This window comes from Denticeps clupeoides, chromosome 8, assembly GCF_900700375.1.
Source record: "Denticeps clupeoides chromosome 8, fDenClu1.1, whole genome shotgun sequence".
Lineage (NCBI taxonomy): Eukaryota > Metazoa > Chordata > Actinopteri > Clupeiformes > Denticipitidae > Denticeps > Denticeps clupeoides.
This window is the reverse complement of record NC_041714.1, coordinates 1,733,489-1,963,181: the sequence shown is the minus strand read 5'-3', so window position 1 is coordinate 1,963,181 and position 229,693 is coordinate 1,733,489. Positions and strand designations below refer to the sequence as shown.

General features: G+C 42.6%; 5 protein-coding genes across 8 annotated transcripts; 4 read left to right on the top strand and 1 right to left on the bottom strand.

Annotated features, from left to right (window-relative positions):
• The first annotated feature begins 53,699 nt into the window (after nt 1-53,699).
• Nucleotides 53,700-126,685, top strand: prkn (parkin RBR E3 ubiquitin protein ligase). Its single transcript, XM_028990201.1, has 12 exons — nt 53,700-53,807; nt 71,393-71,556; nt 83,505-83,724; nt 86,205-86,323; nt 89,988-90,071; nt 90,654-90,769; nt 93,021-93,157; nt 119,583-119,644; nt 119,817-119,966; nt 123,665-123,751; nt 125,947-126,064; nt 126,288-126,685. The coding sequence occupies exons 1-12, from the start codon at nt 53,801-53,803 to the stop codon at nt 126,395-126,397; spliced, it is 1,374 nt and encodes a 457-aa protein (XP_028846034.1). The 5' UTR covers nt 53,700-53,800; the 3' UTR covers nt 126,398-126,685.
• A 99-nt stretch (nt 126,686-126,784) lies between these two features.
• On the top strand, nt 126,785-143,449 carry LOC114796210 (transient receptor potential channel pyrexia). 2 transcript variants are annotated; one of them, XM_028990200.1, is made up of 22 exons: nt 127,114-127,157; nt 127,492-127,612; nt 128,170-128,296; nt 130,285-130,427; nt 130,513-130,599; nt 130,749-130,899; nt 131,212-131,373; nt 134,424-134,533; nt 134,687-134,798; nt 135,688-135,716; nt 135,821-135,912; nt 136,050-136,164; nt 138,742-138,912; nt 139,234-139,304; nt 139,376-139,543; nt 140,046-140,164; nt 140,455-140,659; nt 140,867-141,074; nt 141,207-141,289; nt 141,375-141,529; nt 143,098-143,159; nt 143,273-143,449. In XM_028990200.1, exons 2-21 carry the CDS (start codon nt 127,517-127,519, stop codon nt 143,154-143,156), a joined length of 2,463 nt encoding a protein of 820 aa, XP_028846033.1. In that variant the 5' UTR covers nt 127,114-127,157; nt 127,492-127,516; the 3' UTR covers nt 143,157-143,159; nt 143,273-143,449. The 2 variants fall into 2 exon arrangements, with proteins under 2 accessions (XP_028846032.1, XP_028846033.1); XM_028990199.1 differs by having other exon boundaries at nt 126,785-127,612.
• Nucleotides 143,450-143,496: 47 nt separating this feature from the next.
• Nucleotides 143,497-168,667, top strand: ubr2 (ubiquitin protein ligase E3 component n-recognin 2). Of its 3 annotated transcripts, none has more exons than XM_028990195.1 (47): nt 143,497-143,636; nt 145,025-145,284; nt 146,013-146,091; nt 146,536-146,646; nt 149,638-149,768; nt 149,861-149,999; nt 150,183-150,245; nt 150,320-150,440; nt 150,522-150,629; nt 150,850-150,938; nt 153,972-154,286; nt 155,239-155,402; nt 155,546-155,645; nt 155,748-155,876; nt 156,605-156,788; nt 156,978-157,039; nt 157,111-157,221; nt 157,378-157,443; nt 157,512-157,634; nt 157,967-158,030; nt 158,369-158,493; nt 159,262-159,314; nt 159,466-159,568; nt 159,644-159,698; nt 159,849-160,003; nt 160,093-160,192; nt 160,313-160,422; nt 160,518-160,598; nt 160,712-160,893; nt 162,252-162,451; nt 162,601-162,694; nt 162,868-163,026; nt 163,560-163,651; nt 163,730-163,808; nt 163,947-164,095; nt 164,224-164,279; nt 164,381-164,477; nt 164,721-164,788; nt 164,860-164,995; nt 165,110-165,203; nt 165,516-165,646; nt 165,783-165,891; nt 166,184-166,240; nt 166,322-166,399; nt 166,609-166,779; nt 167,095-167,196; nt 167,290-168,667. In XM_028990195.1, exons 1-47 carry the CDS (start codon nt 143,553-143,555, stop codon nt 167,429-167,431), a joined length of 5,481 nt encoding a protein of 1,826 aa, XP_028846028.1. In that variant the 5' UTR covers nt 143,497-143,552; the 3' UTR covers nt 167,432-168,667. The 3 variants fall into 3 exon arrangements, with proteins under 3 accessions (XP_028846028.1, XP_028846030.1, XP_028846031.1); XM_028990197.1 differs by having other exon boundaries at nt 154,188-154,286; nt 167,290-167,431; XM_028990198.1 differs by having other exon boundaries at nt 153,972-154,070; nt 167,290-167,431.
• A 920-nt stretch (nt 168,668-169,587) lies between these two features.
• prph2b (peripherin 2b (retinal degeneration, slow)) lies at nt 169,588-173,565 on the bottom strand. Its single transcript, XM_028989328.1, has 3 exons — nt 172,985-173,565; nt 171,500-171,746; nt 169,588-170,804 (listed from the first exon to the last, which is right to left on the bottom strand). Exons 1-3 carry the CDS (start codon nt 173,563-173,565, stop codon nt 170,595-170,597), a joined length of 1,038 nt encoding a protein of 345 aa, XP_028845161.1. The 3' UTR covers nt 169,588-170,594.
• A 38,268-nt stretch (nt 173,566-211,833) lies between these two features.
• On the top strand, nt 211,834-226,416 carry pkdcca (protein kinase domain containing, cytoplasmic a). Its single transcript, XM_028990036.1, has 7 exons — nt 211,834-213,005; nt 217,897-218,019; nt 220,263-220,537; nt 220,827-220,906; nt 222,104-222,211; nt 224,715-224,888; nt 225,513-226,416. The coding sequence occupies exons 1-7, from the start codon at nt 212,448-212,450 to the stop codon at nt 225,596-225,598; spliced, it is 1,404 nt and encodes a 467-aa protein (XP_028845869.1). The 5' UTR covers nt 211,834-212,447; the 3' UTR covers nt 225,599-226,416.
• Nucleotides 226,417-229,693: the final 3,277 nt, after the last annotated feature.

The window sequence follows — 229,693 nt, the reverse complement described above, 5'->3', positions numbered from 1 at the left end:
TTTGAGATCTAAAAGAGAAACAATTACCAGCTCTGTCTGGTTAGTGTCACATCTTCCAAAAATCCATTTCACGTGAATAGGGCGCGAGCAGGAGAGGATAGCATGGCGGAATTGGGGGTGTCCTTTAAAAACAGAAGGCGAGACAAAATAACGGAAGAATGAGGGGGGCACATAGGCCTGACAGGGCGGAAACAAACGACCCACCAGAACAGGAAAGGATTGTCCCGGCCTTCCCAAGCACCTTTCATCCTTTTGTGGTGGCAGTGGCATTCTCATGCAGATCCAGTTGGATGCTGTCGAGTCTGTGCAGGACACTTCGTACCCTTCAGAAGCTTGGGGGGGGGGTCAGTGTTGTATTTATAACCCCTTGAACACCCCCACCCCCAGCATCGTCTGAAAACCCCTGGCCCCCGTTTCTCTTTCCCACTGTCCCACATGGTGACGGCGGGCTTATTTGAGAAGGGAGGAATTACATTAATGAATGCATTCCTACAGGAGCATTGCCTGAAACCCGGCAGAGAGGGGTGTCCCCCGATCCAACTGAATCTCACTCTCTGTCCCCCTTCAGTTGCCCGCTTGGACAGCACATGCAGTATGCATGGCTGAGCCCAAAAATAAAAGCAGCCTATAAAGTGATGAAACCAGATCCTGTCTGAGGGAAGGGGCACGAGGTCAAGCCCTTGCCATGGCAACGACGCCGCAATGAGAGCGTGTTATTGCTGAATGAAAGGAGATATCACTCTGTCTGTCTCAGATTCGACACTGTCAGAATGCAATTGAGTGACGAGAAAACAGCAGCTTGAACGAACCAAAGTGCGTGGAGCTATAAATGTCCCAAACACAATGAAAGAGCCTGTAAGATGGACAAAGCAGGAAAAAACAATGTCGCTTTCCTGTTCACAATTTAGCATTCTAGCAGCAGTGTATGTAACGCATACAAGTCTTGCAAAAAAGGGGAAAACAAAAAGCCACAAACCATCTCTCACTATTAAAAAACTGGTCACCAACAAAAATGTCCTTGGACCGTATTGCAAAAATGACACAAAATGTTATGTTAAATGACTGGACAACACACACAGTAGGACAACCCGGATCAACCCAGCCATACGGGCACCGGGCTTTGCATTTTGTGCTAATTTGACACGGTGTTGAGATGAAAGAGTGGGGGGAGGGCGTGGGGGAGACTCATGTTAGTTTCAGCATCAGTGGATTGGAATGCAGGCTATTTAACACAGTGGTCAGACAATACCACGGTCCTGAGGACTCCCCACCACCACCAGCACCCGTCCCACTGCAGTCTCCCCCTCACGCTGGAGCACATGGATAAACAAACAGAGAAGTAATTAACAGAAGGTTGTGAGGACAGGTCCTACCGCGAATTCACACTGAATTCGAACGGGGCCCGGGTTGGGTCCTGGGCGGAGCATGAGCGGAGTCCTGGAAACGAAAACGGTCCTTGCAGTAACTGTTATATTCATTCCTGACATCTAGGTTTGAGTTTTGTGGAAATATTACGATGCCTGCAAATGTTTATTTTTAATTATTATTTTTGTTGATATTTTTATGGAGTGTTGCTTGGAAGGTTGAACCACTCTTTCAACGTCATGATAATGAAAAATGAATTAATCTCTCCATCCCATTAATTACATCTTTTACAGAAATGAAATGATCTCACGTTCAGTCTCACGTTGCACCAGTGTTTTACCAATGAGGGGTCTCCAACTGTCTCTCACTGACTCTAAAAGCAACAAGCACAAGAAAGCTATAAAAAACATAAAAAGAGCCAAGACGGTGGGGTCCGTATTCATGTCGTGTGGGTTCTTTGTATTAAAATGGGGTTAAATAGAATCAGTTTTGAAGAATTAGTTCTGTAAAGTGTTTAAAGTTACACTGATTTGGAGTAGATCAACACAAACTCTGTTAGTTTAACACAGAGGTACAACAAGGATTCCCTAAATGATCTACAATAAAAAGCAAAAACAATATTGTAATATTTCTTCAGTCTCTATGAGCTTCTATTTTTATGTAAATTATACAAGTATGTCAGATATACTTACATCAATGATAGTCTTCTGGAAGTTTAGAGTGATATTTAAATGCAGTCATAAACACATTACAGTACATTTACCATAGTAAATCAAATATAATGTCATGAAAAGCATAGGCTTAAAATTCTGCTGTGAACACTTCTGAACACTGAGCCATGTCCCATTTTTATGTAATAAGGCAGCTTAGTCCAATCAAGCCATACCACAGGAATGCACCATCAAAAATGAATGGTATTTTTTTGAGCTCTGTCAGAAAAGAGATATAGCGAGGAAGAGAAGAGGCGCAGTGACACTTGGAATGAAGGAGTAACTACTTTGATTTCAGAAAGGTTGCAGGGCAACACCGTGTCTGTGTGAACATGATGTGGTGGATCCCCTGTGTCATAAACACAAGGCGTTTACAACAAATATAAAAAAATGTCCAAGCTCATTCATCACATGGCGTTCACAGGATTTGAAACCCTGTTGTTTATGCAGTTTTTGCATTTCAGCGTGGTATTTTTACTGCTGGAACTGGAAAAACATCAACCCAGATCCAAACCATGTTTCTAAAACCTGTACCAAGACAAACAGAAAATAAAATCCATCTTCAAACAACACAAGTGACATGTGCCCAGCATCCTGTTTGCAGATGTTTTCAATTTGATCAGTATTTATTTAATTGGAATCCCATTTCTAATGAAGAGATGCTGGTGTGTACATCTGTGCATTGTATGAGCATGTGCTAATATGTCATCTGTGCCTGTCATGTGTGTCACATTGACAGTCTGTTCCAGTGATTGTGCCTTCAGTAACAGATTTTGGGACACATTCTTGCCTTTGAGGATGAGTAGATAACGTGTTAAGAACGTGGCACATGTTGGAGTTAGGGGTGTGTGGTCATGATGTGGGACACTTGAAAAGACATTTCTTTTCATTTCTTGTTTGTGATCATCATCATCATCATCATGGGTGCAACCTTACATAGGTAAAACTGAAAATGAAACGACTGTCAATAGAGCCAGTATGGATCCTATTAACTTCTGCGTGTTGGCCCTTTGTAGTTCTTTTAATGTGCCGCTTCTTATCTCTGCTGATGGATGCATTCATAATGGATATTGATTTTCTTTTCAGAAGCCCTAAATTATGAGCTGCTGAGATTATGTCTGGCCTCTTTGGTGGTTTATGACAGCCGTGATGGTATAGACAGTGCTGCAGCGGTAAACCACGCTCCCCAAAGTATCACATGGCCACTGACATAGTGCGCCATGATCAGAGTCGAAAGGCAATATTCCTTCAGTTAAATCGTGAAGGAAAAACAGCACTGGGGCAGTTTTCAGCACCCTTCACCAATCACAATGTTCGGTGCAGACAGGAAGTCATATTTGAATTTTTCCAGAATAAAAATATTTTTTGTGACGACATAAGAGAACAAATTCCAGAGCCAACCATCTGGCCAAATTTCTAGCCATTTCTAGCCACTGCAGGACCATAGACAGGCTAGGGGAACTCATATTAATGTTAAATAATTTTCATGAAAGTGGACCTTTAATCTTCTTCTTTAATGGAAATTAATGGTAAGTCTATGTTCTGCCCTCCCCATGTTTGTTTGTATTAATTTCTAAAAAAAGAAATAAATATGCAAATATGAGGAAATACATCCTGTTTTTGATTCTTTTGCTTCTGTTAGAACATGTATAAGTGTGATTACGTGTGTGCTTCAAGTTCATGTGATGGTGACTGTGTACATGAATGAGAGGTGACGTGAGATGGGGTTTGTGTGTGGATGTGTGCAGACAGTGACTCGGTGGCTGAGGGGGGGGACACTGGAGCTGATTGTTTCAGGCAGAGGGAGGACAGTGGGCAGCACTGTGACTGGGAGAGGATGGGAGGGGTCCATCGGGACACAAAGACAATTAGCACTTCCACAGCGGAGACATCGCCACAGCGATCACTTTCAAAAATGGGTGTACAAAGGCACCAGGAGCACCACACCCACAAGAAACAGCCAAAGCTGCACTGGTGCACAGAGCAGCTCACATGCTTTCACTTCTCCTCATTGTGTTGTATAGCACGACCCCATTTTACCCCAAAAAACACAGTAAAAACACCTACAAACTCGGACCGTTCAAACAACAACATGCAAACTCACTTACACACACCCTGTGGACTGTACACAGCAGCTTTTAAACATTTCCCAACATGGACTCAAGTTCCTTCAGACATGAAAAATTCTACGGAGGGAATATTAAACACATGTTCTTAAAATGCCCAACTCTTCTGGAGGATGCAATGGTAGTTGAATAGAAGTTGAACCTGGTTGGTTACGCATCTACTTAATAGATGATGTGGCTATCCACCAGACGACCGCTCATCGCCAGGCGTTGTGGTGTGCACCGTGCCAGACCTGGTGTGGATGTGGAGCGAGGCAGGCCTGTCTGTTTGGATTGCAGCAGACTTGCTATTCATGTGCCCCAGAGCGCACGTCCGCTGTGCCAGTGGAGCAGAAGAGGCTGGGAGCGTCAGCCGAGGGGTAAAGATCTCTCGACAACAATGAGAGTCAGTCAGTAATTACTTACTCCTCAAACACTTTAGGTATAAATGGACTAGCTGAACACGTTTTCACCGTTACTTCTGGTCTTGCGCTTTGATTGGCTGAGACACGCTAGAGCCCCCCTGGGAGGATACGTTACCAAGGTCTGCTGTGTGCTACGGACAATAACTGATGCGTGGTTCTTTGTGGTGGTGCAGTGAATGTGGAGCCATTTCACGTGACTGGTCCATCTGAGCCGCACAGTCATGTGTGAGCTCTCCTCAGATGTTTGTCTGCGCAAACGCATTAATATTCAGGTAAATAAAAAGACAAAATAAAAGTGAAGTGATTGTCACATGTGATACACAGCAGCACAGCACACGGTGCACACAGTGAAATTTGTCCTCTGCATTTAACCCATCCCCCTTGGTGAGCAGTGGGCAGCCATGACAGGCACCTGGGGAGCAGTGTGTGGGGACGGTGCTTTGCTCAGTGGCACCTCAGTGGCACCTTGGAGGATCGGGATTCGAACCGGCAACCTTCTGATTACGGGGCCGCTTCCTTAACCGCTAGGCCACCACTGCCCCACTGCATACATATACACTGCATACATATGGCTTGCATTGACCTTTATCCTGATGATTACTGCCTTTCAGAGTGAGGATCTTATTTTCTCTACCCTCATGATTTCTTCGCATTCCAACACGTTTTCAAGGCAAAGCGTTAACCTTCTCATTATTAATCACTAGATTCAGATTTGGTATTTCTGGTATTTTGTCTTCATGTTCAGCATGCAGATTTAATAGATAAAATACAGGTATATAAAGCTTTCATGCCTGGATCAGACATGCTTCTATGTAGAGCAATTTAGCAATTTGATTATGCAAGTCAGCAGAATAAAAGATCCCTCACCCTGGAGGGGCTTTTCCCACAACCTTTTTTAAAGAGCTGCGGCTGAACCTGGAGACCCCTGTGTTTGGGAATTATGAACTCTTTAAAGAGCTTTAGGCTCCACCTTTTGTCTTAGATATGTCTGCTTTCATGTATTTCCACGAAGAAAAACTCTTTATCCCTCCTCTCTTATAATCCATAAGAAGGAAATCTCTTTACTGCACATGGATGTGGGTGGTCCAGCAGCGAGATTCGTCTTTTCCCACACCTCCTTCATCGTTTCTTCATCTCTCCTCAACAATTTACACTTATTCATTTAACAGAGGTTGCTTTCACTTATTACAAGTAATTTATTTCATCATGTTTGTCACTCACTAAGATATGACCACCTGAGCAGCACTCTCAATTGATAGGAATAGGTCAATGGTTTTCATCCTCTCACTCCTTTTTCTTTATATCTCTGTTGCCTTCTCTTATATCTGACTCTTTTCTTTCTTCTGTACATCCAGCTGCTGTGCTACACACTTTCCCCCTTGCCGCACATAATCCCAATAATCCCATCTGCTGTGGCATTCCCACTATTCTACTCCACATCCATCCCCAGAGAAGAGTGTGAAGGCAAAAGCTTCTGATATGCTAGATGGAACCAACAACCACGTCTCGGCCACTGAACCACTCTGAACATCTTGACATTCTGAAAGCTTGAATGTAGCTGTATAATGCAAAATTCTAATCGAATGAAAAATCAAGTCTAAATGTAAATGGAATACTGTTTTAAAAAGGGGACACAAGTTTATTTTTACTGTTCATTAGACCACACAAATCAAATTCAACAATTTGAATAACCATGATAATAACCATAGTAAATCATTTAAATGGGGTCTTATCCAGACTCAACTGGTAGTAGCCTAGTGGGTAACACACTCGCCTATGAACCAGAAGACCCAGGTTCAAATCCTACTGTAATGTAAATGTAAACTGACTGTAATGGAGGGCTGTGGCCATTTAGATGTCTGTTGGCCCCTGGAAAGCGGGGCCCTGGAAATTTACATTTACATTTTAACATTTACAGCATTTATCAGACGCCCTTATCCAGAGTACCTTAATCAGTAATGACAGGGACAGTCCCCCTGGAGACACTGAGGGTTAAGTGTCTTGCTCAGGGACACAATGGTAGTAAGTGGGATTTGAACCTGGGTCTTCTGGTTCACAGGTGAGTGTGTTACCCACTAGGCCACCACGTCCCAGGTTCTGGCTTTGTGTGTGTGTGGTTTGCATGCTCTCCCTGTGTTGGTAAAGGTCTGCTCCAGGTTCTCCAGGTGAGTGAGTGATGATGTTATTTTTTAAATATTTGTCAGCCCTATCATGAATACCTGAAGCAATAATTCACAAGGGGACTGCAATACCATGGTATGTTGGTACTGGAGGCATGAAGCCAGAAGCAGAGTCCAGTGTTAGTAGCTGACAGTATAGTTTATTAGTGTGTTTGTACCTCTACTTACCCTTTAAATTGTATTTATTGCTGCAGCAGTGTTCTGGGTTCCGGTATTGAACTGAGAGTTGTAGTGAATATACAACAATAAAACTTACTGAGAAACAAATTTCTGATCCACCCAAAAGTCCTTAATCAGAAGCTATATGACACTGCAGCCACAAACAAATAAGACCAAAGTATAAGGAAAATCGTTTCCAGGATTCCTGACTGTGGTATAATCAGTGTATACAAATGAAAGAAATTAGACCACAATAAGTCTGTGAAGATTCTCAGTGATCCAGGTGGATTTGTCTGAAAGATTTGTCTGAAGAGTCATGGCAACTGGACTTCTTTCTCACATTTCAGTCTTTAGATCAGTCTTATTGAGTAAACGTGACTGGTTTGATCTGGCAGAAGATGGGTTTGCATTTATGAAGAGCTGGATATGGGATTGCTAAAGTACAGAGCAGGGGATTCTACCTTAAAGAAAGAAGTCCAGTTGCCATGATCAACTTTCAGATAGACCACAATAAATGAGGTTGATTAACCCCAAGTAAAGTTTAGCTGTTCCAGCATGACTTTCATCACATTTATTCAGTTACATTCTACCGCAGAAGCCACAATGAAGTTAGTCACCAGTGGAGAAAAATATTCCGTTTAAGTTCCGTTTAAAAGGTTATCCAAAACAAGTAACCCAGACTGTTCAACTGCAGCAAAACTTTCCCTTTCATCCAAGGTTTACTGTGGGTCACTCATCTGGTAGGAAATAACTGTTTTTGCCTGGATTCTCCATGGGTCACTTTAGCCCCTGAGTGGGCTCTGCGTGCCTCTGGATCCGATCAATATCATTTTATACCACTGCAGAGTGTACAGCAAGGAAGATTTTCACCCTTTTCCCCACCGAGGAGTGACCTTAAGGAGGCCATTAAACCAGCTGTCAGGCCCTTCTTTATGGATGTTACGTGCTGCTGGGTCTTTATTTCTCACTCCACACATCTGCACAGAATTTTCCAGAAGGACCAGAGGACCAGTGCGGGCCGGTTTGCTGCAGCTGTTCGTGGGCCCAGCTGGGGAGTGGCCTGGCGAGTCTGAGGCTCTGGGGATGAGCCACGGCATGCTTAACCGAAGAGCATGCGGCCATCACAGCATCCAGACGTAGGGTCAGGAGGGACCTGAACTGAGGGTCACCGAGGGGTGAGGCCAGGAGTGGTCAGGGCAGGGGAACGGTAGGAATGTGAGGCTCAATCCAGCCTGCAGAATCGGGAATCAGAATTTGGAGTAATGTGACTGCAAAACAACCACAGAAGAGTTACATAACAGCAAGGGTAGAAAACATGAGCAGAATCATGTAAGATCTCTGAGGAGACAGCTCATGAAAACTGTGTAAAATATTGAGAACGCATTTGAGGTGAAATTATTTTTTTTTCTATGTCCTATAGGACTACGTCTCAATGTAACTGTAAACACATTTCAGACTTTAGATCAGGCTTTTTAAGTAAATGTGACTGGTTTGATCTGGCAGAAGATGGGTTTACATTTATGAAGAGCTGGATGTGGGATTGCTAAAGTACAGAGCAGGGATTTTGAGTTCCCTATGCATAAAAGAAGATGAAACAGTCAAGGGAACGATAAACCAAACCAGTCGAACAACATGCACACTCTCTCCACGTATCACTAACTGATTCGTTTTGGGCAGCACGGCTGTGCTGGTCATTCAGTTAATAAGTGCAGAGTTGAAGGGTTCCTTGGTGGAGCGCTGGCTGGAAGCAGGGAGCCGGGTGGGACAGCCAGGACACACTGCTGATGCAGCTGTTAGGGGGAAATTTATACACAAAGCTCTCGCACATACAGTATTTAAATGTGCACCAAGAATGCAACTTGTTCTTATTCACAAATGGACGACTATGGACATTTAAATTTCTTTTAAAGATATTAAGTTGCATGTATTGCATATGGGCCACACGATGGCGGGGAGGTAAGGCTGCACATACCAATCCGGGCACCAGCTTTGAGTGTGTGGAGTTTACATGCTCTCCCTGTGTTGGACAGTGTCTCTCAAGGGTTCTCATCCGTCCAACAGCATGAACGACATGTGTGTACCCAACCCCCCCACATTGTGAATTGGTTTATTCCTTGCCAGAAGTGGAGGATAGTAATGGCTCATAATATCATCTATTAAACTATACCACTATTAAAGTGCTATAAAAACATTTTGTTTCGTATCTGACAAAGAACATTAAAAGTCACCAAAAGAAAGCCAAAAATTCTCAATCTCTACTCTTGGGTGTTCAGTAGTTCAAGTGTTCAAGTTTTTGAGGAAACCATCAAATGCCTCATCATTACACAATTTTTTTTTTTTTTTAAATTGGAAAGACAATTAGGAAATCAACTAATTAAATGTACACATCTGACAAATGAACATATGTAGAAGTGTTGGGATTTATTCATAAGCATCAGATGTTCTAATTCAGATTAAAGTTGATGAGAATTGTTGAGTAAAACTAATAAAAAGTGACATTTGATTTGAGTGACTATTTCATTTAATTCGAGAAAAAAATGTTTATCAATAGATGTGCTAGAAGAACTGGGGGTTGATCTCTCCAAATTTATGCAATAAACAGTTTAGGTAAACCTATATTTGCTCAATGTTGACAGGTTTTATTGTTACTCTAACAAAATGGTTTGCAGTGTAGATAAACAGTGGTTTCATTTTCACACGGATTTGCACTTTTGCACAGTACTGTATTTCTATATAAGAGCGCCAGCAGGTGATATACAACACTCCTGTCCTGCCTGCTTCCTCAATCCGTCTGTGCCAAATAACCTAACTTAAGTCGCATAGTATCTTCGCCGGCTTGGCAACTGACTATGGTGATTGCAGTTTTGACATTAGAGGGGTTGATATATACAGAGTGGAATGAGTGGAAGTCAAAAACTTTAAAAGATGACAAACTGACAGCAGAGAGAGAGGAGAGCTCTAACTTCACATTTGTTAATATACAGCAAAGGAATGGCAGAAGACTGTTGGTCGGGAGAACTGTGCAGGTACACTGGGCTAACTGGGTACACTGGGAGGTATCTTCACTATACAACAATAACTTCCAGGATGCTTTATTCAAGACTTCAATCTCTGGAACAGCTCCAGCTATTTTCCCCCTGAAAAAGCAGGTCCTCCTTTATTCTTCCCACAATTCCCCTGACCTAAAAAAAAAACCTTAACAAGGATCTATCACCAGCCTAACCATTGCCACCAAAAACCACTTCCAACATATCACAGACAACACATGCAGGGACGGTCAGATTCATTATTTCATCATATGACGGGAAAAGGGAAGGTTGACACACGGGGGAACACTAGTCACACGCACATCACCTGACTCCCCACACATGAACAAAACACTGCCTGAAAACACCCAAGACACCTGACAGTTTAAAGCTAAATTCACACCAGAACACGTTCCAGGATCTTGCATCTCCCATTCCTCACTTCAGTACCGGACCTCCTGCTGCAGGCAAAACCTAAATAGGGAATTAAGGGGGTGTGGCCCGAAATTAGTGTTCCAGGAATCCTCGTCAGGTGAGCCCGGTCCTTCTGGGACCCACCGTGACAGATGGCATAGAAAGAGGGACAGTGAGAAGCTCGTGCTCTTCTTTGCACATGTGACTTATAAACAGTAAGGCACCTGTCATTCAGAATGAGGAAACAGGGCGCAGAGTCATCAGTCATCGCCATGGGCTCCTGCCATTTTACACTTTTTTTACAGGTGTCCTGGGTGTCAGAAATAGTTACACATCAAAAAAGAAGGCGTGGATAATTAGTTTTATTTCAGAAAATCCCGAAGACAAACGTGATGTGACGTGACCCATGTAACATGAACATCAGGCCAAATGACGATGTCGGTGTCAGCTTTTGTCCTGAAGTCAGAACTTGGACCAAGCCAGACCGCACAAAGCCAACGTGGCCTGAAGAATAATGAGCAGAGCGTATGATATTATAAGCCTAGTTTAGAGATGTGAAAATATCAGATGAATGACTGTTGAAGTGACGGGCCCACGGGAAGCTTTATATCACCATGTGTGATTGTGAGCTTTTTAAGATGGAAACAAACTTCTTTCAAACGTTACCTCAAACAGATGGCTTTTCCCCAGCGGTTCTCTTCTCATGTGTGAAAGCTCATTATCTCGACCATGCCCATGGACCCCCCCACACACACACACACATTCTCGAAGTGCAGAACAAAGAAGCCATCAATCTGTGTGTGAAGACAGAATAATGTAGTCAATACCCCTGCCAGGCCAGCACTGACCACTTGCTACAAATAGGTCTTGTCACCCACTGGCAGCAGAGCCGAGCATGTCACCTGTTGCCCATTAGATGCCACCATGCTCACAGACCCTGCAGATGTTGCGCCATTTACTTATACAGTCACAAAGCAGCTGCCGCAGGGACATGACTGGCGCTTCACCTTTATTTAGACCTTCAAAACGTGTTGCCAGGTCTTTGAAGCCGCAATCTGAAATAGAAATAGAATTTATCCTTTCACACACAAAGAAGTGAAGTGATTAAGTGATTGTGATTGAAATGTCTCCTCTGCATTTAACCCATCACCCTTGGTGAGCAGTGGGCAGCCCTGACAGGCGCCGGGGCTTTGCTTAGTGGCACCTTGGCAGATTGGGATTCAAACTGGCAACCTTCTGATTACGGGGTCGCTTCCTTAACCGCTAGGCCACCACTGCCCCAAAGAAAGCATGTGGCTGTTTCTTCTTACTCTGAAGAAGGTGACACATTACAAATAATAAGACAACAGAGGATACAAATGTGAAGGAATTTTACTTATATAAAAGTTCACAAAATAGAGTACAGTTTGAAAGTCTTTGTGTCATGTGAGCACTGCTGTGTCTTCAATTAAAAAAAAAGATAGTTAATGAATGCACGACATCATTTTTGTCTTCATTGTTTTGCCTGTATTCTCTCCTGCTAATTAAAGAAGTGGGCGCTAATTTTATGTTCCTTCAAGTGTATTTATTTAGGAGCTCCATACGTACTCTATCTATCAAACGTTTAGGGTTATTTTAAAATGTCCTGGTTTTGGTCTTCTTCATTGAAATAACATCAAACTGGACATGGTTCATGTTGTAAATTACTATGATATCCATATCCATACAAAAAGTGCTGCATTGTAGCTAGTTGTAACTTGCCTTTACTGATACCTAGAGATAACTCATGATCAAGATGATTATTAAAATAAAGCATGCGAGGTGTGGTTTTTGTTGTGTTGGGTGTGTTTCTGTGTCTTTGTTGGTGTAGTTTCCACAATCAGTATTTTGTGAGTGTCTGTGTCAGTGTGTGTCAGATAATTATCCAGCAACGCTCTCTAGTCATTGAGTCGTGTCCCAAAAGAGATCATGCCTCTCTCCTTCCCTTGGGTGTGTGCATGTGTGAGCGGGTTATTTCTATTCAGTAAACAACGTTAAACGCCATCCCTCACCTCACCTTCACTCACAGTGTGACTGGAACACACCTCTCCCTCCTCCCACACGATGTCCCCCCCGCCCTTGTCACATGCCGGAATGGGAACCAGATGGCAGTTAATCAAAAGGGCGAAAAGGCAGAATAGTGCCACCTGACGAACTACTGGATGCTTGTCAGCTGGAATTCACATCTTGGTCACACCCACAAGATTTAAACTTCCCTTCTGAACACATGAGAACAGATTTTAGGAATGGGCCGTTTAGGCGGGAAAAGTTTCCTGGAGCATCTGCTGGTCGCAGGACGTTTCTCACATGCTTGACTCATGCAGAATGCTTGCAGTGTTGTGGAACTTATTTGTATTTGGGTGTGGTCACTGTCTCTACATTTTCTCTCTCATCAGTGCATTTCTGAACAACCAGTGCAAAAAGTGTAATCTTAGTGTAATTTTTCTTCTGGTTTCCCTAACACCCCAAATGGAAATACAAACCATTGTACTGTCTATACAATAGACAATACAAATATACAATATGTACATTTGTATATAGCGGAGCGGTTATATTAATCACAACAACAACATTTATTTCTTATATAGCCCCAAATCACATACAGTATGTCTCAATGGGCTTTGACAGGCCCTACAGTTGACACCCCCACACTTGACCCTTCTGCACACAAGAAGAAAGAAAAAAGTAGGGAGGAAACATTGGGAAGGAGGAACTGGACAGTACAGTGTAGTTTATTAGTCCAGTGTCATGGTGTACATTATGTGTCCATTATTATGCTACTGGTCTGGTTCATTTCATGCTAAGTCCTCGTTTAGCAGTTGCCAGGAACCAGGATTTATCTGCTGGTCTCTTCACTGGTCTGCCAGTAGTCTGTGGGCTTAATTCCGTGTCTCGGAGAAAACAAACTGAAGCGGTGGCAGACGGTGGTATTGTATGACTGGTACTGAAATATGTGGTAATAGTGACCCGGTATCCTAACTAGGACAGCCTAACTGAGGTGAATTCAACACTGTCTGTGCTTAACAGGGGGACTGTGTGATAAAGTGGACTTAATAATTGACACTGTGTCTGGGACTTTAACAGAAGGCCAGAGAAAACAGATGTGTTTTCAGTTTAGATTTAAACAGAGACTGTGTCTGAGTCCCGGACACTGACAGGCAAGCCGTTCTACAACTGCAGAGCTCTAGAAGATAAGGATCTGCTCCCAGCTGTGAGATGATGTGATCAAATGTCCTAGTTCTAGTTAGAACTCTGGCTGCAGCATTCTGTACTAGCTGGAGTTTATTCATGCACCTACTAGAGCATCTAGACAGTAGTGCGTTGCAGTAATCTAACCTTGAGATCATGTTTCTTATCTTTGCAAAATTTCTAAGGAGAAAGAATGCTATCCTAGTGATATTATCTAAAAAGGGTAACACTCGCCTAGGAACCAGAAGACCCAGGTTCAAATCCCACGTACTACCATTGTGTCCCTGAGCAAGACACCTAACCCTACGTTGCTCCAGGGGGGGGACTGTCCCTGTAACTACTGATTGTAAGTCGCTCTGGATAAGGGCGTCTGGTAAATACTGTAAATGTAAATGATCTACATTCAAATCGAATGAGAGACCTGCATCAATGATGACACCTAGATCCTTTGCTTCTGTACTTGAAGAGATAGAAATGCTATCCAGAGTTATGATGTAGTCTGTCAGCTTACATCTGGCTGCTTGAGGCCCAAGTACAAGAGCTTCTGTCTTATCAGGGGTCTAAATCCCGATTCACATACTTCATGAATGTTGTTGCTGTTTAGGTACTTGCACAGCTGCTGGGCTACAACTTAAAAATTTAGATATAAATGGAACGTTGGACATTGGTCTATAATTCAAAATCTGACTGCGATCAAGATCAGGTTTTTAATCAGGGGTCTAATGACTGCTACCTTGAACAAAGTTGGTACGTGGCCGGTGCTAAGCGACAAGTTAATCATTTTAAGGATAGGATTTAGAACATTGGGTGCTACTTGTTTAAGAAGTGAATCCAATGCGCAAGTACATCGATTTGACAATGAGATTAGTTTAATTAATTCATGCTATTTAAGAAGGTTGAAGTGTTCTAATCAGTGGTCATCTATTTAACCTTATCTCTATCCGTAACTATTTTAGTCTTTTAGTCTCATCTGTTTTTGTCTTATTCCTGGTTAGTTTGGCTATAGTGTTAAACAGGAATCCGGGATTATTTTTGTTCTTGTCTATTAAGGAGCCTTTCTATAGTTATGGAGGCTCTCTGTCCACGCTATTTGGATTATGTTCAATTTACTTCAAAAGCCATTTACTCTCTAATTTCTTGGCGGTCTTCTTAAGCAAGCATGTGATCACTATTCCAAGGAATTACATTTTATCTCTTACTATCTACTTTTTGAGGGGAGCGACTTTATCTAACGTACTACGTGGTGTTAATTCTAGACATTTGGTCGCTTGGTCGAGTTCAGCGGGGTCTGACAGTGAGTTGATCAGCGTTGGTAAATCTGCTGGGGTATTAATAAACCTCTGTGCCGTACTTGATGTAATTGCCTGATTGTCTCTATAACGAGAGGAGTTGAGTGTATTGTGTCTAAGACATTTTTTTAAAAGAGATAAGGAAATGATCTGAGATTATTTCAGATTGTGGAAGAGTGACTATGTTTTCTATATTTAAATCGAAGGTCAGTACGAGATCGAGCACGTGATTGAGCTGAGAAATATGTTCGCTGGTTCTGGTGACAAGTGCTACAGAGCTTGCTGTGCATTGCAGTGTGCTTGTAGACTGACCAGAGTGACTAATCTGACCCGTTTCCAGCGCAGTACAAGCAAAAAGCCACTCGATCATCAGGCAGGTGGCTTTAATGCTGTACATTTTATTACACTTCATCACACCATAAGGTAATTTCACATTTTTGCCAAATCTGAATAATTATAAATATGTATAAGTATATATCCAGTTTGAACATTTTAAAAGATTCCCTTTCCCTGAAAGTCTGGGGTGTCAAGTACAAGGACAAGCAGAAGAATGACAGCTTTACTGGACTGGCACGAGTGCATCAGTGTTACCCCACAAGTCATCGCTGATGAAAGTTTTAGAAATTATGATCATCATCAGAAGGGTCTATACAGAGAGAAACAGTGAAATTTCATCCCAAATAAAACTGAACTGAAATCTCTGCGTGCCATCCATTGCCCAAGGTGTAAGGGCGCAAACTGCATCAATTAATCACAGGTCAGATTCCTCCGAAGAGTCAAGCCTCCTCCTGGGTCATGGTTAACTGCCATTGTCGCTAATGAAGAGGCTCTTTAGACGAGCTCAGCTTAACGAGGGAACCTTCCAGAATCCCCTCCTCTCCATCGCTCCAGGCAAAGGGTTTCTCACAGGATGCGCAACGGCGAAAGCCATCTTCGCCCAGATGAGCCAGAGCTGCAGCACTTGAGCGAAATGAGCCCAGCCACCAAAAGAGTGGCTTTCTCTCATTCCCCCGCTAATTGGAAAGTGCATGGCCATACTTCGGAACGGTTTTAATTAGTGCTAATGGTTTTGTTTTGTCAGAGCACTTAAGGTTGAAGAGGTCCCTGCAGACAGTAATTGCTGAACCTGTAAACCGAGGCTCCTGAAGATGTAAAGGGTTGTAATTCCTCCTGACGTCACTGTGTTGTCTGTGTTGTCCCATCATCGCCTACGAGACACCAACTTTCCACATGTGTTGACCAGCATGGCCTTGATTCATGTTCTGCTTCTTTATTTTATGCTTTCTCTGTTGAAAATGCGTGTCCATCCCGTACTTCTGCATTTTGGGTGTGAGTGTGTGCGTTGTCTAACTTTGCTCACTCAGGGGAGGAGATGTTTTTAATTTGCACCCTGCAGCGTGGATGAATGGCGTGCACTTTACAACGTAGCAGATCTCTTCTCATATCCTCTTTCACCGCCTCACATGGGAGTCGCTTGATATTATTGCTCATCATGACACAAACGCATGCATGCACTTTCCGACCCGTTTCTCTGCCTGCACTACTGGACTGCATTATTAGTCTAATGAATTTAATGAGGTGTGTTGGGTGTTTACAGTAACTATACACACACAGCATCTGATTTTACACACCCACTGTGCATGTTGACAATATAATGTGTGGTCAGATGACAACGACTTGATCCTTCTAGATGCTCTTTTATCTATAGTGACACATTCCAGCCACATTTTATCCTGATTTATGACAGAAAGTGAATAACTGTTAAAAAGTACTGTACATTTCTGCTTATAAAACAATTCATTGTTGGCTTTGTTCCAAGTGTGGAATGTGTCCTGAAATGTAAGACACCCTTAGAAATATATTATTATGCAGGTCTGAAACTGCAACATTTCAACAAATGTAAAGGTTATGATCAGTTATTTTTTTCAATAAAAACCTCTTTAAATCATATCTTAATGATGCCATTTGATTAATGATTACTTGTTATGTTTCTTCATAGATATTCTAATTATTTTCAACCCTCTTTTAATAACTTTTAATAACTAATCTTGTGGTCAAAAAACATGTATGACTTTGCCCTCATTCCATGGATGTATTGATTGTCATAATTAGTCTACGTGTGGCATTGTGAAGAGTTCCCTGAGGCCATGAAGCTTAAACTGATAAAGACATCACATGACTGCTTTTCCCAGCAGGGTGAGGGTGAGGTCACTTTGAGGGACAAGTGCTGAACTCCTTGACCATTTCTGACTGGCACTATAAAAGGGGGCCATTGTACAGACTTCACTCAAAACTGGGCAGCAATGATGAAATGTGTGGGCTTCATGCACTGTATGGTTAATTTGTGAGGTTCGCACTCCTTTCTTATTTTGTTAAATCTGAATTAGGTGAACCCTCCTCGTACCTCGTTTTTCCTAGTAGATGCTCTTTTGCCATCAGTAGAGCCTGAATTCTACACAACCTGGTATGTCATTCCAGCTCTCAGGGGACCACCTGTCATAATGTTTTATTCCCACCCCGGCAGCTTCCTACTTGACACTTTCATTACAAGCCTATTAATGATTGTCAGAGCATGCTTAAGGTGTTGGGTTTGGGATTTAGTGGGAAGAGGGATCCACCAGGAAAAAGAGTGAGAACCACTACAGCCTTTCATTTATTTTGTGAGTCAGCCTGCCATTTCCCTTCTGCTTGCAGGTGCTTTATATGGTTGAGATATTGGGGCTGTGTGGTCAGTGGATTTTTCTGAACTCACGGTCTGCTTCAGATTTGTCCGATTGATTTTCCAGGTGCAACAAAACACAATGATATTCAGGGTCTTACAGGTTCCATAAATCAGTTATACCACTTTACCATAACTTAGTGGACTGGTGGCCTACCCTGCACCTAATGTCCCGGGATGGGCTCTAACACCCACAAACCTGACAATGATTAAGTGGCTACTGAGAAATGCAAAAATTGGTTGACAAATTCACTACACAGAAGTACAGCAAATAAAATAGAAAGAAATACAGTCCAGTTGTTTTACATTTACATTTACGGTATTTATCAGACGCCCTTATCCAGAGCGATTTACAATCAGTAAGGGATTACTTACAATCAGGGACAGTCTCCCAGGAGCAATTTAGGGTTAAGTTTCTTGCTCAGGGACACAATGGTAGTAAGTGGGATTTGAACCCGAGTCTTCTGGTTCATAGGCGAGTGTGTTACCCACTAGGCTACTACCACCATATCTTACAGTAGCCGTACTTAAAAGTCGCAGACTGAAGAGATTGGAAGCGGTCAGTACAAGAAGAATGTGGGTTTTTCACAATGACAATCACTTCACTTTCATTTTCAAATGCTGCGGTGTGGGGGTCGTCAAGGTCAGAAACGGGTTGTAAGGTCAGACAGGAACAGACACGGATAATCTAGAAGAATAATCCAGAAACAGGCAGTTGGTCTGAGAACGGTTTACAGCAAATGTGAAATAAGTTCAACAAATGAGTTTACGTCGTCCATTAGGGCCGTTGCGCTTTATGCTCCCTGCTAACCTTTGGCCTTTCTTCATCCCCTACTGGGTGGTCAGGCACCCCCTGGAGGCATGGCTGAATGCTGGTGGCTGTAACAGCATTTTATAAAAGCAACCTGAATACTGGAACAGGGTATATCACTGATATTATATTAAACATATGTAATATTCAGCCATCATTCATCCTCATCATATTTTGATGATTATCAAAGCAATATAAGGCAAAGACAAACACATGGGCAAAAGTCCACAGACTGGGAGTGCTGACGAGTGTGACACCATGGTCAAAGGGGAAAAGCTGGAAAGGCAGGCACATTCCAATGCATTTTCTACTGCCAGTGTGATTTCAGTAAAATTATATTATACAAATACTATACAACTATTTGTTAGAGAAAGCAAAGTTAAAATGACATACCTAGCAGCTAAATAAAACCAAAATGCTGTCTGGAGGGTGCATAAAGCATGACTGGTGCATGTTACTCCCCTTCCAGTGCATGTCTCAGATGGGTCTAAACCATCAAGGGTCAGAGTGCCCCACATCACGAATCTTGCAGAAGAGCTTGAATTCAATTAAGGTTGAGTTCTGGAATGTCACACAAAGCAGCTTTTCCATGCGCTGGCCTCTCAGTCATGTTGTGCAAGATGATCACATGACCAGCAACATACTGGATTCAGGCTGATGTTGAAAGGTCTAGATGTATATGTAATCCTTCATTAAATTCATAATTGAAGACCAATAGACCAAGCTGCCTCACTTTGACAATGGATGGAAGGATGCATAGCTCAGAATTAAATACCATAAAAATTTTAGTTGGTATAGCAGTAATTAACTGAATTATGGAAGATTTTGTCTTGGCAATGTTGTGTGCCTTCACACAAACTAAAAAAGGTCTCAAAACCTGTATACCCATCTTCCTCACACACAAACATTTATCATATCAGCATCAATATCTGCATCCATAAACAGGGAGGATACACTTAATTTCACCGACATAAGGTGTACATTTAATGTAAACTGCTTTTGCATTAAGATGTAAAATATAATATACTGGAATATGTCATTTGATGAGTGCTGGTTCCCCACCCTGGGTGACTCAGCATGTCCCAGGATGGGCTCAGGCTGCCACACTTGCAACTTGTATGTAACATCAATTCACTTGTGGACGTTGGTATCAGACAAAATCTAAGAAAGGTGTGAGAAGTTATCTTTGGCCTGCCATATTAAAATAGCTAATATTTCCCACACACACATAAAAGACCTCACACACCTCTTTCAAAAGCTCACACAAGCCCAGAGTGACTCAGATTTTTCACATCACTGAAGCTGCTTCACATCCAGCACTGTCCCAACCACAAATAACCAGAGATCCTAGACCGTGATCACACAGACAGAGAGCAGCTGAATAACACTCTCTCTCTCTCTCCAGATTCCACCTTCGTCCTCTGATGTTCCTTTGCTATTAATAGTGGAGGAATTCTGATCCCTCTGCAATTGGCTGTCAGGCATCATTTCTCATGGTAATGTGAAAAGACTCACGATCGATTGACACCAATCAGGGGAGGAACCTGAGCAATGAGTAACACACATAAACTTCTGGTGGCTGTCCTGTCACATCTGTCAGCTATACAGATGCGGATGGGGAGATATGATGAACCAGACACAGGAAAATAGACAGGGGGTGGGATGGATGGAGGTGCCACTGTTGAACTGCGGTTGGGTGTTAAAATGATGCATGTCATTGGCTGCACCTTCACTGAGAGGGTGGAGGACCGGAGAAAATAAGCTGCAGTCATTTCTGGACAGTCATTAAACTGCTGTCATAAAGATGTATTAATGAGGAAAACCAATGTGAAAGAAGAGAGAGAATGAAGACGACAGAGTAGAGTGATGTAGATGCCAGGTTGGAGCGAGCAAAAAAGAAAATGACAATTAAGCCAAAAGGGATAAGGACATTTAAGAGATGGAGTTGCTGTACTTGTTAAACCATCCATACCGAACTGGGTATACAGAAAGTACAATTCCAAACCTTAGAAACAGACAACTAAATATTTTAATGAAGAAAGGTGAATTTTTAATCATGAACCAAAAAAACAAGAAAAAAAAAAAAAATTAGCATACACAAAAAACAATTTCAGTATCTTTTATGTAATATATAATGTTAATCCAGTTATTTACTAAAATTAACAGAGGACATGAATGAATAAATATCTGTGTCTGTGTGTGTGTGTGTGTGTGTGTGTGTGTGTGTGTGTATAGCTTCACAGATATCCATTCACTTATTCATTAATTTGTTCATTTATAAAGCACTGTTACGATGGCTGGACATGGCAAGGAAGAAGGATGCATTCAAGAGCGCTGAGTCTGAGTTCAAGAGCGCTCTGTAGCAGGTTTCCATGCTGGATATCTACATTGCTGAAGTCATTTTTCCCTCTATCCTGACTAGTCTCCAGGAGCTGAGGTTTTACCCTGCAGGTAAAAAAAAACCTCCCAACAGCATGATGTTGCCACCACTGTGTTATGTTTGGCATTCATTCCAAACAGTTCAATCTTTGCCTCATCAGCCCAGAGAATTTTGATTCTCATGGCCTGAGAGTCCTTCAGGTGGCTCTTGGCTTTTTTCCAAGGAGTGGCTTCTGTCTGGCCACTCTATCATACAGGCCGGATTTGTGGATTGCTGCAGAGATGGTTGTACAAATAAACATAATTTATTGAACTGTAAATTTTTTACATTTAGAATAAAGTGTTTGATGTTTGCGTCAGACTCTGAAAAGGTTGTCCACTATGTATTGTTGCTGGTATGATGTTAATGTGACATTAACATGACAATAATGTGTTGCACTGAAAATAAAAAGATCCTCTGGTACACCCCTGGTGGGCACAGGTTACAGTGTAGAGCAGGGGTTGGTGACCCCTGGTGTTGAGATAATCAATTTTTAAATTATTTAATTAAACCTTCTCCTGTATTGCTTTAACCAGTAACCAGAAAACTATGATGGAGCAAACAACTCATGCTTGTAATGCCACAACTACATTTGCTGCATCACTTTGGAAGTTGCAATTAAAACGTGCCATGAATTACAGCCCTGAAATCCCCCAGTTTGTGAAGTATCCACTTGTCGGGTCCTTTGTAAACCACAGGTCACAGGTCATGGTCAATAGGAAAATAGAGAGTCTCATTTAACAATGTAACAAGAAAACTGCAATCTTAAAATGCCTTGTGATAGTGAATGATTAACCCCCACATAATCAGTGTAATAACTTGAGGTATATTTAGACATAATTTTAGAGTAAACAAAAGGAGGTCCATCTCTGGAGTCCAGGAGATCACTTCCATTCTCACACAACCAAGATGGTGAGTTCATGTTGATCTGTCCCTTGTGCTTCCAGGAAAGGCGGAGACTTAGCCATTTCTATAAATAATGTAACAGTTCAGGAAATAAAAAAACATCTCATCATATGAACAAAATGCAGTTCCTCTTTACCATTGACAGCTATTTCATTTCACCTTTTTATCACCTTCCTCTCTCTCTCTCTCACTCTCTCTCTCGTTTCTCCTGTGTGCTGCCACGGCTCCTCAGCTCTAATTGAAGTGGTTAATTAACTGAAAAAACACATTAACACTTTTCCAGGCCATTAGGAGACATGGAGAAGAGTGTGTGAAAGAGTGCAGGAAACAGGGCCCAGAGCGCACCACGGTTCCTCTCTCGCCGTTGCCCTGGAGACGGCTGATGGAGGACCAGCCATAGGTGTACAGGTGGGCAGGCGGGCGTGTTGGAGTGGCGAGTCGGACGGCTTTAATTTGTTTTTGTCCGGACGCCGCATCTGGAGACATTGCTGAGAAATGAAAATAGATCACCATAACTGGAGATGAGCTTCATGTGGCATTTCATTACGCACCCTGCATAGTGCACAGCGATGCTGAGGCGAAGTGTGACTACACACAAGCACATAAACAAATATAGAACCAGGGGATATGTGTACACGTGGTCAGACAAATACTACAACATGAGATATTTATAAAGGATTTGTAGAACATCTCAGACACACACACACACACACTCACACAAAGCTGGCACTCAACAGAGGAAAAAGGGAGGAAAGATACGGAGGCTGATCATCTGCAGTCCACACACAGAGCTTACTGAGCCCTTTCAGAGCCCAGAGCGTGGAAGGCCGCAGGCGTCATAATGCCGTGCCTTGTCCATGGGCCAGTACCAGGCCAGCACTGGAACGGAGGGGGACTCGCGCACAAACACAATCCCTCAGTCATGGCCGCCCTCCCTCCCTCCCTCACGCTGGCTCATTCAGTCCCATTCAGACCCAACAAGCCTGCCTTTCTCACCATGCCACACAATAAGCCCAATGCTGGAAACACATGGGAAAGTGTTTGTGTCCACAAAAGAGAGACACAGAGAGATCCGGAGTGTGTGTGTGTGTGTGTGTGTGTGTGTGTATTTATGGGATGATGATGCTATAAATTTGAAGGGATGGCTTGGATCTATGTCTTTGTGCCTTTCAAACCTGGGCTCACTTGCTGGCCTGATGGCGTTCCTTGGTGTAATTCATCAGTGCAGTTTAGAAACCCATCTACTCGGGATAAACGTGACAGTGTAGTTCTTGGAGACGATCCCAAGCCCGGGTAAATGGGGAGGGTTGCGTCCGGAAGGGCAAACTTTTGCCGTGTTTAATGTCCGGACCAGTTGATCCACCGAAGCCGAAGGTCGAGGAAGAAGAGTCCATGCAGTATAGAAAATGAAATCAGTGCACATTCCTCTCATTTGCCATTGTTTCTGCCATGACTCCTTAAACATTCCTGATGACTTCATGTCGATGCGCTCGCATTTCTCACATTTTCTTCCTCTCTTGTCGGAGGCCTTCCCAGCTGTGCCAGCCGGAAAAAAAACTGTGTGCCTCTTTGTGTTGATTTAAAGCCCGGAGCGGCCATCTGACCTGAGGCTATACCTACAATCCAAGCCTCCCATTCTCCTAGAAAAGGAACAATCCCGCCTCCTGTCCCGGAACAGGACGCATTATCTGACCGGCACAGCATCGTGGGCATGGTGGCCATTGTCCTCTCATTCTCTAGAACAACAGCCCGTTCCTGTTCTCTAGGAACAAGGGCAGAGCTGTGGCGGAGTAGGCTTGTGGTGTGGACGGGGTCAGGAGATGCCACAGCATTCCACTGCTTGTGTGAGGGAACCATTTGAGCTGATAAGAACCTCTGTGCCCCTTTCTGTCTCTCCAACTGTTTGCTGTTGCGATAATTTGTGTAGTTTTCTTTCACCTTGCTTTTCTTTCAGCTTATTTGTTCACGTAGATTCACAGGAATTACTCTGTACAGAGACCACATGTTCTCCCTCTTCTTGCCAGAATGTCTTTCCCTTGGGTGCTCCAATGATTCTTCCACAGGAAATAAAAGGCATGAAGGCTGAATGCATCACTTTAGGGTGACTGGCTCAGCATCTGATGTGCGACTGAATAGCACCCACTACGTCATTCTCAAGGAAGCCAAATCCAGGCATGACCACTGTCACAAGGGAAGAACAGATGACCCAAGCGTAAGTGTTTCAACACTAAACAGATTTATTAATCAAACAAGTACAGGGTCAAGACCACCAAAATAAAAAAATCACTGGTTCACACAGGCCAAAGTGATCACGGACCAGTCCTTTAATGTGTGAAATGGTGTAGGGATTTCCATAGGCTGACTGGGGTGGACAGGTTCAGGTGATGATGGTGGAAACACAATGTACTATAGATTGCAATAAAAGTGTTTTGTGAACTATGGCTTTTTAGAATCACCTGAAATACCGCTTCATGTGAGTGTAAAATTGACATCTCCTAATATTTACATAAGGCATATTTTCAAAGAAAGGATGAACAGATGCCGATATCAGCATTCTTTCACCAAAAAAAAGTTGAAACATCTACAATTCCCTGTTATTCCTGACATAAGTTGGACAGAACAATGAACAGAGCTGCAGGAACCACCATGATCTATGTCAATGAACAACTCCCTAGAAATGATGACCATGATATCTGAGTCACACAATTATGGCCATTAATAGACCATTCCTGCAGATGGTCTTAAACTGGGATGGTCTTCTCCCTGTTTCATTGTGGGCTGTTGCATCCTTTCTGCTCTCTTTTCACAATAAATTATAAAGGAAATCTTGAACTCCTTCCTCGCCCATTTTTAGGAGCCTGATGCTCAGCTTGTCCAGCATGTGTAGCATTCTGACTTTTACATTTAAAGCATTGGTGTGTTTGTGTGACAGCCAGGGGTTCAGACCCATTTGAAGGAAACAGGGAAATCAATATTTCTTATTAGATATGTGCCTCTGGCTTGCAAGCTTTGGGCCTCTCTATGTCATTTTTACCTTTTGTTCAAGAAAATCAATATTCATCATGTTCTAGTTAATATAAGTTCATACAATATAATTGCAAGTTAATACAATTTATGTCTTCCTGCAAAGAAAACAGATGTATGTTTCAGAGTTTGTCAGAGTGTTCAATCAGAATAAGGGAGAAAATCCACCCACAGGGAAGAAACTCACAGCAAATCAGTTTCAAGAGAAACCAGCTTCATTGACTAGGAGCTAGAAGACGATTTTTCCCCAAAATGATTTGCCATGTTGAATCACTGTCAAGTTCAAGGAGATGCATCAATGACTCGTCTACATACAATAGATCTGCGCTGCGGGGCGTTCCAACAGAGGAGACGCAGACTTGGTTCATTTACTGCTGATCTCAAGCACAGCAGCATTCCCGGACTGAAATGTTTCTTTTTTCTTGACAAAAACCCAGGCAACGCTCTCTGTAGAGAGAAAGTGGGAAAACTAATTACAGACAAACTATATATTTAGGCAATAATGCATCCGAGGAAGTGAGATATTCACACAACACACTAGTGTTAATACTTATATACTGTATATCAGTCCCTCACAAGCATTATTGCTGCAATTATAGCATCTTTTAGAATTATTACAGCTGCAACAGTGAACACTGTCATGTATTTATATTTTATGTACCTCTTACAGTTCCCCAATTCCTGAACACTTCTGCGAGAGTATAGTTTAATTTCTGACCCTAAAAGTCTTAATCAACATCTCTAGGCAGATACTTATCATATGAAGTTTTCGCCAGGGTGATAGTAGCCTAGTGGTTAAGACGCTCGCCTGTGAACCAGAAGAACCAGGTTCAAACCCCACTTACTACCATTGTGTCCCTGAGCAAGACACTTTACCCTAAGTTGCTCCAGGGGGACTGTCCCTGTAACTACTGATTGTAAGTCGCTCTGGATAAGGGCGTCTGATAAATGCTGTAAATGCCTGTCACGGGTGGGCTGGACATGGCATGAAGGAGGACTCATTCGCACGATCACAGGACAGGGGTTTAATACAAACTTCACGAGACAAGGGAACATAAACATGCACAATGACCCGACGGCGAACAGACACGAACAGGATAGTTTTATACAATTATATAAATAGACAGCAGGTGAACACGATCAGGGACCATTGCACAGGACGAACATGAAACTCCGGTCCGGATCCGGAGTAACCCCTGCCAGTCCGGATCGTGACAATGCCATACACTATGTAATAGTCCAGAATAGTATTAGAAGAGACACATTAGATGCCAACTTGTCATTTTATCGCAGTCAGAGTGGCGAAAGTGATGTAACATTTACTTATCAAGGACAACATCTTGTATTTATTTACTTATTATTTATCGAAAAATAAAAATTAAAGAGCCAGGTTATGAAACTAAGTGCAGTGCTACACACTGAGCGTGAGGCTTATTCAGCCTTAGGGCAAAGACGTCTTCAGGATTTACATAATAAACAGAAAAAACACAAAAGAAACAGAATGTGAGGTATTGCCAGGGATGTGTCGTGGGAAAAGATGAGTCCAACCACTCGACTCACAAACAGGGAGATTTAATAATAAATTAAACTGGCACAGGGACATGAACACACAAAACAACAGTAAAAATATGAATGACAGAACAAGGACAGGACACGCAAGGATACATTTATACTAATAATCACAGAAGGACACGATCAGATAAGGACACGATCAGATAAAACACAAAACTGGGCCCTGTAGCACCCAGAAATGTCAGGATTGTGACACGTATTGATGGGCATTCTGGAAGAGGAAGTAGTATGAGAACTGTCAATCATCAAGCTCCTCCCACAGAAAAAAATGCACACCTACAGAAAAACATAACTACAAAAGTGGTATTTTTTTTTTTACATCTATTTACATAAATCCTGAGAACAACCTCACGCTAGTGAACAAGCTCCACACTCTGCGCTACTTTGAAAATGGTGCTCATTTGCTCTTACCTTGCCAATCCTTATTTTGTCTGGGTTTGCTACAATTGTTAATGTTATTTTTAGGTCTTGTACCTTATTCTGTTAAGTTTGGACACCAATACAATCCCTGCAATACAATTTTTTGTCTTGTTGTTCACACCAACAGGAAATGTCATATTCAACTTTGCACCATAAATATCAGTAGGTGGGCTGAGACTGCCGTTCCGTGTTTCCTCATTATTATAAAACTCCAGCCAAGCAGGGCACTGTAGCTCCATGAGGAAATGAGGAGAAAAGCTCTTACATAAAGGAGAGAGATTTTGTGTACAGGGGCAACATAAAACCATACCTGGTCTGACAGAGGTGTTAGGAAGAGATGTGCTACAGCAGGATGGGAAGTTGAAGGCACCGGTCTTCTGGGAGGACTGTGATGGATTCATTCACATTAAAAATGTTCAGCAAGGGAAAGAACAGTGTCAGAGGTATTGTCCTTGCCAGGGATAATTGGCACACTCCTTTTCTTTCCTCTTGGCTCTCTCTCTCTTTGCCTCTCCATCTTTCATCGCCTCTCTCTCGCTCTTTCTTTCTATTTACTTAGCTAAAGAAAAGTGTTTACCGGGGGACAGCAGAAAGGGCATAGGAGGAGAGAAAGAGGGGGGTACACAGGCCTGATTGTGATTGATTGAGAGGGGCCATGGGAAAGGGCCATTGGGATAATACACCAGTCTCTCAGTAGTCCATGTCACTGCCTGTTCGTAAGACAACACAGGTTTTCCTGTTAAAAGCCAGCTCTTAGATCGTACAGAGAAGTGAGGATCATTTTGCATTATTTTTTAAATCCTCTGCAAACATTCTCAGTAACAACATTAAGCTTGTGTAGACATTGCACAGTAAGTTATTTAACATTTTAAACCCTAAACACATTAAGCCCTTTTTCACAATCTATATTTGAAAATTATGCACCCAAATTAAACAGAGTATACCTCAACAACTATAAGGTCTATTAGTATAATTGTTGTATCATTATAAAGAAACACTTGTGAGATGATTTAAGTGTCTGAATTAGTAGAGAAAATGAAGATGGAACACAGAAGAAAATGTCATGGGTGCCTAAACAATTGTACACCTTTCACCATCTGCAAACCTCGAACATTGCATAGCACATTTCAAACATGTTGACCATAATATTGCTAAAACAGGAAACAGAGCATTAGTAGCCAGGGCTTCCAATTTGAGCACATTTTCACAGCATCTGAGTTTATATTTTAATGATATGTAATTATATTGATATAAAACTAATATTATTAAAGCATGTTGGCTCATAATTTATTATAAAACAATGCAATAAGAATCAATAGAAAGAGCACCCTCTGCTGTGCACTTTACTTCTCATTTGCAATCTTCAGTGGCCAAATAAATGCTCAAATTACAGGTAATTTTCATTGGCTAGTTTGGTTGGATGGATGTAGCATGTCTGAATCTTCAGGAATGGCATATGAAGTCAGATCTGACCCGAGAGTGGTAATACCACTTCCGTTATAATCCACAAACACTAATACAGATTTTCTCAGAAATAACACTTTTTTGCTGTTTGCTTATATGCTTGGTGTCAGAATAGTATTTTCTTTAGGTAGAATTGGACATTTAGTCAAGTATCCCATGTGTTTCCAATTATCCCACTATTCCTATGTTCCTGAGTTTCTCTAGTCGCTTGCCTATGGTGCATGTCTTTTCATTTCTGTTATAAGTTAAGACCACCGTGAGATTTTGTGTTTTGGTCTTCGTACCTGTTTTCTGTTCCTGTTTATTTCTAATGTAGATCTCAATTTTGTGCATTTGTACCCGTATCTCAAACATGACAGAACGAGTGACCTAACTTCGAGGCACAGTTGATAACTTTCCACCAGGAAGAAAGAATTCTAATATTTTCTTTTGTGGGCATTTTGACATAATAGCAAATGATTTAACTATTTAAATAAATTTGTTGTTTTTATTGTTCAGGGATTGAAAGTCAGCAATGCCCATATACCTTGTGAAATACCATCCTACAGGTTTAAGGTTTAACTCTTCAAATCAGATTTGTGCCAAAAATTTGAAACTAAAATTCCTAATATCGAAAAAAAATAAGAGGTTGGATTTTTCACAAACTGGGCAGAGCGACTGAAAAGCCAGCAGTGAAACTGAAAAAGGAGCAGCAAACTTTAGTTTAATTGAGAATAAGTTTTGTTTAATATTTTTGGCACAAATCTGATTCCACATATAACCCAAATATCCCGTAATAGACAATAATGACATCAGGTGTGTTTCTGATGTGCTGCATTCTAGAAAACTAGCAGGTCTGAAATTAGATTTAATATAATATATTTGATATAATATATAATAACACTAGAAAGTTTACCCTGTCTTCACCAAGATGCAGCCTGATGGCACACAACAATGACAGTGACCACAGAGGTGGATGCCATGATTGGTTTCTGTATTTTCTGTATTTATTGGTTCTGGATTGAAACTGACAGGAATATATGTCGCTATAAGATCTCTGTGTGTTATTCAATAAAACCTAATGAAAAAAGAGAAGATGTTAGGTTTGTTTCCACAGGAGTTTACACAAGCATGAGATTGCCTTTACCTTCTATATAGCAATACTAATATATAAATTAACATCAATATAATTGATCAATTTACTAAAGATAATAATATAATAGCCACCACAAGGTCAAACTTCAGGCCTCATTTTATTGTAAGATCATAGAGTTATAATATCACTGCTAAACATTCAAGAGCCTTGAATAATCGGAGGTACGAATAGTCGGGCTTCCTCCATCCATCTTACCTCTGTCCCTGATATCCAGCACCCCATTCACTGCCACATCACAAATGGCAGGTCTGAGACGTCTGACAGCATACCACACAAGTGTACCGCGTTACCTCGCGGTAAGATGATATGGTTTAATCAAATCCCTTTTATCAACTTATGATTACTGCTATAATCAACCCGTCTGCCATCTTGGCTTCAGAGCCTACGACAATGCATCACAGCATCAAATCCAACTAAATTTGCTGTGCTAAAGCTCTACAAATTTCACTGTGTGCACCGTGTGCTGTGCTGCTGTGTATCACATGTGACAATCACTTCACTTTACATACAAATAATACATACTTATATGTACATACTTATATTTAATGGCAGACGCTGACCTTAAACCTTTTGGTGGCAGGATACATTTCAGGTCCAACATATGAAAAGGCAAGTTCAGGTTTGGCGACTCGTCACACTCAACCAAAAACGTTCACTTCATGGGGATTTTATAGGCACTGATTGCTGATTGGCCGACACAAATACCACTTCCATGATTCTCGCTACACCACTATTATGAAACATATCAGCAACACATCAGCATTTTGGCAATATTAAGACCTTATCCTCTAGTAACTGTAACGGATAAATTTTTTTTGTAATTTAATAACATGTAACAAATGACATAGATGCCAATTTATTGAGGTAATTCCAGTAATCTAAACTTTAATAATCTAACATTTCTCCGGAACTCTAGACTAATTGTTGCAGGTAATGTGTCTACATTAATTCAGATATTCCATTCATTGACAGCCATTACAAAAATGTATGGTCAGAAGTTTTGGTAATTTCTAATGGGTTTTTTAAATTAGCCTCTAACTAGAATTGCATGTGCTAAATATGAGTCCAATAGAGAACATTTTTATACTTGTTCTATTCTTCATCAAGTAATGTAAAACCAGCACTCATCAGAAGAACCGAGGCTGCATCCCTCTCACCACTGCCCTATTGGTTGAGCCACAGCTCTTCCCTGAGGAGTGCTGAGTGTAATATAAGATGGTAATTACCGCTGGTCTCAGGGACCCCTGCAAGAGGAGACTCACCTTGAGTCTCATTAGTCCATCCAGCGGCCTGTGCTAAGTTTTCTCATTCATTTTCGCTGTACAGCATCGCTTGCAGCTTACATTGTTTCGCCACATCTGTTTATTACTGCCTTCTGCCTGATTTGTGGACCTATATTTTATGGTACCAAATTGTATTTTTACTTAAAATCTATATGCCATACGAAGCCAGGGTTGCACTGAATGTCAAATTTTCAATTACTTTCATAAATCAGAGGTTCAATACTCCTTGTCCTCAGATACACAATCATGTTCAATGTTTTCTTTAATTCACAAATCATTATTATCGGTCAGTTGTTTTCACACACAGTGTTCCCAGTTCCTCTTGTCCCTACAGGGAATGTGTGTGTGTTATTCACATAATATTTATGTGTATCAACATTTCAACAGTTTCTTTTCCTTTCATCTTTGCTGAAGCGGATCGAGCTTGCTATGCAGCTTGCCCTGGTGATTAGACATTGACCATTGATCGTGGAGGGCGCCGGATGGAAGTCGAATCTCCTCAGGACAAGGTCATTGTACTAGAGAAAGGTGTGCTATGGATTAACGGCAGAATAGGGGTTGATCTCTGTTATCATTCCTGCCCCTCTCCACACAAGGTTGAGCCTGATTGCTCGGAATCCCTGGGATTTCTGCCGTTCTGGGTGAACCCTTCCCTCAGCGCATGTTCTCGGCAGGCAGGGAAAAGGACCTGCTCTGGCTACAATTTCATTTCCAGTGTGCTGCCTCGCAGATCTGGAGAGAGAGAGAAAGAGGTCAGACTGGAACGGTCTGAAGTGACCCGACTAATGATTGATGTTGTTTGGTAGAGACAACAATCTTTAATCAGATATGAAATACTCTTGTACACTTTCCTTCAAATCTTATGGTTTATGTAAAATACTTTGGGGAAGTTAAACCGAATATAGTGGTTTTAACAATATGCGATATTAGTCAGTGAATTTAATCAATCAAAACAGATCAAATGGTACATCAATTAGGCCAGACAATACAATTCATTCCTGAGCTCTGTTCAGATGTCCCTGCTTGACAATGACATGCCCAAAATATGCCCAGATCTATTATTACAGATCTGATGTCACGAAGGATCCCGTGCAGACCAGGCACACCTGATATCCTCCATATTTAAGTTTGCCTGCATCAGTGCTCCGGGTTCCGGTACTGAGATGTGAAGCAGACGGACGAGCGAGACGCAGTGTTGTGTTCAGCTGTTTTTTGCATGCCTTGTCTTGGTCAGGAGTGGTTGTGTTGGGTGTAAAGTCATTGTCATGGTCAGAGTGAAATCACTCTGGAGTTTCGTTAACAGTCTTGCTTTCCTGAGAAAGAGGGCACAAGGCTCAAGGCAATAAAGAGGTTTGTGATTTGCAACCCTTTTCACCCGAGAGAGTTTTGTTCTTAAATGTCACTATTTCAGAAAGCAAAACAGAGCTTTGTCATTCTATGTGAAGCTAGTACATTCAACATAAGTTCCTGGGACATGTGATGAGACATTTAAGGGGGGCAGTGGTTGCCTAGCGGTTAAGGAAGCGGCCCCGTAATCAGAAGGTTCGAATCCCGATCTGCCAAGGTGCCACTGAGGTGCTACTGAGCAAAGCACCGTCCCCACACACTGCTCCCCGGGCGCCTGTCATGGCTGCCCACTGCTCACTCAGGGTGATGGGTTAAATGCAGAGGACAAATTTCACTGTGTGCACCGTGTGCTGTGCTGCTGTGTATCACGTGACAATCACCTAACTTTCTTTCTCATCACAGAGCTCTGTTAAAATTAGCAAAGGAGCACTTGTGTGTCACAACTCCCAGTCATTTCCAAAGTCCGTCTACTCTTAATTAACATATATGAAATGTTTACATGTGGTCAGAATTATAAAAGATTTTTCTGGGAGCCCTTTCATCTTTTCGTTAGAGCCTGCATGTTTTTTTTTTTACTTATTTTGGAGCTTTTGATAAGCTACTGTACACCACAGACTGCTGCAGGCAACACAACTTTTCAAAGGAAGAGGGAAAAAGTCCAAGGCCTTTGCATCTCTGTCTCTCGAGGGAAAACAAACACAGTCTCTTGTAAAACCATAGTCAATTTAATCACCAGAGAGAAGACCCATAATGCTCAGTTTATCACTGCTGCAAGTCATAAAAGGGATCAAAGTGGGAAAAAATCATTGGCTTCTATTTGCTAAAAGAACACAAAATTCTAAATTCAAGGCTTAGAACTGAATAATATCATGTGTGAATGTGTCTGAAAGAGTGTGTGTGTGTGTGTGGGGGGGGAAAAGGGCTATTAGCTGGCTCAGGGGAGACATGTTTACCTTCTGTCACTAAGCTGTATACATAGATCATTCTCATTTAAATGAGCAACAGCTACAATCAAACAGAAAGCGTAATTACATTTTAGCTTTCAGGGAGATGGGATTGATTTGGTTAGCGAAGGAGCAGCAGACAGAATCAGCACGCCCATTCAGGATTATATGATGGAGCACAGGGCTAATGGGATGTGGTGGGTGAAGGGATGGAGAAACCTGATTCTCTGTGTTCAATATTTTCTTTATAGAGCAGAGCAAATCAAAGCAAGCTCACTTTTATCAGGTCATAGGTCCTAACCCAACTGGATGTATCTGTGGCCTGTAGATATGACACTGAATAAGCTCATCAGTAGCCAAGGCAGAACAACTGGGTTAGACTATGATGATGGACAAATGGCCAATGATTGATGAAGAGGTTGGTTGGCATGCAGTACAGGTACTAGAGGTACCATTTTTTAAAGCATGAGAATAAAACCCAATAATACATCCCAATTAATGTATATGGATTTGAAGATGGGTTAGTATTAGCTGATATATTAGTGGCAGAATTAAATGAAATAGGCATCCATATTAATACTACAATTAATATTATAGTCACAATAGGAGGACACTGGAGCAGAGGCGCAGGTGCGGAGATGGTGACGCTGGAGTTTGTGGCATGAGGAGCTGGGCTGTGAGAGCACTGATGCTCTCTATATTTGACAATGTGGACCATCTCAAGTCAGGTCACTCATTGCATCTGTTCAGAAACGTTCATCTTTGTTTACAATCATGTGTTGGTCAGTGATTTGTCCTGAAATGGCTTTCTTATCAATCATATTGGAATGGATAGAACTGATGTTAAGTGAATTTATTTCATAGTGAATCAATTCCAACGGACATTTGTAGGCTTGAGTACAACATAGTTGGAGGGTTGTGTTCAAAAATGTTATTCCTGCAACGATTAACTTACTACACATCCCTGTTTCTTGTATAGGAAACCGCTGAACATGGTCTGAACTGACCATGGATGCTCTGTGGTGGAAGGCCCCCATTCGGCTGCATCCCATGGGAATCTGGCATAAATAGGGCATGGCTAGATGGTTTCCTGGCTTTAGTCTAACATGGAAGAATAGACCTTGGCAAGGCATGAATTTTCATTTGCGTGTTTTAGAGACAAATCCAACAAATCTTTGTGATGGCTTTTGGACACAGTCACACTGCTCCCTCCATTCCTACCTTCCTAACTGATCTGGATTCATGCAGTGGCCTTCCAAAGCCTCCCCAGCCAAACCAGAGGCATTGGCTTTCCCCCCAGACAGAAAATGGGAGATTCCAGTCCTGGCCCAGAAACAGTCTGGCTACAGGGTCTGGAGCACTGCCCCTTCTCACTGGCATTCGCTCCAAAGTGTCCATCCATTTCCTGTGCTCTCGCTTTCCAAAATACCCTTTCATTTCCCATGTGCCCTGCTGTCCCCAAACCCTAGCTGTCAGAACTGGAGACACAGCATTTGGGACACCATGAACACACACCTCAAAGGAGATTAACACCACATTTCCATGTTTACCTTTTGGAGTTCATAGTTATGAGAAATGTCTTCAAAAAATTTATATAAATGGGATATGTCCATTTTATCACACAAAAGGGTATATTCAAAGCAAATATGGGCTTTAATATCCCTAGTTAATGATGATAATATTAGTATAGCATGGTTACTGCTGAATATAGAAATTGAAAAACTGGATAAATTATGTTTTGAAGTTTGAATCTGAATTTTCTGGTTCAAATGGAACCCCATTTAATGTCATATTGGTATGGTTTGAAGTTTTTCTGAGTCCTCACCCTTTAAACAACATATTTATTTACTTGCATTGACCTTATCAGGAACAGAATATCGACAGCATGGCTAGGGATCAAATGTTGCAGCCTATTCTGTCTCATCAATGTGACAGTCATGGAAGGGGATGAGAATTCAATATAACCTTGTTCTTTAGCAGCATCCTAAGTACAGTGTTGGTAATTGGGAGACAGAGTACACCTGCTAACTTGATATGAGGGTGGGAATGTAATATGAACCGTTGTCAAAGTAAATTCACATTTACAACATTTATCAGACACCTTTATCCAGAGCGACTTACAATCGGTAGTGACAGGGACAGTCCTCCTGGAGACGCTCAGGGTTAAGTGTCTTGCCCAGGGACACAATGGTAGTAAGTGAACATGTGATTTTGTGGTGGTCTAGTTTATATGCAATGTGTGGTACACAAAGTACGCTGCTTCTTCTGGATAAACTAATTCCAGGACCATCCAACATAGAAGATTATAACTTGAAGTGGTGGTTTCTCTCTTTTTCTGGTTGGGCTGATGAGGTGGTATCCCTGCTGATGGGATCTGTTCGTGATGTTTTGTCTGCCTGTGTGTTGTTTCTGTCTGTTCGCTCTTATCTTATGCAGTGCTGTGCTGGGTGGGGCGGTGCAGCTGCCGGAGAGAGAGAGTCTGGCTGTGGATGCTGTCATTTAAAGGGAGCATTATTCCCCATCAGCTGCCATATAACACGTCGCCACCAATCACAGACAGCCCCCCTAACAGTGCTGCACATCTACACTGCCTTTGGGCTGTCGGGAGACTGTCAAAAAAGGCAATGAAGCAAGATGAAATAATATAGGAGATCTGATAATACACACAGCACATATACTGTATGTATGTGCTAGCAGACCCACACATCTTAAAGAGAAAGCATAACATGCCAAAACCCTCCTGCCCTGTTTATCAAGTCAGTCTACCTTCAATTGGGAAATAAGGAATCAACTGAAGTCTTCCTGGGACCTTTCATGATGTCTCCTGTTTACAAGAAAATATCATTCAATGACAACATAGATTGGTGTGCACATCACAAAATGAATATTGATTTATGGTCACAGATTAAAAATGTTTAATTATTACTGATCACTTCTGTTCAGTGACTTCATACTTGTTAGGCTAATATTAGTTATTACAAAAGAATATATATATTATATATTCATGCTTAACAAAGAATTCACACAGTTGTGGATTAAGGATAATTTATTAACATTGTGGTTTTACTGTCTTCCCAGTTAGAAGGTCAATATTAAAGTTTTTGTCAAGTTACAAATGCAGCCTGAGACAGGCGCTGATGACGCTTAGCTGTTTGATTTCGCAACATGCAGACGCAGTGTTGAGTTAATGTTTCACAGCCTCACTTTTACACATCCAACAACGTTAAAGACAAAGGAAATGAAAGCACACTAAAAAGAACACGTCTTCCTCTCTCAATTGTAGATGAAAACTGAATGCCATTCAAACATTTACAGTCATTTAGAAATATGCATATTAAAAACATATACTAAATGTGTTTTAATAGAAATTATTCCAAAATCAACAAATGACCCATTTTATGTTAATTAGATGCAAAAGCAATTGTTTTCTAGCACAAATTAGGACCTATTCAAATGACCCTAAACAGAAGTGGATTTCAGAATACCTGGGATATGAATGTAACACAAAGGTACTGTTTGTGGCAGAGATTTTCTAAAGAGGCACAAAGACATTCATGTCTCCCCTGAAAAAGTGCAGTCTAAGGACAAAGGTCATGTATTTCTCAAGTGCAACAAAAATTTGCCTGTTCAGCCGTCTGGCTCGGTGGCTCACAACAGCTTGTTGTAGCACAGTGCTGTTTTAAACCGCTTTACAATGACTTCATTAAAGCTGAAGCAATTCTTTTGTTCCCCCTTGCAGCCTTCTTCAAAGGCTCCACCCCCTACAGGAAAGCAGTTAAGAGACAAAGCCCCCTGGGAAGGCACAAGATCTCAGGGAGGAAGGGGTCTTCAGGGGGGTCACAGCCTCCAATAATGCCCACACGGTTGCTGGCAGGTTTCTTTCCGCCCCCTTGTGCATGGGAAAGACTCGGTACATTCGAATTAACAAGTGTCATCATAAATCCCCGAGGATTATCAGAGAACTCGGGCGTTATTGTCTAAATGTCTGGAGACTTCCGCCCTTTTTGTTAATACACCCACAGATTCTAGTTGCAGAGCTTTGATTGCCTCAATTGCTCCAGCATTTATTTTCATTCCTCTGGAGTCTCCAAAGAAATATGCGTATTTTCTTACCATGTTATTAATATATACCACTCTTTATTATTATATTATTATACTCCAAGTCTCTAGCAGCCTTGGAAAACAATACTTCCACTCTGGGGACTTTTTCAGGTAGACTCTCCGTTTGAGACCAAGACTAGGTCTTTGAAATAGTACATTCGAAAGGAAGAACACCCCAGGGTGCTCCTGGATCACCAGGTGGCACCCATCAACATGTGTGTTTATTAGGGTCCTATAAGATCAGGGTAGTGCCCTGTCGTACGTTGGCATTGGTTTCATCTGTGGGATCCTGTGCTCACCGGAAAATGCCGTGTTATGTGTGCTACATGTTTTCAGTTTTTTGCGCATGTATTTAGGCCACGTTATTTTCATTTATTAAAATGACTTTAATTGTCTTTGTCTCATCCCTACACCGACCTGGCATGACAGCCCCCATTATGAACTGATGTTGTGGAAGAGCAAACGAAATACCGCCCTCCACACACTTAACACATTTCCTCTTGTTTTTTCACACATGAGCAAAAGCTGGTGTTGTGGAAAATTGTCCCCCAGATGTTCATGTGATTTTTAACTGACTGGGGCTGACCTTCACTGACCCCTTCTTTAAGAACTTAGATCTTTGTGCTGAACCACTGCTGAAACCAACACACACTTTCTGGAACATATCTGAATCTCACCATGTGGCATAAAACATGTGAAAGTTTCCGAATAACATGAGGATTCTCAAAATCTCTAAGGGGTTCAGCATCTCACACACACACAAAGTCACATTTGGCTAAGGGCTGACACCAGTAATTTGATCAGGTTGAATTTGTTCAGTAAATAAACGTGAAGATAGTGGAGCTTTACGCTTATTATGATCCGATGCAATATGAGAACGTAATGAACCAGGACATAAATATAGCCACTAGTGCTATGAGGAATTCACACCTACAAACATATAACTATTTTTTCAAAGCTCTTGTGATTGGACCACTTCAGCTTTGCATGAATGGATGATTAGAAGATCCTATGCTGGACACACTAATTAATGCTGGGCAGATACAATGTAATTATCTGACAATGAAACAGTTGATACTTCTATCCTCCAAATCTTCTTAACTAGTACACAGCATTTGTCCACAGTACTAACTGTCCTACATCCAAAGACATTACCTACACTTTCAATGTCTATGTTCATCATGGCTGTCCAGTGATGAGGGACTTCGAGTGTGCAGGTTTCATCCACCCAGAGTTGTCTCAGCTGACCAACTTAGCTCTAAATGTTTCCAGCCAAAGCTGGATGCCAAGCAAGGCATGCGTGTTGTGCCATGTACAACAATCTGTCAAGCTTTGGCAAGACCTGGGGGAGCACAGAACGTCAGGTGAGGAAATGACCTTTGATGATGAATTGTTTCAGCTTGTAGCCGGAGGTGATCCCGGACATCCATGTCCTACAGGCCGATGTCCCGCTCCCTCTCCTTCCTGTCCCCCAATCTGCCCTCAGCTCCCCTGTCGGCAGAGCTTCACGCACGAATGCTGATCTGATTGAGACGCTTTCTCTTAGGATTTCATTCATCTTTATAATTAGCTTTAATCACGGGGGGTGTCCAGCTTTTTCTGGGTGGGGGGTGTTTGTGTGTGTGTGTGGGGGGGGGTATTTGCTGGGCATCTTGTGATTGTGTGAACGACCGATTCACAGCCCCAAACTCAATTTGAATATGAATCCCCACAGTAACCAACTATAAAAAGATGTGGACAAAGAAGCCCCTGATTTTAAGATTCTGCTCAATGGCTTCACCTCCCTCCCTGAGACCCAAACTTGAAGCCCAATGCTCCACTTTGCAGTCAGCTTGTTCCAGTATCGCTTCTTGGGCTCAAGGCCTGGCAACCCTAAAACAAGGCTTGCCTAATGAAGACAATATCTTATTCTTTCCCCTTGAATGACACAGAGGAGACTGGGGCTCTTTGCAGACATGCCAAGGACAGAGGACAAAGAGAAGATGGAAAAAAAGAGCAAAGAGAGAAAGATGGAAGGGCTAAAGTTCAACCCCCTCCCCTGCAGTGCAGTGTAGCCTAGCAAGACCAATCTGTGTTCCTCTCTCTCGCTCTCACTCTGTCCTTTTCACACGCAGACATATACAACCACAGTCGCCATAGAACTGCTCAACCACGATCACCTTGATGCTGAATGTCCCTCACATTCACCAGTTAGCAACCTGGCCTCGTCCCAGGACTGAAACGTGCAGAAACTGGCTTTAAGGGGAAGAGGGGGACCGTTTCCTCAGACTCAGCTGACCTCAGCTGATAAATGCAAAGCACGTCACAAGTCAATGTATGCATAGAATTTCTGCCCGTGTGAGTTTTCCAGCATCACAATTCATAATCATCCAGCGCTGCGATGATGAGGTGATTAATATAAAACCCTAGGACCCCTTATTTTAATAATTAACAAGGTGTAGCTATGATTGTGAATGTGTCAGTTGTATTACACTTGCAAATGAGATTTGCAACCACAAACAAGACAAACACAATGACTTAATTTCTGCTGAAAGAAATTATGCTGTGAGCTTTTAAATGGTTGTTGCATAATTCAACAGAGATGATCCTCAAGAGAAGAGTGAATCGAGTCCTCTGTTGGGTCTAGCTATTTAAAAACACTCAGCTTACACTTACACACTAATACTCAAAGTGACATTATTTTACAGACATTTGTCTACTTGTTACTATCTATTATTATTATTGAGTTTCCAACCTGGAAAACGTAAGGAATTGGACACGTTATTTCAGTCCTATTGGGTTTGGATTAGTATATACTATACTAGTATATGGGAACTACCAGTATTTTTTATTAAAACTATAATATTCACGTGTAATGTCAACAGAGATTCAACCAAGATAGGTTTCATTTGTTTCATTGCTTTAGAATTTGTCTATTGATTTCAGTGTGTTTAACATTGTGGTTTCTATTTTGTCAGATCCACTGTGTTTATAACCCCATGAAGCTTTAGCCTTAGTGCACCACCTACTGGCTTAAGCTTTTTGTACCCCAGTGACCATTCAACCGAACTCGTTGAGCAGGACAAATCATGCACAAATCATGCTGCTTGGATCTTATTTCATACAAAATGCTGTTAAAACATGATGAATGGGCCTTGTTGTGTAATATGATGCATGTGGAACCATGCTACTTTGGAGTTCCAGGAACTTGAAAATGACACTTTTTTTCAGACCAATAAATTGAGAAATACCAATAGAAGCATTTTGCATAACCATGTTTGCATGAAAATTAATAAGTGTGAGCTTGAAATTTTTCTATGTTTTATGTTACATTTACATACACAGCATCTCGCAGATGCTCTTATCCGGAGCGACTTACATAAGTGCTTTAAGATGTCTTCCATTGAAATCCTTCATTTGGTTAGATTGGCTTCGTTTGGAGCAGTGCTGGACGATCGGAGAGATCGAGGTGCAGAGCGAGGAGTGATGCGAGATCTGAGGTAGGAGGGTGCTGACCCTTCCTTGACTTTGTAGGCCAGCATCAGTATTTGAAATTTTATGTGGGGGCAGCTACAGGAGGCCAGTGGAGGGATCGTATGGAAGGCCACAGTTCTCTTCTAGGAAGAGAACGGCTCTTCAGTCTGCACCCCGTGGGAGAGCCTGTAAGTCACACCCTCCACGTGGACTCACCGAACACTTGTATTCTGTTCAATTATATGAAATCTCTGCTATGTGTGACATGATATTGTTAGTGTCAGGCACAGTGTGTGGTGGCTTGGTGGCCTTTACTCTCTCTTATTTCACCTTGTTTTTTATTTTCACCCGCCCTTCTGCCTGACATTCACTGATTATTGATGATGTCCCTGGGTTCGCTTCACGTCCAGCCTTTTGACCAGAGGACAATGTCTTGTTGTTCACAGATAAATGAAAACATCAGAAAGGCCATATTGATTTCATAGCCAGAGACTGGTCCAGACACCAAGTCAGGATTGCTTTTGATTGTTTCCCCCTCCCCACACCCATCCCTGCATCCCAGGGTGGCCTGTGGTGGGGAGAATAAAGGAAAACAAATATGTCATTATATTATTAATTGGACTGAGCTGTGATGTGCCCCTGTCTCCCACCTCATCCCCATTCTTGGGCTAAATGAATCAATGAAAGGCTAAATAGTCACTGTGTGACATTTTGGATTTTGTACTGATGACTGCAGGGCTCATCCTTTCCCTTCGGTAAAGTTCAGCCCACACCTCAGAGCATTTGTTGCTGTTACATTGCGGATTTTTATCATGGGAGAAGATAAAGAAGTAATGGCTAATGAGTATTGGGGGAGACTTGAAAGAGTTTTATTGGATCTGCCTGGTGGGGTGGGAAACGTCATTCATGCTATAAGCTCAGACTTGAATGCAGAATATTCAGTGTGTATAAATGCTTAGAGCTCCTTTGACATTACAATTGGACTTGTAGTGTCCTCCCTGTCTACTCAATGCTCTTTAAATCCCCTATTCCCTCTCTGTCAGCAAACATTTTTAACATTCTTAACTTTTTGCCCAAAGATAAATCAGATTTATGAAAATTAATTAATTTCACAACTGGGATCTGAATCACAGATAAGTACACTTTATTATGCAGTAAATTCATCATATGAATGCATTGAGTAAGTTTTAAAAATATACTACTCTCCCACGGTTTCAGTTTTCATGCCAATATCCTGAAATCAACCATGGATTTGTCATATAATCAGTACTGTGATTGTACTATAATCTGTGATTGTGCATGACATTGTCTTCTGAAATGCAATTATTACTAAATCAGAGATTAGACAGTAAGAGAGCAGTAGATTCCTCATGAAAGCTTTTTCTCCAATCATTTAAAATGCACTTATGATTCAGTTACAGAAGGTCCTGATTATCAGGTGTCAGTGCAATGTGAAGCATTTGGCGTAAAAGAAACATCAATCAGTACAAGAAATGAGAAAAAAATCATTTTTTCTGTTCAGTAAGGAAAATGACAAATGATGAAAAGTTTGAGCAACCACATTTTTGGGGGTTAACATTGCAAATTTGCAGGTGGTCAGGTGACCCAACATATAATTTGGCTGCACTGTTTTTGGTTGCATTAGATGAGATGATTCATATTAGGATTCCTGACATTTCCGGAGTTTCCCAGACCGGCATTTTGTGTTCTATATCTTGTGCATGATTGTATTAATCTGTGATGATAAATGTATCCTTGCCATGTCATGTCCTCATTCTGTCATTCAATATGTTATCTTGTTTTATGTGTTTGTTTAATGTGCCTGTATGAGGACCCACATGCCTGTTTTTTTATCAAATCCCCTGTTTGTGAGTCAAGAGCTTGTTTCTTCCCTTCTTTCCTGACAGGTTCAGTGCCTTTGTCAAACAGGACCCATGGCCCAGACCCTGCAGGGCTGCTCCAGAATGACTCAAACTAGGGTATGATCTCTACAGGCCATACATTTGAGGTGTATATTTGCACACTGTGGATGTAGTAATCCATTAGTGGGTCCATGCAGCTGAATATTTACATTTACAGCATTTGGCAGACGCCCTTGTCTACAGCAACTTACTGCATGCTCTCAGGTTCCCATCAGTGATGTAATCACTTCTGGTTTACTGGACCCCAACCAAGAAAAAAATTCTTCTGTGCACTCTGTTTTTAATTTTTCTTACATAAATCAGATAGTAAATAGTTGGGGTCCTATTAAATAAGTTAGTATAAGTATTCTCTAAAGAGGAAGGTCTTAAGCTGCCGTTTGACTGTACTGTTCCCACCTCGAGGGGAAGTTTCTTCCACCACCAGAGAAGAGTCTAGACGAGGGTTTTCCTCATAACTTCAGCGGTGCAGGGACCAGGCGAGCAGTACTGGAGGGTTGGAGAGTGTGAGGTGTAGTGTGAGGTATAATAAGGACTCTGAAGTAGGATGGTGAAGCCCCATGTTTGGCTTGGGGGGCAACTACTGGGAGCCAGTGGAGGAAAGGCAGCAGTGGGGTGGTGTGGGAGAATTAAGGAATGTTGAGAACCAGTCTTGCTGCAGCATTCTGTATTAGTTCTAGAGGCCGGATTGCATTCAGAGGTAGACCTGCTAGAAAAGAGTTACAGTTATCCAGTTGTGAGATTACTAGGGACATGAACAAGTATTCAGGTGGCCTTTGTTGATAGATATTGTGGATCCACCTGGTATTGTAGAGAAAGGAATCTACATGAGCGGGAAACATTGGTAATGAGAAAAATGATACTTGGGAAAAATGAACAGGGAAGTGTCTGTTTGCTCAAATAGGAATGAGTTAGAATTCTCCTGTTCTCTTAGTACAGATTAAAGTGTGTCTTCCTCTGTTTTCTTCTCTATTCTAGGTCTCTAGGCAAGCATTACACAGCATGGTAGAGCAGTCCTCTAGGGGGAGATGGGATTGAAGTTGCTCTCAGCCAGGGGGCGGAAGCAGGGAAGATACCCAGTGGAGCTGCTGATCATGCCTCATTGCAGTTGAACACGCCAGGGGATAAGAGGAATCAATGCAGCCAGGTCAGATGACTTTGGGCCAGAGGCAGTCTATGCATCCAACCTTATTCTTTTTGCCAACTAGAAAAATGTCAAGCTGTACCTCACACCTCCAAGGTTGTGAGTTCGAATTGCGGCTACATCTGAGCGTGTGTGGTGTTTGCGGCTTCCTTCCACCATCCAAAGGCATGCATTCTAGGTGAAATCATGACTCTAAATTGACCCTTAGGTGTGAATGTGCGAGTGGATGGTGTGCACCCCACAGTGAGCTAGAACCCTGCCCTGCACCAACCAAAGTGAACACTAACTAGGCCAATTTATTTGAAACACCTACAATATTCTAATAGTCTATCAAATGAAGGACCTCCACTGACTAAATACAATTTTGGTAATAGTGCTGGGTAAGAAAACTTCTGTCACAAAGTTATCACCTGCTGACTGATATGTACCCCCCACTGCCAGGTGCCATTGTAAAAAGATCATTCATTTTGTCACCTGGTCTTAATCTTATGGCTCATTGGTGTTTGAGATATGTTTTAATTTCAGTTCCATGTTTGTATACTCGGTTTCAAACTGAGCAGACTCAATTTTCAGTAATTTACAATGAGCCAGTAGGGAGATATAATACAAATACGGAGAACAGTCTGACCTCGAACGCTGCCTGCCAGTGAACAGAACACTATCCAGAATGTGGTTAGTAGTGAGACTCTTTCATGACTTAGATGGGGCACCATATGCATGCAAGTATTGGACAAAAACATGTATCACAATGGAATAGGAGAATGGTATCACCAAAAAGCTACCAATCTTGTGCAATGTGTGGTGAAATGGTGGATATTTCATAAACTAAATTATATTCATACTCAATGCAGCCTTAGTAAACACAATACACTGATGTTAAATTAACCTTGGTTTAATGAATGACAAATGTATTGGAATATGAATACATTTTTCCAGAGCACTGTACATCCTTGAAAGATTTTCTGTTCAAAGAATTCCAAGAACGCAGGACATCAAAACAGTTCTTCTAAAGAGCACTTTGAGGAACATTGGGTGACAGACATCTTGCACACCTACAAGACTGATCTATTACAGTTTTTTACAATCACTTTTGCACTAATAACAGAAACTTCATGTTATTTTTCAAAACTTTAGACACATAAATCTCAACCAATGATCAAAATGCACATTTTTCAAAACACTTAACTCTTTTTTTCAAATGCTTGGATACAATACATATAAGCCAAAGATCATTTGTTCATTGAACTAAAATCACTGGTTCAAAATGACACAACTTAACATCAAAGTATTACTATTTCAAAATGCAAATCACACATCACATCTGAGTTTGGTGTCTATTCATTTCATTATAAAGATCCAACTATCAATTGATACAACTGCTTAAAATGATAAGTAACTGTTGCCTTACTCTTGAAGCATAGCTTTTATGAAAATGTATTAATAATAGTGTATGTTTAGATTATGACAGTTTCAGGAACTATCATTTGATACCAATTAGCACAGAATATTTCCCCAGGTGGACTTTCTTTCTTTACCAGATATAGTGTCTATGGTCCCATGTACCACTTTTACAGAACACATTTTCATATTCAACATTACTGTATGCAATTTTTTACATGATTAAATGGTTCGGGTCAGAAATGATATTCGCCTTAGAGAAATCCAGCAGCACATCTTGGACAATGATGACTTATTCAGCAATGTGAATGCCATAAGTTTGCCCACTATTGCACGGGTGCTAAAACAACTATATCATGTGCCTTTTCAAAGAAATACAGATTGAGTGAAGCAACTGAGCTCTGGGTATGTTCAGGTATGATCAATTTGCCTGTTTTATGGGGAGAAAAAATCTCAAAACATTCTGTCATTGTAATCAGTAATTGTTTTTGTATTTTAGAGGGTGATGGAGCTTGACGCTGATGAAAACCATCACAAATTCTTGTTTTTGGATGAGGCAGGCTTCAACCTAGCTAAGACAAGGAGGAGAGGTCGGAATTTAATTGGCCAGCGGGCAACCGTTGAAGTTCCTTGATGAGCTAAATCAGGTCTGTAGAGCTGATGGTGTGATCCATGTAAAAGTGTGGAATAATGTTCCGTTTCATGGTCCAAGCATGGTTTCAGGCCCATCCACAGTTTCTCGCCCTGCACATACCTCCATACTCCCAATTCCTTAACCCTATTCAGGAGTTTTTCTCCACATGGAGGTGGACGGTCTATGATAGGCACCCTCACGAACAAGTCACTATTCTCCAGGCAATGGATGATGCTTGCAATGACACCACAGCAGATCAGTGTCTGGCCTGGATTCGCCATGCCAGAAGATTCTTTCCCAGATGTTTGCCGAATGAAAACATCCATTGTGATGTAGATGAGAACCTCTGGCCAAATCCACAAGATGGGGTTGATGGAAACATAGATCCATAGTGCAGTGAAGAACACTTCCGTTTACAATATACAGTATTGTTTTCTGTTATTTTTGTTTTTTTAAGTAATCTACAAATCTTATGTTGTGATTTGATTTGATCAGTAAATTCCACGTTGCAGGATTTAAAAAATGCCACTGTGTCTGTACTATTCTCTCTAGTCTTCAATAAAATAATGAAACCTGAATCACATATTCTGTGCATATTTAATGATTGTACTAACAAATACACAATGAAGCTATGGGTATCTTGTGTATGGGTGATCTAAAGTAATGTTCCTATGATATTTCATAATAAATGTGATTTTTAGAAACAATGCTTCTGCAAAAGCAAGGCTTCTCTAAAGATATGAATGCAATATGCCAAGTTTTGAACACTGGAGGGCCTGTTTTGAGTTTCGTGTCTAGAATTTTGAAAAATTACATGAAGGTTCTGTTATTAGTGCAAAATTGATTGTAAAAAACTGTAAAAGTTCTTAGAATCGTGACAAAACCTTGAAGGACCCAAAATAGAAGGAGTAATTTTACCAACAGGTATCCTTGACTTTGAAGAACATTTGCATTTACATTTATGGCTTTTATCAGACGCCCTTATCCAGAGCGACTTCCAATCAGTAGTTACAGGGACAGTCCCCCCCTGGAGCAACTTAGGGTTAAGTGCCTTGCTCAGGGACACGATGGTAGTAAGTGGGATTTGAACCTGGGTCTTCTGGTTCATAGGCGAGTGTGTTACCCACTAGGCTACTACCACCCACAGTCCAACCAGTCCAACAGACACCAGACCAGCCGCAAGTCACTATATGAACTTCAGTTTTAGTCTAGAATTTACGTTAAGCTATTGTTTTAGTTTTCATTAGTCTTAGTCACATCCATACTCATTTTAGCCATTAACATAGGAAACTGAATAAAATATCTTAAAGCTCTAGTAGCTTGTGCAAATATCTTCTGAGGATAAAAACAACAATCACAAAAAAATCGTGATGCCTGCTTTGATAGCTACAACTTTGAAGCACTTGTTGGAAATGAGCTTGTCCACATCTTATGGGTTTCCACATTCATCTGGTTGATATCTGAAATTCTTCCAAATAGTGCCCTTGCTTTTTACAATTTCTAGCAAGCTTGGTGCCACAGAATTTACAGTACAGGCCAAAAGTTTGGACACACCTTCTCATTCAATGTGTTTTCTTTATTTTCATGATCATTTACGTTGGTAGATTCTCACTGAAGGTATCAAAACTATGAATGAACACATGTGGAGTTATGTTCTTAACAAAAAAGTTTCTTCAAAATCGCCACCCTTTGCTCTGAATGCTGCTTTGCACACTCGTGGCATTCTCTCGATGAGCTTCAAGAGGTCGTCACCTGAAATGGTTTTCCAACAGTCTTGAAGGAGTTCCCAGAGGTGTTTAGCACTTGTTGGCCACTTTGCCTTCACTCTGCGGTTCAGCTCACCCCAAACCATTTGGATTGGGTTCAGGAACTGTGGAGGCCAGGTCTCCACTTTTTGTTAAGTACACACATCTTGCACACTTACAAGACTGATCCATGTGGAGATTCATAGTTTTGATGCCTTCAGTGAGAATCTACCAATTTAAATGATCATGAAAATAAAGAAAACACATTGAATGAGAAGGTGTGTCCAAACTTTTGGCCTGCACGGTACATGGAACAGTTTTTGCAACACTTAAAGTGTCTTTTGTCAGCACTGAATCTGTAGCATTTGCCGGATCGGTTCCATGAATGCGCAATGGTTAGGGCTAGGCCGCTAACATGGTGGCTTTCGGAGTACACATGCACACGAGTGGTAAAGATTGGATACTGAAATCTCTCGTGTTAAGAGGTTGAGGTTGAGGTTGAAGATTGGGTTGTCTTGGTAGCCGGGGGAGTGGCTGGCCACTTCAATGCCTCTTGACAATTGTTGTAATTTGCCTTCAATTTCCATGAACCGGCAGATGCAATTCTGGCATTTAAGTATTGATACAGGTGCTAATTGACATCAAAGTTTATTATCAATTAGTATCTCATTTCCTGAGTAGAACAGACAAAAAACATTTCCTTTTAGTCAAAACCAATTTCATAATTAAAACAAGTTTATCTTAGTATTATTTTATTATTAGCTTATAGATTCAAGAATACTCTACATCCATTCTAGTGCCCACATTTGTCCCCATGTTTTTCAACCACACATTCTGTTTTAATTTCCAATTCATTGTAAAGAATGTGCAACCAAAGGTTGCTTTGTCATTTTCCTCCAGTCATCTGCTCACCCATAACAAGTATCCTGAAATCGAATTAATGGCATGAATGCACATTGCAAAAGTGACGTTGCCTGTGCGTCTCGTCTTCATCGTGTCAAAAAGGTTTGTTGACAAAAGTATTTCATTATCAATTTTGTCTATACAGAACCCAACCCCTGTGAACCATCTTGGTCCCACCATCGCCTGTACCCGACTGCTGAGTAACTACTCGTCACTTTCAGAACATCAGCTCATGACTCAGGCCAGTTCTGACCATTCCCAGAACAGCTTCAATTACCAGAGCATTTCAGGGTTATAATTAACTGTGTAACTAATGATGCTTGAATTATGCTTCAGAGCACGGCACAATGCTACCCAACTCTGTGGATACAAGCTTAAAACCGCAGAGATTCTTTTGTTCAGAATACAGTGTGTGTTTGTTTTAGAGATTTATATCATTTGATTTCCCATATCCACAAAACTCTGCTCATGCCGAATGTTGCTCACCAAGCCGCCAACAAGCCAATATTCCTCTGTCTCTCTCTTTCTCTCACACACACACACTCATGTCGCTACACAATAACTTTAGTTTTTTCCCTCTCTAATGTACCCAATGTTGCCTGTCCCTCCAGAGCGCTGCCTGGACCGGAAGCGGATATCGGACAGCTTGCAGATGATGGTGAGTGCGATGTGGTGCCAGTGGGAAACATGCCAGGCTGGCATCTGCAAAGGAACAGAAAGGGATGAGGAGATGGGGGATGAGCGAGAACAACAGTTGGAGGATGGTGAACGCAGGGAGAAAGACAGCCATCGGGCGGCCATGCCAGAGATGCTGTCAGCCATTTAAACAGCAAATGATGATGAATGAGGGACAATCGACCTATCGGAAACTGCCTGTTGGCCACAGCATTACACACCCTCCCTCCTTCTTCTGAATCTTAAACAAAAAAGTATCTTCACTTTCTTTCCAGAGAATATCTGCGCAACTGCATGGTCTATTGGTATAATTTTTTTTTTATTCTAAATCATAACGCTCCTGAAATTACTCCAGAGTATGGACATCAGCATATACTGTATGTCAACTGGGTCAGAGAAAATGGAAATAGGGCTGTGGAAGCAATAGCAATACTCCTGAGAGAGGTTGTAGAAGCAATACAGAGTACAGAAGACAAGTACAGACAGAAAATGTCATATATATATATATAAAACTGAAAAATGTATGAAAAATTGTTATTTATAATAACAACAATATTTTTTTTGTTGCTTTGAATCGACATCTGTTGCGGACTTTTGTTTTGTGATTTACCTGTAATTCTGGACATTACACACAGGAATACATCATGATTGATTTATTTGATTGGTTTATGCCTTGTTTTAATCGTCTGAGCCAATATAATTGAGATAGCATTCGCAGAAATAGCGTCATCTACAAAAATGGAACATCTCTCATAAGGACATTATAACTGTGACCTTAAGTCACATGCTTCAGATGTTGGATCTTAACAGGCCTCTGTGCCTTCTTTCTCTCCACCTTTTCAACTTGAACCCTCAGCATCTACTTGGTGGGTCCATGCCTCCAAGCTCTTTTTTCCATAACCAGTACTCCTTTCTAGTTGGAAATAACTTTTCAAAACTTATATCTGCATCTGTAGAAATTTATCTGAAGCATTTCTCAGCAGGCCTGGTTTAAATCAAATTCAAATTCAAATTTTATTTATCACATACACAGTCATACACGGTATGATTGCTTTGAAATTAAATGCTTCTACAGACCACAGTATTGCAAATATTGCAAGTATACAATTAACCAATATTCAAATATTGCAAACATAACCAAATATTACACATATGTTTTTAACATAAAACATAAAATATGTGTAACAGGTAGGGTGAAGGTGTGCAAATGAGTGAAGTCAAGAAAAAAAAAAGTTTGTGCAAGAATTCTGGCGGGATTGAGTCCAGAAGTGATTGAAAGTGAAAGTGCTGGAGTGTATTAGAGATCTATGTAGTGTTGTGGTTGTTTAGAGCTCGTATAGCCTGTGGGAAGAAGCTCCTCCTCATTCTCTCTGTGTTGGACTTCAGGGAGTGGAAGCGCTCATTGTTGGGGTGGCTGAGGTCCTTCACTATCTTCCTGGCCCTGGTCCAGCACATCTTGCTATAGATTGATTGAAGGTCAGGGAGCTTGGAACAGATGATGCGTTCAGCTGATCGAACCACCCTCTGTAGAGCTCGCCTGTCCTTCATGGTGCTGTTGCTGAACCAGGTTGAGATGTTTCCTGTCAGGATGCTCTCCATGGTGTAGGAGTAGAAGTTCCTGAGCACCTTGGAGGGCAGTCGAAAGTCTCCCAGGTGTCTAAGGTGGTAGAGATGCTGCTGGGTCTTTTTCACCACAGTGTTTATGTGACAAGACCATGACAGGTCCTGCATGATGTGAACACCGAGTTATCAGAAGCTGTCCACTCTCTCCACTGGGCTCCTGTTGATGACAGGTCCTCTCCTGTTGGTACTGAAGTCCACTATTAACTCCTTTGTCTTGCCGACGTTCAGGTGGAGATTGTTCCTCTGGCACCAGTTCAACAGATTTCCAACCTCCTCCAGGTAGGCCGTCTCGTCGTTGTCAGAGATCAGGCCCACCATGACGGTGTCGTCAGCAAACTTGATGATGGTGGAGTAAGTAGTGGCTGCACAGTCGTGTGTGTACAAGGAGTACAGCAGGGGGCTCAGAACACAGCCCTGGGGGGCTCCAGTGCTGAGAGTGATGGTGGCTGAGACGTGTCCGCCCATCCTTACTGCCTGTGGTCTCCCAGTTAGGAAGTTGGAGATCAACAGAGATGATCTGAGTCCCAGGTGCTCCAGCTTGGTGGTGAGTGTGGAAGGGATTATCGTGTTAAATGCTGAACTGTAGTCAATGAAGAGCATTTTAACATAATTTCCCTTCCAAGTGTCCAGGTGGGTGAGTGCTGTGTGGAGGAGATGAGAGATGGCATCATCTGTACAGCGGTTTGGGCGGTAAAGATGAAGTCTCTGACCAGCCGTTCAACGCACTTCATCATTATGAAGTAGCACATAAATATCCACTGTCTAGGTTATTGTTCCCCTCATTATTCACACTCACACAAACTCTGAAAGCTTGAATTGCTTCAGGCGTTAAAGGGATGGAGAAAAAATCTTGACATTTCCAAAACAATGAATTAGTCCAAAGAGCTCATTAAGTTATTTTAAAGATAAAATCTACTGACAGACATCAGAAATAATACTCTTCAGACAAAAAGCCTCGGCCTCCAAGCCACACTGACATTTTCAATATAGCATATTTAAGAATGGAGGGGAGAAAAAAGCATCAACATTTCAGAACACAGTCATTAGCCAGCACGGAAAAAAAAGCTAAATGAATGCGTGGAAAGTAAATCCATCACTCAATCAGGAAGAAAAATGTCACTTGAAAGGCTTTGATTAGCTTTTGATTAAATGAGGTTGCATTGTTCGCTTTAAGTTAGCTGTTTGTGTTTTTTTCTGTTACTTTGTTCTTTCTGAAGCTCTCTAAGCAAATAAAATGTAGGAAATTGCAGTTGCTCCCTGAAGGGGAGAGAAGGGAAAAAGGCCAAATAGCATAATCTGTCATCTTGCTCATTAATATGCAAATTGATTCGTGTTTAGTCAATCATTTTACCGTGCGAGTCGGGATGTTATATGCCACATCATATTTGAAGAGATGCAAAAAACATTACATTGATGCATTTTCAATTTGAATATTAATGAGGCTTAAACCATTTACCGGTTGGAGATTTAACAGGTCCAGGAGTTTATTAAAGGCTATATAAACATTTTTACGGGCAGAGCATCAAACAGGGCTAGTCGCATTTTGGGATAATCCTGTTTTAAGGTGTTAGATGTCTCGCACTTTGAAGTCGATCGTGCAGGCCCAGTGCCAGAGCACACTGCCATCATGTGCCACAGTAGGTACTTCTTCTGAATATAGATTAGGCTTGATATAATTGTGCAGCTCTTTCTGTTGGTGTGTGCCTTTTCTGAACAACTTTTTTTTTACTGATTAGATGTGTTACAGGTAGATGTGCAATCAAAAACAATCAAGTAGATAAAAACCACACAAACCAAACCATATAGTGTCCTGGTTAGCACTTAAAAATCACTAAATGCAAAAACACCAATGTCTTTATATATAATGCATTTATTTTAAAAAAAAGGTCCTTGTTATCGGATACTAAACTGTGAGAAAGCGCCACCAGGGTCACTTCTCCTCTTCTAGTTACAGGTAACCAGGATTCTTATTTATTGATCATAATGATCACAAATTAAGGCATGCTAAACCAAAATTTCATTATTTTTCCTTTACAAAATGAAAAAGGTCAGTCCCATCCATTTATGGAAATTCATGACTGTTTAAGATTCAAGATTTTAATAAATTTCAATCCAGGCTAAAAAACTACTTAAACAGTCTAGTCGTTAACATCACTCCCCTCACCATTAATAACGCTGCAGTAGAAATGTCCAGTTCTCTGTTCAGTTACTGTCATTTGTTGCCAACTCACAATTCTCTTTTCTCTATCCTTCACCATCCACTCCACTGTAGATGGTATATCCTGCCTGGGGCCTGTCCTGCTGACCCCATCTGCTTATTCACACTGCCTGGATGCTAATTCATTATACACAGGTAGACTGCAAAAACCATCATTTTCTGGATGCATTTCATTGTAATCGAGTGCAGACCAGAGGAGAATGGGTTTCCCTTGCTGGTTTTCTTACTGTTAAAGGGAGTTTTTTCCTTACCACTGTTGCCTCTGACTTGATCACCTGGGCCTTTGAGCACTATTTGTTAGGTGCTTTGTGCCAATGTACACTGTAAAAAGTTCCACATAAGTAAAGATGGATTGAAATTATGCCAATGTCATAATTACATTAAGCTATTATTTCTGTGTGACCATCTCAACATATTTTCTCTCCAGACGTAGTTTCAATTTTTGGACACATGCTCAGGCTGTAAGAACCCTTCATTACTGCAGAGGAGGAGAAACTCTCAGTTCCATGAAAATGATGAGCAAGGACTAAAGCAATTGCTGCTTGTCTGAGAAGAGCACAATTCTAGGAAAAGTTACAGGCACTCGGTGTTTGGGGGAGATGATGTATTCTTTAAACAGACACATTAACCATGGTTCCGATTCCGGAATAATGTGTAGCCTTAAAAATGTGAGAAAAAAAAGTATGAAAAAATACGAAACTGGGACAACGACGCTTTCTGCTTTGAGTGCAAGAAAAAACCCGCTTCCGTAAACAGTGACACGTTTCCGCTAATGACGTCACTAAAAAACAATAGAGGTTAATTTGTACTCAGTAAATTATCTGAAGTCAATATAGCTTTTGCTGTCGACGCTAGCATTGTTGTTTTTATAGGACACATTATGTTGTTTTCTTTAATTTGACATCGTTTGGAACGGAATGCTGGGTCAAGGAGCTTGACTCCATTTCCCAGCATGCATTTCAATTTCACGCATGCCCAGAGTATTATTGGAAAATTGTAATCTCAAGCTATGTCAAAGTCGCCTGTCTGGAAATGAAGTTGGAAGAAACTATCAATCAGCAGGATGATAGGTATGTACATGTTTGAATATCTTATATATTCACATTTGCGGTGTTTTACACTTGGTGTTAGAGCGTAAAGCGTTTTCAATGACATGTGCATTGCACGCATGCTTGTAGTTGTCATGTCGCTGTTTATAGCTTATGCATGTTATGTGTTCGTTCATTATTAAAGGAATATCAGCGGGTTTTAAAGTAACATGTACGTCATTATAGCACCTTCGAGAACATAATAACAATAACCCACGCGTCATCAGACCGCTGTCAAACGTGGAAATTCAAATCTCAGTGTTGATAAAATGTATAATAATATAAGAATATAATATTGCATAGAATATGTTCTGCAATCTATAGTTACTGTACAGCACCCACACAAAATTACATTAAGGTGTTTCTTAAGTAATTAATAAGCTCACTGTCTTGCTCCACTTGTATGAAAAAATATGCAAATATCTTTAAAAAGACTCCCTCACCATATGAGAGGTTTTAATAAACGCACCAGTATATATAATTATGTAATTCTAAAGTACTGTAATATTCTAATTTTGACTATTGACACAATGTTATACTATTGATACAGATTGTGTACATCTAAGTACAACTGCGTCTAAAAAGGTTTCGGTTCGAAGAGGGCGTATGGGTCCTTTCTTTTGCAGGATTTCAGGCACGACAGAGGGGGATGCTTTTCTAATAAAATGAACCAGAAGTGCGGTATACTGCGAAGGTGTCACATCAGTGTTGTATATCCAGCAATTAAATACTGGTGACCAGGACCTTAAATGCCATTTGAATTGGAGCCTCCGTGGATTGAACTTTTCCATTCCACAGATGCTCGGTCAGATTGAGATTTGAGAAGTATAATGTGAACCACCCACAGCTTGGTGGTGTCATTCTGTCACACATGCCAATTGTAGGTATACTTCTTACTTCTGGTGAGTGACAGGTGTCAGTGTTCTGACGATTTCCTCTAGAGTCCAGCCCATGCCCAGCCCCTAATTTGAATCTGCTAAGAAAGAAAAAAAAAAAAAAAACACATAGAAACAAACCTGATCGAAGCCTGAGGCTAAAGTTTAAAGTGAAGTGATTGTCATTGTGATACACAGCAGCACAGCACACGGTGCACACAGTGAAATGTGTCTTCTGCATTTAACACATCACCCTGAGTGAGCAGTGGGCAACCATGACAGGCGCCCGGGGAGCAGTGTGTGGGGACAGTGCTTTGCTCAGTGGCACCTCATTGGCCCTTTGGCAGATCAGGATTCTGATCACAGGGCCGCTTCCTTAACTGCTAGGCCACCACTGCCCCTAAACATACATTCTGACACCTTTCTTCATGACGTGAAGTCCTTAGCAGTTTGAGCTGCAGGTGCTCAGATAGGCGAGACTTCACTTCCCATATGCATCTTTAGTTGGACTTCCTTTGCATTTCTTTTAAAGAACAGAGTATACAAATAAGAGATTAAGGTCATGTGGCTTAAATTCATTTCTATTTATTCCCATTTTTTTGTCCAATATGTCAACTTCATACATCAACTTCAAGAACTGTCTGTTCTCTTGCTGCCTAATACACCCACCCCATTTTATTACTGAAAATGAATGATTGTCATTTTGATACACAGCACAGCACATGGTGCGCACAGTGAAATTTGTCCTCTGCATTTAACCCATCACCCTTAGTGAGCAGTGGGCAGCCATGACAGCTGGGTGGTAGTAGCCTAGTGGGTAACACACTCGCCTATGAACCAGAAGACCCAGGTTCAAATCCCACTTACTACCATTGTGTCCCTGAGCAAGACACTTAACCCTAAGTTGCTCCAGGGGGGACTGTCCCTGTAACTACTGATTGTAAGATGCTCTGGATAAGGGCGTCGGATAAATGCCATAAATGTAAATGCATGACAGGCACCTGGGGAGCAGTGTGTGGGGACAGTGCTTTGCTCAGTGGCACCTCAGTGGCACCTTGGAGGATCGGGATTTGAACCGGCAACCTTCTGATTACGGGGCCGCTTCCTTAACCGCTAGGCCACCACTGCCCCTGGAATGTTCCTTTTATAATACAGAACCTGCACTGTACATTCCTGATGTTTTTATACCGTAACGTCACACAAATCAGTATAATTACATATATGCAGTTGTGTCAAATGAACTCCAAAGGCTACAGAATGAGAAGAGTAGCTGACTCTGCAGCTGGGAGTATACCGTGGTTTAGATCGAATTCCATACAAGATTTCTTTGCTCCCATAGTTCCTCTTTTAGCTAATTGTCTTCACCGTGGCCACACCATGTTGCTGTGGCTGGGAATGACAGGGTCAGAGGAGTCTGATTCAGGGAGGGTGATGCCTCTGCACTCCTGGGGCAGGTGTAAGGGGTGTTGGATTATTTACGTGCTCCGGTTGGAGTCCAAGGAGTGAATAAATTGCTATTGATTTTTAGTTTGTTGCAGCTAAGTGTCTCCGTTGCCTTTGGAGTTAACGTTGGCTAAGAAATAATTTTCTTTAATATGTATCCACATTGGTCTTCCTCTCCTTTTTCTTGTTGCACTTGGTTGCATGCTGAAGACTGTGCCACTTAGGGTCAGCAGGGGAGGTAGATTTGAGGTGGAAGGATGGCTGAGAGAGAAAACCTTCCCTGAGAAGCCACACATTTTCTAATTACCTCAGCTTCATGATTAGATCATTGAGGAGTATATAGACTGAAATGAGCCAGAACACAATGTTATTTAAAGCCCTATTGGATTCATGGCCAGGATGAATTTTTGTAACCTTACATTTGCATTCAGTAGGTCTTTTAGTTTTTTTTTTATCTCACTCCAGATATGTCTTTTCATTCATGTTTCCATTTATTGGTTTCACTGGAGTCTCAGAGAGAGCGAGGACCTTGAGAAATCTGAGCTTTGCCGTGTGTTGGCAGGGAGGAAATTGCCATGTCAATCACAAGTTCTCATATCTCCCAGCAAGCTGTCATGCAAATGAGTGACATAGACGGAGGGAACTGGGGGAGAGAGCAGAAGTAAATCGAGAAAGAGTGCGGGTGTAAAAGAGACAAGTGTTCATTAACTAAGTTAATGTTTCTAATTACATATGGAAAGGTTCCTCTCTGAAACTGCCTGGGATAATGATCATATTATCGCAGACTAAGTATATATGGGGGAAAGTGGAGCACACTGCGCATAATTGTTTGTGGTTCTTGAACATTAACGTTTAAATGAAATTAAGGTGCTTTTATACTCAAGTACGGTGCATGTGAGTGAAATTCTTGTGTGCAAAGAATTATGACAAAAATAACAGACATATGAACAGAGAGAGATAGAGACAGATAATGAAAAGGTAACACACACATTTAGATATATAATTTAAATAATGTGCAAAAGTGTTTTGCACATTTGTGAAAATTGCTGGAGTGGTTGAGTGAAGGGTTGCATGATTTGGTGGGAAAAGTCATATTGTGATTTCTGAGATCAATATTGCGATATGCGATTGCTATATGATAAATGGCAATTGCTTGCATGGCAATAACAACTCACATAAAATGACTAATTATTAGATTTTTACATCACTGCAAATGCGGTTTTCACAATACTGCAGCATCATAAAATTTAATGATAAGTAATAATAAATCAACTTTTTTTTCCCTGAAAAAATATAGGACAGGGTGTTTTAAGTATTGATACAAATTTGTTGCATTTTAAACTTTAAATTCCCACCTGGAATATCACACACCCGCGCTGTTGTACAGGGTGGGTGTGGCTTTGAACGGCCATCGTAAACGGAGTAAAAACTGAGGTGTGTTTTTTTTTTGTTGGATAAACCCTGTGATAAATGCTCTGTATTTATTTGGCCTGCCACGAAAGGACAGAAGGTAGCCCCACAGATATATGTTGTGTATGCGGTGTTCCGGACTGCAGTCTTCAGCCCTGCAGCAGAAAGTCTCCCAGCGCCACTTACAGGTGTGGAGGGGGTTAAAACTGCATTCAGATAACGTTTCGAATAATGCTCCCTGTAGATGCAATTTGTTGTAGAACGTGAAAACCCATTATTACAGAGGGAAAAACATTCAAGTAATGATAGGAACTTATTATCCTTGATATTATTAGAAAAATATGTAGCCATAAAGATTAAACATATTACATGTATTCATATTGTTTGCTTTGAAATACAGTTTAGAATGCACAGTTTAGAATGCACATAGTGAATATTTTTATGTCATTATAGACTGTTCAAAAAAGTAAAGGGAACACTTAAACCACACAATGTAACTGCAATTCAATCACACTTCTGTGAAATCGAACTGTCCACAACACTGATTAACAATCAATTTCTCATGCTGTTGTGCAAATGGAATAGACATCAGGTGGAAATTATAGGCAATTAGCAAGACGTCCCCAATAAAGGCGTGGTCCTGCAGGGGGTGACCACAGACCACTTCTCAGTTTCTGGCTGATGTTTTGGCCACTTTTGAATGCTGGTGGTGCTTTCACTCTGGTGGTAGCACGAGACGGTGTCTACAACCCACACAAGTGGCTCAGGTAGTGCAGCTCGTCCAGGCTGGCACATCAATGTGAGCTGTGTCTGTCAGTGTAGTGTCCAGAGCATTGAGACTGACCAGGATATCAGGAGACATGGAGGAGACCGTAGGATGGCAACAACCCAGCAGCAGGGCCGCTACCTCCGCCTTTATACAAGGAGGAGCACAGTCAGAGCCCTGCAAAATAACCTCCAGCAGACCACAAATGTGCATGTGTCTGCTCAAACGGTCAGAAACAGACTCTGTGAGGGTGGTATGAGGGCCTGACATCCACAGGTGGGGGTTCTGCTTACAGCCAAACACCGTGCAGCACGTTTGGCATTTGCCAGAGAACACCAAGATTGGCAAATTCGCGGCTGGTGCCCTGTGTTCTTCTGCCTGCGAGACAAACGTATTGATGCTATGGACTTCCCACCCATTCACCAGACCTTAATCCATTTGACCACATCTGGTCATGTCTCGCTCCATCCACCAATGCCACGTTGCACCACAGACTATTTAGAAGTTGGCGGATGCTTTATTTGAGCAGTGTAGTTTAATTAAATTGAATGCACGTTACAAGTTATGAGTGTGTCTGTGCCCCTGCATATACTCCCTCAGGATTTGCACGAGAGCCTCTCTTTGATCCATTTTCTCAGAATTAATGTTTTATTGTTCAGTCAATTATTAGACCCTGGAATAATTTCATGGTTCGCTTCAGTCGAGGAGTGAATAGCCACTTAAACCGTGCGCTGGTGGTCTCTGACCAACACTCTTATTAGAAGCTGCAGAAGGTGCTAAGAACTTCATGTTTCTCCTGGTGTCAGGTATATTAGATGGACGACAAACTTGTATGCCTGCTGGTGATCTAATACACCGCGGACACAGGTGAGGGACATATCAAGGACAGACATGCGGAAAGGAACAAACAAAAACCAGAATGGAACAGGACAGGTGGTGTTGGAGAGAGGCCTTCTTTCTCTTCTGTGCTGGATGGGGGTATCACTAGGGTGGAATGGTCCTGTTTTTATAGATGGTGCTGGTTTTTCAGACTGTTTCTTGTGCTTACCTGTCATTTTGTGTCTATCACTTTATCAAATGTGCACTCTTTCTTACTTACACAAATCCACATGTGTAAAGCAATTTTAATTATATAACTAATAAGTAGAATGAATACAAAATCAACTGAAGATTTCTTTTTCCATGTGATGTCGGTTTTAAGATGCATTCAGTGTGTAGAGGTGGAAATTTAAAACTAGATCATATGCTATTTTTGACTTCTATTTTGAAGACACTAAAAAGACAATGGGGCTGGAGCATGTTCAATAGTCAATGGCATCCTCATGATATATGCAAACAGATTAAAAACTAGCTGATGAGAAACTAGCTAACCTTTCTGTTGGTGTGTCACAATCATTATGTTTTTGTAAAAATGGGAAGGTCCCTATGATTAAGACGCACACTACTTCCTTGTTGTGAATTATTTCAATCTGTGCCCAGCAATGCGAACCAGATGGCAGATTATTTCACCCCAGAGTTGTCCAAAAATGCACCAAAAGTGTGTGACAAAGAAACTGAATTGAGTTTCAGTTTGAAATAGTTGCGGTTTATGAGAGATTATCATGTATGAAAAAGGGGGACACTGAGTGAAGAAGTGACTGCTTACTAGGAAGATCAAGCCACCAGCCCTCTTTATTGGGCCGTGCTACAGTATACATTTGCTCCGTATGCATGTCTTCTCCTCCCTTTCCCTCATCTCTCCAGCATGCATCAGTCATTCCCCTTCTGTGATGCTCCTTAGGTGCAACAGGCTGCACTCCTGCCAGTTTTTAATTAGCCACGTTAATGACCCGCTCATGTCCCGTTCCCAGGCGCTCTGAAGGGCTCCTTACTGATAATGGATCAACGTGTGCAGTCCAGAGCCTCTGCGCTATCTCAGCCTGTTACAGAGCGGATTCCCATTCTACCGTCCGAATGGCCAACACGCACGTCACCGCCGAGGCCACGCTCGGGGTTGACGTATCTAATGTTTTTTAAGAGGCCGGTAATTATGTCCCTAACCTTCCATGATGTACAAAATGTACGTTCATTTTGTTCGATTATTACAGTGACCCCTCCGATGTTACTCAGCTCTTGTATCATGTGTGCTTCTGAATAAGGCCGGTGAAGAAAATGGTTTATGTGGTCCCAGCTGAAGAATACAAGACCTCCTGTAAAGCTGGTTCAGCTGTGGGACCCGTCCACTTAAAACCCACTAAGTAGGAGGTAATATGAGGTAATAATACATTTCGGTTGTGTGTTATAGGCTTATCATCTGTAGCAGTTTAGCAGTTGACTTTATTTGCATATTCCCCATTCTTTTCTGCGCCACCGAGTTCCGTGTTCCAGTGGCCTCATCACGCCGCAGCGGGTGGATTAATAACGCTGGGAAGGAAGCAGGGTGGCATATTTCCTGCCTCCTCGCTCCGCTGGCCGTCGACTCTGATGAATGATGTGGCCTGAATCAATTTGGCCATTGATCTGGAGATAATCCTCCTCCTGGACATCAGGCCTGGGTCCTTCTCTTTCGCTCCTTGTCTGGGATAGATGGATGGCGATCACTCACTTTCAGTTTCTCGCCGAGCGTCAGTGCCCCCTTTTTCTCCAGGTTCAGACGTGAGCTGATGCCCCACCCGCATCGCCCTGTTGTGGAATTGGGGAATAAATCTTATTTAGTGTTATGTGTGGAGAAATTAGAGGCCGTGGACCTGGATATGTTTTTTTTTTTCATTCTTTTCCAATCTGTGCTTATGTTTTATTGCTAATCAATAGAAAAACTAAATGTGCAGCGACTCACTGGCTGCCGTTTTATGTACCAGAAGAGTAACGCAAACCAATCAGAAGGCCGTGGGCCTTTTTTTTTTTTTTTTGGGTCCAGTTACACTGATTCTAGGAGGTGCATGCTGACTCTGCATGCTGCCTGTCTATAGAGCGAGAGCAAAAGAAATGCACAAGTTTTTATGTTTATTACATGGTTCGAAATTTTTCTTACAGCTACCAAATTTATGCGATTTCTAAGTATAAGCCATCAGCACTTGACAAGCATGAATGTTCCAGTCAGTGTCATTGCTATGCAACAGTTTTCTTAAAATGTCATTTTTGGAGTGGCCGCTACGTTCTAATTACGTAGGATAACATTGAGTGTAAACCTGTAGTCACCCGGCTACTGGTTCAGTTTTTAGTAATCTCACGACTGGATTACTGTAACTCCCTTCTAGCTGGTCTACCACTATGTACCATCCGACCTCTACAACTACTACAAAATGCAGCAGCATGACTAATCTTCAACCTTCCCAAATTCTCCCATACCACCCCTCTGCTACGTTCCCTCCACTGGCTCCCAGTAGCTGCACGCATCAGGTTCAAAATACTGATGCTGGCCTACAAAGCCAAACATGGAGTAGCACCATCCTACCTCACAGCCCTTATTACACCTCACACTGCACCTCGTTTACTCCGAGCCTCCAGTACTGCTCACCTGGTCCCTCCATCTCTGAAGGTAAAAGGAAGACGTTCATCTAGACTCTTCTCCGTCTTGGCCCCTTGGTGGTGGAATGAACTTCCCCTCGAGGTCAGAACAGCTCAGTCACTGACTATTTTCAAACGGCAGCTTAAGATCTTCCTCTTTAGAGAATATTTAGATGAACTTGTAACCTTCTTATTGTCTGACTTTATATAGAAACTACAACAGAGTGAATAATAAGATTGTATTCATAGTTGGGGTCCTAATGAACCAGAATTTATCACTTCATCCATGGTAACATGGAAGCACGTTGTAAGTCGCTCTGGATAAGGGAGTCTGCCAAATGCCTTAAATGTAAATGAACTGGGTTTTATGATTATCCCTGGTCCTTTTTTTGGATCTAGTTCATTTTGATTATCCTTTTCTCTTTTTATCTCTTTTTCTTCTGCTTTCTACTCTCTCCATCCTGTCCTGAATGATATAAACTCTTCCATAATTTTTTTTTCTTTTTCATAAGCACTTCCCATCTCTCCCTTTCTCTATCAATCTCTTCTGCACCTGCTCCTCTCCTGATGTCCCCTCGCTCTCTCTCTCTCTTTCTCTCTGTCTGTCTCGCTCTCTGTTCCTCTCGGTCTGGCTCCAGCTCTAAACAGTCCCCAGACTGGCTTTCCTCAGATGCTGCAGTTGAGAATTAAGCCAATCTGTCTTCATATTACTGCCTGTGTGCGGCCTCAGATTCATCTGGCTGCCTGCCACTCCATCCCCACACACACACACACACACACACTCCGTGTGAGTGGCAGCTCCACACCTCTCCCTCACTCTTCCCCCTTGCTCAGAATCTCTGTCAGGGGAATTTAGCGGTAAATAACACACATTTCATTATGCTTAGAGTCGATTCATACTGGCAGTAGATTATTTTTCCTCGTCCTTTTCCAGTGGCTTGCTTTCCTGTTGCGAGTCGAGGAGAGTGCATTCCGTCTTGGGGAATTAGTCTTCGTGTATCTGTCAGGTGTACGGGTATGTGGGATATACACATCATAGCGACTCAATTCAATTTCAGTGGGATTGAGAGAGGGCAAAGTCGCACAGCCTCGATTCAATTTAGATTCTGTTGTCTTTTTCGTTCTTCTCTTGCTTTTCATTTTTGGGATGGATGTGGCTAAATCATGGTCTGGGGAGGGTAAGACTTGCATAGAGGTCTTATTAAAGGGAGATGACAGGCTTGGCTGTTGTGTCCTGCAGTAAGATCAGACCTCATTTTGACACTAGGCTCAGGACAGGAGCATATAGACCTTGGCCGTGGTGCTCAAATTAGCTTGGGTGCTTTTAAACAATTTCCCATAAGCATAAAAAAAATGATCATTTTCTGAGCACACTGTTCCATTTTTGAACACGCTGTATTACAAGCAAAGATAATAAAGTGGAATGCATTAGGATTGTAGGGGATAGGACCTTGTGCTTAATGTTGCCAGATTGGGCATAGTTCTGATAAAAAAATTCTATTTGATTCAGCAGGATAGATGCAATGATCTGGACCAGCCTAAAAATAATATGCAGAAAAACATGTAACATGCTAGTAAATCTGCAGGATGACCGTACGTACATTTCTTTCCAGCAAGCAGAGCTCCAGCGCTGTCTTTGTCTGAAACAAGTAACAGCGATGTAGGCCTCTGTCTGCACTGACTGCACATTTGATCACAGCATGACAGAAAAAAGGGCATCACTGAAATATTAATGAGTCCTGCACAAGGCTTAGTGCAGTTCATGGGACACGTTGGTTCTGAAGAACCCATCAGGTCAAGCCCCACTGTTCCATAATCTGCCTTGGCAGAGCAAACGATTGCTTTCTGTCGCTATCCATGGCTGACAGAAAAACTCAGGCAATTGGTGAGCGCCAGGGTGCTGTCGGCTCACCGAGCGCTCCCATGATGAAACATGACAAAAGAGGAATTTAGCCCATTTGTTCTCCTCCAGGATGGGGATTGAAAACAATAAGAGCGGATTATGGAGATCCTGCTGACAGCTCTCCAGCATCTCCCAGCAGCCCTCTGTGACACCAGCGCTCCTCCCGGTTTAAATTCGGTCAAGGAGCATCTGATTAACACCTCAATCATGCCTCAGTGTTTGCTGAGACAGCTCTTATCCCTGGAATTTATTCTTTTTTTCTCGCAGTAGTTTGGAGTTTATGGATAGAGACACAATCTCCGTTCTGACTGTTCCCGCAACATGTGAATCATATTGAAATGTATAAATGTAAGTATGTGATTGTGTCTGTAGATCAGTGATTTAATGGTTCTTCTGGATTTTCAGAGCAACCATGTGCCTTTATTGTGTGCTAATGCTATTTTAATAACTAGCAGTTTAATGTCAGCGGTCCTAGATGCTTATTAGTGTCTATTAAGTTTAACAAGCCCTCCACTGCAGGGCTTCAGACTTTTTGCACTGATGCACCATTTTTATGTCTCTGCAGAAGTTAGGTGCACAATATTTTTGACGGCATTGCATTTAAAAACAAGTTTCCTTTTTTTTTTTTTTTTTTCATTGCTGTCTATATAGGCAATATTGACTTGTAAATGATTAACTAACAATTTGGTTAACATAAAGTTCTTTATTTGAAGCACAAATCTGCAACAAAGGTAATTTACTGAAAATGTGTTGGTGCTTAAAGTGCTCCACTGAGCCGAAATGAAAATGTAAGTTTACTCAACATCACCCTGGTTCTTCTGAAAGCAGGAGTGAGGTATTTCACTACGGGAAGGCCAATGTTTAACGTGCAACGTTTACTTGGGTTTGCTAGCTTTTATTGATACTTTATCCATGGCTACAGTGCAGTTGCAGCACCCCTCACTTCTGTCACAAAGCCTTCTTCCCATTTGTTTCAGATGACCCCAGTGGCCATTAAAGCCTTCCCTGTGTTAATGTTTCACCACTGCTTCAGTCCTTCAGCACCCAGACCCAGCTCTCCCCTTCATCATGAAGGTGGACGTTTCAGACGTGGGTGCTGGCGCTGCCCTGTCTCAATGGGTGCCAGACCAGAAGTGTCATCCATGTTGCTAGTTCAGCAGGGCTATGGGGTGGGGGACCATGAGCTGCTGTCAGTCAAATGGGCTTTAGATGAGTGGCAACAGTGGTTACAGAGCTATGACACCCCTACCCAGTCTGGACCGATCATCAGAACCTAATGAAAGTGAAAGTGAAGTGATTGTCCATGTGATACACAGCACAGCACATGGTGCACTGTTATGAGCTGGACTAGGGGCTCCGGCCCATAACAAAAGAAAGGACAAAAACGTAAACCTACTAAAATGAAACGAAGAATTTTAACAAGCACACAACAAGAGCGACTTACAATCAGTAGTTACAGGGACAGGGTTAAGTGTCTTGCTCAGGGACACAATGGTAGTAAGTGGGATTTGAACCCGGGTCTTCTGGTTCATAGGCGAGTGTGTTACCCACTAGGCTACTACCACCCCTCACCTCAGTGGCACCTTGGCGGATTGGGATTCGAACCCACAACCTTCTGATTTACAGGGCCGCTTCATTAACCGCTAGGCCACCACTGCCCCCTCATCTCCATTCATCCCAGATCCCATAATTTCTCCCTGCTACATCATGGGGCCTCTCCGGTGGTCCCTGGAGACACAGATTCGGGAAGCACAGGCAGCCGACACCAGCCCCTCCAACGTTCCCCTTGTATGTCTCCGGACCGTACCAGACGGTAGTTCTGCAATAGGTTCACTCTTCTGCCTTATCCGGCCACCCAGGGCACCACCAAACACAAACTTTCATCCACCGGGCTTTCTGGAGGCCATCACTGCCCAAAGACATCCCGGCCTTTATCAATGCCTGTAAGGTGTGTAACAGGGCAAAAAATCTACCTCTCCTCCATTTTGGGCCCCTTCACTCCCTACCAATTCCTTGACACCCATGGACGCACTTGATTTGATCACTGGTGGAGCTCACCAACTCAGATAGCAGACCCACAGGAAACAGCCCTTTTGAGCTGGCACTTAGGTTCATAGGGCCATTCCGGATCTTCAAACGTATAAATCCTGTCACCTATTGCCTCTAGCTCCCTCATCTCTCTGAATCCACCCAGTATTCCACGTCAGCCGACTACAGCCTTTCATCTCCTCTCCTGCTCCGCCACGTGTCATTGGATGCCCATCAGAGATGTGAACAATTGGGGCAGTGGTGGCCTAGCGGTTAAGGAAGTGGCCCCGTAATCAGGAGATTGCCGGTTCAAATCCCGATCCGCCAAGGTGCCACTGAGGTGCCACTGAGCAAAGCACCGTCCCCACACACTGCTCCCCGGGCGCCTGTCATGGCTGCCCACTGCTCACTCAGGGTGATGGGATAAATGCAGAGGACAAATTTCACTGTGTGCACCGTGTGCTGTGCTGCTGTGTATCACATGTGACAATCACTTCACTTTGAATTGTGCATTGTTGCAGTGTAGAACATAATCGATTATATTATAATGATGCTGCTTGGTAATACTTGAATAAAGCGCCACTCAGCGGGCTTATGCACGCACCATGGTCAGAATGGAAATTTGTTGAACTTTGACTGCTGCACTGATTCATCATTAATCAAGGTATTAATATTCAGAATTGAATCGATTCATGAGACTTGTCAAGGTTCACACCCCTAACAGATATAATGCTCAGCTTCTTTTTAAACAGTGCACTACCCAGTCCCCAGGAGCTTCACATTCTGGTTTATCTGCCAATGTCTGATACCAGTAGTCACTCAAGCATATTGTAGATACAGGCTCAATTAGAATATGAACTAGAAAAGACACAAAGTGATCGATTCGTTTAGTTTGATCCTCACTGCAGAAATTCATATCACTTTGCTCTGTCGCTCTGCTTTCCTGGCTACATCAGAGGCATGTTGATATTTGTATGCATGTTTTTATTATATGTAAACATTTTAGATTTTAATATTTCTGTAGTTACAGCTTTTATGTTTTTGTTGAGCAGACATATTTAATGACGATTGTAATTTGTAGGTTTATAAGTAGGGGCTCTAGGGGGAAAGGAAGCTGACCTTTAATCGGAAGGTTGTCTATTTAAAATCCGGAACCGCCAAGGTGCCACTGAGGTCACCTTGATTAAGGTACCATCCCCACCCACTGCTCCCTGGGTGCCTTTCATGGCTGCACACTACTGCCTAAGGTGATTGGATAAACGTCACCGTGTGCTGTGCTGCAGTGTTTCACAATGACAATCACTTCACTTTCCAAGTAGTCTGGCCACCTATGCTTCCACCTGATTGTTAGATACACTTTGTCACATTTGCCTGATGTGTACTGCCATTGCCTCATTGTGTTTCTGAATACAGTTGAAGAAACGTTTGTTGAAGAGTGTCACTGCTGGGCAACAAGTAATCAGTCAGCACCTTTCTTAATGACCAGAGCAGGAAACTGTTCTCTGCTCATTTAGTGGCAATCAGAACTAGGAGTGCCCCCACTGTGTGAGAGTCAACGAGATTTACACATGCAATTTCCTGCCACAGTTGAGCCTGAATAAGTCTGGATCTTGTGTATGTGAACATCTATGAGTCAGTGTGTACATGTTTGTGTGGGACTTTGAGGCTTGATTATGGTGGCTTTGCTTTAAAGTGGGGCAGTGGTGGCTCTGAATCCCGATCCGTCAAGGTACCACTGAGGTGCCACTGAGCAAAAGCCCGTCCCCAGGTGCCTGTCATGGCTGCACACTGCTCACTCAGGGTGATGGGTTAAATGCAGAGGACACATTTCACTGTGTGCACAGTGTGCTGTGCTGCTGTGTATCACAATGACAATCACTTCACTTTATCACTTTAAATTATGATTAGTTATTGCGTCACAAACACCAAAATATGCTGGTTGTTCATACTAACTGTAAAAAGATATGGATGCCATATCTTTCCATTGTTTTGGCCACCATATTGTCAAACTTTGAGCCATTCTCATTCTTGCATTAAAGTGAAGTGAAGTGAACGTAAAGTGATTGCCATTGTGAAACACGGTACACACAACCAAATGTATCCTCTGCTTTTAACCCATCACCCTTAGTGAGCAGTAGGGAGCCATGACAGGTGCCCAGGGAGAAGTGTGCTCAGTGGCACCATAGTTGCACCTTGGTGGATCGGGATTCGAATCAGCAACCTTCTGATTACGGTTCGAATACCGATCCCTGGACAATAAATCTAACTTCAGCGGACTATCCAGCAAGAATATAGAGACTGCTGCGACAGAATTCCGGATGCCGCCATTCGGCTAGATGGGCTTACTGCGTCTCGTGCCGACATGAATGCAGTGCTGTGCGGTAAGACCTGCAGCGGCGGCCTGTGTGATTACATAAGCACAGAATGGACTGAATGATTTCTACGCACGATTCAACACACAGAACAACATGACTGTGAGGAAATCCAGCCCTCCTCCCAGGGACAGTGGTTGTCTAGTTTGGGGCAGTGGTTGCCTAGCAGTTAAGGAAGTGGCCCCGTAATGAGAAGGTTGCCGATCAAATCCCAATCTGCCAAGGTGGCACCTCAGTGGTACTCTTCGCAGAGTTAACTCACAAAAGGCTGCTGGACCAGACAACATCCCTTGAGGATGCTCAGAGAATATGCAGACCATCATCAACATCTCACTGAGCACCGCCGTCATTCCAACGTGTCTCAAGGCCACCACCATTATTCCCGTGTCGAAGAAGTCTTCAGCGTCGTGCCCCGTTGCACTTACACCCATCATGATGAAGTGCTTCGAGAGGCTGGTCATAAAACATATGAAGACCCTGCTGCCCTCCACCCTGGACCCACTGCAATTCGTTCGGGCCGCTCCACGGACGATGCCATCGCCACAATCTGACCTGCACCTACCTGGACAATAAGGACACATAAGCATGTATACTGTTCATAGACTTCATTTCAGCATTCAACACCATCGTTCCTCAGCACCTGGTCACGAAGCTGAGCCTGCTGGACCTGAACACCTCCCTCTGCAGCTGGATCTTGGACTTCCTGACTGAGACACCTCAGTCTGTCCGGATCAGGAACAGCATCTCCAGTCCACCCTGCTGACCCACGACTGTGCAGAGATGCACAGCTCCAACCACATCATCAAGTTCACCGATGACATGACTGTTGTGGGTCTCATCATCAAGAGACTGACAGACTGGTGAAGGTGAACAATCTATTTCTGAACATGGACAGAATGAAAGAGATGATTGTTGACTTCAGAAGGGAGGGATCACTCTCCAGTGAATATTGATGGATCTTGTGTGGAGATTGTCAAGTTAGAACACCTAGAGGAGAACTTCTCCTGGACTCTCAACCACAGCTCAACAGCCAAGAAAGCCCAGCAGCGTCGCTACTTCTCTATCTCCCACCACCCATCCTCACCACCTACAACCCATCAGACACATGAACACTCAGAAACTTTCCACTCTGGACTGACACACACACTCACACTAGCTCTGTTATATTGTTATTAGGGCTGTCATTAGATTAAAATATTTAATAACGATTATTCTCATGTTTGCCATAGTTAACTCACAATTAATCGCACATTAATCACAGCTTTTAAGTCTTTCCTAAACATCCTGTTTTTAGTACTCTTATCAACATAGGAGTAGACAAATGTTTGCTTCGTGCAGATTAATGTCTTTTTAATTCAAAAATAATCTTGCACCTGTGTTTACAATTAACTAAAAAATATTACAAAATTACATTTAAACACAATTTTTAATAAATTAAATGGAACATTGCAATTCAGAATTACATTTCTGCTGTAGCTTATACTTGAATAAAACTGTAGCTTATACTTGTGACCCCAAGATAACTGTGATTACTGACCGGTGTCCAGTAATCTCTGGTGAGCACAACCGAGCTGGCTTGTCTCAACGTCTCCTCCAGCCTTCTCGTGTTGAAACAAGTTGTGCGGTCGTTGGATGCGACGCAAATTATTTCAAGCAGACCCTCGTCCTCTACTATGTTAATCGGCCTGCAAGCTGTAGCTACCCATTTAGCTATGGCTTCTGAAATGTTGTTGCTTGAGAAAACTAGCCAGTGTGGTCTGCCTTCGGCGAGGTGGAGGAGCGCTGTTCCCATCAGCTGTGTGCTTGGCTAGCAAGTGGTATTTTAGACTCGGTGTGCTCCGGTCATAGCTTAGTTCACATTGACATTACGTACAAATCACTTTAGTTTTGTCGACTGAACCGTCTGGTAGTGCTTTCAATCTGAACTTCCCATTCAAAATACTTTGTGATTTATCCATTTCTGCTAATCGAAAACCTCATTGATTTATAAGAACGTGCTTCCCAACCCAGAAAAACTACAGGCCGCAGTGGCACGCGCAATGCGCATGCGTTAATCGTGCATCAAAAAAATTTATGGCGTTAAAAGAATCTTGTGTTAACTCATTATTAACGCGTTAACTTTGACAGCCCTAACTGTAATGTTTTCTATTAATGCACCATTCCATTTTACACTACAGTATTTGCACTCTTACTTTGCACATGTATTATTCATTTTACTAGTTTATGCTTATTCATGTTTTTCTTGCACTGCCTGTCCCCCTGTAATGATAACAGTGTCCCCTGTCCCCCCAGTTTGTACTTTATGTAACCCAGTTTGCCTGTCACACGTGCACTTTATGTCAGGATGTAACTGTGTTTAATCGTTTAAATATTACATGTAGCACCAGGTTTCGGAAAAACGTTTCACTATGTACTGTCTAACAAGTATGTAGCTGAAATGACAATAAAGCTCAACTTGAACATTCAAGTTATCTGCCCATCAAATAACTTGATTTACAGTATGTGTTCTGTCGTATGGCAATGTACATCACAAAAATATTGCAAGATCTTTTTTCCCAATACTCAAAGCTTAGTTCACTTTTGGTACAACAGGCTGTGTTCTGTACAATCAAAACCAATAAATAAGATAAAATGAATAGACAATTGTAATAATTATCACTGTGCATCACATTCTAATGGTCCTAATACATTTCTAAATGTTTTATTTATGTATAAAAAAAAAAAAAAAAAAAAAAAAAAAACACTATTTACATTAACATTGTACATTCATGTCCTGGTCTAGGTTTCTCATTATGTCTTGTTTGATTTGAGGAATATTTTCAGATCAGCCATTTTCCATTTCTGCATTTATCTCTCGCCTCTGGTGCCAATGAAAAGGTTGACTCATTCCAATTAAAATAATAAGCAGAAAGGATAACCAGGGGAAAATACTTTTGCACCAAATCTCAGTTATCTTAATGAAGGGTTTAGGGGATTTGCAGCAAGTGTCTGTGCGGGCAGAATTTTAAAGTTGTCTGTAAAAGTTGCCCTCTCCATTCCTGTGTCACCTGCCCCCCTCCATAACTTTATCAGTCCCCATATGCAGGATATACTTTTCCATCTAGTGCGCTCTGTCCGTCCTCTGTCATTTCTTCCCTTCTCCCCTTATACACACCTGCACAACGAGCAATTGTCTACCTATCATTTGTACTTTGCTTGTATTTATTTTTCATTTGACAATGTATTCATTTTAATTACAAGTGTGTACAGACACTTTAAACATTATAATCTCTCTGTCTCTCTAGTGTTTGTGCGCTTTAACTCCAGTCATGGCTTTCCAGTGGAGCTGGAGAGAGGGGCAAGTGTGGCCGAGCTGAAGGAGGAGGTGGGCCGTCAGCAGGGTGTCCAGCCAGATCAACTCAGGGTCATCTTCGCTGGGAGAGAGCTGCTCAGCAATTGTACACTACAGGTGAGGACATGGCATCTCACTCAATCACAGTATCCCTTATTTTCCTAATCACATTCTCATTCACTCTACCATCATCTAATGACTCACTCACGCTCTCATTCACTATACCATCATCTAATGACTCACTCACGCTCTCATTCACTCTACCATCATCTAATGACTCACTCACTCTCACCCTCTCATTCACTATACCATCATCTAATGACTCACTCACGCTCTCATTCACTCTACCATCATCTAATGACTCACTCACTCTCACCCTCTCATTCACTATACCATCATCTAATGACTCACTCACGCTCTCATTCACTATACCATCATCTAATGACTCACTCACGCTCTCATTCACTCTACCATCATCCAATGACTCACTCACTCTCACCCTCTCATTCACTATACCATCATCTAATGACTCACTCACGCTCTCATTCACTCTACCATCATCCAATGACTCACTCACTCTCACCCTCTCATTCACTATACCATCATCTAATGACTCACTCACGCTCTCATTCACTCTACCATCATCTAATGACTCAATCACTCTCACACTCTAATTCACTCTACCATCATCTAATGACTCACTCACGCTCTCATTCACTCTACCATCATCTAATGACTCACTCACTCTCACACTCTCATTCACTCTACCATCATCTAATGACTCACTCATTCTCACCCTCTTATTCACTCTACCATCATCTAATGACTCACTCACTCTCACACTCTCATTCACTCTACCATCATCTAATGACTCACTCACTCTCACGCTCTCATTCACTCTACCATCATCTAATGACTCACTCACGCTCTCATTCACTCTACCATCCTCTAATGACTCACTCACTCTCACGCTCTCATTCACTCTACCATCATCTAATGACTGACTCACTCTCATGCTCTTTCACTCTACCATCATCTAATGACTCACTCACGCTCTCACCCTCTCATTCACTATACCATCATCTAATGACTCACTCACGCTCTCATTCACTCTACCATCATCTAATGACTCACTCACTCTCACCCTCTCATTCACTCTACCATCATCTAATGACTCACTCACTCTCATGCTCTCATTCACTCTACCATCATCTAATGACTGACTCACTCTCACGCTCTTTCACTCTACCATCATCTAATGACTCACTCACGCTCTCACCCTCTCATTCACTATACCATAATTTAATAACTCACTAACTTACACCCTCCCTCATTCCCTCAATCACACTCTCATTCACTATACAATCATCTAATGACTCACTCATTCCCTCCTTCACACCCTCCCTCATTCCCTCCATCACACTCTCATTCACTACGATTATCTAATGACTCACTCACTTACACCCTCCCTCATTCTGTCAGTCACTCCCTCATTCACTCTACAATCATCTAAGGACTCACTCACTCACTCACTCGCTCACTCACTCACTCACTCATGCGTACCCTCCCTCAGTCACTTCTTTATACTCCTCTTTCCCTTTCCCCCTCTCTCTCCCCCAATGCTCTCAGCCTTTTCTGTTGTGTGGGCAGTGAGTCTGACAGCATAAACAGAGCCTGGGGATCTCCTGAACTTTAGTCCACAGCACTTCATTAATTCTGACCTTCTTAATTATGCATTAAAACAACCTAGCATCTGAGGACATGCTCTCAGTTTCTCTAACACACACAGACACTCATACATACATAAACTCCCACTCCCACATCAACATAAAACTAGTTGCAACATTAATAATAACTGTTATCTTTGTCTAGCACTTGTCATGAATTTTGCAATTCAAAGTGTTAAGTAAACCCTCATTAAAAAGGCCCATTAGATTTCCTCCCTGTGGCTTATGGTTCCCTGGGCTGAGAGGCATTACACCATCTTGCAGAGTCTGTCCTCTGCCCCTTGTGGATGAGCTAAGGCTTTTAAACCCTTTATCTTCACCCATTCTACCTTTTACCTCATTCATAAAAAATGCAGTTACAAAATAATAAAGATGATATTTATATGGGGCTGATTCCTGAGCATTTAAGGCATTAAAATGGTCAGTTCCTCTGAATTCTGCTGTTTTGTTTTGATCTTGAGTCCCTTTCGCTTTCATGGAAATTAAATTTTCAGATTCATTTTTGGGGTTTCAGACAAGGCCTTTTGATCACCATACTAAGCGTTCATTAAGAGCTGTCAGTGTCTTCATTTTGGTCTCTGCGGGTTTTGTCTTAATAACCATTCCCTTTTGGGAATGATTACATCCTTCAGCTATGCAGGCTGTGCCTGTCTTCCCCAGCTGCTGTGCTGCAGAAGATGATATAGACAGTGATGGGACAGACACCGAGCCACCTATCATGCCATGTGAAGTGATGAGAAATAGCCTGCATGTGGCTTTGTGTCATTATAAAGAGGCATGAGGTAGTTTAGTATGCTGTGAGTGGGTTCAAGCTGAAGTCATGTGAACTTTGACACGCCCACACCTCCACCATCTCCGGACAACTTTGTGCTGCCAAGAACACAATAATACTCAAAGCTTCTGTGTCTGGCATGCTTGGCTTCACACTTGACAGCAGGTCTCATTGTTTGATGTCCCCATGAGTTTAGTCGATATCTTAAATTACATATGAAGACCTTTTGTATTTGAATTGAATGGTCCATGCAGCTCCATGTGAGTTTAGGTCAGTGAGGAGTATAGACAATATTAACTTATCTAAAAATATATGTATTATTATTGTTAACAATCAAATAATATTAACACTGAAGGAATAGTGTTAAATATTAAAGAGACATAAAGGCAAATTATATCCACAAAGAATCCAATTCAGATTAACATGTAAAACAGAACATGGGCACAATGAATTGTCTGCATTTTATGCAGAATAAACAACAATTAATCTCTCCTAAGCATCTCTTATGAATATATAGCTAGGTGGTAGTAGCAGTCAAACAAATTAGAATGTATTCGTGGAGGATCCTTTACTTTAGTTGATATAAAGTTGCATTTTGCATTATAATTTCCTGTACACAGTATTTTAAACAGACTAAATTTGCTTGTGCTCTTAGGCTTTCTCTTGTGAAACGTAGTTTTCTGAACAGTGAAAATAGACTGAGATTATAGCCTGAGATACTAATGTGTGCATTCTGAATCAAATTCACAATTCATTAGGCGAGATCACTTAGTTCAGGTGAGATCACCTGGAACCCTTCAGCAGTGTCCTGCAGCATAGCATTCGTTTGACTTCGTTCATCCACACGGGTTCCTGCGCACTTCCCGGCGCCTGACATGCATTCTCAGCAATAAAGGAAACGGTTGGAGAACGTGTCTGTTGCTGAGTGGCACCCGGGTGGGAAGCACTAATGAGTTATTATGTTGGTGCTTAGCGTTGGACTCTTTGTCGTGAGCGGCGCACAGTTTGATGCTGTAATCGGCTAATCCCACTGCACATTTCACCTGTTCCCACCTCTTCACTGCGGTTTTAATTACCCTGTTCAGAACTCAGCGGTCAAATATTTACCCGCTCAGATTCATGCCTCCGCACCAGCTGTTGCTTCTCTGAACTTCCTGTACCTGGCAGTTTCACAGCAAACAAAGACAAGCCGTTAGAAACCATATAGAGACCTACACAGGTGATCTTCCTTCAAAGGAGAGCATTGCAGACTGCGGGCCATTTCTTGCTGTCAGAAGTATCTAATCTCATCCAGCACCCCAGGTCACTACTGATCTGGTTTTTTGAAAGTTAAAGAAAGTGAAAGTGCAGCGCAGCACATGGTAACAAAACAAAATGTGTCCTCTGCTTTTAACCCATCACCCTTGGTGAGCAGTGGACACCCATGACAGGTGCCCGGGGAGCAGTGTGTGGGGACGGTGCTTTGCTCAGTGGCATCTCAGTGGCACCTTGGCAGATCGGGATTCGAACCGGCAACCTTCTGATTACGAGGCCGCTTCCTTAACCACTTGGCCACCACTGCCCGTCATCAGTGGTCATCATTGTGGTCTGTCACAATATCCCTAACTTATTGTGAGTAGTTTAGATGCATCTGACTGGTTGCATTTGAATTTAGGTGCATAATAACTAATGATACTGTTGTGTGAGGGTGCGCTGTTTTCTCTTTTCCCCCATCCTATTGAGACTACTATGTTTGAGACCAAACGTTGAGACCAAGACAAGATCAAGACTGGTCTCGAGACACACATCACAACCCTTGGTCTCAGATAATGCTTTGGATGGAAATGTAAGCAGTTTCTCTTTCTGCAGCAGGACCACTACTATTTACTACACACTTGGATGTCAACTTTTAGTTTGTTGTCCTTGAAGTGGTCAAAATAGGTGAGACCTGGACCAGGCTCCAGTGTTAAGAGGTCTTCCACTCTCTTGAATGCCACACCTTGTTGCAGGATGCTGTGGTTTTTGAGTTTTGGAGAAAATCTGGAAAGGTGTGTGACCATGCCCAGTATCGTATCCATCTCTGCTCTGTTGCTTTAATGGTTTTGTCTTGCTGAGGTGAGGCTGGATGCCCCTTCTTGAGAGCCTATGCCCAAATTGATTCAGTTTTATCACTCTCTACCAAAGACAACTCGGTCCCTAATCATTGTTCCATTACAAACATAAAATTTGTGGCAGGAAAATATGGGGATTGAATTTTTCAGGCTTTAAATTTGTCTGTTGCAAGAGTTCATGTATTGTGTCCCTTTCTTTTTTCCAGATCCATGAAAGAAAATAACTTTCTGTCTCTTGTTAAGAGTGCAGTGGTCCAGAGACCATGTTCACAAAATATTTTTCCATCTATTCGGTACTGACAGAATATAAACTGTAAAAAACCTACAGTCTCTGTCAAAAGTCTTGTTGCTTGTGTACAAATTGACCTCAAGTGCCAATGAAATATATTTCTAATCAAGATTTTTTTTACAAGAATTGGCTCATTTTATTCCCAACAGCTTTTGTAATAATGTTTCAGTGCAAAACAAAACTGTCAAAAAGTATTTTAATATTCAAAGCTCGGTAAAGCCCATTGAGTCAATTTTTGCAAAGACATGAGCTTCACCTGTGACTAATAATGGATCAGTTAGGTCTCAGGTGTGTATAAAAAGAAGCCCAGTATACTAGACCTTCACATCAACTGCAACTAGACCTCTGCAAACATGCCTAACATTCACCCTTAGACTAAAGTGTCTCAGATTTGAAGAGACTGGCATACCCTGCAAGACAACTGCTCAAGAGGACTGTTTGTTGGATTCTGTCTCGAAATGGCCTCCATGGTCGAATCAGTGCCCAGAAGCCAGCACTAAACAAAAGACTATTGAAAAACCAGCCCAGTCACCAGACATGAACATCATTGAGCATGTGTGGGGTAGGATGAAAGAGGAAGCATGAAAGACAAAACCAAAGAATATTGATGGGAGGCATGCAAGACCGCTTTATTTGCTATTCCTGATGACTTCATCAATTGTATGAATCCAAACCGCATGGATACAGTCCTTCAAGCTCATGGAAGTCGTCATACAAGATTTGACCTTTCTGTCTTGATTAAATGATTTTTTTTCAGTGAAACTAATTAATTTCAATGCACTAAACATCATTTGGTAGGGTTTTGTCAGAGGACTGTATGCTGTCATCTGATATTTCAGTTTTTCTATGTTAATAAATCTGCAAAAATCTGTCTATGGGGTGCTGTGTGTACATTAATGAGGAAAAAAAAAACTAAATTACTCTAGCAAATGGCTGCAATATAACAAAGAGTGAAAATTTTAAGGGGGGGGTCATACCCCCCTTTTTTTTGTACCCCCTGCATGCTTGAATGTTACACACCTGAAATATTTTAATAGGCTTCTATTTAATTACTAAACATATCATGCTCCACTGATCATTTCATTTATTAGTGTAAATATTTACACAACTAAGTTGTTTAAATATGAGTGATATGCTTGATGTATGAGTGATATAGGTTATGTTGAACATTTATAACTACAGATGGACTTTGTGCGTGGTATAAATAGGAGAGACATGGTTTGCAAGTTTCTTTAGAGCAACAGGACCTAAATTAATGATATGCACATTGTGCCGACTTCATTGAAATGTCCATTCCCTCCTAGCAAGACATTTACATGAGCCTCACACCCAAATTAGGAATACATCTAGGGAAATGTGCTTGCACCTAGTGGCAATGCAGCAATAGACCCAATGTCAGACAACCCTGCTTCAGAAATATCCTGACACAAGACATAACCAGAGTAAAATCTGTTAAAATCTACCTTAAAATGGTCAAGTTGGTCAGCATTTGTAATAATGTTGAAAGGATAGTGAGATGACAAGAAAAAAAATTAAGAGAAATTTTTTTGTCCTAATTTAGCCTGACATCTGTATGTGAATAAGCATATATTCAATTATGATGCTGAAAGTGAAAGTGAAGTGATTGGGAATCAGTGAAGGGATTCGAACCGGCAACCCTCTGCTTACGGGGCCACTTCGTTAACCGCTAGGCCACCACTGCCCCTTTGTGGGCCACCCACAGCCCCTATAGTGGAGCCAGGGGTTATTCATGTCATAACTGCAGTTGGTGAGGCGAGTGTCAATGACTGGAAGTAGGGAAATCTTGTAAAGCCAGTACTATGGTCATCATCTGTGCCATAAATAGTGTACCACTATATTATGTATTTTTAATAAAGTGGCCTGTCAGTGACACACATAAAATAGTTCATTTTACTTTGGTTAAATCAGTTCCCTTATGCTCCTATGCTTCCTTTCCTTGTGCTTCCTGCAAGCACCTGGATGATTATAGCTACCATCCATGCATTGAAACAGACTCCACTAACTTCAGTACAAATTTGTCTAAGGTAGAGCCATTCTGTCCTGAAGTTGGCATATATGTAATTTAACATGCTGTCAACCCAACAATATTTTGAGAACTGGGTGATATTCCAAGAAAATGTCTCCACAGTGTGCTTTGCTAAGGCTTTTAATTAAAAGCCTGAGATGAGTGATGTATAAAGTCACCTGTGTGTGTGTGTGTGTTTTAAGTCACCTCACGTTTGCTGTCGCTACCTGTCTGTTGACCGAGATGCCTCTGGGCTCAGCTTGGCACTGCTGTTTATCTCCTGGTGCCCGGGGACAAACGCCTGACATTTGTAGTGACGAGTGGAGCACTCGCTGTAATGTGCTCTATTAATTCCCTCATCTAGAAGGAGTGTCACATCACTTCTCAAACACACACACACACACACACACACACGCTCTCTCTATCATTTGTTTTTACCTTGCTCTGAGTACCATACATGAGGATCACATTCGTAAACTACAGGAACTAGGACAAGTCAAGAACCACGACTCTGCAACCATGCCCAGCTCAGGACACCTTTAATCACACCTATAGACAGGAGATGGGGCAGCAGTGGCAGGGCCCACACCCCCCAATAAAACCACCGGTTTTCGGCAACTCCCAGTTCAGAGCTGCTCTTTGCTAAGCAGCGCCAGGGCTAGGCAACGTAGTGTTGTTCTTTGTTCTTCTTCCTCAGAGAAAAGTCGTTATATGCATAACCTGATGTTCCCTTTCAGGGATATATATACATGCCCCACATAGCGGAACTGAACCAGAGGAAGATTCCCTACACTGCAGTAGCCACCGAAGAGGAAACCTCCTCGGAAGAGTGTCTGGCTGAAGCCATTGCCAGCAGCAATGTAGTTTTGTAGGAAACGGCCTTAAGGTCCACCAACTATGGGCACAAAGCATCCAGAACCACTGTTAGGTCCCAGGGAGGAACAGTGGGCATATTGACAGGCCTCAGTCGTCGCATAACCTACACAAACATAAGGCAAGGGAGTGAGACCCTGAGACCCCGACACTGTTTATGTGTGACTGCAGGGTGACCGAACTGAACACCCATGCAGCGCTCGCCTGGGACTGATAAATCTTCTCCAGTTGTGCCGAGGAGAAACGACGGCAGCACCCGCAACCCCCAGATTATGGTTCAAGGCACCACACAGGTGGCCAGTGAAGGCTCCATCAGAAGACTCAAGCTTTTCCCAGTTTGAGCAGGTCCTCCTCGAGCAGAGACAGCAGGTGGTGCTGAGGCAGCAGGTTGTGAGACCTTCATCTTGTACATCTCCATGTGCTTGGCCCAGTCCATATGTCCCTCTGGAGCAGATCCATCCTCCTCAGCCTGGAAAGGCCCAGTACAGTCGGAGACCAGAGGGTGTCCGAGCCATGTCATTAAGAACATGGCGTTCTAGCATCACCCGTCTTAGCTGTTGACAGAACTCTCACATCTCCGGCCGGGACAGCACCAGTATAGTGTGGACAATTACGAGGCAGACGGGGCATGCCTCAAGGCGATACTTGTCAGGGACGGGGAGGCCAGAGTCCTGAGGACAGGGCCAAACAGTGGGCTTCTCTTTCACCTCTGTAGCATCAGTGGAAAAAATGACTCACCAAAGAGTCAACTTTTGGAGTAACTCGCTGAAACAGGTCAAATTAAGAACGGTTAAAATCCAAAACCGTTAGTAGTAGCTAAACTTATATTGAGGTGAATAGCAGGGGGGAGGTGAACCGTGGGGCGATGACGGCAACAGGTGATTTTATTGGGTTGGCGAGGCCCCTCCCCCTGTTGCCACATCTCCTGCATATAGGAGAGTTTTCAGCTGGGCGGAAATGCAGCAAACCCATACTTCTAGTGTTGTACCAAGTGAATCAATTTTAAAGAGAACACACACACACACACACACACACACGTTCTCATTCAGCTCTCACAGAATCTTTAAAATATCACTTTAAACCAGTGGTGCCTCTGGGTGCCTTGGTGCATTAATCATGTCATTTATTCTTAGGTGTGTTTTTTGTGTTTATGTAGAGAGTTATAGAGAGTTGTGTCATTTCCCATTTTAGGTTGTCCCCTCATTAAAGACTATTAAAATAATATTATATTCTAATGTTATTTACTAAGTTTGAATACAGAGTTTGAAGAAGGGTAGCACATCAGTACCCTTTTACTGAGAGCATAGACTTTTCAGTTTGACTGCAAGTGAAAGAATTGCAACACAATGCAACAGTCTTATGTTGGAATGCACAAACTATTTTCCCAAACTGACCCTGTAATACCTACCATGCTAAACCTGCGGGCCTGCTAGATTTAATGATGTGTCTCTTGTCCTCTTCACCAGCAGCAGCAAGAGCACCACTCTGGAAGCAATGAGTTTTCCCACGTTCCTTCAAGCAGACCTGATACTTTTCGATGATGCCAGCCCCCATTAGTGTAACAATTTTCACTAGATTTGTCCTCGCTTTGCTCCATTTTCCCTGCCATCTGTTCCCAAGAGTGCGTGGGGAGAGTAGAAGTCCGTCCTTCTGACTTTGCTAACAAATCAGCCTCTGCTCTCCACCCGTTTCCGAGTCGGCCGGGACACTGTGGCCTCCTGATCAGAAGCAGATTTTCCATTAAACTGCGCCGTCTCATCCGAGGGATATTCTAGGATCCACACGGACCACCCCAACCCCTCCCCTCCGCAGAGGTCTGCCATCTGTTTCACCTTTATTGGTTGAAGTGTCTGTTGTATAGCTACTGGCTGTAACTTCCTGTTTGAATGCAACATATTGAAATTCTGAACCCACTGGCACTTTAAAGACCCAGCCAGGCCAGGAGGACGTAAAGGCTCTGCAAAGAGCAGCTCATACGCAGCAAAGGTCATATTCATGCAACATGAATATGCTGTTCACTGAGCTCGCCTGGGGACTTTAATTAGTGTCTGAACTGGGGGAAGGGAGACGGGAGGAAATAATATGTATACCGTCCAAGCCAAAAAAACTGCTAGAATACCAAATCACTTGTTTCTCAATCACCTGATCTGATAGTTCTTATATGTTGATATAGTTCATAACTGTTTATCATACATTCATCTATGTCTGGTTGGGCATGGACCGTTTCTACTTTTTTATATACTGTTTTAAAGCATAAATGCAAAGCTATTCACTGTACCATGTATGATTGTGTTTGTGACAAATAAAATCTGAATCTGAATGATTCCGTGTAAAATATACCCAAATACTGGTTTAAATATGGTTTTGTTTATGAGTTTATTTTGGATTTGGAATATGCATGTAATCTAAAAGCTTGTGTGAATGAAGTGGTACTGGAAATATTGCTCGCTCCATAATTAATGTTGCCGCATAAGCAGCGCTGAGCAGCCTTTACCTCTTTATTCGCTTGTGGTGAATGTATGTTTAGGCCAGCACCAGTGCTGCTAATAACTTTCACTTCATTATTCCCCCTACCTCCACCACACCCGCTATACCAATGGTACCAATGTTATTCTCAAGACTCATTTTACTAAGATCTTGAATGGAAGCAGGATCATTTTTCAAGAAAGGTTTCTGTGAGAACCCGTTTATGGCAACTATTCACTGTTTTGAATCTCTCCAAGAATGTATTGCACAAACTCAAAAGATCGATATATTCCTATAGGAACATCAGCATTGCCCCAGACACGCCCCAATATCGATATACATGGAATGCACCAAAAATCATTTGTGTAATGCATTAAATGCCAGCATTCATTCATGAAATTAAAATAGGAAAATAGATTCAAAACCTGTCGACCTACATGCAGAGTTTGTAAATGTGTCCTGAGGGTAACGCATTAATATTTCACACGAAGTTGGACTGAAGTTCACACTGAAAATTGAAAAATGTGAAAACTCTTGAAAGAGAGCCTGAATTTGTAATTTAAATCCACTTTAAATGGCCAGAAGTAAACAGGAGTCTTATCAGCCCACGTGACCCCAGGAAGGTTTTGCTGTTTTCCACTTGAGCAGTATTTGCCCATCATATTATTAGGATTCGATTTTTTTTTGTTCTTCTTTTTATTTCTCTCATTATTTGGTGACGTGTCTGAATGGCCTGCCTGTGCATTATACATAAAGTGAGGTTGATCAACCCTTGAGCAAAGAATCCTGGTAGTTTTTCATTTTTAATTGCAAGACTATTGACCAGATAAAAATGGATTTTTTTGCTGTAAGTTTTATTTTTCTCACACTCTTTGGTGAGGACCTGTAGTCCAGCATACCTGATTTGCATCACAAATCTTTCTGACGACTCTGAAAATAAATCCCTGTTATATAGTAAATTTAGGTAATCCCTGTTATATAGTAAGGTTGTTTTTTTTATTTATAAAATCTATTTACACATTTATGCTCTTTTTCCAAGAATACCAGAGTCTGGTGTGCACCCATTATTTTTCTGTATTTTTCTTTTGTCTTTTTGCACTTCTTTTATACAAGAGACCTGACTCAGACTGCACACTTCCTGTCCCAACATATAAAAAATTCTACGTACACACACACAAAAATGTCAACAAAACCTCAATGTTCTGCATGTATAATGCTGTGGCTATTGTGATGCATATCTGCACTGTTCTGTTAGCAGTTTCAGGAACTGTCCTTTGATAGCACGTGTGTGTATGTGTGTGTGTGATTGTTATATACATTTGTGTGGGTGTGTGTGATGTGTGCTTGTGTTTTTTTTTTTGGCATTTTGGAAAGCTTGTTAGTAGCGACCTGATTTGATGTCAGTGCCATTCTGACAGCCCCTGCTCTGTATGGGAAATATTTCACTTTTAATTGAGACGGTGACTTTTTTTGATGTCATTTAGCTGTTTTGTTGTGGGCCTTGTGGCAGGATGGCGCGCGGTAAACAAACAGACCCGGACGTTTTGTGGTAGCGGTTTTCCTTTTTGTGAGTGAAATCCAGCCATTTACAGCACTATCTGTTTACCAGTTGATCTGTTTGAAAACAGAAAGCTGTGGATTTTATTTTGCTTAATCACTGTTATTAATGCTGTCATGTGGAGGCGGGCCGTCATCGACTCTGTGCATGATGGGTAATCAATAATGACAAGACAGAACCTGCTTTGAGTTTGAGAGTTTTGTGCTTGTTTTAGTGTATATACGTTGTGATTTGTGTTTCTTTGGGCCCGTTTCCCTCTCTCAGGGCTGTGACCTGCCCGAGCAGAGTACTGTACATGTGGTGCTGCCCCCTGCTGGCACGGCGCGCCGCACTGAGGCGGCTCTGCAGCGCAGGCTGGGTGGAGGAGTGGGCAGTCTGACCCGGCTGGACCTCAGCGCCTCCCGACTGCTGACCACCAACACGGGCCTTGCGGTCATCCTGGATACTGAGTCCAACGGGCCTGATAACGCGTCCTCGCATGAAGGTACGGGGAGCGCACGCCGTGGCCTCCAGGTCGCCGTAGCATGGACAGATGCTGATAAGGGAACTCCCACTGAAGCAAACACGCAGATTTTTGGGGTGAAGTTGCCACTGATGTCTAAAAAAAAAAGGGGCATTCCAAAATGTTTAAAATGTAATTTTATCGTTTTAAAGTGCATACGGTGAATATTTTTCAACACCAGTCATGACCATATAGCGTACGTTTAAATGGTACGACAGTGAGGCAGTGCCAAGAAACACATACACGTTGGCAAACTGTGTTGAAGTGTGTTGCACTTTTACATTTACATTTACATTTACAGCATTTATCAGACGCCCTTATCCAGAGCGACTTACAATCAGTAGTTACAGGGACAGTCCCCCTGGAGCAACTTAGGGTTAAGTGTCTTGCTCAGGGACACAATGGTAGTAAGCGGGATTTGAACCCGGGTCTTCTGGTTCATAGGCGAGTGTGTTACCCACTAGGCTACTACCACCCTGCTGTGCTCTTTAGTATTGAGTGTTACTGAAACTCTAACAAATCAATTTCAATGTGCATTAAAAAATGAAAGTACAGCACTGGATCATGGCAGGCGAGAAGGGTGGTGCGGTTCAGGTTTATTCTGTTACTTTTAGTGCAGCAGGTAGTTGAAATCCCCGGGTACCTTGCAATATGATACGATATGCAAGACATAGCCCCTGATAATAGCACAATACAACGATTATTTATTTAGTTATTTATTTATTGCGAGACACTCATACGGCGATACATCACAAAAACAAAATACCTAGGAAAAGTTCAAATGCAGGAATTCTTTATCTGTGCCAGACACACAATTTTAACAGAGAGCAAGAAAGCTGCAGCAGCTCTGCGGGCGAACCTCTTGTTTCTTTTTTGGCTGCGTGACAATGCATCATATCACGCAGAGGTCAGAGTTCAACAAATGACAAATTTGATCACGCTGTGCACCGAAGCATGTGGGGGGGCTATTTAACTGCGCACAGTGCACGCCATAGAAAACAGAGTGTTTCAGAGCGCCGCGTCTTTAATCCTGACGGGACCAAGCAAAGAGGTTTCCAGCCCTGTTTAATTCACACATCCACGTGTACATGTGTGATAAAATATTTCTGTGGTATTCTGTGAATGGGTGCAATGGTTCTCAGAAAAGTACCGAACCGTTTGGACCGCCCCTGCATGGTTTAATGCGCCTTTATGGAGTTCATTTTGAAATTGGAAATGTCCAGTAATTGGTCAATAACTTGCTGACAGCTTAACAGTAGCCTAGTGTATAGTAGCCCAATGGGCGAAAGCCCTGCGCGTGAGCTAATGTCCACTCCGCCCACTCGCCCCCTCATACACTGTTGTAACTGGAGCTGAGATGGAAGTACAACCAGCGAGGAAAACAAGAAAAGAAATAGGCATGTGGAACACTAGTGGATCAGCCGAGAGACAAAAGTTTGAAGAAGCATTGTTGAGCAACTCGAAAAGTTAACCACAGCAGAATGGCTGCCGTCTATTGAAGATGCTGTTGAAATTGCTACTGAGGAGACATACCTGAAGAAACTCACTTCTGTTCCATTGCCAGGAACCCACACTGTCGGGCACCGCACATTAGAACAGTGTTGCGTGTTGTAATAGTGGGATGGCCCATAAAATGAAGCCTCTGAAACTAGCAAAAGGCATCGTTCTCTGTGGCTCACTGTCATCTTCTGTTCCTCTTATCCTCCATCCGCCCTTCCACTCTCACCTGCCAAGCTTTCATCCCGTGTCGCTGGCCAGCCCGTCATAAAACCCGCTTTATCTAACCCTCCACATCCCCCCCTGTAAAGCATTAGCATAATGGCCTGTGCCCCGCCCGAAATCGTAAATTAGCCCTGCTTCGCAGTATAAAGCCCACTTTGTCGAATTTATTGTGAATCGTGGCCTGGACCGGTGTCCTATGCTTTTAGCCCTAATGAGAATGCTGTGTGTGTGTGTGTGTGTGTGTTGTAATTTATTTGAGGTTAGGACAGGCAGACAGGACGTGTCCTCTCTTTACTAAATCATATGCCATGAAGATGTCTGGATGCTTTTCTCCACTAATTGGATCTGCTTCCTTTGTCGTCTGTGGGCCGCCTGATACACTCGTCCTTGGCCTTACCTTAACAAGCCTGCCGCGCCCGTCTCGTCCAAGCCTCCTACCTCTCTCAGCGTTGCCCGGTCTACCACGGGAGACGTGCATAAATCTATTAACCCTTGCCCTGTGGTGTTTATTTTATTTATTTGTTTATTTCTTTTTAGGGAACGTTTTTTTAGGGAATATGAGCAAAAAGGAGGATGCAGGTTAAATGTACAAAATATCATCCTCACCCTCTGGCCACATCTTCATCCACACCCCTCCCCAGCTTTTTTCTCCTTTCTCTTAAAAATGATATGCGCGCACACACACACACACACACACACACCGCACACACCACAATCTACTTGTTTATTTGTGTTCCCAGAGCCCAAGCATCACAGCAGCTTCTACGTGTTCTGCAAGAACCTGTGCAGGTCAATCCAGCCTGGGAAGCTCCGTGTCCGCTGCAGCGTGTGCAAACAAGGGACCCTCACCCTGAGTCGGGTAAAATGCAGCCCTGTCCATAGCAGGGGTAGACATTTTGTGTATCTGTACTTCACAGATGTTTTTCCATTTCTTTATTTCATTTGACATTTTCAGCATTTATCAGACGCCCTTATTCAGAGCGACTTACAGTCCGTCGTGACAGGGACTGTTTCCCTGGAGACACTCAGGGTTAAGTGTCTTGCTTAGGGACACAATGGTAGTAAGTGGGATTTGAACCTGAGACAAGATTTTCTTTTTGAGTTATGAGTATTACATGGTGACATAGTCTTCCAATCTTATGATCCCTTCTATAAATAAATAAACAAAAAAATAAAACAGCAATTTCTGTTCTATTAACATCACAGTCATACAACTGAAGATGTATTTAGAATACTTCAACTCATGTATACGGTTTGCGTACTTCCACCACCACTAGTTTGATGACTGTAAATATATGAGGAAGCAGTGTAAGGGCCAACTCGTGATGGCTAGACAGTTGGACCACATCATCTCCAAAACTGCAGCTCTTGTGGGATTTTCCTGCTGTGCAGTGGTCAGAACCTACAGAAAGTGGTCCAAGGAAGGAGAACTGGTGAACCAGTGTCAGCCAAGACTCATTGATGCATGTGGAGCCTCTGTTGTCTGATTCAATAGAAGAGCTACAGTAGGCCAAATTGCTAAAAAAATATTTGCACTGGTTCTGATAGGAATGGAAGAAGGTGGCCTGGTCCTGTTTTCTGTCACAACGTGTGTGTGTGTGTGTGTGTGTGTGTGGCACTTACCTGGGGAAGACCATGGCATGTCATATGTCTGACTCACAAATTCAACACAACAATTCTCAATTTGCATAATCACAGTCAACTACTGCAATATGTCCAAATCTATTTATTAATAAATGGCAGTAAGACTCATGTATTTTGATGAATAGATTTCATAATTTTAGCCAAAATACTAGTTTAGTACCTTATTGTGTCCTTTTTGGGTGTCATATTAACATGCATCTCACCATGGTGTACAAAATGGTCTACATTTTGCAGAATGTGTTCTGCACCTTCAATCCAAATCCAGTTCTTGGTTACAGTGCTCCCTATTAGTTAAGGATTCTGATTGGTCACAGAGGCTTCACACCTGACTCACAGGAAGAGGAGTACCAGCAGTACCCTGACCTCGAGGTCTAATTCGTTCCAGTGAGCCGAAGAGGGGTGGGATGTGTGAACGCGCTCATCCACAAAATATATGCTATGATTGTTACTATTGTTAGAACGGTTGCTTCTTAGTTGCAGTCTTCAGTGGTTAATAATGTGTTGAATTGATATAGCCAGAGGAATGTGGTTTATTTTGTTATTTTTCACCTCTTAGTAATGTCAACCATGCACGCACACACGCACACACACACACACACACACACACACACACACACACACACTGTCATGCCTGGAGTTGATTGTCTACTTCTATCAAATCTCTTAAACTGTGGCAACACAGACACTTTGAAGTGTTGAGCTCACCTAACCCGAGATTAAAGCTCAGCTTGATGCTCTGGACGACGGGGTAACCGAGTGACCCCCAGCTGCTCTGTTAACAGCCCTTCCAGCACACACAAACATTCAGCAACTTTCAAAGTGGCGGCCACATCAAATAAGTTTCGCCAGACGCCAACTCTGTCCGGCCTCCACCCTCCACTCTCAGTACGCGGGCCGGCTGCCCAGCGCTCCAGATTTCGCCGCCGCTTCGACAAGGCAGAGTGACAAGTTGCTAAGCTGCACCTGCTTCCTTTTTTTTCCCCCCTTGCTTCGGGCATTATGCAGCATTGGGACTCTGTTTGTCCACTGTCACATGCCAGCACCGATCCGCCTTCTTGCCAATCTCTACTTTCGCCTTCGTAGGGCTTGGACCGGATTCCAGAATCTCTGCGGTCTGGCGCCGGAGACAGGGAGAGTGACTGGGGGCCGGGAACAGCCCGTCGCTACACTCTACCTGTTTTTCTGGGGGGGTTACCAGTCAGAAAGGAATCTTACGCATCCCACACACACACACACACACACACACACACACAGTCTGAAGCAAATCAGCTCAGTGCTCCAAAATGATCTCATATCTCTGTTACTGATAATGGGAAGGTGCTTGTTGCTCCGTGTTCTATGCACTCTTGAGTTCAGAGAGTGTGGAATGAATTCTTAACTCGTTTGAGCATCTGTGTTGGTGTGTGTGTCTCTGCCGCATACCCCCTGGCCCTCCACTGTGGATGCCAATTCATTGGACACACCAGGAACATTCCGGAGAGCCTGTAGAGTTCCTCACCCGCGCACTGGAGCTTCCTTTCATCCTGCGCCCGGGATGATAGCAGCGGCATCTTCTCTTCCTCTCCCCCCTCGCACTCGTTCACGGTCAACTCCTATCGAAATACGTCTCTCTCACACCATCCATCTTTAATGCACTGGGGTACATAAAGTTGTTTTATTTTTTAGTTGTTATGTGTGTGTGTGTGTGTGTGTGTGTGTTCTGCCGTTATGTGCTAAATTTCCTGTCCACTCTGATTGTCAGTAATTGACAGTGAACTTTAATCAAACCAGTCAGAGCTGCAGATCCAGGCAGTTGCTTTTCCTAAAAGTGATGGATTTTGGGTCCTGTGCGACGAAGGTGTGGCTGATATTCTGAAGGGAGCGGGGAAGACAAAGGGGGAGGAAAAGAGACAGATGAGAACAATGAAAGAGGTGTGTTGGTGAATAATTCATAACCAGTATTCTCATTAATCATTTATATTCCGAGGTGTCTGTGTTTGTGTGTGTGTGTTTCTAATTATGTCTGTAAGCCAGAGTGTGTTTGTGTGGGTGGGTTTATATAATTATGCTTGTCTGTGTGTGTGTCTGTGTTTTGAGACGCTGTGTTGGGGGGGACTGTGTGACCTTTCCGTGCTGTCTCTGAGCAGGTGTGTGTGTGGAATCTCTGTCCACCACAAACCCATCTCCATCCTGTCCCCTTACTCCCCAACCCACTCCCCTCTTCCCCCGAAGGGGAGTAATGATTTTCTTAACCTTTTTAGAGGCTTATTAGAGCTACTGTCAGAATGTTTAAATGCTTATGATAATGAGCCTCTGCACATTCGGGACAAGTCGTCCCAAAACAATAAAGGACAAGGGATGAGGAAGAGGGAATCTGGTGCTGCGCTGCTTTCTAGGCACCTCTTGTGTACTTGGACCTTGTTGATGTTGATATGGGCGACACGTTTGCATGGGCACCGATCGGTGCCCTCCTGCTTGCCCTATTAACCAGTTCCAAAATAAAACCACGTTGTACTGTTCTCGCAGCACGTTGTGCTCCTGGAGCAAATAACAGTCAGCCAAACTCGTTTTCAAGAGTCAGGAAAATTCACCCGGCCCTGGACATATCAGCCCTGCCGTAGGGCACTCACCGTTTTCTCAGCAAGGAGAGTGGTCAGCAACATTTCTCCACCCTGCAGATACTTTTTTTTTTTTTTAATGGGATAAAATGAAGGGGGTCATGCTGCTATAACCAGCCAGTGGGCACTGCTGGAGAGTTTCACCAACATCAGGAATGGGGGCAGCAGTCAGTGTCTGATGACTCCTGGTGTAATTGAAGCAAAGATAATGTCAGAGGTTAGGTTGTATATGGAAGTAACACAATAACACCTACACCTTGAGTTTTTCCTCTCTCCTTATAGGGTCCATCATGTTGGGATGATGTTCTGCTGCCAGGTCGTCTCCACGGAGTCTGTCAATCACAAAGCTGCACGGGCAGAGTGGCGGTACGATTTGTTCCCACCTTTCTGTACATGTCCTCATACAGAAGGCCACTGTTGCCAAACCTCACCTCCATCTCCAGCAGATGCTTGTGCAGCGTTACCCCATGCTAGTTAGTTAGCAGAGGTGGAGTTACCAATCATACCTAGTAACTACTTTACTAATTCATCCAAAAATAGATTAGGAAATGCTCAATTTAAAAGGTAAATTTGTATGATGCTTTCACGTTTCATTTAAACGATACTTTTAACAGAAGGTGATCTAGGGGTCAAAATATTAAGCCAAACCAAGCTCCTTATACCTGGGAGTGTCCATTTTTGTGCTGTATTCTGTAACAGAATAATTTTGTCTTAAAAGTAATTTCTTTTTTGTTTACACATTTCTATTAGGCAGTTGGAATTTGTGCAATTTGAGGGTTAAAAGAACCACAGCTCATGACTGCAGTGGGCAGTTATTTATTAAATTAAGTTAATGCATTCATTTCGCGCTACAGGCTTGTTTGCTATGAAACCAACAGACTCTCTTAACTGAATGAATTGCTGGTTAATCGTTTTGTTCTTTGGTCTCGGTTTTTCCTCCACCTGCAGGAGTTTTATCTGAAGTGTGCCAGCCACCCCACCCACGACGACGACACCTCTGTAGCTCTAGACCTCATCATGCCCAACACCCGGGGCATCCCCTGCATTGCATGCACAGATGTGATGTGAGTATCATAATAAATACAGATTTTTCAAATCAAACAGAAAATACTTCTACACACAAATGGTGTGACCACCATTTGCCTTCAGTTCTTCAGTGCATTGAGAAGACCTGCTGGTCTGATAGAGAAGACATGGCACCGGGATGCACTATGGGAGGAACACAAGCCAGTGGAGGAAGTGTGATGCTTTGATCAGAATTGGAAAAAGGCAGAATCTTGTCATCTTTCCATTCAGTAAAATATGCCAACTCAGCAGTTTGTCATATAGTTTAAAATATTAAACACGCTTATTATTTCAAACTAAAAACAAACTATGATTGTTTGTATGAGTGTGTGTGTGTGTGTGTGTGTGTGTGTGTGCGTGTTGTGAGGTTAGCATATGAGCAAGGTTTCTCAGAAAAAGCACTTCTACCGTATGCTTCAGGACAGAGGACAGAGGGACAATGAGGCCCAATCACAGACGCCGGCCATTCAAATCAAGGAGCCGGCTCATGCATGATTGAAGTGGCCACACAATTTACCTCCTGAGAGTCTGAAGGCGCCTTTCTTCCATCTGCAGCACCCACTCCCAGCCACTGCAGCTGCTGCAGCTCCTCGGTTTGTTTAAAGGGTCAAGACAAGGACAAACAAGCTCCTACTTCACCCCAGTTTCTCTCGAGAACCCAGAGAGGGAACCCGGAGAGCCCCACCATACAGCCTGACTGGTGTGTGTGTGTGTGTGTGTGTGTGTGTGTCTGTGTGAGAGAGAGATCAAATAATTTGAACACATCAACACACACACTGCAGCAGGAACTGTTAACAGAAGCTACACAATGTTAAAGATTTACTCACTAAATATCAAATCTTCATAGTCCAAAGTGGTGTTTTGGCATAGTATCCTTCTTCTGCTCCCATGTCTGCAAAAGGAACGTATGTTTTTATTTCATCATCTGGTAACCCGGGATTTCTAATGGATTCAATCTGACCAGAATCCAGAGTCTTTTGATGAGACCTTCACTTCTCTCCCCTCAGCGTGGCTTTTAGAATCGCGTGGCTGGACTGTATTTGTGTGAGGCAGGTTGTTGTGTACACGTAATAATATTCATGTAAGACTAATGAATAATTTAGAAATAATTCAGGATCGAAGTGCAGTTAAGTACAGTGCACAGTAGAATTTCTATGCTTTACTGCCTGCAAACATACAACCAGCTCTCCTCCTTCATTTTCCGATCTAAACAGGCCCTCCCCACCCGCCACTAATCTTCCTTCATACACCTTTTGGCAGGGTGTGTATGTCGAGAGCAGGGAACACACAGATGCAATGAAAGCTTGCATTCATGCTTTTATTAATCTAGTATTTTAAACCAGTGCTGCTGTTTTATCCATATGAGCATTTCTTCTTGCTGCGTGGGTCAGTGTCTCCAGCACATTTGTTTCTCAAGCTGAAACTCCCAGTATAGTATATTTAATATCTATGGTTTTGGCCTATAAAGGAGAACGGGCATTCAGCAAGCTGTGTACCACAGGCATAGTTTCAGGAAGGTGGAGCTTAGCGGAGAATTTGAAATCTTTCATCTGTGACCAATGCAGGCACCCTTGACGTGGAAATAGATGTGTCTATGGTCAAAACCTTTGTCTGTATTGATTACATCTGAGCGATGTTCCCTGCTCTTCTTGTCAGTTTTGCTTAATGGGTGAACAAAAATGAAAGGGGAGTTTTTTTATTGCCCAAAAGATACATTTACCAACATTTCACCAAAATCACCACCCGAACAGCTTTAATGCACTTTGAGACTCTAAAGTCTCTGTCTTGTGAAATGGTCAAGATGCTGGTTACTCTCCCCCATAGGGGTTCAGGATGAGATCTGGTATCATTTAATACTAATCAACCATTCAGTGATGCTTGTGGCTTATGAATGGGATGACCATCCATATACATAAAATTGTCTAATTTTACAACTGTTATATGTGTGCGCTGCCCCACTGTGCCCCTATGGGACAAATAAAGTTCTTTGAATTGAATTGAATTGAATTAGGATGGAAATTTTTCATCACAGGATAAAGAGCAGGTCGCTTTGTATAGTTTTGTACTGATCCAGCAAGTGGATCTAAACTTTTCCCAACAAATGAGTTTCTTTACTCATTCATTCAGGTGTGACCTTGGACGCGCAGCTCCATTTTTCATTTGGGTTGAACGGATCTGCTTGGTAACATGATGCGACTGATGCGCCCCCGCATATGATGTGTGTGTGTGTGTGTGTGTGTGTGTTTGTAGGACTCCTGTGTTGGTGTCACAGTGTGAAGAGCGCCATGTCATCTGCCTGGACTGTTTCCATACGTACTGTGTGACCCGACTCAATGAGAGGCAGTTCATCCACGACCCTGAGGTGGGCTACTCTCTCCCCTGTGCGGGTAGGTGTTCATTTATTTGTAACTGGGAGTATGTACATTCATTAAAGTTTGCGTGAATGCTGGGTTTAAGCTAAATCCTCTTAATTAAGGGTGGTAGTAGCCTAGAGGGTAACACACTCGCCTATGAACCAGAAGACCCAGGTTCAAATCCCACTTGTTGCTCCAGGGGGACTGTCCCTGTAAATACTGATTGTAAATTGCTCTGGATAAGGGCGTCTCATAAATACCGTAAATGTAAATGTAATTATTACTATTATTATTATTTACACTCGTGTCTGTGTGTGTGTGTGTGTGACATACACACACACACAGAGACTGCCCCCTCATGGTCGCAATATATGTTACTGCCATATCCTGACGAGGGCCGTTATGAACAGCAGCCCTCTGCCTCCGTTCATTTCTTCTCTCTACATATGTACTCTCAATTAATTTCAGGGTTAACTCTACTTTTATCATTCAGACATATAAAGACTGCGAGCTCAAATAAATATTTTCCACTCCAGCTTCAGAATAAGGAACTTGTAGACACTGGAACCATCAATGTATTTAGATCTTTGGGTTCTAGTTGTGCTTAGTCTTCCACCAATCACTGTTTTTTTTCATGGTTGTTTATGGTTGTAGCCCAGAGCCACAATGCTACATGCTGCAATATTTTCTGAAAAAACAAGTATGATGTTTATCCATCAGCTTATCATTCCACAGAACAGCAGTAAGACCATAAACACTAAAATTGACAATAATCACAATATAATCTACATCCACTTTACCTTACAAGCCAAGTTTATGTATATAAAGAAACTGTATTCACATGGAGAGCATGGGGAAGATATCTAATTCTGAGAGGCTTGATCACTCAACTTTTCTGCACTGAAAAAATGGAAATTGGGGACTGCAAAATTGGGGATTTGCAAAAATTAATTTAGGGTTAACAGGATTAATATATGTTATTTTTTTTGTAAACATGATTTAGTCAAGTGCATTTTCAGTTTTTCTCACTTTGAAAGTGACTGAATTGAAAACATGAAATGTCTTTCTTCACTCCATAATGGTCATTTACCAAACATTCTACATCCAGAAAACCACCAGCATTGTAAAGGACTCTACACACCCCACACATTTCCACTCTGAACTGACAAACACACACACTCTGTTCAGAACATTCTATCACATTGCCTGTGTTCCATGTTTTCACTTTATGTAGCCGGCTTGTCGATGTTGCACACATGCACTTTATGTCAATATAATGTTACATGTAGCACCAGGTTCCGTAGAAACGTCTTTTCATTTCATTATGTACTGTCTAACATGTATGTAGCTGAAATGACAATAAAGCTCAATTTGAACTTGAATTTGAACTGCTGGGGATATGCAGCCATGGTTTATGCCTTGTGTGTCACTGTTGGTAATGTTGTAGGGATATTAGAGGTGTGAACCTTCACTGGTCTCAATTTGATTTGATTACAATTATCAATGCCTCGATATCCATGCATCACAATGCATCCCATAAACGGAGTTAGTGGTTTGCCCTGGTCCTTCTGCATATCGACTCTTCACCAAGCAGAGGAACCGAGCAGACTGTTCCAAGCTCCTGTGGTCCTTTATTATTTCATTTTACATAAAAGCAGTAAAGCACAATAAATAGAGAGTGTGATGGAAACCCCAGCAGCGTCTTTTCCGGCATGCTTCACTAGTGTTTCCTCCACTGCACACCGTCCCAAACTCTTTACAACCTGAAGCCATATATGCCAGAAAAATGCCTGATTCAGACGTCCGTGGCTTCACGTGAGCGTGAGAAAATATAAAACCACTTTCAGACCAAATAAGGGCACACTGCGCTCGCGGCAGGGCTCAGCGCAAAAAAATATGCATGGTTCGCTAAACTCCTGGTAAGGCGATAATGTCGTGTTGAAGATCTCTGCACACACAGAGACTATTAAGATCAGCTGTTAAGATCCGCCATTCCTGTTTCGTGTGTGTGTTTTGAAGAAAAGAGCACTAGCCCGCTTTGATTCCACTGGTCGTGTGAAAACACGTCACGGCGCGCAGTGTGGAACTCCTGCCCGGAGTCGGATCAGGCCGTTTTAACAAGAAAATCACCAAGCAACATCATCATGATATATGAATAATAGCATTGATAGGAGTAATAGTTCATCACTGCATTAGTAGCATTGTAGACGGGGATGGAATATCTGAGCATGGAGGTTACCGGGGCACGCACCATTTGGATGACTGCTGATCATGTTGAATGCTCCCTACTGCTCAGCTATTCATTTTTAATGGCTGTATAATGCATCGCCTGTCTAAATTCCCTCTTTTCTCTCTACGTAATGGTAAACAAGTTGCACAAAATTATAAAAGCAATGTGCACGTCACATTTGTAGCTAATTGTAACAAAAACATTTGAATTACCCAACAGATATAGTTCCATAAACATAATAAAAAATTGTTATTTAGCACAGTGCCTTTGATTGATATTAGCATTAATAAATCAAGTTGACACATTGTCATTAGAAAAACTAAATATTATGCTGACCGAACATAATATTTTAAAACAATTTCACATTATTTAAATGTTTAAGGTAACAGTAATTGAGTCAGTTGGTCATATTTTGATCATGTGGTACTGATGTACACATTCAAATCAAGTAAATGCGGTGGATTACTTTTTTGAATGCGTATCTTACATGCACATTTTTCTTTTCCTGGTTATGAATTCTGTACAGGTTTATTGATGGTCATCACAGCCTCCTGATGAGGCCTTCGCTGCCATCCTCTCAGTTACTGCATATGATCTTATTACTGTAACTGTATAGGCAGCATGTGTTGGTGGTTTGTGGTGGATTATAACTGCAAAAAAGACTCCTGGCCATCCTACCTGTGGTTCTGGTTTACACCAAAGCTGGAACTTTTGTTCCAGCCTGTTGGCATTAGTAAGGCATTCTGGGTCTTCTCGATGACTAATAAATGTGCAAATGCTTTTGAGTGATTGCTTTCACTGCACATTAAAAGTGTATTCTTGTGTGTGTGTGTGTGTGTCTTTGATTGCACAGGAGCAAGAGTGCCCTCTTTGCCCAACTGAACGTTTCTGTGCTTCTGTGTGTTGGGGCTATCCATCAATGTGTGTGGGTCTGCAGACAGGAGATTGCTCAGAAAGGTCAAACTTCTGCCTCAAATGGCATTTCCACTCTAAACAACTTTAACTGCCTCACCAAGGCACGCGTGTCGAAAAGGCCGAGATAAAAGGACGAAACAAGGCCTCGTGTCTTGAATTTGAAACAAAGATCCCTGCAATCTGGTAATCAAACTGGAGAGCAAGGGAGCGAGGCAGGTGGTAAAGCACGGTTTGGAGATTATTTCCATCAGAAAATTCTGCTTCTGAGTTGTCGGTCACAACCTTGTTTAGAACAGCACTTCGCATACAGGGTAACAGTCAAGGCTCAGGTCTGAAATCTGAACACAGCACGGCACCGCTGTCTGTCTCTTTCCCCCACTTCCCCCAGGCTTTTATTTCCAATCTAATCATTTACATTATTATTCTTTATGCTCACTTTCCTTTTCATTCAACCAAACATCATCTGGAATGAACAATACTGCATCCCGAAGTAATGAAGAGAACAGAGATGGACCCGGTGCATGTAGCATAGAAGGGGTTAAAACCATGGAAGAGAGTGGTGATTAGACACCGACTATTGAAGGAGCAACAGAAGATTACATCCCAATCTGCATTATGATTTTTGTATATACTTATAGCTCTTTTTTTTCTGAAACCCTTTAGGTGCCTGCCATCTCTGATTAGCAGGCTTCCTTAAACTAGCTAAAGGTCCCTGGGGTCTTCTGTCTCTTCAGTTCAATTCATTTTCTCGCAGCTGGCCTGCTGTTGTCCTGACTCATTCCTGTAAAAGTAATTAAGTGGTAACTTCTTGAGAACTTGTTGAGTGTGAAAATACTTCAGGAAAGGAACACGTTCAAAACACTGTACGCTCTTGTCCTTGGACGTGGTGTATTTTGAAAGTAAAGCTATGCAGACAGAAAGACAGGCTTTATCCCTCCAGAGTTTCCAATCGATCAGTGGTCAGCGTTCCTGAACGTGCTAGCTGGCACAAATATGCTTTTAGCCAAATTTGTTCTGATCTTCACATTAAATTCCGCAATGTGCTTTTGAAGTAGCAGAGGTACTTTTGATTGCCGGTGTTTCCTTAAACACACATTCACACTTGCACACATGTGCTCTATCTCTCTCTGTATAACACTCTGAAAAACGCAGACCGTTTTCATTTGAACTGAAGACAAAAGTATGGCTGAGATACCGCTGAAATTGAATTTTAATACTAAAACAAATATATAAATTTAAAAAAATTCTATTAATGCGTATTTCTCTGCACTGTGAAGTAGTGTTGTGAGATAATGGGTCTGTGGTGGCCTAGCAGGTAAGGAAGCAGATCCGTAATCAAAAGGGTTGTAGGTTCAAAATCCAGAACTGTGCCCACATGCTGCTCCCCGGGCTCCTTTAATGGCTGCCAAATGCTCACTAAGGTTGTCATTATGTGCTCATCTCGTTGTCACCGTGTGCTGTGCTGCAGTGTTTCACAATGACAATCACTTCACTTTCATAATGTTGATCACCGGGTGTGCACGCAGGTTGGGGGTTTAAAAAAAATGACCCAGAGCTTATAAAACATCTTTTTATTAAAGCCTGATTTGTGTTGGTGGGAGTTGTTTGTGCCATTGTGGTCTTCTGTGCTCCAGGACTCCTGGCTTACTCCTGAGGCAGTGGTTGGCCTAGTGGGTAAGGAAGTGGACTCATTATCGGTTGTCTGTTCAAATCCCAAGGTGCCACTGAGCAAAGTACCGTCCCCCAGCACTGCTAAGTAAGGTGTTTGTTTAAAAGCAGAGGTGACATGTCGTTGTGTGCAGCGCTGCAGTGTTTCACTATGAGAGTCACTTCACTTTCACCAAGTCAAAGGACCCTGTGGACCTGTGGTGATGTTATTGTGCAGCCCAAAATGCACCCTTCCAATGAACACTTATTATATGGTATAAAAATGTGGTTGTATGCTGTGGTAGGACTAAGGTGTTATATTATCAGAACCACCTGCAAAATGGAATATAAAGGTTTGGTTTCTGTGATTCCTGTAGATAAATTAAGAGCAGTGGGTGGGGACTATTTCTATCCCTTCAAATGGAGGTATTTTTTGTGTGTGCATGGGGAGTTAGTCTGGTGTGGAGTCTTGAGAAAGGCAGCTATGGGGGAGTGAATTAGGTCATGTTGCAGATATATACAGTACATTTACATTTACATGTAAGGCATTTGGCAGACGCCCTTATCCAGAGTGACTTACAATGTGCTTTCAAGTTACCATCGATGAAGACATCAATTCCAGTTCATTAGGACCCCAAATATGAATACAAACTTTTTATTCACTCTGTTGTAGATTATGTAACACAAGTTCGACAATAAGAAGTTTACAAGTTCATCTAAATATTCTCTAAAGAGGAAGGTCTTGAGCTGCCGTTTGAAAATACTCAGTGACTGAGCTGTTCTGATGTCAAGGGGAAGTTCATTCCACCACTGAGGGGCCAAGACGGAGAAAAGTCTAGATGAGGAGTCTTCCTTTTACCTTCAGAGATGGAGGGACCAGGCGAGCAGTACTGGAGGCTTGGAGTATACGAGGTGCAGTGCGAGGTGTAGTAAGGGCTGTGAGGTAGGATGGTGCTACTCCATGTTTGGCTTTGTAGGCCAGCATCAGTATTTTGAATCTGATGCGTGCAGCTACTGGGAGCCAGTGGAGGGAACGTAGCAGAGGGGTGGTGTGGAGAATTTGGGAAGGTTGAAGATCAGTCGTGCTGCTGCATTTTGTATGAGTTGTAGAGGTCGGATGGTACACTGCTCACAATAAGTTAGGGATATTGTTATTTACATGAGTGCTTTTCCTATTTGCTCTGAATTTTAATGACATGAGTTAAAGTTGCCTTTGATATTACTTAAAAACATCAAATTTCCTTAGTTTAATATTTATTACCCCAGAAATTTAGAAAATAACAGGGATATCCCCAAATAACAAAAATTGGCAATGTCAGTAGTGGCTGTTTCCACCATTTGGCACAATGACAGCTTGACAGCGACGTCTCATGCTCCTCACCAGCCTCATGATGTAGTTCTGAGGTAATGCGTTCCACTCTTCCACAAGTGCTACACGCAGTTCTGCCAGGTCACGTGGGGTTGGGGTACGATCATTCAGTCTCTGACGTCCCAGACGTGCTCTATGGGGTTCAGGTCGGGGCGACATTGATGGCCGTACAATATGAGGCACTCCAACTTCCTGAAGTCGAGCTGTGACTATTCTGCCACGATGTGGTGGAGCATTATCATCCATGAACAGAAAGTTGGGGGTGTGCTGGCGGAATTGGGGGTTGAAGATGGGTTCTATGATGAGGTAAGAATGTGCAGTAACTGAGTCTGGTACAATAACCAAACCTGTTTTGCGCTGACTGGTGATGCCTGCCCAGAATGTTGCACCTCCTCCACCAAAGCAACCCTGGGGACCATGTTGACCTCAGTTAATCGCTGACTTCACCTTTTCCAGCAACACTGAAGTGACCCTAGTACCCTCCTAAGGTTCTGGTCATCATTGCTGTCTGTCACATGTGGGGCTCCACTCCTGGGTCTGTCATGAACTTTGCCAGTAGATCTGTGTCTTGATGCAAGTCTGCTGATGACACTTTGAGACACACCAAGTTCACGAGCAACCCGAAGGTGCGCCATGGCCTGGTGACACTGCTCGTCCATTAAGTGGCATTGTGTGTTCATGTCCATTTGAATGATGAACTTGGAACGACTTACTGACAATACCAGCTTTTTATACCCACAGAATATTGAAATTGATGCCACATTTAGAAAGGTTGTCTCTTGGTATTGGCCCCAATATAAAGCACACCTGTACACAATGAGACTGTTACATGGAAAAACACATTTACCCCAATATAATGACCCCCCTGATCCCCAAAATGTCTGAAGTGAACCAAACACTGTATGTATGACATCCACTACGTCTCTCACAATATCCCTAACTTATTGTGAGTAATGCATTTCTGTAATTATTTTAATTTCATTATTATTTGCAATTTTTAGTAGTTTATTCGTAGTAGTTTATTTTTTTTGTGGATTTTTTGTTTGAATCCACTTTTTGACTGGCTGCTCCTTTTAGGGGTTGCCATAGTGGATTAACCTGTCTGTCTGCAGAAAGATTTCCCAAAACCCCATTTACCCGGGCTTGGGACCAGCACCAAGAAACACAGGTCACATGCATCCCCAGTGGCTGGGTTAAAAGTATTCATTTATAAGAAATTATAATAAATGAGTTATGTCTTAATTTCAATTGGTTTACTGAACTGAAATCCATCTCCAAAATATTTTAGAGATTATTATAAATCAATATTATCAGTATTATCAATATTCTAAATGAAATTGAGAGAAAGTGAAGGTAAGTGTTGCAGAACGGTTTGGTGAGTAGATCAGGGAGATTACAGGGTCACTGGGAGGAGACTTGCTGAGGCGGGGCCACATCTGTATGCCGGGCCTGGCGCTCTGCCGCTGGTGGAGGGCAGGAGTCTGATAAACTGGGATTACCGGGTGCTGCACCTGTGGGAGCAGCACCGCCACGTTATCAGTGCAGGGAGAGACATCCTTAAATACCAGCCACCGCCTGCAGCTCTCCGAGAGCCTCGGCCACTGATGGCTTCACACCAGCTAACCAATGAGTCACAGCCCCCACAGTGGGCCGCTGTGTGTGCTTCGCTGGTGAATGACGTTGTGTGTGTTGTGTGTTGATAGGGATTCATATTTCCTGGGGGCAGTGTCTGCACCTCTGTGATTCATGTCTGTGAAAGTATTAATATACGCCACAGTCATGTAAATGACCCTGCTGCATCATCTCTTTAATTCTTATTCGTGATGGGGAGTTCTGTAGCTGCAGTCTGTTAATGTTCCTCTGAGGCCTGGTATCTGGGCTCGATTAATATTCCTGTGTGCATTTCTGTAGGCCATGGACTAATAACAACCCTGCAGGGATTTTAATCTGTGGCAGATTAATAATCTCGCCAGGGTTCTTTAATAGTCCTGTGGAATCCCTGAACTCATGTGTTCCTGGTGATCGAATTATTTCATCTTTTGAGATAGACTCGCAGGTATTCAGTCTGGAGTTTTATGCACCCAGGTAATCTCTCCTGCCTTTTCTGCATTTTGGCTGGCGGGTATGAACGAGAATGGAGACCTGAATTGGCTTTGTGTTGACTGGAAGTGTGGTTTCCACAATGTGAAACCAAGGCAACTTGTGGCTTGCTAGATGACTCCTTGGGGAACCGGACTGAAACGGTCACCTAGAAACGGTCATTGGCTCATGGCAGGAGGGGAGGTTGGCATCTCACCATCAGTGTTGGAGAAGTTTGCAAGATACTAACTAACATCACACTGGTAGAAATCTATTCTAATAAATTAATCATTTAAGAAATAGTTGCACACGATCCAAAAATCTACAAAATGCTATATGGAAAAAGGTCACATGACTGCCAAAAGAAAATAGTACCTTTAAAATCCAAAGTTACCACATTCAAACATCATCATATTCTCTCATTCTGCTGTAGCTCATCTTTTCAACAGATTTCCAGCAGAATCATCTGTAGCTACGACACATCAGCAGATTTATCAGTTCTTATCAGTTCGGCACTGAACACTTCCTTGGCACCAAGAGCTGTAACATGAAGCACTGGCTGGGACATTTTGGGAAAAGAAACCATCAAATCACAAAAACATTGTCAGGTGACAGTCTGAACATATTTACCAAAAGCCAGTCAGGAGAGCAGGGGGTTATAATGCTGATAGGTGATTGGAGTAACTTGTTACTTTGGGATGTGTCTGGATAGAAATGATTGATGAATTAATTGCACAAATTTTATTTCAAACTTAATGGGAATTTTATGTTAATGCAAGGGATTTTCTGCCGAGTTCTTCATGCTGTAATATTTTGATGTCATGATTACATTAAAATAAATTTACACTTACAGCAAATTAAATGTCTATGTGTGTGTATTTGCAAGGATCTCATGATACTATACGATACATGTGATATGTGGTATTCTACACTTCATTGGAAAAACAAGATGATGTGTACAATCTGTGTGGATCACATTACATTCAGCCAAAACAACATAACTCAGAACTGAATTTTTACTTGATTATCTTTGTATTTTAACACAATGAAATAGTGGACACAATAAACTAAACTAAAAACATTAGATTGAAAATAAGATATTTAGATGCCAGTCAGTTAGCTAAGGCTGGTGTGGTGCTTGTAGAGGAATAAAAAAATAAAGTGCATATGCAACCAGACACTCATTATCATCAGTGAACATTGTTAAAATTAAAGGAAATAAAACAGTCAGTATGATGTTAATAAACTCAACACAAATATTATTTGCATGTCCACTATACCCCCACATGAACCCCCAAATGAACATGGATGCAGAATGAGTGATCAGTGGCAAGTTCAGTTTTTCATGCAGTACCTGGCCGGCTGTAGCGCAGCATTAAAAAAAGCTGCTTATTCTTCAAACTCTTCTTACCAGTCAAGCGACTGGTGGTAGCTTTAGTGTTAGTGCTGTGAAGCTAAATTCAATATGTGAGTAAAGCATTTAAAAATTGGCATATCGGCAAGCTGCGCCGCAACGGCCATGTTTGACATGTTGTGTGTGACTATTGCAGGGTCCTTGCTTTTTATGTCCCTTTCCTCTCATGCCCCTTTCTGCTGCTTGCCGATGTTACTGCCAGTATGGCTCTCATGGAAAACCAGTAGCCAGTCCTCATTAATGTGGTGCGAAGTGGTCGTAACATAAGACCCTGTGGTGAAATCCTGCAATCCCTCTCCCCCCCTCACATATCTACAGTATGTGAATGGTGTAATACCCAGCAGAGCAACACTGAAATGAGTGAGAAGTCATTTTGATTGAAATTTTTTATTTTTTTTGCTCCAGTGGGAATGCAATGTAAGAGCTGGTGCACTGAGTGTGGCACTACAAGTGTGTTCTGCTCTCTGGGGTAAAAGGATGTAGAGTAAATGTAATATTCATGTGCATGTGTGCCTTGGGATTCACAGCGATGGGGATGCTGTGCTGTGTTTATCAGGGTCTGTGGGAGGCACTGTCACCAGACTGTTCTCTGCTCTGCTGTATTGTCATGTGACCCACGTGACCGAGACCCTGGACTTGCTTTAAATGCACCGCAACGGTCTCTATTCACACCGCAAAATGGGAGAAATCGGAGAGATGAAAGATCACGAGAAAGATTGACAATCATAAATCATAAAAGTAGGAATCTTTTGAGAATCTCTCAACTTTCTGTTTTTTCTTTATTTTCTTCTCTGACATATTCAATCAATCTCTTTTTGCCTGTTTCAAGTACACACACTCCCCCCTGTCATACACACATGAACACACACACACACACACTCCTTTGTAGCCTGAATGTCAGTCTGGTCTGTGTCTGGTCTCTCTGGGTCCGCTGTGTTTTATTTATTATGTGCTAAAGTTGGATGAATTTTGGGCTGAAAGTGCAACTCACTTAAATAATAGAAGACAATTGAATTTATGGCATGACCCTAAGCAAAATCAGATCAATGATGAATTAAAACTCCTCAAAGGCTTTTAGAGCTTTAAACACCAACAAAGCTACACAGGCCCACAAAGACTCATACGCCCTGAACATGAATGAGCCATGCAGAGGAACCAATTTTTGCAAATGCAGCTTTCTGACATCAACATGTAATTTATAATATGTAATTAATTCTTTTAAGTTGAGGAAAAAATAACCTTTTTGTCTCTTGCCGAAATTTAAATGGAAAGTTTAATTATTTATTAACAGAAGCATTTCTTCCTTGTCATCTGAAATTTCTCGTCTAATCCGCCTCATGTCCAGCCAAGCTCAGCTCGTGGGTAAACTTGGGGGGTGTAAGGAACGAATCTTTGCTCATTCTCCAGTAGGTCAGTGCATTTTCACTCAGAAAGGTAGATCTGCTCCTGCAGAGATGAAGGGCTGGCCACCTTCTCTTTCAGAATTTCACCTTTTTGGCTGCAGGTACCGCTGTGTCAGGACCAGATATTGTGGATGCTTCAGCTGAATGTGCATCAGGGGCATGTCTGGTCTTCCCTTCCAACACTGTCTGTTTCAATTGGTCTTTAACTTCTCCTGAGAAGTATTGAGTTTTGTGTCTTAGACAAATAACATAAAACATAACTACTAGCCTATATAGCCTATGTTTAATCATTAATTAGTTTTTACTGATTCTTATTGTTTCTTTAGTGATGATGAAAAGGATTATTATTACTGGTAGTAGCGTAGTAACTGTTAATTTTAGCAGCAATAGAAGAACAGTGCCAACAGTGTTTTCAGTGGCGTCTTTTCCACCTTACAGAATCTTCTCTGAACCGTTTGCAGCAGTGCCCACTACGCCTTTTCTCCAAAAAGCCATTTTAGTGAGCAGCGATCCTGGCATTTCTTAATATTGGAGGTTCTTGTCCACCAAGTGAACAGTCAGGCTCGGCATGGACATCAAACTTACATTAGATGTAAGTTGTAATTACTTCGGTTTTTTTTTCTCTCCAAAGAAAGACAGGACAGACAGGCTTGTGGTTGGGTGGAGGTGGTAGGGTGACACATCCACCTATGAACCAGAAGACCACAAAGTCACTTACTACTAATGTGTCTGACCTGGCGCATGACATTCACATCTCTATGGCTGCATTAGTGACTAGGTTGGTTCAATTGTAAAAAAAAAAAAAAAAAAAAAAAAAAAAAAAAAAAAAAAAATGAAATGACTTTTATTAAACAATGTACCCACTATTTAACCTTTTGTCTTTATCAAATATGAAGGAATATTATGGAGTGTGTCATTAAAGGTCAGCAGTCTGAAGGATTTGTGTTGCCAAGGTGATTGATTGACTGACATGCTAATAGTCGACTAAGCTTGATTTATTATGATAAGTCTTTCATTATTAGTGGTTGCTGTTTATGTTGACTAGTGTATGATGCTCAAGCACTGGCCATTTTATTGTGTTCCTAATCTATTTACCTGGGAAATTAGATGTCTAACCTCAGTATGTGTGTGTGTGTGTGTGTGTGTGTGTGTGTGTGTGTGTGTGTGTGTGTGTGTGTAAAGGCTTGCTTGTCTTTCTTGCCACTGGCATTACCATCTCATCTGAGATTTGGGACGAGCGCATTCCATTAATCCTCATCAACATGGCTGTCAAATTGTGGCAGGAGGGGGGGGCCACAGACACTCCTTAATCAAAGAGATAATTAGGAGATAATTAGTAGGTTGGAAATTTGGATTAAAAAAGCACAACAGTTTTACTTCCCCATCAGAGGCCAGACTGATGTGCAATCTGTCTTGTGAGTGGTTTAAGGTGCCTGGGGACTGTGTGTGTGCGCCTGTCTGTATTGTGTTACAGGAAGTGTTGGCTTCTATTTTTCTATTTTGCTTACAGTGGTTATGAATACACGAGTCAGGATGTGTGTAGCCTCACGCTTTCCAAGATTTTCTGCATGCAACTTGTGTTTCCATATCTGAAAGTGTGGCCAAGCGGGTAATGAAGCAGACCCGTAATAGGAAGGTTGCCGGTTTAAATCTCAAACCGCTAAGTGAAGTGATTGTCACTTGTGATACACTGCAGGACAGCACACGGTGCACACAGTGAAATGTGTCCTCTGCATTCATGGCTGGCCACTGCTCCCTAAGAGTGATGGTTTAAATGCAGAGGACACATTTTGTTGTGTCACCGTGCGCTGTGCTGCAGTGTTTTACAATGACAATCACGTCACTTTCACTCGTGTATGGAGGTGTGTTAAAATTCCTGAAATCTTCAGAACTGTATATGTTTGGATGCTTGGGGGTTATGTGTGCTTTGAATGTGTAAAAATACCTGATTAGATCTGTGAGCGTTAATGAGAGCATTTCATCCAAAAGGTACACTACGGCCACTTTCTGGGCTCCCTGGATCCCCCAGGGGTCAAGATTGTTCCACTAGAAATGAGTTGCTGGTGTCTGTCATAGGCAGTTAATTAGATCTGTGGAATCTACAGAAAATTGTCTCGCTTTAATTTATAAAAACACTTCAGTCTGTGTGTGACAATAAAGAGATTTTGAATGGTGGGTCTTACAAGAATTCACCATCTAATCAAAAGAGCTACGATTTAATTCTGATGGAATTTTCTGATTTCTAGTTTCTCAACAAAGTTAGCTAGACAGGTTAGGAAACACCACTACCCATAATGGCAGTAGCAGCCTATAGCTATTTAATCCCTTTCAATTAAATGGTTATCTTATAATAGGGTATGTTTTCAGTGTTGCCAGATCCTAAAGTATGATACAAGCAGCTGAAAAATTATCATACACACGCAAAATATTCAGTCATATCATTTTCACAGATTCAGCCTCCAAAGACCTAGACTGTGCCAAAAATATAAAGGTGGTCTGAAGCCAGGGTCCATGAACAAGACACTTAACCCTAAGCGTCTCCAGGATGACTGTCCCTGTCACTACTGATTGTAAGCTGTTCTGGATAAGGGAGCCCAAAATGTCAAAAAATGTAAATATATGTAAATATTTTAATAGTTTTTATTAAAATGATTAATTAATGGCAGATCACTAAAACAACAGTCCAAAGTACACCTAAAATGAATTGATTTAACAGTTAATTTAAATTAGACATAAGAGCCACAATAAATCACTGTACTTTTTAATACGTAAGTACATTTGAAGGCAAATACTACTTCCTACTTTTACTCAAGTAGAACAAAATTACCGTAAACAAATTACCTCCCTGTTTAAAAGAAAGGGATTCTGACAACACACACACTTACACATAATCTCATACACACACCTCATCATTTTCATATGCTGAATACGCTGGCCCCTTTGTCTGGCCAGCTGCCCTTCACGCTGGAGAAGGACGCAAAAAAATGAGATTTGGAGGCCTTCAATTCGCCTTTATCAGCGGCCCGTAGCGCCCGGGGGCGATGGCTGAAATATGGTGGCGGGCTGTATCTGCTGAGGAGGGACGGCGTGTGCATCTTTTATATGACTATTGATTCAGGGGGCACTCTCCTTATGAAAAAGGCACTTTTTGTTATCTGTTTCAGTGTCTTATTAAAGTGGAAATTGAGTTATAATTTTGATGGATTTTTCCAACTTTTCTTCATCGCTATTTGGATGTGGGGGTCCACAGTCTGTCCTCCACTTTCTATCTTTGGCAAAGTAATTTCAGTTGTCACTTTCTTTAGTATATGCTTGCTCCAGTGTCTCATTATATATTTGTGTACGATAATTAGACTCATCTGCCAATAGTCTCCCCACCCATTTTTCCCATAAACACCTGAAAACCTTAATGACTAAACCATTAGATGTGTGGATCCGGAAGTTCTGTTTTCACACTTCATGCTGCAGTTGGTGTTATGCAGTAAACGTTTTTAATCCTGTTAGAGATGTTGAAATGGAGGGATAAAACCAGTGTGCTGTCGAAAGGTATTAATAGGATTTTAATGGGCTGTGGCGTTGACGTGGGCTGCTGCGCTTTACAAGAACTCATTACTGGAATACAACGCTGCTGGAAGTCGAAGGGTTCCGGCAACCTGCAGGACATCCTTGGGGGCAGGTGAATTGGGCAGAATATACAGTCCTGAAAAGAACCCCTGCTTCCTCCCACTCATGAGGAGATGGCCTCTTTATGCATTCACGTAAATGGCAAAAGTGAAACCTACAGTCATTGTTCTATGTTGTCCTAAAATAAAGGATGAGTCCCCGCCTGGTGGATTTAAAGATGGTAGTAGCCTACTGGGTAACACATTCGCCTATGAACCAGAAGACCCAGGTTCAAACCCCACCTACTACCATTGTGTTCCTGAGCAAGACACTTAACCTTAAGTTGCTCCAGGGGGACTGTCACTGGAACTACTGATTGGAAGTCGCTCTGGATAAGGGCGTCTGGTAAATGCCATAAAATATAAAAAGAGCCTTTCATTGTTTAATTACTGCAGTGATTAATATGTTTCAGTTGTCAACGTATTATTAAATATTAACTGATGCATCTTAAGAGCGTCCCAATGCATCATTAAAGCCCATCATTAAAGAGAACCACCATCTCAGCAAAACAATGTGGTTACATTGTTACAGAGTTACAGCTCTGTTTCATGAAAGTAAGTACATTTTAACACATAGGCCTGGGGAATTGGGAATGATCAGTTGTTACTGAGAAAAAAAACTTTGCTAATTTGCTAATAAGCTTGGACTGAGGGTTTGAGGGGTGTCCCAAAGTAACAAATCTCATAAAAGAGGTCAACCAAAAAAAACGTGGAAGAAGCAGATGCAACTAAAAGAAACCAAATAACAGAAACAAACTGACCTAACAATAGCACATCCAGGGGAATATATATTATGGTTGATCAGGCCATTAATGACACACAGGGGAAACCTAAACAAAGCACAAAACATCACCTACAACCCCAAACCTCACTCAATTAATCAATCAATCAATCAATCATATATAACACATTTAACCAGAGATCAATATTCCTGCAAATCAGTAGTAAGAAAAATAAATAAACACCACAACCGATCCCCCCCTTTTAGGCGACATGGTGGTTCTTGGGTTCAAAATGGCTCCCCGACTATGTGGCCCTTACTTTAAGTCAGGTCCTGCTAGGATGTCTCCCCACAGCCTCCACCCATTCCAGAAGCGCTCATAAAAATAACTACATTAATCCAAACTAATATCATGACTAAAAGAACCAAACTAACTAAAGGTGTAACTAAAATGTTGACTGGTTTAGATTAAACTCAACAGACCTGATTATTAAAGAAAGAAATATGTGTTGTTAAATGTTAGGATAATCTATATTAAACTAAGATAAATGTGTGTTGCATGAATGTTGGTTACCACCATTTGGATGCCTGTGTGGTGGCAGGGGGCCATCACAGGAATGCATAAGTTTATTTCCATGTACATATGGTAGTAATATAATGCAGATTGAATAATAAATTGGAGCTGTCTATGGTGCTGTTTTAATATTCGTAGTTTTTATACCGGTGATGGTCGCTGACTGAAAAACATTTTAGCCTGTCTAACCCAAATATACAGAAACATATACAGGGAGTGCAGAATTATTAGGCAAATGAATATTTGGTCCACATCATCCTCTTCATGCATGTTGTCTTACTCCAAGCTGTATAGGCTCGAAAGCCTACTACCAATTAAGCTACATATTAGGTGATGTGCATCTCTGTAATGAGAAGGGGTGTGGTCTAATGACATCAACACCCTATATCAGGTGTGCATAATTATTAGGCAACTTCCTTTCCTTTGGCAAAATGGATCAAAAGAAGGACTTGACAGGCTCAGACAGTCAAAAATAGTGAGATATCTTGCAGAGGGATGCAGCACTCTTAAAATTGCAAAGCTTCTGAAGTGTGATCATCAAACAATCAAGCGTTTCATTCAAAATAGTCAACAGGGTCGCAAGAAGTGTGTGGAAAAACCAAGGCGCAAAATAACTGCCCATGAACTGAGAAAAGTCAAGCGTGCAGCTGCCAAGATGCCACTTGCCACCAGTTTGGCCATATTTCAGAGCTGCAACATCACTGGAGAGCCCAAAAGCACAAGGTGTGCAATACTCAGAGACATGGCCAAGGTAAGAAAGGCTGAAAGACGACCACCACTGAACAAGACACACAAGCTGAAACGTCAAGACTGGGCCAAGAAAGGTTTTATGGACTGATGAAATGAGAGTGAGTCTTGATGGGCCAGATGGATGGGCCCGTGGCTGGATTGGTAAAGGGCAGATAGCTCCAGTCCGACTCAGATGCCAGCAAGCTGGAGGTGGAGTACTGGTTTGGGCTGGTATCATCAAAGATGAGCTTGTGGGGCCTTTTCGGGTTGAGGATGGAGTCAAGCTCAACTCCCAGTCCTACTGCCAGTTTCAGGAAGACACCTTCTTCAAGCAGTGGTACAGGAAGAAGTCTGCATCCTTCAAGAAAAACATGATTTTCATGCAGGACAATGCTCCATCACAAGCATCCAAGTACTCCACAGCGTGACTGGCAAGAAAGGGTATAAAAGAAGAAAAACTAATGACATGGCCTCCTTGTTCACCTGATCTGAACCCCATTGAGAACCTGTGGTCCATCATCAAATGTGAGATTTACAAGGAGGGAAAACAGTACACCTCTCTGAACAGTGTCTGGGAGGCTGTGGTTGCTGCTGCACGCAATGTTGATGGTGAACAGATCAAAACACTGACAGAATCCATGGATTGCAGGCTTTTGAGTGTCCTTGCAAAGAAAGGTGGCTATATTGGTCGCTGATTTGTTTTTGTTTTGTTTTTGAATGTCAGAAATGTATATTTGTGAATGTGGAGATGTTATATTGGTTTCACTGGTAAAAATAAATAATTGAAATGGGTATATATTGGTTTTTTGTTAAGTTGCCTAATAATTATGCACAGTAATAGTCACCTGCACACACAGATATCCCCCTAAAATAGCTAAAAATAAAAACAAACTAAAAACTACTTCCAAAAACATTCAGCTTTGATATTAATGAGTTTTTTGGGTTCATTGAGAACATGGTTGTCAAAAATACAACTTGCTTAATAATTCTGCACTCCCTGTATATGTGTGTGTACGTATATATCCAGTTTAAAGCATTTACATTGAGTGGCCCTTTAGTTGCTTCTCTGTTTCATGTAGCCCTGGATCAATATCTTTTGGAGACGTAAAATCCACTGTCCATGCTCACCTGGTTTGTCTGTTAATTGTTCTTATCTCACATGTCAGCAGGGGCCAGAACAGGTTTGCTGCTTGAGTTCCAGAATGAGTCGTGGTGTGATGGACAGAAAGAATCTTATATAGAAAAATTCAGAGGATGCAGCTCACTATTTTCCCGCTAGGTTGAACAACTGTGGAGTTTGTATCTGGGGAAGAAAAAGTGCTTACACAAGGTTAGGAAGGAAGAAATAATAGGGATTTGAAAAGAAGGAAACTTTGCATTTGAGCTTTTTTGATGGGGAGGAATCTGACAGTTTTTGCAAATGAAACTGAAGCGATTCCTCGTTAAAGATGGGTTTTTCCCCTCTCTGTCTTTCTATCTTTTTCTCCCTGTCTATCTATCTTTCTCTCACTGTATCACTTTTATGTCCCCAAGCTATTGAAGTGGAGTCAGTTGGTTTCCACTTGGTCTATCGCCATGGAAACTGTTGGATTCTGTCCACAAAGGAGTTCAGTAATATGTCTGAGGAGGCTGATCAAGTCCCGCCTGTCTCATCTGTGTGTGTGTAGCCACGCATGCTTTCATGCTTTCACAATCACATGCATTTGCACATTTTTTGCATTGTGCTAGAAATGGTAGTTATATTTAGGTTTAGTTTTAGGAGCTGTGCATTAACTGAAGATAATAAAGCATATGTTTGGTTTAATGTGACATTATGGGCCTGATTGGCATTTACATTTTGCATTTATGGCATTTATTAGACGCCCTTATCCAGAGCGACTTACAATCAGTAGTGACTGGGACAGTTCCCCTGGAGACACTCACGGTTCAGTGTCTTGCTCAGGGACACAATGGTAGTAAGTGGGGTTTGAACCTGGGACTTCTTTCTATATGATTTAAACCCTGTCCTGTCAATATGACAGTGTGTGTGTGTTGTGATGGTGTATCTGTGCTTTCCATGCATATGTGGGTACAGGTGGGTTTGTATACAGACACACACACACATATATATGTGCACACATCATCCCTTCCATTAAAATGTATCTCTTTATTTCGAGGCTCTTTGCTTGGCTCTGTAACCCTGAGCGTCTGGCTTCTTCCTGCCTCTCTCGCCACCTGGTTTGATAAAACCTTTTTCTTGTGCTTGTTTATTGCAGCCACCACTTCAAAGAGCATGTAGGCACTGGTGTGTACCAGAAAATAGCATGTGTGAACACCTTTTGACTGCAGTTTAGCCAAGTTTGTGTGTGTGTGTGTGTGTGTGTGTGTGTGTGTGTGTCTGTCTGTCTTAGAAGGCAAGTGAGTCATTTGTCACATGAGGCCATTAGCGGGGTGTAAACCACACTTGCCTGACTTTTAGTGGACATTCACTGTGGTAACTATGAGCCAGGAGGGAGAGGTGGGGATGATAATGGAACTCGTTTGTCAAAACCTCTGACCTTGTCTGAAAATGGCCATTGTATTTAACAAGGATGTTAAAAATAAAAGGACGAAGACATGACAAGATATTGCTTATGGATTAGTTAGGTCAAAGATTCCCAAAACGAGACTGTGAAAAATATGACAAATAAACATGAATTCAATTCAACACTCTCTCTAGACAGAGAACCGATCCTTTGTAAAATCATACATTTATGAAACATTTATGAAAATTTTTTTTTGCTTTTATATCGGTCTTAGCGTCCCCTATTACCAAGTCTGAAGTCTCTTTCCGAAATTCAGCCTGGGTGCATAATTACAGCCACTTTTAACCATCCCATAGTGAGATTTCCCCTCAACGTGTTTCGGTGTCTGTAGCTTTAAATGCTAATGAGAGGGAGAGAGGCGGGACAAGGAGGAGATCGGCCAATAGTTGAGTTGAGTGGGCATTCATGGAAATTACGTAATCAACACCTTTACTAAACACAATGTTTGGCGCAGACAGGAAGTTGTAAACAGAAGTTAACATTTCCCCTTATGACGAAATGAGGTCCATGACCGGGGGGCAGTGTATGGGGACGGTGCTTTGCTCAGTGGCACCTCTGGGTTTCGGGATTCGTACCGCCAACCTTCAGATTACCTGTCCGCTTCCTTTACCGCTAGGCCACCACTGCCCTCTATTGTTAAATAATGTTAATATTCAATGATCTCACAAAGTGAAAACTTTATGATGGGGACCTTTAAGGGACATTTTAGTTTATACACACAACATATAGGCAGACAAAAAAGGAAGTGAGAACTATGGGAATGTAAAGAGATACACTTCAATTTATCACTTTTGTGTGAGTCAAGAGGCGGGATCTGAGCTCTCCGTATTATCAGATCCGTGTGCTAATGGAGTTCATTCAGTGAGTTCGGGAACTTGCCAGAACATTTTTCTCACAGAGTCAACATTATGCTGGAGAAAGGACAGTGTATTTCCCAATTCGTGGTCTTTTATCAAGAGAACGTCCTGAAGTGGCCTGCTGAAGTGGGCTCTGGGTGGTCCATTAGCGTCTTAGTTCTTTTGTGCCTGAAATGTACAAGTTGCCACCATGAGGCCCTGAGATTTCTTTCTGGGTCCCTTCAGTCTAAATATGCTTTCATTTGTTACATATTATATAATAATATTACCCATCTGGACAGGCCTTCACTTCTGACAACAAAGACTTTCCAACGTTTCTGCCTGACTGTGTATGCATATGTACCATTTGGTGTATGACATGTGCGTGGCACCAGCAAAAAGTATCAGAATCAGAAAACTATTAATCCCGAAGGAAATTGCTTTAAACTCATATTCATGGTAAACACAAACTGGTAAATTTAAACTGATATTCCCGTAACCGTTTGCCTGGTCAATCAGCATTGTGGGTATTGAAGCCAGTTTAGCACTATAAAAGGCCAACATTGTGTTTTTGATCGACCTTATTGTAACTAATGGGAAATACGAGTGACAGGAAATATTAACTATGTCCTCCATTTTGACTGGTGCCAGTTGTATTTAATTCAGAGTTGCATTGTTGCCATCATTGTCCTTTGAGGGTACTTCAGGTAGCATAAGTTGGGATAAGGGCACTGGCAGAAATTCTTAGTGTAATGTCAGTCTCTTTGTTTTTACAGCCTCTTTATTTTAAATGTGTGCCTGCTGATTAATTCTGTGTCCCAGAATTAAGAAAAGGATTCAGCAATAGGTCCTGGAATGGAATGGTGGTGTGTGGTGACAGAAAGACACAATTTTTCATGTCTTATTTATGTTCCTTGGTGGAAAATGTCAGTGCGTGCACTGTGCATTTTCAAAGGAGACTTAGGCCTGTCATTAAGGGCAGTGGGGAGGGTGTTGAGGGGCATTGATTGTCTACATAATTGCCCGTTCTTTCCTTTTGAGTGTGCTTTCAAATGTTAATGCTTACTCACAGTCTTTGTGAAATGAAAACTACAATCAAAGAATCTTCTTTTCCCCCCCTTTTGACTTTTTGACCTCTCTAGAAGGAGACAAAAAACAAGGGAAGCAGTAAGGAAGGTCAACTCTTCTGCAGAAGTGACCTTTGTCATGTTGAAAGGCTATTAAAGGTTAGCATGCATGAGCTCTCTGATAGGGCTGATAGAGGAGCTCATCAGGGTGACAATCGGAGACCTTTATCTGCACTACAGATGTGTCGCCACATCGTTTGACTTATTGAACCTCGATGCGCCATGTCAGCTTCATCGATACAGACCTAATAGAAATGCACAGATGGTTTTCAGTGTCATGGACACAGCAACAGAAAATTAGCAACAATTCCTTGTTGCCCAAAGGCCTGATGTCCTGAATATAAGACAACATCCTTCATTAAAGGTTAGCATGCATTAAAGGTTAGCATGCATTGCTAACCTTTAATGGGCAGTGGTGGCCTAGCGGTTTAGGAAGCGGCCCCGTAATCAGAAGGTTGCCGGTTCGAATCCCTATCTGTCAAGGTGCCACTGAGGTGCCACTGAGCACAGCACCGTCCCCACACACTGCTCCCTGGTCTGTCATGGCTGCCCACTGCTCACTCAGGGTGATGGGTTAAATGCAGAGGACACATTTCACTGTGTGCACCGTGTGCTGTGCTCCTGTGTATCACATGTGACAATCACTTCACTTTACTTTAGCATTAAAAGAATGAACAGACTTGCAACAAAGAATATTGTGGTCAGCAGAGAACCTGCAGCTGGGCCTATGCTCAACACAAATTTCCTGCGTTTATTGTTTGAGATAATGGCTGTGCTTGTCTGTAATTGCTGCCCATTCCTCGATGTTGCCGTGCTCCTCGAAAGGCCCGGCATGTGGCCCAGCCGACCATGCCGGAGTTCTAATGAGGGAGATCTAACAGGCGGCGGAGGCCGTGGGTAAAGCAGGGTCTTCCACTCCCCTTTCTGTGAGATCGCTGGCCCATTGGCCATGCCACACCTCAGTAGGCTTTTAATGAATTTAGACAGAGCCTAACTGTTCATTAAGGGTTCAGAGGTGCAGCAGGGACCACTTATCTTTTTTGAAAGATTGAAGCTTTGACAAAAATTCTATAATGGAAGGATTTGCCCTGTGAAGCATTTAACGAGCCACAATGATAAGTGACAAGCATCTCCTTCCAAACTGAATAATACCTGCTGCATAGATGGAAATTTTTTAATATTTAAATATTTAAATATTTGTGTGCCTTTGCTGAGATGTTTGTTGAATCAGTCTTTTCTGAAATTCACAGTCAGTCATTATTCATTAGATACTGTTCATTGATACTATTTATTGTAGACGTTTACAGTGAAACACTGCTCATAATGCAACAGAAAATTTGACAAACGATAATGGCATTGTTTATATAAAGTACAATCCCACCGTAAATTACAGCCTGCCAGCTGCTCATCAATCACCTTCCATGATGCAATGGGGGGCCTGATGGCTTAATAATCTTTTATTCATCATAAAAACAATATGATAGCATATGGTGTCTCATAATTTCTTTCATTTTTCACCTTTTTCATGCTCTGTAGAAGAGCGGAGAGAATAGTGAAGGTGACAGGCAGTCGGATCAAATGGCGCAGCCATGCTGGTTAACGTTAACGTTTCGGATGACATAGACAGCTTTTGGCCAGCGGGAGCGATGTACATTAAGTGGCTTCCAACCGGGAAGTGTGAATAATGATGCTTATGATCCAGAGGCAGCTTAATGTGTTTGCAAGCATGCACTTGTTTCATATCCAGTTTCACAAAGAGATGAATGGATGGTTTTCTATTGTTCCCAGTTCTTTACAAATGAACTCTTTTCTGTATACATACATGCACAGCATATACTTCCAATTTTTTTTCTTCACCCAGTTTCATGCACCATTTCCTGATAAGCACTTCCAAAACCATGACAACCAGGAAATGGTTGGATGTGTTTTCAACGTGGTACTCACATTCGTATCACTGACTACTTCATGGCCATTGCAGTATTAAGAAACATGTTTTTGGTGTATTTGTATTGTAAATTGGGCATAGTTAGAGCATAGTAAGTGTCCAATATGAGTGGATCAGGATTCAATTCACTGTGTCTTGTATCCTATATAACTATGTATGTGACTCATTTGTTGGTTTCTCTGGATTTAGAAAAAATAACTAATGTCAGTGGACCTTTAAGCTTGGTATTTAAGAGTGGAGATTTCTTGGCCCAAATGTCCAGGATTCCACTATAATCCAAGAATATTGGCATTTTTTATGGTGGTTGTGTGATTTATGAAGGCCTGCAGCCTTTTTGTCTGGTCTATTTGCTGTCTGATCTTCCCTTATTGATCGATGTTTGAGGGATTTTGGCATTGAGTCACAATTAAGTTATAATTGTGTATAATTAAGTTAACATTTGACACTTTTCTTTGCTATTATCATAACTGACTAACATCACATAAGGTGATGCAGGATCTCAGTAGGATCTCAGTCAGTGTGTCTGGAGGTTAGGGTAACTTGGTCTGTTTACACCTCTTCCTTCAACTTTTCCTTTATATTTCAGGAAAATAGCATCAGGCCAGACTTCTCCATAGCAACGTCATGTCATTTCTTCCTGCCGTTGTCTGTATCTGTAATTAGATTTACAAAATCCCATTACACCTGCGGCCCCAATGGAGTGATTAGCGTTCTGGAAGCAAAGCTGTACCAGTGAGCACTGTGGGAATTTAACTGTTTTACAATGGTGAAAAACACTGCTTAGCCATTGTCCATCAGTACTCACAGTTAGAACTTTAGAACTGCCACACAGAGGGGGTATAATCTTTTCCCAGCCCGTGTACACAGGTTCAGGAGGTTTTGGTGATAAGATATATCAGATGAACATTCCCAACAACAGTACTCAGAAAGAGATAATTAGATAACTGTCTGTCTGTCCCACCGCCTCCAAAAGCACTGATCAGCTGTCTGTGGGCAGGCATAACCTGTAGCAGGGGTCAAAACCAGGACAGCGGGTACAGTGAACAATTGTAAACAGAATTCAAGCCATGAGTTAATTATAACAAGTCATAGTTAGTTAGACAAAATGTTTAAATACAGGCCAGCAGGTCCTAAGCCATTTATACTTTATCTGATTCCACTACAATCAGTTTAAATTTCCTTGTATATGTTACATATTTTGCAAAGGAGATGCGTGTCATACCCCATACCTTACTGGGGCAGCGGGTAAGAAAACGGATCTGTAATCGGAAGGTTGCTGGTTCGAATCCCAAAGCACCAAGGTGCCACTGAACAAGGTACCATCCCCACACACTGCTTTCACAGCTGCCCACTGCTCACTAAGGTGAGGGTTAAATGCAGAGAACACATTTCGTTGAGTCACTGTGTTTTGTGCTGCAGTGTTTCACAAAAACAGTCACTTCACTTTCACTTTGTTGTTCAGACGGTGCCGCTTCTGGGCCCAATTATAGAGTATTCACAGAGCCTCTATGCAGTTTAACATATAGGGTTAGGGTAGTCTAGGCTTGACGATAAATCCAATTATCTGGGTGGTTCAGACCAACTGTTTGATGTGGTGCTATTTTAGTGGGACAGGTTTGTATGTAGTTTACACATCTTATGAACACAATATCTCAAGAACACCTTGAATGTGTGTCCCAAATTTGGAGGAATTAATTCTCTTTGACTTTTGGGTGAACTGGCTTTTGATGGCCAACGGTCAAGGTCACTATATATAGGAATGGCTATCTTTTAAAAATAGTTATTTCATGACTGAGTCAAAAAACAATAGTTCAATCACAGCATATCAACTGAACTTAACTGTGTACAGTATGAACTGTACAATTCCCCTTTTAGCTGTCAGCCAATTTTGATGAACCAGAAGTCCCAGGTTCAAACCCCACAAACCCTGTTAGTTACTGTATTTCCTCCAAATGTCAGAACCATGACGATCTAAAAACCCTCCAAAGCAATATTCCAACTGACCTACATGTAAATCTTGTTTGATGTTTGATTGTTCAATTATTGGTGTTGTAGTTAAAAAGGGAATCACACATATTAGTTTAAAATGCTAAGCTGCCTTTGGGATTGTAATTTCTTTATTCAATTTTCTCTATCTGATATATATTTTTATTTTTTACTTAGTGCTAATGGTGAGAAGGTGTCAGGGATGAGACCTTGTCCATCTCTCTCTGTGTGTATATGTGTGTGTGTGGGTGCTGTCAGATGCAGATTAAAGGAGTCATTACGTTCCTCAAGGATAATTGCTGTGTCGTTTCTGGCAGAAGGCTTTGTTGCAAAGTGCACCATTTACCTGAGAGAAGGACCACATCATTAGCCGGTGCTTGTTAGAAGAGGAAAGGGCTGTCAGTGCATAGGGATCAGCCCCACGTACTGCATTCATCTTTACTCATTTGGTGTGGGTAATTAGCTGGTGCCCAGTGAAAGGCGGGCGAGGCAGTCTGTCGTAGAGGACGGCGGAAAGGTTGGAGGCCTTTAACACCAGACCCCATTAGAGCACTTCAGCACAAGACACAGCAACATTCTGACCCACAGCAGTCCTGCAGACGAGAACTTGACATGGCGGTGGATAGAGGTGCTTACAAGATAAGCAAGTGTGGGACAAGTGTCCCACATGCACCCCTTTAGCTTTGATCAGTGTGTGTTCGTGGGTTTTTTAATACCTTTGGGAGGATCACCAAGGAAGGAAAACTGAAAAAAGTTTTATCCTCAAAAAAAATACATATACATCAGATTTACATAAAACTATGTACTGTAACACTGTGAAAATTAATTTTGTGGTATTAGTTATGAAATTAGCTTTTGATGAATTAACAAATATTGTTTGATTGATTGGATTGCATGTGATGTATTCTTGTTCTTAGAGAACATAGCGCCCACGTTGTCTGGAGCGTAAAGCGTAAAGTCATTATTTTAAGTGAAAAATAGCATCCATGCATGGAGAGGCGACCCCTACAGTGTGTATGGAATGCATGGAAATGTATGGAATGCATGAGAATCAATGGACCACATGAAGAGTCTGCATGCATTGTGTGTATTAATACCCCAGTTTAATCCTTCACCACTAGTTTAGGCTTAGCAATGTCTTGCAGCATCGACAGTTTATAATACACATGTTCCATATCTTACTCCTTGTTCCCCACAAAGATATATAATTGTATGTGTGTGTCTCACCCCCCATGTTTTGTCTTTTTTTATCTATAGCTGGCTGCCCAGACTCCCTCATTAAGGAGGTGCATCATTTTCGTGTCCTTGGTGAAGAGCAGGTGGGTTGTTTGCACTGAATTTCCATAATTCTGTATTAATGAGCCTCAGCGAAATCCTGTTGACATCTCACAGACACCTTATAGTTTTAGCTATTTACATTAAAAGCTGGATTACAGTTAAATTATACATGTCTAGACTCTGTTCTATATATTGTACTCTCTCTCACTACAGTATGAACGTTATCAGCGGTACGCAGCAGAGGAGTGCGTGTTACAGATGGGCGGTGTGTTGTGTCCCGCTCCGGGGTGCGGTGCTGGTCTGCTGCCCGAGGACGACCTGAGGAAGGTCCAGTGTGAGTTGGGAGACGGTCTGGGGTGCGGGGTAAGTTTAGAGTAGATCTCAGACCATTTGTTTTTTTCCAAAACTCAACAGCTAGAGCATCCCCAAAACACCAGCAAGTCAAATCACCAACTACAGAATGTTTATCTCGTGTCCCTATCGTCCTGCTGTAGATTGTGACACATCTGACACCATTGTGAGATCTGATGTGATTGCAGACCACGCCATTCAAAAGAATCACAGAATTTAGAAAGAAACTGGCAAAACATGAAGCCCTCATTTAATCTTGTTTTCCTCAATTTATGACGAATTTATGACTAAATATCTTTGTCAACAAACCTTTTTGATGTGACGAAGACAAGACACAATGTAAATGCAGATCATGGAATGATAACTATAACAAAATATATAATTTAATATTGTTGACTAATAAAAACTAGATAAAATAGGGTTTACAAAATCAGAACTATACTAAAATGTCTGTTAAATTGAAAGTTTATTAGACTAAAATGAATATGGGCATGACTAAGACTAATAAAGACTAAAATGACATCTTGACTCAAAGAACAGACTAAAACTAAAACTTTGTTTAATGTGAAACCGGGAAAAAGAAAATGGTGGCTTGCGAAAGCCACTTCTTGCTTCAGGAATCTGATAGACATTTTCTACAAGTTAATACTTTAATACTTTAATGACATGAAGTTAATCAACGATATAGGATCTGACTCTAGTGCTGATTATAGGAGTGAATTGTGCTTTACCTCATGCAGCAGTCATCTCCTTGTCCTTTTGGGGGAGAAGCAGACCTGATCCAACTGAATGACAATCTGATGAGTGTCTGATTGCTTGAATGGGGCGTGCTGGTGGTTGAACAGAACCGCCTGGGGAATCATGAAGCCTCTGTGTTACTAGGACGATTTTGCTGAAATGCAGAAGATTAGCAGCGTTTTTTTCCCCCACTTCAATTACCGATGGGACGTGGTTTTGTGAATACTGGGTCTGATTCATCTAATCAGAAGCTCCTCGGGATGCTCATGAAGTGTGTTGTGGAGACCGAGACTCTGCAATTCTTTCTAACAGGCTATGGACGTGATGCAGTGGCAGCTTTAGGACATCTACAGCGACGATGTTTACCTTCGCATTCAGACAGGAAAAGTCCTCAACACATAAAGCGTTAAAGGTTGACCTGTGGCCTTTCTCTACTCTCGCTTCCATGGGTGGCCTCACCCAAGACCCTGCCTGACTGTAGCTGAATGCAATCACAGCGCGATTAAGTTGTAATTATGACACAGTCTGCACGATGTTCCATAATTAATCCGTCGATTAGAGATTAGGGTGCAGTTCAGCAGCCATTAGGACTGACTGATTGCATGTTTGCAAACCTCAACATCATCATTACAATGTGGATGACAGGGATGCATTAAGAAATGAGAGAACGACACGAAACACAAAAACACAGTTGGAGTTAAGGACAAAGCGCTTGGGGAAGACAATTCCATTGACGACAGGGTTGAGAGGAATCGTCCCGTGTTCACCATCCTGCATTAGTCCCCCAACTTTATCAGGCCCATTAGCGCAGCATTACGCCGTTCTAATATCTGAGTACAAATTCAACATTTCTGTGTGTTTTGGGGTGAAGTTTGTTTTGCTTATGACGCTCAAAATAATCAAAAACGAAATGTATTTTGGTCCGTTTTATTTTGATTTATGTGCCTAGTGAAAAAATGGTATGTGTGTGAAGACCTCGAAGATACAACCATGTCCTCCTTCCTTTTTACCAGCAGTAAATAACTGTTTATCTGCCTTACCCAGAACATCCACCCATACCTTCACCACACTGCAGCCTTCAAATACACACAGAGACACATATTGAAAGATAGGGCAGGCTGCTACTAGCTGGTTAGCATGCCCGCTTCAGTATCTCAAGATCTCAGCAACACAGTGCATCTGGGATGATTTCATCCATACATTTCACAAATTGGAATTACATGAATTGATAAATCAAGAAAGAGCCTCTTGGTAGTTTGGTAGTGTTTTCGGGGGAGGAGATGAGGAGAAACTACACTATTTGATGGTGTGTACTTTCCTTTTCATTCCGGTGGCTGTCCATGGCCACCATGTAGTTCACGCAGGCTAAATGACATTCATATCCACATCTGTAAGAATTTCCTTAAGCGCTACACATACACAGTCATTCCGTTAACCCAAAAACTAACCTAGCAACAAACTCTATCTATAATTTCTTCTCCTGGGAACATGGGGGCTTTGGGTACTCCCACTTTGCTCAGTCAATCAGTACTTCCCTCCTCCCTCCGCATCCCATCCTTTCATGTACTCTCCTGCTCTTTTTTTTCTTCACTCGAATGTGGGGTGTGTGCAGGTGGTAGTTCAGTGAAGGTGTGGTCACTTTTCACAGTGATCTAGCCAAGGTCAGCAATACTTTTATCTGGTTCTGGGTCTCAGCCAGAGGTGAGCGAGAAAGAGAGTTATATTGAGAATGAAGAGGCCACATTTACAGGAGTGTTTTGTGTGGTTCAGGACCATGTCTTATTTGCAAAAGATCATTGGTTATTCAGAACAGCCAATTTGAAAAGATTCTTGGAATGCTATAATGCACGTTGGCCTTTTTCTGTAGTTGGAATAGCCCATTAGTATAATCATTAATTACCATGAAAAGTCGTTCAGACACATCAGAGGCTGATGTATTGGTACCGATATTCAGATCGGTTTGACTGTGATACTTTCCAAGGGCGGTCTGTTTACAATGAGCAAAAATATGCATAATAATATATCCCCAACTGAAGAACTGTGCCATGATTTACATAAATAGCTAAGCTAGGACAATTTTGTCAAACCTTAAACTAAAATTGTCTGTTGCTTGTGCAATTTGAAAAACATATATATTTTTTTCAAATGCCGTTCTCATCCAAGGCCCTAATGGTGAAGTGATTGTCTTTGTGATACACTGAAGCATAGAACACAGCGAAATGTGTCATCTGCATTTAACCCATCACCTTAGTGAGCATTGGGCAGCCATGAAAGGCGCTCAGGCAATATACACACATTGGATTAGTGTTCATCTAGAGAATCCTCATTTTTATCCGCAGCTTGGTCCGAAGCCAGGTTAATACTGTAAGCATGTGACTTTACTGCCACCCCAGAATCTGTATTCTGAAGTGGAGTTGCTGTTGCTGAAAGCATCCTAAAAAACCCCAAAAGCAGGGAGACTAGGAAAAGATAAAGATATTATGAGCTAAATAAAAATTTATTAGCTAAAATATTTGTATGGTTAGTTTTATGATGCTAGTTATAAAATATATGTTGTATGTATTGTGCTGAAATTGATATAAAAAAAAAAAATTATGTTGCCTTTCCTTGGTGCAACTCCTGCAACCTGCATGGACATCGTGCGTTTGTGCGAGAGTGTTCAGTGTCTGTTGATGATGGGTAGAGACAGGCTGCCACCCAGTGTCCCTTAGAACACACTGCACGATTGCTCTACAATCTTCTCAGATGGCTGAAATGGTTTGACACTTTTATCATTAAGGACACTTCATTTTTGTTCAGTTTGTGGTCATTTTCACTAAGCACCTTTGGGACTTGAAATTCACAAAAAGCCCAACATACATTCAGAAAAACCAGATCAACAAAAAAGCAGTAAAACATTCAACACTGACGTTCCTACATCACGTGACCTTGTTGACCTTGGCTCTGAAATTGTGTGTATGTGTGCTTCCTAGTTTGTGTTCTGCCGTGACTGTAAGGAGGAGTTCCATCATGGGGAATGTCGGGCGGTGGCTTCGCCAGCATCAGGAACCGAGCGTCAGGTAAACGGACTGGTTGATTTCTATCAGGCTAAGAGGACAGATGGACAATATCTGGACAATAAACTAATGAAACTATTTTGATACTGCTGATGTCTTAACGATTTATGAATATTTGGGGCAGTAACGTAGATGATGGTGTGTGATTCGTAGTGCAACTTTTTAAAATAGTTAAAATAAAGAGTTACGCTGAAACCTGTGAAGTAATTTTCCAAATAGTCAAATATAACAATTTACTGATAATTGTTTATAGAAATTGTTCACTTGTTTAACCCCTCTCTTTTAGTCACATTTAAATGTTTCATATGATTAGAACACAAGCAAAACACCAAATGTGAAGAATTTTGAAGGGAGAAAAGAATCCAAACCTACATGGCCCTGTGTGACAAAGTGATTGCTCCCCCATTAAAACATAACTTAGCAGTGGTTCATTATACCTGAGCTTACTATATATAGCCATACACAATCAAGAAATCACTTAAATAAGCCCTGCCTTCAAAAGGTCAAAAAATTCTCAAAGCTAAGCACAATGCCAAAATTCAGAAACAAATGAGAAAGAAAGTAATCAAGATCTATCAGTCCGGAAAAGGTTTATAAAGCCATTTCTAAAGCTTTGGGACTCCAACGAACCACAGTGAGTGCTATTATCCACAAATGGTGAAAACATGGGACTGTAGAGTCACAAAAACTCCTCAACAACATCCAGAGAACTTCAGGACTCACTTACCTCAGTTAAGATCACTGTTCATGACTGCACTATAACAAAGAGACGGACCAAGATGAAAATCACTGCTGAGCAAAAAGAACATTAAGACTCTCTCAATTTTGCCAGAAAACATCTTGATGGGAAAATAGTCTGTGTGTCCCATTTCTGCCATAAAAGTAACACTACATTTCAGAAAAAGAACATCATACCAAAAAATATGTTGGTGGTGGTGTGATGGTCTGGGGCTGTTTTGCTGCTTGTTGTAATATATGGAACCATGAATTCTGCTCTCTACCAAAAATCCTGAGGCCATCTGTGACTTGAAGCTGAAACGAACTTGGGTTCTGCAGCAGTCCACCAACCAGTTATTAGCTTTAGGAGGCAATCACTTTCTCACACAGGGCCATGTAGGATTAGGATTTTTTCCTTAATATAGCATGTAATCTGAAATTCAACCCCAGCAAAACTGAACTGCTATTGCTCCCCTCAACAAGACCTTAAAATCTCCCTGGACAATTCTCCAATCTCTCTTTTGATTTGCTTGTTTAGAAAATGTTATAAGAGCTTTTACAGGCAATATATTCAATATTTAATTATAAAATAAAATAAAAAAACGGTTGGGTTCTGAGCGGTTATGCAAATGGGGTTCTAGTGAACCAAATGAGCATTTCAATGATTGAAATTTAAAGCACTCCTGTAAGTCGCTATGGATATGACCGACTGTGAAATGCTGTAAATGTAAATGTAAAGTAGGAAATCAGAGAGGGGCAAACACGTTTCCACACAACTGTATGCGCAAAATCTGCTCTTTGTGCTATAAAGAATTATATTGATGTGCAATGGATGTGTGCAAATCAGATGGATGTTCCAATCAGATTTAATAAGTAACCATTTTTTAAAAAATAACCATTTTTGAGTATGATCAACAGCAGCTACCTGTTTAAAGTACTGGTAACCCATTAAAAAAAGTGCTCTTGTCTTTTTCCTATATGTCCATTCTAGTCTAGTTCGTCCATATCAGATAAGATTCAAAATCCAAATTCCAGTTTGAAGTGTACTTTGAAGTGTGTAGGGATAAGTTTAAAGCAGTTCAACACTTGGCTGGAATTTAATTAGCAAAATTACCCATCTGGCATTGCAGCTTGCTGTGTTGCATAAAACGCAAATACAAAAGGTGCTTGAAAAGCGCGTTTGTAATTATTCAAGGTTGTTATACTTGTCCAAGGTGATTGATCTTTTTATTCATTGTTTAATTTCACTAGTAACTTTTCTATAGGTGTTTGCAATGCCTGGGTAATGCACAAGGGGAACTATTGGTGATATTGCAAGGTTTTTAAAAAAATGGGCAATTTTGTTGGGTAAGGTTCCCTAACTCCATGACCTTTTTTTTTTAAGCGATTGTTTTTGTCATTGTGGTGAATTGAATGGGCATAAACTGACCCTGAAACAACAAAGTCTGGTATATTAAAAGCGCTGATGTGGGTCTCTGCAGGGTTACGTGGTGGATGAAGTGGCCGCTTTACGTGCCCGATGGGAGCAGGCCTCTCAGGAGATCATAACGCAGACCACCGTCCCATGCCCCAAATGCAAAGTCCCCGTGGAGAAGAATGGTACTTTTTTTTTTTTTTTCTGTCCAATACCTCAGTAACTTTCATGTTTTAATCCTCTTAATTCATGTTCAGGTCTCTTTTTCCTGTGACATAAGTAGTCACACTCAGAGGTGTAAATGTATTGGTGATTTTTGTATTCAGAGCCTACAATACTGAAAGGTACTTTAAATACACACTATCTGCATTTTCCCATGATTCCACTGTGGTGTGCTTTGCTCCCCAGGTGGCTGCATGCATATGGTATGTCCACAAGCGCAGTGCAGGTTCGAGTGGTGCTGGCTGTGTCGTGTGGAATGGAACAGGGAGTGTATGGGCAACCACTGGTTTGGGTGATCTGGAGGTTTGAAAATCACGTCGACACCATGACTGCTTTAGGGTGCAATAGTCTGTGAACACACTCGATGGCATCTGGATGATCAGTTGACTAATGTGACACATCACAGCTCCTCAGTTCAGATTAAAACCGAGATGTGATGTACGCCATATGGATGAGAAGGTTAGCCTGATGTTTTTAATCTAAAGGTAATTAAAGCACTTTAAAATTAATGTAAACCATGGGTGTTCGAATGTTTCTGAATCTGTACAAACCATAAATCATCAATTAAATAGAGATATGCCTAATATGCTTCTGGTTTCTTATTTTCTTGTGTGTGTGTGTGTGTGTGTGTGTGTGTGTGTGTGTGTGCGTGTGCGTGTGCGTGTGCGTGTGCGTGCACGCATTCCTAATTTAGAAGGCTAACTGTTGGACTCGGACGGTGTTTGGACTGTGTTGTGGAACCTCCACCCTGTGCTGTCAGTCCCATCATAGATGCTAGATGATAGCTAAATGTGTATGGACGTTTGTTCGGATGATTCAGAATCACTGGGCCTCCAGAGATTAGATTAGCATCATTACAGTATATGATCCGTTCACCAGTCTACACATTAACTGATAAAAGCCCATAAACAAGCCATAACAGCTACTCACTCGTCCTGTCAGGCTCTTCTGGCCACGGCACTGTTAAACATTAAGAGATCAGCGAGAGACTTAGTCTGTCATTAAATGAGGACATGCAGCCAGAGAAGACGAGACGGACCAAAACAAACGCCGCAGGTACAAGAAGACCAGGCCTGTTGCCTTTCGTTCTTTCACTCTATTCTCTCTCCCTCTCTCCCCATTCTCTCTGCCTCAGGTGTCAGCAGTATTTCTGTGCTCACGCCTGCTGTTGGTTAGCCTGTTTTGTGCCCGGGGTGTTTAAAGGTTAGCTCTGGGGGCAATTGTAGTACGACAATGGGCTGTGTTCTGGCTCACCGTGCAAGTCAGCAGCGTAGTGCCACAAACAGGGAGTCACATCCCAGCTAGATTCAGAGGGGCTTTCTGCAACGAAAGTACAGTTCTGGGTATATCTGTGTAGTTACGCCATGAGTCTGTGTTTTGTCCGGAAAAGGATTTAGATTTTGTCTGGTGGCTTCATGGACCACATCCAGAAGATGAAGAGGAATGACCGGGTGAGACGCAGAGGTCAGGAGAACCCTGCGCTGGAGATGGCTGATGGACCCTTTGGTCAGGTTAGGATCTTGGATCTTCTCAATATTACGTTCCAAGAACAATAGGAAAGAATAAAGTTGTTTGATGACGTTTACAGAAGGGTCAACTTGGGCTGTTCATGCAGAGTCATGTGTAACACGCTCTGACCAGTCTAAAGGATGAATTGTTCACCATGGTGACTGAGTTTACACGCATCTATCTTCTGGAATGGATGATGATGCTGGTCAGACTAGAAAAACATTAACTCTACTCCTGCACATATACACTACGAGTTTTATTGCTTCGTTAATCACTGGAACTGTTTTCAGTTGAAGCTTTTAAAGTGAATGCAGAGTTGCATTGGACCAGGTTTTAATCATATGCAGATTTTCCATGAAGTAAAAGCCATTACCATTGACCATCATTAGCAAACCAGTTTAAATTCTGTTCATTTTATGTCCTTGTACCATGTAGCTTTACTAAAGATACTAAGCAACAAACATGGTGCAGAGTTGCAAGGCTTTAAGCGGTTGATGTTAATATGCTTGCATTTATCGGTGGCATCACTCTCACCTGTGGCTCCTTCAACCACCTGCAGCCCTTCAATGCCCAACTTTCCATAACAGTGGCGGCAGATGCAGTGCGGACCGCAGCACAATGGGCGTCCTACACGTGTAGCCGCTGGAAACGAGCTGTACAGAAGTGCGTAAGGAAAAAACCTTCAGGTACGAATGTTTATAACCTCTGTTTGTAAGGTTATCGTTGGGTTATTGTAGCTAGCCTTGAGACAACTGGCTTAGGCCACTCACTCTGATCAAACTGCATAGTTTATCATAGGCTACACCAATCACCCATAACATTATGACATAAATTACACTGATTAACTCATTACAGTGGCATGTGTGAGTGGGTGGCATATACAGTGGGTGCTGAAAGTATTCAGACCCCCTTACATTTTTCACTCTTTATGTTGCAGCCATTTGCTAAAATCAGTTAAGATATTTGTTCCTTGTTAATGTACACACAGGATCCCATATTGACAGAAATTGTTGTCAACCGAATTGTTGACATTTTTGCAGATTCATTGAATTTGGTCCTAAGTATCAGACCCTTTGCTGTGACACATATATTTAACTCGGGTTCTGTCCATTTCTTTTGATCATCCTTGAGATGGTTCTACACCTTCATTTGAGTCCAGCTGTGTTTGGACTTGATTAGGAAAGCCACACCCCTGTCTATATAAGACCTTACAGCTCACAATGCATGTCAGAGCAAATGAGAATCATGAGGTCAAAGGAACTGCCTGAAGAGCTCAGAGACAGAATTGTGGCAAGGGACAGATCTGACCAAGGTTACAAAAACATTTCTGCTGCAATTAAGGTTCCTAAGAGAACAGTGACCTCCATAATCCAAAATGGAAGATGTTTGGGATGACCTTGAGACAACTGGCTTAGGTCATTCACTCTGATCAAACTGCATAGTTTATCATAGGCTACACCAATCACCCTTAACATTATGACACAAATTACACTGATTAACTCATTACAGTGTACAGAACCCTTCCTAGAGCTGGCCATCCAGCCAAACTGAACTATCTGGGGGAGAAGAGCCTTAGTGAGAGCGGAGTTTGATAAAAAAAAAAAACTCCAAGATGGTGGGAAATAAGATTCTCTGGTTTGGTGAGACCAAGATAGAACATTTTGGCCTTAATTCTAAGCGGTATGTGTGGAGAAAAACAGGTACTGCTCATCAGCTGCCCAATACAGTGCTAACAGTGAAGCACCGTGGTGGAAGCATCATGCTGTTGGGGTGTTTTGCAGCTGCAGGGACAGGATGACTGGTTGCATTCGAGGGAAAGTTCAGTGCAGCCATGTACAGGGATATCCTGCATGAAAACCTTCTCCAGAGTGCTCTGCTCAGAATCTCAAAATGGGCTGAAGGTTTACCTTCCAACAAAACAATGACAGCAAGCACACAGTTAAAATGATGAAGGAGGGGCTTCATAACAACTCTGTGACTGTTCTTGAATGGCAGTGGGCAGCCATGAAAGACACCCAGGGAGCAGTGTTCTGATTGTGGGATGTTGTGGCATCTATGGGAAGTTCCTGTCTGCATTAGTCAGGACCTAGCAGAAGTGGTTCAAGGAAGAAAGACTGGAGAATAGACAGCCAAGGTTCATTGGTGCACATGGAGAGCCCAGTCTGGCCTGTGTTGTGTGACCCAATAGAACAGCTACTGTAGCTCAATTTGCTGAAAATTTTCATGCATTGCTGCTGTCCAATGTGCATCTGAGTACATTTTGGAGTAAATAAGTAAATAGGGGTTTTGAGGAACACAACAACCAGTTTAACTTGGCCTCCAAATCCTGCAGATCTCAATCCAATTGAACATCTGTGATAGTGCTGGAAAAACAGGTCAGATCCGTGTAGGTACTACCTCACATCTAACCTAAAGGATATACTATGGATGGGTTGATGCCAGACTGCCAGAAATCACAGCATACCTATAGAGGTCCATGCCTTGATGGGTCTGGTGGCAAATAAGGGATCTACTTTATGCAATGCTGCTGGTGTTGATGTTAATAGTAAAGGTAATATTACCTTTAAATGAAGTTAAAGATGTCACCATAAGAACTTAAACTCTGTATATTTTGGGTCTTTTGGTCTCATGATTATTATTATTTTCCTTGTTCGATGTCTCTTTGTACTGAAAGGAGAATGCCTTGGAAGTAAGTACAAGGGCCTGGCATGGGATGAGGATGAGGTGGACGGCGGCCTTGACCAAACACAAAGCCTCAACAAAAGCCTGCTGGATCATTTCAGAATCCTTGCTGCAAGCAATGAAGACACAGATGAGGTATGATGTGAAGGTCGTGTGTGAAGTGTGGTGTGGTAAATAATGCATTCAACATCTCTGATCCTACATGACCTCTGCTCCTCAGGTTGATTTGCCCTTTCTGAACAGGGTTCTCACCGATGGAGCTGACCCCAACACATCTGATAAATACGGACAGACAGTGCTGCATGAGGTCAGGGTTCATGCAGTGTCTTGCTTTTCAATTTGTGTAAAGCTATTTATTTTCTCTCTCTGTGGCATCATAGAATCACTGTTCCATTTATTTTGTTGTGTTGCACCTCTGAGTGTGTGTGTGTGTGTGTGTGTGTGTGTGTGTTTTAGATCTCTCGTGCATGGAACGTAGACGTGATGCGTTTTTTCCTGGAGAGAGGGGCAGATGTGCAGAGGGCTGACGCATTTGGGGTCACTCCACTGCATGTGGCTGCAGCACTGGACTATGAGGAGATGATCGTTTTCCTGTTGGAGAAGGGTGGTGTGTTTCTGTGTCCTGATTGTGTCTTGAATAGTGTGTGTTTTAAAGAAAGGGTGTATAGTTTGGATGTACAGTTGTCAGTGGTAAGGCAGAGCTCTGTTACAGTCATATTTAACAGAGCTCAGAGTCAAAATGCTTTTATTTTTATTACTTTAATGCAATAGCATTACTCAAGCTTTATTAATTATGCTGCCATGTTGCTGAAGATGCTGAATCTCAAATAAATAAATAAAAGTCAGACATTTGTTGGACAGAGGTTCACTGTGGCTACTTCTGAATATTCCATATTGTCACCTGCCTGTGTCCTCGTAGCGGACATCGGTGCCCGGACGCGCAGTGACCAGCAGACTCCCCTGCACTTCGCTGCTAAAAACGATGCAGTGGGTGCGGTCAGGATCCTGCTGCAGCACGGCGCAGACATTACTGCACGGGACTATAAACAGAGGACTGCGCTACAGCTGGCTGCTAACCTGGGTACCTGATCCTCTCAAACACACACACACACACACACAAAACTAACCCAAAACGCAGCACAATACAGATTCATTTCACAGGGATTCCACGCACACAATCATCTGATTATCACATCTCTTATGTTTAAATTTGACCAGACTTATAAATATACTTCAAATTCACTTTTAGAAAATATTTAACTCTAACCCTACAAAAAGGAAACATACAGAAGGTACAAACCGGATTCCAAAAAAGTTGGGACACTATACAAATCGTGACTAAAAACTGAATGCAATGATGTGGAGGTGCCAACTTCTAATATTTTATTCAGAATAGAACATAAATTTTAACCTGAACAAAAGTTTAACCTGAGAAAATGTTTCATTTTAATGGAAAAATATGTTGATTCAGAATTTCAGGGTGTCAACAAATCCCCTTCTTCTTACAACACTCAGCAGACGTCTGGGGACCGAGGAGACCAGTTTCTCAAGTTTAGAACTAGGAATGCTCTCCCATTCTTTTCTAATACAGGCCTCTAACTGTTCAATCATCTCAGGCCTTCTTTGTCACACCTTCCTCTTTATGATGCACCAAATGTTCTCTATAGGTGAAAGATCTGGACTTCAGACTGGCCATTTCAGTACCCGGATGATTGATGCAGAATGTGGTCTGGCATTATCTTGTTGAAAAATGCAGGATCTTCCCTGAAAGACATGACGTCTGGATGGGAGCATATGTTGTTCTAGAAGCTGAATATATTTTTCTGCATTGATGGTGCCTTTCCAGACATGCAAGCTGCCCATGCCACACACACTCATGCAACCCCATACCAGCAGAGATGCAGGCTTCTGAACTGAGCGTTGATAACAACTTGGGTTGTCCTTGTCCTCTTTGGTCCGGCGTCCCAGATTTCCAAAAGAACTTCGAACCGTGACTCGTCTGACCACAGAACAGTCTTCCATTTTTAATGATCCCTGGCCCAGTGAAAACGCCTGAGCTTGTGGATCTTGCTTAGAAATGGCTTCTTCTTTGCACTGTAGAGTTTCAGCTGGCAACGGCGGTTGGCACGGTGGATTGTGTTCACCGAAGTATTCCTGAGCCCATTTTGTGATTTCCTTTACAGTAGCATTCCTGGTTGTGGTGCAGTGTCGTTTAAGGGCCCGGAGATCACGGGCATCCAGTATGTTTTTACGGCCTTGACCCTTACGCACAGAGATTGTTCCGGATTCTCTGAATCTTCGGATGATGTTATGCACAGTTGATGATGATAGATGCAAAGCCTTTGCAGTTTTTCGCTGGGTAACACCTTTCTGATATTGCTCCACTATCTTCCTGCGCAACATTGTGGGAATTGGTGATCCTCTACCCATCTTGGCTTCTGAGAGACACTGCCACTCTGAGAAGCTCTTTTTATACCCAATCATGTTGCCAATTCACCTAATTAGTGTTACTTGGTCTTTCAGCTCTTCGTTATGCTCAAATGGACTTTTTCCAGCCTCTTATTGCTACTTGTCCCAACTTTTTTGGGATTTGTTGACACCGTGAAATTTTGAATCAACATATTTTTCCTTTAAAATGATACATTTACTCTGATTAAACGTTTGATCTGTCATCTACGTTCTATTACAAATAATATATTGACATTTGCCATATCCACATCATTGCATTGAGTTTTTATTCACAATTTCTTTAGTGTCCCAACTTTTTTGGAATCCGGTTTGTACAATTGTACAAGTGTTGTCTATATTACAATATTTTTTCAAATATATATTTCTAAAGGTAGTGTTGACTTGAAATTCTGACATTGGTAACAACCTACCCAATTCACATATATAAAAATAAATAATTTTCCCACTCAAACAGTCTTGAAATCTGGAAGGTTTTGTGGGTCCTTTCTATGAACTCTGAGCTTTAGTTCTTCCTATAGATTTGCTATTGGAACCTAGTCAGGTGACTGGCTGCGCCATTCTAGCTGCTTTGTTTTCTTTCTCTGTTTCCTTGACTGTGTGTTTTGGATCATTATCACGCTGAAACGTCCACCGTCATCATCCTGGTAGATGGCACCTGATTTTATGTCTCGGTACACATTTTTCATTTATCCTTCCTATAATTATATGAACTGTGCGTAAAAGCACCTGAACACCATGATGTTCCCACCTGCATACTTCACTGTTGGTATGGTAAAATCAAGGTGATCAGCTCCAGCATTCCACTGGAGTCCTGGGTGGTGAGCGTGCATACAGGCCATGATGGCTGTATGCACGTATGGCTGTATGGCTAAGTACATTGCTTATCATTTTCTTTCAAATAATTCAAGGTCTTTCTGAAGCTCTCCACAACTGCTCATTGTGATTATTAGTTTCACTTCTCAGTCTGAAATCTTGCAGGGAGCACCTAGTCATCGCCGGTTCATGGTGAAATGATGTTCTTTCCATTTCCAGATTATGGCCCCAACAGTGCAGTACTTCATAAATTATTCTGTAACCTGCAACATCAGTATATTTTGCAAAAATAAGGCCTTGAGAGAGCTGTTTGGGTTTTATCCTTTTATAAGCCATGAGTTGAGACTGAACCATCTCATATTAATTAACAGATAAGTGGCAGTATTGCCTTCTAATTGCTGATAGATTTTAGCTGATGCCCTGGCTTCCCATGCCTTTTTGCACCTTTCTTTACTTTTTTCTGGTGTCATTCTATTTTATTACACATAACTTAATCTATGAATATTTATTGTTTGATTTCTTTACATGTGTGGATTGGATGGGTTGTTTCCAACGTCTGGTGATAATGGCATTTCAACAGCACCTTTAGAAATATAAAATTTAAATCTCACAAGCAGTCTAGCTCTATTGTATTATTCTAGTACAGCAATCTAGTAACTTTTTTAAATTGTATCCTCTTGCACTTTTCACACTGTCATGTCTTCTGAATGCATTTAAAATACAGGATGTTCGTTTCTGGATCAGCATTTTAGCCTCAGTGTTCCTTCAGAAAGGCTGAAATGGTGAAAGTGGTTAAGTGAGTGCTGTGTTATTGTTGTGCCCTTGCTCGACTCCATGCTGCGTGTGCAGACAGAAGTGAGGCTGCGCGAACCCTCATCGAGCTGGGGGCGGATGCGGGAGTGCAGGACTCTGATGGACAGCTCTGCATCACTGCCATGATTGGCAAGATGACTCCTGTGGTGAGTATCTGTCATGTGGTTGCTAAGAGACTACCAGAAAGTCTCTTTGAAGACGTGATGTCACCAGTTCACAACATATAAGGAGGAATAAATAACACAGGGAAGGATGTTGTGTGGGTTGACTGGATGTGTTATTCTGCTTGGCACTAACAGGCCCATATGGCACTGAATCAGTTCCATGTAACAGATCGCATGACCCGACAGCAGTTCTACTACCTCCACCTGCTGGAACCAGAACCGTGCAAAAGAACCGCTGGTTCTTCAGGTATCACCTGCACACAAAAACAAAGGTCTCCGTAACTACCAGCAGCCCTGAATGATGCATACATCAAAGCAAATGCTGATACATGACTAAAATAAGGATCTGTCTTTTTGTTACAGATGTATTCTGCCATATTTAATTTTCTGTATGTTACATTTGACTCCATCTCTTATTATCAACAACACAACTTTTTTACTTCAAGCTGAATTAACTTAATATGTATGAAAATAGTGCAAAGGAATGAGGACAGCCAAATCAATTGAATCATGTGGAAGTGATTTTTTTTTTCCAGTGTAGTCATGTCTTAACACTGATTACATTACATACAAAGAGATGTATTCAGAATACTTTTTGTATACATATAAGATTAATTTTTCAAGTGCATGTTGATTACTTCTATTTTGCAATACTTTTGGGTAATAATTTGGGGAAATTCATTTTGCAAATCAACATTAACAAATAAAATATCAGCATAAATATTATTTGTTATTGACTGTCTTCTGCATTTGAGTGTGTGAAGCAGAAATGTGCCATTCCATCACCTTTTTATGAGTTGCAGTCAAAACACACAAGAAATTAAGTCCCAAATTTTGCCCTAAATAAAGACATCTGGGTTAAAATTCTACAGAAGGAAATATCAGCATGAATATGAATAAATTATCAACATGAATATTATTTTATTGACATTCATTCACATGAACATTTGAATATTTTTGTATTCTGATATTGTCAGAATTTAACTATTGTACTGTAAATATTGCTTCGTAAAAAGTAACTTGGACTAGATACAGATACGTCATGTTTGTATTGTGAATATGTATCATGGTTACATGTATTAACTTACATTCCAAACATTGATTGGCCTATTCTGTTCTGTATTCTTGCATTTCAGGGAAAGTTTGCAATGAGCCTACATCTCCGGTATGACCCCCTCAAAAATGCATGAAATGTTATAGTCTAATGGTTTATGATTTAAAGGCACTTTTTTCTATTATCCTTTTATCTATCTTCATCTCTCCTGTCAGTTGGAATCCATTGTGCGTCAGGGGAAGCTGGATCTCATTATGCACCCTGTGGTTCTGAAACTCATCACTGTGAAGTGGGATCTCTATGGCAGGCACGTTACAGCACAGTTTAACGCAAACACACAGCGATTGTGTAAATTTATGATGCCATTATTTCGGCTTGCCTGACTTTGAAAGCTAGGTTGTTGTCTAACACAGCAAAATAAATTCAACTGTGTTTTCTCAATAGGTTGGGAGCATGGATACTTTTACTGCTAAATTTCCTGTTCATTGTCGCCTGGACGACTGTTGCCATATCTGTTTCAGTCATCAGAGACGAGGGGAGGCCATATGTTTTTCCCGAGGTAACATAATAGTTACTGTCACAGGTCAATATTTGACAGTTGTGGAATATAATTTTTTTTTTCCCCGAATGGTTTTGAATTTCCTAATAAACTTGTTACACAGTACTTTTCAAGTTCAAGTTCAAGTGACATTTATTGTCATCTCTTCTATATATTGTTCAGATATACAGAGAGACGAGAAGACGTGGCTCCAGTTTACAGTGCAACATAAAAGTAGACAACAAAAAAAGCAGAAAAACAGAAAACAGATGCGTCACATGAAATACAATATATAAATAAATAGGATACAGAATATACAATTTAGCTAAAAATTACGTGTTAAAAAGTGACCAGTGATATATACATGTTTAGACTGTTCAAATAAACAACAGTAATGATAGTACAGTTATTGGTTTCAGTGCAACAAGAAGAGGTAGTCCGTATAGAAGCATGTGCATAATTGCAGCAATGAGGTGTAAAGTGCAGAGGTGCAACAGAGTTAGTCCACAGTGCGAGTGTGTGTGGGGGGAAGTATGAGTGCAGGTAGTGTGTTGGCTTGTGAGGAAGAAGCTATCACGCATCCTGGAGGATCGAGACCTGATGCTGCGGTAGCGTCTGCCGGATGGGAGGAGTGTAAAAAGTCCATGTGATGGATGTGAGGGGTAAAGCACGATGCAGGAGGCTCTTCTGATGCAGCGCTTACAGAAGATGTCCTGCAGCGGCGGAAGAGACGCTCCGATGATGTTACCAGCTGCTTTGATGATCCTTTGAAGCTGCCTGATATCGGCAACAGTGCTGTTTCTGAACCAGGCGGAGATGCAGCTGGTCAGGACACTCTCTATGGTGCCCCTGTAAAACGCGGTGAGGGTGGGAGGGGGCAGGTTGGCCCGCTTCAGCCGTCTCAGAAAGTGGAGACGCTGCTGGGCCTTTTTGGCAATGGAGGTGATGTTGGTGGTCCAAGTGAGATCGTCTGAGATGTGGACTCCCAGGAACTTGGTGTCTTTTACAGTCTCAACCGTGGAGCTGTGGATGCTGAGTGGGGTGAGGGGTGGGGGGTGGCTAGTTCTCCTGAAGTCGACGATCATTTCCTTTGTTTTTTCCACATTCAGCGACAGGATGTTCTCACTGCACCAGGTGGCCAGCTGCTTTACCTCATCTCTGTAAGCCGACTCATCTTTGTTGCTGATGAGCCCCACCACGGTCGTGTCGTCGGCGAATTTGATGATGTGGTTTGAGCTGTGCAGGGCGGTGCAGTCGTGAGTCAGGAGTGTGAACAGAAGTGGACTGAGAACGCAGCCCTGAGGGGCTCCGGTACTCAGCTTGATGGTGCTGGAAACGTTCTCGCCCTTTCGGACTGACTGAGGTCTCTCTGACAGGAAATCCACTATCCAATTACAGAGTGAGGTACTCAGTCCCAGCTCGCTCAGTTTCACACACAGTCTCCGGGGGATGATGGTGTTGAATGCTGAACTAAAGTCTATGAACAGCAATCTAACATAAGAGTCTTTATTGTCCAGGTGTGAGAGGGAAAGGTGAAGTGCAGTGGACATCGCGTCCTCAGTTGACCTGTTTGTGCGATAAGCAAACTGCAGAGGGTCCAGTGAGTGAGGGAGGTTGCTTTTCACCTGTGCCATGACAAGTCTCTCAAAGCACCTCATGGTGATGGGGGTCAGAGCGATGGGCCGGTAGTCATTCAGGCAGGAAACTGAAGATTTCTTCGGCACTGGGATGATGGTGGTGGACTTGAAGCACGCTGGGACGATCATCTGGCTCAGCGAAGTGTTGAAGATGTCTGTGAACACCTCGGCTAGCTGATCAGCGCAGTCTCTCAGCACATGACCAGGAATGTTGTCTGGACCTGCAGCTTTTCGTGGGTCAACCTTGGCGAGGGTTCTCCTCACATCGGCTGCAGGCAGGGTGATGGTCTGGTCGGTGATGGGAGGCATGGCTTTCGTCGTGTGCGAGTTGTTCAGTGTGTCAAACAGTGCGAAGAACTTGTTCAGCTCCTCGGGGAGTGTGGCATCCCCCATACAGCTGCTTGGTGCTGGCTTGTACTGAGTGACAGCCTGGATGCCCTGCCACAAACTGCGAGTGTCTTTTGTGTTGCTGAAGTGATTTTGAATCTTTTTTGCATGTGCTCGCTTTGCTTGGCGTATAGAGCGAGAGAGGTTAGCCCTCGCTGTTCTGAGGGCAGCTTTACTTCCATCTCTCTCTCTCAGCAGAGCACGCACCTGTGGTGTGAACCAGGGCTTCTCGTTGGCTCTGGTGGTGATGTTCTTTAGGACTGTGACATCCTCTATGCATTTGGTGATGTAACACGTCACAGATTCCGCAAACTCGTCCAGGTTAACGCAGCCGTTGTACGTCGCCGCCTCTCTAAAAATATTCCAGTCCGTGCACTCAAAACAGTCCTGGAGTGCTGAGATGGCTCCACTGGGCCAGACTCTGATGGTCTTCCTGGCAGGTCTTGTGATTGTGATTTAGTGATTGTGAGAAGCTGAAAATCATCAAGGATCTCTAAATTCCGGGATCAGTTAGTTACCATTTTGTTAAAAGAAAAAGAGTTCTTACCACACTTGGGACAATGGATGTGTGCAGGACTGGTGGCGTGTGTTGGTGGTGGTGGTTGCACTGGTGTTGACGGTCCTAGAAGTTTATCGCGAGGTGGGCGAGGTGCTGCTGTCCCGCAGGAAACTCTGCCACTGGCAGGCCTGGAGCATCAGACGAATCAATGAAGACCTGGCCTGCTCTCATCCCATGTGGCCCGAGGTAGGTGGACACATGGCATAAGAGGTTCCCATGTGGCAGGACAAAGAATCACACGCAAAGCACATAACCCACACATAACATGCAAATCTATTTTGATAAAATGTAACATGCAAAGTAAAAATAGTGCTTTTGGCTTTTTTTAGTTCGATAGAACACCTGAGTAACCACAGCACGCCAACCCCCACAGTGCTATCCACAGTGGGTACACAGTGGGTATGGGGTTTCACTGTGTTCACGTAATAGTGGAAATTAAAAACATGCTGGTATTATCTGCTACTTGTTCGACATTTACTAATGAGCTGTTGTACATTTATTTTTAAGGAGCGACATTATTTGGAAGGACAGATAAAGTTAATCCGCAACCTGAAAGGAAGTTATGCTCAGGACCTTTGGTAAAAAAAATGGACACATTATGCCAGTTATACCCAGTTCATGATTACTAAACTATTTTTTTCTCCCACAGGAACATTTTTGATTGGCTGGTATATGTTCTGCTCATTGTGGTCCTGGGGCTCCATTTGACCGATATCTTTCTGGTGTCCAGCATGCTGAGGGGTTACAGTCTACGCTTATTTGCAGTGGTCATCATCTTCCTGTGGCTCAGACTAATGAAGCATGTCAGGGCCTTTAGGTATCAGCTACTCAATGTCTGTCTTCCTATGAGCCGCAGTGCTAGAAAGGTGTACACTTCCAGTCAAATGTATGGGTCTTGTATTTTTTACATGAATAAATCCATGGTAACATGCAGTGGGTCTATGTATGCCTCAGGCATCAGAGAAACACCCCAGCAGCGCCCCCGATTACCACCTCTCCAGTTTCAGACCCACACCTGAATGGGGCACCACAGCACCACGTAACCATGGTGACAGTAACTCAATGGGAGTATGTGCATAGAAGCACAACAGTACGGGTGGTCTGATGTCCATATGTTGAGCTATACTGGTTACCACTGGAACAACAACAGTGAAACAGAAGGTCCATGTGAGAAACCTATGCAATGTTACACACTTCTTTTTAAACATGGGTTCATCTGAGTCTGGAAGCAAAGAAAATTGTATGTAACTATTTTATTAGTTATTTACATACTCTATATACAGAAGTGTGGTTTGTGTTTTTCTTTCTGATCTCTGTAGGGTAATGGGGCCTTTCATTGTCATGCTTGGGAAAATTGTGGGGGATGTTCTGCGCTTCCTTTTCCTGTATGCTGAAATCTACATCCCATATGCCTGTGCCTTCTGGATTATTTTTGGAGGTGAGCGGAATAAAGTGTTTATTCTGTTTATGCCTTTTGGCCATATTCACCCATGGAAACCAGACAAAGTGACAGCTACCATTCACCATTCTCTGGATAAGGGCATCTGATAAATGCTGAAAATTCAAAACTTTAGGGTAGTTTAGAAATGTCCTTTTTGGATGGGAAAAAATAGTTTGTTTCACTGAAAATACATCAAATGCGTCAAATACCTAAACATTTCAGACATCATTCATGTTGTAAATGACTAAAAGGACATTGTGCAACACAACCACTCTGTCCCTCTGCAGGGACAGCAGCCGTGCCCAGTATGAAAACTGTGCCAAAGCTGCTCTACAGCCTGTATCGCATCACTCTGGTGGATGAGTATGAGTTTGATGCCATGGTGGCTGTGGACTCTATAATGGCCCATCTCCTCTGTGGGACCTTCCTGGCCCTTTCTGCCGTCCTGTGTGTCAATCTCATGATTGCTCTTCTTTCAGACACATTCCAGAGGTAAAAGGACCTTAAGTTAGACCTGCTTTACATCTTTTTAATATGTATTGAAATCTATTGATAACATAATTATTGTTGTCCACCATTTGGAGGATGCATAATTATCTGTTTATATATAATTTTTTAATAACAGTTTTGTTAGCACGGCCTCCCTCCTCTGTCTTTTCCCTAGTGAGTTTGTGGGTTGTGTTGCTTTATCATCTCTAGGGTGTATGACAATGCATTTGCCAACGCTGTAATGCAGCAAGCAGCCATCATCTTACAAGTGGAAGAATCAATGCCCCGTCTTCGCCATTTCTATGATGACCAGTACATCCACCGGCACTGTGCTCCCCTTGGAGAGTTCTATGACGATGACATCACAACTGACCGTTACCGGTATGCAGAGATGAAAAATATCACAACAAAGATCAAGGTGACAACTTCCTTCCCTCTGAGTGACACCACCGCTCCTGACATGTATTGCGCAGTATCTGCAAAGAGAGCAGTGACTTGTTGTGCAGCTTTTCAATGGCTTGGTCTCAAAATCCCTGTCTGTCTTTTGTAGGATACTCTTGATGAGTTTCTGGAAATTCAGAAAGAGACACATGCCTCTGCACCACGCCTAGCAGAAAACAAAATCACTCCAGGGTAGGTCTTCTTGTCATTTAGAATTGACAAATGGGTATAATATTTGGCTTATTTAGAATGTATTTTTGCTGTCCGTCTTTCTCAGTGGCGTTCGGCCTTCTACAGCCCCAGATAAGTTAGGACTACGGAGCCTCCAGGTGATGCAGATGCAACACAATGAAGATATGGCTGCCCTGAGAGCAGAGGTCAAAGAGATACAGACTCTGCTTCTTCACTTGGTGCATGCCAGAAAGAAACCCAGTAGGTGTATCATGTTGTAATACGTCAGTCTGTTCTAGGTTGTTTTATTTAAAAAGTGAAGTGATTGTCACTTGTGATACACAGCAGCACAGCACACGGTGCACACAGTGAAATGCACCAGCCATCACAGTTTCACCCTAAATACCAAGCCGTGGTTTATCTTGGTTGTTAATTAATATTAAATGCTTGTGTAATAATATGATGGCTGTGAGTAATGGTATTGGTAAAACCAAAAAAGTAGTGCGTTGTCATTTAACCTTCCACAGTATTGATTATACAGTGGGTTGCAAAAGTATTCAACACCATGAAGTCCAAAGAACACAACAGACAGGTCAGGGATAAAGTTATTGAGAAATTTAAAGCATCCTTAGGCTACAAAAAGATTTCCCAAGCCTTCAACATCCCATGGAGCACTGTTCAAGCGATCATTCAGAAATAGAAGAAGTATGGCACAACTGTAAACCTACCAAGACAAGGCCGCCTGCCTAAATTCACAGGCCAAACAAGGACCGTGCTGATCAGTAATGCAGCCAAGAGGCCCATGGTGACTCTGAACAAGCTGCTGAGATCAGCTCAGGTGGGGGAATCTGTCCATAGGACAACTATTAGTCGTGCACTGCACAAAGTTGTCCTTTATGGACGAGTGGCAAGAAGAAAGCCATTGTTAAAAGAAAACCATAAGAAGTCCTGTTTGCAGTATGCTACAAGCCATGTGGGGGACAGCAAAAATGTGGAAAAAGGTGCTCTGGTCAGATGAGACCAAAATTGAACTTTTTGGCCAAAATGCAAAACGTTATGTGTGGCTGAAAACTAACACCGCACATCACTCTGAACACACCATCACTGTCAAATATGGTGGTGGCAGCATCATGCTCTGGGGGGTGCTTCTCTTCAGCAGTGACAGGGAAGCTGGTCAGAGTGGATGGGAAGATGGATGGGGCCAAAAACAGGGCAATCTTGGAAGAAAACCTCTTGGAGTCTGCAAAAGTCTTCAGACTGGGGCGGAGGTTCACCTTCCAGCAGGACAATGACCCTAAACATAAAGCCAGTGCAACAAGGGAATGGTTTGAAACAAAACATATCCATGTGTTAGAATGGCCCAGTCAAAGTCCAGATCTAAATCCAATTGAGAATCTGTGGTTCACAAACACTGTCCATCTAATCTGACTAAGATGGAGCTGTTTTGCAAAGAAGAATGGTCAAGAATTTCAGTCTCTAGATGTGCAAAGCTGGTAGAGACATACCCTAAAAGACTGGCAGATGTAATTGCAGCAAAATGTGGTTCTACAAAGTATTGACTCAGGGGGCTGAATAAATACGCACACCCCACTTTTCAGTTATTTATTTTTTAAAAATGTTTGGAATCATGTATGATTTTCGTTCCACTTCTCAAGTGTACACCACTTTGTATTGGTCTTTCACGGGGAATTTCAGTCAAATAGATTCATGTTTGTGGCTGTAATGTTACAAAATTTGGAGAAGTTCAAGGGAGCCGAATACTTTTGCAACCCACTGTACATTACATTGATTTATGTGTAAAAACGTTTCCCTTCCCTGTATTTTACCAGGTCAGGCATCAAATGACCCTGCAATAAACAGCAGTGGGGACAGCAGGGCTGTTAGCTGACAGGTGATTCAACATTTAACACCGGAATGGTGGTTAAATTATGGCAACTTATGCACTACCTTGAAAAAGTTACGTTAAATGATTGGTTCTGATAACGTAAATGTTTTTCTCTGCAGCAACCCACTGAGGAAACTAAGAAACAGCATGGAATTGTGGACCTGAAAACCCAGGAGAGATGGGACTGAGCCTTTTACATTATGTATACTTTTGGAAAACATGTAATATTTTGTCTGTGCAAAATAAAGAGTTTCAAGAAAAATATTAAACGTTTTTAGTAAAAAAAAAAAAACTTGACCAAGCAAAATTTTATTATTGTTTATTAAAAAAAATCTTTGCGGAAATTGGCCAATCGGCTGATTTCCGCTTCCTGCGCCTGCCACGGCCAGTCAAGTGAAGATGGCGGCCGCCGAGTCCGATCGCGATCCACCGTCCGCCCTGTGTAGCGAATTTCTCCAGTTCTCCGCAAAGGACACGGCTGCGGTATGCGACAGTTTTCGCGTCGAGCGCGGCGCGGCTTGAGCTGTCACGTCAGGAAGTCCGCTCGATTTTCCCGCTGCTCCTCCTGTTTGTTTTTCACCAGCCGCTCCGTCCGCAGTGCGTTGCTAACCTCAGCTGGAAAACACTGGCTACTTAGCATAGCTTTAGCCTAGCGCGCTAATTGCTAGCTATATACCGATGCTGCACTCGATAGACACTTTTTTTTACTATTATTGTTATATTATTTAGCCCGCTGTCTTGATTAACATTTAGGTATGAAATAAAATAAATGTCAGGCCGGTGCAGGCAGTAACCGTCTTCTACAAGACATTCGTGTCAACAAATTATACGTGTCTTGCTGAGCAGTTTTGTAGCCTGACTTGGCTGGTTTTTTAGCCTTTTGACAAACTTTTCGCTTTTGTCATGTTGCAGCTTTTATGCCGATAGACTGCAGGATTTTTTTTAAGGAACGGCGATTTTAGAATAAATAACGGGGTTTGTTGACTTGAGAAATATTAGAAAGATCACAGGATAAGTCCTCCATATTGTTTACATATTAACTTGCTAACGTGTGTAATTGTTCTGCGGACGTCTTTTCGTGCTTGTGTGAATATGAATATTTCACCATCATAGCACCTCATATTATGCCCATTGTTCTTCTATTTTCCCACCCCTGGATTGGGTTTTATCTCGGCTTACATACAAATTTCCGCTTACTGTACACAGGAGGCAGGCATGGCTCTTTAAATTAATTCTCTGACCTAATAGTTGCCCTAATTCGAAAGAATTGTAAAGAATGATGTGGAAAGGTGGTGACCGGTGTCCTGCTGAAAGTGTCCTTTCACACTGCTAACGTTTAGTCAAGATCTCCGTTGGCTTCAGGAAGAGAAGTCTGGCTTTAGAACCAGACTTGGAAAATGAAAACAATAAGGCATATTTAATTCTAAATTTGTTGCCATAATAGTGCAACTGACCTAGCATAGCCTAAAAAGCTACCATTTGACACAGAATTGCTTAGAGGAATTGAATGCCATGTTTTTGCAACTGAATGTGTCTGAGGTGGTCAGCGCCTGTCTCATCATATAAGGGATGGTAGAAGACCACAAAGTCCCAGGTTCAAACCCCACTTCCTACCCATTGCTCCCTGAGAAAGACACTTAACCCTGGTAAATGTCATAAATATAAGGCCTTTTCTCTGTAGCTGTGCAACAGCCTTTCGTGTGTTAGTTTTGGAAGGCTGGTGGCTTTAAAGTGTTGGTTTTGTATCTTTAATGTGCTGGATAAAAAGAAATCCATAGTTTATAGTTGGAATACAGTGAGACCTGGTGCATTAAAAAAAATTCTATAATACTGTATTTTGGAAGTCAACTGGTCTTCTCTCACTTGCACAGCAATGGCTGCAGGCGACAGACCTACCCAGTGAGGTGTATAAGCACCTGGCCTGCTATGTGCCCAAGATCTACTGCCTGGGACCCAACCTCAACCCCCAGAATGAGGAACTCCTCGCTGGACTTCTACTGCAGGCACCGCTGGAGTGGTACCTGTGTGGGGAGGATCCCTCTGCTGGCCTGGCCAAACTGGAACAGAACAACCAGCCTTCCCAACTCTGCGGCCATGTGTTCAAAGTGGGAGAGCCCACCTACTCCTGCAGGTCAGAATCCAAAAATGTGCCTGTAAAGATGATTTGTTGACCCTGTGCAGGATCACAATGCCTTCCCTGGCTCACTTGGCGTGGCTCAGATGTTCCAAACCGGAACGAGACCGTGTACGGTGCTGTCCTCCTGTGACACAGGGCTTGGCTGAATTAGGTCAGGACGGTACTGGGTTAATTCTCAGTAAGCTTGTGCAGATTGAGATTGGTTCTCTTCCCTCTGAACAACAGCTCACATTCATTCAGTGGAGCTAAGAGAGTGGTAAACATGTCCATCCAGCCACATGGCAGAGCACTGTGTAGAAAGCAGCTAGACATGATCATGGTTAAAGGGGTAACATGGTGATGGAATCCCTGAACTTAACGGAGTAGCGTTTACACGTTCATACACTGTGCCATAAAGCTGCCATCACCACACATTGTCCCCTAAACCTCATCCTTTTAGTCTTTCCATGTCCTAAGAGTCTTTTTTTTTTTTTTTTTTTTTTTTTTTTTTCCTAGGTGAGAAAATGTAACAATTTCAAATGCGTTTGACCTCATTGTCAAGCTCATCATTTCCAGACAGATGTCATGTCCCAGTATAAACGTAACGAGAGGAGTGTCTGTTCTTATCCAGATGATTTCCTCTGTAGTGACAACAGAAGTAGTATTAGATATCTGAGCTGCCAGTACTCTCTTTCTTCCTTCTGGTCTGCATTTGTTCTCCTCACACATGTTTTTTTTTATAGGGAGTGTGCAGCGGATCCAACATGTGTGTTGTGTATGCAGTGTTTTCTGGGCAGTGTGCACAAAGAGCACCGCTACAGGGTAAGTAAACACTGTGCTGCACTGTAACGCTGTAAATAACTGACTGAGTAATAATACCTGTGTAGTGTGCCCGCAGCCTTATGAATAAAGAAGACTGTGTGTGTGTCTGTTTGCAAGCAAGTTGAGTACGCAGGTCACAGTGTACATGTCAGTGTCAGGATTATCTCAGCTACTGAATTTACATTGAATTTGTGTTTATTAAGAGTAATTAGAGATTCTACAACACCTCTACCACCATCATATTACAGATGTACCAGTTATGGCTCTGTTGGTAATCAGCACTTGTAGTTTCCCAATAGATGTCAAATCATAAGTTTTTTTTTATTTATTATTTACTAGAGAGTGCATGTGTGATATTTGCACTCCTTTTGTTGATTCCTTATACATCAGGGATTCCATTTTCTTCTGTGTGTGTGTGTGTGTGTGTGTGTGTGTGTGTGGCAGATGACTACCTCTGGTGGTGGGGGATTTTGTGACTGTGGTGACACAGAAGCCTGGAAGAAGGGCCCTTACTGTCAGAAACATGAGCCTAACATCAGCGATGGCTCTCAGGAGGTGAGTAACTCCTCAGCACTAAACACAGCCATCTCGCTCATCAGTAGACATATCACTGTGTAACAAGCACACACATTGGGGCAGTGGTGGCCTAGCATTTAAGGAAGTGGCCCCGTAATCAGAAGGTTGCCTGTTCGAATCCCGATACGCCAAGGTGCCACCGAGTAAAGCACTGTCCCCACACACTGCTCCCCGGGCACCTGTCATGGCTGCCCACTGCTCACCAAGGGTGATGGGTTAAATGCATAGGACAAATTTCACCGTGTTCACAGTGTGCTGTGCTGCTGTGTATCACAATGAAAATCACTTCTCTTTATTATACAGTAATTTAAGCATACCACACTCTGATGGCTAGGGACTAGTTTCGTTAAGGTTTGAACGGTAATTCTTCTATCGATATCACTTTTCCACTCGCTTTAACCGTACTCTTACTGGTACTTTGTTGGGTTTTTTTTATTAAAAAATGAAACAAATTGAGAACAGAAATAACATTTTATTTTTTAAATGTAAAATAATTGTCTATAGCTTAGAAAACACCAATGTTTGCGCAAATATCTATTACACGAACAAAATCAAAACAAAACATATAGATAAACACAATTTTCTTGAAATTGAATATATAGTGATTTAAAGTAAGATAGTTGGGCATGAACTAGTTGCTTTTAATCCTTGAAAATACCCTCTCACCAGGGGTGTAGGAGGCTTGAGCACAGAGGTAACTTGTTGCAATGGTTGTGAGGAGTGGCAGTTAATCTCTCTTCTTCCACCACTACATCACAAGATCTTTAGCCGTTTTGTAGCATTCAACCTGATAACTGAGGGTGAGGGACAGTTTTCCTTTTGGATCCTGAACCTCAACTCCCAGTCCTCCTCTGAGAATAGCTCCTCTAAGGCACTCCTTTTTATTTGCAATGGAACGGCAGTCTCCCCCATTTTCTTCTCCTTCTGATTCCTCCTTTTCCTGGTGCTCTGTGCCTGTTTCCTTGTCCTCTCATCTGAGATCCCTGTTGTTGGTCTCACATTGGACTCAATAGCTTTCCTCCTCTGCCTGTCCCAATTTTCATTACTTACTGACCTCCCTTTGAATCTGGGGTCCATTGCTGTGGCCTCATGCAGGAAGGCTTAATGTCATCATTCTGATTGCGCTAGGAGAGGTTCTCCCACACCTTCTCTTTGATCAATGCCACAAACGTTGTATCTTCATCCTTCATAGTAAAATACTCTTCTAGTTTTTGAAGGAATTTGATGATCTGTCCACGGTGGCTTTTTGTCTCACATGACACACACAGTGTGGATGTATAGAGGATGTAGAGCTGGACAAACTCCTCATCCTCATGGAAGTCCTCATCCTTCAGATGATCCTGATTGCTTTTCAAAGGCGTGGGTCCAAGGCTGCTGCTTGTATTGCTGGAATCTGCTCCATGAATCTCTATCGCAACACTGCCTTGAAGAGTGAGGACCTCATGAACCTCACGACCACAATTTGGACTGCCCATTTATCAATGCAAACAATTTTGTATATTTTAGTCCTCTGCCACTACTTCACCAGTGTGAGACTGTGATAATCCTGCCCCTGGTGTGGAGGACCTTCTCTTTTAGAGACTGGTGTAGTGTACTGTAACAGTAAGACGGTGGTCCTGACAGAGGCTGATCCACCCATCTGATCACATTAGCCTTTTCAACATCATACCAGGATGGAATTAATATGTCACTGAGATAATTCCTGCAACTCTTTATATGTATATACTGACTGACTGTTACCTGAAAAAGGAATGTAGGCCTTTCACTCTGAACTTGGTCAAGGATAAGTGGCAATCATTCACGCTCTCCTCAGGCATCCTCCCTCTAGCTGCCAATGTGGAGGGGCTTGTGCTTTGTTTGGAGCAGATGCAGGAAGAGTGGGTTGGTTCACCGTAATTGCAGCTTTAACAACAACAAAAAAAAAAAATTAAAAGTTGCAGCTAAACTATCATCTCTGGTTAAAGATTTTCACATAAATTTGTTAATTTAACATGTATTAAAAGTAATACAGGTTTGGAACTTTGCAATGTACACTAAATTGAATGTATTTAATCAATATAAATTATTTTTTTTTAGTTTATTATTATTTATCTATTTGTAAAAGCAGTACTGCAAAGGCCTTTTAATCTTTAATATTTAGGCTACTGCATAAAAAGTACTCTAAATGTTTAGCCTATGTATAGACTATATGTAACTGAATGTGTGTTTATTTAATTATTAACATTAAAATACCGATATAGAGAGACCTTTTGTGATGTTTGTCATTAAGTTTAGTTAGCATAAATACCTGAGGAGGTGGATGATGAAGCAGCCAACCTTTTTTCTGCCTTTGCAAGCAAAAATCTTGTTGTGATTGTTGCAACAAGCATTGTCCGTGCTCACACGGGTGAAGTGTAACCATACTTTGGATCGTTTGGCCCTCTCCGCCATTGTCACTCCGTAAGCGCGAGCTCTCCTGGGTTGTGTGCATGCGATCTCCGTTTGCTGAGGAACGACTACATTATTCATCCAATACTGACAGCAGAACCGTTAATGTCAGAGCTTATCGACACTTCGCTCTTTTATAATTAGGCACCCGAACCTGTTTAGTACCGGGTTTCTGTACCCATCCCTACTGATCGCTATCATTACAAGAGGGAAAAAAAAGAAAATCAACCATTACTTTTGGAATTTTTTTTTTGCTGTGGAAGAGTGGACAGACTAGTGATCTGTTCACATTTTGTAGAAATAATAATATAATATGTTAATATAAAATGTATTAATCAAAGCATGTTTATGATTTCTGCTAATCCCATATTTGTCATTGAGTTGCAAGCACATATTTAAACTGTTTAATATTGAATATGCTTTTGTTCAGGAAAAAACAAACGTTATTTTAAGCAGATAAATAACCCATAATAAAATCTTGCTCAGAAAAACAGTATTGTCATGTTGTCATTTCTTATGGCTTCCATAATGTTTTTTGTGCAGGACCCCTTGGCAAACCTGTCAGATGATATGGTGGCTCGTACATATAATGTGTTCTCCATCATCCTGAAGTATGCGGTGGACATGCTCACTTGGGAGAAGGAGGACGAGTTGCCACAAGGCCTGGAGTCTCCGTATGTATCAACACTGATTTAACTGCATGATGCTGTATCATCTTGGACCCTAATCCAAATTCTAATCTTTCCCTCTGTTTTTTCTCATGCAGGGAGCGAGGAGACACGTACTACTGCATGCTGTTTAATGATGAGGTGCACACATACGAGCAGGTCATTTACACACTACAGAAAGCTGTGAACTGCACACAGAAAGAGGCGGTCAGCTTTGCTACCACCGTGGACAGAGATGTGAGTACCCACCTTCATCTGTTTATATTGACACACCGATGTCCTGTCAAAGTGAGGATGTTTTACTGGTCCACTTTTAATCATTTGTCACATAGTTATTACACTGGGAGACAGCGGTAATTTCATTACAATATGAAAATCAATATTGGAGTGTGTTTGTGATTGTTTTATTTTACAATGCAGGGGAGGAAGTCAGTGCGCTATGGAGATTTCCAGTTTTGCGAACAGGCCAAATCTGTTATTGTGGTGAGAGCACTGATGACACGTTTTTTATTTTTCGGTGTTTTGGTATAGGTTTAAAAAAAATTGTGTATTTACAGAGGAACACAAGTCGTCAGTCAAAGCCCTTGAGGGTCCAAGTCATGCACTCATCAGTAGTGGCCCATCAGTGCTTTGCTCTTAAATCCCTCAACTGGTTGTCCAACATTATTAGATACTCTGGTGTGTGCCCTATTTGTTCTATATATATATATATATTTACAAGGACAAGACAGTCACAGTGACAGCCCCTTCTCTGTTTAGATGCTCTCAGGAGGATCCTTTGTCAGGTGGGACTGCAGAACGGACCAGAAGGGGAAAACTCCTCTCTGGTGGACACACTCATGCTGTGTGACTCCAAGATGTGGAAAGGTATGAAGTGCCCTTTATAAATCAGCAGTCAGACCTTTGCTGCTTTATCACAGAAATGTCTTCTGGGATTTATTTGGAAGTTGATCAGTAATGATCAGTGATTGATTTTTTTTTTTTATCCTAAACGTTGGGTTCTGTCCTTTGCTGTGTTTTTTTTTTTTTTTTTTTCGTGGATTTCTGAGGTGTGGTAGTTAATCTGCATGCCTTATCTGCCCTGCAGGTGCAAGGAATGTCTATCACCAGCTTTTCATGAGCAGTTTTCTCATGGATCTGAAGTACAAGAAGCTGTTTGCCATCCAATTTGCTAGAGTAAGACTGAAGTGCACAGAACATATCACAGTACATACAGCAGTGTTCTTCAAAATCACAGAGATTTGGTGCAGTGGTGGCCTAGTGGTTAAGGAAGCGGCCTCATAATCAGAAGGTTGCCGGTTGGATTTCTGATCTGCCAAGGTGCCATTGGGCAAAGCACCTTCCTCACACACTGCTCCCCGGGCGCCTGTCATGGCTGCCCACTGCTCACCAAGGGTGATGGTTAAAAGATGAGTACACATTTCACTGTCACCATGTGCTGTGTTGCAGAGTATCACAGTGACAATCACTTCACTTTCATCTTACATAAAATCAGAATCAAACGATATATAAATGATATCAAATCCTGATTTGAATAACACTGCTCATAGTCCTTACTGCACTTTTGGGAACATGTCTAGACCAGGGCTGGCCGAAATGGCCAAAAATTGATCATGATATACGATATCAAATGATTAGATTTTTCTGATATTGCCAAACCAAAACTGTAGAGACCGAAACCAAATAAACTGTTATTAACATATAAAACCATGACATGACTATCACTGCCCTGCATGGTTTTTGGCTTTACACCAGTGAACCACATCACATAGTACTGCAAGCATTGCTTCCGAATTTTAGCACCAAGCAGTCCAGACATCCCAACCTGCAAAACCTGTAGTCTTTTTAATTTTTTTGGGCAATCTCCCTCTGCCATGATACTCAAAGTTATCGTAACTTCAGCCGGTCCGCACTGAAATCTGCTTGTCTTATTTTGCATACACCTGTTCTCTTGCTCTCATTCCATCGTGTTCACACTTCTCTCAAGTGCGTGATGGACACAACACTACTTTCTCGCCTGCATGGTTTGGTTGGTAGCTCTAGTTTCCGGGATAATTTATTCAATTTGTGGGCATCAGGGAGCCGCTATCAATATGCGGAGACTCCTGGAACTTCAGGGAGACTTGGGATGTCTGGCAGCTGCTTAAAATAATATGAAATTAGTGCTAATGCACACGCACAATATACTAATTTCTGCCATTTTTATCGGGATTGTGAAAAATGCCCAAACCTTTAATTGCCCAGTCCAGACATGTCATGTGTGCATGTCTGTTTAATGTCTGTTGTGTATAGTGTTGTGTTAGCATTGTGCACTTTGTCATGTGGAAATTGTTCAGTGCTCATCGCACCATCAGTGAATATGTCAGCATATTCCTGCAGTCTTAGATCTCCCACCATTGCATTAAAACTAAAACCGGCCTGATGGAGAAAGTGGCTGAAGAAGTGGCGCCATATTGGACAGATCTTATGTCACCTCAAGAGCTTGACAGACAGAATAAACATGTAAAAACAAGAAGGACTGCTTTCTGGGAACTAACTACACCAGCCAGTTTTGCTTGTGTAATTTTATGACTCACAAATCATGAATTTCAAGCGGGAGGAGCTTGTAACATAATTGACAGCTTTTTGGGGCGGGGCTTCACAATGCTGGCCACTGTGTCTAAATGCATTGTATAATCGAGGCATCACAATGCAAATGTGGACTGTTCTGCATCGATGCAGTGCCGACCGTAATGGATTACATCATAATGACTTTGCTTGGTGATTTTCTGGTGGCAGTATAAAAATTCACGTTAAAAAGTAGTGCCTGTAGTGGCTGCCTGATCTGAGTACAGCGCTCTGAGGATTTTAAATGCTCGCTGAACACATTACGGGTTGCTGCGCTTTGTAGCAGTGTTGGATTGTAATTTGACGTCATCCGAACAGCCACCAAATGCTGGTGCTGAACAATGGTGTGGACATTTTGATTTACTCCAATGAGCATTGGATTCTGGGAGATAGAATGTAAAGTGCCTCTTCCGCTACTGCTTGTTATCACCAATAAATTGATCATTGAAGATGGCCGAATGCGCAACACTGTAAGGTTACTGTTGTCAAAGGCATTTTGCACTAATGCAACAAGATTGGCATTCATTCTCATTGGCATTATCTTTCTGTGCCCTCCGTTTCCTGTTGAGGATTAGGTCAGACTCGTTTTCAGTAAGGGGGATTCATCTCCTGACCTACTGATCTCGAAACTGCATGAAGTAGTGTTCTCCTGTCATGGAATCGGAACACAGGTCTACAACCGCTAGATCAGATAAACAGTTTCTCTACCACGACGAATCAGATTTAAGCTGCAAAAGGGGCAGTATTCTTTCAATTCAGAGGTCACATGTAATGGTCTAAAGGTGCAATGTGTTCGATGAAAAATATAAAATAACACCGTAATAATAGGTTTTGTCAAAGATGAGTCAAATATTCTGTTCAGTATCCTCAACTTGAGGTCATAAGTTGGACAGTAGAATATGAAAATTAATTTGGACTTCTGGAACATGAGTCGTGTTTATTTGGAAAAACATTAAATTGATGCAAGATTGGACTTAAATTTCCTATTTCAATATTCTGATTACGATCTGTAATTATTCTATTTAGACAAGTGTACTTGTGGTGGGTGGCTTTTAATGATGCTGCTGCAAGGAATTGTGGGATGGCACTGTCACCTTTAGTGTGCCCCATGCCCCAAAAGGGACATGAAAGGAAATCGTTGAATCACTTTTACTTCTCATTAGGCTTTTATCATGGCTGTTAGCATGCTAACCATCTAATGGCAGTCTCTAGGATGAAGTAATGCAGCTTAATGTTTACACCCTTAATTACCTCTAGGTAGTCTTCATCTATTTGCAGTAAGAAATTCCGGTGGAATTATGCCACATTTATTTTGAAGGTGTCTACGGAGTGTTTTTACATTGCACACATTCCTAGCTGCCCTTGTGATGCCTTTTAATGATTTGAGAATGTGGGTCACATTTAAATGTGATGAGATACCTTCATTAAATAAATTTTTTTCCTGGGGCTGTCAAATCTTATTTTCACAAAACTGATGCGAACTGGCAGCTCTGATTGGGGCACAGGGTTTAAATTAGCGAGGGACACAGACGAGCAGCAGGAGGGGGTGGGTTGGAAGGTGAAGGTGAACCCAGGAAGGTGAATCTCCCCCTTGTTGTCCAGAATTACCAGCGCCTTCAGACAGATTTTATGGAGGACGACCACGAGCGCTTAGTGTCAGTCACCTCTCTGTCAGTGCAGCTCTTCACCGTCCCCACTGTGGTGAGTACCCTTGTGCGTTCCGAGCACACTCACACCAACACACTCCTCCTTGTTTTCTGCCTCCCTTCCGCCCTTCCTCCTCCTCCTCCTCCTCTCCCACCCCCCTCCTACCATCAGAACTATGAGCGCTTGCAGAGCGACTATGTGAAAGACGACCACGACAGGGAGTTCTCCGTCACAGACCTCTCCGTGCAAATGTTCACGGTGCCCTCCCTGGTAAGTATGGATGTGGTGGAGAGGAGGAGGTGTGGAAGATGGCTGGACAGTCGTTTTTTATTTTATTTTTTAGTTTATTTACTACGGTACATGTTTTCAGCTCTTGTTTTGTATCTTCATAGAAATTGAAACATTTTAAGTGTAGTGTAGTCATCTTAATTACAAATTTAAGCACAGAATAAACCCCCAGGTCCTCTACCATGGAGGCTGCCATTTTATTTCACCAGTATTCTACAGTAATGCACATTGACTGGACACTTGTCTTCACTTCTGGAAGTAGCTGCCAGCACCCAGTGTCCTCCACAGATTCTAGGAAAGGGAGGCTTGAGGAAAGATATTCAGTCTGCTAACCACTAGTAGAATTTACATACTGCAACTTTTAAACATATTTATACGGTTGTAACAAACATTATTTTTAACCCATCTCTTAGTCTTTCATCCCACCTTCATCACTGCTTTTGACAGAAAAGGGCTTCTATCTGCTGTCAGGAGCTCTGAGGTTCTGTACGAATCCAGTTATGAATTATTTCATCTGCTTTAAAATTATTTCATCTGCTTTAAAAGATTAAATCCAGTCTTCTGTTGCCCAGATCAAGTGTTCACCAGTAGTTTAATCCTAAAATGAAACTGGTCTTTAAGATATAAATATAATGCTTACTTTGCCAGCACAATCAATACAGCCTATCAATGACAAGCAAGAAAAATATATTTTGTATATTAACATAACCAAAAGCTGGAAATGAAGAATTGCCTCAACTACCAATGGGCTACTGTCTCATAATCATATCTTTCATGCTTGTGCAGTTGACATCTAAATTCAAATTTGTTTCAAAGTTATTGAAAGAGATTTGATTAACACCTGGGGCAGTCTGCAGACCAAAGTCTGGAATAATTCTGAGCTCCTCTACCGACTCTGACCTTCATTCTCCTTGGTGACTGATGCTCTCCTCAGGCTCGGATGCTGATAACAGATGAGAACCTGATGACCACCATCATTCGCACATTTGTAGACCACCTTCGTCACCGTGACCTGCAGGGGCGTTTCCAGTTTGAGCGCTATACTGCGCAACAGGCCTTCAAGTTTCGCAGAGTCCAGAGCCTCATCGGAGACCTCAAGTAAGGCGGAAGTAGAGACCCATTTTAGAAACACTGTTTAAGTCAAGCTTGTCAAATTTATTTTAGTTTTAGTTTTGTATTTAAAATGTCATGGAAATTCTTAGTAAAAATGTGTATGAACCCTGAGTGATGTGTGTTTGCAGGTATTTGCTGATTAGCCGTCCAACAGAATGGACCGACAAACTCAGGGAGAAGTTTCTGGAAGGATTGGATGCATTTTTGGAGCTACTGAAATGCATGCAGGTAATCAAGTGTTTGTGTGGATAGGTTTAATTGTGTGTCTGTGTGTGTGTGTGTGTGTGTGTGTGTGTGTGTGTATAATAACCTCTGTGTGTGACTGTGCAGGGGATGGACCCTGTAGTCAGACAGGTTGGGCAGCACATTGAGATGGAGCCGGAGTGGGAGGCAGCCTTCACCCTACAGATGAAGCTCACACATATCATCTCAATGATGCAGGAGTGGTGCGCTACTGATGTAGGTCCCACCTGGTGGTTCTGGCTCTCACGTTGTTGTGTGCGTTTGTATGAACTCTGTGTGTGCGTGTAATGTAAAAATAATAATTTCATAATAACGCCCACTAGCAGCACCTCTAAAATGAATCCTTGTTTACATGTATATTTTATGTATATAAATGTAACTTTTAAATTTAAACTGCTGCAACCTGTGAATTTCCCTCTTGGATTAAAGTATAGATCTACCTATTAATTCACAAATATTTTTACATTTACAGCATTTACCAGTCGCCCTTATCCAGAGCTACTTACAATCAGTAGTTACAGGGACAGTCCCCCTGGAGCAACTTAGGGTTAAGTGTCTTGCTCAGGGACACAATGGGAGTAAGTGGGGTTTGAACCTGGGTCTTCTGGTTCATACGTGAGTTACCCACTAGGCCACTACCACCCACCCAAATATATCCACCTTAAAGCCTTTAGGGGGGACAAAGTATTCTGAAATGCTTTAGTCAGATATTCACCTTAATAGTAATGTGAGTGCTGTAAAGGCGCACTTTGTACGAGTCTAAATGTGAAGTGAGCTCAGCCCACCCATGCTTGGTTCTCTGTGCCCAAGTGCATGCTGGAATGTGGAGGAGAAGTGGCTTCTCTTTAGTCAATTCTGTATATATTCTGTAAATGTGAATGTCTGGAAATGTCACACTGACACAATTTCTTCTGTGTGTGTATGTGTGTGTCTGTGGGGCGCAGGAACGAGTGCTCATCGAGGCCTACAGGCGATGTCTGAATGCCCTCACACACTGCCACAGTGGCTTCACGGATGGAGAGCAGCCCATCACACTCAGCATGAGTGGACACTCAGTGGACACTATCCGTTACTGTGTGAGCCAGGAGAAAGTTAGCATCCACCTCCCTCTGTCACGAGTACTGGCAGGTAATGTGTACACACCCTCATTTACTAACAGTCAGTGACACACACAGTTATGAATGTATTGCAGCGCACACATCCCATTTCTTGCTTTTAGAAAATGCAGAATGTGAGCATTCATTCTGGTTTACTGTACTATTGAAACACTTTCTAATCTTAGATTAGATGTGTTAACTGAGCCGCTGTATGCTGCAGGTCTACATGTCCTCCTCAGTAAGACGGAAGTGGCCTACAGGTTCCCTGAACAGCTGCCACTGGTGAGAGGGAGAGAGTGAACAACAGTATGTCTGTCTCTCATCTGTTGCTGACAGTCTCTTCTTTCCCTCAGAGTGAGCTCAGCCCACCCATGCTTATTGAACACCCTCTCCGCTGCTTGGTGCTCTGTGCCCAAGTGCATGCTGGGATGTGGAGGAGAAATGGCTTCTCTTTAGTCAATCAGGTAAAACTCTTTATGCATATGCCACACCGTTTCCAACCTTTTGGTTTTATAATTCCGTATCTGAGTACCCATCATATTTCAATATAGTACCAGAGATTACAGTTTAAACCCCCCAGTTTGCCTAACCTCTTTCTTTTTCCCCTCTTCTGTCCACAGATCTATTACTACCACAATGTGAAATGTAGGGTTGAGATGTTTGATAAAGACCTCATCATGCTACAAGTAAGTCCATTTTTTAAATTTAGTGTGAAAATTGCAGTTTAATTGCAATTTTGGTTGACATTCCCCAGGCTGGAGCATCCATGATGGATCCAAACCACTTCTTGATGATTGTTCTGAGCCGCTTTGAACTCTTTCACATCTTCAGCTCTGCCGATGGAAGGAAGCGATATAACAGAGAGAACACTAACAAGGTCTCTTCCTGACTCTTTTTCTTACTATTACTTTTTATGCTCATTCTCTTCTCATTTTTCTGCATTTTCTGCAGTTGAACATTAAGTGAGCATTTAGTTTCCTATTCTCCCATTTTTTGGGTCCTCTACGTTACCTTTTTGATCAATTTTGCCTGTCACATGACTTGTCACTTGTGCAGTAGTGTCATGCAATATTACATTATGCTGTAAATTTAGTCACCGATGGGCACTGTAATTCCATATGGCTAAATTACCTTCTTCTTACAATGAATTGAGCTAAGCTTCCTTTTTAAATGCTCAATGAGCACCCGTTTTTACTTTTGGTTGTTTAGGATGTGGTCCAGCAGAATAATACTCTCATAGAGGAGATGCTGCATCTTATCATGATGGTGGTTGGTGAGTACTAACAGTTGTTACTGTTACTATTTGCAGAATGTAATTACAGTTCATTGAGGTAATTCTCAATCAGAGGACAGTTTAGAGAACACATGGCTCTCAAAGTTTAAAAAATATTAGTGTGCTGAATTCACTGGTCAATGCTCTAGCACTGAATTGATGGAACAGTGTTGGAGCTGAGTGAACTTTATCCATGCTTCATTAGATCCTGGGTGGATTAGTTATTTCAGCCAATTCCACTGAATTGCTGAACTAAAACTGGCCAACGACGATTCAATTAGCACAGAACTTGATTGAATGTGGAGGTCTCCTTTGTTAAGACTTTTTGTCTCTCTCAGGCGAGCGGTTTTTGGCTGGCATTGGTCAGGTGCAGCCGAATGATGAGATCAGGCGTGAGATCATCCATCAGCTGTGCATCAGGGCCATGGCCCACAGTGAGCTGGTCAAAGCCCTGCCAGAGAATGTGAGTCACAACAAAAGCAATACATGTACATACCATATTAATTATTACATCTCCAGGAGACATCGTCCTTGCGTTCCAGTCAGGAACATCTCAATGAGCAATCTGTTTTTTGTAGGTTTTTTTTTTCCCCCCATTTGCATTGTGCAAATTTTTAGACTGGTAGTAGCCTTGGAGGGTCCCTTTATATACTTAGAAATATTTGTGTGCATGTATGTGAAAGTGGAAAGTGAATTGTCATTGTGAAGCACAGCACATGTGTCCCCTGCTTTTAACCCCTCACCCTTAGTGAGCAGTGGGCTGCCCGGGGAGCAGTGTGTGGGGACACTGCTTTGCTTACTGGCACCTTGGCAGTGCAACCTTCTGATTACAGGCCTGCTTACTTACCTGCAAGGCCAACCACTGTTCCATCGGAAACCATTGGTATGCTCAGGGTATTTGGAGACAGTGTGTGTCTTTATGGCAAAGACAGTGGCACATCTAGTGGGGCTTAGAAAAGTGTACATTTTTCAGGGATTTTAAGGTTTCCAACTGTTGAATCCCTCATGTCTCATTACATGTTGATAAGGGCCAATGCTAATGTAGACTAATATTTTTGAGGAAGCTTTAAGTGATGTGGGCTATAGGAGACCGCCTCTTCCTTGACTATCTTTTGAAGATCGTATCTCGTGAATTGGGATATATTGTAAGAGTTTTGCTGCCCCCTGGTGATGAGATCACAGGAAGGTGTGTAAAGATGTCTTCTCTCTGGCCATTTTTTTTTCCACTCAGGAGAATAAAGAGACTGGGATGGAGAGAGTCATAGACTGCGTCGCTTTGTTTAAGTGAGTTGTTCTTCATTCTTTTAACCTGTGCTTCAGCGTCTTAAAGTAAAATTTGTTTGTTTCTCCACTTTTCAACATAGTTGCCTGTAGTTGCAGTTAGCAGTGTGATAAGACTGTGAATATTCACCACACTTGTGTTTCTGTGTTATAGGAAGCCGGGTGTGACTGGCAGAGGACTGTATGAGCTTCGACCTGAGTGTGCCAAGCAGTTTAACCTCTACTTCCACCATTACTCTCGTGCAGATCAATCAAAGGTGCCACACATGCTCACATCCACTCAGCTTGTCTCTTCTTCCTTCCTCCGTCTCATCTCTGTTTCTCCAATATAGGCAGAAGAAGCCCAAAGAAAATTGAGGAGACAAAATGGAGAGGACACGGGTACAGGTTTGTTAGTTTTTTGTTTTTCTGCTCAGTCCCTACCTCTTGAATAACAGTAAAATTTGCAAAGATTCTATTCAATCAGCTGCTTTAAAGCTATATGAAAAAGTTTACGTTGCTTTTCTTTTTTCCCCCCTCTCTTTGCGCGATTTGTAGCTCTACCGCCCCCTGTGCTGCCACCTTTTTGCCCGCTTTTTGCCAGTCTGGTGAACCTTCTCCAGTCGGATGTGCTGCTGGGCATGCTGGGAGCTGTGTTGCAATGGGCCGTGGAGCCCAGTGGGGGGCACTGGTCTGAATCCATGCTGCAAAGGGTGAGATTCCCTTTTGTTTTGTCGTTTTCTTCACCACCGATTTCTCTTTGCTATAAAGTGTGTTTTAATGGCTAATCTGTCACCCTCAGGTGTTACATCTGATCGGAATGGCACTACTTGAGGAGCAGCAACAACTGGAGAACAGCATAGAGGAGGAAGCCACCTTCAACTTCACTATGAAAATCTCCCGTTAGTACACCAACAAATGTTCAACATGTTCCTGATTAGACTTTTTCTTTCACTATTTTTTGCACAAATGTAGTTGTTTTCTGTTTGTAATGTGTACATGGGTATGCATGTGGGTTTCAGGCCCTGGGGAATCTCCCAGTAACACACCAAGCATCCTGGCTCTTCTGGAGACTCTACAGAATGCACCACACCTGGAGGTCCACAAAGATATGATCCGCTGGATCCTTAAGGTATGAGATCCGAAAAAAGTTTTGCGGTTTCTTGCACTCATCAAATTTTGTAAATAAGATACCCAATGAGTAACCAGTGTCACATGACTGATCAGATCGTTGCGGGCATTAAGACAATGCGGGAGCGTACAGCTACTGCTCCTTCAGGAGATGGCGAGGGACAGAGCCAGGAGGAAGTAAGTCACTGATCTCCCTCTTACAGCTGGACTAAATACGTGTATATGAGTTTTTTTTTTTTTTTTTTTAAATATGAATATGTATAAAAGTGTGTGTGTGTGTGTGTGTGTAGACTGTACGGGATAAGGATAAAGCTGAGAGAAAGCGGAAGGCAGAAATGGCTCGACTGCGGAGAGAGAAGATCATGGCCCAGATGTCGGAGATGCAGAGACACTTCATAAATGAGAATAAGGAGCTGTTCCAGGAGAGTCTTGAGGAGCTGGAGCCATCAGCATCTAGCTCACTGGAGCACAGGTACACACACAGTAGTTGGCTAGTGGGTAAGGAAGCAGACCAGTAATTGAAAGGTTGTGGGTTCAAATCCTCAACCGCCAAGTTCACACACTTGGCTCCTCTGGCGCTTTACATGGGGCGGGTTAAAAGCAGAGACCACATTTTACTGTGGTGTCACGTGATCACTTTAACTATCACTTCACATAGGTTAAGTGGGACAAATGCGTATTTGTCAATATACAGTGGTTTGAAAAAGTGTTTGACCCCCCCTTTGTTAGACACAATTAAATGTTTGAGATCATCAAACTAAATATTAGTTGAATACTACACAAGTAAACACAAAATGTGGTGAAGTGAAGGATTTTATTATTAAGGAAAAAAAATTGACCTACTTGGCCCTGTTTGACAAAGCGATAGCCCCCTAAACCTAATAACTGGTTGGGTGACCCTTATTAGCAAATACTGCAATTTTTTTACAGCGCTGTGGAGGAATTTGCAGAGTTTTGTAGTTCAGCCATATTGACCGGACATTCTCCCTTTTTTGGTAGAAAGTAGAATTCATGGTTCCATTTATCACCTTCCAGGTCCTGAAACAGCAAAACAGCCCCAGACCATCACACCACCACCACGTTTTATGAAATGCGGTGCTACTTTTACACCCGATGTAATGGGACACACACCCTCCAGAAAATTCTTTAGTCTCATTAGTCCACAGAGTTTTTTCCCAAAAGTCTTGGGGATCATCAAGATGTTTTCTGGAAAGCTGAGATGATGCTTAATGTTCTCTTTGCTCAGCTGTGGTTTTGGTCTTGGCGCTATTCCATGACATTTTTGGTCCGTCTCTTTCTTATGGTGCAGTAATGAATACTGAGCTTAAGAGAGGCCTGAAGTTCTTTGGATGTTTTTATGGGGTCTTTTGTGACTCTTGGATGATTCGTCGCTGCTCTCTTGGTGTAATATTGGTCGGCCGGCCACTCCTGGGAATGTTCACTACCTTCATGCCCATGTTTTTGCCATTTGTGGATAATGGCTCTCATTGTGGTTTTCGGGAGTACTAAAGCTTTAGAAAAGGCTTTATAACCTTTTCCAGACTGTTATGTCTCAATTACTTATATTTTTTCTCCCAAATTTCTTTGCCTTATCTTTGTAGCTTTTGAGGTCTTTTTTTTTTTTTTTTTTTCTACCTTAATTTGAAAATTGTTCATTTAAACACATTTGGCTTTTACTTGTGTTGTCAGACTAATATTTTTGATGATCTGAAACATTTAAGTATGACTAACATGGAAAAAGTGAGAAATCAGAGAGGAGGCAAACCCTTTTTTACACCACAGTATACCCCTACAGAGATGATATTGACAGTCTGGTTTTCTCACCTGCAGCCCTATGTGTTCGGATGCAGCGCTGGTGTGTGTGGGTCCACGGCGGATGCGTGTTTCTGAGCGCAGGCAGGTGGTGACGTGCATTCTGTGCCAGGAGGAGCAGGATATCCGGGCAGACGGCAGGGCCATGGTGCTGGCTGCTTTTATCCAGAGATCAACTGTCATGTCCAAAAACCGCCACAGACCCCCCCACAGCCCAGGTGTGTGTGTTTATATGTTTTCCCCTCTCTCCTGCCTTGCTGAACATGATATAACTATGAACTAGCCTTCTGTTTCTTATGCTGTGTTTTAGCAGCTGTCACAAAATGTATATTCATGTATATTATAAATAAAATATATTTTTGTTTAGAGAGTTATGATCCCCTGTTCATGCATCCTGACCTGTCCTTTGGCACACATACGGGCAGCTGTGGACACATCATGCATTCCCACTGCTGGCAGAGGTATGTGTAAGACATCGTGTGTGTGCTGATTAGTGAAAATGATTAGGCTGGATGAAAGTATAGGTTTTTAAGTGAAACGTGGAGATCACTAATGCACATCCCTCTCTAATTTGATTTGTGTCAATGGTTAAAGCATAAAGGCTTGTAAACATTCATAAATCCTTTTCCTGCAGGTACTTTGAGGCAGTGCAGGCAAAGGAGCAGCGACGGCAGCAGCGCCTGCGCGTTCACACCAGCTACGATGTGGAGAATGGGGAGTTCCTTTGCCCTCTCTGCGAGTGCCTGAGCAACACGGTCATACCTCTGCTACCCCTCAGCAAAATCTCCAGCAGGTGGGGAACGGGGGGAATCACAGGATAACAATATTGTCATATTCAGTATGTTGCAGCAAGTTCTCTTCAGTATGATCATGAAGTGTTAAACTGATGTAGAAAACTGTATATTTTTTGTCTGGTGAAAGTCACACCCAAATGTTAATGTCCATGGTCTTCTCTCTCTTTTACTAGTCTGAAATGTTACTGGTTTATACAAAGCATTGCAGTGAGTTTCACTGACCATTGATTTATTAATAATCAACTGATTTATTAATAAATATATTACTCATATCAGGGTGATAGGAACCTAGTGGGTAACACAACCATCAACGAGCCAAATGAGCACAGATTAAGTAACTGTAAACCCCTCTGAGCAAGGCACTTTTATCTTGATTTGCTCCAGAGGGATTGTCCCTTAACTGACCATTTTAGAGGCTCTTTTGTCCCTGGGTTTATCAGTACTTATCATTGCATACTTATCACCAGTTTCGTGAATATTGTAGATTCTACAGTTAGTTAAAATACATGTTGTGTGTCTCCTGCCTGTGCAGTTGTGAGCAGCCTGCTTTGCCTCAGTGGCTGCACACCATTGGTCTGCAGATCAAGGCTCTTCACTCGGTCCACAAGAAGTTGGTGCCCACTAGTGAGTAACAGAGACTCGGCGCACTTGTTGTATAACACTGCTGTCACAAACTCTCATAAAAACTGTTTGTGACTACAGGTGCCGATGCTGTGGAAACTGGAGACAGTGCTCAAGAATGTCCAGCACCTGAGGGTTTTATATTGGATCTCCACCAATTGTGAGTCATTAATTTCTCATGTTTTCAAGGTCATTCAGCACTAGATTTCATTTAATATTGATACAAAGTGGTTCTTCTCGGTTTATTGTCATTGTTGATTTGTTTTTCTTACTAAAACCCCTGTCTTTGGGCAACCAGGAACCCATACTCAAGTACCATTAGGGAAATGATCACCACATTTGGGACCGCCACTTATAAAGTGGGGTTGAAGGTGCACCCTAATGAGCAGGACCCCCGTGTGTCCATCATGTGCTGGGGCAGCTGTGCCTACACCATTCAGTCCATTGGTCAGTAACATGTTCTGTGTTTATGGAATGGTTTACGCTTATGTTAGCCTTCTGAAGAATTGTTGGTTGAAAATGAATTACTGCAATTGTAAGTTCTTTTGTTCAGTAAGCGATGTTCTTTACCACAGAGAGGTTGCTGGTGGACGAGGAGAAGCCTTTGTTTGGGAGTTTACCATGCAGACAGGTAACTTTTCTATATATCACTGCTGAACTTTAGTTGGTAACCAGGGTTCAGCAATTAAAAGAATCATTCAACATTGAGTTACTTGTGTGTGTTATGTACAGGATGACTGTCTGAGCTCCTTGGCGAGGTTTGGTCATGCCTGCTGGAGTGTTGCCTCTCGATCTACAGTACAGAGTCACTTCATCCGACTGTTAGCCGGTAAGAATATGCTCAGAAAGGGTTTTTGCACCACAAGTTTTTTATCTGCCCTTTTAAGTTCTTCAGGAACCTTATCAAGGTTACATTTGGACTAATGGACAGATTAATTCATCTCACGCTAAGCTGTTTTAGAAGGCTCCATTCTTCACACTTATTTTTACATTTTTTCTAAATGAATATAGTAGCCGTTTGAAGATGCTAGAAGTGTGGGGTAAGTGCTGTTGTCTTTGCTTGCTTTTGCAGCGTTAGTTCCAGATCCCTGTGTAGAAAACTCTCCCTGCATCCTGGATGTAGACATGTTGCATTTGTTGGTGAGTACAGTCAGTACATCAAGAAGCAAATCAGTGAACAGAGTAGAAATGCTTGTATTCGTATTTCTCAGGTCAGTCTGGTCCTGTCGTACCCATCGGTTTACTCTCTGGACGTGTCAGACTTGAGTCAGGATGTGGCTCAGCTACATTTCTTGCACCTGGTCACAGTGGCGCACATGGTCCAGGTCCTCCTCACCTCAGTGCCAGGTGTGACATACATACACACACACTGACCTTTTCTGGTGTCCCATCAGGAATATTACAAAAATCTTAAAAATGTCTCATCATTGTCTTATATGCATTTTTTTCTCACACACTCAGCGGTGATGACGATGGAGCAAGAGAGTGGAGGTGAGAGGGAGGAAGAGGAGGGGATCTGCCTTTTCTATCACATGCTAAGAACAAACCTGGGCAGGTGAGCAGGAAGAAAGTGAAATTTTTTTAAATGTACAAAGTGCAGGGGGTTTGCAGTGAAAAAGGGAAAAATCCGGGAAAAAAAAGAAAATAGTGCCTAGTCTTGATTTCTAAGATCATAAGATCATTGTTCTTTTTTTGTTTTTTCTTCAGTAAAACTTATATCCTGAGAATTAGAGGGAAAACTTCCAATATTTGTCTTTGATTGCTGACTATTAGTTTATGACTAGGGTCTAGATACTTTGATGTAATATGCTACAGGTATTTGTGCGGCCCTCATAATTATATGTATGTCTTTGTCCTTGTATTTCAGTGTCCTGTGTGAAGTGGCCTCTGGTTGGCACCTGCTGCGGTGTCTGAAGTCTGGACTTATGCCCTTCCTGAGGGCGGCAGCGCTATTTTTCCACCACCTTAATGGAGTTCCCTCTCCCCCAGAGTTACGCAGTAAGCCACTGCCTTTTACACACCCTCACTCCATCTCTTACTCCCGTGAAATTGTCTGCTGCATGCTCATGCATTCACACACACACACACACACACACACACACAGTCTGATGAGTCTGTGTTGATGTGTGTTCAGCTCTCGGGTTGGGTCAGTGGGAGGCGCTGTGCGGATACCTCAGCTTGCCCTCGAACCTTCTGCAGCTGTTCCACAGCCACAAGGAAGTGCTGGATCCGTTACTGCAGAGGTACTAAACGTCACTGTCTGCAGTCTGTCCAGTGAGAAATTGGAGTGAACAGAATCAACATTTAAACCAATATAACATGGGTTTTCCCATTTATTTATGACCAAGTGCATAAATGAACAGTGAAATAAACAGCAGCTGTTCCTTTTTATGATGTTGCTCATTGGTGCTTAGATGTCCACTTTCCAGAACCTTATCAGTCCAATTCTTAGCAAAACCGGGTCCTTGACTGAAAAAGAATTTTAAAAAGTGCAGTTGTGGTTCTGTATAATGTGTGTGATCCTCCCTCCTCTAGGTGGTGCTCTCATCCTGGTATGAAAGAGTCCCTAAAGGCTAACCAGACACTTGTGAGGTGAGGACTGAACTTGAGGATTGTTTTAAGATGGATAGATTACATTTCGGCTTGCGTCTCATCACCTTTTTGTTGGGCCAGTTTCCCCCGTGAGTCCAATCAACTGATTGAACTTCCTGATGACTACAGTGCCCTTATTAACCAGGCATCCAGCTTCACGTAAGTGCCTGACTTCCCGCTGTCTAGCGTACAGTCTTCCAGCATGGCGTCTTTATTGTTTCCTGCCAGTTATTTAGGAGGTTTAATTATTTCTTGATTGACTAACTAGATTGCTTAACTGCATTTTCCAGCCGGAGCCCAATGATTTAGCACAATGTAATAGCAGCCTTCTCTAGAGATGTCACATGGTGTGTATCGACCTCTTGTAGATGTCCCAAGTCGGGTGGGGATAAATCCCGCGCTCCAACCTTGTGTTTGGTGTGTGGGACGATGCTCTGCTCCCAGAGTTACTGCTGTCAGACTGAGCTGGAGGGGGAGGATGTGGGCGCCTGTACCGCGCACACCTTCAGCTGTGGAGCAGGTGTCGGCATCTTTCTCAGGTACCTCAGTGTGGAGTTGATGCCTTCATTAATGTTCATTAATTCCCTCTAATCTTTCATCCCGTCCACATCTAAACTTGGACACACTTAGTCTGTGGCAGAGAAGCCAGTCATTTTTCTATCATCATCCATATAAATAACCAGTAATACGTAATGCCAACTGAAAGTGACGTCATGCAACATGCAGACTGTGCGGAGGAAGGTGTCTGCCCACAGCCAGGTCGTCCCATGAAGATGTCCTGGGACAAGGACGATTTAACAGCAGAGTTGAGCTTTTCTTGTAGCTCTGAGTGTAACGGTCTTGTACTGTTGCAGGGTGAGAGAAAGTCAGGTGTTGTTCCTGGCAGGGAAGACTAAGGGCTGCTTCTATGCTCCACCGTACCTGGACGACTATGGAGAGACAGACCAAGGCCTAAGGTGAGCCTGACACACATTCACTTCTTTTCTTTTTGTAAAAACAGCTATATGTGACGTTCTGAACAAGTTAACCATGTGTGTGCTTCCGTGTAGACGGGGGAATCCTCTGCACCTGTGTCGCGACCGCTACAGAAAGATCCAGAAACTGTGGCGTCAGCACAGCATCACGGAGGAGATCGGCCACGCCCAGGAGGCCAATCAGACACTAGTGGGCATCGACTGGCAGCATCTCTGAAGCCTCATACACACACACATCCACAAAAGAGGGCTCTGCACATAAGGGCTGAGGTTTCCTCACAACCTACTTCTTTGCTCTCGGACAAATGCATGAACCTTTTTTTTTTTCGCAATCTTTTGGGAGCGATTGCACATAATTTTTTGCCCAAATGCTTGCTAGTTTAATATATGAGTGCATCAATTAAAATACTAAGTTTATGCACAGAGCCTCAGCACTTTGGTGCAACACCAATGCTCAGAAAAAACTTCATAGGTTATTTAATTTTTCACCATTCAAGCTACAATTAAATTATTTTAAGGTAGATGGCGTAAGTGTTGATTTATTCCTTGGTGAATTGCTTAACAGAGCTGGAGAGTTCAGTATTGAAAGTAAGTCCCAAGTCCCCCCTTTTTTTTTTTACACCCCAACTAATCAAAAAAAACATGAATGGACAGTGTTTTTACATGTATATGAAATAAAATGAATCTCTGGTGCTTATTAACATTGCTAACGTCCTACTGAGCAAGCACAACTTGACCCAGACTGAGACTGTGAGTGACTTTGCATATCAATGCTCCAACCGCAGGTCAGAATATATCATTCAATCTTTCCCTTCCTCCATCTCCTCTTTATAGTCTGCTTTTCTCTTCGTCTCTCGCCCGCCATCATTTACTCCACAAATGTAATTATTTACTTTTGAAAGCTGAACACTGTTCAGATGAATTCAAGCCAACATCACTATGCTAGGTCACACTCATGCATTGTTTTACATGTCTGGGTTTAAAAATCTGAGTGTAAGAGTGTGTGTGTGTGTGTGTGTGTGTGCGCCTGGGTTGGTGTGTTTATAGAGTGTTTGGTTGTTCAGTTGTGTTAGACATCACCGCCCCAGATTAATTTTTTCAGCCAATAAAATGACTCGTCCTGCGTGGATGGAAGTAGTGGAATAGGCACGTGGAGGTTTTCTACAAATGTCCCCCCCCCCCAATATGAATGACTAAATTCACGACAGGTTCCACACGTCCACGCTCTGTCTTGGGATCAGTTTTTTTTTTTTTTTTTTCAGCCTTGTGTTGTGTGTTCTGTGGCGAACACCCTCGGATACACATGAACTCTGCTGGACTCGTGTTTTTCAGGCCACAACAATAGTGTCACTTTACAAACTGACTTGTTAATATGTGAATTATTGTATAAATGGTATATTGTACGATATTGTAAAACATTAATGGAATAAAGAAAACATGAATTCAGAGGGCAGTGTGGGTGGTGTGTGTTTTTTTTTTTTTTTTTTTCCTCATTTTTCCATTTTTGATTTTAGTTTATGCTTTTTGGAAGGAAAAGAAGGATCCTGAAGATTATCTGTGTTCAGTATTGTTCTGATTTAATCTTTTTCATTCCAGTTCTAACCACGTGTCCATCATTTGAAGTGTAGGGAGCTCATGTGTGACTTTATTACTGCTAGTGCTCCAAGTAGTTGGACTAAGGCTGCGCAACTGGTTCAGGCACAACAGGAGACGGGCAGCCTTGCTGGTCCAAAGGGACTGTCCCACTTCCTTCATCACTAGAAATGGTCCTGGACCATCACACGAGAGGACTCTAATCTTCTCATCAAAGCAGATTATCTCCTTATCTCCTCAGCCTCTGTTTGTGTTGGGGGCAGGGAAGATTCCAGAGGACCAGTGTTATTTTGTGTGTTCTTTGGTCCACACAGATGTCCCTGGCCTTCAGCCCAGTATTTAACGGTTCCTCAATTCTTTCATTGTCTCTCACGTTTATTTGCTGTAGTTTTATTGTAATGATGCCACATCTGTGTCCAGAGTTTGTCGCTGTTACTCCAGACCCCACCGAATGCTCAGTCCTGTGCGCCCTCAAGTCAAAAGTCTATAAACTCACAACGACGCAGCACTGCTGGGAGGATTTGGGGACGGAAGATTGTTCTTCTGTGACCCCATTTCTCCCTGAGTGAAATCCATGGATTCCACCTGATCCCATCAGGTAAAGCCGGCCTCCCACTGGGCATCTTACTGGTTCACTTGGCCTCACCTTTCTTAATCTCCACTCAGGTGCATTTAGTCCTTTTCTGACTCTCTTCCCCTTCACTCTTTCTGTTTCTATGAAGCATTCTACCATATTTAATGCAGTTAAAATTAATTTGACGTTCATAATTAGCACAGTCAGACTTTAGATGGCTTTTTATACTTTTATCTCACACAGTGGAGCAACTACACCCTCCACCCAACTCACAACACTGAGTGCTGAACCAAATCACAATTTACAAGAAATTACATGTACATGTCAAATTTACAAACCAGTCACACCAAAGGACAAAATTAAAGACTGTTTCCTAAGTGCTCTTACTGCTATACTCGACAGCTCAGAATGACTTTTTTTTTTTTTTTTTACAAAAAGTTGTAACTAATTAAAACCAGGCGTCTCTCACCAGCACACACAACCAGTACAGAAGACCCTTCCACAGTGGCTGTGGAGAAAGGTCCAGAACATCAGCAGCCAGATATTTAACCCGAGAGCAGCAACAGGCACATCAGCTGTGTGTGGGAGGGTTTGTGTCCCCGACGCTGTGGCGTCCCTTTGCCTTTCCGTCTCTGGTGGTGTACAAAAGCTTGCACGGCCTTGGCCGGACTCAGAGGCCACGACTCGATGTCCATCTCGGCCGGGGGGGGGGGGGGGGGGGGGGGGCAAGACCACCAGAGTTCCTGTCTCAGCTGCCTGGTTTAAGCTGCCATGAGAGGCTGGGGATCTGACCTCTGTAGACCTGTTCTGAATTCTTCTGAATTTGTACTGACTTGGATGTGAGTGTTGTGCCTTTGGGTTAAACATCCACTTAACTGGTTAAAAAGCCAGTAAGACTGGGATGAGTTGGGGATAGGCAAGGGGGTTAATTCAACTTTGCCTTCATATTCATTTTAAACTTCACAAAAATAACTTTGTCTATATTTGTCATTTGTATGTACATCATGGACCTTTACATAAACTCTAGCCTTCTCAGCTTCTTACCTCAATATTCACTTTCATTATTTTAGGGATTATGGCTCAGAATGGTGTAATTTGTTGTCACGGAGAAGGCATTTCCCTCTTTCCCACAAGCTTTTATATATATATATATATAAAAAAACTCCCAGTGGTGAGAGTGGCCTTAGTCTTAGTGGGGCGGGGCCAGGGCGTCTCAGCTCACTGTGGCAACGGCCTGTTCCCCTTCTGCACCCTCCACTTGGTTGCCCTTGACCAGTGACTTGATCTTTGCCATGACATCAGCAACCGTTTCCTTGACCGTCTTCTCCAGCAGCCACCCCTCGCTCTCACTTTCGGGGTCCTCCGGGTTGGCCAGGGTGTCCAGGGAGGTGGTCAGGTACTGCAAGCCCACCATCACTGCCACCTGATGGCCAAAGCAAAGAAATGACTTCAGACCCGCCTGCCAGGCAGATTTCATCCACAGTCCTAGTAACGGGGAAACACTGGTATGTGCGTCATGATTTGTGATGGCCCACTTCTTGTTAGGGTTTGTGTTCATCTTCAGATCATGATCATTCTAGGACTGTTGGCCGGAGTTCCGGATAAAGGTTAATCTCTTGGACGGGTGCACAGCTTATGCAACCTTTTCCCTGAAGATTGTTTTCATCTTAGTTTAGCTTTAAATGCTGTAACTTAGCTATCAATTTAGTTTTTAAACCCACACAAAAGTCCAAATTTGAGTCTTAGAACATCTTGCCTGTATATTCAAATATGCAAGGCAGGCAAAACTAATTGAAATTGAAGGTGTAATGGCTTCTCTCTTATTATTTTCTTAAATACGTTTAAGAAAAGTCAACCCCCATCTTATCACAAACAGGCACATAACTAATTGAATCAAGCATCACCTAATCATTAGTATTAGATTAACCGATGGGGCTGCTCTGGGGAGATCATAAGTCTGCCAAAATTTCAGTAGTGAATTGTCTTAGTGCTATTAGATGTCCAAGAACATGATGCCACTGGATAATTGAGCAAGTCGTTGGTTCAGACTGGGGTATAATTGGATGAAGATAAAGCGATCAATTATGCTAACGAAAAAAAAAAATTGCATCTCCTCACCTCCAGGCAGATGACCAAGAACACCAGCGCCCCAATACTGTTCATCATGCCACCGTAGTAGGAGACCAGAGCTTCACGACAACCACGGGTCCAGATGTTGAGCTCCTCCGTGTGGTGATCGTAGTCGTAATGTGCCGAGTTGTTGGTGAGGTGGTGCTGAATGCAGGGTCGAGGGGATCCAGGGTTGCAGCAGCTGAAGGGGACACTGTCCATCAGGAACTTTCCCTCCACGTTGCTGAGGACTCGGCTGTGCAAGATGGACACATATGAATTACATTTTATAGGTATAGCTGCCAATCGTGAAGGACAAGTCTGGTAAAATTGTGGGGTTTTTAATAAGATTTTGATAGACCTGTTCAGACAGTAATGACAAAGTGTATCACACATATTGTTAACATTTTTGTTACATACATTGCCATGCTACTGGGTTCATCACTTGATGAACTTGTAGGTTTTTATACCTAGCGGGAAAATCAGAAGGTTGCTGGTTCAAATCCCAAACTGTCAAGGTGCCACTGAGGTGCCACTGAGCAAAGCACCCTCCCCACACACTGCTCCCCAGGCGCCTGTCATGGCTGCCCACTGTTCACTAAGGGTGATACAGGGTTAAATACAGAGGTCACTTTTTGTTGGGTTCACTGTGTGCTGTGCTTATTGGGTATCACAATGACAATCACTTCACTTTCACTTTTTCAAATTTCCACCGCATATAAATCTACCCAGTGATAAACCAGCAGAAGGTCCCTGGGTTCCTTTTATCTATCACTCCTGTTTCTGCTTCTGTGTAATTCTAACTGAAGCGGACAGTAAGCTGTGAAGGACACTGAAATGAGATCTTGGCAGATTATCTACTTACTTGAGCCCTGCTCATGAACCTGATCCCACCTACACTGCCTGCCCCCCTTATTCCAATTTTAAACCTTTAACTCCTCCATCTAATTATTCTGTTAGGAGCCTTATCCAACCGGCCAAGCCATCATGACAAGCCTTCACAACACCACCAGGCCTGCTCATTGAATTACGTCTAGTTGTTGTCACTGTGCATTGTGTAATTGTTAATATGACACACTCCTGTGGTTTTATGAATGGAGGTTTGAAACCAGGACCCATGTTCAAACATGGCTCAAAATAGTACTTCTTATCAAAATATGTCCATTTATATCCTCTTCATTTTCATTATGAGCCAATCGACTAAACTGAGGCCAACGCTCAACTGTAAACAGCTGGGCAAATGGACCCATGAGTGTTTTCTATATAAAATTCTTTGCTGGATATATGAAACAGGTGTTATATAATGCCAACACAAGGCATCAGTCTTTAGAAATGTGGATCGTAAAAAGGGGATTGAATCATTATATTGTCTATTGGTCTAGTGTATACCTAGTATACCCTTGTTTTGCGCTGAAGGTAGGGTATGAATCACTAAGAGATATTCGTATCCTTCTTGCCTACACCTTTTTCGTATTTTCAAGTGGGAATACTCACTCTTTAACCTCATCGCTGCTGAAGTCCAGGTAGCGATTGCTGATCCACTGGATCTCGAACCAGTCCCTGAAGTTGTTGTTCCCACAGCAGCGAAACTCGATCTGAGTCATGTCCAATGTCCTCTTCATAAAGCATCGTCCAGGTGTGTCTGTGTCCCTGTAGAATTTCATTCCGTTCTTTAGGCCCTCCGCCAGAGCAAAGTATAAAGAAAACTGCATGGTAAAGCACAGCAGTGCAGTGATGAAGAGTAGGACGTTGAAACCAAAACAGCCGCACAGGTAGGTTTTCACCATGGGCTTCCACTTTGCAAACTTGGTAGCATCAAGGGAATCGTGGCACACTTTCCCTCCGAAAGCATTGAGGCCGCAGGCGGCCAGGCCTGCCAAGATAAGAAGGTTGGGCACGAAGTGGCTTTCATTGTTGTCCATCATCTCACTCCTCTTGCGCAGCTCAACCTTGAAAAAGAGCCCCATGCTAAACACAAATATGCCCGCCATCACTGCGAGCCAGTAGAGGAGCCACAGCCCCTGCGCCAACTTCACCCTTTTTTTCAGGTCAAACTTCACCTTCAACAGTGCCATTTTCCCCTCGCCTTAGTAACGCGGTGCCTCAAACTGCAAAAGTTACAGACGAGGAGCTCAATTCTCCAGTGATTTGTCTTCTTCTCTTGCACGGCATACAACGCACAGTTCGTCTTCGAGAAAAAAAAAAGTTTCGTCCTCAGGCAGAAATTTGTAATCCGTTCCAGACGGGAGCTGCGGTCAGAACTATGCTCAGGAATCGCCTCTTTATGCCCATTCTGACACCATGCACTTCAAACAAGTCCATAGTCTTTGTGGTCTTCACTTCTGTGACCGCACACCCAACAAAACTGGACAATTTCAGGCATGAACTGACCCAAAACTGTTAGGATCATGGGCCTATGGATGTACTCCCAGTGAATTCCTTTCCTGCAAAAGAAGGTGGCCTGCCCAGAGACCGAGCAATTCAAGCAGCAAGCTTCACTACGTCATCGTAAACCCTGAGCTAATCAGCCTTGATCCCATTTGCAACAGAGCCGTGAGCTCTAATCTCTTGTCTGATGGTGTAATTGGCTAGTTTCTTACCCTAAGCCTCCTTCCTTGTGTTTCCCTGAAGCGCGGGCCTGTACTGATGTACTCTGCAGATAGTTGAGACGCCAGGTTCAGGGAAAGCCTGCTCTGCATGCGGCGGCGGGAAGTGCTGGGTGTGGCTGGGAGGTGTGAAAGTGTCACAGTGCGCTTCCTGAAGGAAAATGCTGTCCTAAGCCAATCGAATGACATGCCAGGTGGCCCACTATACTTCTAAAGTATTCCTGGCACTGGTTTCACTTTCCGATGGGGTCAGGCCACTTTTTTTCTCGTGGGAATGCCAGCCAGTGTTGTTTGGAGACAGGTACTTTTAGGAAGGCTGCACTGGTGCTTGGGAGGCTGGTATAATAAAAATAAATATATATATATATATATATATATATACACACACACACACACACACACACACACAATTTTATATTTACCTTTAAATGCCTGTACTGGTACCCCTGGAAATGTTAGTGCATATAAATGAGCAATAAATATACACATACAAACAGAAAAAAAACAATAACATTTCATTCTAATGAGGTCATAATGGTCAAAATAATTAATAGGTAATTTAGAAATGTTTTTGTTATCCAAGGAAGGGGGTATTAAATGAATTTGAATTTAAAACTATACACAATATATTACTTAAAAACAATGATTTTATTTTCATGATCACATTCAAAATCAAGTATTAATTTGCAGAAATAACAGCTTGGCAGACCTGGGACATTCTGAATGTTTTAAGTTTTAAAGTAACAGACTATTAGTATTAGTGAACACAGTGTTCCACTGGAACTCAAGACAAATTTTAGTTGATAATGAGTCTACATACATGCAGATACTCCATTTACTACTCATTCTAGCTACAATAATTATTTACAACAGTTTTTGTCAATTTAATGTTATTCTAATGGACAAAACATGTTGAATACTAAACATTTGAATACTAATAGCTGCTTTGCCTGATAAATGTTGCAACTCATCCTTGTAACCAAAACGCAGGAAATTAGGACACTGTGGCCCGGCTGGAAGGCCCTTTAAAGGCAAAAGAAATTCTTATGAACATCATTCTACAGTTTACATTTACAGCATTTACCAGACGCCCTTATCCAGAGCGACTTACAATCAGTAGTGACAGGGAGCATCTTAGGGTTAAGTGTCTTGCTGAGGGACACAATGGTAGTAAGTGGGGTTTGAACCTGGGTCTTCTGGTTCATAGGCGAGTGTGTTACCCACTAGGCTAGTACCACCACGTTTTGTACATAATGTTTTACATGTTTTCTCTCTCCCTCATGCTTTGTGTAAATGTTCTGCGCCTGTGTACTAGTTTGGTTTGATTAAAATGGGTGGTGCAAACAGCATCTACATTGTAAGACTCGGATGTTTGCCCCACCCAGTTGTATTATCTGCACATTGTTGGGTGTAATAGCAGAACATTTTTACAGCTGTGTGTGAGAGTGTTTGTGTGTTATTATTTTGATTTCTATTCGCTATTAGAATGATGACTATTGTTACCTGTGACTGTAAATTATGTAGTACATTATTTGTATTTGTATTTATAGTGTATTAGAGCGTTCTTGCATGCACATGTGAGATGAATGATCTTACCTTTTTCCTGTCTACCTTTTATTTTGAATATTGTGTTCTTCAGGCCACCAAAACCCTGTCACCTCTCACCCTGTATACACTGGGGTTTGCAGCATGATGTGCTGGGACAAGGCCAGTAAATGTTCAGACGGTGACCAGGCACCATATGGACACGTCAGAGAGTTCTCCTCTTTATTTTGGTTGCATTGTGAAAGTGTGAATAGACTGTGAAAGTGCTACATTATTCTTAGCATGCAGTGGTCACATGTGACAAGATTAGTGGAAGCTATTGGATTGGACTGAATTACCGTCCGATCCATTTAGAGGAAAACGGAGTCACTGGAGGTGTTGCACGCAATGCTGCAGATGGGACCAGTGCGAGTGTGCCGCTATTGATCATTCGTGGATCATTGTTTTACCGCATATGAATACCCCCCCTGAGTCGTAGTTTTCTGTGTACATGAATAACACAGATGCCGGTTTGTCGAGAGTTGTGGCTCTTATTCATTCTTACAACAATCTCCTCGTTCCAACCCTACCATGATCAGACTGAGATGATCCTTAAAAGCAAATAATGGGTGTGGCAGGTTGAAAGCAGTGTGCCTGGACAATACGGCATTCTGAGTGGAGAGCCACTGCACCGCAGTTATAAAGGTAAGCATTACTGCCATCTACTGGTGGGGAGTATAGAGGCTTTTCCATTTCGGAATATCTCCTGTTAATATAAACCTGAATATATTCATTAGAAACTTTATGAAAAGCACTGTTAAATTCCTGATTTCTTCGTCTTAGTTTGAATTACTATCACAGTCTTTGAAACATGATGAATATTTGTATTTGTCATTGCAATAACACCACACATTAAAATATTATAATAATACGCATTTTCTTTGCTCAGAAACCTTTAGGCTAAATGCTGTTTAATTTTATTAACTGTTTAGTTTGCATAACAGTTTTTCATTTCAGAAGATGAATGGTGAGTATAGTTGGTGTTTCCTTGTTTGAGACCATTGCTGCTGTTGAAGAACCATGGGCGTCAAGGGTCCACCATCACCTTCATGTTCACTCACCAGAACGTCTACTATCTGTACCCCACAGAGACATGTTGTGTATTAAGCAGAGTCTGGTCTATATCCACCAGAAAATATCATGGGTATCTGTCAATGTGGGGTCAAAATCATTCTGAGGACATGGTCTACAATGGTCTAGCCTTTGTTGTTTGCATTTTTTGAAGGCTGCAGCCTCCCACACAAAAAAGTTGGTCAAGCCTTCATAGAACTAGAGCACTTCCAGCTTTATCATTTGCATTATGAAGTCCAATTTATATCTAGGAAACAAATCCAAACTACCACAACTGAAAATATTAGATTGACACCTTATGAATATGATTTTACCTTGGAGGGGCATCACTGTTTCTGACACATGGCAACAAAACTGAATCAGATGTGGAACACCATCCTCCTCTCCTCCATTATCTTCTCTAACTCCTGTCTTAACCTGGATGTTGGCAATGTGTGGAAATGTTCCAATAAAACAATGTAAAATAAAGAATGCAAACATGAGAGGACAAAGATGAGGTGAAGTGACACAGTTAGGCCCCTAGGTGGCCCTAAAAATCTGTTCTTGTTGATACTGAATATGCCAACATAGACATTCGCTTCACTGTAGTATCTACTGGGCTGGTAGTGACCAAGACACTTAACCCTAAGTTGCTCCAGGGGGGGACTGTCCCGGTAACTACTGATTGTAAGTCACTCTGGATAAGGGCGTCTGGTAAATGTAAAATGTATCTGACCTGACAAAGCATCCTTGTTTATTCTGTAACGTTTCAGTATGTTAAATAGAAATGTGATTGAGTTTATTATTTTATTACTCATAAATGTAACTGCACTTGAAATACATTAAAAACATCTTGTGTTTCAGCATTTGCTTTTTCTCAAACTTTGAAGCCTACAATCAATGGAAAAAATATATGGGCCTAAACATTAGGATTTTGTCTGCATTCACTTCCATGATCGACCACAGACTGTGATTTGTATGAACAAACCTTCAGTCCAAAGACCAAACTCTGCCAAACAGCAGCATGAAACCAAACTCAGAATCATAAATCAGGTAGAGTAATCGGCCAGAAAAGAAAACCGAAATAATCCAAGCTGACTCACAAACCAGAGCCTACCAATGGACGTGATTGAGCTGACAATGACTGTGATGACTTTGAGAGGGATAAATGGAATAATCAGCAACAGGTAATTGGGTCAGATCTCAACTCACTGCATGGGGACCCTACACCAGGGATGTGACGTCTGGTTTAAAGAAATAAGGATCTTTGCACTGCACTAATCATCGCTTTGAAGAACTTTTTTTATTGGAATGACTGGACTGTAAAGACTGGAAAGTCTGCTTTAGTCTGTTGTAACCTTGCAGAAAGATGCCCACTTTATTTCATATGATTGTCTTTAATATATTTAATTATTTTCCAAGTTTCAGTGTAATAATACATCTAACATTAGCTTTTATGAAAATATTTTACCTTTGTTCTTATATTAATTCACATTTAGAAATGAATTAAGTTTACATCTATTTCATTATAATTATATTATATTATACATATTCACTTATAATTTAAAAAGAGACATTATCATCACATTTGAAAGTTAAATCTAGCTATCAAAAAAAAAGTTTAGTGCTTAGATACACCCTATAAGAGCAGAAGGAATGGGGGAAATGGAAGAAGAGAATTGAGCAGTAACTGCATAACTCATCACTGGATGAGGCTTTTTTAAGTAAGAGCAGAGAAGCAGACAAACATCACTGAACACAAGTTGGAATGCGATGGCCTGCTGCTGATGGAGGCGTGTGAGCTGTCTGGCGTCTCCCTTCACTGGCCCCCATCTCCTTCTCAAGCACACGGACGTGGAAGAACCAGAGTGACAGGTTGATGGGAGGAAAAGGACGATTATTTAATCAATGAAATTGCGTCAATTTGGGAAAAATTTGTCTCCAGTAAAAACAAATGGCCAGCCAGAGTCAAACTTTCTTCTGTATGTGAGCGAAGGACGTGTGTGAGTGGAAATCTTTCTTGTGTGTGTGTGTGTTTTTCTGGAGGATGTATCTGAATGCATGCTTTATCTTACTATTTGCAACTACTTAAGTGACACTAATCTCTTTAAGGTGTAAAATCCCCTCACGCCTGGTCCTCAGTTACAAGGAGTCCATTGTAACTGCGTCAAATGTATTCACCGGGTCCTTCTTTATTATTCCACCTCTTGCCCTACTCTTGCGCTTGATCCGCTGCCACAATTGAGTTGTCACTTCGGTCGTCCTGCTATAAAAAAGAACAGACCGTTGACACTTTTTCTGGCTCTCTGACCCTTGACCTCTCAGCCACAGTGTCTGATTAAATGACAAGCATTGCCCCAGTAGGTGAAGAGGCCAGAGGTCAGGGTGCAGGGGGCTGCCGGTTGGTTCCAAATCTGAAAATGGAAGATTGTGGATTAGCTCTACTGCACTTCTTAATCTTATTTAATTGTATATAGCTGTTACCACATCTTGGCCATTATAACCTTCAGGCCTACAGCCATATTGGCACTGATGCAGTTGTCCTGTGCAGCCGTTAATAATTTTCAAATGATTTCTTTCAAACCGCTGCCCAAGAAACATCAAGAGCAATGCTGCTTCGTATAAAACTTGCTTACGGAGCAAACATGATCTGTAATTGCTGGAACATTGTGCTGTCAGTGACAGCCGCCTCCACACTCTGGAAGCCCAACGGTCTTTTTTCATTTTAAGGGATGAAGTTGAGAAATAGAGCAGTTAATGTCGTCTGCACAGCACAATTTTACTGTCAGACCAGCTTGACAGCTTTTGGGAAGCCGCCACTGAAAATATTTTGTGTGAAGGGAGGTTTTCAGTTTTAAACTCCACTTTTGTACTTTTTGAGCACGTGGCCTGCGGTTGGAAGGCCATCGGCCGTGTTTTAAACAGGCGCAGGCATGATCTGGGCTGGAGCAGCACCTTAGAACCCTCACATGTTTGGATGAAGTCTGATTTCCCCCTTTGCACACCTCAACTGATCCTTTCTGATCTGAGGAACTGTTTCAGACTTTTTATATCGTTCAGTCTCATAAATGCAAATATTACAAATGTAAAACACGTCGTAAAACGTCTCACCCTGAGTGCATTGCATGGAGTTGTAAGTAGTAGAATGACAGGTCTGTGGATGGGTCCACTGCGGCTGGATCTGATCAACAGAGGGACCGCATTCATGCAAACTAATATTGTAGAAGATTAGCATGTCATAAAAGATGGATTTGAATGGTCACTGTGCACGAAACTGTCTGTATCCCTTAAGTATAGGTGTGTGATCGTGTGGAAGCGTGGCCTCAGAGCGGAAGGGAGAGATTAAAGCAACAGAAAAATCTGAGATGCGTGTTTCTCGGCCGCCTCCTGCTATCCCCACCCAGCTGCAAAAACATCTTCAAATTGAAAACTCTCCAAAGGTGGCTGAGGGCATGAGAGGAGTATCATCTGGCCTGGACTTCCATCACCATAGAAACTTACTACTGGTCAGGATCCTGAGGCAAAACATTCCCTGCTCATTTAGAAAGAGACCAGTGGCTTTGTGAAGTGAACGTGAAGTGATTGTCATTGTGGAACACTGCAGCACAGCACACGGTGACACAACAAAATGTGTCCTCTGCTTTTAACCATCACCCTTGGTGAGCGGTGGGCAGCCATGACAGGCGCCCGGGGAGCAGTGTGTGGGGACGGTGCTTTTCTCAGTGGCACCTCAGCGGAACCTTGCCGGTTCAGGATTCGAACCCACAACCTTCTGATTACGTTGCCGTTTCCTTTCCCCTTTCCTAGCATCACCATCTGTCCCTCCCACATCTGAGGCAACGAAGGGCCAACATGGACAGTGGACGAATGCAAAAATGACCATTACAGCCATATGTGTTAAGATTTTGGGGGCCTTAATAAAACATTTCTATCATAAACGGCCTTGATATTTATATAAAAATCTAAAATTACATTTAGGGTGTGTGACTTTAGAGTTTCAGTGTAAATATTTAATCTCAGCGCTCATATGATTACAGTGTGGTCATCCCGGTTAAACTGTCTTTTTTAAATTAGCTGCTCAGATCTGATTTCTCCAAGAGAAAAAAGTAGAGCTGTACTGTATTCACCATCATGAATTTGGAGTCCTTATCTGCAGTGCTGAGGATTGCTCTGTTGTATTTGAGTCCCTTCCAGAGCATTTGCTACATTATGACATGTAAAAATATATATATGTAGGACTCCGTACTGCCAAGAAGCCAATCCACCTGGCTTATATTCCTGGTCTGCATTCCAAAATTCCTCTGTCGCTGGGATGAGACATTGCGGAGACAGATCTGAGCTGAGAGCAGACAAACACCAGGGATGAATGAACGAGACCCAGCGAAAAACCAGGAAAAGAAGGAGGTAACTACCACAGCCCAGTGCAGGGGTGCAGGTAAGGGTGGTGAAGCTTTTTTCTATTCCTGTAAAGACATATAAATACACACAAAGAAGAGGACTAAATATTTAAATAAAAAAAGATAAATTAGTTATATTCTTATATAGTGGATTAGCAATCAAAGGGATGCGGGTTGAAATCCTGAACTGCCAAGGTGCCACTGAGGTCCCCTTGATCAAGGTACCATCCCCACACACTGCTCCCGGGCGCCTGTCATGGCATTTTGTAGTGTCACCATGGGCTGTACTTGCTGTGTACAACAATGACAAATACAATCATTTTCACAAAAAATTGGTGAAATTGTTTCAGGCATAGATTTCATTTTGACACACCGATGGGGAGACATTCAGTCCATTTATCTTCACACCTGTGCTAGAACCAGTTGCTGCCATATTGTCTTTCTACAAATCCACATAAAATGTATTTATTTATATACATATATGTCATTGTTTTTACACACAATAATTTCACTCACATGCACTGTGTAATGGTGTCATGTAATGTGACGATAAAAAATTTTTGATTTGATTTGCTCAGAAAATAATTTGTGCCGATGTTGTTGGTTTCTGAACATTCACAGTGTATGAGAGAAGGATTTTGACAGGTGTGAGTGAGTAACGATGCTCTGTGAGACACATACCCACACAATGACACCACACTGTGTGTGTAACTGACCCTTGACCCTTTCACTCTGACCTCTATTGGTCACTGGTGAAGAGATTGTGTCATTGTAAATGCATTTCTACTTTGAGAAAATGCATGTAGAGGGTGTAACTGTCAAAAATGTGGACTGTACCTTTAAGACACATTGTATTATGTTAATTTATGTTAATTTTATTTTCACTTTTGAAATGAATTGACATTAGGGGACATGTGGGTCGCCACAGTGGATCACAATTCATTTGATAAAAGTTTTACGCCGGATGTCCTTCCTGATGCAACCCACCCTATTTACCCAGCCTTGGGACCAACACCAAAGAACCACTGCAATTATTTTATTTTACTTTAAATACTTAGTAAAAGTAGTAACTCTGTAAAAGAAATGAATGCATCTGTTTCTTGGATGGAGCCTGCTCTGTGGCATGGTTAAAAAATGTATCCTAAGGTCTGGTGACTGTGGAGGCCAGGCCTCCACTTTTTGTTAAGTACATAACTCCACATGTGTTCATTCATAGTTTTGATGCCTTCAGTGAGAATCTACCAACGTAAATGGTCATTAAAAATAAAGAAAACACATTGAATGAGAAGGTGCGTCCAAAGTTTTGGCCTGTACTGTATTTGTGACTTTTTTCCTGATTCAGTTTATTCAGTTTTTCACAATTCCTACCAATGTTGTCAACACTAAATCAAACTCTCGAACATCAGTTGATGTGATTGGCTGTAAACGTTTTAGACATTTGATTGGCTACCTTTTAAAAATAACACATTTGGTGCGTTAATTGATGACGTCGACACTCAGGGACGGCTCTAGTCCTTATGCAGAATCTTTTAAAACAACAAGTTCCTAGACCAAAATCATCTGCATTATATTTTATTTAATTTACCATCATAGTCTGCAGGGTGTTTTTAACCTTATTTTTAACCTTTTTTGCTTTATGGACTGATGAACAGCTGGTATAATGCTTGCATATCTTTCCACAATGACAACAACTAAAAATGGCGTTTGTTATATATATAAAAAATATCAATGCATTTTAAATATCGAAAACAATTCAGTAGCATGAATAGACAAAACACATTTATTTTTTATGCATCTTACTAAAAGGCCTCAATTTAATGTAATATTTCCTTATCAAAACTGGAAATAAAGCAGTAATGATGGTAAAGTCCTAAAAATAAGCTAACTGGGTCGGTCACTCGACTTGAATAAGACACAGGAGGAGGAGTGTGTTGCCCTTTGAAAGCGTGTGAGTGTGTCCGCTCTCATAAAGACCCGTGTGTTGCCGGAGATATCAGTCTTTTCTCATTAAAGTCCTGTCACATGTGAGGACAGCGAACAGCACAAAGGCTCCTTGAGTCGGCAGCATTTCAACTGTCAGTCAAGTGGCAGGAGGGGTCGAGGTTTCCTATTGGGTCATTATCTTATATGTGCTCCATAACCGCGGCACTGCTGCCAGATGAAAGGACCCTGCAGAGGTGACCCTGCAGATGCCTGCTGCTGCGGTGGTTGCCCTTAGAGGAGTACCACATGTCACGCCTTACTTCCTTTACTAATAAATACGATTAGAGTCGCGTTGCATTTGCATCACGTAAAGAATGCAGATTTGGTGACTGGCCCACATGGTGGTGTCAAATTCCCATTTTGAATCAATGAATTCTAAGTAGATTATTGAAGTGCACAAATTCATTTTTGTCAAAGGTGCTACTACAAACAACTGTGCCTTTACTGTGCCTAAAAGAGAGCAGTGAGCAGTGATATGAACAAAAAATAGAGGGGGTTGACACAAAAAAAACTATTTTGTGTATTTGTGGAATGAATTATGTAAATCACATACTTGGCCTCATCTCAAGCAAGTGAACGTCTATTCGAGATCTGGATAAACATCTTAAACCGTGTCTGCCATCAAACCACAAAATGAAGGAATGTTCACGGGAAACAAAAAAGACCCTCCATAAGTAATATTAATAAGACTTCAATTCGTCACACAACTGTGGGGCACACAGAGAGAAAAACTGTCTTGTCCCTGCTCTCCAGCTAGATCTTTACTCTGGTGACATTCATATTGTCTCTAGAGCTTCTGCTTTAAAGCCCATCGGTGTGAACACCTAATACTGGGAGAAATGATGAAGAATGCTGCGTTCTGGCTCCTGCCTCTGTGACCCCCACCCCAGGTCCATGTTTAATAGGGCATAGTGTGCAGACTGATCAGATGGGCTTCCAGCAGACAGGCTTAAAAGCCATTTTCTCCTTATTACATGCACAATTTTAGTTGATCCCAGAAAAGCAAACATCCAAATTCCCCCCAGACCTCTCCCCTCTCAAACCCACAGAGGGAGGTGGAAATGTGTTTATGTGTGTGTCAGTGCATGTCTGTGGTGAGTTCCGTACCTCATGTTCCTGCCAATCATTTGAAATTGTGCCATTCTGGGATGTGTCCATTATTAATCGGAACATTTATTAATTTATTGTCACATTGGAAATATGTGAAATTCACAGAAAATATAATATAGCATGGATATACATTCCTTCTCTCTAGTTTTCTTAATTTGAAAGCATGCACCCAGTGTACAGAGGAAAAGCATTTGCAGTTATTACTAAGAAAGGCGCAATTATAACTGCAACAGTTACTAGTCTGTAAAGGGGATATGTATGTACTGTGCAGTCAACAGTTTAACACATGAAAAAAGTCCAGTCACACGCCACGTGCTAAGACAAGAGGTGAATAGACAAACCCTGCGTCTGAGTTTTAAACAGACTGTCTCTTCATAGGCAAATACTGGGATCAGAACCGCTGTCTCAGGGGACAAGGAGAGGCATTCGCTTCCACTAGAGAATAGTCGTCATCTGGAGCAGCACATTTCACATCACAGGGGTCAAATTGCCTTTAATTAATTCTCTGACCATATAAAAACTGAATGCCACCAAATGGGCATAATAAAATTTATTATGAGGACAAATGGAAATCATCATAGACCACATGAAACATTCAACATTAGAAACCACTAATCTGAAATGATATTGATAATCTGGTTGAAATAGAAGCAGGGCAATTTGACATGTAATGATGTGGCTGGACCAAATGTCCAGTACAACACATCTTGCGATGTTCTGCTGTGCCCAAAAGGGCTCCGGGGAGCAAAAGCCAGCGAACCAGTGGCATGGTCCTGGGTCCTTTTATCACACAGAAGAGCTACTGCAGCACAAACTGCTGATGATGCCTCCCTGTACAGGAAGTGTATGACAGGGAGAGTCTTTGAAATCATGTGGAGGATCACGTATTGATCGCTTAGATAAGACATGGCTGCAAGATTCTCTAGAAAAGTGGCAAGGTGGCTCTCTACTGGAAAATTGGTGGTCTTGTCATTACTAATCTGATGCCTACCTGACAGAAAGCTTCACAGCAGCAGTGTTCCCTAATTGGTGGTGACCTGGCACTCAAATTCCATAAATTCCAAGCTGACTAAGCATTTGATGGTTGGGCTGAAAATACAAGATGGTTCCATGGAGCTCACAACTCACAGGAGCTGCTGCTCAGGCGACCTAAGGATCTTCACATATTCTGTCCGGTTGGTATATTTTACAACTGAATGCAGCACATCATTACACCCTCACCATTGTTGTATTTCTGGCACATACTACAGTATGAAGCTGTCTTCCTTCATTAATATTGGTCTGTATTATAAAGTGGAAGTCAAAAAATGTTATGGACTTATGAAAATTATCTATAAACAGTAAACAGGAGTTTGAAATGGTAATTAATGAAGACACCACAAACACAAACTGTGTAGAGGAGTCTTGGTGTTTCTCTCCTAAAAAATAACCCACAGGACCGGGTCTGATTTATACCTTCTGGCTGACGAGTTGATCTGAGAGTGTCAGCAGAGATGGATGCGTGAGCAGCAGGCCGGCGAGGCGATTATGGCGCTCAGAAGCGCGGCGAAGCCGAGCGCCCTGGAGAATGAGATCCAGAGATCCTTCCTGCCTTCCCCCTTTTTGATGAAAACATTACATCAGAATCATGTGTCACACACATGTGCGCCGGATCTGAACGCGCACTCCATAAATTACACCACTGCGCACGGGTGTGGCCAGGGATCGCTGGAGATGTGTGTGTGTGTGTGTGCCATGGTGAGTAGTGTTGTGTCTCGAACACCCTCTAACAGCAGTTAGCTATTAAATGGTTAATTAAACGGACGTAAAGGATCCGTTTCTGCTTTAATTGATCTACTGGAACGTTCTATTTGTTTTTTTTTTTGTTGTTGCTGTGTTCGTGTTAGATGGAGTGACCTGCTAAACCTCAACAGTTGAGACATTTTACTGGATCTCTTCGGGAAAAGACGAGGACTCAAATTTAAAAGACAACAGATTTGTTTTTGGTTACTGATGATAGATGCAGGGGAGGAGAACGATAGGAGTAATTGAACATTTTACAGGCCATATTACACATTATGAGACATAATTAATGCCTTTCATCCTCAAAAAGATAAAAACCTCTGTGTATGTGTGTGTGTGTGTATGTGTGTGTATGCGATGCCCGTGTCAGCTGCAGATGTCACGCCGAGCTTCCTGTGAGCTGTGTGGATTGTGGTCTGAGGCTCAGTTCCTCTGGAATCTTAATTCTTCACCAAAAACACAAATAGAAGATAAATCCTCGCCCAGAGCTGTGGCACAAGACAGAAGAGAGCACCGCACTTTCATGTGGCGAGGATGATAATGACCCGCTCTTCCTCTCCAGCCCTGGATGCATATCTGTGTACTTTTCGTCTCCATCAGCCCCGGCTTGTTGCTCGGTTTTCTAAAAATTGCTCACAGCAGCGATGGGGGCCGGGGGGATCTTGGCCACTTTTCCCAGGGAAGAGACTCCACATCTTTTCATGGGCCATTAGCATGCTTGCAGAGTTAAGGACAGAGGTTTTGTGTGTTATACACATCCAAACAGCCCTGACTACATGACAGCATGAGTGTGTTTGTGTTGGCCAGATCTGTTTTGCTTGTGTTTTATCATTCCTCTGCGTTTATTTTATCTAGCCTAGACTCCTGAGTGGTCCGGATCCTGGGAAACTGCACTGGGATCGGAAATGCGCCAGACTCCTCTCTAGACCCCAGGACAGAAAAAGTAAAGCTGGTACCACTAAAAAAATCATCAGACTTTACAATTTTACTCACACGCACACACACACACACACACACACACACACAATGTATTGTGTTGTTTGATAATGATTCAGGAGACATCACTCACATGCATAATTCCAGTGCATTCCCACAATTACTCTGTATAGTCATGGCCAAAAGTTTTGAGAATGATGCAAATGCTGTTTTTTTATTTTTTTTACAAAGTTTGCTGCTACAGTGTTTTTAGATATTTTTGTCAATTGTTTCTGTGGTGCATTGAAGTATAATTACAAGACCTCTGCAATTCCCCCTCTAATGTTGTCAATCAACTTCTGGACCAAATCCTGACTGATGGTGACCCATTCCTTCATAACCAGAGCTTGGAGTTTGTCAGAATTCATGGGTTTTTGTTTGTCCACCCGGCTCTTAAGGATTGACCACAATTGTGGTCAATTGACCACAACTGTATTAAGATCCAGGGAGTTTTTCAATGTTTTGTTCCCCGAGCCACTTAGTTATCACTTTGGCCTTATGGCTCCATCATGCTGGAAAAGGCATTGGTCTTCACCAAACTGTTCTTGCATGGTTGGGAAAAGTTGCTGTCGGAGGATGTCTTTGTACCATTCTTTATTCATGGCCATGTTCTTTATGCAAAATTGTGAGCGAACCCACTCCCTTTGATGATGAATTTTATGATCTGAAAAATGGTTGATTTAGGTGCAATCTTAGTAGCATGACTGTTTGGCACAGCGAGGCAGGTGATCTGAAATTATGACAAGACATGATAAGGAAGAAGGAAGCATTTGCATGACGGGGTTTAATCCATGATGAGCAGGACAGGGGAGACATCTGGTAACATGTAACAATGACCCGATGGTCAAAAGACACGAACAGGGCAGCTTTATACGTTCAGACACAGGTGAACACGATCAGGAAACATTACACAGTACGAACATGAAACTCCGGTCCGGATCATAAACACAGAGTAACCCCTTCTGGACCGGATCATTCAAATTCAAATTTTATTTGTCACATACACAGTCATACTGCAGTGAAATGCTTTATCGACTGCTATAGACTGCATTATTGCAAATATTGCAAGTATACAGTGAACCAATATGCAAATATTGCAAACATAACCAAATTGAGTACAGAAGTGATTGAAAGTGAGGTGGTGGTGAGTGTGGAAGGGATTATCATGTTAAATGCCGAACTGTAGTCAATAAAGAGCATTATAACATAATTTCCTTTTCGAGTGTCCAGGTAATGAACTGTAGTGGGTCGAGTGTGTCCAGTAGGGAAGAAATGATGATGTCTCTGACAAGCCGTTCAAAGATCTTCATCACTACTGAGGTGAGGGCTACAGGGCGGTAGTCGTTGAGGGGTGCAGGATGGGGTTTCCTCAGGACCGGAACAATGATGGACTCCTTGAAGCATGTGGTGATCACCGACCGATAGAAAGAGGTTGAATATCCTGCTGTCTTCCTGGTGTTCACTCTCCTGAAGGCTCTCCTCACGTCATGATGAATGTGTTTTTGGTGCTTCCTGTCCGCAGCTGTAGGCACCACTAGCCTTAGCATCGCTAGCGTCTTTAGCTGCAGCCTCAAAGCATTTGTCATACCGGATGTTGCTGCTTTATTATTGTCCTTAGTCCCTGCCACAGGCTCATAGGGTCACTCTGTTCGAGTTGTGACTGTAATTTCTTCCCGGATCATGACAATCCTTGCCTGTAAAGCCCCTTTTTTATGCAATGCAATGCCCCCTTCAGGGGCAGTGGTGGCCTAGAGGGGCAGTGGTAACCTAGCGGTTAAGGAAGTGGCCCCGTAATCAGAAAGTTGCAGGTTCAAATCCCGATCCGCCAAGGTGCCACTGAGGTCCCCACACACTGCTCCCCTATCATGGCTGCCCACTGCTCACTAAGGGTAATGGTTAAATAAAGAGGACACATTTCACTGTGTGCACCGTGTGCTGTGCTCAGTGCACAGAAATGTATTCCTTTACAGATTACAGAATACATGCCCCAAAATGTAGTTTGTGAGTAACGTATTCTGAATACTTTGGATTACTTAAAATATTGTCATGCTTTTTACAACTACATGAATGTAGCAATCACAGATAATAACCGTTTCTTTATTTATAAAGCTAAAAAGTGCAAGAGTATTAGACAAACATAAAATATGCCATTGAAAAGTATTTACTGGTCACCAACATATTCCATCACTTAGTTAAAATAAAAAGGAGCCTTTCACAAGGAAAACAACAGCATTTTCAATGACCCTCTTCCTGATTAGGACAAATACGGATTTTTTTTTTTAAAGAACTTACTTCCAGATGTTTCTTTAGGTTGGATGTGGAGTCTTTTGACGCTGAGAGCAGCTTGGTTGCTGGCGAACAGAGTTTGCATTGCATGATCAGATTTGCCCATCCCTTTCTTCTTTAAATGTGAAGTGGTGTCGGAATTTCCAAGTAAGAAATGCATTCCTGCCCGGCCACTGCTGGCTCTGTTGTGCTGGCTCCGGGTCTACCAACGTTAACAGGACGCGCACATTAGAGCCGCTTATTGCGTGTTTTGTTTGGGTTTCCGGTGTTCTGATGATTTATGCTGCTTTGTTGGTGCTACCTTGTAGGGTTCCATTACAATTTGTGCATTTCCGATAATAGTACAAATCCCTTTAAATGGCACCAATACTCAGTTCATGTGCACTGTAATAGTATAAAGATCATGGCGTAATAGTGAATTAAATCATATTTATTTTCAATGTCAGGGGTAGCATGGATTTATGGGCGCTGAAACAGAGCGTAAACTTGACGGACTGCGCATGCGCACGTCCGCTTGGTAGCACATCTCGATAGGCAGCATGTTTCGACACCTGTTATGCGTGGTCCGCGCAGCGTGGAATTACCAGAATTCCACTCCGTGTAATCCATTTATTTCAACAATGTAACTCTATTCTGATTATCACTCATTTAAACGGTAACTGTAACGAAATACAGTTACTCACATTTTGTATTTTAAATACGTAACGCCGGTACATGTGTTCCGTTACTCCCCAACACTGGCTGTGCTGCTGTGTATCACAATGACAATCACTTCACTTTCACTTTCACTGATGACTGCACGTGTTTCCTTGCACGTAACCATGGTTAACAGAGGAAGAACAATGATTTCAAGCATCACCCTCCTTTTAAAGCATCCAGACAGCTATTATAACTCAGACAGAATGATCTTGTGCTCCTCCACACTCTCATTTATGTTAACGAGAGGATCACTGAAATGATCTCAGCAGGTACTTCTGTGGCAGGGCTGAAATGCAGTGGAAGGTTTTTTTTTTATTTAGTTCATTTTCATGGCAAAGAAGGACTTTGCAATTCATCTGATCATTCTTTATAACATTCTGTAGTATGTGCAAATTGCCATAAAAAAAAAATGCAGCAAACTCAGTATTTGGGTCATTCTCAAAACTTTTGGCCATGACTATAGATGTAATACACAGAGATTAATCTGTGCAAGAGCAAATCAGCATCAGTGTGAATAAAATAACACAAATATATTATTTTATATCTTCCACATCCGCATATCACAGCAGATTCTAAGAATTCTATTTTAAATTCTAAAGATTCGAAATTCTAGATTCTAAAGACTCTATTCTAAAAGCAACAATATTTTAAACACTGTATTAATGTAACAGAGACAATACACAATTTCTTTTGTATTCTGTACTCTTTATCTGTGATACAATAGTGAATTCTCTCTTTTCTCCTTGGCTCTTTAGCGCTGCAGAATTTACTGCCAAAGATCCAGTACTCTTCTATGAAAGAGGCACAGGAGCAGCATCACATGGACTCCACAGAGCTCCTTTGTGAGACGAATCCGTCAAAAATGGGATTGGGCTGGAATGTGGCATAAAACAGTTTACATTCAGGGGGTCTTCTGTCCGAGCAGCAAAAAAATTTACTGCTCATTTAATGTAATTTAGGCCATTTATATGGCAACGATGATTCAATTTAAGAGCACTCCTGTAGGTTCCACTTCACTACTGTGCAGGAAATATAAATTTACCTATTGTAGTGTCACGGCCATCGCTGCAATGCTTTAACGGTCTCTAACTAGGATAACCATTCACCATTAAAGATAGACAATATTAGTAGAGTAATTATAATAATAGATGACTATTATTAGCATTGTTATTACTGTATTACATGTACAGGGCAACAAAGTTACTAACAGATGAGTGTGTGTACTTGTGTGTGTGGTTGGCACTGTGCCTGTAACTACAGCCCTAATTATGCCATAAATGAGAGGTTTTCCCCTCTGCCCTCTCTCCTGTTGCACACACTCTGCTCTTTAATTTCATTCCTTTTTACTGAGCTGCAGCAGATAAATCATGCTGGCCCAGCTGTCATCTGCAGCTACCGCGGGGAGGGACAGGGAAGGATGGGGAGGGGGTGAGAGCCGGAGAGGAGACAGCGGGAACAGGGAAAAAGGAGAGCGAGACACACAGCAGGTCACTCACAACCAGGGTAAATGAGACGCCATTTCCACCTCCATCAGCAGAGACACTAAACACACACACACACACACACACACACAGATCAACTCCCTGTACTCTGGAACACTACAGTCACAATTCATGTGCTTTTCTATGGCCTGTTTTGTCGAATCTTACTGTATTAGTCATGTGCATGTTTTTCTAATCTACTAGATTATTTTCTATTCAGAACAAGTTCAGACATAATGGACGTTTTGAAAGCTGTACTTCTTACAGATTTAGTTAGCTATGTATGTTTGAATACATGTATATGTTGCTAATTATAACTGGTTGGATAACTGGTTGGATTGCGAGTTCCTGGCTGGAACATCTGTACACGTCCTCAGTCTCACAATCTCACAGTCTCTTCCCTTTGGAAGGTCAATCAAGCAGTTCCCTTGTCAAACAGGACAGAGGTCCAGTCTGTAATTAAATGGTGAAGTAGTAGAAGGATTACTGGACAGATTTTGTTGCAAATAATCGCCGGCCATCACATTATATGGATCTCTATTAATGAATTAATTAATGGTTGACTCTATTAATACAATTTAATACAATAGCTGTCTCTATTTAATACAATTATTCTTTTTGTTAACTTTATGAGAAATAATTCTGAACAAACACAGGTTGACTCTGTATGACACATCTTGTATGCAGTTTTTCAGCTTTTTTCTTGAAAAGGATCCCACTTTGTAAACAGTCTCAAACATTATACCAAAATTAAAACATTTTTAATATTCCAAGATAAGGCACAGATGAAGAACAAAGAACACAGATGAAAACAAGAACAAATTTGGTAATTCTTCTTAAAGCTTTCATGGAAGGTCTGCTTGGCCCAGGCCCAAATGGACAAATTATCACTGAAGCAGGAATCCAGTAGTTGCAGTGACCCCCGAAACATGGTGAAATTCCTCAGGATAGCATTTAACCTAAGCGGGAAATCCAATATGAGCCAGAATTTTAAACATACCCACCATCATCAGCATCTACAGGGGACACCAGATAGAATGTGAACGACCTGCCCCGGCAGTGGGTTTGGCTGGTGGATGGTATCTGGCCTGTAAAAGGGTCGGTAAGAGTTCCAGCCTTCATGCGGCGGCCACCAGTTAATGGTGCAGACGAGGGAGACCCCCTCACAGTTTGTGGGTTAAAATAAAAAACGAATAGGAGGCAACAAAAATCTCATTCGGCTTTAATTATGGGGCCTACGAAGAAGGAAAGCAATTTTATAGCCTCACAGCGAGGTGGTTTTCCCCTTCTCTGCTGCTTTCACTTTTTTCCTCACTCCTCTGTACTTCCCTTTTTCTCAAAATGTCGTCTCGCAGTATTTTAGATGGCACATAAATCTAGTTTCAGGTTGCTGGCTGTATTGACAGGGAAAACAGTGTAAGGTACTGCAGATATATGTCCCTGTACTCACATCTCTCCTCCTGTTCTCACAATTATAAATATTTCAGAGAGGACCAAGAGTGACCATGAGAACAAAGAAAACAGACCTTTGCAGTGAGTGGGAAAACGCTGAAAATATTGGCTTTTAGAAATTTAGGAGGATGGTTGGCATTAGGCTTAGAAATGCTTTGTTATTTGGAGGTAAGAAGACATTTCCTATATGCATGATAGGTGTGTGTGTGTGTGTGTGTGTGTGTGTTCGTGTGTGTGTATGTCCAGTGGGAAAACATCTGGAGAAATGCCGGGCCAGATGTGGGCTGGTGTTGATGGAACCTGTGTCTCTTATTGAACTGAATTCTACTGCAGTGTGCAAAGCCAGGCCTTTAAACCCTCCACACACACCCTCGCTTACCTTCACAAACACACTCACTTCGTCAGTTAACAGCATGGGTGTGTAAGCACACAACAAGAATAGACACACACACACACACACACACACACACACACACACACACATATATATATATATTTCTGACATTTTCTGTATTGAAGTGAGGTGGTCAGTTATCCTCTGTTTGTTATGTCTCCAACAAGGTTCCTGGTTCTTATAATGTTCTTGATGTAGAAACCTGTTAGAGCTCCTCTGTCTCCCCTGCCTTCTTATACCGTTCCATCTAACGTTACGGTAACGATCATCAATGCCGCACAGCAGGTGATAAAACAGGGTGAGAACTTGCAAACTTCAACAACCCAAACTTCCAAGACCCCTCATTCTCTACCGTTGTTCTGTATATCAAAGCACCACAAACTTTACCAGCCTTTTACATATACATTCCTGAAACTGAAACCACGTCACATGCACACCCACATAGACATTCACACTTCAGTACAGAGATGAAAGACGTTCATACGAGAGCACCTTCAAAGGCAATGAAAATTCATGCAGCATCAGTATTCGAAGTTCCATTCATGAACTGGATGGACTGTGCTGCCAGGTCGTATATAAACATGTACAGGAGGCTGAACTGCAGAGTTATTCCCACTGCAGAGAACAATATCTGCCCTGTAAATGCTCCACTGACATTTTGCATTTTCACAATCTAATTATGGGCAAAGATGGGCAAAGGAATCATTCATTTTTAAAGACCTATTAAAACATTCCCCATCTGGGATTTGTACTGTTCAATGGAAACATCTTTTAACAGCCGTGAGCAGCCAGAGGAGCTTATAAAACTGACACACACATCCCATAAAGTCCATAAAATGCTGTTTCATGGAGCAGTCGACAAGGAAATACTAGCATTGATGGACGCAGTCATGGTAAGTTTTCTTTGACCAACGTATCATTTCCATTAAACTAAAAGTGGATTTTAAGTCATCTTTCCATCTCACGGTCTGTTGTAGCAGCAGCAGCAGCAAATCACAGGTGAATACCACAAAAATCAAGTGTTTATGAAGCAGTAAACCTGCGTGGCGTTTGATAATGCCTGCGGCCTTTAAAGGCTGCAATTAAAGTCACTCTGGTCACAGCGGGACCACTGGGTGAGTGCAGAGCTGTGAAAACCAGCTTACAAACACACACACACACACACACACACACACACACACACACACACACACACGCACAAAACAGGCACAGAGTAGTGTAGTGAAGAACAGGACAACACCCAGAACCATTCAATCCAATCACTGATGGACATGAAAAGAATACAAAACCAAGTTTTAGACCTAATGCACTAATTAATCCAGCCTTCATGTGGCATATATTGAGAATGAAATTATATATCTGAAATCATTTAATTAATAGAGGTTATAAAATAAAGAGATACACCAATGTTCAAAAGTTTTGTTGTATCTAGTTATAAATATATTTCTTTAAATAACATAAAATCCTGTTATTTAATAGCTGCATAAATGCAGATAGACCATTATCAGCAGCCATTAGTTTCAAATGGAATACGGTGTTTTAAAAATTGTTATTACCTCGAGAAATTGAAATCTAGAAGGCTCAAGGTCTGCCAAGCTGTAACTGCTGCAAATGCACAAGGGTTCTTTGCAGTGTACTCGCTGGAAATAGAGAATTCTCTGACAACAGTAAAATTTATTATTTAAAATAAAATGTTTAATTTTTTTATGGAAAACAAGGATATTTTTAGACTCTAGACTTTTTAGAACTGTGGTGTATTCATTTTTCCTGACATGAAAACCACAAAAATTTAAAAACTGTGTACATAATAATAATAAACTCTGGACACATTCTAAAATACATATGCATATTAATATTGTATAGACACAGCTATATGAAGACCAGCCTCATACACACACACACACATACACACACACACTTACATATACGTGTATAAATCAGATTACAGAGAATTGAGAGAGCACACGGGGTAAATGCATGCTTATTGATCTGGTGTGACCCTGTAGCTGTAGGCTTCCTAACTAACAGACACACACACATACTATCATCAGCTCTCTCTCCTTCACAGTGACACATCTTACACACACCGCCTCTGCATTCCTCACACTTTGTGACTTTTATTCCAGTCATTTGATGGCGTGCTTCCCATGTTCTGTTTAGTTCTCTTTCTGTCACACATACACTGACCTTTAACAACATTCTTCATTTTTCCTCCACCAAAACAGCCAATCCATCTCCATCAGTCACAGGTCCCACAAATTAACACCTCACGCTGTGTTCCCAACATTCTCCCCAAACTCTCTCTCTCTCTCTCTCTCTCTCCTCTTTCCCCCCTCACACTCACACACACTGCATGAACTGACCCGGCATGTGAGAGAGAACGCGGCCCGGTCAGCTCCCCCGCACAGGGACACGTAATGTTTCCATCAGCCTTTTGCTGCTGAAAGCATTCATTAAGAGTTTGGTCCACAGATGTGAATCACTGCTAGCCTTGGCAGACCAGATAAAAGCCGTGGGGCGGCCGAAACCGCAGAAGAAGAGGCCAGTTACAGGCTCAGTGGCCGCAGAATCCGCAGGAGAAGAGGACAAGCCTCCAGATGATTCCTGCAGATGGTGCTGACCCACTGGCTTTGCAGTGTGTATGATGGAGCCTGACAGGCTAAGAACGTCTGGGCGTGTCTTCATATGAACATCACGGGGACATAAACAGCGTGATAAACCCACATCAGCCATACTTCTGAAATCTGTTATTACTGATCAGAATCAGACATTACATATTGACAGAACAGTAATACATGCTGCCCTCCTGGTCTTCAGAAGGTCTGTGGCCCACGTCCTCTAAAACCTTCACATCACAGCTGAAAAAAAGCAGCAACTCATTCAGCCCGACATTTACTGCCAAGAGAGGAGGAAGGTCAGAACTCTCGCCAGATGTGCCTGCACGTCCACACGGTGAACATTCATTTGCGTGAAGCTTTCAAAGGATGCTGATTGTCATTTAACAATTTTTAAATGTGCAAAACAAAAATACTTCACTGTATAGGGTCAGGTTCAATGACAAAAATGTGACTGGCCAAGGAACACTGGCTAAACTAAAAAAAATTATTAACCTGTCACACCTAATAATTTAGCCTTGACTAAAATATTAATGTGAATAAACAAACCTGCTGTCAGTAGCATTATATTAAAGTAAAAACAACAATCTAGTTATAAGCATAAATTAAACTGCTTTGTTTTAAAGACCAAACTAATATTTTTGTACTACTGTAATGAGAAAAAAAAAACACTTTAATCAAACAACAGCTGTGGTTGACTATTTTCAGTGCGTCTATACACTGTTAATTACACTTAATTAGGTGTGACACATTACTTACATTTTTAGCCAATGTTCACTTTTTACAACAAGGAGCTCAACACCCTTTTGACATTTTCTGGTGAGGGTACAGGACAGGACAGGACGGGACAGCGTTGGGAGGGCAGCAGGAATAGTGGCACAGGTTTCAGGTGTTTGTTCAATTGTTCAATTCTCACTCAAGGTCAATTCAGAAATAACATGAAGTTATTGTCTACACACCTACTGAAAGTGAAGTGATTGTGAAACACTGCAGCACAGCACACTGTGACACGGTGAAATGTGTCCTCTGTATTTAACCATCACCCTTGGTGAGCAGTGATCAGCCATGACAGGTGCCCGGGGAGCAGTGTGTGGGGACGGTGCTTTGCTCAGTGGCACCTCAGTAATAAAATGAGAGAAATACTGAAGAGAAGCCTGAAATCTGTATCTGCTGGTCTGACGTAATTTTTGTGTTTAACCGCTGCTTCTTAAAACAGCCACGGAGCCTGTGAACCTCGGGCAGCAGTTTTCGGTTCTTTTTGGCAGAACATTAAAGGTCTGAGGACCAGGAGCATGAAGACGGGGACTCATAGCCTGAGAGGCAGCTGACATCAGGGGTACCTGCTGGTGTAAAACTCGTTTTTTCTTTACTGGTTTAGTCAGCCACCGGCTACAGAGCAACAGCTAAATGCAATTGAGAATCCAATTTTAATGCTTTCATTTTTCAAGTTCACAGTTCTCCATAATGGAACGCGTAAAATGTGAGTGGATGATTATCATTTGAGTCAATAATGCATGTTTATTTAATGCTGCAGATTCACCAGGAGTACGGTGGATGTAAAGATTTCCAATCTTACTCGCGTTTATTTGCTTTTATTGTTGAGTAAAAAGTGAAAATAAAATGGAGCTCATTGCAAGTGGTCTAGTCCCAGCATGTCGCATAGCTCCATTAAAACAAATCCCAAAAGCGCACCACGTAAAATAGTTCATCTTCAAGGCACATTTCACAGTTTCAACCATATTTGAAGCCTTCCAGGGCAGGGTGAAGGGAACCCTGCTGTATTCAAACAGAACCACCTGAAGATTTGGAGGTTGACTTTCATTTCTCTCGTGGCAACCCTATGAGCAGATACAGTATCACTCCAGGGAGCTGAGGCCGTGTCTCACTCACCTTCACACCACAGTGGTGGGATTAAACATTAACTTGTTGACCCTGAGGGCTGAATGGTAGCAGGGGGAGCAGATTTGCGGCGCGGAATTGGACATTAACCAGACGACCTCTCGTGTGGAGGGACAGAGAGGTCTTTCCTCAGCTTTGTTTAACCTCCCAACACCAGTAATCCAATCAGGATGTCCCGTCTTTGAAAAGTTCAGGGAAAATTCAGAGTTAACAGCAACATCCTTGCTCAAATTGGCGTTCTGTAGCCAGCCACTTCTTCAAGAATCTTCTGGAATGTAGCACAGTAAACTTGCCAGTTTTATTACACATTTTACTCACATCAGCCCATCTTACTTTATTATGTTTCCTTGTCATTTGAGAATATTTTGTGTCTGTAAAATGACTGTAATTGTAATTAAATAAATTGCTATGGAGCATAAATTAACAACAGAACAAAACCTTTGCACAGCTGAGTTGATTTCCCACATTCCCCAGGCCGTATTCTCACCGAAACATGACCGTGTGGAAGACATTTTTTTTCAATTGACTGGAGAAAAGCCACTGTGGCCAGTCCTCATGGCAGCAAGCACCTCAATTATGTCATTAGAAGAGAGTCTCCTCTGCTGTCTTTAACAGATAGTAGATCATTATCCACAATGTCTGTCTTTCCATCTCTCAAAACATTTGCACTTCACAGGATAATTTACAAGGATTTTGTTGTCGCTGGTCTGGGAAGAAAAATGGGAGACAAATGGATTCCTTCAACAGGAAGGCAAAGTGAGTTAACTTTTTAAAAACTTTGGTAAAGTACGTATTCGGGAAGAGCTTTTTATCAGACGCAAGCAGTAAAAAGTGCAAGTAAAGAGCGTTTCAGCCCAGTTAAGCACTCATTTTAGCAGGAAGACCATACTGTAGCCAGACTGGAGGCTGTAAAAACAAGCTGAGAGCCTGGGACTGGCCGACGCAGGAACAAGAAATCTGACCTCCACAACTCTCCACTGCGAGAGGAAATCAGAGTTACATATAGAAGGTAAAAGATATGCAATAACAGAGAAATATGAAGACACCGGGACGTGTGGGGAGGAATCCCTACAGCGAATACCACTGTGGATAAAAGCAGACTTTAGAAGCGTTTTGCATCTGTAAATCTTTGTGTCTGTTTTAAGTCGATTTTGTATTTTCATGATTTTTTAAAACACTTTTTGCATTGTAGCAGGATGCTTCCTCCATTTGAAAGTGAGTGCCGCTATGAAGGATATTAAGGTATTAATAGAAAATTTGTTTAAACCCATACAGACACACTCACACAGACAAACACACATATAGGCAGATGACTGTCTGGAGTGCGGCCTTTGGTTAATTACAGGTCAGGCCAGCAATGGTCTGGCCAGCAGTAAGGGCAACCCTGCAATCAGAGGTCAAAGGGTCATGAGGTCATGAATCAAGGTGCCTAACAGGAGTTGGCTGTGTTTGTTCGAGCATGTTGTTCCCATGGCAACAAGACTATCCCATGATATCCCATGACCATTCCCAGGAATAAGGTGGAGTATGGGAAGTGGAGCAATGGACCAATGAGGGATCATCTTTCCTGCTTCTACAACAACATTTTGGAAAAAACGTATCCCTACCCCTATCAGGACCCCTGTATTGTGTAAATGAGTGTAAAACGATGCAGAGACAGGACAAAGTGAGTAAAAATAGTGAAAAGTCCTTCAAAAATCGAATCATGGAAATCAAGTGGAATCAAGTCTCCAGCAGATGATGACTCTGTTTCACTACAGATGAAAACACCTCTTTGTTTTCATGGACAGGGAAAGGCCAAATGTCAAAAGATGCAGCTTGCAGCAAATTGTCCTCGATTTCGAATGAGAAACTGGGAGTCAGGATACAATCTCCTTCTTTGTTCGCTTCAACTTTGTACATGAGACTGAAACAAAGCCTTAGATCTGATATGAAATTACATTTAGGCCCACAGTTGGTGCTGTGCTTCATCCAAAATTCCTTGGATCCTTGAATTATAATTAGTGGTTTCAATCAATTAAAATTTGAATTGTGTTCATCAGTAACAGATACAGGCCATGACTGATCACAGGTTTAAAATTCTTGTATTTACTGCATTTTTTGAATGTGGAATGCTGATGTGGTCTTGTAACAAAGAAATCCACAGCAAATCGGTGAGAGTAGTCACACTTTTTCTTTTTTTTTTTTTACGAAAAAACAATCCAACAACAGCGAATGCTAACGTCATTAGCCATTAGGGGACATTTTCGCCATCTTTTCACAAATCACTGTTTCATATTTGTCCTCAAATCTATTTATGCACTGTACCTACATTAAATAAATATGGAAATAATCTGGATTCTTTTCTATTAGATTTTGCATTACTAATGACAGATGGGATTTTATCGGTTTGATGTGTGAACAATCAAACAATCAATCCTTTATCAATTTTTACATCACAATATCTGACTCTCAGGGGGGGGACTCTTTCACTAAATTCCAAAAGTGCTTTTTATTCTGTTTTTGTAGTCTCTGTGTGGAGAAATGTTTTTATAAGTGCCTGATACCAATCATTTCTTACTAGTGTGAGTCTAAGAGATAAAGGCGAGGGTGTCAGACGTAGCCAAAGCAGCTTCTAATTCAATAATGTTTTAATAACGGAGGGATTTCAAACAGGAAGAGAGAGAAGGGAAGAAAGAGGGCAAACACACAGGACTTTGTTTGAATTCTACTGAAAGCACACACACAGCCAGCACTAACCGCGACCAGAAAGCGCATCGTAGCGCATCACACCTGGAGCGTGGTAGAATCAATGGTGAAATTCAGTTCATTTGCATGGTTAAACAGCAGCTAGGCTCATCACGGCAGCACGTCCCGCTGTGACCCTGTAACAGGCTGTAAACAGTGACTGATTAAAACCCCGTTAATGAAACAGCGGGAGTCGACTATCTACTGGCCCTTCAGGCACAAACAACTGCCAGACTCAGGAGTTTTGTACAAGCATTTAATAAATGTTTTATTCAAGATGCTCTCCTGACCACTAAAGATGTCCATGACTTATGTAGGAACATTCAAATCATAATGGCTCATTTGCTTCCATTAATTGCTGCTTTCATTGAAATACAGATCTAGCATTCAACTGATTTGTGTGTTGACCCACTCCACTGTCCGTGTGTGTCCGTGTGTGCCTGTGTATGGGTGCAGTGTGGAGAGTTTTGGAGAGTGTGGCGGTATTAGGATAGTGTCAGGTTACTCTTATCACCCCAATATTTACAGCCATCCAGTTAGGAGACCCAGCCTCTGCCAGCACTCCTGCTGATGGCTTTAACACCAGCCCCTCCACCCCGGCTTGATGGAACCGAGAGAACTCGATACTAATGCTGAGGAAACACCCAGCAGATCAAACAATAAATTCTCCGAAGCCTGCGTCTGTGAGGGACCAAATCTCGGAGGGGTGCGTGAGATTTACCAAATCCCAGGGCCCTCGTAGAAAAGGCTTCATTGTGCATTGCAAATAGAGTGTAAATAGAGTGACTTGTTGTAGCTACAGCTTTGGTGATCATGGTGAATTTTGAATTGAATGAAAGAGCATTGAAAGCATTCATATAAAATATACAATTTAAAACAAAAAAAAGTGTCTGACAATCTGAATATTTGCATATATTTGTCTGTTAGATATCTCGGCATGTAGAGCTTTGATAGTCTTGTGAAATGTAGTTGTTACAGTAGTTTTTATGGTTTTGTTACAGCCATGAGAATGTTTGCTTTGGTCAGCCTGCTGAGTTTGATTTGAGGACCAAGCATTGTTAGCTGGACCTCTTTGTCAGTCCAGGGTACGAGAACGTGAACCGTGTTCCAGCTCTGCATACTGGCAGACACCAAGCTAAAACCGTAGCTTATACTCTCGCAAAATTACTGTTAAGTTAATGTGAATTGAATCACACACACACACACACACACACACATGCTGTATACACAACACGGTATACATGTATAGAGAAGGGAGTCGGCTGGTGCCGACAAATGCGTCTGGGCCCTGGAGGAGCTCCCTTGTCTGTGTGGACTACAAGAGACTCTTAGTACCTGTCAATCAATGCCGAGTAGCTTCCTGTTGTGACACTGGTGTCCTTCGACCCCTGGAGCCAAAACAGACAGCAGGGGGGTCAGAGTTCCACAGAGATCCTGGGAGCCCACAGGACACTCTGGATGCAGAGTCAATCCGGAATGTTAAATCGTTAAATGTTACATTCAGGGGATCGAACTCTGTGTCACCGTGTTATGGATCAGACTGATTCTCTTTATGTTATGAAGGTTGTGTGTATTTGTGTGTTTGGTGGACAAATGAAATTCCTGTGTGAGTATTATGAAATTATGAACCTCTGTAATGATTAATTAAATACTGACATTCTAAATAATACATTTAGTATTTAGAATAGTAGATAATAATTTTCATGTGTGCCTGAGGATATTTTGTGTGTCTGTGGGTCTGTTTCGTAGCAGAGGAACTAGAGCTCACTTTCTGCTGTCATTGTCAATACAAAGACAGGATGAGATCACAGACTCAAACTCATAAGCGTTCACCAGTTTTCACTCAGACACACTTTCACCCTGTCAACTCGTTTGGACACGGTATCATCAGACCATGCTCGCAGTGCAGACGCGGAAGAAGTATCTCTCCATTACTTTGACCAGAGGGTGTGTGTGTGTTTGTGGGGGGGTGGGAGGTCTATGGTTCGTGTAAAAATGATAAACTGCTTGGCAAATGCTCTGGACACAGAAAAAATGGAGGATGAAAAGTGGATTGTTGGCAAAGGCAACTGTAATGTTAGTGGGTTTGTCACTAAATATTTGGTGAATATTAAAACAGAAATCCCATATTCTCCACCAAAGAAGAAAAAAGTTGTCCATGGATATCCAGGATAATTTTATTTGAACAGAAAACGACATGGTTGTTCTTAGAAAGTGATAGAGAGAGTTTTATGATTGTCCAGACATATTGTTTTTGGTCAGCATTTTGTTCAACTCGTGTTTAGTGCTGCTAATCCTAACTATAAAGTCTATAATTAGATCGATATTAGATGCAGATAATAATGTCATAATGTATCAGTAGAAGCAATTATTACAAAAAGTGTTGTGTTCTTAAATGTATTGAAACATTGAGCCTAATGATTTGTATTTTCACACAAGAAGTTCTGAAACGGTTGCTACTTTTAAAAACTAGTCCACTTTAGATTATGGCAATGAAATGCCATGTTTTTTCGTGCTGCGCTCAAAATCCTCAGATTCAACTTTTATGATTTTCTAGAATAAGGAGCTTTTAACCAGTGTGTTCCAGTAGCAGTGAGGTGAGAAACGGGAGCTGAAGCCCAAGAATCTGGACTTGGCCGTAAATTACAAGGCTGTGTTTACACAGCCTGCAGCCAGCGCTCGCAGCATCCCAAAAAACGTTCCCTCAATCCCCAGCTGCCATGAGAATACCATAGACAAGGCCGGTCCCACTGTTTACCCGCCCCTTACACACACAGTCACATGCATGCACTCACGGACACATATGCTAGCATGCACATGGCTCAATGGAGGGATAATGCTCCCCAAAGGGAAGGGGGTCCAGCAGACCTTCTGTTCTCAAACCGGATGCAGATCTGAATCAGCTGTAAACGAGCCAAGGCAATAGGATTACATGCTCCATGGTTTAGGCTGGGGGCGCAGAGTGTCAGCAAATTGGATGTTCAACTCAATATCAGCATGGCAGAGGGTACAGTCATGTGGCTAGAGCTGTAATTGGGCCTAAAAAGCCAAACAGAATTTAGCCCGACCCAACAAGTTTTTTAAGCGTGGCTTGCTTTGTGCGCGTTGTAAGATCTAGACTGAGAGGGAAAGGAAATGTGCGAGGAAATGAGTGGTTTCAAAAAACCTCAGGTTTTAAAGCCTCCATTTCACTTCCTCAGCATCCATTTTTGCCTCTCTCGCAGGATCATTTAAAAAGTGCAATTCAAATAAGCATTTCATTAAAAACATTTACATTTAATAAAACAAACTTTCAACATTTCCAATCACCGAAACAATTTACAAGCACAGAATCATATGGAAAGACAGGAACAATTGATCGGAAGTTTGTGTTTGCTGACTGATCATTTACCCGAGCCCGACCCTCTGCACCCCAGGTATTTTTATTTTGTGATATTCTGTAATGCTAACATGCCAAAATGAATCCAACAGTACGCTTATGAAAGGGCCATAAGCTTTTTAAGTACTTTTGTATGTCAACACGTTTGAAGTAAGCCCTATTGCAGCTAGATCTGTGAAAATAGGCACAGCCTAAGCGGCTTTAGGCCTCCTGCTATTTCAGTAATGCCCTGTGTGATCAAACTTCACTGTGTTTCATGCAAACCTGCCGACCTTTGACCTTCCAGGACTGCTGACTCTGGCAGAGGGCAGGCAAGCTGGTAACTCAGTCCAGGCCTCGCAGCTGGCAGGTCTGTTTGCTTTGCTAGTTCGGACTCTCTTCAGCCACATGCACCCACTCGCTGAAAGCAGGACTCCTGGAAAATAACCCCAGACCTATAACTTCCCCCTCTCTATGCTTTTTATGGGGGTCTCCAGGGTGCATCCCACCATTCCTGCTGGTCAGGGGGGGTTTGGAGAGGGGGTTTTGGGAGAGGAACACAAACACAACGTGAAGAATGATGGCGTTCTGTTTCTCTTGTATGTTCATGAGGGATTGTTGGGTCTATGAAACGGACACCAGATGCCAACCTCATGCAGGGTTGGGAACAGGATACATATTCACAATACAAATATTCTGTAGCTGGTCCATGTTACATTTTACAAAACAACATTTAGAATACAGTTTCTTTTTTAAAAATACCTGTTGTGAAAAAAAACAACAACATAATATTCATGTTAGTTATGTTGATGCTGATATGAGAAATGTATGACAGGTTCACCACCATGATGCAGCACAGCTGTGTGTTTTATATGGATTATAAAAGTATTCTGATTCTGAGTAGTTTTTATGCGCTGTAACAGAAAACATTTCCAAATGGCCACTCCATCACTTGTGCACTTTGTGCACAGCAGGGCTAGTGCTAGAACTGACACATCTGGCAAAGTCAAGTTTGATTTTTTTCTACTTTTGAAGGGCCTCAAAAATCATCTAAATGCAGGGTGAGGGTAAATGTTTTTGAACCACATATACTTTATATGGCTTTGTGTGGGAATAAATGAGTGTCTTCGTCTTGATAAAAGACACAGTTGGAGTAAAGACACACAAACAGATGGCAAAACACACAAAGAGGGCAAGATTGTTCTTTAGTCTACATACACTTTACACTTGAGTTTATTTCTCACAGTGCAACTTCATGCCCCATTATCAACAAATACTATACTACACACACACACGCACACACAGACACACACACACACAGAGCCAGAAAGACTAGCTTTAAACAGGAGTTTATCACTAATCAGCGTCTCAGTCCAGGCCACAAACAGACAGAAGACACACATACACACACACACACACACACTCTGTGGAAACAAACCTGTCCTTCATCTGTGGACAAGTTCGGAGCTTACTCTGATAGCTTTCTCCATGAGTTAGTAGCTTTTGTGGCCTTAATGCAGGAAGGCATCCCCTGAATGTATGTGTTCACTTCAATAGCAGAGCAAGCCTTTGAAAGCAAATTAATGCCTGTGTCTGTTCTAGTTCATTTGGTGCGTATTAAATTGCAGCTTCATGTGAAAATCTGGCTCGATTATATCATATTTGAGTTCTGAGCAAATCTGGTCTGGACTGTTGTTCCTGGGATGTGTCCAAAACGTAAGCCTGTCTGCAGAAGATCACTGGAGATGATGTCATATGAGCATCTACCATGTTTCGGCCACTCTGGGGCGCGTTTCATCCCGTCATGCTCTGGGGTGAATGGCTGAGGGATGCAGAGTGTTCCTGCTCACGTTATTGTCAGTGATGAACTTCATGCAGGCTTCTGGATCGTCTGCTTTATTTTATCAGATCAGGGAATCTCCTGGTGGTACCATAATGTGTGAACGTACATATAGGACTGTCTAGGGACTAATCATATTGTAATTTATGTCATATTTCTGTGTATGTAAGCTGACATATTATACTTATTGTTAATGTACAGTACAGGCCAAAAGTTTGGACACACCTTTTCATTCAGTGTGTTTTCTTTATTTTCATGACCATTTACATTGGTAGATTCTCACTGAAGGCACCAAAACTATGAATGAACACATGTGGAGTTATGTACTTAACAAAAAGTGGAGACCTGACCTCCACAGTCACCGGACCTGAGATGGTTTGGGGTGAGCAGGACCGCAGAGTGAAGGCAAAGGGGCAACAAGTGCTAAACACCTCTGGGAACTCCTTCAAGACTGTTGGAGAATCATTTCAGGTGACGACCTCTTGAAGCTCATCGAGAGAATGCCAAGAGTGTGCAAAGCAGTAATCAGAGCAAAGAAACTAGAATATAAAACATGTTTTCACTTATTTCACCTTTTTGTTAAGTACATAACTCCACACGTGTTCATTCATAGTTTTGGTGCCTTCAGTGAAAATCTACCAACGTAAATGGTCATGAAAATGAAGAAAACACACTGAATGAAAAGGTGTGTCCAAGCTTTATATATTGCTGAACTATCAAAACACAAGACCTGTTATTACATTTCATCACACTTGTTACTTGGGAACTGTTATGACTTATTTTATTTTATATTACTTGTTTTATGTGATATTACAGGGGTTTGATGCTGAAAGTTTTTTTTTTTTTTGCATTCCATGCATGTGCACTGTTGTATGTACAAGAGAGAGAGAGCTACACTGAGGCAGAACACTGGAAAGAATTGTACATTGTTAAAGGCCTATTGTGGTCTTCCTCAATACACAAAATGGCTGTTCTGTGGTCAGGACCCCCTGCGCTCCACAGGGCAGGATATCTGTCCATCATGTCCCGCTGCTGCAGTGCAGTGCTGTGCTTAGCTGAGGAGTGTAATTTCAGCCCCCTGGGTGCCAGGCAGAGGAGACAGCGCTGACTCAACCAGAACCCTCCTTCCAGCTGTGCGACATCCATCTCTGTCCCCAACCGAGCCCGCTCTCCACCCCCCTCCCTGCTCTCACACTCACTCTATCGGCTTCTGGCCCCTTCTGTTACTTCGCATAGCTGACATATGAACAGCAGGTAAGGCTGGTGACATTTTTTGCTGTGACGGCTGCATGTGATATGGGATATGTGACATTAGACATTATCACAGTGCATGTCGGAGTGTTGAATCCCATTCATTCAAGGTTGCAATTACCTTCATGTACCCTCTTAAGCAGTATGGCCTGAGTGAAGTAAGGACTTTCACTGGGCCGATTGCATCCCATCTGGTCACAAGAAAGGAAAACTGAGACATTTCTGGTGGCAGTGACCAGTTAAGTTAAAACTTAACAGAGAACAGAGGGGCATACATTTTTATGATTCAATATTCATGAAGTGAAGTGATTGTCATGTGTGATACACAGCAGTACAGCACACGGTGCACACAGTGAAATTTGTCCTCTGCATTTAACCCATCACCCTGAGTCAGAAGTGGGCAGCCATGACAGGCGCCCGGGGAGCAGTGTGTGGGGACGGTGCTTTGCTCAGTGGCACCTTAGTGGCACCTTGGCAGATTGGGATTCGAACCGGCAAAAATTCAGCCTAATAAAGATATTATTATTATTGAAATATCTGCAAATATATAGTAATATAGTCACACTACACTGGCTTGGTCCAGCAGTACAATGGGACCAGATGTCCCATAAATGCTGGGGTCATCTGTCTGTTGAGACAGATGTGATCTAATGTAAAAAGACACGTTATAATCTACATCCGCTACTATTTTAACAAGTGTGCGCAGGTCATACTTGTTTCTCCGGGGACGAGAAGCTTTTCACGGGCAGCAGGCCCTGGTTTCGGGTCTGTGGCTGGACGAATACGCATAGCAGGCGAGCACACAGCCAGCGCAGGTGAACTTTGTGACTTGGTACCTTAATGAAGGAAATTCCTTGTGGGATTGTGACGTCTGCGCATGCGGCCAGGAGACAGTGGTGCTGTGTTTGGGAGAGGGTTGTCCTGATGGGCAGTGGGTCCAAAAACAGCTACAGGTGCCAGCCAAACAAAACCTGCCCTGTGTTTTCGTGGTGCAATCCTAGTGTGATGGCGTGAACTGACATTGAACCGTAGATGCTGCTTTATCATTATGAATGTCAGTTTTCTCTCTCACAATATCATCTTCCTGCCAGGACCTCATGTTCTCCCTTTCTCAGTACATTTACTCCTCCTTCCTTCTCAGGTTTTTAACTCATATCATATATGGCTGGTGCGGCGCAGTCCTACTGCTCTTCCTCCACTTCCTGCTGATCCCGTCTTTCATCTCCCAGATACTCCGCAGCGGCAAGGGGAGTGGGTTCCCAGCACTAGGCCAGCGCTGTGCTCCATATACATTTGTGAGTGATGCAGATTGACTACTTTCTGTTCGTTAGACTCAATTTCTTCCCCCGTCTCGGCATATAGTCACAATGCCCCTCTCTCTGTCTGTGCCTTGGACTGGAACCTGAAAGCTAAAGGGTTCCATTGTGCCCCAGTCAGTTCCAGGCGCCCGCTGCGTCGCACTGAAACATCCCGTTGTATCGGGTGTCCCGTCCAGGGTGGGTGACCATCTCCCCGGGGCACTCTTGCATTGCCGACACGGCCCTGTGACTCTGCCGTATGACGGTGCAGGGGCAGACAGACGGGGGTCTTGGTGACCGGGCCAGATGGCTGTCTTAGCCCTGGACACCCAGAGGGATCAGAAGGAGGGGGCTCTCACTTTCTGTGACCGAGCCAGTGGGCTTTAGGAGAAAGACACTGGTAACAAAATAGGGGAAAGGACTTCATTATGAACGATGAAGGTGCTTGATGGATGGAGAATTTAGAACTTCTCGTTTTATAAAGATATGATCTTGCCATACAACTTGCCTTTGAGCATTCCTATATGCCACCTGTAGTAAACAAAAGGTTTTTGGGGCAGGAAATAGCCAATTTGTCAGGTAGAATCACAAATTATATCCCCGGAGAGACCCAATCACATGATCTTGGGTCATGCTGGTCCACAGGTTCCAGTTCTCCCCCTCATACATAATCTAATCAGTTATCAAATATCGGCTGAGAGGCAACCTGATACCTGCATACGCACAAACACGTAAACTCCACCAGCCTCTGCATTAAAACGTACAGAAGAACAAAGAGCGGGACGGAAAGCACAGCAAGTGTGAGGAGGAGAGGAAGGACAGAGATTAACACTAACACATTCAGGGACACCAACTTGACCATGCTGCACAATGTGTAGACATGAAGTACGTGGATGTGGGTGGAATGGAAGGAGGGTATTGTGTGTGTGTGTGTGTGTGTGTGTGTGTAAGGGATGTGGATGGTGGGAAGTGGGGTAAAGGCAGGAGGTCTGTGGTTTGCTGGTTAACTGATCTATCCCCACCCCCTTACACACACACACACACACACACACACAGGTAACAGCTAAACCAAGTCCGGTGGAGCCGGCCAGCGAACATTTCTGTCTTTCCCTGTTTGTTTGCTTTTGTGTTGTCAGCAGAAGACGTGTGGCACTCTTCTACATGCCCGGGAGAAATTGGATAATGAGTGTGAGATCCAATCAACTTCGGGGGCATCCATTCAATTTTCTGCCTGGCTGCCACCAGGAGATGGTAATGTGTGCTGATACACTGACTGGGGCCAGGCTCAGAAGTCCTGATTGAAAACATCTGTCCATTCCTCTCTTTCGCTCACACACACACACACACACACACACACCACCTCTGCTGGCTCTGCAGAGCAGATTCTCTCCATCTATTTGTGCTTATTTCAGAGTTCCAGAGTAGGCAGCGTGAAATGTGATGCATTAGAAGATTTTAGCACTTTTTTTTTTAGGTTTTTCTGATAAAAATGTGAACTTAATTAACATGTGCCCTGTTTAAACACACTTATATAACTAAAGCCAAGTTAAATACATTATACATGCTGTATATGTGTGTGTGTGTGTGTGTGTATGTGTAAAACTCAAATAAACTCTGCTATCTGCCAGACTAATTACATAAAATACTGCGACCTAAAGCAAGACCTACATTTTCCTACATTATATATTATAATCACCCGTCACCCTCGTGCCAGTGTCCTGCTCTTCTATGCAGTGACAACATGAAAGTGTATGTGTGTGTGGCTTTCATCAGAACACCTGTGGAGGAGACGATATTAAAGAACACACATGTTTGCCTAACCTTCCTCAGATAAGCATCAGCCAGAGCATTTAGTGCCAGGCAGCACTACACACACGCACGAACACGCACACACACACACACACACACACACACACACACACACACACACACACACACACACACACACACACACACACACACATTTGAAGGTCACAATCACACTGTAACAAGGAGCTAATAAAGACAAGAGGTTTTTCCCCTTCTTTATCTGTCTCAACTTCTCTGTATAACAATTAAATGTCACAATTATACAGGACTGTGATGTATCTAGTCCCAAAGCATTTATTAAAAAAAGAAAGATAGATCAGCAAAATATTTTCACCAGTAATGAGCTCAGTGCCCTTTCTGACAAGGTCAGGGACACAATTAATAGATTTTGCTTGTTTAAATGAACATTTTAAGAACCTGTGCCAGCTTTGGGGCAGCTTCTGCCTAATCTGAGACCAAATCGAGCCTCGAAAACATCATTTGGGGGGTCCGGGGTCCCTGTTTTACGCTCACCGTTTTATGTAATAATAATAGTTACTGCGGCAATAATAAAGATTTTACAGAAAAGCAGCCATAAATCTGCCAATCGCGTCCCCTGTCTGGTCACCATAAATCGTGGTCATTACAACTTAATGACGTCGCCCGCGCGCTCCTCTAATTAATACGCGGCCCGCGGGCTATAATTAACGCCCTGGAAAGAACAGAATGCGAGGGGATTAGGGCGGCCGCTAATATGCGGTCACAAAGGGACAGTGAGGGCTGGACATTCCTGCGCTGCTGCGCGCTAATCCTCCGGGGAGACCCCTCGCCCGGATCCCCGGGGGTCCGGAGGGCGCATTGTCCGCGGAAAATCCCCCAGAAAATCAACTTATTTACGGCAGATTATTAGGCGGCGACTGTAAAACGAGCCCCTAACCAGACGAGGACAGATTTACGACTCGCAACAAGCCCCGCGTTTATCTCTGGCCGCGCACTTCATGCCGACCACGTTTTAACCTGCACAAATTAAGTGGCGTAATAAATTAGCAATAACCTGTTATGTCGTGTTTAGTACTATATATTCGTGCTTTTGCTTTATTTGATTATTTGTCGCCGGCCGCCCCGCGGCGAGTCCCCGCTGCTCCGCGCGTTTTGTTTGCGACCTTTCCAGGTTGATTGTGTTTGTTAATTAGTCGCTAACAGCGCAGTAATGCGGGGTTGATGGATGGCCATGTCGCCGGGACTCGGCGCGTTGCCTTGTGGCGGGTCGCAGATCGGCTCGGCCGCGGCTCCCCCCCAGTTATAGAGAAAGAAATCATTCAATCCGTCAATCCGTAACGCAATTAAAAGGCGAGTGTAATAAAGACGGCGTCCATCATGGTTCATTAGGACGGCGACCCCGGCGTGACCTCGCAAATCAGAGTCCTCCAGAGAAAGATTTATTTCGGGCTCCGGTGCTGCGGGGATCATTTGAGGCTCGCACCAGATCCCAGGCCGGAATGCCTTATCTCGGCCGAGTTAAACGGCGCTTCGGCAGTGTCCTGTTATTCTTCCAGCCTCCTGCCCCTTTCCCGAGCTTCGCGATGTCTGTTTTTCATTTCAACTTTTACTTCCACGACCCCAGAGACATAATTATACACATTTTCCTTTCCAGAGCCCGGCTGAAGCTGAGCCAGGAGAAGGCGCCATTTCTGTTTATTTGCTATCGCTAATTAGCTAATGCTAATCTTTTTTTCTATAAAAATAAACCTTACGTTGTTACTCACATCAACGTTTTTTTTACGCTATGTTCATTAATTATGCAGACTAGTAACAATTTGGCGTTACCTAAGCGGTGATAAAGTAATTTAATGAGACACAGTTATAAGCACAGATACTAATGTGCTATTAATTATTAGTCTTCAACGCAACACGTTCGCTGACAGTCATTCTTTCAGCAGCTGGCGCGTGCCATTACAGTCTGCCCAGTGATTGGGCCACATCGTGGCACGTGACTCGAGGGCATTTCGTCGTGGGACATGTAGTTTCCCTCTCCGCTCAGTTCTGCGCAGTCTTGCGACGAAGAACTACAGCCCTCACAGCTGGCGCGAGCGAGGCGAGCTGTCAATCACGGCGACGTCGGAGGCGCGCGGTGCGGGTGCGCGCACGGCCAGCGGGGTCTGCAGGCGGACGGCAAGTGTCACCATGATCGACCTTATATGGAAGCGGCATATATCATAACTGCAGGATGGTGGCGACGACGGCGATGAGGACGCGAGCGCAGGGCGTCTGAAGCTGGGCTGCACCGGATCGCCGCGAGCGGCGCCGCCGTGTGCCGGGCTGCTTGGCGGAGGCTGGAGGAGGAGAAGCAGATACTTTCTGTTCGCGCTGATTCGGAACAGGATGAAGCGCCGGAGGATCATGGTGGCGGCGGGCTGCTGCCTCTCCTTCTTCCTCGGCACGCTGCTCAATTTGCTCTTCATTCCCGGATTCGAGCACCACCAGAACCGGGGCTTCCACACCGACCGGCGGCGCGACGCCGCGGCGAACCACGAGCTCCGGCTGCAGATCCGCGAGCGGCTCGAGGAGGTGCTCCGGTACCGGTCCGGTGCCGCGGACGTCGCTCGGCCGCTGGAGAGGAGGCGGCTGATGGACCTGGAGCCGGCGACGCGCCGGGACGCGCACCGGAGAGCCGCACCTGCGCCGGCGCTGGGCTGCGGCAGCATGGACAACGTGACCGACGTGCAGTACCTCGGCTCCGGCTACACCAAGGCGGTGTACCGGGCCGCGCTGAACGCCAGCTTCGCGGTGGCCCTGAAGTCGGTGGACTTCGGCGGCCACGACATGGAGAACTGCGTCCAGAGGTTCGCGTCCGCGCCGGACTGCTACAGGCTGGCGTCCTTCAAGATCGTCAAGGAGATGACGCTGATGGAGCGGCTGCAGCATCCCAACGTCCTGAAGGTACGAGCCGGTTACCACGGAGACCGAGAAAAACCATCGTCAATCACAAATCACAAATATGAATGAGTATGACAAAATGTCGTTATGAGGACGTATTGATGGATCCACAGTTAATCCATTATCTGCATTGATAAATCTCGGCTGTGGATTGGTGCGTGTTTCGGGTAAAACAACCGCGTTAATGAGCCGCCGGCCGCGTTAATTGCGGGTTTTTGATTTATTGTCGTCGTCTTTTATTTTTCATTTTCCCTCGGGATTATCTTATTTTAATCGTTTTAAATTAATGATGAATGTACAGACAGATCACATCTCCGTACAATCATGCACACATAATACAGACATTACTGCATTACAGTAGATCTTAGTATTAATGTCACGAATCCACCGCGTCAAAATAAAACTTAATGTTAACATTTTAAATTAACATTTACATTTTTTTTTTATTTTTTTTAGATTTATATTCTCTTTCGGATGAAAACTAGGCATCCTATAGATTAAGTTGTAAAAAGCGTAAATGCAGCAATACTTATGCTTTGTTTGAGGGGAAAATTTCCCATAAACGTCTGTAGCGTGCATTATTTTTTACGTTCGTTAAGGCGATTAAATAAAGTAAGTATCCACGCTTGCTTTCCATTCACGTCAAATGGCCGGATTATGTGGATCGTATTTCCCGCTTCAAGTACAGGGGGCAAAGTAACTGTAAATATCATGTCTGAAACCCCACAGTGCTGATTAGACTGTATGTATGCGTGTGTGTGGGAGCAGATGGAGACGGGGTCAGTTGTATCATCTCATTCCCACGAGCCCCATAACAAGAAAACACACACAATATAATATAATATCCGAAAATTTGCTGTAAATTGTGTTGGCCCGTGCCACGCGCTGACCTCAGATCAGTCTGTCTCGCGGCGTATGTACACGAGCTACCGTCTACAGCAACCCCACCCAACCCAGGCTGGCATCGTGGCCAACTGTGTGGAAGTGGAGTTCGGCGGAAGGCATGTGTGTGTCACTGATGGAAGGTCAGGGGGGAACGGAGAGAGCGGCCGGCGAGGATGTGGAGGAGAGACCACGCAGGATGTTTAACAGAGAACTCTCTGTTTTGTATTTAAATCTCTGTGAGGACCACGATCGTAACATTTATATGAAACAGCAGTAACCATATGTGATATATTAGTGGTGGTAGTAGCCTAGTGGTAACACACTCGCCTATGAACCAGAAGATCCGGGTTCGAATCCCACTAACTACCATTGTGTCCCTGAGCAAGACACTTAACCCTAAGTTGCTCCAGGGAGACTGTCCCTGTAACTACTGGTTGTAAGTCGCTCTGGATAAGGGCGTCTGATAAATGCTGTAAATGTAAATGGTACCATCGCTGTCTCTGACTCTGCTGCTACAGGCGCCTAGTTTTCAGCTGGTTTGTGTGTGTATGATGGCGTGATCTAAATCAGCCGGACTAGCCAGTGAAAACAGATGGTTGAAGACAGCAAATAAACTCGTCTCCTCCTGGACCTTGGAGATGGCCGTGATGTGTGTGTGTGTGTGTGTGAGACACCGATGACCCTACAGGGACCTCTCGGGTGTAGCCGAGGGGCCTGATTAGGGTGGTGTAGTGGGATTATATTTACATTAGTGCATCTGAACCCCCACCACATCTCTTCATCAGTAACCGGCCCCTAACGCCAGTGCAGAGTCTCAGCCACACCGGCCTCGGGGTCATTTTCTGAGTGTGTGTGTGTGTGTGTGTGTGTGTGTGTTGCCATAGCTGAAGCTGCAATTAAGCACTTTAACCCCCCAACTTCCATGGGAAGGAAGTTGAGGAGAAAAAAAATGGCACAAACCTGCACCCTCAGACCCCGGTGGTTTCACGGCTGAAATCTGTTGTGTGTGTTGCGGGCCCCACAATCATCGGCAAGCGCTGAACCCTGCGCTGCCAGTCGCTGCCAGGCTCGGCATGATCTATTTATATACATTATTATACAGAAACTGCACAACATAACACATTATTCCCCAATATTCAAATTGATTTAAAGTGATAGTATTTTTTGTATTAATTGATAAGGTATAATTTCTCTGGTATTAATTCTACATGATTTTGGAGAAAATTCCAATGTTTCTGAGCCGCACAGTGCTGCTTGTGTCTGTTGGTCCCTCCCCTCCTCCGACAGATCGAACTGCTCTCATCCCTCTCTCTCTCTCTCTCTCCCTCTCTCTCTCTCTGAAAGCTTGCTTCTATTTCAACTGGCCTGCACGCTCCTCTGCCTCAGACACTAAAAATGCGGTGCTGCACAGAGCTGTGCAAACACCCCAAAAGTCAAAAGATTTCATTGACGCCCCCGTCGCTGGCGCTTTTCAGCGCCGTTAAGTCACGCTGAGCGTCTACAAGCCTCTGTGGCTTTTTTATACCAGCAGGATTTTTCTGGTTTTGCAAGGGCAAGAGAAAAATGCGTTTTAATGATGCCGTGTGTGATTATCTTGTTGCTTGATGGTTCCTCATCCTCTGTGGTTCCTCATCCTACTACGGGTGGTAGTAGCCTAGTGGGTAACATACTCGCCTATGAACCAGAAGACCCGGGTTCGAATCCCACTTACTAGCATTGTGTCCCTGAGCAAGACACTTAACCCTAAATTGCTCCAGGGGGGGACTGTCCCTGTAATACTGATTGTAAGTCGCTCTGGATAAGGGCGTCTGATAAATGCTGTAAATGTAAATGTAAATGTTTTCATTTCCCTGTGTGGGAAAGAAAAACAGGAGTTGCCAGATTTGCCAGTTTCACACCGTTTTATTTATTTAGTCTCTCAGTTTTTTTTTTTTTTTTACAAAATTGTATTAAAGAATTTCCTTGCTTTGCTTTCTGGGCCTCAACTTCCATGAAATTTTCCATGAACACTGTTCCTTTAAGATGTTGATTTGGTCTCAGATTAGGCTGAAGCTGCCCCAAAGTGGGCTTAGGTTCTTAAAATGTTCATTTAAACAAGCAAAATCCATGAATTGTGTCCCCTAGACACACATCTTTGTCAGCGAAGCACGTTATAGCCAATTTCCTGCTGCCCTGCATCATCTCTAGCTAAACACAGGTGGGCCAGCGGCGTGCAGGGCGTCCTGGTCGAGGAACCACGTGGCGTGAGGGCGAGGAGAGTCCGGAGGACCAGGTGTCCAGTTCTCTGAGCTTCACACCCATGTAGTTGTGAAGTTTTAATTTTCTTATTTTAAGTTGAGAGAACTTAAAAATGCTTTGCAGCCAGTTGACTTAATTTAGTAAGTTTTCCCAACTTTTTCTTTTCAGTGGTACAGAACTGATCCCAGATCAGCAATTTAGAGCTCTGGTGTAAAGAAGGTTCTATGGTTTATGTCTCTAGGACTGCAACTCATTATTTAGGTGATGTTGCGAAATGTTCATATTTTCATGTGTTGCTTGTAAAATAACATTACAACTTGCCAAACTGTAGCATACACAATTTTATTTGTAAAAAATGGAGAACCACCAGTAAACTCTTTCAGGGTTCTTTTACACGACTTGGCTGAAGAAGCCATGCAAAAAATAAAAGAACGTATCAGAACCCTGCGGAACATCGTCCCGTACGGCTGGGTCTCCACTTTTCACCCACTCACGTCGAACACACACTCACGCATCTTCGGTTCCACAGGGTTCCGTACGTTCCCCAGCAGAAGAAATGGCCAGGGGCGGCGCTCGCCATGAACTGACCTTTGAACCGACTCAGACAGATTGGCACCATTTCCCCCATACAAACACTGTTTCAGCACAAACACAGTAGCGCACATACACACACACACACACACACACACACACAGAGCTGTTATCTGTAAGAGTCGTACAGCGCTGCCGAGGAGTCTGCAGCAAAGTCTAAATGCTGCTGTGTGTGACGAAACAGGAATGCATCTGCCATGGTGTGCAGATGTGATGCACACACACACACAAACACACACACACACAAGAGATGACACTCAGAGATAATGCTCATTACAGCCACTGAATCACAGATAAAAGCCCTTCTTTATCTCCTTCCCCGAGAACAGAGGCACACACACAGTGTTGTACGCATGCACACACAGGCCCGTCCTGAGACAGAATTGTCCAGTGGGAAATAATGCAGATTGAGTGTGTGTTGATGAACGTTTGATACCAAATTTGGTTCATTTCCTCCTCTTTAGCCCTCTGGCCAAGTCTGACGTTTTCCCATATACACAGGACTCCAGATGGCAACACACACACACACACACACACACACACACACACACGTACAGCTGGCTCAGGGGCTCTGTCACCACTCAGCATCCGACGTTGCTTTCTGTCAGATCCCCCTGTCAGATAACGTTAGTTGGGGTGTCTGATGTTTCCAAATGAATAAGGAGCCCCGAAAGTTTCATTCTTCCAGAGTGACCCCGCCCCCTCCCGACAGCCATCAGCCGATATCGAAATCAGACGTCGTTCCGGATAAAAAGCTTTTACTGCGCCTCCTCCCTACAGAATAAAGAGGGGGACGTCGGCGGGCTCCTTTCCGAGCACCGGGGTCTCCGGCGGCGACGGTGGTGGTGCGCTTGTCGGTTCCACAGCTTATTTTCCTTCCAGATGAAATTTCATGCCGTTGTACTTTAACTAGCTTCTTTGGCTCAAATTAGCTAAAGAAAATGTTTCTGCAAGCTGAGAGCCAGACACTCAGAGGGGCGAGACGCGGCCTGCCCAACTCGGCCAAAAAGCCACACCCACTGCCGGCTCACTGGGCGTGCACGCAGCAGGCCGCTTGGAGGATTCGATGGCGTATTTAGTCCCCTGTGTGTTTGTTGTCATGCGTATGGATGGAGGACGGGGACATCATTGGGACTCGGCAGCGGTGACATTAATGTTGGACTCCAACGTTGTTTTTCAGCTGTACGGCTACTGCTACCAGGACAGCAATGACATCCGTGACACGGTGACGGCCATCACCGAGCTGGGAAGTCCGCTGGAGATGATCCAGCTGTTGCAGACGCCATGGGAGGAGCGCTTCCGAGTGAGTCTTCCCACCTCGTCACACACACACACATATGAGAGGAATGAACTTGATGTCACTCTGTAGCTGTGAAGAATGACAGAGATGAAAATGTTTAATATGTTTCTCTTGGTATGTGACCAGGCTACATGGTGAGAGAGTTGTATATTTTAAAAATATTTAAAAAAATACAGAACTTTTATATAATACGCAATACAATACATATAATCTAACAATAATAATCATAATCATGATCATGATAAGTCTGCTTCATCCCCATCACAGCCACACAGCCCAGGATTGTAGGGTGACCCCAAATTCGGCCTGTCCAAACAGAATCCAGCTCTGACGATATGTACGCAGAAAATATGTAATTCTTTTTATTCAGTAGGGGTGAAGGTCTGTTCTTCTGTGGAGTCTCCAACACACACACACACACACACACACACACAAATCTAAAACTTCAGCTTGGCTCAGTATAGATATTTCATCAGTTTAAAGTGCCCCCTTCCCACACACACACACACACACTTCACTAGTGCTCATGTCATCGCTGCAGTCTGTACTTCATGGGCATCATTCATAACTCGGCCGGCTGCGGATATTAATTTCTGTTCACTCCGCTCGCTCACTCATGTCAACGCCGCACTCATTTTTCATTTTAAAGAGCGAGAGGACGACCGTTTCCTCCCAGAGCTCCGGCCCGGATGGGACTGGGGGGCAGCGTCCAGTTTTCTGCTTCTACACAACCTCCTAGAACGTAGTTGTTTTTATTGCAGGTATAACCATGATTTCAATGAGTTCGTTGGACGAATTCGGCCTGGGCGAAGGAGGCCATCAATTTGGTTTTGGTTCTTTTTAAGCAACTCTTTTTGCCCCCTGTCCCGTTGTGTAGAGTGAGAGTTTGTGTTAAAGCATCTGGCTTCCATCGCCCTCCCCCAGCAGCGGGGCCTGCATTTTGAGTGCAGAATGAAAGGAGGCCGGTCCCGGCGCGCTCGCCCGACATTTGCAATGCGCATGAGGCATTAGTGGACTCATGGGAGGCAAACCCGCTCACTCTTAAGCGGTTCATTTAGGTCCGAAGCCATTTCCTCTGTGTGCTGCTGAAGCCTTTTATGCCCACTGCTATGTGTGTGTGTGTGTGTGTGTGTGTGAGTGTGTGCGCGCCAGAAACAGAGGGCCGCACCCATATGCCTGCCGTTCAACAACATAAACATGCGCACACACACACACACACACACACACACAGTTAAGCAGATTAGAAAGGGGTATACACACACCTACATACCCTCACACTTACACATTCTCATGCTTACGTATATATATTCATACGCCAGTAGAAATGTCCATTTTTGGTGTAGTTCTGTAGAGCGTGGAGAGCTGGGCAGACGTCAGGACCACACAGGCTGGTTTCAGATAAGATCACGTTCCTAATTGGAACTTCCTCACAGTCACAGGCGGAGGTCGGGTTGGTTGGTACCAAATGGAGGCAGATAAGAGTCGGACGATTCGAACCCCCACTCCCCTCCACTCAGGTCGAGGCGACCCCTCTCACCGGCTCCTAATCCCGACTCCATTAAAAACAGCTTTTGTCTGCGCTCAATGGAAGCGAATGATGTTTAGCTCCGCCCACTGCTCTGGGGGCTGCAGTACAGGGACAACAGCTGCTGTTGTGGGTAGGAGTGTGTGTGTGTGTGTGTGTGTGTGTGTGTGTGTGTTCGGGCCAGCCTGTAACCTCTCTCCGAAAGTCCCCTCCAGCATACGGAGAAGTCACCCACAGCGACACGGGGGTTAATCCGGAGTCTCTCCTGTCTCTCTGTCCTTCTAAATCCCAGAGAATCATCTTCCATGGGCAGCGGGTGTTTGTTTGTGAGGAAACGTCTTGCGCACGCTGCCGTTTCTGTTTCTGCACGATTAATAGTGTTTGAGCGTCGGTGCGGGATTCTTCCAGAAGCCGCGCGGCCGCCAGTCTGTGTTTATGCTGCGCCAAATCAAAACATGCTGTTGCTAGGCTGGCGAAGCTCATGCCAGCGTGTAAATGCCTTATTGCAACGCGATATTGATCTTTTTTTATAGACGTTCACTGTTATAGGCCTTAATAAAATCTTTCGAAATGCGGCGTTGTCTAAATAAATCTGCATTTTGGCAGACGAGGTGACTATTTCCAGCCAGTTCACTGCACCAGCTGAAAGCTTCTAAAAGTGGAATGAGGACATGATGTAGGGGACGGTGCTGAATCTCGGTCTTCGCCTCGTCTGCTGCAGATCTGTCTGAGCCTGGTGAGGCTGCTGCACTTCCTGGCCCACTCACCCTTGGGCTCGGTGACCCTGCTGGACTTCAGGCCGCGGCAGTTCGTCCTGGTCGGAGGGGAGCTGAAGGTGACCGACCTCGACGATGCCAGCATAGAGGAGACGCCGTGCTCCACGTCCTCACCCGGCGACTGCGTCATGGAGTTCCCCGCCCGCAACTTCACTCTGGCCTGCAGCGGCGGGCGCTGCCAGGGCTTCAACGAGAAGAGGAACCTCTACAACGCCTACAGGTGAGGGGTCATGTGACCGACCGAGAAGAACTGCTTTTTATAAACTCAGCTTTCTTTGCGGGTTTAAAATATCCTCGCCAGAGGATTAAAAAAAATCTAATTAAATGTGTTTAATTAAACATGCAAAACACATTTACCAATCACCGATGGTTTACCGCTCGATTCAACCCGACCAGACCCGAGCTCGAGTAAAATGTCGAGCCCAAACCCGACTCGGGCCAAGATCAATGTGAGCCGGTCAAGGGACCATATGAATTATGATTAGATCTGACCATTCTGTGCATTTCAGGTTCTTCTTCACCTACCTGCTGCCTCACAGCGCCCCGCCCACTCTCAGACCCCTGCTGGACAAAATCGTCAACTACACCGGTGAGTGTTTTTAGTTTGTTTGGCCAGAGTCCATGAGTCTTGATGAAGGGTCTTTGTTGTTTTCAGGTCAGCAGTGTTCCTGTCCCGTTTCGGGGCACATTCTACACAGATCCAACACTTTAAAGTACATCTGATGCTTACAAGTTCTACAAAGACCTGAGATTATGTGGCGATAAGACTAATAAAGGCCTTTTATACCCACCTTAATATGATGAAAAAAGTGAAGTGATTGTCATTGTGAAACACTGCAGCACAGCACACGGTGCACACAGTGAAATGTGTGCTGTGCTTTTAACCATCACCCTTGGTGAGCAGTGGGCAGCCATGACAGGAGCCCGGGGAGCAGTGTGTGGGGACGGTACCTTGCTCAGGGACACCTCAGTGGCACCTTGGCGGTTCGGGATGCTTCATTACCAAACCACCTCGACATTTCCTGCTCCCCCGCAGACCTCGCCACCATTTAACTCCGGAGTTCCTCCTTTTCTGCTCCGGCTGTTCCCTTATCTCTTTATTTCATTGGATCCCTTCCCCCCTTTCTCATCATCCCTCCACATCTGGGAGCTCAGCAGTGTGACCTGTCGGTTGGTGTTTGGGATCTGTTTTGCTGGGACACAACTGGCCATGACGCTGCGGGCTTCAACTGATCCTATCAGTGCCCTCCACCCACGCATGTAGTTGCAGCGCAGCCGATTGACTTTTCCTGAAGCCTGGTCTGAACTTGGCTTGTAATGTCTTCACTTTTGTAGGACATATGCTGCTCTTTTTCAAGCATGACAATTGAATGTAGTGACACACCTGATTGTTTCTTATTGTTAACATTATTTTTAAAATCCTAACTGACTAATAATCATTAATCATTACCATAGCATGTACTACATGCAATAAAAGAACAGAACAGTGTTACGTGTTGAGAACTGAAATAGACTGGCAAGCCGACATTAATGTAATGTGTGATCGGTGGTACATGATTATGATCTTCAAACTGTGTCGTGAGATTCACACACACCAGTCAGAGGGGACTCGGTGTGTTGCATTAAGCTCTGAGAACGTTTCTGATGTATGATGACCTTCAAAGGCCGTGAGTAATTCAGCCAGACTCAAGTCATGCATTTCAGATGAGTTTCAGTCATCTATCCCCAAAATCTGAGGTCACTGGAGGGACGTGACCAGCGCCTGTGTTTTTTGTGTTTGCTGCAGGAGAGCTGCTCTGGGGGATCGACGAGACCCAGGTTCACCTAGAGAAGGTGCTGCACCTCTACAGAAGCGGGATCTACCTGCAGAACAACACAGAGATGCACAAATCAGGTGAGTTAATACCCACGCTCACAGTCACACACACTACCAGTTCCTGTTCCTAACAGGGCGGAACAGCAACTCTCCCTCCATTTCCCATACCCCCCTGCTGCACGTCTGATAACGTCCCCGGCGCATCACGTTCCCACAGTGTGGGTGGCGTGCGGCAGGCAGCCCGCGTTCCGTCACTATCCGCTGTCAGCTGTCCGTCCCCGAGGAGTCTCTGGAACGCCATGCTGGTGGAGCTGGGAAAAGATGGTGGTTCAGGGAGTGACCTCTGGAGTGTATGCAGGCATGCGTGTGTGTGCATGCGCATGTGCAGAAAATATTTTTCTTCTCTTCTCTTTTATTTTCTATTTTTCATGATCCTTTTCACTTCTTATTGGTTTGGGTTTTTTTCCACTTTTTTTTAACTCTCTCTCAGTTTGCCCACCATGGTTGCTCTGTCCTTTCCTCGCTCCGTTGCCAGTGTATAGCAGATGCACACGCTTGTTGACTGACAAGAGCTTTAGGCTTAAGAGCAGCATCGGTGTCGTCTTTTTTTAACTCTTTCCATCCTCTCTGCTCATCACCCATCACAGCAGACAAGTAAAAGCGGCCAGGCAGTGAGGAATTTCAACATTTCGCTCTCTGTAGATGTGCATGCTGGGAATTTTGAGTGGTAGATGATCCAGAATCACAGTGCACCAGACGCATATTAAAACTTCCCTATTTTTTTTATTTTGACATCCGTAAATGTGACCGAATCGCTTCTACTATGAGCCTCTCATGTTATGATCCGCTCCTCTCCCATGTTTTTGTGCCATTGGAGTCTGGAAGTGTGGCATCCGCAAGAAAACGTGAGCCCCATAAAGCAGTAATTAGGGTCAAAAAGCATCTAATGGCTGCAGTTATTAACTGCGGGCTGAGTCTTCCCCGTCCTCGGCCAGGGGCTGTGGAAGGAAGACAGGTTTTGGAAGAAAAGAGGGAATAAAAGAATGAAAAAGAAAAGAGAAAGCGGGTAACACCAACATCTGAACCATTTACAGACTCCTCCACCCTTCCGAGAACTGGGAAGCGGGAAGGGGGTAATGAAGAAGAGCAGGAGAGACAGACTCAATGATTCATGGTCCATCAACTGGGAGGCTTGTAGCGGCAGCGGTGGGGGTCGTCTGGCTTTGAAGTTCCCCTCATCAGCCCCATTGTCACAGTCCCGTGAAGCTGAACATAAAGGGCGTCTGAAAGCGCCATTTATTCAGGGTCGTGCCTGCTGCTGCTTGAGTCAGCTTACTGCGTGGAATTCGGACCTGCTTTAAATGATCATACAAAATACAGATGTTAAAAGAAGGAACCTCCCGTAACTGGATGTGATTGATGAAGTGATGATTGCTGATCATCGTCGCTGATCAGCGGCGGGCTCCCAGTCACTGCCGATCCTAATGAAAGAGCAGCGACGCCCCTGATGCCACCTGAGGACCCTGAAATCAGTTGTATAAATCTGTTAATATTTGTTTCTTTATGTCAGCAGAACAACTTCCTGTCACTAATTTACAGAAAACCCCGCTGAGAGACTCAGGGTTAAGAGTCTTGCCTAGAGACACAATAGTAGCGGAACCTGGAGCTTTGTTTAGACTTTGTAACAAGCTAGATAAAAAAGAACAAAGCTTAGAGCATCATTTTTGTGTCATGCTAAAAGCGAGTGGTGCCGTTATAAAACATTTCACTCAGCATGAAAAACCCGGAAGAACGCAGCGACCGGCGGATAACAGGCGGATTGAAGGCTTGTTGGATTTTATTTATTGGATCTGCAATCATTTTAAAGCCTTAGAACTGTAGATTTAAGGATTACTAGTTTTCTGTTATAATTTATAATCATGTTTAAGGCGTTATTTTTTGGAAACTTAGTCACCAGGAGCGGATATTTCTCTCAGAATTTATATCGCATACAGCTTATGCCGCACAGCCCTCACCACATCTATCTGTCATTATTAAGATCATTAAAACGAGAACGTCAACCTGACTAGAAGAAGAAACAGGCCGCTCGCAGTTTACTGGGGCTGAAATTCCACTTGACTTTAATTCTTAATGTACTTTAGATTTCAGCCCTGGTTCTCCTGTTTTCATTTCATGGTCCAGAGATGACGTGGACCTCCAGCATGTTTGAACTTCATTACTGCGATCGACGTGATTATGCAGCATGTGGTCATATTTTTTTTTCTTGTGTAATAATAAATCCCAGCTGATTTAGACAAATTGTGCTGCATTCCCTGCCTGTAGGGAAAAATATGGGACCAGCGGCAGTGAAAGGGGGGTGTTGTTGGTTTAGTCCTCAGCCTGAAGCCCCACATCTCATCATCCTCCACTGCTTTCTCCTGAGCGTTGCCAGGAAACGGGTGTGTGCACAGAGACCGGGTCAGGATTAGTGGCATTTGCAGAATGTGTTAAATATATTAGGGGTGTGTGGGGGGATGATGGGCGTCACACTCCACGGACCTACATGACTAACCCGTCCTCCACGATCTCTCATCCTGGGCAGAATACAGACGCGTGGCAGATGCCTCCATCGGAGGAGAGAACTACCGCTGCTGGCCGTCCTATCAGCACGATGGCTGCATGCTGTCCGTCTTCTCTCTCCATGAGGCCATCGGGGTCTGCGAGAGCCACGCCCAGTGCCGCGCCTTCATTATGACCAATCAGACCACATGGAGTGGTGAGACAATGTGCACAAATGCATGAGATGTGTTGATGTCAGTGAAAACTGCAAGAAGTCTATGTCGGTGTATATGTGTGAGTGTGTGAGTGTGTGTGTGTTGACAGACATATCCCTGATCAAACAGGGGACTTGTTGTAGAAGCCTTCTCCGCTTACACTCATCTCTTATCACTCCCTGTCCTGCTCTCAGCTACCTCTGCACTTCCTCCCTGGACACACACACACACACACACACAGAGTTTTATTAAAGTGCAGACTGAAAGAGAGCCATCAGCGAGGCAATTGCTAATCTTTATTGAAGTGCGGTTGTACACCAGACCACTTGCACATTCCTACTCTTGATTGGTCTCTCTCTCTCTCTCTCTCTCTCTCTCTCTCGCTCTCTGGCAGTCACAACTGGAGGATAAATTTGTGGGCACAAGCCAACTTCCCTCAGATTGACAAAGTTCTGTGGATGCAGAATGAAACGTCTCTACATTAAAGCTTTCCCTTTTTTTACATTCTGTTGAATGGTTTAGTTTTTTTTTATTAATACACCTAGACCCAGATGTAATATGTCATTAATGAAACTGTTCAGGTTCTGCTGTATCAAATGGCTTCTCTGCTTCTCTGCCGCCTGCAGGTCATCAGCTTGTCCTGTTCAAAACGGGCTCAGGTCACCTGACCTCCAGCAAAGGCCATGTCACGTACATCCGTACGGACAGTTGAAGATAATGAAGGAAGACAAAGGCACGCAGAACACTGACCTGAAGACGTGACCACCTGCCACAGTGAATTCTGGGAAAAGAGAGAGGGCCCTGAATTTTGCCACTGCGACACCTCGATCAGCCGCACCAAAGGGAAGGTCAGCGATCAAAGAGAATTAAAGTGCAATACCGCCAACATGAAACTGCACCCTCAGAGGGTCAGCAGTGTGGGGCATTCACTCTCTGACATCATATGAACGTCTCAGGTGGTTTTGAAAGCCCTGCCCTCCGTGTGGCTTTCTTTGTTGTCTGCAGACGGCAGCACTTAAAAAAATAAAAACGGTGGAACAGGGAGTCCAGTCTCTGACTTTCCTAGATCCTCGGTTTTAAATAGTTTGAAATGTTTGTCCATGTGGAACCGATCTTTCTTACACAAAGACATTTAGAAAAAAAATTGTGAGGAGGTTCAATAAGTGGATGCCCTCTGGTTTCAGTGTGGGAGTGGCATGATGACCAAAGCCCTGGGCGGCTGAACGGTATCCCACGGCCCTCCTGAATCATTAACTACCTGACTTCGACTGCCTGGTGTGTGGAATGATTAACCAGGAAGTAATTTTCCCAAGGAAATGTTCAAGGAAAAGCTTTCTGTGAAAGCAACAAAGACCCAAAGGAAGATACCTGCATCATTTCTGACAGTGAATGTGAATTTGCAGACAGACATGTGCAGAACACACAGCTACATCTTGCCTGACGCTGAATGTGAATTTGTAAATAATGAATCACCGATGACTCCAGATTAATATTTTTCTATGGGTATTAAAAGCCATGTGGCGATATGCACATCTGTCTGTTTTATTTTTGTATCTGTGCTGCTGCTTTTTAGTTCATACTGGGACCAGACAAGACTGGGAATTGGATCCATTTTTGGTCTGGTGAAATGTGTGTGTGAACGCCTAGTTTCCACACAAGCCTGCTGCAGTTGTGAAAACAAAGAAAATGTGGCTAGAGTATGTAGAACACGTGAATGTTGTGTGCCTGGTGGGAGAATGTGTGTGTGTGTGTGTTAGCGGACATTCTTGTACTGGTACAGTACTACTGACGATGAAACCAAAAAGCTTAATAAATAACTGTGGGCAACTTTTTGGAGACATCCCTCTGGGACATAGAAATTGATCTGAACTTTTCTTGTTACATATTTACATACAAAAAAACATAGAAACAGAAGAATATGTCACACATAACATACATGGATTCTTAATCAGGTAATTATTCATCAGAAATCAATCATATTGTCATCATATGTACTACAAGAAACTTAATTATTAATTAAGGAACAGGAGTCGAAGTGAGCTGATGATCAATATATCCCTGCTGGTAGAACATTAAACATAATGACCTATAACCTTTGGCTTTGTAACCCTTGACTGGTCAGAATGACAGTGCGGTAAGACTTTACTGCCTATTTATAACCTGAATTCCTGAAAAATTCCTGAAAAATCCTGATCAAATTTGATGATTGCCCATTCCATTCACGCCTGCTATAGTTTTCCAGCTTCTGAAGAGTTTTTGGTTGTCTTTGGCCATTTTCTGTTTAATGATGAAAAGTTGTGGACTGCAGTTCTCTGACAAATCCACAAATCTGTAATAGCTGCAGAATCTGGTTTTGCATCGTCCTACACAAGGCCTTCCCTGAAAGAGATGTTGTCCAGAGGGGAGCAAATGTTGCTCTAAAACCTTTACATACCTTTATACCTTTCAGTATAAATAGTTCCTCCTAAAATATGCAAGCTACCCCATGTACAGTGGTAGGTATCATAGGTATACTTCAACTGTGAGAGACAGAATGTAAAAAAAATCCAGGAAATCACATTGTGAGATTCACCTACAAACAAGCAAGAATTCTGGTCCTCACAGACCTGTTACATCTTCAAAATTTTACACCTGCACAAGACTGGGACGAGTCAATCTACAATAGGCAATCAGCTTGTGAGAACTGAGACGGGGGGAACTAAACGGGGGGAACTGGTAAATGACCTGAAGAGAGCTGGAATTACAGTAACAAAGTTTACCATTAGTAAAGACACTACATTGTCATGGATTAAAATCCTGCAGGGCTACTTAAGACAGCGCAAGTCCAGACCCGTCTAAAGTTTGCCAGAGACCATCTGGATGATCCGGAGGAGGATTGGGAGAATGTCATGTGGTCAGATGAGACCAAAAATAATTTGGAGGGGGAAGTTGCATCCCAAGAACACCAGACATGCTTTGAAGCATGGGGACACGACTATTGATCGGTATTAAGGAAAGGATGAATGTGTTCATGTATCATGAGATTTTGGCCAAAAATCTCCTTTAATCAGTGAGAGCACTGAAGATGAAATGTGGCTGGATCTTCCAGAATGACAATGATCTGGAACACATCACCTGGGCAACAAAGGATGGGCTTTGTGAAATACATTACAAGGTACTGGAGTGGCCTAGCCAGTCTCAAGACCTCAGTCCAATACAGAATCTGAGCCCAGTGACAGCCCCAAAACACCACAGATCTTGAGAAGATCTGCATGGAAGAATAGTCCAAAACATAAACCTACATTGTGTGCAAACTTGGTGAAAACCCACAGGAAACGTTTGGCCTCTGTCATTGCCAACCAAGGTTACAGTATTGAGATGAACTTTTGTCTATTAATCAAATACTTATTTTCTGTGCCATTATACAAATAAATTCTTTTAAAACGTGATTTCCTGGATTTTCCTGGCCCTCATGTTTGATGTGTTTTGATGTGTAATTTTCACCACTGTGATGAAAATAACAACAACAACAACATTTATTTCTTATATAGCCCAACATCACATACAGTATGTCTCAATGGGCTTTGACAAGCCCTACATTTGACACCCCCTGCACTTGACCCTTCTGCACACACGGAAAAACTCCACATAAAAAAAACTGTAGGAGAGAGAAAAAAAGAAAGGAAGAAATGTTGGGAAGGAGTGATACAGAGAGGGACCCCCTTCCAGGGATGAGTGAGCCTGCAAATGGTGTCAGTGCAGGTTTTGTGATGATTTGGCCAATAAGAAATAAAAAAATAATAATAACAAGTCCTACAGTTGTAGGGCTGGAGAAGTCCAGAGTGTAGTCCAGTGTCTTGGTCTACATTACGTGTCCATTATGATATTACTGATCCATTTGAAGTTGTTGAACTGTTAGTTGTTATAGTGGTGGTGGATGTGGTGACCCTCTGGTTCATTTCATGCTGAGTCATAATTTAGCAGTTGTCAGGAACCAGGATTTAAGATGGCTCCATGCATTTATCTGCTGGTCTCTTCACTGGAGTCTGCCGGTGATCTGTGTACTTGATTCCGTGTCTCCAGAAAACATTGTGGTCAACATTGTGGTCAAATTTCCTAGTTCTAGCTAGAACTCTGGCTGTACTAGCTGGAGTTTACTCGCTCATGCACCTACTAGAGCATCCAGACAGTAATGCATTGCAGTAATCTAACCTTGATGTAATAAATACATGGACCAACTTTTCTGCATCATGCATTGAAATTATATTTCTTATTTTTGCAATATTTCTAAGGTGAAAGAATGCGTTCCTAGTGAAATTATCTACTTGTGTATCAAATGAGAGACCTGCATCAATGAGGACACCTAGATCTTTTACTTCAATACTTGGTGAGATAGAAAGGCTATCCAGAGTTATGATGTAGTCAGACAGCTTATGCCTGGCTGCTTGAAGACAAAGTACAAGAGCTTCTGTCTTATCAGGGTTTAACAGAAGAAAGTTTGTGAGCATCCACTGTCTAATGTCCTTCGGACATTTCTCTCTTCTGTTCAGCTGCTGCCTCTCATCTGGCATTGCTGACAGATACAGCTGTGTGTCGTCAGCATAGCAATGAAAGCTAATGCCGTGTTTGCGGATGATGTCACCTATAGGTAACATGTAGTAACGGACCTAGGACAGAACCTTGTGGAACACCAAACTCTACTTAACTATGTGAAGACGAATCACCTTTCATGTCCAATTACAGACTTCTCTCATCTTTTTAAGTGGGACAATTTGCATAATGTCATGGTACAAAAGAAGCAGGCACTAGCGCATGAAGGACAGAATCC

Bases quoted from the DNA above. Each gene is read 5' to 3' on its own strand.
- prkn (XM_028990201.1), top strand. The intron at 86,324-89,987 runs GTAAAATGCAGC...CTCTCCTTATAG, and splicing joins GGACCCTCACCCTGAGTCGG to GGTCCATCATGTTGGGATGA. The intron at 126,065-126,287 runs GTACTTTTTTTT...TTTGCTCCCCAG, and splicing joins AGTCCCCGTGGAGAAGAATG to GTGGCTGCATGCATATGGTA.
- LOC114796210 (XM_028990199.1), top strand. From the start codon at position 127,517: ATGGACCACATCCAGAAGATGAAGAGGAATGACCGGGTGAGACGCAGA. The intron at 135,717-135,820 runs GTATGACCCCCT...CTCTCCTGTCAG, and splicing joins GCAATGAGCCTACATCTCCG to TTGGAATCCATTGTGCGTCA. The intron at 135,913-136,049 runs GCACGTTACAGC...TTTTCTCAATAG, and splicing joins AAGTGGGATCTCTATGGCAG to GTTGGGAGCATGGATACTTT.
- ubr2 (XM_028990195.1), top strand. From the start codon at position 143,553: ATGGCGGCCGCCGAGTCCGATCGCGATCCACCGTCCGCCCTGTGTAGC. The intron at 162,695-162,867 runs GTATGTGTAAGA...CTTTTCCTGCAG, and splicing joins CATTCCCACTGCTGGCAGAG to GTACTTTGAGGCAGTGCAGG. The intron at 165,892-166,183 runs GTACTAAACGTC...TCCCTCCTCTAG, and splicing joins CTGGATCCGTTACTGCAGAG to GTGGTGCTCTCATCCTGGTA.
- prph2b (XM_028989328.1), bottom strand. From the start codon at position 173,565: ATGGCACTGTTGAAGGTGAAGTTTGACCTGAAAAAAAGGGTGAAGTTG. The intron at 171,747-172,984 runs GTGAGTATTCCC...CATCTTGCACAG, and splicing joins AGCAGCGATGAGGTTAAAGA to CCGAGTCCTCAGCAACGTGG. The intron at 170,805-171,499 runs GTGAGGAGATGC...TTTGGCCATCAG, and splicing joins TCTTGGTCATCTGCCTGGAG to GTGGCAGTGATGGTGGGCTT.
- pkdcca (XM_028990036.1), top strand. From the start codon at position 212,448: ATGAAGCGCCGGAGGATCATGGTGGCGGCGGGCTGCTGCCTCTCCTTC. The intron at 218,020-220,262 runs GTGAGTCTTCCC...CGTCTGCTGCAG, and splicing joins CATGGGAGGAGCGCTTCCGA to ATCTGTCTGAGCCTGGTGAG. The intron at 220,538-220,826 runs GTGAGGGGTCAT...TGTGCATTTCAG, and splicing joins AACCTCTACAACGCCTACAG to GTTCTTCTTCACCTACCTGC.